The following is a 288,358-nucleotide window of genomic DNA, read 5'->3' as shown; positions in this document are numbered from 1 at the left end:
GCTTATGTGGAAGCACTAGCTTTCGAGACGTTGCTTCTTCATCAGGTGTTCCGAAAGCTAGTCCTTCAAATAAACCTGTTGGACTATAACCTGGCGTTGTGATTTTTAACTTTGTCCATACCAATCCAACACCGGCATCTCCAAATCATATTTCAGTATGAACATAGCCGCTAGAATGGTTGGGTTGTACTGCTGCTTCTTTTCCATCTCTTGATAATCTGAGAGATCAGCTGCTATTGGCTTTCAGGTTCCTAATGAGACACACTGCTCTGCCTCATTGATTGGAGCAAAATAGATAAGCTGGAGAAACTCTTCATGTCTAGCAGCATCTGTGGAGAGAAAGCAGAGTCAACGTTTTGGGTCCAGTGAAGCTTCACCATTTGGCTAGAGCTTGGCTGTGGAGTTAAGAGGCGTGAATGCCAAATTGATACATTAAAGTTAGTGTAGATCATCCAGGCAGTTTTGTTAGACTTGTACCATATGAGTAGTGTCTTCACAGTCATGAGGCAATGTGACTTCTTGATCTTTCCCATTCCCAGAAGCAGCAGCTTTTAATTTCTATCTGTTTGCACAACTCTGGCAATGGCATGCTCATCACCCTGCTTTACACCATTGCATGCTTCATCTTTAAACATTAAACAGTAGCCTGGTGAAAGAGAGTAAAACAGTCCAATTTCATTCACATTCAAAATATCACTTGCTGTATTTTCATTCAGGGCCTAGGTGACACCATTTTGCAAACTATCATCTGTCATTGCTGCCATAATTGCTGCAGCCATAATGCCTATTGCATGGAAAATGATGCTGTGCCTTGAATCAGATCAGCCATGAGGATGAAATCTGTGTGGTCCATCCCCTTGGTGACTGTCTTTTCCAATAGGATTGGAGTGGAGATGGGATCATTCTCTGATTGAGCTGAATTAGCAGACTACTTAGCTGTCGGAATAGGAAACCGTTCTCATCCTTTTCCTTGTTGGAGAGAATACAGTCAAAATACTTCAGAATATTTTCCTTACTTTTCAGAGAGACTGACAAACGCAGGGGTAGAATCTCCAACTCCTTCACAATGTTCATTTTTTTTTGTTTTGAGCCACAGTTTATCACTTGTATTAACTTCACCCTCTTTTTGATCAATCACTTGTAATATTCCCCCAAGTTTAACCTTACCCATAGGTTCTGTATATCCTTTCACAGAAATCTCTCAATATCAAGTGATAACTTGCCCAACCCTTCTTGATTCAATGTTCTTGTGCGACCTTGTTCTGCTCTGATTGACCTACACAGTCATATGAAACGTGCACACAACTTCAGCTAATCCAGAATGTTTCCAGTTTCAAATGATAGGTTTTTATAGGCATCGTTCTGTGAATTTGTTATTCTGCCAGAGGGAATTGACGTCAAATTTGACACAACCAGAGTTTTGCGTTATCTGAAATTGATTCATTGTGATTTCATTGTAGTAGGTACATTCTTTTCTGTTTCTTCAGAAAATAATGATTAAAATACATCATAGTTGGAGAACTTCAACATCCCTTCTCACTTATAGCGTCATAGAGATGTACACCATGGAAACAGACCCTTCAGTCCATGTTTGCCTTCTGCTGATGAGTGAAAGGTATCTTGTCATCTGTTTGATTGGTCTCACCCCGCTCCTCCTCATTCTTGGCATGTTGCACAATTGTAAACGGTTTGAACCCAAGCTCACCATCCACTGCATGAAACGATTGCCCCTTAGGTCCCTTTTTATATCTTTCCCCTCCCACCATAAACCCATGCCCTCTAGTTCTGGAGTCCCTCACCTCAGGGAAAAGAGCTTGGTTATTTACTCTATCAAGTTTAATGCCATAAAAGGATTATTTTGTTGCTTCTGCTATTTTAAGAAAAACAACATACATAATCAAACTTACATTATGAGTAAAACAGTTATAATCCAGGGAGATCGCATTTCCCAATTACTAGTACTGATTAGAAGCTGCATCCATTGTGAATGATTGATACAGTTCCCGTGATGACTCAATTGAGTCATGCAGAGCAGTTGGTGCTGTACTAGGTTGCATTCCCAATTTATCATGAGATGGTGGAGCATTATTCACCTCCAGCTGTTATAAATATCAGAACTTCTCACAGGATTTCCAGGCATGAACTCCATTAGTGTTTTGGTACACGAGTTAAGATCAACTCTTATGAAATTTTCCTTTTTTTTTTAAAAAAAAGTCTACTTCCAAACATCCAATTTTAAAAAGTTTCAATTCTGAGTCCTTGAATTTAAAAAAATTATTCACGGGATGTGGACATCGCTGACTGGACCAGAATTTATAACCAATCCCTGGTTGCCCCTGAGGATGTTATGATGAGCTGCCTCTTGAACTGCTGCAGTCCATGTGTTACAGATCGATCCACAATGCCAGTAGAAGAGTGCCAGGATTTTGACTGAATGACACTGAAGGAACGGTGATATATTTCCAAGTCTGATAATGAGTGGCTTGGAAGGGAACTTGTGGGTGGTGGTGTTCCTATCTCTCTATTGTCCATGTCCTTATAAGTGGTAGTAGTCATGAATTTGGAAGGTGGTATCTAAGGAATTTCTGTAGTGCATTTTGGAAATGGACCGAAGGGTCTGTTTCCATGCTGTACATCTCTATGACTCCATGCTGCTACAAAGTGTCTTTTTCTATTCTCTCATCCTGACAAAATCAAACTCTAGGGTTAATATTCCCATCATTAGAACTGTAAGTAAGTTATTTCTCATCAGTGTCATAATATTAGCTGATCATTATACTCTGGAAATGCAAGGATTTTAGCAGAAACTGCTGGAAATACTGAATTGTTCTGATAACATCAATGGAGAAAGAAACAATATGAATGGTTCAAGTTGAATATGACTCTTCAAATACAAATGTTCACTGGTCTGGTTATTTTAATAATATTCATGTGTACCTTTGCCAGTATCAGCTCAATTGAGATAAAAGTCCACAAAGGTTGTAGCATTGACAAGCCTTTGGAGCTTTGGGCCAGGAGGTACAGCAGAAGAAATAAAACTACATACCAATTGTGCTTTTTCTACAAAGGCTGCTTCTCTTTGATAATTTGGCAGCTGGCTGATTTGAAGAAACTAGCCTTTAAGAATCTGCTGATTCCCACTGCTACCTTATTAAAAAGTCTGTACACCTGCTTTATACTGAACTGCCATATGCTGGGGTCATTGGTGGCACCTCCAGCGTGAATTCTGGTTCTTGACACCAAACTGCTAATGCTTTCTCCATTCCTAGCATCAATTTCCAAGGGGTTCAATGCAGAGTCTCCACAGGAAGTCCCAGAATGTTTCTAATGGAGTCAAATTTAACATTACAGGATTCTGCCACAATTGCCTTCTCGATCCAGTTTCACCATGTTCCAAATTAGTGGAGCTATTCAGAGTGTTTAGCTATAGAAGATAATGAAGCATTTATAATTCCCACTTAAATTCCCTGCTGAAAATCTATCACTTGAGATCTTCACAATTTAAAGTTGGTTTTATATATCTCTATCTTTTATTTACAGCAAAACTCACAGCAAAGGTTAATGTGTAATATGTGTCTTGCTTAACTGTTGTTTATGAAGTAATCATCTTTCCCTACTGTGAAAGGAGAAAACAAAATCCTATTTGTAAGTGTACTAACTAAAAATAAATATCAATTAATAAACATTCAGTTCCTGTTTTTTGGTCAGGCAATACTGTTTTAAAAAATTCTCAAGGTCAAGGACCAGGCTCGCAGGAAAGTAGTCTGACACAGAACAAACAGCCAAGAGGCGAGTCTGCTAGAATATAAGTGTTTTATTCCCCGCAGCGTCGCCACAACCAGGGCTCGTACTTACAACGGGTCTGGTTTATATTCACTCTACGTGTTACCGGAACTGGGAGCCGTCAGTTCTCGTAGAGCGGTTGCCAACAACCCACGCTCGGCGGTTAAACGCAACCCCAGAGCAGACTCACCGAACTGGAGACTTTTCCAGCTGATATACTCTTTTCCAGATATAAACATTCATGTGAACAGCAGAGCAAGGCTAAAAAACACATTCCATTCTGGTTACATACAGATAAGAAGATTCACACGGGGAGGTGTGTAATAAGATTCACACGGGACTAAGCAACACCTCCATTCCGGTTAGATTCACACATGTATTGGGACATAATTTTTTTTCACCACAAATACGAAGGAAGATCATTCCAAGTGTTAATCTCCGGTTCTAATACAGTCCTTTTACGAGCACCACATCTCATATTCTGATTGATTCATTCATCTTTTATAAGATCTGAGAAGACACAACTAAGCTGCTCTCGGCAGTTCTGATTTGTATCTGTGTCTAAAATAAGATCAAATAACTTGTCTCTGGCAACAAAGAATGAATTTCAAAATATATTAATGTTCCAATGCTAAATATATTTTACAGAATTTGTGGATTCTGAGTTGGTTCAGTTTTATTTGAGCTCAAGACTCAAGGTTAAAAATAATGAAGAATCAGCCTTGGATGTTAACTGCTAACAGATTTTTGATATTCTCATGATAAAATTTCCCAGCCACCTGAGACTGTCCTTCACAGCTAAGAAAAACTAGCTGGGATCAAACCGTGGGGCTCCCACAATGAAGAGGGAGACCGAGAAGGTATGGATTTTATAGAGCTTAGATGACCAGGAAAGTATGCTGTTAACTTTTGCAGTACTGGGATCATAATGTTAGTTTAGCAACAACCAATACCATGGTGCAATCTGTCTTTGTTCAGCATTTGATATAAAGGCAAATTCACTCTGTGTGCATTGTAAATGGGCAAAGAAATGTCTGCAGATGATAAGTAGTTGGAGTTTGCAAACCTTGCTTTGTGTATTTATCCCTTCAATGTCCTAACATTAAGCACTTGTGGACCCCACATTTTCACCCATCAAAGTGCATGCATCCCACCCGGGATTGTCCCAGTTGCTTTCTAATTGTATTTTGCATCTAGAGAATAGTGAGTGATGCCAGAGAGTGCAACTGATCACTTGATGGTACATGATTCCCCTGAATACTCCTCTACAGGGTGGAGTGTTGCCTACTCCCTGGATTGCAGTCTGACTGATGTTTCAAATATATAAATACGTAAACAAAATGAATTTCTGGAAATTGAAACTAAATTCTACAACATCCCTGTGGTACTACGACTCTAGTCTCATGGGTTTACTGATGTACAATATCTTTACTTTTTCTTTCTCCTATCATTTTATACTCCTTGCCTATGGAATCATCATCTACATTTCCTTCTTTATTCCTTATTTCATTTCGCTATCTCACTTATTCTTTCCTCTCTGCTCATGTTCCTAAGGATGTATATATCATTCCAGTTCAAAACATTTTCCTTTCAGTTCTTCTCTTGGCTCATTTCTGCATTTTCACATTGCATTTGCTACTTTTGTCTCTCTTGTCTTTTGTTTTTACTAATTTCTGCTGCATTTGTGATCTCTTGATTTTGATTCAATTTAACTTTTTTTTTTCCTGCAATGAAGTATGTTTCATGAAAGAGTGGGAATTTTTGGATAAGGACAGACCTAAGAAAGATAAATTTGAATGGTGAGAGAAAAGGAACATTGGTCAGATTACAATCACATTTAAGTAGTGAGAGATACTGATAAACATGAAAAAATAGGTTTTGATTTTGATGTGGTGTTATTCCATAAAAAATGGTTTCTCAAATCCAGAACCAAAGCACATTATCTACCTGAAGTAATAACAAATTATGCACTGAGGTTTCTCCTATTTTGGCTAAATGTCAATTTCAGGGAGTTTCACGATGAGTTTCTTTTCATGGAGAATTTTTCTCAGAAAATGATTTGCTTCTCATCTCAGTAATTATGCATTCTATTTCTCACACAAAAGCATGTTTTGCTTCAGATATAAACCGCATTTCAAATACTGTTTGCAATTTTGGTTTCCTTATTGAAAGAGGAGTGTAAATATATTGGAGGCAGTTCAGATGAAATTTACCAGATTGATACCTGGAATAAATGGATTGGCCTTTGACAGTTGCTTTGACAGGCAACACTTATTTACACTGTAGTTTGGGAGAGTGAGGGTTGACTTGATTGAAGTGTGAAAGATCCTAAATGGTCTTGACAAGGTGAACCTGGAAAAGATGTTTCCTCTTGTGGGACAATCCAGAACTAAGGGGTGCTGCTTTAAAATTAAGAGTCACACTTCAGAACAGCAGTGAGAGAATGTAAAACTCTTTGCCCCAGAATATGGTGGAAGTGGGGGTCATGAAATATGTTTAAGGCAGAGGTTGATAGATTCTTGTTTGGCAAGGGAATCAAAGGTGATCGGGTTGTAAGGGAATGTAGAATTCAAAATCTGAAAATCCTTCATTTTACTAAAAAGCAGAGCAGGCTGAGGAGTTGAATGGTTTACTTCTACCCTTACTTTGTCTGTTTGTACATTCATGTTCATACTCTGATTACACCTACTACCCAAATGACCATGGCCAACTGGGCTGAATGCAGTCCCATTTAACTGGATTAAAAGCTACTTCCCTTCAGACATGGGAAGTGCTGTAAGTTTGGCATCGATGGAGTACATAGTATGCCGATATATTCATCCCATTGAGTATTCTCTGCTGGCAACCCTGCCAGCCTAGCTTCCTGTGAAAACATAGGCAAGACAGAATTGCTGCGAGAGTTCAAATAAGAACAAAGTGATTCAGTACAAAAATAACAAGCTAAGATCTCTGAGATACACCCTGTTCCGATGTATGAGATGGGTGTATGGCCCCTGCACAAAATGATCTGGAAGTGGCAATGTGATATATGGTGCGGTGAGCTCCAAAGTGGAACCTTTAAGGACTGAACTTTATTCTAAGTTAAACCAAGATTAGAAGTTAGTGCCATCTGATGTGGTGAGGTTGGTGTCATGCTGATGCTGATTTCTGTGGATAGAGGACAATGCTCCCTCTCGGCCTTGTAGCTGCTCTGAGGGTCACACACAATGCCTGGCATTTCTACTCCATGTCATATGTGATTGTTAGGTCTGAGACCTGACTTTGTTGCTCAGGATTGGGTTAGTGACAGGGAAAGGACCATTGTGGAGTAAACAGTAGGAGTATCATGCAAACATGCATTCACAGACCCTGACTAGCATTGTGAAGTCATTAAACCTATTGGGGCATTGTAACCCCACTGTCAGGATAAACTGAAAACTTGACCTCAATATAACTGGCAGGTTTGATTCTCTAGGTTGCTAGCCAGTGAAAAGGAGTTTGACTCCTTTCTGGGTCCCTACTATCAGTTAAAGACTTTGATGCCACAGTTTTCCATCCTCTCCTCCACCTTTTACAACCCACACTTTACATAATGTGCCTTCTCAATCTCCTCACTGATGCCCACTGCCAGGTCCCAGCATGATGCCTGATGTTCTGGTCCATCATTGAATGCATCCTGACTGACTTCTTTTAGTACCAACAATAGACACTATTCTTGATTTAGGGTGGTGCCAAGTTTAAATTGACTAACATTTATATAAGTGGGACCTCACCTGGAATGGGGAAAATGTACATCTTATAATAGTTAAAGGTTCATCAGAAATAAAATTAAAACAGTGTGAGCCAGTAAAGCAGAGGAGGGCTTGCCCCTAATATTTATGCTGAATACAGAGAAGCCGTGCTCTGTGTATAATCCAGTCCGATGTTTTCTACCCCCTTTCACCTCCTCAATATTCTTAAATCCTTACAGATAAACTTGATGAGGAATGTTTTGTATCATCACTGTATGGGTTTTACTGCTTTAAATTTATATTAAGAATTGATCCATATGTGGTCTTTTGTGCATGTGTTAACAATTTTTCATGCTCTGGCCATTTATTTAGCTTCTGGTGAAATAACACCAAACCTTACATAAAAAATTGGCATTACAGCCCTTTTGTTGCCAAAGGTGTGCTCGGCCCATCTAAAAATCCCATGAGAGCTTAACCACACCCACTCAAGCTGCTTCTATTGTTCCAACTGTTTTTTTTAAAAAAAAAAAGGCCTCACATGTTGTTTATCTTCTCATAGACTGCTCTTCACCTGCCCTCAATCTCTCTTTAAAAGAAACAACAGGATAAAACAGAACAACACACTCTTACAGCCAGAATATCTTCACACCTCCTCTCCAAACCTTCACAAATAACCACCCATATCAACTCACAGGACGTGGATGCTTGGGCTAGGCCCATCCATCAGAGACATTTAGGACTATGAATATAATACTCTGAGGAGAAAGTGAGGACTGCAGATGCTGGAGGTCAGAGTCAAGAGTGTGTGGTGCTGGAAAAACACAGCAGGTCAGGCAACATCTGAGGAGCAGGAGAATTGACGTTTCGGGCAGGAGCCCTTCATCACAACTGCTCTGAGGCTGGCGTTTGAGAAAAGCAACCTTCAGCTAGGGTTTGTCGTTCAACCATAGAATGGTTATAGCACAGAAGCAGAACATTTGGCTTGTCGTATTTCTGCTGACTCTCTGTAACAAAATCAGAGTCAGTCTGACTCGCTGACTCTTTTCCATAACTGTGAGTGTTTCTTGTCTTCAGGTGGTTATTTCGATTCCTTTTTGAAAGCCACAATTGAATCTGATTTCATTACATTCTCATGTAGTCCATTCCAAATGGTAAGCACTCGCTGCACAGAGCAGGTTAGCAGTCAGACGATACAGAGATAGTGGTGGAGTCAGAAACAAAAACATAAAATGCTTGAAAATATCAGCAGGTTTGGATAAACAATTATCATGTAAAATTCTTATCCTTGATTTCATAGCCTTTCCTGGGTTTGTCCAATACTATCTCTTCAATTTCCACCAATCCCACAATGCTGTAAGATATCTGAGTCTGTCTAATTCTGTCCTCTTGACTGAGCACATCAATTTTAATTGCATGACCATTGATTGTGCATCCAGTTGCCTAGGCCTAACCCAAGAATATCATCCATACACCTCTCCACCTCTCTTTTCTCTTTTGAGGTACTCTATCTGACCTATATTTTCTTCTTCTGTGGCTCTTTGTTATCTTTCGTTTTCATAATATGCATCAACACCTTAATGGTGAAGCAAAGTGGCAGAGGGAGGGGAAGAAAAATAGATAATCTTGCACTTGGAATCCTGTCCCCATGTGTCCAAAAATCTGTGGGTTGAGAATTGGCCTGTTCAGTTGCATAAAGACCTACATTAGCAACTCCCAATCCTAAGTCGATGGAAGCAGCTGGTGCTTTTGTGTAGTGTCTTGGAATGTTTTATTACTTTAAAGGTGATACATAAATAGAACATGGTAATAGTGTTGTTCCATTAATAAATTTAAATATTACTTAATCAGAGCTTAATCTCCAAGAAAGGTTCTGAGCAGCCACTTCATCCAACTTGTGCACATTATGCTTTCAATCAGTAAAACTGTTCCTTGATTGATTTCCCTGGTCATTTAAATGAAATTCCCAAACTAATCTAGACAAGGGTTCATCACCATAGGGTTCTTAAAATTGTTTAAATTTCAAATTTTAATATCTAGGCTTTTAACTTATTGCAAAAGTTTTAATTTAATCAAGAAGAATAATTTAAAAACACAATGTGACTTGATAAGTGACATGACCAGAAAAAAACAGAATAAAACATAAAGTATTAGATGGGAAAATATCCAGTACATGCTGAAGATAAATGAATGAGAATTGTTGATCAACCCTGCTAGTTCATTCCTTGCAAGGAATGATTTATTTCATCGTGTATTAAATGGCCTGGAGGAAATTCTTATTAACTGTCAAATATTTTAAAGCTAGAACATTCATCCATCTTTACATCCCAACTGCTTTTGAATGTCCAGTGAAGAATTAACTAAACATCAAGGATTATCCTTTGCAGTCAGCAGAAGATTGGTCCAGTTAAGATTTAAAGATTTGCTCTACTTAGAATTACTTGTGAGTCAGGAGTAGCTGGAATACAATTACACTGAAAATGTTTTCACGGAGCTAAGAGGACTGAAAAACATAACAGCAGATTTTATCCAGGCTTGTAATAAACTCCCAGAAACTGAGAAATGGAGAAAATTGGGAAGGGTAATGTATAACAAGCAGCCAGTACACTCCTGCCGATAAATGAATCCAATAAGTTTGTACAAATTAATGACATGTCATTATCTTCGTTCAATTCCAGTTCTGGGCGACTATCGGTGTGGAGTTTGCACATTCTCCCTGTGTCTACGTGGGTTTTCTCCGGGTGCTCCAGTTTCCTCCCACACTCCGAAGATATGCAGTCAGATGAAGGTCATTTCCACTACAACAGGGAGCCCAGGCATAGGATTAATAACAAAGTCCCAGGAGTAAGAAACTGGGGCAGATTCACTGAAGCCAGACAGGGAGTCTTGGCAAGAGACTGAAGTGGATGTCTTTGCTACTGAGTGTTCCTTGCGTCTAGTGCATAACTCTACTGGGCATGACGTTCCAGTACAAGGATGTAGATTGCTCACACTCATTGACAAGCCAAATCCCACTACCCCCACACATACACATTCCAGCACCAGACTACAGGTTGCTGACACATTGTGGTTTCTGATTACCACTGGTTTAATCGCAGTGACAGGTGGGTCAATTGTGGTCCAGACAGGTAGGCCATGCTTGGGCCTCCCAACTTGAACTCAGTTGGGATCAGTCAGGAAAATGAAGAAATCTCCACACAACACTTTCTGCATAATTAACCCTGTTCCTCTCAAGACATTCAGTGGGGAGAATAAAATTCTGCTCAAAACTGCTTGCTGATTGCAACATTAACAGATAGTGCTGGCATTTCAAAGGGAATCCGGTGCGATATCTGGCAAAAAACACAATTATGGGGTTTGAAAACGTGCAACTGATTTCATACATTTGGAATGACAAGGAAATCCAAATGATCTGCTCTGATCCTGAGTATTCCTGTGTCCTGAATTTATCTCTTTTTAGTTCTGGTGCAGTCTTAAGGCAATGGATTATGCTTTTGCAGGATAGTGACAAATGGGGAGATTTGTTCATGCTTTTGAGAGGGCTTTGAGCTAGCTGGTGAGGTGGGTGCAAATCTAAGAGTAAAACAAATCTGGTTCAGGAATTAGAAAAATAGCTAATGAAAATAGAAGGCTGCAGAAACAAATGCCAATACTAAACAATCAAAAAGTGAACCAATATTAAGAACTCAGAATTAAAGACTCTCTATCTGAGTGCATGCAGCATTTTGAAAAGGTAGTTCAATTAGGCATAGATAGAAGGAACAGGGTGTGATGTAATTGTAGTTACATAGATGTGACTGCCAGGAGACCAAGGCTAGAAAATGAAAATTCAACAATATGTGATAGTTAGGAAGGACAGGCAAAAATGAAACAATGTTGAACTGGTGTTAGTATTTAGAAATGGAAACAGTAAATTGGAAGAACAAGATATTTGGCTGGATCTTACTTTTTCTGGCTAAGTCTGAATTGTGTCAAGTTTTCTGGAGGGATTTCCATCACAAAGCCTCATAAATCTGCTGGTCACGTTTTATCAAATGTGTCTCTTTAATTACCCACTCCACCCCTAAGGTAATCAATGGGAGGTTTCCTGGTTCATATCTAACCGGATGTCATGAGACTTCCTGGGGTTGAGGATAATGTTGAGATTTGCCAAGGCATTTTTCTCTCAGTGGTATACCACTGTGCTGCCACCTTAGGTGGGTCCATCCTGCAATGGGACAGGCCATACCCAGCAATAGTGATGGTGATGTATGGGACATCATGGGTAATCTGTTGATTTTAGGATTTCACAATTACCGACTATAGGTAGTTAACGATTTATAAGTAATTTTTTGATAGTTTGTTAAGAAGCAGCAGTTTAGATGTCATATATTTGATAATTTGATAAAGGAAATATACAGTTGTGATGATGGAAATGATTCACTGCTGCCGGTGGGCAAACATGCTATCAGCGAGAAATTTTCGGTTTCATTAAATTGATGGAATAGCATTCTGCTTTCTAGCTGAGCTGTTAGTGAGCCCTCCCATGGATCTTCTCCTCTCCTTCTGGTCCATCTTCCATCTGCCTGGTGAAGACTGCTCAATGAAGACTGCTGTCTGCAGACCATCCAATGAGAACAGTTGTCTACCAGGTCTGTTTGATGAGACCTCCCCAAGAAAGAACTACTCTGCCCTGGCATAGTTATACCAGTGTGCAAATGGCTTTCTCCATTCTCAGCAGAGGCCTCACCTTCATTCCCCTTCACTCTCGGATTAACGAGTTCAACACGTGGCGAGACATCGAACAATTCTTCCTTCGCCTCCGCGCCTACTTCTTCAACCAGGATTCTCGCCCACCCTCTGACGACCCCTTCTCCCGCCTCCAACACATCCCATCCACCTGGACATCCCGTGCTGGTCTCTTACCTGCCCTTGATCTCTTCAAAGCCAACTGCCGCCGCGACATTAACCGCCTCAACCTCTCCACCCCTCTCTCCCACTCCAACCACTCACCCTCGGAACGTGCAGCCCTCCACTCCCTCCGTTCCAACCCCAACCTCACTATCAAACCGGCAGACAAGGGAGAGGCGGTGGTAGTTTGGCGCACCGACCTTTACACCGCTGAGGCTAAACGCCAGCTCGCGGACACCTCCTCCTACTGCCCCCTTGACCATGACCCCACCTCCCACCACCAAACCATCATCTCCAAGACCATCCATAACCTCATCACCAGGGATCTCCCATCCACCGCCTCCAACCTCATAGTCCCACAACCCTGCACCGCCCGTTTCTACCTCCTGCCCGAAATCCACAAACCTGACTGCCCCAGCCGACCCATTGTCTCAGCCTGCTCCTGCCCCACCGAACTCATCTCTGCATACCTCGACATGGTCCTGTCCCCCTTAGTCCAAGAACTCCCCACCTACGTTCGGGACACCACCCACGCCCTTCACCTCCTCCATGATTTTCGCTTCCCCGGTCCCCAACGCCTTATCTTCACCATGGACATCCAGTCCCTGTACACCTCCATCCCCCATCACGAAGGACTCAAAGCCCTCCGCTTCTTCCTTTCCCGCCATACCAAACCAATACCCTTCCACTGACACCCTCCTTCGACTGACTGAACTGTTCCTCACTCTGAACAACTTCTCTTTCCAATCTTCCCACTTCCTCCAAACCAAAGGAGTAGCCATGGGCACCCGCATGGGTCCCAGCTATGCCTGCCTCTTCGTAGGATATGTGGAACAGTCCATCTTCCGCAGCTACACTGGCACCACCACTCCCTTTTCCTCCGCTACATCGATGACTGTATCAGCGCTACCTCATCCTCCCACGAGGAGGTTGAACAGTTCATCCACTTTACCAACACCTTTCACCCCGACCTCAAATTTACCTGGACCGTCTCAGACTCCTCCCTCCCCTTCCTAGACCTCTCCATTTCTATCTCGAGCGACTGAATCAATACGGGCATTTACTATAAACCGACCGACTCCCACAGCTACATAGACTACATCTCCTCCCACCCTGTCCCCTGTAAAAACGCCATCCCATATTCCCAATTCCTTCGTCTCCGCCACATCTGTTCCCAGGAGGACCAGTTCCAATACCGAACAACCCAGATGGCCTCCTCCTTCAAAGACCGCAATTTCCCCCCAGACGTGATCGACAATGCTCTCCACCGCATCTCCTCCACTTCCCGCTCCTCCGCCCTTGAGCCCCGCCCCTCCAATTGCCACCAGGACAGAACCCCACTGGTCCTCACCTACCACCCCACCAACCTCCATATACAGCGTATCATCCGTTGTCATTTCCATCACCTCCAAATGGACCCCACCACCAGGGATATATTTCCCTCCCCCTCCCCTATCAGCGTTCCCAAAAGACCACTCCCTCCGTGACTCCCTTGTCAGGTCCACACCCCCACCAACCCAACCTCCACTCCCGGCAGCTTCCCCTGCAACCGCAAGAAATGCAAAACTTGCGCCCACATCTCTCCCCCCCCCCCCCCCCCCCCACCTTACTTCCCTCCAAGGCCTCAAGGGATCCTTCCATATCCACCACAAATTCACCTGCACCTCCACACACATCATTTACTGCATCCGCTGCACCCAATGTGGCCTCCTCGATATTGGGGAGACAGGCCGCCTACTTGCGGAACATTTCAGAGAACACCTCTGGGACACCCGGACCAACCAACCTAACCACCCCGTGGCTCAACACTTCAACTCCCCCTCCCACTCCACCAAGGACATGCAGGTCCTTGGACTCCTCCATCGCCAGACCATAGCAACACGACAACCCTGCCAAGTGTGAGGTTGTCCATTTTGGAAGGACAAATAAGAATGCGGAATACAGGGTTAACGGTAGGGTTCTTAGTAAGGTGGAGGAGCAGAGGGATCTTGGGGTCTATGTTCATAGATCTTTGAAAGTTGCCACTCAGGTGGATAGAGCTTGTAAGAAGGCCTATGGTGTATTAGCGTACATTAGCAGAGGGATTGAATTCAAGAGTCGTGAAGTGATGTTGCAGCTGTACAGGACCTTGGTTAGGCCACACTTGGAGTACTGTGTGCAGTTCTGGTCGCCTCACTTTAGAAAAGATGTGGAAGCTTTGGAGAGGGTGCAGAGAAGATTTACCAGGATGTTGCCTTGAATGGAGAATAGGTCGTACGAGGATAGGTTGAGCGTGCTAGGCCTTTTCTCATTGGAACGGAGAAGGATGAGGGGTGACTTGATAGAGGTGTATAAGATGATCAGGGGAATAGATAGAGTAGACAGTCAGAAACTTTTTCCCCGGGTACAACAGAGGGACATAAATTTAAGGTGAAGGGTGGAAGGTATAGGGGAGATGTCAGGGGTAGGTTCTTTACCCAGAGAGTGGTGGGGGCATGGAATGCGCTGCCTGTGGGAGTGGCAGAGTCAGAATCATTGGCGGACTTTAAGTGGCAATTGGATAGGTACATGGATGGGTGCTTAAGCTAGGACAAATATTCGACACAACATCGTGGGCCAAAGGGCCTGTTCTGTGCTGTATTGTTCTATGTTCTATGACAACTGGAGGAAAAGCGCCTCATCTTCCACCTAGGAACCCTCTAACCACAAGGGATGAACTCCGATTTCTCCAGTTTCCTAATTTCCCCTCCCCCCACTTTGTCTCAGTCCCAACCCTCGAACTCAGCACCACCTTCCTAACCTGCAATCTTCTTCCTGACCTCTCTGCCCCCACCCCCACTCCGGCCTATCACCTTCACCTTAACCTCCTTCCACCTATCGCATTTCCAACGCCCCTCCTCCATGTCCCTCCTCCCTAACTTTTATCTTAGCCTGCTTGGCACACTCTCCTCATTCCTGAAGAAGGGCTCATGCCCGAAACGTCGATTCTCCTGCTCCTTGGATGCTGCTTGACCTGCTGCGCTTTTCTAGAAACACATTTTCAGCTCTGATCTCCAGCCTCTGCAGTCCTCACTTTCTCCCTGCAAGGATCCCCCAGTGTGGATTTAGGCTCGCCTCTGAATGGTTACTTCAGAGTGCAATATGGTTCCAGAATTTCCTTGGCCTTTGTGTAGTTTTTTCAGCATGGATTTGGCTCCTCTAACTTGGCCGCAGCGCAACTATTCCAGTTTGGAATTGGCCTAGTCCCTGTTGGCTTTTCCATCACTTTCTTTCCTTATTACCCCTTTCAGATTCTTTGGTACTTGAGCAGATCATTCTCAGGCCGACTGTACGAATGATGGGTGTTGAATGACCCATCCCTCTTGCAGAACTGTAATTGTTATATCATATTTCTCGGGGCAGATATCTCATGCTGTTTCGATCAATTGTCTGACACTTTTGGCCAATGGCCTTGAGACAACTACTTATGACATTTAATGAGCATTGTCTCCTTGCCTGCCTTCATCTGAGAATTAATTTAGCATTATTTCTAAGAATAAATATTTCTTATTTTCAAAAGCACACTGATAATAGCGTGTGTTTGTCACCAGATAAACTGTTCATGTGAGTTAGATGGGCATCATAACCTCTGTGTTTCTTGTAATTCTTCCCTTTGGTTTCAAATGTTAGAATTTCGGAAAGTTAATTATTGCTGTAGTAGCTGTTAAGTGAGATCTCATCTGATACAGTAAATACTAGGAACATTCAGCTTTTAATGGCCCCTAATAGTCAACAGTAAAATTCTGTCAGTATGACAATGTCAGGCTTTTGTTTCACTGGTCTGTTGGACAGCTCTCAAGTTTGGCGCAGGGTTTTAGATATTGGCAAGGAAGATTTTGCAGGGTTAGCAGTGTTAGTTTTGCCATTGTTGATTATTGTGCCGAGGTCATTGGTCTACCCCATTGCATCCCTTTGTTTAGATTTTGTAGCAGCTTGATTTAACTGAGTGGTTTGACGAAGACCATTTATCTTCCAGATGGAATTTTTTAAGGTTAAACCTGATTGAACTAATTTCTGGTTATTAACCAGTTTGTTTCATGAACACTGTCCAGAACAAAGAGTAACGCTTTTGAAAGGATAAGAGGAACATCAACTGAACAAAATTAAATGACAAAGTCAGTGTTCAGATATAATTGTTTTGAAAAGAAAAAATGTATAAAAATGCCACTTAGAAGACACACTATCAAATATATTTATAAAACATACCTATTACACATTAGATGAATGCAGATACCATCTTTATCGATTATTCATGTAACACAGAATTTCCATGGAAGAAAGCTGTGTATGATATTTGCCTATAATTTTAGATCACATATTTATCAAATGTTTGCAAAGATGACAAAGTGACTACTAAATTATTACTACTCTTTCACAATTGAAGGCATAATTGCTACATGAAAGCACTTTGCATTAAGAATGCTGCCACACTTCATTAATCTAATCAATTTTGACAGAAAAGAAATTTTCAGATTAATGAGATTGCAGAATTTTGTTTTTCATGTGTGAACTGTAAACTTATAATAAAATAAAACATTTTAGTGTTGAGATATCATCTCTGCCGCCTTGCTTTTGAACGAATACCATTCAGAGTCAATTATATTGGTCAATTTAAAATCGTGTTTTCATTCATGAGGTGTGGATGTCATATGTTGCCTATCCCCAGTTACCTTTGAGAAGGTGTTGGTGAGCTGCTTCTTGAACCTGTGATGATACTATGGCTATAAGAAATGTATTTTGTCCTGGAATTTTTTATGAAGAGAAATTGAGGTACCAAATGATCTGTTCTGAGCCAATTAAATAACAGCTTGCGAGGCCTTAAGAGTTTTTGTGAGTCGGAACAATAGGAGTAGCATGAAGGAGTAGGGTTTTACTTTAACTTTCAGTTGTTGTTAGGGTTTGGAAGCTGCTATATACTCCAGCAAAGCACTTAAGTTCTCACTCTCTGTGTTTTCTCTTGATGTTCTTTCCTTCTGGAATAGAGAATTGCATGTTTGACAGTATATTTTACTGAATTTGCCTTTGCCAAGGGTATGCTAATCAAACGTTACTATATTGGAATACTTGCTGTTTAGTAGTTAAGCAATCTATTATTCTGTTAAGTTTTCCAATAGAATTAAGATATTCCAATTCTTCTTTCTATTCCTTGTACTTTAACTATGGTATAAGAATAAAGTGTGTTTTGCTTCAAGCCTGGTAGTTTGGCCAATTGAATTGCATCTGGAATACTTGCCTTTAAAAAGAAGAATATGTTGGGGTCTGAGCTCCATTCTTAATATATTTTGAGGATGTTTAGTCTGGTCCATAACAAACCATGACAGTCCACATATTGTAGGTTGACCTACAAAGCCTTAAGGGAGAGAATTCCAGGATTTTAAGGCCATAAGACATAGGAGCAGAAATTATGCCATTCAGCCCATCAAGTCTGCTCCTCCATTCAATCTTGGCTGATAAGTTTCTCATCCCCATTCTCCTGCCTTCTCCCCATAACCCTTGATCCCCTTGATATCAAGAACCTATCTATCTCAGTCTTAAATGTACTCAATGACCTGGCCTTCTCTGTGGCAACTAATTCCATAGATACACCATTCTCTAGCTGAAGATGCTTCTCCACATCTCTGTTCTAAAATATCTTCTTTTTAGTCTAAGGCTGTGCCCTCGGGTCCTCATCTCTCCTCCCAACTGAAGCATTTTCCCAACATTCACTATTTAGTATGCTGTAAGTTTCAATTAGATTCTCTCTCATCCTTCTAAACTCCAAGTATAGACCCAAAATTCTCAAATGTTCCTCATATGTTCAGCTCTTCATTCCTGGGACAATTCTCGTGAACCTCCTCTGAACATACTCCAGCGCCAGTACATCCTTCCTAAGACATGCGGCCCAAAACTGTGCACAATACTCCAAATGTGGCCTGACCAGAACCTCAGAAGTATATCATTGCTTTTATATTCAAGTCATCTCAAAATAAATGTCATCATTGCATTTGCCTTCCTAACTACTGACTCAACCTACAAGTTTTGCTTGAGGGAATCCTGGATGAGAACTCAAGTCTTTTTGCACTTCAGACTTTTTGAGATTATCTACAGTGTGGAAACAGGCCACTTTGCCCAACAAGTCCATACCAACCCTCCGATAAGTAACCCATCCAGTCCCATTTCCCTCTGACTAATGCACCTAACACTATGGGCAATTGAGCATGGCCAGTTCATCTGACCTGTACATCTTTGGATAGTGGGAGGAGGAAACCAAAACACCCAGAGGAAACCAACACAGACAAAGGGAGAATGTGTAAACTCCACACAGACAGACAGTCACCCGAGGTGGGAATCGAACCGGGTCCCTGGCACTATGAGGCAACAGGGCTAACCACTGAGCCACCATGCTGCCCTTGACTAGATCCCTCGACAAAAATAAAAAATTCTACAAGAGGTTTGGCTGTCCATTGGGGCAATAATTGAAAATTGAATGATTTCTGAATTTTCTCCCCATTCAGAAAATAGTCCATGCTTCTATTCTTCCTACCAAAGTACATGGCCTCATATTTTCCCATGTTGTACTCCATCTGCCACTTGTTTGCCCACTCTCCAAACCTGTCCAAATCCTTTTGTAGCCTCCCTGCCTTCTCAATGCTACCTGTTCCTCAACCTATCTTTGCATCACCTGCCTTCTTGAAGTCCAGGTAGATAACATCCATTGGCTCTCCTTGGTCTAACCTGCTCGTTACTTCCTCAAAGAATTGTAGCAGATTTGTCAGGTATGACCTCCCCTTAATGAAACCATGCTGACCTTGCCCTATTTTACTATTCACTTCCAAGTATTCAGAAATCTCATCCTTCACAATGGATTCCTGGATCTTGCCCACGGCCAAGGTTAGGCTAATCGGTTTGTAATTTTCCATCTTTTGCCTTACTCCTTTTTTAAACAGGGTGCCATGTTAGCAATTTTCCAGTCCCCTGTGACACTCCCTGATTCTAGTGATTCCTGAAAGATCACCACTAATGCTTCAACTATCTCCCTTAGAACTCTGGGATGTAGACTGTGAGAAACGAAGCTCACTCACTTCAATAATTTCAGTCTGAGACAAGATCTGAATCAGTAGTGTCATTTATTTCGCTCTTGCAAGAGGGGTGTAGTGTCCACTGTCCACAAGGCAGGGACACACACACACACTGAATTCAACTAGTACACAATATTTATGTAATTTGGTTCCCTTCTCTCCTCCCATTGCTCCTCCCCTGTTTACATCTCCCACCTCTCTAAGACCGGTGCCCATTACTCTTGTTCATCTCTTGCCGTATCCGGCCTTGTTTGTGACAAAATGTTTATTTCTGGCCTCACAAGGCCATTTGACCACATCCCGCCATGGTCTATTGTTAGGTATATCCTCCTTCACTACCATCTGTTTCCCTCACTTATATGACCTTATGGCGTCATAACTTCTTGATTGTGGTTTGTTCTTGTTTTTGCAGAAATGGGAAACAGATGCTTATAACTACTGTTTGTACAGGCATATCTAGCTTAACTCCCTCCCCTCACAGCACCTTATCTATTTGTCTGTAACATCTACCATTGTTTGCAGGCACATTTCATTCTTGCATGCACATTTTAGCTAATACAAAAACAATTATATATTTCCTTCACATAATTTTCATTCTTGTTGTTTCAGCCAAGAGCTGAGTCAATTATACACTAGTGTGAGTTCATTTACCTTGCATAAGTAATTATGATTGCAGAAGTAACACTACTTTACCTATATCCCACATAGACCATCTGGTCCAGGTGATGTATCCATCTTCAGGCCATTCAGTTTTTTTGGCATCTTCTCCTTTGTGATGGCCACCAGACTCTACTCTGTCCCGTCACTCCCTTGATTGTTTGTTTGGGATATTACTCCTGTCTTCCACCGTGAAAACGGACATGAAGTAATTATTCAGTTCCTCAGCCATTTCCTTGTTCCCCACTACTATCTATTTAATGTCATTTTGCAGCAGCCCAATGTCCAGTTTTGCTTCTGTTTTGCCCTTTTATGTATCTAAAGAAACTTACTTTATATTACTGGCTAGCTTACCCTCCTACTTAATCTTCTCCCTCCTTACTACTTTTTTTTTATTGCCTTCTGTTGGTCTTTGTAAGCTTCCCAATCCTTTGGTTTCCCACTGCCCTTCGCCACATTATGTGCTTTCTCTTTTGTTTTTATTCTATCCTTGACTTCCCTAGTCAGCCAGGGTTGCCTCATCCTTCCCGTACCATGCTTCTTTTTCCTTAGGATGAATCTCTGCTGTGTCCCCTGAATTATCCCAGAAACTCCTGCCATTGCTGTTCCACTGTTTTTCCTGCTAGGCCTGTCTCCCAGTCAGTTCTACCCAGCTTCTCCTTCATGTCTCTGTCGTTGCCTTTATTCATCTGAAACCTCTGGGTTATTATCTCTTATTCATTATCAATGATTCTATCGTTTCCCTCTGAATTTACTCTGCAATTTGAGTCATATTATGATCATTGCCCCCTACGGGTTCCTTCACCTTAAGCTCCCAGTCAGAATGGTGAGTGGCTAGGAGAGAATCTGCGGGTGGTTGTATTCCCATATATCTGTTGCCCTTGTCCTTCGAGGCAGAAGTGGTCGTAGGTGTAGAAGGTGCTATCTTGGATGAATTTCTGCAGTGCATCTTGTAGACAATACACAATGCTGCTACTAAGCATCGATGATGGAGGGAATAGATATGGATGGGGTGAAGCCACTTAAGTGTTGTTGAAGCTGTATCCATCCAGCAAGTGGAGAATATTCCATCACACTCTGGAATTGTGCCTTGTAGATGGTGCACAGGCTTTGGGGAGTCAGGAGTTGAGTTACTCTCTGCAAAATTCCTCGCCTTTGACCTGCTCTTGTAGCCACTGTATTTATGTGACAAGTTGAGTTGTGTTTCAGATAAATGGTAATGCTAAGAACGTTGGTAGTTGGGGATTCAGTGATGGTAACCCATTGAATGTGAAGAGGTGATGGTTAAATTGTCTCTTATTGGAGATAGTCGTTGCTTGGCATTTTTGGCATGAATGTTACTGATGTGGATTAGGTAAATTAGTGATATTGCTGGTAAGACAAGATTTTTGCCCATCCCAATTTCCATCAAACAGGGAAGTTTACTGTGCCATTTCAGAGGGCATTTTAGAGTTGATCGTGTTGCTGTGGATCTGGAGTCAGTGTAGGCTCGACTTGCTGAAGACTACAGATTACCTTCCCAAAATGGCTTTAGGGAACCAGCTGAGATTTTGTTGCAACCAATGTTAGCTTCATGTAATCATATCTGTGAATGGATTTCCAGATTTTATTAATTGAAATGTAGAATTCTACCAGGTGTCATGGTGAGATTTGAACCCATGTCTCCAAGGCATTAGCCTGGGCTTCTGGATTATTAGCTCAGTGATATTATCGCTGTCACCAAAAGAAAGGATTTTCATACTCCAGCATGTAAATGGCCCTTTCAGTTCTCTGATTCATCTCGCTGCAACACCGTTGTTATATTCATATGTTTACACACCAGCTGGGCCATCTAGGTGACATGATGTATCTGTGATAAATTAGAGACAGTGTTTTTGTTTGAGGACCTGTTCCCTGGTGAATGATGTAGCTTTGAAGTTTTTTTTTTTGCTTCGTCCCTTTTTATATTCTTAAAAACTGGAATGGATCCCATTCATTTCACGTACAAACCCCATAACCATTACAGAGAGGAGGCTTGCATCCTATCATAAATCCAAAAACAAGAAAGAAATAGGGAGATTAATTGATCTTTTCAGCCTGTGTTATCTCAGCACGGTGTAATGCTCAAATATGATTTTTCCCTGCTTTCCTTCCCATTTACCACACAACGTAACCAGGCAAACACCTGGATGAAGCAAACAGCAAATACATGGAGAAATTTTGAAAAAAAGACTCTCATGAAAATTCTTTTTCAATCCACAAAGGTTGTCAAAGATCCGGAAAACTGAATGACACAGCCCTCAATTATTTTAGAGGCAATTGCCACCTTCAGGAATTTGTCGAACACTCATTTGAACTTTCCACAAGAAAATTGCACTCACTTCCAAGATTAATAACACCGTTTCAAATGAAATTCATCCCATCATTTAACTTAGTTCCAAGGTTTTTACATAACCTGATCTTCTGTTCCAGGTGCTCCCTAATCTGTCTGCATCATGGTTCAAGGAGGCAGCTCACCACCATTTTCCTCAGGGCAATTAGGGATGGCTAGTCAGCAACACTCATACCCCACAAGTGAACAAAAAATATCTAGCTTCAAAACTTAATTCACTTGAACATAATCCAATTTTGTCAGGGAATCAAAAAATAATTCTAGATTTGGAACAATTAAAATTTTATGATAAAATAATATGTTTGTTTCATATTTAATTATTCTGGCAATATGTCATAACATCCTACTTATTTTCAAAGTAGCCATCTGGTATTGATTATGGACCTTCCAAATTCAAGCACTTAAAATGTGCAACACTTCACAGTCTATACAGACTTGATGCTGGGCCTTTTAACTGCCATTCAGTAGGTGGCACTGACCTCACTTGATTCCACAATTATTTACTTGTCAAGCCAGAAAATCACTTGCAAAGGGTTCTTTTCCTGCACTCGAAATATTGTCTCTAGTTTCCCCCCTAAACATCTCTTTGCCGCCTCATTTCTCATACATTCTGTGGCCAACCATCTTCGATTTTATGGGATTGTCTCATTTTTAGCCTTTATCCCATGTGCCAATACAAAATAGGAGCTTCCTGCTCCTATCTGCCTGTTGTGTGTGAGGGAAGAGACTGATAATTTCTGTACACTGGCAGGGAGGGGATGGTGGGATAGTGAGGAGGTTAATAGTTGGCAATTTCATCCAAAGGTACAGTGTTAATTTTCAAATGTATGCTGCATAGCTCAACCCACCTCACTATCACTTCTCTTTCTTGCTCCACTTAATGGTGGCTTAATAATCAGGCTCTTTATTTAATATCCGTTAAAACTACCCTGGCTTTGTTGCACACTTGCCTAATTTCTGCTTTACAACAATCTAACACTTCAGAGTTGCTACAGAGAAACTGTTCACATCACCTACTACAGTCTTAATTCCTTTACTGTTCCTCAGTTTCATACAGACAGTCTCCACTGTTCTCGCTATATCCTCCCTCACTGTTGAAGTAACTTTGTTTCTAATCAGTAAGTCTACTCCACTTCCTCTGCTATTTTCTCTGTCCATTCTGTAAACCTTTATGTGGTACATTTCGAATCATTAAAGTGCAGAATGAACCTGTTCAGCCCATTTGAGTCTACACTGACCCTCTGAAGAGAATCTCACCCAGACCCCTACCCTATTCCTGTAGCCCTGCATTTTTACCCTGGCTAATCCACCTAGCCTGCACATCCCTGGACAATTCAGATAATTTATCATGGCCAATCACCTAACTTGTACATCTCTGAACTATGGAGGAAGTGGAACCACCAGGGGAAACCCACACAGACACAGTGAGAATGTGTAAACTCCACATGGACAGTCACCCAAGGATGGAATTGAACCCAGGTCTTTGGCACTGTAAGGCAGCAATGTTAACCACCTAGCCACTGTGATGCCCTAAGAGCACCAACAATGTTAATGAGCTTCTGAATAGCATCTGTGGTAGGAAGTCTGGTGATAGTGTGTGGCAGCTCTACCATTGAACCAGATGCTCTGGCTTTAAGTCTCAGACTTGATGCCATAGAAAATATGTTCATAATTTGGCCCAAACAGGTTGATTATTAACCAACTATATGCTTACTCACTGTAGCAACCAACTTCCCATGTTAAAAGACTCCTACATGGATGTGCCCAATGTGAAATGTCTGCCCCACTTTAAGAGATTGCTAGAGAGAATGTGTGGTGCATTCTTGCTGCTCAGAGCTCTGCTTGCAACATGCGAATAAGCAAGTGAAAAAAGTCTATTGCTGTTGGTGTGTTCCAAGTCCAGGTTGCTTGAAGACATTGACATTCCTGGTGAAAAGAGGCAGGGCAACATACTCTGCACAGTGAGGTGTAACAATTTAAAAATAAAAAATGGCCACAGTTCTTCCTTTGTCTCATACAAACCAAATGTTTCTTTTAAAAACAAACAATTGATCCAGAACACAAAATGATTAAAATCTGTACAGTTTTTTTAAAATTAATAAAGCAGATTCAGAAATAAAGTGGAGAAGATGATACTTAAAATTCAATCAGAAGGCCATACTTTAGGAATGCGGTAATTGAGAAAGGATGAGGGAGTGAAATTGCAGATAATCTTTTAAAGTTTATCCTGGGGGGTTGGATTAAATGTGGGCGATCATGCAGGATGTGTCAGAATAGTGAGGTTCTACAGGTAACAAAGGCGTGAAGAAGGGTTTCAGCAGTAGATGAGCCGAAAAATTTCTGACAGGTCATAATTTCTGGATACAAATAATATTAAAGAATATGGAATGCATGCAGGTTAGGTGGTTTAGCCATAGGAATTGCAGGGTTATGATAAAGTGGGGGGTCTGGGTCTGGGTGGGATGTTCCTTGGAGAGTCAGTGCAGACTTGATGTGCTGAATGACTTCTTTCCACACTGTAGGAATACAATGATTCTCCTTAATGTTTCTAAAATTAGGGTAGTGAAGAAGATATGAGGTATGTTTGCCATTATTGGTCAGTGCATTGAGTAAAGGAATTAGGAAGTCATGTTGCGGCTATACAGGACAGTGGTTTGCCCACTTTTGGAATACTCTGCATTCAATTCTGGTCTCCCTCCTATAGGAAAGATGCTGTGAAACTTAAGGGTTCCAAAAAGCTGCGCAAGGATGTTGAAGGGTTGCAGGGTTTGAGCTATAGGGAGAGGCTGAATAGGCTGGAGCTGTTTTCCCTGGAGTGTCGAGGCTGAGGGGTGACCTATAGACATTTATAAAATCATGAAGGGCATGGATAGAGTGAATAGTCAAGGTCTTTTCCCTGGGGCGGGGAAATCTAAAACTGGAGGGGATAGGTTTAAAGTGAGAAGGGAAAGATCGAAAAGGGACCTAAGGGACAACCTTTTCTTGCAGAGGGTGGTGTGTCTATGGAATGAACTACCAGAGAAAGTGGTGGAGGTTGGTACAATTACAATATTTAAAGACATCTGGATGAGTATATGAATAGGAAGGGTTCAGAGGGATATGGGCTAAATGCTGGCAAAAGGGACTAGGTTCGTTTAGGATATCTGGGAGGCATGGACAACTTGGACCAAAAGGTCTATTGGGGACTAAAGGGATTGATGGGGATATCTCTAAGACTCTATGACTCACTTACTTGAACTACTGCACGCTCTATGATGTCAGTGCATCAGAAAGCTATTACAAAGGAGTTGTAAGATGTTGACCAAGCAATGAAGAAAGAGCAATGATCCACTTCAATGAATGACATGGGACTGTGAAAGGGACGTGTAAGTAGCAGTGTTCTTATGTGTCTATTATTCATATTCTTCTGGTGATAAATATTACAGTTTTGGGAGGTTGTGCAGAAGGAGCTTTGGTGAGTTGCTATACCTTATAGGCATAACACACTAATGCCAGATGGTGGAGGCAATGATTGTTAAGCAGATAGATGGGGATCCAATCAAGCAGATTTATTTGTCCTGTATTGTATCAGGTTTATTGATTGTAGCTGGAGCCATACTCATCCAGGTAAGTGAAACATATTCTATCACTCTCCTCACATCTGCCTTGCAGATGTTGGACAGGCTTTTGGGAGTCAGGAAGTGAGTCATTTACTGTAGAACAACAGGTTCTGACTTGCTTTTGTTATTACAGAATCACAACATGTGTTGTAGCACATAGGGAGGCAACTTGGCCCATTGTTTTCATGTTGGCTGGAGCCACATTGTTAATACTCCAAAACCAAGATCTATGTTGCTTTTTGCTTATGCAACACTCCAAGCTCTAATCCTGGCTACAACACTCTGATACAATTTTTAAAAGTATGCAATTATTAATCTTATTGACAACAGCATGATTATCCAGTTCTGCAGTGTTTCCCAAAACTACTTGGCTTTAAACTTCATTATAGTATTGGACCAACATGAACAAAACAGTGAAATTCCATTGTGACTGCCTTTGATAACAAAGCAGAATTTGACTGAATGTAGGATCATTTTTCTCATTTATCATTCATTGTATCACATGTATTCAATATAAAATACAATGAAAAGTATGCATCATTGCTGTATGCAGGCTCCCTTCACATTAACTTAGATTGAAATTTTTAAAAATCACTTAGGTCAAGGATGATAGTAAAACCTGAGATTAATATCAATAGGAGGGGATCTCTTCATGGTTGGACTCTGATATAACTAAAAGAAAGATAATCCAACCACCACTCCTTGCTTAAATTAAATTTCTTGTTAATAGCTTGCAGGACCATGTTCAAATAATGACCAAAATCAGAGAGTTGTGAAAATAGCCTCTAATATTCAGCAATCTCAGCACAAGTTTGAGGTGGTAATAGAGGCCCAAAATATGGTTCGGACATGAGCCCCTTATACACAGCTCTTACATATATTAAAATTCCATTACTATGGTGTTACATTTTTTATTTCCAGTACACAAAGGTTTGAAGGGCTTCTGTCTTTGAAGATAAGAGATGGGTTACAACATGTGCGAAGTGTCAGCTGCTCCTTCTGGTGAGACATCCGTCCAGTCTGCTTTCATAATTAGGAAGTCTTAGTCCAAGTTAGTAACTATTAGTAAAAATGCTAGGCCTACATACTTTAAATAAGTTTAAAAATTGCACCTATACTTAAAAGAATAGAGGCTGTTAAACTGGTTACTGCAGCTGAGTTGAGATTTATTTACTATTTGCTGGTATGAGTTTCATTTATTCATGCAATTTCATGGAAGTGCTGTTTTGTCAGTTAGTTTCTTAAAGGCTTAACAGCCCAGTTAAAGGATATTTAACAGCTCTGTACAGGTCCAGGGGATGGTTGGTAAGAGCTGATTAATATTATGTTTCATGGAGACTTGATGGGGATGGTATTGTTCTGAATGCTGCACTTATTCAGAGGTAAACTCTACTTGTAGCAAGGGCTGATAAGGTGTGGAAATTCAGTAATGGGCTTGAAGTGTTGTTTTTAAATTTTGATACTATAGAACTGCCATTTAATGAATGAATGAATGAAACAGTGTTATAGTAAATAATGGGTTAGTAAAGGACAACGCATGAATGAATGGGAACCCAGTATTAATGAATATAGTGAGCTGCTGAGTGAGTTAATAATAACCTATAACACAATATCTCACGGTGCCCCCTTTTGATTGTACTGAGACCTTTTAAAGAAAATCACACGATTCTTTTTCTAGCTTACAGACTTTCAACAGTTTGGCAACTACACTTTACAAAAAGAAAACATGCACAGTTGAAATAACAATAACAAACATCATGATGGTCAGTCAGTATCTGGTCCCGCTATATTGTGAGGTGCCCATTTGATTTGGGAGGCATGAATCCAGGCTTCCTTTCCTCGGACCTGGACAGCGCTGGTATGGTTCTTCCCACTTTGTGCCTAAGGGTTCCTTGTGGATCTTTTATTTACAAGAACCCACTTGACTGGTAGGGTGTTGTGACCTCTCTTCTGCCTGGAATGACTCGCTGGACTTACAGCATCAGTAGTACCTCACAGTAAGACAGTAAGATGACCATCTGCAGCATAGCAGGAGTCTGTGTAAAAGTTGGCGACTGATCTTCTGTTCTGAAGGCTTCAGCCTGTAATTCTGTTGGCTGTGCAGTTGCCCCAGGGTGTAGGCTTCCTGATGTCATGACAGGACTGAATGTCTTGACAGCCCATCCTGTTTTCCTGTGATCTGTAGTTAATATCCATTCTCCACTTGCCTTTTGCACGGGCAGCACTGTGCTGTTAGGGATATTGTGGGTTTTTAATTGCAGCGAGGGCAGAGAGAACGAGGATCAGGGGCTGCTGGAAAGGCAAACAAACCGTTTAAAAAGCTGATATATTTGGGCAGTGGTTGATAGGAGATTTTAGTTTTCCTCCCAACATTGACTGGGATTCACTTAGTGTTAGAGGTCTGGTTGGAGCAGAATTTGTAAGGAGCATCCAGGAGCGTTTTATTGAACAGTATGTAAGTAGTCCAACTTGGGAAGGGGCCATACTGGACCTGGTGTTAGGAAATGAGCCGGCCAGGTGGTTGAAGTTTCAGTGGGGAATGACTTTGGCAATTCCATAAGTTTTAGAATACTCATCGACAAAGATGAGAGTGGTCCTAAAGGAAGAGTGCTAAGTTGGGGGAAAGCCAACTATATCAAGATTCGGCAGGAGCTGGGGAACGTAGATTGGGCACAGCTGCTTGAAGGGAAATCCACATTCGATATGTGGGAGGCTTTTACAGAGAGGTTGATTAGAGTTCAGGAGAGATATGTTCCTGTGAAAATGAGGGTTAGAAATGGTAAGATTAGGGAAACATGGATGACAGATGAAATTGTGAGTCTACCCAAGAGGAAAATAAGGTTGAGGCGACTGAAGACATACGAAGGTTTTGGAAGAATTTCAGGAATGTAGGACCAATCTGAAATGAGGAATTAAGAGAACTAGAAGGGGTCATGAGATATCCTTAGTGAGCAGGGTTAAGGAAAACCCCAAAGCCTTTTATTCATATATAAGAAGCAAGAGGGTACCTACGGAAAGGGTTGGCCCACGCAAGGACAAAGGAGTAAAGATATGCATGGAATCAGAGAAAATGGGTGAGATTCTTAATGAGTACTTAACGGGGATGTTGAGGTTAGGGATCGATCTTTGATTATTCTAGGTCAAGTCAGCATAAGGAGGGAGGAAGTGTTGGGTATTCTAAAAGGCATTAAAGTGGACAAGTCCCCGTGTCCAGATGGGATCTATCCCAGGTTACTGCGGGAAGTGAGAGAGGAAATAGCTGGGGCTTTAACTGATATTTTTGCAGCATCCTTGAAAATGGGGGAGGTCCCAGAGGGCTGGAGAATTGCTAAAGTTGTCCCCTTATTTCAGAAGGGTAGCAGGGATTCCCCAACCTTATATTTACCCCTGACTAATGCATCCAACCTACACATCCCCGAACACTATGAGCAATTTAGCATGGCCAATTCACCTGACCTGCACATCTTTGGATTGTGGGAGGAAACCAGAGCACCCAGAGGAAACCCACGCAGACATGGCGAGAACTTGCAAACTCCACACAGACAGTTACCCGAGGCTGGATTGAACCCAGGTCCCTGCTGCTGTGCTAACCACTGAGCCACCATGCCCACGCCTGTTCATGCTTTTAATTGCCCCTTTAGTTGGGTTGCTTAATGATCATGAGCTGATTGGAACACGACTTCATTTCTTCAGCAAATTGTCTCATTAATGCAAGAGACCATTTAATTCTGTCTTTATTTTTCTGTCGGGTAGTTTTTCCCGAGACCTGTCTTATGTCATCTATGGTCCACTGTCCTTGGAGCAAATTACACTTATGCCTCATTTTGGAGAGGGTCTTCCCTAACAAGAACTGTACTTCAAGATAGTTCTGCCTCAGTTATGTCAGGAGGGGCTCACCCGCCTATGGACATTGTAGGCAGTTTCCCAGGTCACTCATGATCACCCAAATCCACACATCATGGGCAATTTCCTGCTGGAGGTAATTCTCTGCCATAGACTGTTAGCCAATCTGAGGTCTAGACACAGGGGATTCGATATAAAATAGCAGAGTTTTGGAATCGTGTTCACGGACTAGACCACCACTCTTAGAAGGAAGCTTCTTACCCTCAAAGTATTGTCAGTGACTGGTCAGTGTAGATGGTATTCCCAGTGATTATGCCAACTATACCAAATAGTGAGATTCTGTTCAAATAATTATTCAGCAATCATTGCACAGGTTTGAGGTGGCAATAGAATCCTGAAATACGGTTCTTACGAGAACCCCTTTATACACAGTTCTTACATATACAGTATTAAAGTTCCATTTCTACAGTGTTACATTTTTTATCTCGTGTACACAAAGGTTTGAAGGGCTTCTGTCCTGGGAGATAGGAGATGGGTTACAACATGTGCTAAGTGCCGGCTGCTCCTTCTGATGGGATGTCTGTCCAGTCTGCTTGCATAATTAGGAAGTGTTAATCCTTTTGTTTTTTAAGTTAGTAAGTATTAGTAAAAATGCTAGGCCTATATGTACTTAATGAAAGAATAAAGGATATTAAACTGATTACTGCAGCTGGGTTGTGAGATTTCATTACTATTTGCCGGTATGAGTTTCATTCATTCATGCAATTTCATGGAAGGGCTGTTTTCTCAGTTAGTTTCTTAAAGGGGCAATGGCCCAGTTAAAAGGTATTTAATAGCTCTGTTCAGGTCCAGGAGATGGTTGGTAAGAGTTGATTAATATTATAACATTTTGTGGAGACTTGATGGCGATGGTATTGTTCTGAATGCTGCACTTATTCAGAGGTAAACACTGCTTGTAGCACGGGCTGATAAGGTGTGAAAATGCAGTAATGGGTTTGAAAGGGTTGTTCATAAATTTAGACACTCCAGAATCACGGTTTTATGAATGAATGAATGAATGAATGAATGAAACTGTGTTATGATTAGATTAGATTCCCTACAGTGTGGAAACAGGCCCTTCGGCCCAACCAGTCCACACCGACCCTCCGAAGAGTAACCCACCCAGACACTATGGGGCAATTTAGCATGGCTAATTCACCTAACCTGCACATCTTTGGACTGTGGGAGGAAACCGGAGCACCCGGAGGAAACCCACACAGACACAGGGAGAATGTGCAAACTCCACACAGACAGTCACCCGAGGCTGGTATCAAACCTGGGACCCTGGTGCTGTGAGGCAGCAGTGCTAACCACTGAGCCACTGTGCTGCCCTTATAGTAAATAATGGGTTAGTAAAGGACAATTAATGAATGGGATCCCTGTATTAATGAATACAGTGAGCTTGAGTTAATAATAACCTATAACACAATATCTCATAAGCTACACCAAGAATGTGTTGGGTCCACCATCTCAAAGGTAATGCCATAGAGTCATGGGGTCAGAGAGATATACAGCACAGAAACAGACCCTTCAGTCCAACTTGTCCATGCTGACCAGATATCCTAACCTAATCCCATTTGCTAGCAATTGGCACATATCCCTCTAAACTGTTCCTATTCATATACCCATCCAGTTGCCTGTTAAATGCTGTAATTGTACCAGCCTCCGTCACTTCCTCTGGCAGCTCATTCCAAACACGTACCCCCCTCTGCGTGAAAATGTTGCCCCTTAGGTCTCTTTTAAACCTTTCCTCTCTCACCCTACACCTATGCCCTTTCATTTCGGACTCCCCTACCCTGGGGAAAATACCTTGTCTATTCATCTTATCCATGCCCCTCGTGATTTTATAAACCTCTAAGGTCAACCCTCAGCCTCCAAAGCTCCAGGGAAAATAGAGAGAGGCTGAATAGACTGGGGTTATGTCTCAAACCCTCCAACCCTGGCAACATCCTTGTAAATCTTTTCTGAACTCTTTCAAATTTCACAACATCCTTCCGATAGGAGGGAGACCAGAATTGCACACAATATTCTGAAACCACAACATGACATCCGAATTCCTACACTCAATGCTCTGACCAATAAAGGCAAGCATACCAAACACCTTATTCACTATCCTATCTACCTGTGACTCCACTTTCAAGGAACTATAACCCTGCACTCCAAGGTCTCTTTATTTAGCAACACTCCCCAGAACCTTACTAGTAAGAGTATAAGTCAAGTGCAATGGTGGAGATGAACATTGCTTAGCACTTGTATTGTATTCATGTTACTTGTTACTTGTTAGGTCAAGGCTAAATGTTATCCAGTTCCTGCTGCAGCTGGACACGGACTGCTTCAAAATCTGAGGAGTGGTGAATGTTCCTCAACAATGTGCAATTGTCAGTAAACATCCTCATTTTTCATCCTATAACAGAGGAAAAGAATTGTTGAAGCAGCTGAAGATAGTTAGGCCTAGGACCCTACCATAAGGAGTTCCTACTAAAATGTCCAAGGGCTAAAATGATTAATCATCAATAACCACAGTCATCTTTAAAAAGTATTTACTCTTTTGTTTATGTTAGGACCAGATTTAATGAAGTTTGAAGTGAAGTCATCTTAGTGATTAAATGGATAATTTTGATTTGATTAGATTCCCTACCATGTGGAAATAGCACACTGACCCTCCAAGGAGAAACACACCCTTTCACACTGACCCTCCAAGGAGAAACACACCCATTTCCTGACATTTACTCCTGACTAATGTACCTGACACTACAGGCAATTTAGCCTGGCCAATCCACTTAACTTGTACATCTTTGGATTGCAGGAGGAAACCAGAGCACCCCGGAGGAAACCCACGCAGACACAGGGAGAATGTGCAAACTCCACACAGACCGTTGTCTGAGGCTGGAATCAAGTGTGGGTCCCTAGCGTTGTGCCGTAGCAGTGCAAACCATTACTGAACAAGCACAGAGAATGCGGGAAGAACTCAACAGGTCTGACAGGATCTGTGCAGAGAAACAGATTTAATGTTTTGAGTCTTATATGGTTGTTCAGAACAATGTTGGAATTATAAAAAAAAACTTTTGAAGAACAGTGGAAGATGTTTCCAGAAATGTTTAAAACAATGCAAAACCACTTTATACACTTGAGAGGGTAAAGCTCCACTTTACAGAAAAAGACAGTCATAGACTGTTAAAAAGATAAGGCCCGGCACAAAACTAAAACAGTTTACCAAAGTACATAAAAGAACAGCAAAGATCCTGCCAAATGGAAATGACACAAAGTCACAAAAATAGCTTAAAAGAACTATTGGCGATAAAGAAAGGAAACTTGTCAGGGACATCAAAATTAGTAGGAAGAAATGTTATAGTTACATAAAAGAAAAACAGGTGGTCAGGAGTAATGTTGGCTCACTGAATACTGAAAATGGGGACATTGTCAATGACTTTGGGGAAATGTAAGAATAATTGCTTCAGAATTAACAGTAGAAAAGGAGGATAGTTTGCCAGAAGTCCCAAAGAAATCAATTGTGGACCGAAAATAGGGACAGAATAAAAATTAGTGTAAGTAAAACATTGCAATGAGGAAATTATTGGAATTGATGAGTGACAAATCCACAGGACTCGATGGTTCCAGTCTGAGGATATTAAGGGAAGCAGGGGAGCACATTGTAAACACCCTAACTATAATCTTTTAGAATTCCCTAAATGCAAAAGTCATCCCTCTGGATTGGAAAATTGCACATGTCACTCTGCATTTTCAGAAGAGTGAAAGTGAAAAGCCAGGGAATTACAGACCAGTTGGCCGAACATCTGTGGTAGGGAAATTGTTAACGTGTATAGATATTGGAGGATGGCATGGTGGCTCAGTGGTTAGTACTGCTGCCTCACAGTGCCAGCAACCTGGGCTCAATTCCACCCTTGGGTGCCTATCTAAATAAGTTTCCTCCTATGCTCCAAATATGCGCGGGTTAGGTGGATTGGCCATGCTAAATTGCTTGTGCTGTTTAGGTAAGGTCGATTAGCCATGGGAAATGTGGGATGTTCTTTGGAAGGTCAGTATGCACTCGATGGGCCAAATGGCCTGCTTCCACACTGTAATGATTCTATAATCAAGGGTTGGATAATGGATAATTTGAAAACTTTCAGTTAATCAGAGAAAGCAACATAAATTCATGACAGGTAGGTCATTCCTGACAAACCCCATTGAATTTTTTTGAAAAGGTGACAAGGGAATATCTATTGACATTGTTTATATGGACTTCCATAAGGCATTTGATAAAGTCCCACACAAGAGACTATTAACTAAGGTAGAAGCCCAAGGAATTATGGGCAAATTATTGACATGGCTGGGAAATTAATTGAGTGGCAGGCAACAGAAAGTGTGGATAATGAGTAGGTACTCAAATTGACAGGATGTGGCCAGTGGTGTCCAGAAAGAATCTGTGATAGGGCCTCAATTATTCACATTATTTATTAATGACTTGGAAAATGACATCGAAAGTCATAGGTCCAAATTTGTTAATGACGCAAAATTAAATGGCATTCTAGACAGTGTCAATATTAACATAAATTAAAAAGAGATATTGACAGACTTGGAGAAATGGCAAAATTGTGGCAGACTGAAAACGAATGTGAGGTTATCCATTTTAAACAGAGATATGATAAATCAGGGTACTTACTAGATGGTATGAAACTAAATACAGGGGATGTCCAATGACACTTGGAAGTTCAGGTGCATAGATCTTCAAAATACCATGAACCAATGCAGAGAATAATAAAGAAAGCTAATGAAATGGTGTATTTAATATTTGGAGGTTTGGAGTATAAGGATGCAGAAGATATGTTTCTGTTATATAAAATCCTGGTTAGATCCCACTTGGAATACTGAAAGCAGATCTGGGTACCACACATTAGGAAGGGTGTATTGGCTTTGGAGGGAAATCAATGTAGGTTTGGAAGAATGATACCTGGACTTCAAGTATTAAATTATGAGGAGAAATTATACAAATTCAGCCTGTTTTCTCTAGAATTTAGAAGTTTGAGGGGTGATCTGATTGAAGTCTTCAAGATATTAACAGGAAAAGACAGGATAGATAAAGATAAACTATTTCTACTGGCTGGAGATTCTAAAACTAGGGGGCATTGTCTATGATTTAGGGCCAGACCATTCAGGAGAAATGTTAGGAAGTACTTCTATGCACAAAGGGTGGTAAATAAAAACCGAAAGAACTGTGAATGCCGGAAATCAGAAACAAAAACAGAAATTGCTGGAAGCGCTCAACAGGTCTGACAGCACCTGCAGAGAGAAATCAGGGTTATGGTTTCAGTTCAATTGATCCCTCCTCCGAACTCAGAAGGGTGGTAGATATTTGGAACTCTCTTGCACAGACAACAGTGGATGTTGGATTGGTTATTAATTTTAAATCTGAGAGAAATAAAATTTTGTTAAGCAAAGGTGCTAAGGGATATGGACCAAAGGCAAGTATATGGAGTGAGGCTACAGATCGGTTATGATCTCATTGAATGGTGGAACGGACTTGTAGGGCTGAATGGCCTACTCCTGTTCCTAAGTTGCTGTATTCTGACAGACAGGGAAGAGCAAGGGGAAAGATGATACAGAGGTCCAGTGTAAAAGTTAAAGGAGTTGTAAATGATGGAAAAAGACACAGATGTAAAATGGATGTAAATTAAAATGTTAACTGGAGGAAATGGGTCCTCTCTACGAAGAGCAAAATAAACAAGACGATGTTGCACCTGTGTATTTGTCAATGGAGAGCTGGTGAGCACAGAGAATTTAAGAAAAATAGAGAATAGACATCATGCAGTCAGTTTCTGAATGCAGGGATGCAATATTCAGATCTGGAGGCGATAAAGTGTAAAAGAGCAAAATGAAGTGTCATTTCTTGAACTTGCACTATGCTTCATTGAAACAATGCAGCAAGGCAGGGAGTACTCAAGATTATACAATGTCTGATTGCAACCCTTCAGTGTAGAGAGAGAAAAATCTCTGAAACCTCATTTTGACCTTAAACCAGAGCCGTTCTCTTGTAATCAGGAAAGCTGCATATTTCTTGTATCTGTTGCAGACTAGGGGAGCCAAGAAAATCAACTTAGTATCTTCAGGGTTGCATTTTCTCAACTGTTCAGAGGTCTAGGAAAACAGGGGCAGCATATTCCATCACTCTACAACATGGTGAAACAAAATCAATGTGTCTGTTTACATTTAGAAAGGTTCCTCATTCACTCTTAGCAAAAGTAAAGAATGAAATTGATTCCATATTGAAGCAAAGGGTTATTTCACCTGTCACTGAACCAACAAGTTCTTGGGGATGATCGTAAAGCATCAGAATCTGTGGAGATGTACAGTTGACTACAGCAGTTGAATGCAAATTTTATCTTGTGTTATCTGCAGACAAGAGTTTAGTAAAAGTGGATAAGCTTCACAAAGCCAAATGCTTTTCTTTAAGATTAGATTCCCTACAGTGTGGAAACAAGTCCTTCAGCCCCACAAGTCCACACTAACCCTCCGAAGAGCTACCCACCCAGATTTGTTTTCCTTGACTAATGCACCTAACCCCATGGGCAATTTATCATGGTCAATTCACCTGACCTGCACATTTTTGGAATGTGGGAGGCAACACATGCCGATAGGGCAAGAATGTGCAAACTCCACAGAGACAGTCGCCCAAGGCAGGAATCAAACCCAGGTCCCTGGCTCTGTGAACCAGCAGTGCTAACCACTGAGCCACCATGCTATCCATTTAAGCTCATCTTTTCTTAGCTCAGCACCCATCTAGTGTCATAAAGAGATCAAAAATATTATCTTGTTGTTGATGATCTAGTAAAATGTGATTTCTTTGTGAGCAAGCAAATAAGTTCACATTTCTTGATAGTCCCAGGAAGCTCACCCACTAGACATCATTATCAAATAATGGAACAATATTTATACTGTAAGGGAGTTCGTACCTGACATTACAAAGTAAGTTCTGCCCATAAGGATAAAGCATCATTTGTGATGTGCCCTATGGGTTGTGCATGTGTTCACCAGAGTTGTATAGTGCTTCAATGATTGTTCTTGTGAAGAGCATGCAAACAAGGTATTAATGGGTATTTATTCTTAATTTGAGTTTCATTGTAGATAGTTACATCACTTCGGATATTCATGAAAATCTCTTGTGAGACTAAGTAATGTGTTATAAATCTATTTATTATCCATCAGGATTGTGTCTATCTTTTGCTGAAGACTTAATGTGGGCATTCTTCTCCTCACTGTACCTGTAGCCAGCAGGAGGACTGGTGCTGACAAACATACCCAAGGCATCTCAGACATTTCCATCAGAAACTAGCAAGATGCCGGCCGTGTTAAGACTTGAATATACAATGGTATTCAGCTTTCCAAGTAACAAAAAAAACTTTCTTTCCTGAAACTGGCATCACTCTCTGGGTAAGTAAAACCACGAAATTTGACAGGTAACAATCCGCATACATGAACATCAACTAGCCACGAAACGACACGAGCAGCTATCCTTAGTAGCCACACACGCAGACAACAAGCAACATGAATTCGACTGGGACAACACTACTTTCATAGGGCAAGCCAGACAGAGAACAGCCAGGGAATTCCTAGAGGCATGGCATTCATCCACAAACTCCATCAACAAGCACATCGACCTGGACCCAATATACCAACCACTACAGCTGACAGCTGAAACTGACAACCGGAACCGGCAGGGACAGACCACTATAAACACCGGAGGAAACATCAAAGAAGCGCTTCGCAGGAGGCTCCCAAGCACTGATGATGTCGCCTAGCCAGGGGACGAAACGTTTGCAACAAAAACTTCCAGCTCGGCGAACAGAACCACAACAACGAGCACCCGAGCTACAAATCTTCGCACAAACTTTGAAAGTAAAACCCCGTTATTGATTTTGTTTCTCTCCTTCATCAGTTTATAAAATCATGAGGGGCACGGACAGGATGAATAGCTAAGGCTTTTTCCCAGGGTGGTGGAATCAAAACCTAGAGGGCATACATTTAAGGTGAGAGGGGAAAGGTTTGAAAGGGACCTAAGGGATAACTTTTTCACACAGAGTGTGGTCCGTGTATGGAATGAGCGGCCAGATGAAGGGATAGAGGCTGGTACAATTACAACATCTAAAAGGCATCTGGATGGGTATATGAATAGGAAGGGTTTAGAGGGATATGGGCCAAATGGTTGCAAATCGAACTTGATCATTTCGAGTATCTGGTCGGCATGGACAAGTTGGACCGAAGGGTCTATTTCCATGCTGTGCAGCTCTATGACTCCCACTTACAGTGAGTAATCAAAACATTCCCTCTGCTTGTAGTTATGCTACCACTGCACATATAAAGAACATGTGAACAGGAAACCAATTCTGTGATTCTTTCCCTTCTTCTTTAAACCTTTACTTTCACCAATTTTTATTTTAGATTTGAATTAATTCGCTTGTATGGTCTGGTTCATAATCCACCTCCGTAAGAGAATGCCCTTGTTAGCCGATAGTCAGCCTGTAAATTATAGGCTTGATTGGAACAAAAATACACACATGATTTGTATGGGATAAAAAGATCTGAATGCCATCAGCATAGTTGGCAGGAGCCTGAATATGGTGCTACATCTGATCACAAACCAGCTGTGTGTTTGGGGTGCAGAATCGTTTATAATTGATAAAATTGCTAGACTGCTGATAGGAATGTGCAAGGCAACATGTGGGAAATTTACAGCACCTTGCATCCTGGAAAAGCTTGCCAGGCAGGTAAAGCCTAGTTCTTTCTATCCTCTTGATCACGCTCTGGAATGAAATATCTCAGTCACTAATGTATTATTGTAGTTCACAGCAAACTTTGATACATTTCTACCGTCACCTACAGCCGGCTGAAAGAAACTTGCAGCATAAACATTAAAGTCAACACTGACCTTGATAACCACAGGATGTATGGTTCACATTTGTTTTGTGGCTGGAGTTGTGGCTGCAGCAGTTGACAGAGAGTTAATCTAGGATATAGACACAAGGCTGTTACTTACTGAACTAGAAGAGCATTTACAGTTGATGACACAATCCTTTCAGCTTCCTTTGACGCTTCTCTCGCCACAAGGCCAAACATCATTCCATACATCTTTTGGTGCTGGCCAGATGGTAATCATTTTGTTATTGATGCAGGTCAACTAGTTCCGATGAAGGGTCACTGGAGCTGAAATGTGGATTTAAATGAGAACTGATTTCAACGCTCATATTCTGATGACCTGAAACAGCAACTCTGCATTCTCTCTACCAAAGGTGCCAGATCTGCTGAGTATCTCTAGTAATTTCTGCTTTTGTTTCAGATTTCCAGCATCTACAATTCTGGATTTTCTTATTCATATATATTCCACCACTGAAATTTTGCATGAGCTTTTAATCATTGGCCCATGTCAGAATACTAGCCTTGAATAGAGTTGAACAGGTTGGCGCTGAAAAAGCACAGTCAGGTCAGACGGTATCCGAGGAGCAGGAGAGTCGACATTTCGGGCATAAGCCCTACATCAGGATGTCTGAAATGTCAAGCATCCTGCTCCTCGGCTGTTGCGTGACCTGCTGTGCTTTTCCAGTGCTACATTTTGTGACGGACTCTCCAGCATCGGCAGTCCTCACTTTATCCTACCTGCTAGCCTTGAATATCACAGTTTTAAAAATAGGTTAATTCTGATATACAGTATATAGCTAGGAGCAAGAGAGGAGCATTAAATTAGCATTCCTCAATGAAAATATATGTCAACAATTGGAATACAAAGATCAGGTCAGGCTTCTATAATTCATCATGACTGCCAAAAATGTGATACTTAGCACCATGTCCAAATCCTGCTGTACACTCGTGTTGCAGAAAGCTCTATAACAAGAAACACAAAATTTGCTCTACCCATAAAAGTGTACAAAGTAAAAAATCACACCACACCAGGTTATAGTCCAACAAGTTTATTTGGAGGCACTGGCTTTTGGCACGCTGCTCCTTCATCTTGAGAATGTGGCTTAGAAGAAGTTCTGGGATTTACATATTAAAGAGCTGAAATGAGCAAACCCATTCTAAGTAATGAAAGACTTAATCTAGGTTTGTCATTTCAGCTGCATGACACTTTTTTGCTATAAATTCTGTGTCTTCTGGTCCTGTTTCACAGCCACCTGAAGAAGGAGCAGTGCTCTGAAAGTTAGTGCCTTCAAATAAACCTGTTGGACTATAACTTTAGTGTTGTGTGATTTTTTTACTTTGTACACCCCAGTCCAATACAGGCTCCTCCAAATTATAAAAGTTGAAGTAGTGTATTGTCAATTTCTAATAATTTTGCTAATTTATTTTCTCATGTCCCCTTTGTCATAAAAAAACTAACATGAAGGTATGGTCCCAATGAGTTAAAAAGGTCAAATAGTTTAGCCAATGAAGATACTATTTATAGGCTTAGATTTCATTAGCACTTATCACAAATGTCAAACAGAGTAAAATTAGAAACATTCAAACACTCCTCCTCTAATGAAATAGGACTTCAAATCAAATGTCAATAAGTAGACATTAATTTCACAGTAACTCATGTTCAAGTAAAGAGCTTAAAATGAAGGTCTTTCAAAATAAATTGTAATAAATGGCTGAATGCTGAGCAGTTTGATTTATAAATATCTTCTGTTTGCTAAGTTATTAGAATGCAAAGATTGACATTAATCATTTGGCAAAGATCTTCTTGCTGGAACTCCTTTTTTTGTTGTTGTCTGTGTTTTTTGAAGCTAGCATGAATAATCCAATACTCAGTTAACATGCCAGGCGCATTGAGCAGCCCTGAGCTTCTCCTTTATATCTAGTCGGGTAATTTCAATGGTCACTTTCAAGGACAGTTAGTTAAACCTTAAGAATTATTGAACGTCACATCACAGAAAGAGACTATTTAGCTCATTATATCTTTGCCAGCATTCTAAAATGACTATTAATTTCTTCCCAATCCTTTCCTCTTTTTCTGTACATTTATCCATTAGCTATGCTCATCTGCTGCAATCACTCTGGGCTGAATTTCTTAATTTTTTTGGATAAATGACATTTTCTGGAAGGCCTTCATGTGATGGCCCACTGTGACTTTTTTCATGCAATTTTCCCCTGCTCTCCTCATTAATTATGCATTGAGGCTCCATAGTGCCCTTCTCCTTCAGTTTTGTGTTTGCAGAGACAGACATAATTGCTACTCCCAGGATTTTCCAGGATTCACACTACCAGTGCCATATTTTTTTTTAAAGATATTTTTATTAGAAATTTAACATTTTTACAAGTTTACAAAAATAAACAAAACTCTCAGATATAAACATTGGTATAATTAGCTCAAATATACAATAGCCAAAATTTAACAAAAAAAACCTGAAAAAAAAACAAACAAAACTCAACTATCTACTAATCTAACCTACAACTAACCAGAGTGTATATTTAAGTCTCTTACATGCTCGGGATGTGTTAGCATCAGATATAATAAAACCCGTATTCGTGCGGGATTCCTCCCCTGAGGGGCCGCGGACCAGCCAGGTTTGTAATCTCAATTAAATAAAAGCCCTTGTTAGGATAGCCGAAATATCTGTATTTATGTAATTCAAAAAGGGCTGCCATATTTTATAAAATAATTCAGTCTTTCGGTGCACCATATTTGTAAGGAAGTCAAGGGGAATACATTCCATAATTAGTCTGTGCCAATTTGAAAGTCCAGGGGGGCCCTCCGCCGCCCAGTTCACCAAAATATTTTTCCTTGCACAGAAAGAAAGAATAGAAAATAGTCTCTTCCCGTACGTGTCCAGGGAGGGAAAGTTCGAAAAGCCCAAGAGGAGAGATACAGGGTCCACTTTAATTTCCGTTCCTAAAATTTCTGTCAGGGTACTTGCTACTTTAGTCCAATATCTACGGATCTTATGACAGGTCCATAAGCAATGTACAAGAGTGCCCACCTCTATTTTGCATTTAGGACACATTGGAGATGCTCCTGCCTTACATTTTTCCAATCGAACCGGTGCTATATGGGCCCTATGAAGTATCTTCAGCTGGATAGCCTGGGTTCTGTTACAAATAGTAATTCTTCTAGCATTTTCCCAAATATCATTCCACGTTTCTGTGGAGATTTCTAGTCCCAGATCCTGATCCCATGTTTTAAGCAGATTATCCATATCTCCCGATACTTCATCATGTAGTAAATGATAAATAGTACTGACGGAAGATACCCCCACTGGTCGTAGGACACTACATTCTCTATCGGATTTATAAAGACTATCTAATAACGTAGTCGTCTTCTGTATATAATCTCGAATTTGTAAGTATCGAAAGAGGCCTCCATTGGGTAATCCGAATTTCTGACGCAGCTGTTCGAAAGACATCAGGACCCCATCTTTAAATAGATCCCCTAGACATGAGATACCCCTGGATCTCCAGAGTTTAAAAGTGGCATCTGTTAACCCCGGTTGGAATCCCCATGCTCCCACTATCGGCTCATAGGGGGATGTTTTATGTGAATTGCCCTCATTTTGTCGCATTATATTCCAAGCCTTGATTGTATTTAGTATTATAGGGTTTTTACAGTGATCTGTAATGATTTTCCTCTTGTCTGAGAATAAAAGGTTAATAAGTGGGTATTTTACTTGAGAAGCCTCGATGTCCAACCAGATTGATTGCGGATCAGACAAGACCCAATCAGCTATGTAACTTAATAGGGAACTTAACTGATATTTCCTAAAGTCTGGGAAGTCCAATCCACCCCTTGCCTGTGGAAGCTGTAGCTTCTTCAGCTTAATGAGGGGCCGCCTATGATTCCAGATAAAGGAACTCAGCCAGCCATGTAATTTACATAAAGCCATCCTCGGCAGCATCACCGGAAGCATTCTCATAGGATATAGGAGACGGGGCAGGACATTCATTTTGATTAATGCTATTCTACCCAACCAGGAAATTGGTAGGTCTCCCCATCGCTGGAGGTCCTGCCTTATCCTTTCCAATAAATACACAAAATTAGCCTTATACAACTGACCAAATACTGGAGTAATAAAAATGCCTAAATATAAGAAGCCCTCCAGGGACCAGCGAAAGGGAAAAAGGGATCCGTCCGCTAAGCGGGGTATCATAGCAAGGCCACCCATTGGCATAGCCTCCGATTTTGAAAAATTAATTTTATAGCCTGAGAATGCACTAAATGTATTAATAACTTGGATTAAGCGAGGTATGGACATCAAAGGGTTACTGAGGAATAGAAGAACATCATCTGCATAAAGGGTAATTTTATGTTTACCTGTACCAATCCTTGGGGCCACTATATTAGGATCAGCTCGTATAGCTTCAATTATTAGCGTAAATAACAATGGCGAGAGGGGACATCCCTGACGGCAGCCCCTACCCACACTAAAGCTATCCGAACCTAATCCATTGGTAACCACAACTGCTTTGGGATCACTATACAATGTTGAGACCCATTTGGTAAACACCTGTCCAACGCCAAACCTCTCCAATGTGTAAAACAAATATGACCATTCGACCCTATCAAATGCCTTTTCCGCGTCTAATGAAACCACTACTCCTGGTATCTTTCCCTGATGACAAGCTTGAATCATATTCAGAGCCCTTCTAACATTATTGGATGATCTACGGCCCTTAATAAACCCCGTCTGATCCTCCTTTATAATATGTGGCAGTATCCTTTCTAGTCTCAGTGCTAATGTTTTAGAGAGGATTTTAAAATCTACATTTAGCAAGGATATTGGTCTGTATGATGTACAATCTTCTGGGTCCTTTCCTTTTTTAAGGATAAGAGAGATATTTGCCTCTTTCAGCAAAGGCGGGAGACAGCCCTGACTATATGCATAGTTATACATGTCCATAAGTGGACCAGCCAGTATTTCTATAAATTCTTTATAGAATTCAGCTTGAAAACCATCTGGGCCCGGCGCCTTACCATTTTGAAGGTGCCAAATTGCATCAACTATTTCTTGGGGTGTAAGAGGAGCATTTAGGACTGATACTTGTTCCGGAGTTAGGTCTGGAAAAGTCAATTTTTAAAAAATGACTGCATCCTCTTCGTCCTATCTTCACAATCCTGTGATTTATATAACTCAGAATAAAATTCTCTAAAGATCGCATTAATCTTTTTGTGATCATGAGTCAAAATACCCGTACTTTCCTTGATAGACGTAATAGTCTGAGGATCCTTTTTTTTCTTTGCAAGAAATGCTAAGTATCTACCCAGTTTGTCGCCATATTCATATAACCTTTGCTTTGCAAATAATATTTCCCTCTTAGCCGTTTGAGTAAGCGTAGTGTTTAGAGCTGTCCTAAGAGCTGTAATCCTTTGCAATTTAATAATAGAAGGTCTATCAGTGTATGCTGTTTGAGCCGCTTTTAATCGGGCTTCAAGCAGACGCTGTTGTTCTCCCTTTAATTTCTTCTGGGTCGCTGAGTAGGAGATGATCAAGCCTCGCGTGTAAGCTTTGATGGTCTCCCACATCATTGACGGGTTGCTAGCTGTACCTGAATTAATTTCTAAAAAAGTTTTAAATTCTTGAGAGAAGTACTTTACAAATTTACTATCTTTCATTAGGAAGGGGTCCATACGACAATGCCGAGGGGATGTCCCATTGTTCCTCGCCTTAGTTTCCATATATACAGCAGCGTGGTCGGAAATTGCTATACTACCTATATTACAGGATGATATGGAATTTAAAAACATTGAGGGGGCAAAAAACATATCAATTCTGGTATGACATTTATGTGGATTAGAGTAGAAAGAAAAATCTCTACCCTGTGGATGAAGGCATCTCCATACATCTACTAGTCCTAATTCTTTGTTCAGATCCATCAATTGTCTAGATCTGGGAGATACTCCTGCAGTGCTCTTGGGAATCCTATCTATTTCCGGATCCATAATACAATTAAAGTCTCCCCCTATAATTATATGACGGGCATCAAAAGCCATCAATTTTGAAAAGGCTTCCGTTATAAATTTAAAGGTGTGTGCCGGGGGGCAGTACAAATTTAAAATCCCATATTCCTCTCCATTTATGAGGGCTTTAATCAAGATATATCGTCCAGATTCGTCTTTTATCTGCTTTAGGATTTTGAAAGGGAAATTCTTCCGAACAAGAATAACAACTCCCCTGCTTTTTGAGCTAAAAGAAGAAAAAAAGGCCTGACCAAATCCGCCCTGTCGTAATTTCAAGTGTTCTTTATCTGACAGGTGTGTCTCCTGTAGGAGAGCTATATCAACTCTTTCCTTCTTAAGATTTGATAATATTTTCTTCCTTTTGACTGGCGAATTACTCCCCTTGACATTCCAGGTGCACCACTTAACCGACTGATCAACCATAATCCTCTGGGCCAATCCGAGACCCCTCGGGAGGGGGAACCCTATCCAGAACATCCCGAGCGTAGAACATGTAAAATTTACAAAAATAAAGCCTCTTTAATACACCCACAACAATACAGTAAAAAACTATTTCTAAATAAAAAAAATATAAAACGTATCTAAGTGAAGACTTTCCCCCTTGTTCCCAGGGGGCGTCACTTCCTCTCCAAAAGTCCCTCATATCCTCTCCCAACCAATTCCCACCCTTGACCCAGGCACTCCTCAATAAAATGAGGAGAATTCAAATATAATACAAAGCTAGAGTTAACAGTGAGCACCCTGCCCCCACCCATACTAACACCTGGGTATATTTGGTAATGTTAATACCATATATAAACATATAACCATAAAATTACCACCTCAACAAATAATAATTAAATATGATAATACAAAATAACGAGGGGAAAACAACCCCGCTCCAAGAGACAGAGGTAAAATTGAATAAGGTAACCACCTCCCCCCACCAACATTAACCAAACCCCCCAGCTTTTATATATATATACACACATATACATACATCCCTCATATATACATAAAATAATAACAGAAAACAACCCCAAGGGGGGGGGGGGGGGGAGAAAATCAAATCCCTCTCCCCACCCCCCATGATAATATTAAACAGTAAGGTAAGAGAAAAAAAAACGGGGGGATATAAACCAAAGCGGGGGGGAAAGGCAGACCAACATCCATTATGTCTTACAGTTTATCTAAGAGAGTCCAAGAATTCCTTAGCCATTTCTGGTGATCCAAAGTTATATACGGAACCCTCATGGTTAAAGCGTAACATCGCTGCGTAGCGTAAGGAGTACTGAATATTTAAGTCCCTTAAACGCTTCTTCACCTCATAGAATGCCTTCCTCTTTCGAACCAGAGCCGGGGAAAAGTCCTGAAATAGCATGATCTTGGATCCTTTGTAGATCATAGCTTGGGGATCTTTTCCGAGATTTCTAGAGGCTTCTAGGAGTATCTGCCTCTCCTTGTAGCTCTGCAGCCGGAACAGGACCGGGCGTGGACGCTGGTTCGAGCCGGGCCCGCGTATTGCGACCCGGTAGGCCCATTCCACCCTTACCTGGCCTGATGCAGCTTCCAGATTTAAAAGCTATGGCAGCCACTGCTCGAGGAATGCTGTAAGCTGGCCTTCCTCTTCCCGTTCGGGAAGGCCCAGCAAACGAATATTTTTTCGGCGACCTCGATTATCGAGGTCGTCAATATGATTTTCCAAGGTCCGGACTCGCTGCTCGCTCCCAACGATTTCTGGATTCTACAATAAAGGCATCGATCTTCGAGTCAAGCTTGGAAAGCATTTCTGCAAGGCTTGTTACTGTTGGTAAGTCCCCCGGGGCAGCTGTGGACGCCTCTGCTGCAGCTGGAGAGGGTGGGGGAGGGGTTCCTGCTTGCTGAGAGCTGCGGGCTCCCTTCCCTTTAGTCATTTTAACTTAGGATTAAATTGTTTAAATGTAATATTACACAACTAATTAAATTACACAACTATTATAAATGATTTGGTGAGCTTGGTAGGGGGTGGGTGACCCACTGTGCCCAAGTCTTGGGAGGAGCACTATAAACTCAGTCTTGCTGGGTCGCCGCCATCTTGGATCCCTCACCAGTGCCGTATTTAAACCTTCTGAACTCTAGTTTAAACACTTCAAGCAAGGGACTGGTGTACATGCTCTGCTACTCTGCCATTCTTAATAAGGGCAGATCTAAGAAAGAGAAGCTGAATCCCCACCATACTGACTGGGACCTGAGATCCTGGTAGATGGATGGTGGAGAGGAGGGCTATCTTCCTTTCTCAGGATGGCCAAAGAAGGTCGCCCTACAAAAGGCTGCCAGCCTGAATGGAAATAGCCTCCTGATCAATGCAGTCTCCATTGTGAAAAGGAATGCCCAGCAATGTGGAAAGAAGGTCAATGATCTTCTACTGTTCGCAAGAGTTAAGTGTCACTGCCTTCTCTCTAGTACCTCGCATGTAATCTAACTCTGCCACTGCACACACCTCCCAGCAAGCCTAATGGTCTACAACACTCACTATTGCTTGCAGTATCATAGAATCACAGAACTGTGACAGCACAGAAGGAGGGTATTCTCTATTCATTGGCTCTCACCCACCTCATTGTTCCAGTTATGCTGTCTGCCCTTCCTACTCTCTCAGTAGGGTAATTTACCATCTTGTCTGCTCCAGCATGTCCATTAATTGTTCTTTCAGCAAATTTCATCTCATTCAATTCCTCCTTTTTTCTCATTGCAGGAGAAAATGTCACACTACAAGGTGGTGAGGGCAAAGACAAGTACAAAGAACAATAAAACAGTACAGGACAGGAACAGGACTTTCAGCTCACCAGCCTGCACCGACACATGATGCCTTTCTAAGTAAAAATTGGTCAATGTCCGTCAATTCTCTGCATATTCGTGTATCCGTCAAGATGGAGTTTAGTAAAGCTTTCGACAAGGTTCTGCATGGTAGACGAATTGGTAAAGTTAGGTCACATGGGATTCAAGACAAGCTTGCCAATTGGATACATAATTGGCTTAACGGTAGAAAACAGCGAGTTGTTTTGGAGGGTTGCTTTTCGGACTGGAGGCGTGTGACCAGCAGTATTCCACAGGGATCAGTTCTGGGTCCTCTTTTGTTTGTCCTTTTAGATAAATGATTTGGATGAGCATATAGAAGGTATGGTTATCAAGCTTTGCAGATGACACCAAAATTGGTAGCGTAGTAGACATTGAAGAAGGTTTTCTAAGATTACAAAGGAATCTTGATCGAATGGGTCAATGGGTTCAAAAATGGCAGATGGGTTCAATCTGGATAATGCAAGGTATCGCATTTTTGTACAACAAACAAGGGTCGGGCTTATATAATTAATGTCAGGGCATTAGTGTTGCAGTACACGGGAACTAGGGGTTCAGGTACATAATTTTTTGATGAATTTGTCACAAATAGACAGGATGGTTAAAAAGGCATTTGGCATCCTTGCCTTCATTGCTTAACTCTTTGAGTACAGGAATTGGGAAGTCATGTTGAGGTTGTACAGGACATTGGTGAGGCGTCTTCTGGAATATTGTGTCCAGTTCTAATCACCCAATTATAGGAAGGATATTATTAAGCTGAAGAGATTTACCAGGAAGTTGCTGGATACTGAAAGTGTGAGATATAAAGAAAGGCTGGGTAAGCTGGGACTCTTTTCATTAGAGTGTGGAGGTTGACAGTTGACTTTATAGAGGTTTATGAAATAATGAGGGGTACAGATCAAGCTAATGGTAGTTGTCTTTTCCCTAGGATGGAAGATTTAAAGATTAGGGGTCATATTTTTAAGGTGAGATGAGAGGGGTTAAAGAAAAGATGTGAGGAGCAAATTCTTTGCAGAGAAGGTGGTTTGCTTCCTGTGGAAGTGGTGGATGTGGGTATAATTACAACATTTAAAAGGCATTTGGATAAGGTTTGGAGGGATATGGGTCAGGAGCAGGCAAGTGGGACTAATTTAATTTGGGATTATGTTTGGCATGGACTGGTTGCACCGAAGGGTCTTTTTCTGTGTTGTATGACCTTATGACTGTTAAACATTACCATTTTATCTGTTTCTAACACCTCCCCTGGCAGCACATTCTAGGCACTTACCACCCTCTGTGTAAAAAAAATGTGCCTACCCTTTAAATTTTCTCCCCTTTTACCTTAAACCTATGTCCCAAGTAGTTGATACTTCTACTTTGGGGAGAAAGACTCCAAGTATCCATTCCACCCATGTCTTTCATAATTTTGTACACTTCTGTGGTTGCCTCTCAGTCTCTGACATTCAAATGAAAACAAACCAAGTTTGTCAATCTATCCTTATAGCTAACATAATACCTCCAAACCAGGCAACATCCTGATAAATCTTCATTATAGCCTCTCCAAAGTCTCCACATCCGTCTGGTAGTGTAGCAACCAAAATCATAAGCAATATTCCAAATATGGTCTAACTAAAACTCTATACAGCTGCTAATTTTTATAGTCTGTGCCCAACTGATGAAGGTCAGCATGCCATACAACCTGTTGACAGTCATGTCCCCTTGTGTTGCCACTTTCAGGAACTGTGGATCTGTACACCTAGGTCCCTCTGTATGTTATTGCTTCGAAGGATTTTGTCATTTACTGTACACTTCCCTCTGCAATAGATCTTCCAAAATGCATCACCACACATTTTTCTGGACTAAATTTCATCTGTCATTTCTCTGCCCAAGTCTCTAGCCTCTCTATATCCTGTTATATCCTCTGGCAATTCTACTCACCATTTGCAGCTTCCCAATCTTTGTGTCATCTGTAAACATATCAATCAACCACCTACATTTTCCTCCAAATATATATATGTGTATATTTTCCTCCATATATATATATTACAAACAACAGGGGTCTCAGCACTGATCCCTGCAGAACAACACTGGTCATTGATCTCCCGTCAGAAACATACCTTTCCACTGCTACACTCTATCTGCTATGACCAAGCCAGTTATGTATTCATCTTACAAGCTCATAGCAGATCCCATGTGACTTCACCATCTGTATTAGCCTGCCATGAGAGATCTTGTCAAAGGCTTTCTAAATTCCATACTGACAACATCCATCACCCTGCCCTCCTCAATCATTTTCATCACTTCTTCAAACTCAATTCCCATACAAAGCCATGCTGTCTGTTGCTAATAAGTCCATATTTTCCAAAATGATGGTAAATCCTGTCATTAAGAATCTTCTCCAGTAATTTCCCTACAATTGAGCCTGGATTATCTTTTCTTCATCAAAGGAACAACTTTGGCTATTCTCCAGTCTTGTGGAACCTCTCGTATGATGTAAGAGGATACAAAGACTTCATGCAGGACTCCAGAAATTTCCTCACCTGCCTGCCTCAATATTCTTGGACAGATCTCATTAGCTCCTTGTCAACCTTCATGCTTTTCAAAACACCAACTCTTCCTCCTTTTTTTATACCAACATGCCCTGGAATAGCAACGTACCCCTCTTTAGACTCACCATCTGTTGCATTCTTCTCCTCTGTGAATTCCAATGCAAAATATTTGTTAACTCGGCCACTTCCTCAGGCTCCACGCATAAATTCCCTCCTTTTGTTCTTGAGTGGACCTACTCTTTCTCCAGCTACCCTCTTACACCTTGTGTACATATAAAACACCTTGGGATTTTCCTTAATGCTGCTAGCCAAAGACATTTCATGGCCCCTTTTAACTCTCCTAACTTCTTGGTTAAGCTCATATCCACCTGCACCTCTGAGGAACAAGCCATAGATTCTCCACCAGGTGCATCACTGAAGCTTTCCCCTACACCCTCCACCATTTCATTGTGAAAGATTATCTGGGGCATATTACTAGCACATCATAGCAGCTGATTGAGGAAGAAACATCCCTGGTGATTGGCACACAAAGGATTACTGGAGATCAGGCAACCGCTCAGCCTCACGTTGGGCGGCCCAGTTGCTCAGTGGTTAGCACTGCTGCCTCACAGGGGCAGGGACCCAGGTTCGATTCCTGCCTCAGGTGACTGTCAGTGTGCAGTGTCTTTGCACACTCTCCCCGTATTTGGGTGCTCTGGTTTCCACCCACAGTCCAAAGATGTGCAGTTCAGATGAATTGGCCATGCTAAAATGCCCATTGTGTTAGCTGCATTAGTTGGGGTTAAATATAGGGTAGGGGAATGGGTCTGGGTGGGTTACTCTCCGAAGAGTCGGTGTGGACTTGTTGGGCTGATGGGCCTGTAACCATACTGTAGAGACTGTAATCTCTAATCTTAAAAAGTTGACTACGTGGTATTAGCCATTAATGCCTTTATTTGCAAATTCATGGACAATCACAGGAGCAGCAGGGAAGTTTGCCTGAATGCAAGGTTAGAGCTGTCCGCTAACATTGTCAGCACTGTGCTAACTCCGGCATGTATATCTGCCTGACTCCATAGAAATATTTAAGGTTGTCAGGGAGACCCAGATACAGCAAAACAGTCAATGGCGGCTGAAAATACTCATGACAATGGTGCTCAGCATCAATGGCAAAATGACAGCCCTCACTCCAGGTGCCCCTTTCTCTCAAAGTAACAGGATGGTGCCAGATGGAGATGTAGTCTTTATCAGTAATCTCTCTGGACACTCCAGAGGTGCCTTCACTTTCATCTTACCTCATGCCACTAACCATGTGGGAATTACAGGTCAGATTGTTGAGCCTGCATCAGATGTTATGGTGGGGCAAGAGTCCCCCTGAGGGTACATAGGGAGTGCTTCATTGAAAATACACTCTCTCACATGTAATGTATTAACACTTTAAATCATGACATATCTGATTGGCGACTTTAGCCATAAGACCTGATTGTGTGACTACCATATCAGATTTAATAGCCACTTATATAGGCCAAGGAGGAGAGATGTTATGGTGTCAAGACATTGCTTATCTCTGAGAAAAATCCTGGATAGCAACAGGTATCAAACATCTCTCAACCTTACTTTCATGAATGCAGCAAATACTTAGCACTTTAATGAACAGATTACTGAGACTAAAGTTAATGCGAACACCTTGTAATAGTTAATGCGAACACCTCTACTCATGTTCCACATTTGTAACTATTGTGTATGTATGAGAGTGTGTGTGTGTGTGAGAGAGACTTCATGATGATTCATCAGTGGATCATCCAAACTCTATCACAAACATGTTCACCCTGTGCCTGCAGACAAGAAAGGAGATCTATACTGTTCGCTGTGAATGTTTAGCAATTCATTTTTCTTCCTTCCTGTGTAGTTGAGATCCGGTGAAAGATGTCATGCTATCCAGGTCATTTTCCTCTGCTTGACAGTCAGGATTCCACCCCACTGACCCCCAATCCTTCACATGTCCTTTTGTGTTACTACCCCGGACAAACCCATCAACTTTGAGGCTCCTTGCATTGCCATCTAACCCCTTTATTTGGCAATTGATATTCCTTATTTTCGTCCTCACTTTGGCCTACTGTTTTTGCCATGTTAGCTATTGCTATCCACCATCCTGCCCATTGAAGCCAGAGTGGTGGTAACATATTAAAAAGCTGCCCGCTTATCAGGTTCTATCTTTTTATTTGGAGTTGTTTCCCCCTCACCACCCACAGATATTATTCTCTCTGCATTGCATCACAATGGTTCCGTTCTCCACACTTAAGTTGCCCATTTTCCCCAAAACAACATGCATTGTATCCTGATAAATTTGCTTGACATTTAATACCCAAAACCCCAACATTAACTGTGGGCCATCTCTTTATCCCCAGGACTAACTTGTGAAGAAAGCACTGACTGAGCATGGCCCAGGCCTCATGTCTCTACATCTCTCCAAATGAATTACATAGGCATCTTGGACTAATTGGACATGACTTTCAGGATTCACGGTGGCCCAATCCTTGAACTTAAAGAACAGGTCCCCAGACCCTGATCACATCAAATACCTGATTGATTACGGTCAACACCCTGGACTGAGATCAGATAATGCCTTTGATTGAATGTGGTCACATTCTTTAATGTTCATAGTCCCCCTTCACTTGGCTAAGCACTCACTCCCCTTAAATTTTCAGAAATGGCAATTTGGTTGAAGCTCATGCAATATTTTGCTGCATTACTGTTGGTGAGGCATTGATGTAACATGGGACCATATAATAACATGCTCCTAACAGTTCAATGCTGTTCAGTGCTGCCTATCTTTCTGTGCTAAAAACCAAGAAAAAATAGAGTTGCTGTGAATATCTAAGTCAGTGATCACTAAGAAAGCAAGATGCATCCTGTTCAGTTGTATGAGATAAATGTGTATCGCTGTACATACCGTGACCTGACAGGTCCAGGATATTGGTGGTTCTGGTTTTAGATTAGGAGAAGAGGAGGAAACATTGGATTTTCATTTTCACTTCTGTGAACATGATATCTGTCTGAAAGAGAGAGAAAAACAAATAGAGAGAGAAAGAGAAACCCCAACACAAGTTAATTTAGCCACAAGAAGATTGTGTCAGAGAGGTCTTTACTGGCAGTGGTACTATTAACAGCCCAAGCAGTCAGGGCTGAGGACAAAGTCTCGAGATGTTTAGAAGAAAAGTAGAAACAGAAGTAGCATAGAGGAAGACATGCCACCAAAGCTGGTGAAGATATGAGGTTTAGGAACACGTGTTAAACTGTAAGTGAGCTAACTGTGCAGCTTGTTTAAAGGTCTCAGGAACGGACATTAACTACAAGAAATGGTAGAGAGGGAATTCTGAAATTTATTGAGAAGAAACCAATTGCAGTAGTGACAGCTGAATAATTAGCTTCAGTGTGAAGGGACAGTTGATCCTTCACAGAGTTTTATGCGCCTTTAAGGTTGATGCTGGGATAAACAGGTTGGACATTTCTTTCCAATACTTGTAATGAATTATTCCCAGTAGTTTTTGTACAGTGTACAGTTTGTGTCACTTTTCCCTTTTATGCAACAAACTTTTGTTTTCTTTTGTTAAAAGTGGTAGCAGCTTGTGAATTTGTTGACTATCTGTCTTCCATGATAAACAAAAGAAAGTTATGGTTGATCAAGCCAGGTCTCACCATGGAATTTGACTTGTCCAATATGATTATCAGTTGGGATCCTAACAATAGGGACCTGGTGGGAGAACAACTTTGGATTTTCAAGGAGTTAGTCCTACCATTTAGATCCTTCTCATCATCTCTGTATCACCTCTGTAACATGCCTTAAACCATGTATTGAAGACAACAGCCTCTTCTCATTTGACTTGTAATTGTTTTTCTTCTACCACAGTAGATAAGTGGGCTGTGTAGATCCCTCCCTCAAAGAGGATGGTGGCAGGAAACCTACCCCATACTGATGAATATTCAGCCTCCTACAATACAATGCTCAGTGATGAGAATTGTTCATACAATCTTAACCTCTCCTTCCATTCTTTTGATGATAATCTTAATAATCTAGTTTAATGACTAACTCATTGACTAATGGGAAGTTTTTGATTTCTATCTTACTAAGTCCTTCATAATTTGTGACCATCTCAAGCAAATCTTTTCCAACATTCTTTATTCCAGTGAAAAGAACCCTAGATTCCCTAGGTTCCTGCTTTTTTTTTGCCTTTTACAAATCTGGATTCATTTTATTTAATTCAATCATATCTATTAAAGTGAGTATAATTGAAATCCATTATCTGGCTTCGAGAAGTGTATCCATCTTGATTATTCTGACTGGATTTCCTCTTTGTTCAACATATATTTACCAGAACATCATATTTATGAATTTTATATTTGTTTTTAGACATTTGTTTTACTTTGCACATTAAATTGTTATCTTGCATGGACCATGCTCAACTGCTCAAATGCTTCACAGCAAAAATTAATCTTGTCAATAAGCTATGAAGCAAATGAGTTCAGGATTACTGGCACAAAAAAATATTTTGTAGGATTTTGTTGATGCATGAGACCGATGCACAGATTAGAGATAGAAACAAAGCTCTGGTAAAATTTTCTTTTGGAATGAGATAATTTGATTGTAATAAAGTTCATTCACACACAAGGTTGCTGAAGGCTATTTCTGCAGTTATAGAAGTAACATGCTTTTCAATACAATTCTCTGACTCCTACTTAATTGAACAGAAACATCCATACCTGGACCATGTTTATTTGTGTTTGTTTCTCCTAGTGGGTATCAATCATGAACCAACTGATGTGGAAGGCTTGACAGAAAGAAAAACACTTTTTTTTTAAATGGTGCGTTTTGATTGAGTGCTATAACAGCATGTTATAGCAACAATGTCAATTCAGTACATAAATAAGAGAAGCCGATATACTTAAAGTACAGAATCCATTGGAAGAAGGCATGAAAAATACAGCCCCATTCCTCCATGTCGTAATCACAGAACTTACTATCTTAAGGTTTGCTCTCTGGCATTCTTCTAAAATATATTGTTTGATGGAAAGCTGCTGCTGACATCTCTTAGAACAGGACCCCAGGTAAACAACAGTTAATGGGATACTGAGATTGAAATTCTATAGGATAGGGCATTTTCAGTTACAGGGTATTTTGTCTTCTCATCAGGGATATTTCTGTCCTGAGCCAATTTGTCCTCCAAATCAACAGGAATGTGACAGATGCTATGTTTTTCTCACAAATAACTAGTTGCAGCAACCAACCCCTGCTGTATCCTGCTTAGCAGCAGCTGGAAGAAAGGCAATAACGTTTTCAATGGAGATTTCTGAAGGTACTTGGTATGATTGACTGCCTCTATGTCCTGTTCCACAGACACACGTTTACCACAACATGGCACATGTGCTGAATGGACAATTTCCTCTTGTGGTTTCCAATGGTACATGACAACCTAAAATTGATTTGAATGCTGGATATTCAAGGAGCTCTCAAATCCCTGATTCAACAGCAATCATGTGTCAGGACTGTTGAAGGATTGGATAGTTGGTTTCTGGCTGACCTGACGTAGCACTAGCCACTTGTGATTCCTGAAACCCAGTTAAAAACAGCTAGCTACAAAGTAAATACTGAAGCTTAGAATTTTGTCAAATATCTTGGATTGAAAATCATGCTCAAGTTCCAAATTAGAGTCATAGGCATAGAGTCATAGAGCTGTACAGCACGGAAATAGAGCCTTTGGTCCAACTCGTCCATACTGACCAGATCTCTTAAACTAATCTAGTCCAATTTACCAGCATTTGGCCCATATCCTTCTAAACCCTTTTTATTCATATACCTATCCAGACGACTTTTAAATGTTGTAATTATACCAGCCTCCACCACTTTGCCTAGCAGCTCATTCTATACACACACCACCCTCTGCATGAAAATGTTGCCCCTAGGTCTAAGAATGGACTTAGGAGAGCTAGAAGGGGGCATGAAAAAGCTTTAGCAGGTAGGATTAAAGAAAACCCTAAGGCATTCTACATCCATGTGAGGAACAAGAGGATGGCCAGTGTGAGGGTAGGGCCAATCAGGGATAGTGGAGGGAACTTGCGCCTGGAGTCAGAGAAGTAGGGGAGGTCGTTAAAGAATAGTTTGCGTCAGTATTCACTACTGAGAGGGATTTTGTCATTTGTGAGGACAGCAAGAAACAGACTGATATGGTCAAACAAGTTGATGTTAAGAAAGAGAGCGTGCTGAAAATTTTGAGGAACATAAGGAGAGATAAATCCTCAGGGCCAGTCAGGATATACCCAAGGTTACGACAGGAAGCAAGGAAAGAGATTGCTGCACCTTTGGTGATGATCTTTGCATCCTCACTCTCCACTGGAGTAGTGCCAGATGATTGAAGGGTGGCAAATGTTATTCTCTTGTTCAAGAAAGGAAATAGGGATAATCCTGGGAGTTACAGACCAGTCAGTGTTACGTCTTTGTTGGGAAATTATTGGAGAGGATTCTGAGAGACAAGATTTATGAATATTTGGAAAGCCATAGTTTGATTAGAGATAGTCAGCATGGCTTTGTGAGGGCAGGCCATGCCTCTCAAACCTAATTGAGTTCTTTGAGGATGTGACAAAACACATTGATGAAGGAAGAGCAGTGATGTGGTGTACATGGATTTTAGTGAAGTGTTTGAGAAGGTTCCCCATGGTAGGCTCATGCAGAAAGTAAGGAGGCATGGGATACAGGGAAACTTATCTGTCTGGATACAGATTTGGCTGGCCCATAGAAGACAGAGGGTGATAGTAGATGGAAAGTATTCAGCCAGGGATCGGTTCTGGGACCTCTGCTCTTAGTGATTTTTATAAATTATTTGGATGAGGAGGTGGAAGTGTGGGTTAGTAAGTTTGCCAATGACACGAAGGTTGGTGGAGTTGTGGATAGTGTGGAGGACTGTGGAAAGTTGAGACTGGACATTGACAGGATGCAGAACTGTGCTGATAAGTGATGGATGGAGTTCAACCTGGAAACATGTGAAGTGAGTCTTTTTGCAAGGTCAAATTTGAATGCAGAATACAGGGTTAAAGGCAGGATTCTTGGCAGCGTGAAGGAACAGAGGGATCTTGGGGTCCATGTCCATAGATCCCTCAAATTTGCCACCCAAGTTGATAGGGTTATTAAGAAGGTATAAGGTGTGTTGGCTTTCATTAGGCAAGGGATTGAGTTTAAGAGCTGCGAGTTTTTGCTGCAGCTCCACAGAGGCCTGATTAGACCGCACTTGGAATATTGTGTTCAGTTCTGGTTGCATCATTATAGGAAGCTTTAAAGAGGGTGCACAGGAGATTTACCAGGATTCTGCCTGTGCTGGAGGACTTATGATGAAAGGTTGAGTGAGCTAAGGCTTTTCTCATTGGAGCAAAGAAGGGTGAAATGTAAATTGATGGAGGTGTATAAGATGATGAGAGGCATAGATAGAGTGAATAATCAGACTTTTTTCCCATGGCTGAAATGGCTATCAGGAGGGGTCATAATTTTAAGATGGTTGGAGGAAGATTTAGAGGAGATATCAGAGATTGGCTCATTATACAGAGAGTGGTAAGTGGGTGGAATGCACTATCAAGGGTGGTAGTAGAGTCAGATGCATTAGAGACATTAAATGACTCTTGGATAGGTACATGGACAATAATAAAATGAAGGCTTTGTAGGTTAATTTTATCTTAGAGTACAATAAAAGGTCAGCATAACATCAAGGGCTGAAGGGCCTGCATTGTGCTGTACTGTTCTGTGTTCTATTCATTTGCTGGAAAATGGAGTTAACATTACCATTGAGACCCCTGAACCCTGACTCATGTTTGTCTAGTTTCCGTTTCCAAGCCTGTCAGAAGAAGAGGCAGCCTGTTCCAATCTGGCACCCAATGGCATCATCCCGACCATTCAGTGATGAAATTCAGATTGGTTTTCAAGCTTCTGTTACAGAAATCTCTGTTATGGGTATCACTGGGGTTGCCACAGATTTACATGTTAACATATAGTGTTGTTCAACTGTCCTCCAATGCGTAGCCCAAGTTGCTACTCAGTGGCTCCGTCACATAATTCTGATTTTGAAATATACCATTGTTGTTTAAAATGCTGGAACTCCCTCCCTAACAGTGTTGTGCAGGTACCTACAGCAAATGGACTACAGCAGTTCAAGAAGGTAACTCATCACTACTTTCTCAATGGCAATTAGGGATAGGCAGTAGACATTGCCACAGTCAGCTTGCTGATAGCCATGAATAAATATAATAATAACTTCATCTGAACTGCCATTAAGAGACTGTCTGATCTGCTTTCATCAATGCTTCATTATCTGTCAGCATTATTTTTGAAAGTTCTTCCCTATTCTTAACCAAGAGGCAACCAATTTGTTTTATGCTAACCAGGACTTGACTGGTAGCACTCCAGTCTTTGTGACAGAAGATTGTAGATTCAAGTCCTATTCTAGATGGCGAGTACAAAAAACAACACTGGTGTTCCTCTGCAGGGCTGAAGGTGCAGAACCTATTGGATATTAAGCCAAGGCCTCATCTGCCTTTGCAGACAGGCATAAGAAACTCCATGGGACTGTTTCAAAGCAAAATTATTCCTGGCATCATGGTTATTATTTATGCCATTATTAACAACACAACACCAAATTATTTGGTTATTTTCACTCTGTTTTTAGCAGCTTAAGATCCACAAATTGGCTGTGGAGTTTCTGAAATTATGGCAGTGAGTACACTTCAAACGTACCTCATTGGCTGCCAAGTGATTTGGGAGTTGATTGCCATTACATGCATGCAAGTCCTTTGGTTTATCATCTTACAAGGCAAAATCAGCAATAGATGATATTGTATAGAGTCATAGAGGTGCACAGCATGGAAACAGACTCTTCGGTCCAACCTGTCCATGCCAACCAGATATCCCAATCTAGTCCCACCTGCCAGCACCTGGCCCATATCCCTCCAAACCCTTCCTATTCATATACCCATCCAAATGCCTCTTAAATGTTGCAACTGTACCAGCCTCCACACATCTTCTGGCAGCTCATTCCATACACGTACCACCCTCTGCCTGAAAATGTAGCCCCTTGGGTCTCTTTTATATCTTTCCCCTCTCACCCTAAACCGATGCCCTCTAGTTCTGGACTCCCTGGCCCCAGGGAAAAGACTTTGTCTATTTATCCTATCCATGCCCCTCATAATTTTGTAAACCTCTATAAGGTCACCCCTCAGCCTCTGACGCTCCAGGGAAAACAGCCCCAGCCTGTGCAGCCTCTCCCTGTAGCTCAGATCCTCCAACCCTGGCAACATCCTTGTAAATCTTTTCTGAACCATTTCAAGTTTCACAACATCTTTCCAATAAGAAGGAGACCAGAATTGCACACAATATTCCAACAGTGGCCTAACCAATGTCCTGTACAGCCGCAACATGACCTCCCAACTCCTGTACTCAATACTCTGACCAGTAAAGGCAAGCATACCAAATGCCTTCTTCCCTATCCTATCTACCTGCGACTCCACTTTCAAGGAGCTATAAACCTGCACTCCAAGGTCTCTTTGTTCAGCAACACTCCCGAGGACCTTCCCATTAAGTGTAAATGTCCTGCTAAGATTTGCTTTCCCAAAATGCAGCACCTCACATTTATCTGAATTAAACTCCATCTGCCACTTCTCAGCCAATTGGTCCATCTGGTCCAGATCCTGTTGTAATCTGAGGTAACCCTCTTCGCTCTCCACTACACCTCCAATTTTGGTGTCATCTGCAAACTTACTAATTGTACCTCTTATGCTCACATCCAAATCATTATGTAAATGACAAAAAGAGAGGGCCCAGCACCGATCCTTGTGGCTCTCCACTGGTCACAGGCTTCCAGTCTGAAAAACAACCCTCCACCACCACTCTCTGTCTTCTACCTTTGAGCCAGTTCTGTATCCAAATGGCTAGTTCTCCCTGTATTCCATGAGATCTAACCTTTCTAATCAGTCTCCCATGGGGAACCTTGTCGAATACCTTATTGAAGTCCATATAGATCACATCTACTGCTCTGCCCTCATCATTGCCCTAAACCTGCCATCTGGCTAATTTTTAAAAGCCCTTTTTTTATTACTGATGAAGGGCTTTTGCCCGAAACGTCGATTTTACTGCTCCTCGGATGCTGCCTGAACTGCTGTGCTCTTCCAGCACCACTAATCCAGAATCTGGATTCCAGCATCTGCAGTCATTGTTTTTACCTAATTTTCAAAATGCCTTGCATGGAATTCTCTTAGTTAGTGTCTGGAAGAATAGATTATGTGATGGTGTATACTTGAAATACTAGCAGTGAAAGATAGGTCTGCTCACCTTGCCTGACCTGCGGTGACATATAAATTCAGTGAACTTAATGGGCATGCATCCTTGTAATCTATTATATGACAGATATAACATGGAAATTATATGATCTCAGACATGATGGATTTCGGCAATACCTAGGTTGCAGAGGAGATAAACTGAATACCAGACTTTTGGCTATGATATTTACATTATTTATTACTGTATATCATAAAACCATATGTGCTGCAATACTGTTATCTGCCTGGCTGTCCCAAAATTACAAATTTAATGCAGCATTACTGATGTATGTGTACCTATAGGGCTTCATCATAAACCATACTTTATGCTGTTGCCTAGCAGCTCCCATTTGCAAACTAGTTTTTGGTCGTAATTCAATTTTCTAACCTTAAATATAGGTAAAGTGCCTTACAATTGCAATTGCATCTAGTTATAGGATCTTACTGCGGTTGCATTCACATTTCTTTCAGAGAACTATCACGACAAATTATGGGAAGTACAATGCTAGAAACACTGCAAGCAATTGAAAAGTTGATAACATTTTGTCCGAGGCTACATTCTGGTGAGTACATCATTGACAATTCTCAGTAGTGGGTCAAAGAAGAAGTGCCTCAAGTTATTGGCATTCAGAAGACTGTCAGAGATGAAATATCTTCTCAGTTCCAGGCAGGTGATGACTAAATGGTCTCAGTCATAAATAATTTCATTCAAATGCAAAGACACAGGAGCTGCAGACATGTTTGACAGACAGACTCAAGAAGTGTCCACTAACATTATTTGGACCATGCTATATGTGTCTGGATGTCTCCATTGTCAGGTTAGTTGTTGCCATGGAGATTCAAGTCTAGCACAACTCTGTCTGCTGGATGTACAAACAAACCTGCAATCCACTGCTGTAGCTGTTGATCATAAGACTATAAGACATAGGAGTGGAAGTAAGGCCATTCGGCCCATCGAGTCCACTCCGCCATTCAATCATGGCTGATGGGCATTTCAACTCCACTTACCCGCATTCTCCCCGTAGCCTTAATTCCTTGTGACATCAAGAATTTATCAATCTCTGCCTTGAAGATATTTAGTGTCCCGGCCTCCGCTGTACTCCGCGGCAATGAATTCCACTGGCCCACCACTCTCTGGCTGAAGAAATGTCTCCGTATTTCTGTTCTGAATTTACTCCCTCTAATTCTAAGGCGGTGTCCACGGGTCCTAGTCTCCTCACCTAACGGAAACAATTTCCTAGCGTCCACCCTTTCCAAGCCATGTATTATCTTGTAAGTTTCTATTAGATCTCCCCTTAATCTTCTAAACTCCAATGAATACAATCCCAGGATCCTCAGCCGTTCCTCATATGTTAGACCTACCATTCCAGGGATCATCCTTGTGAATCTCCGCTGGACACACTCCAGTGCCAGTATGTCCTTCCTGAGGTGTGGGGACCAAAACTGGACACAGTACTCCAAATGGGCCCTAACCAGAGCTTTATAAAATTTCAGTAGCACAACAGTGCTTTTATATTCCAACCCTCTTGAGATAAATGACAACATTGCATTTGCTTTCTTAATCACGGACTCAACCTGCATGTTTACCTTTAGAGAATCCTCGACTAGCACTCCCAGATCCCTTTGTACTTTGGCTTTATGAATTTTCTCACCGTTTAGAAAGTAGTCCATGCTTGTATTCTTTTTTTTCAAAGTGCAAGACCTCGCATTTGCTCACATTGAATTCCATCAGCCATTTCCTGGACTACTCTCCCAAACTGTCAAGATCCTTCTGCAGCTTCCCCACTTCCTCAGTACTACCTGCCTGTCCACCTAACTTTGTATCATCGGCAAACCTTCCCACTATGCCCCCAGTCCCTTCATCCAGATCATTAATATATAACGTGAACAGCTGCGGCCCCAACACTGAACCCTGCGGGACATCGCTTGTCACCAACTGCCATTCCGAAAAAGAACCTTTTATCCCAACTCTCTGCCTTCTGTCAGACAGCCAATCCTCAATCCATACCAATAGCTCACCTCGAACACCATGGGCCCTCGCCTTGCTCAACAGCCTCCCGTGTGGCACCTTATCAAAGGCCTTTTGGAAGTCTAGATAGACCACTTCCACTGGGTTTCCCTGGTCTAACCTACTTGTCACCTCTTCAAAGAATTCCAACAGGTTTGTCAGGCACGACCTCCCCTTACTAAATCCATGTTGACTTGTTCTAATCCGACCCTGCTCTTCCAAGAATTTAGAAACCTCATCCTTAATGATGGATTATAGAATTTTACCAACAACCGAGGTTAGGCTAATTGGCCTATAATTTTCCATCTTTTGTCTTGATCTTTTCTTGAACAAGGGGGTTACAACAGCGGTCTTCCAATCATCCGGGACTTTCCCTGACGCCAGTGACTTTTAAAAGATCTCAACCAACGCCTCCGCTATTTCCTCAGCCACCTCCCTCAGAACTCTAGGATGTAGCCGATCGGGGCAGGAGATTTATCAATTTTAAGACCTTTTAGCTTTTCTAGCACTTTCTCTTTTGTAATGGCAACCATATTCAACTCAGCCCCCTGACTCCCTTTAATTGTTGGGATATTACTCATGTCTTCCACTGTGAAGACTGACGCAAAGTACTTATTAAGTTCTCCAGCTATTTCCTTATCTCCCATCACTAGGCTTCCAGCATCAGTTTGAAGTGGCCCAATGTCTACTTTTGCCTGTCGTTTGTTTCTTATATATTGAAAGAAACTTTTACTATCATTTCTAATATTACTGGCTAGTGTACCTTCATATTTGATCCTCTCCTTCCTTATTTCTCTCTTTGTTATCCTCTGTTTGTTTTTGTAGCCTTCCCAATCTTCTGATTTCCCAGTGCTCTTGGCCACTTTATCGGATCTCTCTTTTTCTTTAATACATTTCCTGACTTCCTTTGTCAGCCATGGCTGTCTAATCCCTCCCCAGATAATCTTTCTTTTCTTGGTCAGTTCCTCTCTCATGCCCTCATAATTACCTTTATTTAATTGTACCACCATTACATCCGATTTTGCCTTCTCTCTTTCAAACTGCAGACTGAACTCGACCATATTATGATCGCTGCTTCCTAAGTGTTCCCTTACTTTAAGATTTTTTATAAAGTCTGGTTCATTTCATAGCACTAGGTCCAGAATAGCCTGCTCCCTTGTGGGCTCCATGACAAGCTGTTCCAAAAAGCCATCCTGTAAGCATTCCATGAATTCCCTTTCTTTGGATCCACTGGCAACATTATTTACCCAGTCCACCTGCATATTGAAGTCTCCCATGATCACCATGACCTTGCCTTTCTGACATGCCTTCTCTATTTCCCGGTACATGTTGCGCCCCTAGTCCTGACCACTGTTAGGAGGTCTATACATAACTCCCATTATGGTTTTTTTGCCTTTGTGGTTCCTCAATTCCACCCACACAGACTCCACATCATCCAACGCTATGTCATTCAGTGCCATAGATTTAATTTTGTTCTTAACTAACAAGGCAACCCCACCCCCTCTGCCCGCCTCCATGTCTTTTCGATAAGTTGAAAATCCTTGGATGTTTAACTGCCAGTCCTGACCCCCCTGCAACCACATCTCTGTGATGCCTACCACATCATAATCATTCACGATGATCTGTGCCATTAGTTCATCTGCTTTGTTATGAATGCTACGAGCATTCAGGTAAAGTGCCTTAATGCTAACTTTCTTATCATTAGAGATATTGGAAGTCATAAGATGTCCTAAGTTATCCTTCCTTTTTGCTGCATTCCCAATCTACCTCAAGTTTAAATCCACCTGCACACATGCTATCCTGCTGCTTATCTTTCCATTTAACTCCATACTCCCTGTCGCTTTCACTTTCCCTTCCCCCCCCAACTCAGAAGTTTAAAGTCCTACTGACCACCCTATTTATCCTCTTTGCTAGAACATTGGTACCTGATCGGTTCAGGTGGAGACCGTCCCAATGGTACAGATCCCCTCCCCCCCCCCGGTTCCAATGCCCCATGAAGTGGAATCTCTCTTTCCCACACCAATCCCTTAGCTACGTGTTTACTTCCCTAATTTTCTTATCCCTATGCCAATTGGCACGTGGCTCGGGCAGTAATCCGAAGATTATGAAGTGGGTGGCACGGTGGCACAGTGGTTAGCACTGCTGCCTCACAGCACCAGAGACCCGGGTTCAATTCCCGCCTCAGGCGACTGACTGTGTGGAGTTTGCACATTCTCCCCGTGTCTGCGTGGGTTTCTTCCGGGTGCTCCGGTTTCCTCCCACAGTCCAAAGATGTGCAGGTCAGGTGAATTGGCCATACTAAATTGCCCGTAGTGTTAGGTAAGGGGTAAATGTAGGGGTATGGGTGGGTTGCGCTTTGGCGGGTCGGTGTGGACTTGTTGGGCCGAAGGGCCTGTTTCCACACTGTAAGTAATCTAATCTATGACCCTTGAGGACCTGTACTGCAATTTCTTTCCTAGTGCTTGATAATCCCAAAACAGGCCCTCCACCCTAAATGCTCAGCAGTTAAATAAGACTGTTAGGTGGGAAAATGGAGAAGGTTAAATGTTGATGGGTAGAGTAAGTCAGATTGGAACATGAAGGTTTGAGGACATCACTTAGACTGACAGGCTGAACACCTATGATTCTCACTCCATGAAATGCCACATTTGTTGCCTTTTATCTTATCCAAACTGTAAATGTGCAATTGAAATAAAAACAATGGGTTCCGTCACACCTGGACTAGGCACAGTGAGTGTTTTTTCTCTGTGGGAGCAAGTGGTAGTCCTGTGCAATGTGAGGCCCTTTCGGGCGCAATAGCATGACACAGCCAGTCACACAGAAATTTGTTCTCATATAATTCAGTGTTTGAATATCATGTATTGACCGATTGACTATAAATCTTGGTGCCAAGCAATCTTAACCATATCATTCAACATGACAAATTAACCCTACTAATGGCTATGAAGCATAATTAATGTCAGGCCAGCTGTAAAGTTTCAACATAGTCTCACAAATCACAATCACCTTCCAAAGTTCCACCGCCTGCCACACAGTGCTGGAGCTGCTCACTTCACACCTGGGACTGTGGACTGTCCACACCATTATCCTAGAAGCAATGCTGCCTTTCTTTGGTAATGTGGAAATTGGGGTGGAGGAGAAGTTTTCATTCTTGCTGCTCTTGTGCATGTGTCAAAAAGCTTGAGCAGCATACATCTGAACCAGAACAACAAAATCCATGTAATGGGATCCCAATTCTCTCCTTGTCACAGACCTCCATGTCCCGATGTTTTGAGGATGATGTTAGAGTGTTATTTGCATGTGCTACAATTGCTGACTTGATCACAATACTGAGGAACTGCCTTGGTTCTGTTATTGGCTATGTAGGCTCATTGGAACTGTCCCCACTGAATCCAGGCATAGAAGCTGCTGTCATCTGTGTGTGTTTAGGAATGGCTGAGAAACACATGCATCTGGAAGCTCAGGACAGCCTCCAGTAGATATGGTACAGCTTCCTAATGCAGAGTATCCAGTCAAAGCCACAGCTACTCACCTTCCATAGAATATCATGGAGATGGGAGAGGGGCAGTGGCGCCATTCTCTGTCTAGTGATAGCCATTAGGAGAAAATGAGGTCTGCAGATGCTGGAGATCAGAGATGGAAATGTGTTGCTGGAAAAGCGCAGCAGGTCAGGCAGCATCTAGGGAACAGGAGAATCGACGTTTCGGGCATTAGCCCTTCTTCAGGAATGAGGAAAGTTGGTCCAGCAGGCTAAGATAAAAGATAGGGAGGAGGGACTTGGGGGAGGGGTGTCGGAAATGTGATAGGTGGAAAGAGGTCAAGGTGAGGGTGATAGGTCAGACTGGGGTGGGGGCAGAGAGGTCGGGAAGAAGAGTGCAGGTTAGGAAGGCGGTGCTGAATTTGATGGATTTGACTGAGACAGGGTAGGGGGAGGGGAAATGAGGAAACTGGTGAAATCCGAGTTCATCCCTTGTGGTTGGAGGGCTCCTAGCCGGAAGATGAGGCGTTCTTCCTCCAACCGTCGTTTCGCTGTGGTCTGACGATGGAGGAGTCCAAAGACCTGCATATCCTTGGTGGAGTGGGAGGGGGAATTGAAATGTTGAGCTACAGGGTGGTTGGGTTGGTTGGTCCGGGTGTCCCAGAGGTGTTCTCTGAAACGCTCCGCAAGTAGGCGGCCTGTCTCCCCAATATAGAGGAGGCCACATCGGGTGCAAAGGATGCAATAGATGATATGTGTGGAGGTACAGGTGAATCTGTGGCGGATATGGAAGTTTCCATTGGGGCCTTGGAGGGAGGTGAGGGGGGAGGTGTGGGCGCAAGTCTTGCACCTCCTGCGGTTGCAGGGGAAGGTGCCGGGAGTGGAGGTTGGGTTGGTGGGGGGTGTGGATCTGACGAGGGAGTCACGGAGGGAGTGGTCTTTACGGAATGCTGATAGGGGAGGGGAGGGAAATATATCCTTGGTGGTGGGGTCCGTTTGGAGGTGGCGGAAATGACGGCGGATGATGCGCTGTACATGGAGGTTAGTGGGGTGGTAGGTGAGGACCAGTGGGGTTCTGTCCTGGTGGCGGTTGGAGGGGCGGGGTTCAAGGGCGGAGGATCGGGAAGTGGAAGAGATGCGGTGGAGGGCATCGTCGACCACGTCGGGGGGGAAATTGCGGTCCTTGAAGAAGGAGGCCATCTGGGATGTGCGTTTTTGGAACTGGTCCTCCTGGGAGCAGATGCGGCGGAGTCGAAGGAATTGGGAGAATGGGATGGCGTTTTTACAGGGGGCAGGATGGGAGGAGGTGTAGTCCAGGTAGCTGTGGGAGTCGGTCGGTTTGTAGTAGATGTCCGTGTTGATATGGTCGCCTGAGATAGAAATAGAAAGGTCGAGGAAGGGGAGGGAGGAATCTGAGACTGTCCAGGTGAATTTGAGGTCGGGGTGGAAGGTGTTGGTGAAGTGGATGAACTGTTCAACCTCCTCGTGGGAGCACGAGGCGGCGCCGATACAGTCATCGATGTAGCGGAGGAAAAGGTGGGGAGTGGGGCCTTCCCATTAAGTGTAAATGTCCTGCTAAGTGGGGCCAGTGTAGTTGCGGAAGATGGATTGTTCCACATATCCTACGAAGAGGCAGGCATAGCTGGGGCCCATGCGGGTGCCCATGGCTACTCCTATCGTTGGGAGGAAGTGGGAGGATTGGAAAGAGAAGTTGTTCAGGGTGAGGACCAGTTCAGTCTCAGATTCCTCCCTCCCCTTCCTCGACCTTTCTATTTCTCTTTCCAATCCTCCCACTTCCTCCAAACGAAAGGAGTAGCCATGGGCATCCGCATGGGCCCCAGCTATGCCTGCCTCTTCGTAGGATATGTGGAACAATCCATCTTCCGCAACTACACTGGCCCCACTTAGCAGGACATTTACACTTAATGGGAAGGCCCCACCCCCCACCTTTTCCTCCGCTACAATCCATCTTCCGCAACTACACTGGCCCCACCCCCCACCTTTTCCTCCGCTACATCGATGACTGTATCGGCGCCGCCTCGTGCTCCCACGAGGAGGTTGAACAGTCCATCCACTTCACCAACACCTTCCACCCCGACCTCAAATTCACCTGGACAGTCTCAGATTCCTCCCTCCCCTTCCTTGACCTTTCTATTTCTATCTCAGGCGACCATATCAACACGGACATCTACTACAAACCGACCGACTCCCACAGCTACCTGGACTACACCTCCTCCCATCCTGCCCCCTGTAAAAACGCCATCCCATTCTCCCAATTCCTTCGACTCCGCCGCATCTGCTCCCAGGAGGACCAGTTCCAAAAACGCACATCCCAGATGGCCTCCTTCTTCAAGGACCGCAATTTCCCCCCCGACGTGGTCGACGATGCCCTCCACCGCATCTCTTCCACTTCCCGATCCTCCGCCCTTGAACCCCGCCCCTCCAACCGCCACCAGGACAGAACCCCACTGGTCCTCACCTACCACCCCACTAACCTCCATGTACAGCGCATCATCCGCCGTCATTTCCGCCACCTCCAAACGGACCCCACCACCAAGGATATATTTCCCTCCCCTCCCCTATCAGCATTCCGTAAAGACCACTCCCTCCGTGACTCCCTCGTCAGATCCACACCCCCCACCAACCCAACCTCCACTCCCGGCACCTTCCCCTGCAACCGCAGGAGGTGCAAGACTTGCGCCCACACCTCCCCCCTCACCTCCCTCCAAGGCCCCAATGGAAACTTCCATATCCGCCACAGATTCACCTGTACCTCCACACATATCATCTATTGCATTCTTTGCACCCATGTGGCCTCCTCTATATTGGGGAGACAGGCCGCCTACTTGCGGAGCGTTTCAGAGAACACCTCTGGGACACCCGGACCAACCAACCCAACCACCCTGTAGCTCAACATTTCAATTCCCCCTCCCACTCCACCAAGGATATGCAGGTCTTTGGACTCCTCCATCGTCAGACCACAGCGAAACGACGGTTGGAGGAAGAACGCCTCATCTTCCGGCTAGGAGCCCTCCAACCACAAGGGATGAACTCGGATTTCACCAGTTTCCTCATTTCCCCTCCCCCCAGCCTGTCTCAGTCAAATCCATCAAATTCAGCACCGCCTTCCTAACCTGCACTCTTCTTCCAGACCTCTCCTACCCCACCCCAGTCTGACCTATCACCCTCACCTTGACCTCTTTCCACCTATCACATTTCCGACGCCCCTCCCCCAAGTCCCTCCTCCCTATCTTTTATCTTAGCCTGCTGGACCAACTTTCCTCATTCCTGAAGAAGGGCTAATGCCCGAAACGTCGATTCTCCTGTTCCCTAGATGCTGCCTGACCTGCTGCGCTTTTCCAGCAACACATTTCCATCTAGTGATAGCCATTAGAACACCAGATGATAATGTCCAGCATTTGTGTATTGCAATACCTTCTTTGACTGGGATCAGTGAGCTCCATGAGATTTCCCTCCACTTTATCTCCCGGTCCCAGGCCTAGAGCTTTGTTATGCTACAAGTGTTTTGCACTGTTCCGCCAGTCAAAGCTAGGGTAATGGTCAATGACCTCCACTCCCGCGGTACCTGATGCCCTTCTGTGCTCTATCATTTCCCATCTTTATGTGTTATCCCCCTTTTAGATGATTGTCTCCTCTGCATCTCAGCATGCTGCTTCCACCCTAGAGCCCCACCTGAACACTCAGCTCAAATAAACCTCTCTCTTCTCTCAGTGCACATACACCCTGGGCTGACTGTGGCTTTGTTCTCTGACTGACTTGGAAAGTGAATTCTGACTGATGAGTGAACAGACCCCTGACTGATTTCTGTGCAGCCCTCTGACTCTCTGAATTACTTATTGCTAATCCTCATCCTGGTCACACTGGACCTACAGGACTGACCATAGCTCACCCATCCCAGGCTGTAAGGATATGGAACCTCTGGTCCCATGCAGCCAACTGACCATGATATCAGACAATGCCCTCGACTTAACTGTGCCTGTGACTGATGACAGTCCCACTTGACTTTACTACTGAGCACTACTCAGTTTAGACTTTGAGACATTGCCTTGGGTTGAAACACGCAGAGTGTTTTTGCTACATAAGCTGCTGTCACATATTGCAGGTTTGGCATTGACATAGCATGGTGCCATCCAGCAACATTTCTGACAAGCATGACAGACTGTCTGGCTTTATGTCTGTGCTAAACAACGTGGTAGAAATACTGTCAGACTGTAACTTCTAAATGAAGAGTCAATACCCATAAAGGCAAGACTAGGCAGAGATACTGTGAGCATCCAAGTAAGTGCTAGTGAATGAGCACTAAGAAAGCCAGCTAAGAGCCCTAATTTGTACTCTGGTCTGATTGATGGTCTGTCTATGCATACAAAATGGCCTGGCTGCAAAATTACAATGAACGGTATCAATGCATTCCAAAATGTGGTATTTGAGTGATGAAATTGTATTATAAATGAGTCAAAAATGAGTCATGATGATGTCGTGAGGCTGGTATGTATCTGATGCCATCCTCTGTGGATGAAGGATGCAGACTGTAACTGAGATGGTAGGGAAGGCTGGCCAAGATGGTAGCCAGGAGGAGAATAGCAAATGCATAAAACTGAAGCAAGAAAAGGTAATAATGAGATGTAAATACAGACAAATAGACTCTTAGCTGCTCCCTGGACCACCTTTGCATTCAAACATCAGGTGGAAAATTAACATTATTTTCTCAGCATGAAGACCCAAATATTTACTGACCTTATAATATTTTACCAACTGACTCTCTATTGACTACATTGTTCATGGACTTGGAAAATCCCCATCCTTTGATTTCAGTTCTGATCAGTTAAAGATGAAAACCTTTGACTTCATATTGCTATTTATCAATGTTTATATTTTTATTCTTTTCAATATCTGAGTGAAATGCAAACAAAATAGATTTTACACTGGTAATAAACCTGGCTTTACCCCTTTGCATATGTGTTAAGTTTAACTTTGAAGGATTAGGATTGAAAATTTTGATTCTGGTGTAAAACCTTCCAAATCACATTCATGGAACCAACACTATTTCAGACTGGATTGCAAAGATTGTCCCTAAAGCAAAATGTTTCAGTTTTTAGAATACTTGAAAGATTATGAATATTGCCAATTTATGGGTAACCGGGTTTGAATAATTTAATAACAATGGGGGGTGCTTAAAAAATAAATTGCTTTAATTTTTCCATCTGACAGTTAATTCTGCTCAGTTCACATCCTTGTTCAATTCTGATATGAGCCTGGGGCAATCTTAGCAAAAGTTACCTTCCATTCCTCTTAAAATGGAGTGTCCTCAGTCAATTGCCACTTTAATAGCTGACATACATATTGTTCCATGTATGACAGTGAGGCACAATAAAGTGTAAGGAATGTTTTCATGACTACCTATTACTTACTACAAGTGAGGCCTTGAATGTAAGTTAACATGAGTATAGCTGTGTTTATTACTACGTGTATCTATTCAACTAAACATTCTATCTACTAATTCCATTTATTATCAAAACATTTCAAAATGGCTACACTGATAAGGCCTACATTGACAGTGTTTGGCGACAGATTGTAAATTTGCGTATCCTCAACAATAATACAGAGAAATAATAAATAATACACCCAGAACTGGCGCTACACAGACTAAATCAATTTTGTGGCAGCAAGCAGTATTATGGGTCACCAACTGCTTGTTCTGTGGGATCTTGTCAATTATATAAATGAAAAATGTGGTGTTAGTCATGTCGATGGTAACCCAGAGAAATGTACAACCCCTGGGAAATGGGGAAAGTCTGTACAGGGCAAGTTGAAGTAGCACAAATTGAATAAAATTTCCCCTAAAAAGTTGCAATTTCATGAACGACAGCTTGAAACTAAATCATACAAATAGAACTCCTCATAATTTGTAGCTGACAGAATTGTGAGTTACGAAAACCTTGTCTATTTTGAGTGAGATAACATACTACTCTGTTCCATTTTTATTTTTTTTAACAAGTGGGACAGTAAAATTGCAAATAAAAATTATATTTTTATATGTATGAAATCATAATGGCAAAAAAATCACACAGCAGTTTAAATTCATGGCTGTTTTGCTATAAAAGCTACAAACTTATTAAGTGTCTCTCAACAGGTAGAATGAAATATTTCATTTCAACAGTGAGCTGAAAGTTGGAAAATGATTTTCCACTGTGATAGTAGGACAGGTATTATCTTTCTGTGGAGTTAATTAATTAAGATGCCAGAAATGTGGATGAGGAGGAGAGGTTTAAGGGAGACCAAAGAAATTTGGAAGCTGAGAAATCATGGATTTGAATTTGGATTACCCACTTCAGAGGAGGCTTAGCATTCATATATGTAAAATGGAGAAAAGATCAGGTCTTGATGGAAGAGATTGCAGGCCAAGCAGTGCTGAAATTGGACAGTGGGTGGGGAAGAAGGGTTCAGGCCTTTTGTGGCACCTGGCAGCAGACAGTGGCTTTTAACATTGAGTCAGAAGGAGAATGCTTGCTACTTATGGCTCCACGTTCAGGTATGCATAGTTTTGTTTCTTTCCATTTGTAACAGGTTTTGCTTTGTGTGTTGACAAGAGAAATACAGAAGTGATCATGCATGGCATGATCACAAATCATAACCATGGATCCCCTATGGACATATTGAATTTTAAATCCAGTATGCTTTTTTTCAAAGAGGATACATACAAACAAAAAAAACTGTGGATGTAAATTCAGTGGTTGTCTGCAGAAAGAGAGAGAGACACCCTGGATTTTCACAGTTGACAAGGTGTCAAGGAGGCTTCAAAGGGCTAGACTGAAAATAGAAATTCATTACAAACTTATTTGTAATCCAGTGGTAGTTATTTTGGTTGTGAATATAGTGGAAGAAAAGACAGCAGTTTGGGTAAGAGATATGTTTTGGATCTTCCTCTTCCAAGAATACACAGAGGTAAGCTTTAAAGGTAAGCTTCAAAGGTAAGCTTCAGCTCTAGTCTGTGTGCATGATCTAATGTCCTAGTGTGACCAGTGCACTGTGAACATCACAGTTTAGTGAGCAGCCATTAAATATTCTCTGCATTGCAGGCAAAGAAAGAGACAAAAACCTTATTCACCCAATGAGTTGCCATCCAGGCCCAATTGAAAGCTATCAAGACAAAATAATTTCAATCAACCTGCAAAGGTGAGAGTTTCAAAATTGACTGTTCAATTATCATTGCTACAGATAACATCTACTATAATGGCCACAATATTTTCATATCTACTCTTCATTTACAACTCAGAGACTGACCGATACTTTTTTTAAGTTGTGCCTTGTTTTGGGCTAATTTCTTATTCCCATTGTGTGTGTCTGTGTGTTGTGTTATTATTGCATCGCATGTTTAGTAATGAAAAAAAGCCAACTCTTGTGTTAACCCAAGAAAGCTTGGCTAAATTGGTGCCTTTGAAAATATGAATTCATTTGATCTGGGGGGTTATTCCCCTGTTATCAATTCCTTGGCCCTGAATAATTTCTTCTCTTCTCTTTCTTCTATATTATATTAGACTTATACACATTTTGGAAGATCCACTTTCAGACTGAATAAGAATTTATGATTTTCAATTATTGCATTCACAAATCTTTGACTAGCCATTTTCTTAACAGGAGGACAGTTTAATCTCAGGTTTTGAAACAAATGTCAACCTATCATTAAAGTCCTTTGCCCTGAGCTACAATTACAGATAGTTACTTCATCAGATTTTTATATATGACTTAGGTAATGAGTTTCCTTAGCATTGGCAATCCAAAATAATCTTTTGGTAAAATATTCTCTTTTTGTGACATAACAGTTTTACATGGAATTGAAGCATGATAATGGTTCTGTTAATTTATCACACTTTCTTTAATACAAAACTGTTTTCAAACTGTGACAATAATGGTCAATTCTTCACAAATCTGCAGGATAGTGTAAAGAAGACATTCTTAGGAAAGCATCACACAAGAGCAACTCCCAGAGGAAGCATTATATAGGCCATTACATACAACCTAGAATACTTACAAAACAGAACACTTTTGGAAAGGATTGCATATGCTATTACCAATATCAGTAAATGCAGTAATATATCTGCAGATGTTTTAGTTACAACATTCTTATTAGGATTTACTTTGGAGCAACCAGTGCACAAAAATCAGTTGTTTTTGCATTATGATAAATAGAAAGTTAGGTTTCATGTCGATTCAATTTTACAGGCATTGTGCTTCATGAAAAATCTATAAAATAACAGTAAATGTTCAAAAATCATTTGAAGCAGATCATAGTGGTTTATAACCCTCTTCTGGCTAATGATTTTCCAGATTCCAATTCACTCTGTTTCCAGAATTTCTATTGAGTTCAGTGCAACCGCACATCACTGTCAAGATAAACTCTATAACATTGCTGCAGCTTTTCAGTCTCATAGCAGCACAAACAGAGGCACAATTCGATGGGTTGCAAAATTGAAGTCACTATTTATTTGGTTGTAAAGGTTTATATCATTGCTGACTAGCATTTATAGTTGCTTTGTGAACTGGCATGCATTTAGAACTTTGAATGAAGTACTTGAAAATTAGATGTCAATTTGCTAAAGCCACAACACATGATTCTATGCATATTAAATAAAAGAAAGCAGTGTGCTTTACGTCTATCTGTTGCTTGATCCTGCATTCAATTCCAAGGATTGTGCTAGTGCCTTCCATTGATTGGCCCATATTATTGAGCAGCGTACTACTGTAGTTTGCCTTTGCCTTCTGCAGGATGGGTGAACAGGAAGCTCTCCTGTTCTCATTGCCTTCTGTCGGCCATATTGGAAGAGTCACAGGGAGCCAATCAGCCTGCCTATCTACATTCCAAATGCCTCTTCCATGGCTCACAATTCCTAATCAGGGACTGAAACTTGGAGTTTCTGACACAGAGATAGGAATGTTACCACTGTATTACTCAACCTTCAATGCCATAGTCAAAAAGTGTGGCTCTGGAAAAGCACAGCAGGTCAAGCAGCATCCGAGGAGCTGGAGAATTGATATTTCAGGCCCTTCATCAGAAATGTGGCGCAGGGAAAGGAGGCTGAGATATAAAAGGAGGGATGTGATGGGGGGGAAGGTAGCTGGGAAAGATGCAGGTGGGACGTGATGGCGGTAGATCAGAGGGAAGGGTAGAGTTTAGATCGGAAGGAAGATGGACAGGTAGGACAGTTCAAGAGGGCGGTACTGAGTTGGAGGATTGGATCTGAGATGAGATGGGAGGAGGGGAGATGAGGAAACCGGCGAAATTGACGTTGATGCCGTGTAGTTGGAGGGTTGCAAGGCGGAATATGATATGCTTTTCCTCCAGGCATCAGGTGGCTTAGATTTGGCAGTGGAGGCGGCCCAGGACTTGCCTGTCCTTGGCATAGTAGGAGGGGGAGTTGAAGTGGTTGGCCACAGGGCAGTGGGGTTGTTTGGTATGTGTGTCCCAAAGATGTTCCCTGAAACATTCTGGGAGTTGGCATCCTGTCTCCCCAATGTAGAGGAGACCACATTGAGAGCAGCAGACACTGCAGATGCGGTGTTTGGATGTGCAGGGAAATCACTACCTGATGTAGATGGATCCTTTGGGGCCTTGGATGGAGATGAGAGGAGAGGTGCAGGCGCAGGTTTTACACCCCTGGCGGCAGCAAGGGAAGGTGCAGGGAGTGGAGGGTAGGTTGGTGGGGGTGGGGGAATGGCATGCAGAGGGAATGGTCTCTGAAGAATGCTGAAGGGGGTGCAGTAGGAACTATATCTCTGGTGGTGGGGTCTAATTGTAGGTGATGGAAGTGCGAAGGATAGTGCCCTGTATCTGGAGATTAGTGGGGTGGATGGTGAGGACCGGGGCGTTCTATCTTAGTTGCAGTTAGAGAGGGGGTTTCAAGGGCAAACGTGTGGGACATGGAGGAGATGCGCTGGAGGGTGAGGACCAAGGAGAAGTTGTTGAGGGTGAAGACCATTTCTGCCAATCGAATGAGTGTGTTGGTGGAGGGATGCTAGTTGGGTCGGTGGGAGAGGAAGAAACAGAACGTTATGATCCTTCGTCATGGCGGATGGGTGTGGTGAAAATGAGGCATTTGGGGACTGGGGCATCAAAATTCATGGAGGAGTTGGAGGGCATGGGTGGTGTCCCGAATATATGTGGGGAGTTTCTGGACCAAGGGGGACAGAACTGTGTCAAGATATGAGGAGATAGGTCAACTGGGCAAGTTAGGTTTATGAATTTTGGGTAAGAGTTAGAACCAGACAGTGTGGGGTTCCGGGATTATGAGGTTGGAGGCTATGGATGGGAGATCCCCTGAGGTGGTGAGGTTGTGGATGGTCTGGGAGATAATGGTTTGGTGATGGGAGGTGATGTCATGGTCAAGTGGGCAGTAGGAGAAGGTGTCCATGATTTGGCGCCTGACTTCAACAATTTCCCTTCTCCTCTACATTGATGAGACAGGACACCAACTTGCGAAATGTTTCAGAGAACATCTCTGGACACATGCACCAAACAATCTCACCGCCCTGTGCCTGGCCACTTCAACTCCCCTCCCACTCTGCCAAGGACGTGCAAGTCCTGGGCTGCCTCCACCACCAAATCCAAGCCACTCAACACCTGGAGGAAGAACACCTCATCTTCCACCTTGGGATGCTCCAACCACATGGTATCAATGTTAATTTCACCAGTTTCCTCATCTCCCCTCCCCCCACCTCATCCCAGATCCAACCTTCCAACTCAGCACTTATGCCCAAAATGTTGATTCTCCTGCTCCTCGGATGCTACCTGACCAGCTGTACTTTTCCAGTGCCACACTTTTTGACTCTGATCTCCAGCATCTGTAGTCCTCATTTTCTCCTTCTATGCCATAGATAGAAGTAAGCATCTCATAACCATTAAAGCTCACCAGCCTCGTGAATCCAGGCATGAACAGCCCTAGAGGCGGTGATGTGGTAATCTCACTGGACTAGTGCTCCAGGTTAATTCTTTGGATATATATCTGAATCCTACCAAGGCAGATGGTAAATACTGAACTGAGTAAAAATCTGCAGTTTCTTTCAAATAGTTGCTAAAATAATGTTTATCTTTGTTGCTTTGCCATAAAATCTCATCTGGTTCACTAATGTCCTTTCAAGAAGTAAATCTGCCATCGTTCTTTGAACGGTCTTATACGTGACTCCAGGCCCACTACATAGTGATTGGCTCTTAAGTACATCTGAAATAGCTGAGAGAGCCAATTCGACCTATGGCAATTAGGGATGGACAACTGTTTTTGGCTTTACCAGCTACAACCAAATTCCATATAAGAATAAAAACAAGTAAATTAATCAACAAACAGGATTTTTATCAGTGTTGATATTTAATGTCACATGTATATAAAAACAGTGTTTCTATGTGTTAAACACAAAGTGTTGCCACACTCCGGTGTCATCTTGAAACACTGAATATAACACAATATTTAACTTCAATAGCGTTCACCTTTCTCTCTTCTTCCTGTTCCTCCTCTGCTGCTTATCCAGGCACTACTTGACTTTGGTTAGGGATTTTGTAATGGGCTCAGGGATCTTTGACTACTGCCATATCTGATCTGGAGCCAGCCATAGGCATGGGTCTCATGCTTCCTGTTCCCTCTCCTCTGCCACTGGTCATCGGTTGTTGGGGTCCTGGCTCTGGGATCCTCCATCACCGATGTGGCAGCCTATGGAACCGCCGCACATGAGCTAGAACTGCCCAGGGGCTGGGGGCTGCAGGGGGAGGAGGAGGAAGCTTGATACACAATGCCATCGTCAAGAATCATATGAATGCATACAAAAGACAAAGCTAAAATACCTGCAACCACTTTCAGTAAAAGTGATGAGTGATTGGCTCTTTCAGTCTCCTTCCAAGGTCCTTCCTATTGGACGTGACATGGTAAATTCATGCACTCCACATGAAGTGATGAAACTGCTGACTACAGATAGATTTATTGGAGCCAACTGAAATTGGTTCTTGCTCTATTACAGAGAAAGGAGAGCTGCTTGATGAGTCTCTGGTAAGTGTTAAGATTTTTGTTTATTCCTAAATTTTAGCACAGTGCATAGACTGTCGTGAACTTTTAAAAATATATAAGAACCAGCAAAACAAAGTTGACAAAAGTATTAAATATAAATTGAAATGCCTTAAGTTTGGCAAGTCAGTGGGTATGTCAACAGTACGGCATGTGGGAAATCCAGGATACCATTGTGATACAGGACAAACATGTCAGCAGAAAGTGAAGCTGTGACTCATAGTTTATGAGCTGCAAGTGGAAATGGACACGCTGCAATGCATCAGGGAGAACGGGAGATTACTTGGGTTCTTCGTACCAAAGGGCAATCACACTATGTAGGATAAGGTCATCTGATTTGGTCATTGGTGAGAGTGTAGTGCTGGAAAAGCACAGCAGATCAGGCAGCATCTGAATAGTAGGAAAATTGACAACTCGAGCAAAAGCCCTTCAACAGGAAATGATTTTCCTGATCCTCGAATGCTGCCTGACCTGCTGTGCTTTTCCAGCACCACACTCTCAACTCTAATCTCCAGTATCTGCAGTCCTCACTTTCGCCTGAATTAGTCAGTGGTCAGGGACAGGAGAATGTGATTATAAGTGAGGCAGGTTGGGTGACACAGGAGTGCAGGAGTGTCAGCATCTGTAATTGTCCAATAGGCTTGTGGTTCTTTCAGTCTATTAGGTGAGAGTAGGAACTGCAGGATGGATGAGCAAGCTAATCATCCATAGCACCATGCCACAGCGGGGAGCAATGAGAGAGAAAGCAGTAAAGGTGACAGTGTAGTGTTAACATTGACACTATTCTTTGCAGCAAAGACAAGGAGTCTAGACAGCATGTGTTCCCTGGTCCATGCCAGGGTTGGGACACCTGTTCAGTGGGAATGGCAATGGGATGAGCAGGATCTGATGATCATGGTCCATTTAGGTACCAGTGACAAGTAGACATGAAAAGAGGTTCTGTATAGAGAGTATGAGGACCTGGGCTCTGAACTGAAAAGAAAAACATCAAAAATTATAACCTCTAGATTGTTACCTGATCTGCAAGCAAACCAGAATGGAAAATATAAACTTAGAGGAATGAATATGTAGATCAAAGACTGGTGTGGGAGAAGTGGTTTCCAGTTTGTGGGTCAGTGATATCAGTACTATGGAAAGTATTAGGGTTGTATATCCTGAAAGTCTGCAATGAAGGACAGTGTTCTTATGAATTGCATAACAGAGGAATTAAGAAGGATTTTAAACTAAATAGCAAGATATCGAACATGATTTATTAAAATTTAGAGATAAGTTAAGAGGGGAAAATAGTATTATAGGAAGAAAATGTCAGTGAAGAGAGAAAATAACTGAGGAATACGCTAACATCTAAGACTAGATGCTATAAAGATAACCAAAAGACAAAACAAAAGGCCCAAAAACTCAAGACAGTGTAAACAAATTAATGGCATACTGTACATTGAAGTGAATAAAGATGATCTGAAAGCCCTTGTAGTCTTTATGGGGACATGACTGCAGGACGACAAGTATGGGTTCTGAAAATTTGATTTATTTGATTGTCGCTTGTAGTTTGTTACAAAATAGTGAAATATGGTGTCTTCAAAGACAGAAAAATAAACCAAAACCATAAATGATAAAGACAGAAAAATAAAGGAAAAATGTTCAATGTTACAGTCCTTCTTGGTAGGTATCCATTGTAGGCCTTGGGCTGGGTGGCCAGGCCTGAGACCCCTTTGTCATGCTGTCGTCGCTGGAAGGAGAATCACCATTCTTCAGTGTCATCTCCTATTAAGTCCAGAAGGCTGTAAAGTGCCTGGTCTGAATATGGGACGTTGTTCCCCCAGTTTGTGTTGGGCTGCAATCGGCAAACATTTCTTAATGGAAAGAGAGTGGTAGATGTTTGAAATTACTTTTTGCAAATGGTAAGCGATGCTACATAAATTATTGATTTTAAACCTAAGACTGATACAGTTTTAGTCATAGTTATTAAGAGACATGGAGTAAAGATGAGAGGTATGGAGTTTGATCACTTTTCAATGAGATTATGTAACGTGATGGAGGTGTTTATTTAATCCTGCTCCTAAATTGCTTTTCCCCTTTTCCGCCTGCCAGTTATTTACTCCAGTTTACCCTGGCCAGATTCCTCCTCAAACCATCAAAATCAACCCACCTCCAGTTAACTACTAGATTGCAAACTTGTCTTTCTTTCTTTAAATAGAAGCTTTATGATATTGTGATCATTATTCCATGTTGCTCCCCAATGTGATATTCTCCACTTGACTATTTCATTCTCTAGTGCTTACTCCATCAGTTGAATGCTTTGCTAACATCAACTCTCTAACTATGCATTATCCTGCAATATTCAGTTCCTACTCTCTCATTCTGAATATTTGAGATATCACTATCTGCAAGGTCCTGCTTTCTAAGTTTCTCTCCAACTTCAGGACATTAATTGACTTTGTTCCTAAATTTTTGACCCCAATGTAAACTGTGACTTCTGATGTTGCCCAAGAATGTTCTATACCTTCTCCCAGTATCTGGAAAATTGAGGGTTATGTACCATTCTGAAAGAATAGGAAGCTAGGTAAAGGAAGAGCAGTAGCACTTCTAATCAAATATGGTATTGGTGCAAGAAGAAGTTGGTTCAAGAGATTGAATTGTAGAAACAGTTGCATAGAGATGAATAATAGTAAGGGAAAGAAGTCCTCTCAATGTTGGAAGGAATAATGGATAATTGTGATGAATGGATGGTAATAATTATAGCTGACTTTAAACTACATTTAACTGGAAAAACCAGAATGAAAATAAAAGCCTAGGTGAGGATTTTACAGAATGGTTTTGAGATGGTTCCTTGGAGCAGCTTATAGTTTCTGGAACTGATCAGAAAGGAGGCCATTTTCGAGTTGGCATTGTGTGATGTGACAGGATTAATTAAAGACCTCTGTGTAAAGGCACATTTTGCTGGCAGCAATCATGGTATGATTGAATTTGGCATACAGTTTGAAAGAGAGGAAAGTGGATCCAAAACTAACATTTTAAATTTGAAAAGGGGCAACTATGTGGCAATTAAAGCTGAGGTGGCTAAAGTGAATAGAGATATTAGGCTAGGAAATGGACTCACCATCCATGGTTAAGGAGTTTAGGAATGCCTCAAACTTAAGGATAAAGCTTTAAAACTGCACAAAGATGTGTGACGGGCAGATGACTGGTCAGAATATAAAAAATGACATTGACAAAGAATCAGGTTAATTAAGAAGAGGAAATTACAGTATGAGAGGCGGTAAGTTAGCAATGCAAAAATGGATGGTAAGAGCTTCTACAGGTATGTAGAAAGGAACAAAGGTAAGTAACGTGAACATTGGTCCTTTAGAGATGGTGGAGTTAATAGTAGATAATAAGGAAATGGCAGAAGAAACAGACAAATATTTTGCTTCTGTCTTCACAACAGAGCATACAAAAAAATTCCCGTAACAGCAATAAATCAGGAGGTGAAAGTGAGAGAGAAAATGGTGGAATCGTAATCACAAAGGAAACACTACTAAGCAAACCAATGGAGCTGTGGGTTGATTAGTCATTTTATCCATTTGAGAGTGTTATTAAATACTTTTAAAATAGATACTTGTTGGAAATCGAACAAAGAGTGATCAAGAGTGATTGTGAAATTCAGAACACAAACAAATCAGCTATGATTATTCTGAATGGTGGAACAGGCAAAAATGATAAAAATGATCTTTTTTACTTCTACTTCATATGTTCATAAGACAAGGAAATGATTCAGAAACACCCCAGCTGTAGTACCTAGGACCCTTGATCCATATCTATAGATCACCTTCCTTCAAAGTTTCAGAGCAGCTATAACATTGATATCTACTAAACAATGTCCTATCCAGTTTTCAGCGACATTCTAAGTTCCTTAGGTAATAAAGTAGACCATGCCTGCACGCAGTAAGACTTTGGTCAGTATCCATACTTACGTAGGTGAGAGGTTAGCAGCATCTATGCCATATTCGGCCTTAGCAATGATCAAGTCCAACAAAAGAGAAGCTAAGCAACTCCCTTTCATTCTGACTGCCCTATCATCAACATTCTTGGATCCAGCTGACCTGCAGCTGATATGGAGTAGCCACATAAGTGCAGTGACTATTATGGAAAGCCAGAGCTTAGATATTCTATAGTAAACTCCAAATCCTCCACAACTATTAGGTGCAAGTAAACAGTGAGACAGAATATTGTTCGTTTGCATGAATGAGTGCAACTGTACAGCAGTCACAGATTCCAGAACATTGGGGCACGTTTAATTGGCATTTTGCCCAATAATTTTAATGTTGGTTTCTCTACCTATGGTGTAACTTGGTTGCTGCACGTACCGGATCAATTCCAGTAAGTTAATAAACCTCTTGCTGCAACATATCCGAAAACCTGTGACCTTTATCATTAAGATAAACAAAGCTAGCAGGTGCATAGAAACATCATGTTCTCATCCAAGTTACACATTGTACTGGCTAGGCCATATATGGTAGTTCCTTCATTGTTGTTGGCCCAGGTCCTGGAATTCCATACTAATTTCATTTCTTCACATTGACTGTAATAATTAAAATGGCAACCTACCATCTCTTTTTAAGATCTGTCAAGAATGAATGATAAATGGCAGTCTCATCAGTAACATCCAACTTCAAAGAAAACACAATTCATAAATCTTGTGATAAATATTTTTATTGCCGATTCTTGTGACCATAGTAAATGAAAACACTTGTTTTAATTTTCAACTTCTAATTGGACTATGTATTCCTGAAGGGCCACAATTCCTTCATTAGTATGTTAGCCTGTCTCACTTCGATCTTGCAAAAGTTTTCTGTTTGACTTTTCATACCTGTTGTTATATGTAACAGTTAACTGTTAATTTCTGCATCTATCTCTGCCAAAGAAAACAAATGCCCCACATTAAGGAAAGTTGGTAACTTTTCAATCTTGACAAACAATGTTTCCCTTGGGCATGTCAATTTTAACAATACAAAAAATGGTTGTAATCCCTCACAAAGGAAAATCGATAGTTTGTTTGAAAAATAAATCAACACAACAGATGAATTTCTGGCCTTGGGCAAACTTGAACTCCAGAGATCTCATGAATAAAAAAACAACTTTGAAATGTACAAAAGGCAGGACAATTAGAACCTCCCCGTAAAATGGCATTTTAAAATCTTATTGTTTCAAGAGAAAATGCCAAAATGGCAACTTATATAATGCACACATTATTTTTCTTTTGGGTTTATAATATTTTTTGAAAAGGGATTTTGCAAACTACGAAAAAAATTAAAACTTAAAGTGGCATCCTTCACTGTGTAATTAGGAAAGAGAAAATTGAAATCTTGGGCTATATGTTCTCTGCCTTTTTAATTTGTATGTGGAAAGTATGAGTAAACAGGTGAACAGCTCATAGCTATTACAACTATAGTTCTAAGGATTTGAGAAAAAAAATGTGATTAAGCACCGTGAAGGTCTTTTTAAATGTCAACCAGAGAGAATCCAGAAGAACTCATGAGCAGTTCTCTGCACTCCAGCTCCGAATATGCATTAGTTCAATGGGCAAAATGAGCAATGATTTCTCTAAATTTGGGCCAGAAAGTCAATTTCTGCTAAGTATTAGATTTCTAAAAGTCAGGATACATTCTGAGTATATTCCCACCAGAAGGGCTTGGTTAAAGTTGGGGTAGCTTCCGCTTGCTGTTTATTTGATGTGCAACTCATTATCAACTCCTACAAAGATACATTACCCTTGGCTCCTGAAACATGTTTGTACCATTTTAAAATGGTCAAAATTAAACTGCAGTGAACATATCAAGGGTTACTATGAGTTTACAATTCAAAAGTTTACTTCCAAATTCGGAGAACTTAAAATTCAGTTTTTTAAATTCAATCTTGGATCTGGAGCTTGTAGGTAAGTTCAGAATATATTGCCTATTCCTAACTGCTCTTGATGCTAGTGATGAGTCACCTTCTTGAAACAGTGCAGCTTGTGTGGTAATGCTACATCCATAGATCTCTTAGGAAGAGAGTTCCAGAATATTGATGGATGAGAATGTGTATTGACTTGGAAGTTCTAATGGTGCTGCTGCCTTGACTGTCCAGCTCAGCAAACAAACCTACATCCAGAACGTCAACCTGAGCTACAAATCTTCTCAAAACTTGCAATACGTAGGTAGGTATTGCTATGTATTGCAATACATAGGTATTGGTAGTAAGTGTTGTGGTTTTCTGAGGTTCTACTGAACAACGAATGCACTTTGTGTCAGTGATGGAAAGAAGGAATGATTAAGGTGCTTTCTTTATTTTAATAAATATTTATATTGAAAACCTTTTTAAATCTTTTACAAAACATTTATAAACATAGAAAAAGGATAACACCATCAAAACAGAAAAAAAAAGGCAGTACAAAAAAGGGAATAACACAGTACCATTGTTAATAAACAACCTACTGTTCTACCAGAACAAACATATCTACTTAATTTAAACAAAACTGTAAACATATTAAATAAATACTAACTTAAACTAAACACAAATAACTTAAATAATATCTCACTACTTTATTCTATCTCATTGCCATACCTCCACTGAGGGTCCTATCCCTGGGAGTACCATCTACAGTACCCATATTCTTTATCCCCCAGTCTACAGCTGTACTGAGGGAGGATATTCCTGGAAATACATCCAGGGAAGTTATTTGGGAGGAACTGAGAAATAAGAAAGGGATGATCACCTTATTGCGATTGCATTATAGACCCCCAAATAATCAGAGGGAAATTGAGAAACAAATTTGCACGGAGATCTCAGTTATCTGTTTGAATAATAGGGTGGTTATGGTAGGGGATTTTAACTTTCCATACATAGACTGGGACTGCCATAGTCTTAAAGGTTTAGATGGAGAGGAATTTGTTAAGTGTGTACAAGAAAATTTTCTGATTCAGTATGTGAATGTACCTACAAGAGAAGATGCAAAACTTGACCTACTCTTGGGAAATAAAGGAGGGCAGGGGACTGAGGTGTCAGTGGGGGAGCACTTTGAGGCCAGCGACCATCATTCCATTAGTTTTAAAATAGTGATGGAAAAGGATAGACCAGATCTAAAAGTTGAAGTTCTAAATTGGAGAAAGGCCAATTTTAACGGTATTAGGCAAGAACTTTCAAAAGCTGTTTGGGTGCAGATGTTCGCAGGAAAAAGGATGGCTATAAAATGGGAAGCCTTCAGAAATGAGATAACGAGAATCCAGAGAAAGTACATTCCTGTTAGTGTGAAAGGGAAGGCTGGTAGGTATAGGAATGCTGGATGACTAAAGAAATTGAGGGTTTGGTTAAGAAAAAGAAGGAAGCATATATCAGGTATAGACAGGATGGATCGAGTGAATCCTTAGAAGAGTAAAAAGGAAGTAGGAGTATACTTAAGAGGGAAATCAGGAGGGCAAAAAGGGGACATAAGATAGCTTTGGCAAATAGAGTTAAGGAGATTCTAAAGGGTTTTTACAAATACATTAAGGACAAAAGGGTAACTAGGGAGAGAATAGGGCCCTTCAAAGATCAGCAAGATGTCCTTTGTGTGGAGCTGCAGGAGATGGGGGAAATAATAAACGAGTATTTTGCAACAGTATTTACTGTGGAAAAGGACATGGAAGAGAAAGAATGTAGGGAAATAAATATTGACATCTTGAAAAATGACAATATTACAGAGGAGGAAGTGCTGGTTGTCTTGAAACACATAAGAGGATAAATCCCCAGGACCTGATCAGGTGTACCCGAGAGCTCTGTGGGAAGCTAGGGAAGTGATTGCTGGGCCTCTTGCTGAGATACTTGTATCATCAATAGTCACGGGTGAGGTGCTGGAAGACTGGAAATTGGCTAACGTGGTGGCACTGTTTATGATAGGTGGTAAGGACAAGCCAGGGAACTATAGACAGTGAGCCTGATGTCGGTGGTGGGCAAGTTGCTGGAGAAAATCCTGAGGGACAGGATTGCGGCTGTATAGGACATTGATTAGGCCACTGTTGGAATATTGTATGCAATTCTGGTCTCCTTCCTAGCAGAAGGATGTTGTGAAACTTGAAAGGGTTCAGAAAAGATTTACAAGGATGTTGCCAGGGTTGGAGGACTTGAGCTGGGGCTGTTTTCCCTGGAGCGACGGAAGCTGAGAGGTGACCTTATAGAGGCTTATAAAGTCATGAGGGGCATGGATAAGATAAATAGACAAGGTCTCTTTTCTGGGGTGGGGGAGTCCAGAACAAGAGGCATAGGTTTAGGGTGAGAGGGGAAAGGTATTTATTAGATTAGGTTCCCTACAGTATGGAAACAGGCCCTTCGGCCTAACAAGTCCACGCCAACTCTCCGAAGAGCCACCCACACAGACCCATTCCCCTCCATTTACCCCTGACTAATGCACCCAACACTGTGGGCAATTTAGTATGGCCCATTCACTTAACCTGTACATCTTTAGAGAGGAAATCAGAGCACCCGGAGGAAATCCACGCAGACACGGGGAGAATGTGCAAATTTCACACAGACAGTTGCCCGAGGCTGGAATTGAACCCAGGCCCCAGGTGCTGTGAGGCAGCAGTGCGAACCACTGAGCCACTGTGAGACCTAAGGGGCAATGTTTTCACTCAGAGAGTGGTACATGTATGGAATGAGCTGCCAGAGGAAATGGTGGAGGCTGGTACAATTGCAACATTTAAAAGGCATCTGGATGGGTACATGAACTGGAAGGGTATGGGGTGGGTGCTGACTGATGGGACTAGATTGGGTTAGGATATCTGGTCGCCATGGACGGGTTGGACCCAAGGGTCTGTTTCCATGGTGTATATCTCTATAACTATAACTCTCAGATGAGGACTGTTATGGACCATTGCAGAAATCTGATTGTCTTTAATACGGTTAAAGCATGGGAAATGATGTGACAAAGTGACAGCAATTTACAAAAAACTTCCCCTTTTACTCCCATCATAGGAATGTTAGGATTCCAGCCAGGATCAATGGATTCTGATTTAGTCTCTGGGAGTCTAGAGCAGTCTCCTGTTTGGAGATTTATTTGATGGGAAGGTCTTTCGAGCAGTTGAGCCAGAAGTATGAACTATCTAGAAGGAGCCTCTTTCCTAATTTTCAGATTAGGGACTTTATACAGACTTTACTACACTAATGGTTAGTCCCTATAAGTTGGAAGTGGAGAAGAGAGTAATTCAGTCCACGGGTACTCTCTCGGTCAGCACCCTCTATCATTTATTAAGAGGTAGTGTCTCACAGGACATTGAGCAGTTGTGTGGAACCTGGACGCAGGAATTAGGGGTTGAGATCTCATCAGAGGCACGGGAGGATATTTGGGAGAACGTAAGGAAGATTTTGATTTGCAATAGGACGCAGGCTATACAACTGAAAGTACTCCACAGGGATTATTTGGCACCAGAGCGTCCCCAATGTGTCCCAAATGTAAAATAGATATTGGTACTCTCACTTACTGCTTGTGGTCGTGCCACAAACTTCGTAGATATTGGGGCACTATAGTGAGTATTATAGAAGGGATCTTGGGAACCGAGATCAAGGTAGATCCAGTGTCCTTCCTCTTGGGTTTGCCAAATCTCCCCTCTTTGGATACACACAGGAAGAAACTGTTTAATATTCTTTCATTTTGTGCGAGGAAGAACATCCTGAAGAGCTGAGTGTTGGAAAATCCCCCAGGATCTCGGGGTGGCGTAGATAAGTTATGGAGCACATTTCCCTGGACTTCCTTACAAGCATGGTGCACCTTTTTTATAGGACCTGGCGGCCCTTTTTGAACTATATAGACGCAGAGAATAGTGCCCCACTAAGAGTAGCAAGGCGGCCTTTGTGTGGAGCTGCAGCAGCAGATGGGTCAGATACTAAACAAGTATTTTGCATCAGTGTATACTATGGAAAAGGGCATGGGAGATATAGACTGTAGGGAAATAGATGCTGACATCTTGAAAAATGTCCATGTTACAGAGGAGGAAGTGCTGGCTGTCTTGAAAAACATAAATGTGGATAAATTCCCAGGACCTGATCAGGTGTACCTAGAACTCTGTGGGAAGCTGGGGGAGTGATTGCTGGGCCTCTTACAGAGAAATTTGTATCATTGATAGACACAGATGAGGTGCCAGAAGACTGGAAGTTGGCTAACATGGTGCCCACTGTTTAAGAAAGGTGGTAAGGACAAGCCAGGGAACAATAGGCCAGTGAGTGTGAGGGACAGGATGCACATGTGTTTGGAAAGACAAGGACTGATTGGAGATAGTCAACATTGCCTTATGCATGGGAAATCATGTCTCACAAACTTGATTGAGTTTTTTGAAGTAACAAAGAGAGTTGATAAGGCACAGCGGTAGATGTGATCTATATGAACTTCAGTAAGGCGTTCAACAAGGTTCCCCATGGCAGACTGGTCAGCAAGGTGAGATCTCATAGAATATAGGGAGAACTAGCCATTTGGATACAGAACTGGCTCAAAGGTACCACCCTCTGCGTCAAAAAGTTGCCCCTTAGGTCTCTTTTATATCTTTCCCCTCTTACCCTAAATCTGTGCCCTTTAGTTCTGGACTCCCCAACCCCAGGAAAAAGACTTTGTCTATTTACCCGATCCATGCCCCTCATGATTTTATAAACCTCTATAAGGTCACCCCTCAGCCTCCGACGCTCCAGGGAAAACAGCCCCAGCCTGTTCAACCTCTCCCTATAGCACAAATCCTCCAACCCTGGCAACAACCTTGTAAATCTTTTCTGAACCTTTTCAACATCTTTCCAATGCTGTACATCTCTTTGACTCCTCCTCCCAGGGCCCCACAGGCAGCCATACAGATTCCCACGGTTATAGCACGGCCCTGATTAGTATTGCTGATAAGTCAGCATAAATATAATTTATAAAGGGCCACCATGTCTTGTAAAATTGTTCCGTTTGTGGTAGTCTTGGGGGAGATGCTCCATCACCAGCCTATGCCACCTCATAAGACCTCGTGGTTTTTCTGATATCCAGTTCACCAGAATGTTCTTCCTCACACAGTGGGTAAGAATATTACACAACCTCTTCCCATGTTCCTCCAGAGAGGGCAAATTTGGCAACTCCAAAAGAAGAAATACTGGATCCATGTTAATTTTAATCCCCAGGATAACCTTTAGCTCCCTTACTCTAGCATTCCATTATCTCTGGATCTTACACCAGTACCAGTAACAGTGTGTGAGGGTACCTATACTAATTTTACATTTGGGACACCCTGATGATACTCCTCTCTTGAACTTGGCTAGCCTCTCTGGCACCATATGAGCCCTGTGTAAGATCTTCAATTGCTTGGCCTGCGCTCTGTTATGTACTGAAATTTTCCTTACATTCCCCCAGATGTCTTCCCATACCTCCGATGAAATATCCTTTCCTAACTCTCAATTCCATATCCTACAGAGTCCTTCCATGTCCCCCAGGCTGCAACCTTTCTGTAAATGATATAAAGTACTGAGTGAAAGAGCACCCGTACACCGGAGTATTCTTTTCTCCACATCTGATTTGTAACATTAAACCAGGAGCATGGTCTTCCTCTGTATATAGTCCTTTATCTGGAAATATCAGAAAAGGTCCCTATTAGACAATCCATATTTCTGACTTAACTGACTAAATGACATCAGGATCTCCCCCTCAAATAAGTCTCCCAGACAGAAGATTCCCTTATTCTCCCATGCCTTAAAGCCATAGTCCAGTGCCCAGACTAAAATCCTTAAGCTCCCACCAATGGGGTAAATGGCAAAGTCTTAGACTAATTGTCCTTGTCTTGCCTCATTATCCTTCAGGTTTTTACCGTATTTAAAATAATTGAACTTTTACATTGCTGGGTCACGGATTTTATCTTGTCCATGAATAATAAATTAATCAAAGGACATCTCAACTGTGAGGCTTCAATATCAAGCCAAATTGACTCTGAATTCCCCCTTACCCAGTCACCAACATATGTCAACAGAGCATTTACTTGGTATTTCTTCAAATCCGGAAGATCCACCCCTTCCTCAGCCTGCGAAAGCAGCAATTTATTGAATTTAATTAGAGGGCACTTGTGGCACCAAATTAAGAACCCTGGAGTACCACTGAGCCTCTGTAACACTTGTCTAGATAACAGGAGCATTCTCATGGGGTACAGCCGTCGAGGAAGAACATTCATCTTAATCTGGTCTATTTGGCCCAACCTTAATAATGGTAACCCCTCCCACCGCTGCAAATCCTGTTTTATCCTCTCGAGTAGTTGTACATCGTTAGCTTTATACAGCTGGTGGAAGGAAGGGGTAATAAAAATTCCCAAATACAAAAAAATCTTTTGGTGACCATCTAAACGGGAATTGCATTCCATCCTTGAGGTTAGGCACCTCCACTAATCACCCTACCGGCATGGCTTCCGATTTTGTGAAATTGATCCTATAACCCGAGAAACTTCTCGGGATTGGCCAAAAGTAAAAGAATATCATCAGCATATCGGGTGATCTTATGCACCCCATTCCCACCTTTGGCGCTACTATTTCAGGATCCTTCCTAATAGTTTCAGCTAACGGCTCAATCGCCAAGGTAAATAACAGAAGTGATAAAAGACACCCCTGTTGACTACCTCTTCCAATATTAAAGCTTTTTGACTTAATACTGTTTGTAATGACCGCTGCCTTAGGATCATTATACAGTAATGCTATCCATCTGACAAAGGATTCCTTTCAAACCAAAGCACTCTAGAACCTCAAATAGATATGGCCATTCTATCTGATCAAACACCTTTTCTGCATCTAGGGAGACCACCAAACTCGGGATCAATCTTTGCTGTCATACCTGTACTGTGTTCAGTACTCTCCTAATATTGTTGGATGAGCTACTTAACAAAACCTGTCTGTCTTCTTTTATAATATGGGGACAGGACCTTCTCCAATAGAACATGAAGTCTCTTCCATTAGGGTGGAGGTACCTTTACAGATCCACTAGTCCCAACTCATCGCACACGCCAACCAACTGTTTAGACTGTGCGGGCGTACCTGCCAGGCTCTTTGACACCCTGTCAACCTCTGGATCTATTAAACAATTAAAATCCCCTTCTATAATCATACGGCAATTTAGCCATTGCATCAATTAGAAATTTAAGAGGGTGAGCCGCGGACAATATGCATTCAAAACATCGCATTCTTCTCCATGTAATAGAGCTTTAAGAATGATGAACCATCCATGTTCATCCTTAATCTGCTCTGTTACCTGGAAAGGGAAGTTCCTTCTTATCAGTATAGCCACTCCTCTACTCTGAGTGCTGAAGGATGAGAAAAATACCCTGTCATAACCCCCTTGCTGCAGTATCAGATGTTCCTTATCAGTTAGATGTGTCTCCTGCAACAGGGTAATGTCCACTCTTTCGTTCCTGAGCCTTGATAAGACCTTCTTTCTTTTAATAGGAGAATGGCTCCTATTTATATTCCAGGTGCACCACCTGAACAATTCACTAGCCATGGTCACCTAAGGCAGCCTGTGGTTTCCCAGGAAGAAGGAACATATCTGAGGCGTGACGAGTTACAAAGATATTAACTCTATGAGATCTATGATCTATTTCTATTAAAACAACTACAACTAAAAAAACACTGCATTCACATTGTACTGTGTTTGCCCCCCTCTGACCAATATAGCTGTTCAAAGTATTCCCTAAACCTAATATTGATCTTTCTCAATTCATGGGTAATTGTACCAGCCTTCTCCTGAACAGAGGTGATAGATTAGGAAGCTTTTCTCCTCCTAGTCAAATAAGCCAGATATCTACCAGGTTTATTTCTGAATTCAAGTTTTTTTTAGCCGCTTGTGTGTGCACTGAGTTCAGAGCAGCCCGGAGAACTGTGACATTTAACTGAAGCAAACACCCAAATAACCCCCAATTCACTCGAGATCTTCCCCCTTGCCCATAGGGGGCACCCCTCCCAATCCTTAGTACCATCTTAACTCCCCCTAGCTGAGGCTGTGCCCTAGCCCCAGGCAATTCACAGATGAGGAAAACCTGATATTTACATTCTGAAAGCTAACAACGAATGCCCATCCCACTCCCCACTCGTCTTAGCCATAGATATAGCCATCCCCAATACAAAATCAAGAGGACAGCAGTAAAGTAAAAGGAACCCTAGATAACACCCAACCAACCGATATATAAAATAATTCCAATTTTACAATTTTACAATAAAACTGTACATATAAAACCAATAACCACAAAAAAGGGGGAAAGGGAAGTAGAAAGTGGGGTAATAAAACAAAATCCCCAAACCATTGTCCACAATAATGCCCCCTCCCCTCCCACCTGACTCAGGTCCTTCATTTCAAAGACTTCACAAAGTCCTTTGCCTTTTCTGCAGAGTCAAAGTTATATACCGACCCCCATGGGCGAAATGCAAGACGGCCAGATACCTCAAAGAGGTATTGAATATTCAAGTCCCTTAATTTTTTTTTGACATCGTCAAATGTCCTTCTCTTCTTAATCAGGGCTCCTGAAAAGTCCTGAAAAAACATTATCTTTGAGCCTTTATACATTAAAGCTTGTGAATTCCTTCCCAATCTTCTTGCTGTTTCCACTATTAACTATTTTTCTGTATAATACAGGAGCTGCACTAGGACCACACGGGGGGCACAGGTCCAGCCCGGACCTGTGCTTTGTGATCCGGTAGGCTCGCTCCACGCTTACCAGGCCCGACTCTGACTCTAATGCCAGGAACTTTGAGAGCCATCCCTGCAGAAAGCCGACAAGATCCTTGCCTTCCTCGCATTCTGGGAGACCCACGATTCATAAGTTTTTCCTTTTATTTTTGTTTTCCAGGTCATCAACTTGATTCTGAAGGATCTGAACCTAGCCTTCCAGCGCTCGGATTCTTCCTCCCGAGACCCCCGCTATGGTCTCCGATGCTGTGGTCCTCTCCTCCACTGCCTCGAGTCTTTCTTCCAGCAGCTGGATTTCCTGCTCGTGCTTTTTTAGCATGGCGGACAGAGGCTCAACTGCTGCTTAAATCCATTCTCAGAGTTTGGCAAACTCCTACAGTAAGTGCTGCTGTCCTGCTAGATCCAAAGGGGCCATCCTGGGTGACTGAGCACTGGCTGCAGGCACCCCCGATGTAGCAGGGGAGTGTCCTGTCTGCTGAGCTCCCTTAGGCCCCTTTTCTTTACTGGACTTCATCCTGGCCATAAAGCTGTGCCAGATGATTGCAGCAGCTCCAAATAGTAAGTTTAAATTAATACTTTTTTCTCCTGGGAGTGGTTGATTAGGGGTAGGGGGGTAAAGGTCCACCTTGCCTGGGGTGTATAGGACAGAGCCCAGCACAGCACAGCAGACCACTCAGACTGCGGCCATTTTGGATCTTCCGATTAAGGTGCTTAATTAGAGTGATGGTCAATCGACTGCATTATCCTGAACGGCATCAACTTTAGTGTTGTCAGTGTCCTACTCATCCATCTCACTGGAGAGTACTGCATCTCAAACCTGACTCATGCCTAGTGGTTGGTGGACAGGCTTAAACAGCCAGGAAATCTGTTATAGACCACAACATGCCCTCCCCCTGGCCTGTTTTTATACTCATTGCATTTGTGTGGCTGATCAAATTCTATTTTGGGTCAAAGATGATGCTCAGATTGTTGGCAATTCAGTGATGTTAATGTAGTTGAAAGTCAAAGAGAAGCAGTTATACTCTCTATTATTGCACTGTGCTGACAAATGGTATTGATATTGATTGCCATTTATAAACCCAAACCTGAATGTGTGCAGATTTTGCAGTTTGTAGAGATGGCACTTCATTATCCAAGTGGAAGTGTTGCAAGTGCATGCGAGCACTATGCAATCGTCAGTAAACATCTGCACATCTGACCTTATGATGGAGATTTCTCAGACCAGTGGTGATCTCATCCATGGGTTGAAGGATCAATGAAAAACCTCAGCAATTATCCTTCAGGCAATTAATCGGTCTCATTCATGAATTGCCCGTGATTGATTACCTTGGTGGTGGATACCCTGCCCAAAAGCTGCCAGCCAGTCATACGCCAGCTGCTTCACGGGCAGCCAGTGGGAATGGTGACTGCTGGCAGCTCCGCACTAACCCAAGAGTCTGCGGGTTCTAGGTTGCAGATGGCAGGACAGACGCAAGAGCAGGCAACTGGCTTTTACCGGTCACCCCACTGCCCAAATTGCCTGATAGCAAGGGATCAAATTCCCTGAGAAGCTGTTGGCAAATTTAACAGGTTCATTAATGACCCTAGTTGACATCTGGCTGCTGGAAATTTCACCTCAGTCCCTTTCATTATAACTACCACTGAAGTATTTACAAGCACTCAAGAATGAAACATAACTTTTTTTTTGCAGATGTATTTTAAAAAACTTGCTTAAATCTCTAAAGACTAATTAGGGATCTAGGGGAGGGATGATATTGTTCAATGGCAATAGTATAATAGAATCTGATAATGAATTGTAAAATTGTTTTACACATCACACAATTTTTATTTTCATTGACTTAGCTTTGACTAATTTCATCCCTCAGTGATTAGTCACACAACACAAGGTTATCAGTTAAGCAGAAAACTTGCAATACATCCCTAACATTGCAATGCCCAACAGATATTATAGATGTTTTCCTAGAAAATTAACAAGTTGAAGTTAAGATGAATTAAAGTAAACATAAATCAATGAGAAAAGGACAGAGTTTTTATAGTAAAGCTGCCATCATTCACAAGTATCTTCATAAAATAACATATCGAAATAATTTAGCAAATTTGTTCTTTATCAGTCCTTCACTATGGCCGATTTGACTAATTGTAGACAGCCAGTATTTTAGGGGCTTGTGCACCCTTTGAATATTTAAAATGTGAGTGTCAGATCCATCTTTTCCAAGCAATGATTAACAGTTTATAAGAGATTGATAGTTTGTTGTAAGAAAATTTCATACTTCTCAACACATTACATTCATTGGGAATGTTGTTTCAGAGCAAAAGAAAACATTCCATTTAATTCCCACATTGGTTAAAATTACAATGAATTATAGCAATAAATACAATCATGTAAAGTTCTTCTGTTATTCTTCTATTGAAAACACTAATCCATTTGGAATAAACAAGTTAGATCTTTTGTTAAAATGGTAGTCTAAGAAATGGTTGTAAAATTGCACAACATAAGTTTTAGCAGGAAAAGCAGTGTAATCTTTAAATAAAAAACTGAGATACATACAACAAAAAAGCTACAGTAAACTTTTTAATCTAGAGTAAATCCTCAGTATCCGTAAGTTCACGACTTGCAAATTCACCTATAAGTGCCAAAAAGTAAGTAGCAACGAAATTCAACTTCGTTAAGCAAAAAGTATCTACAATTTTTAGCTTATTTTTAATCTGTATTTTCAATTCATGGGGGTTCTCAGAACCCTCACAGATTCAGAGGAATTACTGTATATATAGACAGGGCAAACCATTTTAGCAATAATGCTGAGGCAGATGAATTCCTCGAGTATGTACAGGATGCCTTTTGGATCAGTAAGTTGAGGAATCACCTAGATTTGTACTTTTGCAATGCGAAGGGGTTAATTAGTAATCTTGTTATGAGATGTCTGTAAGGAAAAAGTGACAGATATGACATCCACAAAGCCATCAGAGATGCCAAGAGGCAGTACCGGACCAAATTAAAGGTCCAAACCATCTATACAGACACCCGCCGCCTGTTGGATACAAAATGAAGCAGAGCAAAATAGCAGACAAAGACAGATCCCTCCCTGATGTATTCAATGCTTTCTGTGCTTGATTTAAGCAGAATGCCAGTGGTGAGGTGTCACCTGCCTCGACAGCCCCAGACACAATTGTTCCCTCTGACATCACTGCAAATGTTAGATCAGTCTTCCCGAGAGTCAACCCGAGGAAAGCAACAGGCCCGGACAGAGTCCCCCGCTATGCACTTAGATCCTGTACGGACCAGCTGGTGGAGATAATCACTGAAAAAGATTTTCAACTTCTCTCTCCTAGAAGCCAAGTCCCCACTTGATCCAAGAAGACCACCATCATCCTGATACCAAAGAAAGCACATGTAACATGCCTTAATGCTTACCACCCATGGCTCTGACCTCCATAATCATGAAGTGCTTCAAGAGGCTGTTCATGGTCCATATCAGCTCCAGTCTCCCACCCTTCCTTGATCCCCTTCAATTTGCCTACTGATGTAACAAGTCCACAGTGGGTGCCATTTCCCTAGCGCTACACTCAACCCTGGAATATCTGGACAACAAGGACACCTATGTCAGACTCCTTCTCATCAACTACAGCTGCACCTTCTATACCTTTTCCCCTCTAGACTGATCTCAAAACTCCGAGACCCCAGTCTCAGCTCTGCCCTCTGCAACTGGATCGTCAGCTTCCTGACCCACAGACTGTAATCAGTGAAGATAGACAACTGCACCTCCTCCATGATAACCCTCAACACTGGACTCCCACCCCCCCCCCCCCCCCCCCCCCCTCCCAAGGATGCATTCTCAGCCCCATACTGTATTCCCTGTACACCCACGGCTGTGTAACCAAATTTTGAATGAAGGTCATCAACAAGTTTGCTGGCGACACCACCGTGGTAGGACTGATATCAAACAATGATGAGTGAGAATACAGAAAGGAGGTAGAATGCTTGGTGTCATGGTGCAATGATTAAAAGTCTCTCTCTCTCTCTCCATATCAGAAAAACAGAAGAACTGATCATTGACGTTAGAAAGAAAGGAGGAGGACACACCTCCATCTACATCAATGGAGTGGAGATTGAGAGGGTTCAAAGCATCAAGTTCCTAGGACTGATAAGTGACAAACTGTCCTGGACTTCCTATGTGGATGTGACAGTCAAGAAGGTGTAACAACACCTTTTCTTCTTCAGGCAGCTTAGGAAATTCAGCATGTCCATAAGGACTCTCAGCAACTTTTACAGATGCAACATAGAAAGTGTTCTATCCAGGTGCATAACATCCTAGTACAGCAACTGCTCTGCCCAGCACTGTAAGAAAGTACAAATTGTTGTGTGCACAGCCCAGACCATCATGGAAGCTAACCTCCCATCCATGGACTCCATTTACACTTCTTGTTGCTGCCAATATCACCAAAGACCCCTCATACCCTGGTAATGCTCTTCTACAACCTCTTCCATCAGTGAGAAGATACAGAAGCTTGAACACACACTCCAAAAAATACAAGAACAACTTTCTCCCAGCCATTATTAGACTGATGAATGGACTTTCTAACTTGAAATAATGTTGGTCCCAATGTATCCTATATGCCTCACTCTATCTAAGCACCCTATGGTCTGCACGCCCTTGCTTACTACAATCTATCTGTACTGCTCACTTTTCACTGTCCTTAGGTATGTGACAATAATAAATCAAATCAAATCAAATAAAATAAAATCAATAACAGTTTTTCATTGAGATTGAAAGTAAAATACAGGTAGTTCTATCCAAAACTACATCTAAAGAAGGGAAAATGACGAGTATATGAGGAGTTAATTGGCTGAGACAGATTGGGTAACTTCATCAAAAGGCATAAGACAGGACAGGCAATGACTAATGTTTAAAGAAGAAATGCATGTATTGCAGTAGTTAGACATTTCTTTAGGGTGAAAGAATACAACAGGAAAAATGGTAGCCCACAAACCCACCAACGCACTAAAACAGCAGCTGTTGAACTTGAAAGACCCTATACAGACAATGAGCAAAACTAACGTCATTTACAAAATACCATGCAAGAACTGTAACAAACACGACAATGGACAAACAGGCAGAAAACTAGTCACCAGGATACATGAACACCAACTAGCCACAAAAAGACATGACCCACTTTCACTAGTATCCTCACATACGGATGAGGAATGACATCACTTTGACTAGGACAATACTTCCATCCAAGGACAAGCCAAACAAAGACATGCACGAGAATTCCTAGAAACATGGCATTCCAACTGGAATTCTATCAACATGCACATCGAGTTAGACCCCATCTACCACCCCCTGAGAAAAGGAACCGGAAATGACTTCACCACAGGTAATAACATCATCACAGGAAATGACATCAGCAACCTAAAGAAACCCAAACATGCAAATAGAAAGCAGGAATTTTTAGCATTGCTTCGCATGAGGTCCACTGAGGATGTTACCTAGTAAGGGAACGAAATGTCTGGAAAAGAATCTTTCAGCTTAGTGAGCAAACCTACATCCAAAATAGGAAAAATGTTAACCCCAATTAACAAAATAAATTAAGGAAAGTTTTCGAATCAAAGAGGAGTCATAGAGAATTTCTTGGATAGGTAGCATGGCTGAGGACTGGTCACAGTTTAGAATTCAGCACAAGAGAATCAAGATGTTGATTAAAAAGGGAAAAATAGAGTATACAGTAAACTAACAATGTACATAAAAGTGAACCATATGATCCTTTATTAGCATATAGAAAAAGAACATCTAGTGAATATAAAAGGGACGAAGTTTGAATACAACATTCTGGTTATATCATACCTAAATTTTAATTCTGTGACCCATATCTTTGAAAAAATATATTGTCATTAGTTGCAGCACAACATAAGTTAAACATTCAAACTTAAAATGTGAGAAGAGATTATATAAAATGTATTTCCATTCCTCCAAGCATAGAAGAGTGATTTGATGGAAGGTCTTAACATTTTGTAAATAATTGAAAAGATAGATTGAAACTATTTCCACTGGTAAAGAAGTCCAGGAAAAGGGGACACACCCTTCAATCTATTCCTTCGTGTGAAGAATGGTAGAAGTGGGGAATTCTTGTCCACAAAAAACAGTGACAATAATTTTAATATCTGCTTGATGTATTTTTGCCAGCAAGGATTTTAATAGCCATGAAGCCAAAGTGGCTGGATGAAGTTAGGACACAGATCAGTTGTGATTTTATTGGATGGTGGGAGAGGCTCTCAGGGGTGAACGTCCTGCTTTTGTTTCTGTGATTCTCTGTTCCATTTGCAGGATTACTCAATACCTTATGTAACTCGATATCATATGAGACTTTTGATTTTCATTTTGAAGGTACCGATTGCCTGTTTCAGGCTGGAAACCTCAGTAACTAAATTTTCCAATCAACATTGTACCTGGCAAATGGCAATCCAGCTCAGCAAACACAGTAAATGGTGCCATGAAACTTAAAAGTCTTACATGATTTGGAGATGCCGGTGTTGGACCGGGGTGTACAAAGTTAAAAATCACACAACACCAGGTTATAGTCCAACAGGTTTAATTGGAAGCTCTAGCTTTTGGAACAACGCTGTGGAGGGCACAATTGTAAGACACAGAATTTTCCAATTTTACATTGGAAAAACAAACAGTTGGGAGTTAAATCTCCCTTGACAAAGATTTTAATTACTTGTTCAATGTATTTGATATTCCATTTAAGTTTTGGCAGGGCATAGTTTTATTTATGTTGACCATAAGAGTCTCAGGAAATCAGTCCAGGTGTAGGTTGCTCATTTCACAAAGGCCAAACCTGCTACTTCCACTGGAGTTGGAGGCTGTTAGTGTGAGCAATTATACTGGGTTGAAGCTTACTTAGAACCAAGTATGTGAACTACATGGCAGAACATAAAAATAGTATCACTAATCAAATGAGATATAATGTACATTTTTTTTCAAAATAATTGATGGGATATGGCTGTCACTGATTATGCCAGCATTTATTTCCCAACCCTAATGACCTTGCCTTCTTGAACCATTGCAGACCATAGCATTGTTAGGAAGTGATTTTCAGGATTTTGACCCAGCAACAGTTAAGTAAATGCAATAAAATTTCAAATCAGGATGATGGGCAGCTTGGAGAAGAATTGCAAGTGGTGCTGTATCCATTTACCTATTGCTCATGTCCTTCTAGGTGATAAAGATTGTGAGTTTGAAAAATGCTGTTGAGTTTGGGCAGTGTGTCATCTATATGGTACTTACTGCTGTCACATGCATTGGTGAGTGGCGGAAGGTGTGAATCTTTTGGTTGATGGATGGATTGTCCTGTTTTGTTCTAGATTGTTTTAAGCCTCATAACTGCTGTTGTAGCTCTACTCATCCAAGTAAACAACAGTGCATATTCCTGATTTGCACTTCATAACTGGTGAACAGACCTTAGAAAGTTAAGAGGTGCATTTGTCTCCAAATAATTCTTTGTCTCTGCCCTGTTCTTGTAGACATAAATTTATACGTGTTTTTTCAGTTGCCACTCAATGTTTAAAATGGAATGTTAATGGTGCAAGACTCAGCAACGGTAATGCTATTCAATGTCAAGACAAGATGGTAAGATTCTTGTTGGAGATGGCCACTTCTTGGAACTTGAAAATAACTTGTTGGCCCATACCTGAATGAGCAGGTTTTGCTTCATATAAGATAGCAAGGCAATTTGAAATTTGGATGTGGAAATAATGTTTCCTCATGTGGGAGAATCTAGAACAATCGTCATTATTGAAAAATTAGGGAATCGTCCATTTAAGGCAGAGATGAGGTGAAATTTTTCTTTCTCATAGAGTAATGCATTGTTGGAGCTCTTTACCTCAAAAGCCAATGGAAGCAGAGACTTTAAATACTTTTAAGGCAGTGGTGGATAGTTTTTTGCTAAGCAAGAGGGTGAAATTTTAGTGGTGGTAGGCGAGAATGTGGGGAGGCAAAGTAGTTTACTCTTGCTCCTAACTTCTATGTTTGTATACTCATAACTGTGTTCATATGACCCGGGCTGCTCCAGTATCTGACGAGTCACAAGACACGCTGAACATTATTCAGTAAGTATTTGACAAGGTGCTAATTCAAAAGCTACAACACATTACAAGACCTAATGGCATAAAGAATATATCAACATGGTTAGCTAACAGGAAATAGAAAGTTCAGTAAATGGGTTTGCAAGATCTAATGAGTGGAGTGCCACAGGAATGTGTGCGGAGCCTCAACTATTCACAATTTATATCAATTATTTGGATGAAGAGACCAAAAGTATGGTTATTAAATTCGCTGATGACATAAGGATAGGTAGGAGACCAAGTTGGGAATAGGACATGATGAATCTAAAAACAGATTAAGAAAGACTAATTGAGTTGGCAAAAATTTGTCAGATAAAAAATTTAATGCAGGAAAACATGATCTTGATTGTTTTGCAAGAAAAGTAGAAAAGCAGTATATCATTTAAATGGAGAGAGACTACAGAACTCTAGGGTATAGAGGAACCGGTGTCCTGGTAAATGAGCCACAAAAGTTTAGTATGTAGGTACAGTAAGTAATTAGGAAGACAAATGGAATGTTGCTTATTTCGAGGATAATGCAATATAAAGCTGGGAAGTTTTACTTGTTATATTGAGCACTGCTGAGACCACATCTGGAATATGATGTACAGTTTTTGTCTCCTTATTTAAGAAATAATGTTATTAAATTAGAGACAGTTTAGAGGAGGTTCGCTTGACTAATTTGTGATGATGGGGTAAACTAATGAGAAAAAGTTGAACAGTTTGGGCTCATAAACCCTTTGGAATTCAAGAAATAAGAGGTGATCTTATTATTCGTTTTGAACACTTCTTAAAAAGGTGCTCAATTTAATCTAGTAAAAGATATTACAGGAGGACAACAATAGTCACTTGCACTAATTGTGCAACAACATGAATCAAGAATAGGACTTGATAACCTGAAGGAAGTTACAACATGTAATATCATCAATGATATTAAATGAAGTACAAATGTGAGGATTAATCTCCAGCAGTTCATAATTATCACCTGAAGCATGACATTGTACTATTGTCATTTGATCCTTCTATCTATTACACTTTATAATCCATTTGCAATTTTATGAGAAAGTAGAAAAATTCCAGTGAATTACTAGTAATCAAAGTTGTCTCACGTCCTTGAGCTGTTAATAATTATGATTGCAGCATACTGCAGGATGGTTGATACTGCAAAGAACATTGTGAGCAAAATAAGGTACACCGTTCCAATCTAATAGAAACTATTCAACACAAACAATGGAGCTGTAGAGGAATTTGACAGAGGCAGTGAATTGTTCAACGTCAATAGCTTGAAAAACAACATAATTTCAACATCTTGTGAAGAAAATAATTTATTTTTATGGTAAAATACCATGACAGGATAATTTTTCAAAAGGTGACTTTGCACTCTTATCAGTCTTCTGAATGAAAGCAATATTAATGAGCATTACACAAGGGTCTAAAAATCCATTGATCTGCAACTAGAAGAGCACCTAAATATTCAAATACAACAAAAATGTCACAGATGCTGCTCAATCACCTAAGTATCCAATGTGGCATGCATTGTGTGCACCACAATAAAAGCATCCCAACGTTTTTTTGTTCATTCAGGGGCTAAAGGGTATCCCTGGCTGGGCGACCCTGAATTGCCCTTGAGAAAGTGGCGGTGAGTTACTTTATTGAATTGCTGCAGTTCATGTGCTGTAAGCAGACCTGCTGTACCGTTTGGGTGGGAGTTCCAGAGTATTGTCCCAGTGACACCGAAGGAACAGTCATCTATTTCCAAGTCAAGGTGGTGATGTGGTTTAAGGTGAACTTGCGGATGTTGATGTCTCCATGTATCTATTTCCCGTATTCTTCTAGATGGTATTGGTTGTGGGTTTGGAAGTTGCTGTCTAAGGGTTGTTAGTGAATTGCTGCAGTGTATTTTGTAGATGCCAAACATTGCTACTACTGTGAGTCAGTGTTGGAGGGAGTGAATGTTTGTGAATGTGGTGGAAATCAAATGTTTTGGCCTGGATGGTGTCAAGTTTCTTGAGTGTTGTTCCACCTGTACTCAAGAAGACAAGTGGAGAGTATACCATCACCCTCCTGGATTATGCCCTCTAGATGGTGGTCAGGCTTTGGGGACTCAGGAGTTACTCACTGAGTTAGTTATCTCTCCACCCTGGAGGCTCCCTGCCTCCATTCCTGATGAAGGGCTTTTGCCCGAAACATCGATTTTCCTGCCCCTCGGATGCTGCCTGACCTGCTGTGCTTTTCCAGCACCACTCTAATCTAGACTCTGGTTTCCAGCATCTGCAGTCCTCACTTTTGCCTAGTTACTCACTGTAGAATACTAGCCTCTAACCTACTCTTGTAGCCACTATTTATATGACTATTCCAGCTCAGTTTTCTGATCAGTGATAACCCACACGATATTGATTGTGTGGGATTCAGTTATCGTACTGCCATTAAACGTCAAGGAATGATGGTTAGATTCTCTCTTTTTGGTGATGGTCATTGCCTGGCACTTGTGGGGCATGCATGTTACTCACCATATTGATAATGGCTCTTGTGTAGACACGCAGGCATTTAGGCACTTTGTTTATAAAAACTAGGGGTCCAAAGCCTATTTTGGTGTTCCACAGTGAAATTTGGCTACTCCAAACAGGTGCTGCACAGGGTCAGCTCTGTTCAACATAATCTCCTTTACAGGTAGCCTTTGAAATTAGCTTTCACTACTTGGCTTTCACTACTTTTTGATGACTTTTGAAATGCCTGGTAAATCCAAAATGTATTCTGCAGATTCTGTAACATGTAAGTCAGGCGGTACTGAAGAGTGAGAAAGATGAGTTGTCTGGAGGTTATTGCACTCTCTCATATGCCTTTACTTTGTCTCTATGTGTTTCCAGAAACGTCTCTCATTGCATTTGGTACCTTTCTGAATGGATCTTCTCCGCTTTGATCAATCATAATTAGGCCAAGGGACTTTCTTGAATCAATAGGGATGTTTGACCTCTTCAGTGATTTTATGAGGATATTGCAAAGCAGTAGTCTTGAAAGGCTCTGGTTGTGACCAAGTTTTGAGCAGAATACCTGCCAAGGAGTCTGGTGTCAGGCAAGCAATGTCATGCCAAGTGGAGCTGGAGTTAGGTGAATAGCACCACAATGCTGGATATGTTGAGTCTTTGAAATACAGGTTATCCAATCTCCAAAGCACATATATCAGTATGGAGATTACTGCTACCCAGTAAATCAGGACCCAATCTTGGATTTGAGATGCTGTTCTTGAAATGCCCTTCTTCCGTCAACTAAAGGATAACCAGGAAGGCCATTGGTACAGTTGGGTGCTTTTTCATCCCTAAATGGATTTAGTTCCCACTTCAGAGACTTGAGCACAAACTTTAGGTTAACATAAACTACCTTAGCTCATGAAACAAACACGGGGAGTGCTGGAGAAATGCAACATGTCTTCACTTCTGAAGAAGAATCATACAAAACATTAATTGTGTTTCTCTCTCCACAGCTGCTGCCAGACCTGCTGAGTTTCTTCAGCACTCTCTGTTTAAGAATTCCAGCATCCATAGTATACTGTTTTAAATTAAATGATGGATTTTCCCTTACCTGTAAATAATTAATGACACATCATGGGAACAGACAGGTAATTCACATCATTGGTGAAACACAACTCCAATTATTCATCCACTCCTTGCTACTCACCAGTTAGCAGAAGTATTGCAATTTCCATTTTACTTTAGAATCTATCAGAGGAGATATCATAGCTTCAAATTGGTGACATCAAGTTTGAGGATATTAAAGTTAGTTATTTAATTTAAAGATGTAGCAACACAACAGAGCTTCCAGCTCATCCATTGGGTTTAGAATTACTGAGCTCTGTTATTATCCCTGTAGCGAATGATAACTTTTTTTAAAAAGAGATTTGAATTCCCAGTGATCTGACCCAGTATGTCTCAAAACATTTCAATTTTTAGACTTTTACTTAACAAACAAACTAAAATCTAAATCAGCTCAATATTACTTAGTATAATCAACAAGCAGTAGTAAATTACAGAAAAGGTATCCTCTCTTAACTTACTAACATGACAAAATGCCCAATACTATCATAAATTCCACCTCCCTCTTTGCAGAATGATGGTCTTTGTAAGAACCAGTGAAAAGTTACTCCCAGCATCCAACAAGATCAATTCCCCCTGGTTCCCAACATCATAATATCTAATGTCTTCAGAAATTATTTGCTGCATTCTCTTGAAAACCTTTGAACTGACTTTCAGCAACAAAGTTTACTTGGATGATTTCTTCTCCCCACCATGCCTGGTTCAATCTTCCAGCATGACTAAATCTCCACAGGTCCTGTATCTTTGACCAGAGACTGAATTTTCACCCACATCTTGCTTGGAATCCCTGTCATTGACTGCTCACAGTAACTGTTCTTTTCCTGTATCTCTCTCACTCTCTCTCCCCTTCTCTCTCCATGACTCTTTCTTTCTGTCATTAAACCTGAAAAGGTAATCCTGATTGCTTTTCCTTTTCTCTTCAGGAGTAAAATATAGCAGCTGAGTATAGATAGGGCTCACTCTGGGCTCCTTGTCAATATGGAAACCAGATCGCATTGGTTGATCTCCAGGGAGAACTAGTGGGACATCCTTTATATTATTTAATTTTACCTTTAATTAAAGGCAATCATTTAAAATACAAAACCTTATATTTGTGAAGGTATCAGTAATAGATAGTACACACTGTTTACTTGGCATGTGGCTGCATGCTGTAACTTCATCAGGTTGGCAACTCAGAACCAGTGTTACTCCTGTGGCGGATTTTGGAAATGGAGAAACCTAGGCCATGAGGTTACATTGTGGGTGAATATAATTCTGCTGCTGTTGATAACCTACAACCTTTTGTGGATACCTAGTTTTGAGATGCTAGATCTGTTATTAAACTAACCTGGTCCAATGCATTACACAGCATGGTGGAGGGACTTTGTATCCACAAGGAATGTCAGTAATTCACTCCTACGAACCTTGCCCACTATCAAGTTTCTCTTCAGATCATTATTGCTATGAAGGATAGAATCTCAAAAGGGGCCTGAATTGCATGACCTATAGCAAGATTTGTGACAGAGTTGTTATGAGTCCAGAGAAGCCTATCTCAACGTCAAGAGCAATTCATTGTGTCTTATATGCATTTGGCATATGATCGGCCAGGTTTTTCACTCAGCACTGGTGAGTTAGGACGGAATTATTTTTGTTAAAAGCCTTACTAAATCCTCATTACTATTCTGCTTCCTATATTACCAAACATGCAAAAGAAGTGAGATATTTAGAATTCTTAGCATGGAAGTCATGATTTGGAGGTGCCGGATTTGGACTGGGGAGTACAAAGTTAAAAATCATACAACGCGAGGTTATAGTCCAACAACTTTATTTGGAAGCACCAGCTTTTGGAGTGCTGCTCCTTCATCAGATGGAAGTGCTAGTGCTTCCAAAGAAACCTGTTGGACTATAACCTGGTGTTGTGTGATTTTTAACCTTGACATTGAAGTGAGACCTGGCAACAAGGCGTAATGGCTTTTAAAGATGGCATTGTCTGAAGAAATGCCGGTGAATTCTTGTATATCCACTAAATGTTGAGTTGTGCTTGGAAGAGTGCATGGTAGGATGGGCATCAAATCAGATAAAAGAGATGCTTGTAGAAGTGGAGTAGATGGTTAATGTGATGAGTTTGGTAAGGTAAAGCAACAAAGCTTGCTAGCTCTTGTGGTGATAGAAACTTCCAAAAAAACACATGCAAATAGCACTTAGCCAAAAGAATGGAAGAACAAACCCGAAGTTTTTATTCTTGATTTATTTCATCAATCAAATTTTGTTGGGCTTCATACTTGTATCTGAGGACTATGTGAAACCTGGAAGATGTTGAATTGTTTAAACACTTTCTGATTTGTCAGGATTTTGTCAATGAATGAATGAGGTCAGCAGTTTAGTGGTGGTCTGTAAGCCAACAACCTGCTGTTCATAGGAAGATCAATTCACTTTTGAGAAAGCTTTCAAAAAAATAAGAGATGGGATTTGTTGTCTGAACTACTGGGGAAAAACAATGTGTTTGAAAACATTATTGGGGGCTCTACTCTAGATGTTAACCAGTGTTTGCCACTTGATTTAAGATTAGTGTCATAATAAACCGTCTGTTTCTGAGTTAAAGAAGTCTGGTGAAAGTCTCTTTTATTCTTGATTGTAGTACAAAAGAGGACAGACAACATCTCCTGCTCCTCGGATGCTGCCTGACCAGCTGCGATTTTCCAGCAACACATTTTTCAGCTCTGATCTCCAGCATCTGCAGTCCTCAGATGCTGGTGGGCGGCACGGTGGCACAGTGGTTAGCACTGCTGCCTCACAGCGCCTGAGACCCGGGTTCAATTCCCGCCTCAGGCGACTGACTGTGTGGAGTTTGCACGTTCTCCCCGTGTCTGCGTGGGTTTCCTCCGGGTGCTCCGGTTTCCTCCCACAGTCCAAAGATGTGCAGGGTCAGGTGAATTGGCCATGCTAAATTGCCCGTAGTGTTAGGTAAGGGGTAAATGTAGGGGTATGGGTGGGTTGCGCTTCGGCGGGTCGGTGTGGACTTGTTGGGCCGAAGGGCCTGTTTCCACACTGTAATGTAATGTAATGTAATCTAATCTAATCTAATCTCACTTTCTCCCACTTTAACCTATCAACAAGGGCTGCATACTCAAACTACGAAACCTATGCTTGACGACACACTTCACATTCACAACCAAATATATGAACAGATCAATGGATCACATTTGGACTCACCCACCTCGGGGCTTAGAGCAGGAGCAGTGATGCAAAAACTGAAACAAACAGCCGTCCCACAAATCCAACCCAAACTTTGGATCAGATACATGGATGACACTTTTGTTACAATTAAATAGAAATCGAGAACACACACCAGATTATCAACACCATGTTCACAGGGATCAGATTTATGAGAGAGGAGGAAACCAACAGCCATTCCTGGTTGTGATGATAGAAAGAACACAGAATGGTGAATGTACCACAAAAGTGTACAGAAAAGCCACACATGTGGACCAGGTCTTGAACTACAACAGCAACCACCCGAATATAGACAAATGAAACTGCAATAGGACCCTGTTCAAAAGGGCTACAACATACTGCAGCACTCCCAATGTACGAAGGGAAGAAGAAGAACACCCCCACAGAGTATTCGCCAATAATGGATATTCCCACAACTTCACCTGCAAATGCCTATCAGACAAACAACATGACGAGGCTATGCCATGACCCAACACACTATCCACGTTACTTTACATAAAAAATGACTTGGAACTAACAGCCAGACTTGTTTAACCACTGGGATTCACGACAACCCATAAACCGACAACCACACTCAGACAACAACTCACCAGGACAAAAGACCCCATACCCATCATTTGCAAGACAAATGTAATTTACAAGATTCCATGCAAAGATTGCATGCAACACTATATAGGATAAACAGGCAGACAACTAGCAATCCGCATCCACGAACACAACTAGCCACCAAACACCACAACCAGTTGTCCCTCGTAGCCATACTCACAGATGTCAAAGATCACAAATTCGACTGGGCCAACACATAGGAGAAGCTAAACAGAGGACAGCCAGAAAATTTCTAGAAGCATGGCACTCATCCACAGACTCCATCAACAAACCCAAAGACCTAGGCCCAATATACCGGCCACTACAATGAACAACCGGAACAGGCAACCGGGAGCAGCAGGAATGGAGCCAACTAAATTCCAGAAGACACAGTACAGCAGCACTTCACAGGAGGCTCCAAAGCACTGAAGACGTCACCTCGACACGGGACGAAATGTTTGCAAATCAACTTTCCAGCTCAGCGAACTTACCCACAACCACGTAATTAGCAATTTTGGTGATTGAATTAACACATTTACACAAATAGTTTGACTGGTGGAGTAGAGGACTTGATTAGCAGTGCATTGTTCCCATCACAGCCATAAAGATTTAAATTGCTCCAGTTGCCATTGTGAGACTTAAACTCACATCCTCAGAGTGTTAAGTTTGAGTAAGAATTAAAGTCAGGGTGCCCAAAGAGTTCAAACTCCAGACAGCTATTTAAAAATACTCTGCACATCCTTTCCTTCCACAAAAATGGATAATCTCACATTGATTCATCATATGTTCCTTCTTCTATGCCCATGCTCATTCATTCAGCCTGTCAGAAGCTTCTGGAAATCTCTTTTCATCCTTCTTTAATTGACATTTCAGTTATATTTTGTGTCATTTGCAAACCTGGAAATATATTACAGTCTGTCTTTACTCCAAATCATTAATATAGTTTGCGAACAGGTAAGCTCAAGCATGGACCCTTGCAATACCCCACTCGTCACCTGAGACTGATCCATTTATTCTTACTCTCTGCTAATTAATCCCCAATGCCATGCACTTTAATTTTGTTCAGTAACTTGCATGTGGAACCTTAGCAAAAGCTTTCTGAAAGTCAAAATATACAGCATCCATTGGTTCTCCCTTCTTGACTTTTCTAGTAACTTCCACAAAAACTCTATCAGATTCATTAAATAAGATTTTTCATTTCATAAATCAGACAATTATTTTCTAAATGTCTAAGTGATCATATCTTTTTATGATAGATTCTAGTATTTTTTCAATAACTGATGCTTTGCTGTAATTCTCACTTTTTTCTGTCCCTCCTTTCCTAAACAGTATGATTACACTGGCTAGCTTCCAATCTACAGCCGCTATTACAGGATCAATAAAATTTTGAAAAACGTTTGCCAATGCATTGACTATCTCTGCAGCCAAGTTTTTCACTGTAGGCTGAAGATGGTCAGATCCTGCGAATTTGTCAATTTTCAGTCCAATTAACATATCCAATGCTATCTGCTTAACAAATATGAATTTGATGCAGTTCCTTCCTCTCACTGGACTCATGGATCTTAATTATTTCAGGGAGACATCTTGATCTTCCTTCATGAAGACAGACACAAAGTATTTATTTAGCTTCTGTGCCATTTCTCCATTTTCCATTATAAATTCTCCTGCCTCTGCCTGGAATGGATCCACATTTGTCATTATTAATCTGTTCTTTTTCAGATACTAATAGGAGTCTGTGCAATCTGCTTTTATGTCTATTGCTAGTTTATATTTATATTCTATTCATACTTCTTTATAATTAATGTATTGGTCTTCCTTTGCTGAATTTGATCATTCTTCCAATCCTCAGGCTTGCAAATTATTTGGCAACCTTATAAATCTCCTCCTTTGATCTCTAAGTTCACTTTTTAGCCACAGCTCTTTTGCTTTTCCCAATGGGTATTTTTGCCTTAAAGTAACATATGTTTGTTGCAAATCAGACTTTAATTCTTTAAATACTAGCCATGTTTATCTACTGTCAAATCTTTTAATGAATTTTTTAACCAATTCTAACCAACCTCCTCCTCCTTCATAATTGTTTTTTTTAAATTTAAGATCCTAGGTTCAGTTTGAATTCCATCATTTTCATACTTAATGAAAAATTCTCTCATACTATGGTCACTCCTCCCTAATAATATTTTGCATCAAGATTATTGATTAGCCTTTTCTTATTGCATAACACTTTTTCACTAGTTGGTTCCACAACATATTGCTCCAGAAAACCATCTCAAAAAGCATTTGTGGAATTCTTTTTCCGCATCATTGGAGTACATGTATATCTGCCTGTATGTACATTGAGATTGTCCAGGATCACAACATTTCCCTTGTGACATGTGTTTCTAAGTTCCCGATTTATACCATGTCTTACATTACCATTACTGTTTGTGGGCCAATATACTACTTCCAACATAACTGGTACCACTTACTGTTTCTTAGTTCCACCTAAGTTCTACATTCTATACTTCTGATCAGATGTGCTCTTTGATTAATGCACTGGTCCCATCCCTTAATATCAGTACTATCTCATTTCCTTCTTTTCTTTTTACCTCTCCTTCCTAACTGTTAAATGTCATTTAATGTTCACTTCCCATTTTTGGTCATGCTACAGCCACATCACATCGCATAATTGTAAGGTGCTAGGGAGTGTTGCTGAACAAAGAGACCTTAAGCATGTAGATTCATAGATCCTTGAAAGTGAAGTCCCAGGTAGACAGGATAGTGAAGAAGGCGTTTGGTACACTTGCTGTTATTGGTCAGTGCAGTGAGTATAAGAGTTCGGAGGTCATTTGTGGCTGTACAGGACATTAGTTTGGCCACTTTTGGAATACTGTATTCACTTCCTTGTCTCCCTGATATAGGAAACATGTTGTGAAACTTGAGAGTTCAACAAAGAATAACAAGGATGTTGCTGGGATTGGAGAGTTTGAGCCATAGGGAGAGACTGAATAGGCTGGGGCTTGTTTCCCTCGAACATCGGAGGCTGAGGGGTGACATTGTAGAAGTTTATAAAATCATGAAAGGCATGGAAAAGAGTGAATAGTCAAGGTCTTTCCCCCAGGGTAAGGGAGTCCAAAACTAGAGGCATAGGTTTAAGGTGTGAGGGGAAAGATTTAAAAGTGGCCTAAGTGGCAATATTTTCAGACAGAGGATGGTGCGTGTATGGAATGAACTGCCAGAGGAAGTGGTGGAAACTGGTACAATTCCAACATTTAAAAGGCATCTGGAATGGTATATGAATAGGAAGGGATTAGACAGACATGGGCCAAATGCTCACAAATGGGACTAGGTTAATTTAGGATATTTGGTCAACATGGACGAGTTGTTTCCATGTTGTACAACTCTATGACTTCTATGAGTTTATCTCACTAATACCAGTTAAATTGTACACATTAACTTTATACTTGTGCATTGATTCACCTACCTTATTGTGATTGCTGTCTGCATTCACATAGAGTATCTTTAATTCTGCCTTTTAACACGATTTGATAATTTTATCCTGGTTAATTCTAAGATTTCTTTCTGCTGACTTCCACTTTTGTTTACAACTTTTCTATTTGCCATAATCAACTTTGTTTTTCTCCTGCCTGAATTCTGACTTGGGTTTCTATTTCCTGACAAACCGGTTTAAACTCAAATGCAAAATTGCCCATGAGAATAGCTATTCTCGTCATGTAAGGTATAACTATCCTTCTTGTATATGTCCCACCCTTCCTGGAACTGGTTCAAATGCCTCACATAAAGCCCTCCCTCCTTCGATATTGTTTTCAAATATATGTCCATTCACTCACTGTTCCTTATTCTCTACTCATTGACATATGGTACTCGGAGTAATCCTGAGATTACTGTTGTAGATGTCTGGCTTTTCAGTCTCTTGCCTTGGTCCTTGAATTTTGATATCGGGCGTCATACCTCTTTCTAACGAAGTCATTGGTGCCATTGTGGACCATGACTTCCGGCTCTTTCCTGTCTCTTGAAAGAATGTCCTGCAGCTGTTCCATGACAACCTTTACCCTTACACCATCTACCACTTTCTCTTAGTTAGCTTAGCCAGCAGTTCCAGGATGGGACTTTCTACCACTGAGGGAAGGTTGTCCACTCTCAAATACTTTCGTGTGCCTAGAGTGTGTTGTGCCTGCAGAGTGGGTTTCTTGTCAGTTCTTTCTTTGCTGCTGACTTTCCTTTTGAGGGTAGGAGCTGTGTGTAAGCAATGAGCACCACCCACAGATCTGTGTCCCACATTTATATATTACACTGTACTAGCAGAATTTAGATTCAAAATTCCTTATGGCTATTCTTCCTGCCACACTGGAAGAAGTCTTCCAGAGTGCTATTAAAAGTCCTTTCATTTAATCCTCTGGGATGTAATCCAATGGACTTCCAGCAGCAAGACATCTTCTGGAAATTTTCTCAGTCTTTACATCTTGATAAGGTCTGTCTCTTCAAAAGGAGAACCTATTCTTACCAGAATCCTGTTCTCTCAGTTGTAGTTTCCTTACTTCACATATTCAGCAGTATCATCCATTCTCTTTCCACTGTCTCTGAGTCTGATGGACTGGTAACTCATTGAAATGCAACATCAAAGCCAAATGCTTCTTGCTAAATGTGGCACCTGATTTTGAATAGTTGTTTTTGTAAATATTTTGATTGGGAAAAAGATGTCAAATTCTTTTACAAAATTACTACAAAAAAGCATAACAATAACAGTAAACGAACTACAACTCTACTCCACAAACAATTTAGATGAAAATAAAAGAATAAAAAGAAATAAAAACCTATGCAAACTACAATTCAATAAATCACTAAATCGAAACAAAGGAAACTAAATGAAACCGAATTGAATTAAGGCAAATTTAATTAAATTTATGTTAAGTTACCGCACTCAGCGCAATCCTACCAAAGCTCCCCATCACTGGGAGCATCAGTTGGCATACCCAAGTTTGTTCAGAATTCTTCCTCCCAGGGTCCCCCGCCCGGCCCACCAGACACAGCCCTCATGGCTACACAAAAGGCCCTGACCAACATAGCTGACAAGTCTGCGTCTATATAGTTCAAAAAGGGCCGCCAGGTCCTATAAAAAAGGTGCACCATGCTTGTAAGGAAGTCCAGGGAAATGTGCTCCATAACTTATCTACGCCACCCTGAGATCCTGGGGGATTTTCCAACACTCAGCTCTTCAGGATGTTCTTCCTTGCACAAAATGAAAGACTATTAAACAGTTTCTTCCCGTGTGTATCCAAAGAGGGGAGATTTGGCAAACCCAAGAGGAAGGACACTGGATCTACCTTGATCTCGGTTCCCAAGATCCCTTCTATAATACTCACTATAGTGCCCCAATATCTACGAAGCTTGTGGCACGACCACAAGCAGTAAGTAAGAGTACCAATATCTATTTTACATTTGGGACACATTGGGGACGCTCCGGTGCCAAATAATCCCTGTGGAGTACTTTCAGTTGTATAGCCTGCGTCCTATTGCAAATCGAAATCTTCCTTACGTTCTCCCAAATATCCTCCCATGCCTTTGATGAGATCTCAACCCCTAATTCCTGCGTCCAGATTCCACACAACTGCTCAATGTCCTGTGAGACACTACCTCTTAGTAAATGATAGAGGGTGCTGACCGAGAGAGTACCCGTGGACTGAATTACTCTCTTCTCCACTTCCGAGTAGTAAAGTCTGTATAAAGTCCCTAATCTGAAAATTATGAAAGAGGCCCCTTCTAGATAGTTCATATTTCTGGCTCAACTGCTCGAAAGACCTTCCCATCAAATAAATCTCCAAACAGGAGACTCCTCTAGACTCCCAGAGCCTAAATCAGAATCCATTGATCCTGGCTGGAATCCTAACATTCCTATGATGGGAGTAAAAGGGGAAGTTTTTTGTAAATTGCTGTCACTTTGTCACATCATTTCCCATGCTTTAACCGTATTAAAGACAATCAGATTTCTGCAATGGTCCATAACAGTCCTCATCTGAGAGTTATAGTTATAGAGATATACACCATGGAAACAGACCCTTGGGTCCTACTAGTCCATGGCGACCAGATATCCTAACCCAATCTAGTCCCATCAGTCAGCACCCACCCCATACCCTTCCAGTTCATGTACCCATCCAGATGCCTTTTAAATGTTGCAATTGTACCAGCCTCCACCATTTCCTCTGGCAGCTCATTCCATACATGTACCACTCTCTGAGTGAAAACATTGCCCCTTAGGTCTCACAGTGGCTCAGTGGTTCGCACTGCTGCCTCACAGCACCAGGGGCCTGGTTCAATTCCAGCCTCGGGCAACTGTCTGTGTGGAGTTTGCACATTCTCCCCGTGTCTGCGTGGGTTTCCTCCCTAAAGATGTACAGGTTAAGTGAATGGGCCATGCTAAATTGCCCACAGTGTTAGGTGCATTAGTCAGGGGTAAATGGAGGGGAATGGGTCTATGTGGGTGGCTCTTCAGAGGGTTGGCGTGGACTTGTTAGGCCGAAGGGCCTGTTTCCACACTGTAGGGAACCTAATCTAATAAATATCTTTCCCCTCTCACCCTAAACCTATGCCTCTTGTTCTGGACTCCCCCATTCCAGAAAAGAGACCCTGTCTATTTATCTTATCCATGCCCCTCATGACTTTATAAGCCTCTATAAGGTCACCTCTCAGCTTCCGTCGCTCCAGGGAAAACAGCCCCAGCTCAAGTCCTCCAACCCTGGCAACATCCTTGTAAATCTTTTCTGAACCCTTTCAAGTTTCACAACATCCTTCTGCTAGGAAGGAGACCAGAATTGCATACAATATTCCAACAGTGGCCTAATCAATGTCCTGTACAGCCGCAATCCTGTCCCTCAGGATTTTCTCCAACAACTTGCCCACCACCGCCATCAGGCTCACTGTCTATAGTTCCCTGGCTTGTCCTTACTACCTATCGTAAACAGTGCCACCACGTTAGCCAATTTACAGTCTTCCAGCACCTCACCCGTGACTATTGATGATACAAGTATCTCAGCAAGAGGCCCAGCAATCACTTCCCTAGCTTCCCACAGAGCTCTAGGGTACACCTGATCAGGTCCTGGGGATTTAGCCTCTTTTATGTGTTTCAAGACAACCAGCACTTCCTCCTCTGTAATATTGTCATTTTTCAAGATGTCACTATTTATTTCCCTACATTCTTTCTCTTCCATGTCCTTTTCCACAGTAAATACTGTTGCAAAATACTCGTTTAGTATCTCCCCCATCTCCTGCAGCTCCACACAAAGGACATCTTGCTGATCTTTGAGGGGTCCTATTCTCTCCCTAGTTACCCTTTTGTCCTTAATGTATTTTTAAAAACTCTTTGGATTCTCCTTAATTCTATTTGCCAAAGCTATCTCATGTCCCGTTTTTGCCCTCTTGATTTCCCTCTTAAGTATACTCCTACTGCCTTTATATTCTTCAAGGTGTTCACTTGATTTCTCCTGTCTATACCTGATGTATACTTCCTTCTTTTTCTTCACCAAACCCTCAATTTCTTCATTCATTCAGCACTCCCTACACCTAACAGCTTTTTCTTGCACCCTCATCGGAACATTCTGTCTCTGGACTCTTGTTATCTCATTTCTGAAGGCTTTCCATTTTCCAGCCGTCCCTTTACCTGCAAACATCTGCCTCCAGTCAGCTTTTGAAAGTTCTTGTCCAGAAACAACAAACTAATGAGGAGGCGTTTTGCCTGTGAGGCCTTGATATCCAGCCAAATTGACCGTGGGTCCAGGCAAGCCCAATCACCCACGTAGGATAACAGGGAACTTAATTGATATTTCTTAAAATCTGGAAAATCCACACCCCATCCCGTGTGGAAGCTGTGATTTAGCAAGCTTAATAGGAGGCCGCCTATGACACAAGATAAAAGAACCGAGCCAACTGTTAAGCATCCGTATCACTTGCCTGGGCAGCACCAAAGGGAGCATTCACTTGGGATATGATAAACAAGGAACATTTTGACCAGAGCTATTCTAACTAACCAGGATATCGGCAGATCCTCCCTGCGCTGAAGGTCCTGTCTTACTTTCTCTCGCAAGTGCACAAAATTAGTTTTGTATAATTGATCGAAGGCCGGGTTGATAAAAATGCCTAAATACAGGAAACCTCCTTATGGCCACCTGAAAGGGAATCGAATTCCACCCCTAAGATTGGGTACTGTAATAAAACCTCCCACAGGCATGGCCTCCGACTTCATAAAATTGACTTTATACTCCGAGAAAGAACCAAACTGATTAATCACTTGTGTTAAACGGGTAAAGATATCATCGGGTTGATTAGAAAGAGAAGAACGTTATCTGCATAAATGGTGATCTTATGCCCTCCTGATCCTACCTCTGGGGCAATTATATTGGCGTCTCTCCGGATGGCCGCTGCCAACAGCTCAATTACCAATGTAAATAGTAACAGTGAAAGCCAGCACCCTTGTCGGCTGCCTCTACCAATACTAAAATTGTCAAACCTTAAACCATTGGCAAGAACAGCTGCTTTTGGGTCACTATGTAACATTGTCACCCACCTGGCAAAGACCCCTCCAAGACCAAACTGTTCCCGGATTTAAAAGAGGTACAGCCACTCCACCCAGTCAAATGATTTCTGCGCAGCCAGGGAGACAACCAAGCCTGGAATCTGCCCTTGTTGGCATACCTGAACCATATTTAGTACTCTTCTAATATTATTAGAAGACCTGCTACCCCGAATAAAACCTGTCTGGTCCTCCTTTACGATGAAGGGAAAGACCTTCTCCAATCTTAACGCCAGCATTTTCGATAAAATTTTAAAATCCACGTTTAATAACGATATGGGCCTATACGAAGTACAATCCTCTGGGACTTTCCCTTTCTTGAGGATAAGAGAAATATTAGCTTCTCTCAGAGAGGATGGGAGGCAGTCCTGATTGTATGAATAATTCTACATATCCAACATTGGCTCAGCCAGCATGTTTATAAACTCCTTATAAAACTCGCTCTGAAATCCATCTGAGCTAGGTGCTTTACCACTCTGAAGCTGCCTCATTGCATCCTGTATCTCTTGAGTTGTCAGAGGGGCATTCGAAAGAGACGCCTGCTCTAAAGTTACACTCGGGAGGTCCAAGACCTTAAAAAAGGACTCCATCTTCACCAATCTGTCCTCACAGCCTCTGACTGGTACAACTCAGAGTAGAACTTACTGAATGCTGCATTAATCTGTTTGGAATCGCAAGTGAGAGTCCCAGCACCCTTTCTAATGGATGTGATAGATTGAGGAAGGGGTGGGGGCGGGGTGTCACTCTTCATCCTGGCTAGGTATGCCAGATATCTACCCATTTTATCACCATACTCGAATAACTTCTGTTTTGCAAAGGAAATTTCCCTCTTTGCTGTCTGGGTGAATGCAGCATTCAGAACAGGCTGTAATCGGCTGCAACTTGGTTACAGATGGTCTGTTAAAGTATGCCATCTCAGCTGCTTTCAGCTGAGCTTCAAGCATACGCTGCTGCTCTCCCCTCTGCTGCTTCCGTGTCGCCGGGCAAGAAATAATCAAACCCCGTGCATAGGCCTTGGCAGTTTCCCAGAGCACCGATGGATTATTGACTGTATCTGAATTAATATCCCAAAATATTTTAAATACCTGTGAAAAATACTCAATAAACTTGATATCTTTCAGGAGGAATGGATCCATTTGCCAGTGCCGCAAGCCTGTCCCATCACCACTGGCCTTAACCTCCTCCAATGGGGCAAAAACACATGTCAATCCTGGTTTGGCACTTATGTGGATTAGAGAAAAAGGTGAAGGCCCTTCCCTCAGGGTAAAGACATCTCCACACGTCCACCAACCCCAGCTCCCTGTTCAGGTCCACTAGCTGCCTGGATTGTGGAGATTTACCCGTGAGGCCCCTCGTTATCCTGTCCACCTCAGGGTCCATAGTTGATTGAAGTCTCCCTCTATAATTGTATGAATCACCCCAAGGGCCATGAACATGGAAAGCATATTCCTTAAAAATTTGAGATGTGCCGGGGGAAATATACATTCAAGATCCCATACTCTCTCCATGTATTAAAGCTTTAAGGATCATAAACAAACCATAGTCGTCCTTAATTTGGTCTAACAGCTGAAATGGGAGATTCTTCTGGACGAGTATGGCAACACCTCTACTTTTCAAATTAAAGGATGAGAAAAACACCTGGCTGAACCCTCCCTGCTGTAACTTTAAATGCTCCTTATCAGTTAGATGTGTTTCTTGCAGCAAGGCTCCATCGACCCTCTCTTTTCTAAGACTTGAAAGGATCTTTCTTCTCTTAATAGGTGAATAATGTCCCTTAACATTCCAGGTGCACCATTTAAATGAACGATTAGCGATAGCCATCCGAAACAGTCCGTGACCCCCGGGAGGAAGGACCCTCCTCATAAAGCGCCAAGTGAAAACAATAAACAGATAGTATAAACTTGAAAATACAACTACAAAAACTACCAAATCAAAACTTCTAACAAATACTTTTACAATGAACCAACATATAACACAAATAAGAGGAGACTTTCCCCTTGCCCACAGGGGGCGCACATACTATCCACTAACCCCTCTATGGCTCCTTCTAACTGAAGCCTTGCCCCAAACTCAGGCAAAACAAAGTTTAAAAAGTTACATGTGTCTTACAGCAAGAAAATTAAAAGTGGGCACTCAACCCGTCCCATCCATTCTTTGACCATTGGCAATCCTGGTAAAATAAAAAAAATCCCTGCCTTCCCAAACCACACACCTCCCACCCTCCCCCACCCCACCTTCCTGTACAAAGGGAGAGAAATGAAAAAGGAATGATAGAAAAACAAAGGATAACGAGAAGGGAGAAAGAAGGGAGAAGAGAGAGAAAGAGAAAAAAGGATACCCATGTATTAAAAAAAACAGGTAAACCAGACAAACTACAGAGAAAACTATAAACCATATCATTTGAGCCAGCCAGTCTATTTTTGTGTGTCCAGGAAGTCCTTTGTCTTTTCCATTGAGTCAAAATTAAATATGGACCCTCTGTGGCTGAAACGTAATATTGCCGTATATCTTACAGTGTACTGAATATCCAAGTCCCTCAGCCTCCTTTTTATGTCATCAAAGGCCTTCTTCTTGCAGGTCATGGCTGCAGAAAAGTCTTCAAAAAACATGATTCTTGATCCTTTGTATATCAGAGCCTGTGGATCCTTCCCCAGTGCTCTAGAAGCTTCCAGTGCCATTTGCCTATCTCTATAGTGCTGGAGTCGCACTAGGATTGGGCGGGAGCGCTGGTCCGATCCAGGCTTGTGCACTGCGACCCGGTGGGTCCGCTCAAACGCAACCGGCCTGCCCCGACTTCCAGTTTCAAAGATTGCTGGAGCCATTCCTCCAAGAAGCTGACTAGCTGGCCTTCTTTCTCCTGTTCTGGCAGCCCGATCAAATGGATGTTCCTCCGACAGCTTTGATTTTTGAGGTCGTCGACCTACTCCACTAAGGACTGCACCTGCCTTTCCAGGGTCTGGACCCGACCCGCTGAGGATTCTGCTGTGGTTTTGGAAGCAGTGGTCTGCTGCTCAACCTCCATGACGCGCTGCCTGAGAGTCTGGATCTCCTGGTCATGCTTCTGCAGCATGGCCAAGATCAGTTCCAGCCTGATCCGGGTCCCCTCCACCGCTGATTCAATCTTCTCTCAGAGTTTCACAAACTCCGAGATCAGGCTGTGCTCCACAGGTAAGTCCTCTGAGGTGTTCGCGGAGACCGATGTTGCGGCTGCGGGCATGTCTGTAGCTGCAGGGGAGTGCCCTGCTTGGTGCAATCTTCACTGTCCTTTTCCCTTGGTCATTTTTCTTACTCAATTAAACTGACATATAGCAATTCTGGGGATCCAAAACTACCGATTTTTACCACAATGGGTGAGAAAGGGAGGGTGAATGCACCACTTTGACTGGGTTCTGGTGCAAAGCTCAGCAGGGCAAACGTATTGGATCGCTGCCATCTTGGGACTTCCTTGAATAGATTTTGACTTAGTTAGGTCCTTGACCCCGCAGACAACCAAGTCATGTGGACATGTTGGTGGGCAGAATTAGTACAATTTGAATTTTCCTTCTCCACTGCTCCATTTTACTCGGAATTACAATGTTTAAATGAAACTATGTATAAAACATTGCATTCATAATATTATGATCTCCCACTACTCCTCTCCCACTTTCACGTGTGAACCAGTGGATGCAGCACTACCTATTTTCTTCCTCTTTGACTACCGTCCAATACGTCAATATTTCTTCTAGATGAGAGATCTTATAGTTATTCTTCTTACAATTTAGTATTCCCATCTTCTAATGCTACACTTCACCCTCTCCACTGAACAGATGTTCACAGAATTTGTTGAAAGCTCCAGTTTCTATAAAAGTACTGAATATATTGATTTTCTTCACCAGGCTCATTGATATGAAAGTTAAACTTATCAACCAGATGATAGGAAATCTTATAAAGTACACATGATGACACCTCTTTGTGCTCTGAGGAGTTGAAAACCATTTTTATCCCTAAAAGTACAACTGTAATTTTTCTACTGTTCCACCCTCAGAACAATTGTTCTGGAATAAATGGTTAAGGACCATTAATTACTTTCTCCAAGATGTGAATAAAAATTAATACCAACCTCCCAATGTTTTCTCTCTTCCTGACACCCACCTCTGAGGTTTTCACAATCTAATACACAACAACTGTAGAGTAAAGTGCAAGGGTTTAAATTTGATCATTTTCTGCCTTTACCTTCAGTTGATGAATGTGAAAATAATGACAGCTATAGTTCCTAAGTTTGTGCCAGTGAAGAATACAGATATTTAGTATGGACACATGCCAGAGACGTGTCAGTGTAATGAACATTGTGACAAACTGCTTAGCTAGGTTGTAAATAGAAAATGGATGGTGTCTTTATCTCACTGCTGTGAGCAGTTGTAACTGTACAAGCTTGGACAATAAATGAAGAACTGAAGGTAACATTTTCCAATTTCATAGTAGAATTGTTTCAACATTCAGCTGTTTTGATTCCAATTTTGTTATGAACTGTCATTATCCCCAAAAAAACAAATTTTATGCCTAAACTATAAGATAAAATAAGCATCAGCATCTGTAATGAACTGCAAGATAATTGTGTATAGAATGCAATTGATCTGGAATAAAGAACAGAGCAGATGTATGCATGTGTGTCATCCAATTACCTAGTGATATGGATAACTGCCAGAAAATTGACAGCTTAATAAATTTTGTAGCATACTTGTATTCAGAGTGAAAATTACAGCATTTCTGTCCTTCCAGAGTTACGATTTTGACAGACAGTTGAGTGTTAGTATTACTTTGCTCATTCATGTGAGCAACATCGTGCTCTGGAGAAAGGTCACTAGACTTGAAACATTAACTCTGCTTTCTCTCCACTGATGCTGCCAGACCTGCCGAGTTTCTCCAGCTGTTTTTGTTTTGTTGGTTAGCAACATCACTAATTTGTTCATGAATCTTTCCCTTATTTTTAATAAAATTTTGTGTTTTCATTTAGAATATCTTACTTTTGACAGCAAAGTAGAACATCACAAATATACTTCAATGTTGCCACACAGAACTAGCAGAATAATTCAAATTTGCTCTAAACTGTAACATTCTCACTGCTCGAGAATAATGACAATAAATGTATGGGTCATGTGGCAGCGTAAGAGGAATCTGGGGATTAATCTGATTTCTGATTGTCAAGAAAGGTTCTTTTAACTCAATTAAATTATATGTGGACTAAGCTAAATATTTTGGGTGGGTGAGGAAGGGAGAGAGAAAGAGCTAATTCAAACATCAAAAGCACTTTTATTCCACACTAGAAACAGATTTGTATTCCGACAGTATAGCATTCCTAGTTGTTATGCTTATTCTTTGTTCCCACACCATGTCAGAAAACAAAGTACAACAAGAAATAATTTAACTCCTTTCTAATTGACCAGCTTCTGAAGTACAAGCTATACCTTAATAAGCTTGCATTCCAAAACTCGATGTATCTTTAATGCAGTCTCAAAGTTAATTATTTCCACACAACACCTGACTGGTTTCCTAATTGTTTGAATTATTAAACTAGCTCAGTGAATGATCTTCAGTCTTGATCTCTACATTGTGAGTGCCCATATTTTTATGAAGGAAAGTAAGATTTGTTTCAAGACTCCAATTAATAAATTGCCATATCCTACTCCGCTTTCTTCTTCTGATGCTCCTATAGAATTGCAAATAGCAGACTAAGAGCTGTTTTTAAGTCAGCCCTAGAATTAAGTCCAGTGTTGAACTGGATAGCAAACGTTGTGACCCACTGGATTATGGGGCCAGCTGATTTTTTAACTTTCTGCAGCCACTGGGGTACCAGCCCAGCATGGAGTGAGACGGCAGCCAGTGGTCAGGCTACATGAAGGACCCCTGCGTTGGTCTGCTGTGGAGAGCCTTTGGAGAGAGACTGTGATGTTTGTCTTTTTAAATTTGCTTCTTGTTTTTATCTGACCGACAGTTGTACTGTGTATAGTTAGTGAAACTTCTTTTCTCATTTCTCTATTCCGTAACGAACAATTGTACCTTTGTACCTAAGATGGCGGTGCAAGTGGCGACTTATAACCTTTTCACTGTACTCATTTGAGTACATGTGACAATAAAGCAAATTCAATTTGTTTGAATACTCCACCCAAAACTGACCAGCTGGAAGCAAAATTGTTGTTGCGTTAAATGGCTTTAAGGAACCCAAGAAACAATCTCTGGTAAAGTAAGTAAGTATGGATAGGGGTAGAGGCTAGTGTGGTGGGTGATGGTGTGTCAGCAAGAGACAGCTGTGGGTGGCAGGAAGCCCAGGATAGGGGAGGCCAATGTGCACATATACGGCCTGAAGGAGCTTGAAACTAACTCTTACTTCAGCAAACGCTTAGAGCTGTCAGCACTAAAGATTTTCAGAAACAAGATTAATGATGGAAAATAGGATCATAGCACATTTTCTCTTTCATCAATATAAAACTTTAACTAAATACTTATCTTCTCTTAAATCTGCTTTTATTTAAAATTCATAATGTTGTCTGAAAATAAGACAACAAAATTTTAACAATGTTCAACACTTGGCTAGCTCAAAACCTGCTGTTGTGGTGTTGATACCACTTTATTCTGCTTTGCTAACTTTAAATTGTAATTTAAGATACCTTTACAAACACGATTCGGAGATGCCGGTGTTGGGCTGGGGTGTACAAAGTTAAAGATCACACAACACCAGGTTATAGTCCAACAGGTTTAATTGGAAGCACACTAGCTTTCGGAGCAACGCTCTAGTGTGCTTCCAATTAAACCTGTTGGACTATAACCTGGTGTTGTGTGATTTTTAACTTTACAAACACAGGCTGTTGAAAGAAATCAATGATGAAACTCTGTTAAATAATAAATATATTTACAGCTTCATTCCCACATGACTTAGGAGCTTACGGTGCAGGAACCCCTAGGGGGCATTGACAGTAATAAGATGGAATTCACCATGCCGTTTCAGAAGGAGAAGATGGATTTAGATGCCATGGTGTATTAATTAAATAAAGATAACAACTAAGATATGAGAGGGGAGCTGGCCAGAGTTGATTGGAAGGGGAGCCCAGCTGAGAAAGTGATGGAACTGAAATGGCAGGATTTTTGTGGGGGGAGGGTAATTCAGGAGGCACAGCAGAAAATCATCTTACAGAAGAAGAAACATACTAAGGGAAGGAGGAGGTAGCCATGACTGACAAGGGAAGTCAGGGACAGCAGAAAAGCAAAGCACACAATGTGGTGAAGTGTAGTGGAAAGCCAGAGGATTGGGAAGCCTTGAAAAACCAGCAGAGGATAACTGAAAAAAAGCAATAAGGCAGAAAAAGTTGAAATATGAGGGCAAGCTAGCTAGTACTATTAAAGAAGATTGCAGGAATTTTTTTAGCCATATAAAAGGTAAGTGAGACGCAAGAATAGACATTGGACCACTGGAAAGTGAGGCTGGAGAAGTAGGAATGGGAAACAAAGAAATAACAGAGGAACAGAACAGATACTTTGCATTAGCTGAAAATATGTTGCTGGAAAAGCGCAGCAGGTCAGGCAGCATCCAAGGAGCAGGAGAATCCACGTTTCGGGCATGAGCCCTTCTTCAGGAATCATGTCTGAAACGTCGATTCTCCTGCTCCTTGGATGCTGCCTGACATTCTGCGCTTTTCCAGCAACACATTTTCAGTTCTGATCTCCAGCATCTACAGTCCTCACTTTCTCCTAGATACTTTGCATTAGTCTTCATGATGGTAGACACCAAAACCATACCAGAACTTCAGACAGTCAAGAACAGAGGTGAGTGTACTGGCCCTCATGACAGAGAAAGTACTGGAGAACTGCAAGGTCTGAAGGTGGACCAGATGGACTATACTCCAGAGTTCAGAAGGAGATAGCGGAGATTATTATGAAGGCATTGGTGGGGATCTTTCAGGAATCACTGGAATCAGGGAGAGCCTCAGGGGATTGGAAAATGGCAAATGTAACCACATGTTTAAGAAGGGAGGGAGGTGGAAGATAGGAAATAATAGGATGGTCATCCCGACCTTAATCATTGTTAAGATTTTAGAGCCCTTCATTAAGAATGAGATTGCAGAGCACTTGCAAGTCCATGGTAAAATAGGGCAAAGTCAGTATGGTTTCATCAAGGGTAGATCATGGCTGACAAATTTGCTAGAATTGTTTGAGCAGGCAATGAGCAATTTAGGCAAAGGAAATCCAGTGGACCTGATAATTTTGGATTTCCCAAAGGCCTTTGACAAGGTGCTGGTTAGAAAGCTACTAAATAAGATAAGAGACCATGGCATTAAGAGCAAGGTACTGGCCTTGATAGAGGATTGGCTGACTGGCAGAAGGCAGAGAGTGGGGATAAAGGGGTACTTTTCAGAATGGCAGTTGATGACTAGTGGGGTCTATGTTAAGACCACAACTAATCACGTTGTACATGCACAATCTGGATGAAAGAACTGAGAACATTGTTACAAAGTTTGCAGATGATTCAAAGATAGGTGGAGAGACAGTTGTGTTGAGGAAACAAGGGGACTGCAAAGGACTTCAACAAGTGGGCAAAGAAATGACAGATGAATTACAACGTGGGAAGATGTGAGGTTTTGGAATTTGATAGGAATAGAGGCATAGGCTATTTTCTAAATGGGAAAGGCTTCAGAAATCTTAGGCACAGAGACTTAGGAGTCTTGGTTCAGGATTTTCTTAAGGTTAACATGCAGGTTTAGTTGGCAGTTTGGAAGGCAAATACAATGTTAGCATTCATTTAAAGAGGGTTAGAATACAAGAGCATGAATTTATGATGAGACTATATATAGAGTCCTGGTCAGACTGAATTTGGAATATTGTGAACAGCTTTGAGCCCCATATCCAAGGAAGGATGTGCTGGCATTGGAGGGATTCCAGAGAAGGTTTACAAAAATGATCCTGGGGATGAAAGGATTCTCATATGAGGTGCGGTTGAGGACTCTGGGTTTGTATTCAATGGAGTTTTAAAGGTTGAGGGGGAAATCTCATTGAGACTTAGAGAGGACTGAGAGGCCTGTGGAGAAGGTGTTTCCACTAGTTGGAAAGACTAGGATCCAATGGCACAGCTTCAGAGTGAAGAGGCAACCCTTTAGAACAGAGATGAGGAGGAATTTCTCCAGCCAAAGGGTGGTGAATCTGTGGGACTCATTGCCACAGCAAGCTGTGGAAGCCAGGTCGTAGAGTAATACAGCTGTATAGCATGGAAACAGACCCTTTCTGGTTCAATCGTCCATGCTGACCTGGTATCCTAAATTGATCTAATCCCATTTGCCAGCATTTAGCCCTTATCCCTTTATACCTTTCCAAATCATATACCTCTCCAGATGCCTATTAAATGTTGTAATTGTGCCAGCCTCCAGCACTTCCTCTGGCAGCTCAAACCACACATGCACTACCCTCTACATGAAAAGGTTGTCCCTTAGGTCCCTTTTATATCTTTCCCCTCTCACTTTAAACCCATGCCCTCTAGTTTTGGACTCCCCCACCCCAGGGAAAAGATCTTGGCTATTCACCTTATCCATGTCCCTCATGATTTTATAAACCGCTCTGTGATCACTCCTCAGACTCCGACGCTCCAGAAAAAATAGCCCTCGCCTTTTCAGCCTCTCTCTATAGCTCAAACTCTCCAACCCTGGCAACGTTCTTGCAAATCTTTTCTGAACCCTTTCAAGTTTCACAACATCCTTCCTATAGCAGGGAGACCAGAATTGCATGCAGTATTCCAAAAGTGGACTAACTCATGCCCTGTACAACTCCTATACTCAGTACACTGACTAATAAAGGTAAGCATACCAAGTGCCTTCTTCGTTATCTTGCCGACCTGTGATTCCACTTTCAAGGAACTATGATCCTGCACTCCAAGGTCTCTTTGTTCAACAACACTCCCCAGAACTTTACCATTAAGTGTACAAGTCCTGCCTTGATTTGCCTTTCCAAAATACAGCACCTCACATTTATCTAAATTAAACTCCATTTACTACTCCTTAGTCCACTGGCCGATCTCATCAAGATCCCACTGTACTCTGAGTTAACCTTCTTGGCTGCCCACTACTGTTGGTGTTCACTCTAATTTTGGTGTCATTTACAAACTTACGAACTGTACCTCCTACGTTCACATTCAAATCATTTATATAAATGATGAAAAGCAGTGGACCCAGCACAGATCCTTATGGAAACCCTCTGATCACAGGCCTCCAGTCTGAAAAGCAACCCTCTACCACCATCCTAAGTCTTCTACCTTCGAGCCAGTTCTGTATCCAAATGGCTGTATTCTATGTGATCCAAACTTGCTAACCCCAGTCTACCATGAGGAACCTTGTTGAATGTTTCATTGAAGTCCATATTGATCACATCCACTGCTCTGCCCTCATCAGCCCTCTTCGTTACTTCTTCAAAAAACTCAATCACGTTAGTGAGACAAGATTTTCCACGCACAAAGCCATTTTGACTATCCCTAATCAGTTCTTGCCTTTCCAAATATATGCAAATCCTGTCTCTCAGGAACATCTCCAACAACTTGCCCATCGATCAGGCTCACCAGTCTATAGCTCCTTGGCTTTTTCTTACCACCTTTCTTAAATCATGGTAATACGTTAGCCAACCTCCAGTCTTCCGGCACCTCACCTGAGGTTATCGATGATCCAAATATCTCAGCAAGGGGCCCAGCAACCATTTCTCTAGCTTCCCACAGAGTTCTAGGGCACACCTGATCAGGTTCTGGGGATTTATTTACCTTATATGTTTTAAGACATCCAGCACCTGCTCCTCTATTATATTTATATTTTTAAAGTTCTCATTTCTTATTTCCCCATGTTCTCCATCTTCCATATATTTCTCCACAGTAAACACTGACGCAAAATACTTGTTTGGTATCTCACCTATCTCCTGTTTTGGATTCTCCTTAACCCTATTTGGCAAAGCTTTCTCATGTCCCCCTTTTACCCTCCTGATTTCCCTCTTAAGTATACTCCTACTGCCTATATACTCTTCCAGGGATTGGCTTGATCCCTGCTGTCTACACCTGATAAATGCTTCCTTCTATTTCCTGACCAAAATCTTAATTTCTCTAGTCATGCAGTATTTCCTGCACTTACCAGCCTTGCCATAACAGGAATATACTGTCTCTGGACTCTCGTTATCTCATTTTTCAAAGCTTCCCTTTTTCTAGCCATCCCTTTACCTGCAAACATCTGCCCCCAATCAACTTTTGAAAATTCTTGTCTCATACTGTCAAAATTGGCCTTCCTCTAATTTAGAAATTTAACTTTTAGATCCGGTCTATCCTTTTCCAACACTATTTAAAAACTAATAGAATTATGGTCACTGACCCCAAAGTGCTTCCCTACTGACACCACAGTCGCTTGCCTTCCCTTATTTCCCAAGAGCATGTCAAGTTTTGCACTTTTTCTAGTAGGTGCATCCACATACTGAATCAGAAAATTTTCTTGTACGCATCTAACAAATTTCTCTCCATCCAAGCCATTAACACTATGGCAGTCCCAGTTTATGTTTGGAAAGTTAAAATCCCCTATCATAACCACCCTGTTATTCTTAGAGATAGCTGAGATCTCCTTACAAATTTGTTTCTCAATTTCCTGCTGACTTAAATCATGGTACTACGTTAGCCAACCTCCAGTCTTCCGGCACCTCACCTGAAGTACAATCCCAAAAAGGTGATGATCTCTTATTTCTCAGTTCCACCCAAATTACTTCCCTGGACGTATTTCCAGGAATATCCTTCCTAAGTATAGCTGTCATGATTTCCCTAATCACATTGAATGTATTTAAGACACAGATAGTTCGGTTCTTGACTAGTAATGGGATGAAGAGTTATGGGGAAAAGGCAGGAGAATGGGGTTGAGAAGCATACCAGCTATAATTGAACGATTGAGCAGACACAATGAGCCAAATAGCCTAATTGTGCTCTTATATTTTATGTTCTGAATACACATGACAATATAAAGGAACCCTTTCTTTATGGAGCAGATTGATATGGAGATAGTTATTTTGTTAAATAGAGTATCTTCAATTACAAAAGACAAAAATGTTTCCTGCCACAAGTGACTAAATTTCAGAATATTTATTACACTTTGTACTTAATGTAGCAGAAGCTTGTGAGATTTTTCAGTAGCTTCTCTTATGTCCAAATCAATTAAATTGAATCAAGACATAGATTTTTTGGTGGAACCCAGAGTGCAGAATGTTACATCTCCAGTAAAGGGTCAAAGATGCATAGTAACCTCTTAAAGATGTTGCTACAGATGAAAGATTTTTCAGCTATGAAAGAGAGCATTGTGCTGCTTTTGAAATCTCACTGTCAATATCAAATACTCCCTTTGTAAGCACTATTTTCCCTCTTTGGACAGCCTTGTGTTCACACATAGAGAAAGTCATTTCCATATTGATGATTCTCCTAACTAGAATGTTGAGAAATCCACAGAGATGGTACTTGTCCGGTTTGGAATTATCACTCTCCCTATAGCAACTCATCCTACTTGCAAGATCAAGGAAGTTTGCATACATAGTGGCGTACCCAAAGCTTAACGATCTTCGATTATATGCAGGGATGCTTCTGGAGTTTTACCCAAAAAAACCCCAGAGGTTATAAAATATTTTTCCGCACTGCTTATTTGGACTGATACTTATTATTAAGGCACTGCTTTAGGATTATCTGGAACTAAATTGGAAGAATCTCAGTCTCTACCAATTGATCTCCTCTTCAACGAGAGCCAGGCTGGCTTAACTATCAGTGATGCTCTGAAGTACTTTGATCCTACTTGTTTTGACTTTCAGATTACTGACTTAATTGCAGCCCCCAAATTGCAAGGATACCTTTATTTTTACCCTCACCAAATTCAAATGTTCAGAGATATTATTATGTCTCATGGAGTAGGTGGGTCTTGAATCGAGGCCTACTGACTCATAGCTAGGGATACTGAATCTTGAACTACCGCTCATATCCAGACTCTGTTTTCTCTCCAAAGATTTTAAACATATTGCCACATCACATATCCCTGCAATTGTTTCTTAAAGCTTCTGTTTTAATCCATGTAGATATTTTATTCATCCTACAACATAGAGATGGCTGTAAACAAATTCATAAATGACACTTTTTGTGATATGATGAAGTAGCACTCTTCCTCTGCTCCTCCTTATTAAAAATGTAAAGCTATTACATCATCTCAATTTTGTCCTTTGGCCATTTGCGTTTAGAATATTTATATTTTAGAATCAATTATTCACTTTTAGTTTGATAATTAATTTTCACGGGTTTTATGAGCTGTAATTTTGATCGGATAAACTATTGCTTAACATGGAACAATGCTTGTTATACATTGTTTTCCATTATCTTTGTGCAAAATTTCACAGCACACTTGGACATTTCTCATGGCAACCACTGTATGAGACTAAAATCTGGAATGGATGGATTACGTTATGAGGAAAGATTGGACAAGCTATTCTTGTATCCCCTGGAGTTTAAAAGAGTATGAGGTGACTTCATTGAAACATGTAAGAACCTGAGAGGTCTGACAGGGTATATGTGGAGGAACCAAATAAAAAGATGGTCTTTGGCAAACATTGAATCAGTTAAATCCCAAATGCACATGAGTGAGTGATTGTGAGATCCCCAGTTGCTTCATCAAATATGCCAGATATAAATAATATAAGGGTAATGGTAACCATGAGGTGACTGGGGTGGGATTTGCATGCAGTCCTTACGAGCACAAATCCTTTTCCATCAATGAAATGGATGAGATAGAATACCTGGGGTCCTCCTTAATATCTCTCAGCATCAAATTTTGATTTGCAGAGAGCTTCATCAATATCTGCAGTGTGATTCTGTGCTGACACTCTGTACATCCTTGATGGGTGATGTCCTAATCCATTCTATCTGTAGGGTGAGCAAAAGCCAGGGACTTCTTTTGTTATGCAGGAGCTACAACTTCTTTTCTCTGGAATTTTCTGCATCTGACCACTTTTGGAAACAGTATTGCCAGAAATTAAACTTAGTCATCTCTGTTGGATGAGCAAGAAATATAAAGGTGAGAAAGAAATATAAAGCATTATTAAAGGCTCACCTGAGTCTTCGTGTCCCTCGCAATCAAATTGAATGTTATTACAGTTGACCTTGGAAAAAGTGGTGGTCAGCTGCCTCCTTGAACTGCTGCAGTCCATTTGCTGAAAATAGACCACAATAGAATTAGCCGGGTAAGTCCAGGATTATCACCTAGCAACAAAAAAGGTGATTGGCTACGAGGAGATGTTCCCATGTAATTGCTACTCTTGTTCTTCTAGAAGTAGCAGCCACGTGTTTGGAAGAAACCATCTGACGAGCCTTGGTGAATTTCTGCGGTGCATTGTGTAGATGGTACGCAGTACTGCTACCGCGCCTGTGGTGAAGGGAGTGAATGTTTATGGATTTGGTGCCAATCAATCTGCTTTGTCCTGGAAGGCGTGAAGCTTCTTGAGTGTTGTTGGAGTTGTACTCATCCAGGCAAGTGGGGAGTATTCCATCATACTCCTGACTTAAGTTTTCCAGATGGTGGACAGACTAAATGGAGTGGAGTTAATTGCTGCAGGAATCATAGTCATAGAGTCAGAAAGATATACAGCACAGAAACAGACCCTTCGGTCCAACTTATCCATGCTGACCAGATATTCTGAATTAATTTAGTTCCATTTGCCAGCATTTGGCCCATATCTCACTAAATAATTCCTATTTATATACCCATCCAGATGCCTTCTAAATGTTATAATTGTACCAGCCTCCATCACATTCTCTGGCAGCTCATTCCATGCACACACTACCCTCTGCATGAAAAAATTACCCCTTAGGTCCCTTTTAAATCTTTTCCCTCTCACCTTAAACCTATGCCCAATAGTTTTGGACTCCCCTACCTTGGTGAAAAGATCTTGGCTAATCACCCTATTCATGCCCCTCATGATTTTATAAGGTCACCCCTCAGCCTCCTATGCTCCAGGGAAAATAACACCAACGTATTCAGCCTCTCCCTATAGCTCAAACCCTCCAACCCTAGTCCCTGACCTGCTGTTGTCACTGCAGTTTTTAGAGTGGCTGTAATTTAAATCAAATTTGTGAAAGAAAACTAGGGAATTAAATTAAAATCTCATGAGTGGGTGTAATAATATAACCCAATACCCATGAAATGTTTTATGCTTCAAAGTAAGTTTTCCCCTGTTAAGTTGTGTGATAATACATATTTGTGGAATGTGAGATTTGAATCCAGGCTGTCTGGTCCAGAGGGAGGGTCACTACCACTGCACGGCAAGATCCCCTAGATGCTTAAATACATTTTTTAAATACCCTGTTCAGAGACATTATGACATACTTCTGGATTAGGTATAACTTAAAACTAAGCATTCCAGCTCAGAGGAAGGGACTCGACCACTATGCAACTAAGTTATAATTAACTAATTGATACCCAATACCTGTTTTATCTTGTTATCTTCAACTACTGGTTATTTAACATACAGCAATAGAATTTATTAAAGGTCTGTGTAGAGCATTGGTAGTGCCCCTATCTCTGATCCAGGGGTTATGGTTCAAATCCCACCTGTTCCAAACATGTAGAAATATTTTCTCAGCAGATTGATTAGAAAATATCTGGAATTTATGAGATTGTAACATTCTGTCTAATCCCATTTTCCAGTTCTGTATGGTGTTTCAAGTGTATAAAACTACTTTTTCAGTACTGTAGTAGACATTCTTATTGGATACATTGTTTTTGCTTCTACCTTTCTCTACCATTCTGGATCTTTTGCGATTCCCCAGAACTAATCCTCAGTGAGATCAAACGTTCAGTTAAGTATGCCGAGTACCTGCAAGAATTGGCATTTTAGTAATGACATTCTGATGAATATCAATACAATATCTTCATGCCAATAGAAGTTAAATCTTATAAAATTGTGCTGAACACTCAAATAAATAAAGGAGTAGAAATACATAGCAATCTTTAGTAAAATGAACTCAGAAAACATAATTAATACAAAGAATACCTCCGAGTGAGATCAAATGCAAATACTGCTGACAGATACTATGGCCTCCTACTTAGGCAAAATTGGAAATGTTCTTTGAAGTCATTGCTAAGACTTTTGTCAGGTTTATAAATTTCCAATTTTCCAACCAATTATAATTTGCCTTTGGCCTGAAAGCCCATCTGGCTGGGGAAATTGGGTATTAAAATGTACACATAAAAGATGGACTGGCAGATGTAAAACCATCATGTTAACTTTGCATAATTTTTGGATTAAAACTAAAGCATATGGAATGATTAAAGTGATGATTTTATACTGAAAACATTTACAGATTGGTGACATAATAAAGGATTTGGACTTTGTTTATTTACATTGGTGGGGTCCAGTTATTTGTTTCTTTAACTTTTTATATTCTTTCATAGGGATATGAGGACCTCCGGCAATGTCAACATTTGTTTCAAATTCATAGGGAAAGTGGCAGGATGGTGTTAAGTTGTTTTCTTGATCTGCTGCAGCCATGTGGCTATGTATACTAACAGTGTAGGAAAGAGAGTTCTATCTTTTGGGCCCAGCAACAGTAAAGGAACAATGATGTAGTTTTAAGTCAGAATGATCTGTGGATTGAGAAATGTGCAGGTGGCGATATGTTGCCTGTGTCCATCTACTTGGTCATTGTTACAGGTTTGGATACTACGATCGAAGAAGTTGCTGCAACACATCTTGTATGTGGTACACAATGCTGCCATTGTGGCTATTGGAGGGAGTGAAAGATTAAGGTTGAGAATGGGGTGCTAATCAAACATGGAAATGTGTTGCTGGAAAAGAGCAGCAGGTCAGGCAGCATCTAGGGAACAGGAGAATCGACGTTTCGGGCATTAGCCCTTCTTCAGGAAGGGCTGACAGATTTTAATACCCAATTTCCCCAGCCAGATGGGCTTTCAGGCCAAAGGCAAATTATAATTGGTTGGAAAATTGGAAATTTATAAACCTGACAAAAGTCTTAGCAATGACTTCAAAGAACATTTCCAATTTTGCCTAAGTAGGAGGCCATAGTATCTGTCAGCAGCCTCCTGAAGAAGGGCTAATGCTCGAAACGTCGATTCTCCTGTTCCCTAGATGCTGCCTGACCTGCTGCGCTTTTCCAGCAACACATTTCCATCTCTGATCTCCAGCATCTGCAGACCTCACTTTCTCCTCAAAGATGCTAATCAAACAGTTTGCTTTGTCTGAATGGTGTTGATATCATCCAGGCAAGTGGGGAATTATTTCATCGTATCCCTGATTTGTACTTTGTAGATGGTGGGCAGTCTTTAATGTTAAAAAAGAGCTTTTGTCATGCAGTAGTGGTGTTCCTACCTCTACTCCAGGAAGTCCAGTTTAAAGACCCAACATTTAAAAAGGTTTGTAATAACATCTCTGAACAGACTGATTAGGAAAATACTCATTGCTGGTCCAGATAAGTTTTCAGTTAATGTCAACTCCAAGACATTAACAGTTTTACAGTTCAATTTGTGTAAAAGATTATGATCATGCTCAAGTCATTACAATGAATTGAAAGTCTGACAGAAGGAAGACATTTCATAAATAGAGGGTTAATTAATGTCTCTCGCAGAGTCATAGAGATGTACAGCATGGAAACAGAACCTTCCGTCCAACTTGTCCATGCTGACCAGATATCCTAAATTAATCTAATCCCATTTGCCAGCATTTATTCTACAGCCCTCTAAACCTTCCTAATCATATACTCATCCAGATCCCTTTTAAATGTTGTAATCGTACTAGTCTTCACCACTTCCTCTTAGCTCATTCCATACATGCACCACCCTCTGAGTGAAATCGTTGCCCCTTAGGTCCCTTTTATATCTTACCCCTCTCTTACCTTAAATCTATGCCCTCTAGGTTTGGACTCCCCAAACCCAGGCAAAAGACTTGCTATTCAATTTATCCATGCCCCTCATGATTTTATAAACCTCTATAAGTACACCCTTCGGCCTCCAACGCTCCAGGGAAAATAGCCCAGGCTATTCAGCCTCTCCCTGTAGCTCAAACCCTCCAACCCTGGCAACATTTATGTGAATCTTTTTTAAACCATTTCAAGTTTCATAACATCCTTCTATAGCAGGGAGACCAGAATTGCTCACAACATTCCAAAAGTGGCTGAACAAATGTCCTTAACAGTCACAACATGACCTCCCAACTCCTACACTCAGTGCACTGACCAATAAAATAAAGTATACCAAATGCATTCTTCACTTTCTTATACCTGCAGCTCCACTTTCAAGAAACTATGAACCTGGACTCCAAAGTCTCTTTGTTCAGCAACACTCCCCAATACCTTACCATTAAGTGTATAAGTTTTGCCCTGATTTGCCTTTCCAAAATGCATCACCTCACATTTATCTAAATAAAACTTTGTCTGCCACTCCTCAGCCTATTGGCCCATTTGATTAAGATACCATTGTACCTGGAGGTAACTTCCTTTGCTATCCACTACATCCTTCTGTTTCAATGCTTACCAGAAATATTGTTGGACTGGAAGCTTTTTTGCTTCTTATTTGGTTGACAGCTTTTGTTATTTTGCAGACTTCTGGTTATATGTCACAAGAGGTTCTTCTGCAGATATACGTCCACTGTACAATAGTTCCACAAAATTCTCTTTCGAGTGGTGTTGATATTGTCCATGAATCTGAGAACAGTCTTGCTATCTTTGATCTTATCAGTATTGGTTCACTTATTGAGTGTCCATAAATCTCTTTGATGCTGTTGAAAAAGGCATGTATGTTTTACAGGGTGAAGGTGATGACTACACATGCTGGAGATTAGATTCGAGAGTGTGGTGCTGGAAAAAGCACAGCAGGTCAGGCAGCACCCAAGGAGCAGGAAAATCGATGTTTCAGGCAAAAGTCCTTCATCCTCATTCCTGATGAAGGGCTTTTGCCCGAAATGTTGATTTTCCTGCTCCTCGGATGCTGCCTGACCTACTGCATTTTTCCAGCACCACACTCTCGACATGCATGTTGTACATGCCATTGAAGAGTTGAATTTTCTCAATTTTCTCTGCTCATGGTGAATTCTACAAATCAAGTATTCTTTGAATTTCAGCTTTGGCTGTCTAATGGAGAGCCTTTTTTTTCTGTATAGGTAACACTATAAATAATTCAGTAAATGTCTGTGTTATGCTCACTGGGCCATTGTACATATAAATAGATAATTATAGAACACATAATTTTTGGCTGCAAATGCTGAATCTTCATAAACTTCAAAGTCTTGGAGGAGGTATCAAAAATCCAATTATCCCAGGTCCACCTATAAATAAATGATGCACAATAAGAGCTTTGAAAATGCTTAATTTTGTTAGTACAAAATTTGCACTACTGCATACGCTTTCCTGCTGCAATATAATTAATGGAATATTGTGTGTAGAAGCAGTTTAAGTCATACATTTATTTCTCACTGCACTTCCATTACAGCTACCTGTTTTTGTATGTCAAATACAGGTCTATTGGGATTTCAGTTTCAGAGGAAAACAAACTAAGTTGTGTAATGTGATTCCAAAATATTACTAAACCTCCTGAAATCTAAAGTAATAAAAGAGAATTTAATATATTCAGTCACTTCATAGCACAGGCATTGGACACAAGCCTTTATTAAGGATTGTTTTTCAGTTGTATTTTGTTTTTAGTAGCTAGTGTTTTTGTGCTATTCTAACATTTTTCAAGTTGTGGAGGAGCTGGTGTTGGACTGTGGTGGACAAAATTAAAACTCACACAACACCAGGTTATAGTCCAACAGGTTTATTTGGAAGCACTAGCTTTCGGAGTGCTGCTTCTTCATCAGGAGCTGTGGAGCAGGACCATAAGATACAGAATTTATAGCGAAAGATTACAGTGCCATGCAACTGAAATGAGATATTGAACAAACCTAGATTGGTATAAAATCTTTAGCAATCTAGGTTTGTTCAATATCTCATTTCAACTGCATGACACTGTAATCTTTTGCTATAAATTCTGTGTCTTATGGTCCTGCTCCACAACTACCTGATGGAGCTGTGCTCTGCAAGCTAGTGCCTCCAATAAACCTGTTGAACTATAACCGGGTGTTGTGTGATTTTTAACATTTTTCAAGATGTTTATTTAGTTTTCTGAGTTTGTATGATTAACTTAACACAGACTCAGAAAATAAATTGGTGGTCGGTAGATGTATAAATAACTTTTATTGTGTACCATTTATTGGGTTGAATACACAACAATATGGTTACAGCAAAGAAAGAGGTCATTTAGCTCTTTACATCTGCATGCTTCTCTAAGGGAAAAAATTACCAAGAGCCACTCTTCAGCCATCTTCTTGTAGCACTGCAGAGTCTACCTTTCAGATAATAAGCTAATTTACACTTAAATATCTCAATTGAACTTGTCTCCACAACACGTTGTCAGTACATTCCAGAATCTCGACATGTTGCTAGATGATTTTTTTCTTCCCTATGCTGCCATTGTTCTTTTACTAATTATCCTAAATCTGTCCCGCTTGTTCTTATTCTTTCTCACAATGGGAACTCTGTTTAGACCTCTCATGACTTTCCTTACCTCCATCAAATCTTGTCTCAATCTTCTGTTTTTTATGGAACACAGTCCCATGTTCTCTGGCCTATCTATATAAGCTCTTCATCTCTGAAACAATTTTCACAAATCTTTCCTGCACATCGCTCTGAATACTTTACAACTTATGTAAAGTGTTGACACAACTGGATGCAATGGTTCAGTTGAGGCCCAGTGTTCTATACAAGTTTAAAATAACCCTGACTGCCAATCCCTTATTAATAAAACCCAGTATACAGTAAATTGCATTCATCACACTCTTATCCTATTCTGCCATCTTCAAAGACTTATGCATATTTTAACATCTCTCTGCTCCTGAACTTCCTGTAGAATCATACCCTTTATTTTGTACAGTCACTCTGGGTTCTTCCTACTAAAAATCAACCATATCCCACTTTTCTGCATTAAATTTTGTTTGCCATTTGTTTGCCTATTCTCCCAATTTAAATCCTTTTGTGTTCCTCAGTTCATAATGATGCCTTTTCCATTAATGTCTAGATCATTAATATGTATTAAGTAGCTCAAGAATCTTTATACCAACCCATGGATAATTTCACTACAGATCTTCTTCTGTCCATTACTCTTTGTCATCTGTCTCTCAGCCAATTTTGCATCTATATTGTTACTGTCCCTGCTATTCCATGAGATATATCTCTGCTCTGTTTGTTTTCTACAATTACACCAAACAACTTCTGGAATTCATGTACAGCACAATCATTGATTCTGACCAACTCTCTATTAACTCAGGAAATGAATCTCCAAGTTAAAACATGATTTCCCTTTAAAAATCCATGCTGTCTTCCCTTAATTATCCCACACAACAATTTCACAGAAATAATTTAGCTGTGGTTGAGGGATCTCAGTTGTAGTTGCATAGTACAAAATGGCTGTATTTCTCCCTAAATAACCAAACCACTGTCATGGGTGCCACTTGTAGGCATGTTAGAATTGTAGAATCAAGTAGCACAAAAGGAACCTACCACAGTATTTTAAAAAACCTATTAATGAAATTCCCAGCAGATCAGTCAGAATCTGTGAAGAGGATTGGAGGGTTTGAGCTGCAGGGAGAGACTGAATACGTTGGGGCTTTTTTTCCCTGGAGCATTGGAGACTGGAAATAACTTTATAGAGATTTATAAAATGAGGGGCATGCATAGGATGAAAAGTCAAGGTCTTTCTTCTAGGGTGAAGTGTCCAAAACTAGAGGATATAGGTTTAAGAGAGAGAGGAAAGATTTAGAAAGGACCTGAGGGGTAACTCTTTCATGCAGAGGGTGGTGTAGTTATGGAGAAATCTGGAACATTTAAAAGGCACCTAGATGGGTACGTGAATAGGAAGGGTTGATGAGTGATATGGGCCAAATGTTGGCAAATAGTACTCGATCAGATTGGGATGTTTGGTCGGCACGGATGATTCTATGACAGATGAATTATTGGGCTGGATTTTCTGAACAGTGGCAATCACATGCAGATTACCACTCTGCTCCTTATAAAGGAAGAGTTTCATGTTTTTGACTGGAGAGTCCAATCAGGGTTCCTTCAAAAAGGCAGACCATTCTTTGGATCTGATAGGTTTTGCATATGCATGATATTTGGGCAGAGGATCCCATGTCCAATTTTTCTCAGTAGCAATTTGCTGTATTCTGTTGTTTAAAGTTCCAACATCACAGGTAACCACTCTGTGGGATAGAGGGGGAGTTGCATCCAGGGAATAGAGTTGGTGTTATTCGTTTGGGGTGCAGAAGGTGTAAAGAGTCTGGGGGATTTTTACTTGGGTCATTCAATTAGTTACTCAATAGTTTATCTAGGTTTTTAAAAGTTTACTGATTCCTGAGAACAGTTTGCTTAAATTTTCAAAACCCTCCAAGCAGGGTACTAGGCGTGGGTAGTCTTCAGTTTCCTGGACAATTCCCTCAGAATCTGTTACGTGGAGAATTTTCAAGAGTTCTGACACATAACCCCAGTTTGTGGTACAGAAATAACAATTTGCACATTGGAAAATCCTCATACAGGGATATGGAACTTGGGGACCTTCCATGGTGATCCACAGGAATCAATGATTTGGAGATGCTGGTGTTGACTGCGGTGTACAAAGTTAAAAACCACACAACACCAGGTTATAGTCCAATACGTTTATTTGGAAACACTAGCTTTCGGAGTACTGCTCCTTCATTAAGTGATTGTGAAGAATGATCTCCATAACCACCTGAATAAGGGGCAGCGCTTAAAAGCTAGCGCTTACAATATAACTTAACACTCTCTGCAATGAGGCTGACTCTACGGAGTGCTTTCCAGGATTTTGTTCCTCCACATCTGCGCATATAAAGATTTTTGTTTTTAAAAAGAAATGAATTTCCCATTCAAATGTAGCGCCACATCTTCCTGCCAAAAGTGAGAAGCATGTTCCTGCTGCAGAATGCGTGACAGCACAGGAAGGCTGTTTGCTGTGATGCTGCCTCTGGGTTCAATTCCCACCAGCTCCAAGGGTTGATGGAAAGTATCTGCGGCAGCAGCGGTGGGGGACAGCTCTTGCGGCGTAGTGGTGATGTCCGTGCTTTGGAGCCAGGAGGCCCGGTTGGAAGTACTGTCCTGACTGTCGAGGTTGTTTTAAAGCATAAGTAGGACAGTGTATTTGTGCCGCTGCAAGAAGCGGTCTAACAATGCCACAGTACCGTTGGTATTGAGTGGCAAAGTAGCTACATTCCACACCATCATAGATTGTGGGGGGGGGTGATATGCGCGTGCGCAGAGGAAGGTCCCGGGAAGGGGGCGGGGCTGGATCCCCCACCCGATCCCCCCTCCCCCACGGGCACAGTGGGGCGGCGCAGGCGCAGTGCCGCTGTCCCTGGGCCAGTCTAAGGGACGGTGACGGTTGGAAGCTCGCGGTCGGGACGGATGTCGGCGGTTCGGCTTGTTTCCGTGCTCCGCCGGACGGCGCGATAAGTCCGCCGCGCGGGTTGTCAAACACCTGAAGGCGGGTTTTTGTTTTTTTTTGTGAAGTTTGACGGCCGGTGCCCGGTGACGGCTGCAGCAGCAGGAAGAGGAGGAGGAGGAGGATGTCGAGCCCCGCGCTGCTGCCGGTGTCGAGCCGTCGCTTGGCGGCTCTGAGCCCGAGCTCGCCCGCCTCCTTCTACCCGCATCACAGAGCCACCCTGCGGCTGTCGGAGAAATTCATCCTGCTGCTCATCCTCAGCGCCTTCATCACCCTGTGTTTCGGGGCCATCTTCTTTCTGCCCGACTCCTCCAAGCACCGGCGCTTCGACCTGGGGCTGCAGGACGTGCTCATTCCGCATGTGGAGCAGGGCAGGCCGGCGGGACGGGACGGCAGCGCCGGGCTACAAGGCGGCGGAGTCATGGTGCATGGAGGCGGGGAGGAGCATCAGCACCGACACAGGTACTTGGGGGGGGGGGGGGGGGGGGATGATAGTGTGGGGAGGCTAACACTAGGAACGGTCCCCGTCCCGAGAGGAGAGAAACTCCCGCTCCAGTTCACTCCCGCTCCAGTTCACTCCATTGTGGAACCAGTTCGGTTCCAAGCTGCTAGTTGGCCCAGTATTGTTTTGTTTGGGACAGAAATTTCAAAACCAGGGTGGGGTGGTCCGTCCTCTGCAGGTTTGGAGTGGGCGAGAGTGAGGGATCCGTAAATCTATTCCCTTTAACCAAAAAAAAGTAGAGATGTTTATAATAAACAAAAGGCAGTTCTGATGATGCAGCTTGTCATTGAGCCAGTTAATGCGGGCCTGATGATAAGTACTACATATACGCTACTTAAACCCAATCTTGAACTCTTCATGCCCTGTCTGGATTGATGAGCGCTTATCATTTGGGAGAGACGTCAGGAGTGGCATTTCGGATCGCTAACAGTGAGCAAGTTTGCAAATTCGTCCGGAAATGTTACCTTTTCCAACCGGAGTCTCGCCAGTAATATTTGAGTTATTGTTACAGAGAAAGTAATGTTCATGTTTTCTTCCCGCCCGCCCCAGCAGTAATGTAGGATTCATAACAGCGTTTTTGCAAAGTTCTTACGCCCAGGGATATTGCAGTAACGAGAACAGGCGATTCTTATACCACATTGGCATATTATTGGTGTTTAACGAGGGGAAAATGGATTGGATATTTTCGTTAAATGAGACAAAGTACATGTGGTTGGTAGGCTGGAATGATGCACCAATGCGGAATGCTTTCTTCACTTTACATTCTGTCTAATTGTGATTGTTTTCAATTTGTTTCTTGTGTTTGTTTCTTTTTTCTGATATAATACAAATAGCATGTTGCGGTATTTAATTATTAGTTGGCTGGTTTTACGTACGTTGTTCCGGTATTATTTACTGGATTGAAACTTGTCCTCCAATAGAATTTGAGAGTTGTCTAATTTCTCATTCATTATAAACTTTCAATGTTTCGTTCATAACCAGAAAATTCGATTTTTGAAAATTTTGTAGTGATGTCGTGAGCCTTTTGTTTATTTACAGAAAAGTCAAAAGCTCTAGAATTCACTTTTCTGCAATGGTTTTTCAGACTTGGAAAAAGTCAGTTTTAGAAGTCGGAGTCATCATTCTGATTTAACCTGTAATCTATTTTGATCTGTCATTCTGGATATTGGATATAGACATGGCTTTAAACTAATTTGCAGACTACCACTTTTATTGATCTTAAATGTCATTCTTAGTATTTTCCCCCAATCATGACAGTTTATAGTATGTCAAATGGAGTCAGTGTCTGCTTTGTACCACATTTTAAGGATTCATTTCTAAAATGTTATTTCAGTAAGTGGAAAATTTAGTTTTGAGAGTAATCAGAAGCCTATTGGCAGGTGCGAGAGGAAAGTTTTAAAAGGGATCTAATAGAAAATAGAACAATACAGTGCAGAAGAGGCCCTTTGGCCCTCGATGTTGCGCCGACCTGTGAACTAACCTAAACCCATCCCCCACACTATCCCATCATCATCTATCTGCTTATTCAAGGATTGTTTAAATGCCACTAATGTGGCTGAGTTAACTACATTGGCAGGCAGGGCATTTCACGCCCTTACCAATGTCTGAGCAAAGAACCTGCCTCTGACAACTGTCTTAAATCCCTCACCCCTCAATTTGCAGTTGTGCCCCCTCATACAAGTGACGTACTCATCCTCGGAAAAAGACTTTCACTGTTTACCCTATCTAATCCTCTGATCATCTTGCATGTCTCTATTAAATCCTCTTTTAGCTGCCTTCTGTCCAAGGAGAGCAGACCCAAAGTGTCTCAGCCTTTCCTCAAGACCCTCCCTCCAGACCAGGGAACACCCTGGTAAATCTCCTCTGCACCTTCTACATCCTTCCTGTAATGGGGCGACCAGAACTGTACACAATATTCTAAGTTTGGCATATTGTATAGTTGCAGCATGTCATTATGGCTCAGGAATTCAATCCCTCTACCAATAAAACCTAACACAACGTATGCCGCCTTAACCGCGTTATCAACCTAGGTGGCAGCTTTCAGGGATCTATGTACTTGGACTCCAAGATCCCTCTGTACATCCACACTACCAAGAATCTTTCCATTCAGGATCTAAAGGTCAACGTTTTCAGGCAGAGGGTGGTGCATATATTGTATGACCTGCCAGAGGAAATGGCAGAATTACAACATCTGTATGAGTATATGAACTGGAAGGACTTAGGGGGATAAGGGCCAAATGCTGGCAAATGGGAATAGATTACTTTTGGATATCTGGTTGGCATGGGTGAGTTGGACTGAAGGGCCTGGTTCCATGCTGTACAGCTTTATGATTCTGACTGCACATACAGGTTAAGTGGCATTTTTTTATGTTAAGTTTTTATGCTATATAAATACATATTGCACAAATATTTTGTGGTGAGAATGTTGAAATAAGAACAAACATAAGAAATAGATGCACATGGAGATTATTCTGCCCCTCAAATCTGAACTGCCAGTCAATAAGACCTATCCCCAATAATTTCATGAATCCCTTACCTAATGAGAATCTGTTCACCTCTGTCTTTAAATAAATTTAATGACCCCAACTCCACTACCTAAGGTAACATTGCAGTTTTCACAATTCCTCTGAAGGAAAGAAATGCTTCTCATCTCTGTGCTGAAAGGACGACTTGTGATTTTAAAGTACTGTCCCATAGTTCTGGACTGACCCACAACAAGATGCATTGTCAAAACTATTCAGGAATTTATACACTTTAATCAACTAGTCCCTTAGTCTTCTAAATAAGACTAATCATCATCATAAGATAACTTGCTCATTCCAGGTATCAATCTCGTAAGCCTTCTGTGAACCAACTAAGCATTTGCATCCTTAAAGAGAGCAGAACCACATGGAGTGTTCAAGATTGGTCTCACCAATTTCCTCTATAATTGAAGCATGACATTTTTATGTTCAATTCCTTTTGCATTAAAAGGACAGCATTGAATTAGCCACCTTTACTTGCATGCTATACATTTTGTGACTCCATTTAAACGTGAAACTCTGCAGCTTGAATTCCGCAGTCATTCTTCACGAAAGTCATACTTGACTGTTTTTATTCATGCCAAAGTGATCAACTTCACACACATTTTACTCAGTTTTCCAGATTTTTGTTCACTTGTTAAATCTGTCTACGTCCTTCTGCAAGTTCCTTTGCCATCTTCATAATATACTTTTCTACTGTCTTTGTGTCATCTTTGAATTTATTTACAATACCTTTACTTCCGTCACCTCCCTCCTCAATATAAATTGTTTAAAGTTGAGGCAAAGTACAAACCACTGTGGATTCCTGCCAATCAGGCAGAGATCCATTTATGCACACACTCTGTTTTCTGTCAGCAAGCCAATCTTCTGTCCATGTTATTACGTTACCCCAGTGCACCATAAGATTTTATTTTCCATACTGGCTTGAATGTGGCACTTTATCTAAAGCTTTCATATATTGTCCATCTGCAAGCTCCCCTTTGTTAACAGCACTTGTAGAAGTATCCATTAAGCATCTTAAACCTGGTTTACAACTGATAAAATGATGTCTGAACTTTTTCAGCTGCCTCTATATTCTCATCCAATCTTCATCTCGAGGCCACAATTAATTTCTAATCAAATTATTGAAATTGTGCAATGATTGAAAAGCTGTATTTTCTGGAGTAGTGAATTCCAAATTGTCTATCTTCTGAGTGATGAAATTTCTTAACTTGGCCTTAAATGGCAGACACCGAAACATAGAAAGTAGGAGCAGGATGAGGCCGTTTAGCCCTTTAAGACTGCTCTGCCATTCAATATGATTATAACTTGATCATCCAAATCAAAAACCTGTTCCTGCTTTTTCCTCATACCCTTTGGCCATTTTAGCCCTGTGACCGAGATTTAACTCCTCGAAAGCATTCAATGTTTTGGCCTAAATTGCTTTCTATGACAGAAAATTTCACAAGTTCACTATCTCGTATGAAGAAATTTCTCCTCGTTTTCATTCCAATTGGCTTATCCTGAATCCTTAGACTGTGATCCTGACTCTGGACTTCCTGGTTATCAAGAACATGCTTCCTATGTTTACCTTGTCTAGTCCTGTTTTAATTTTATAGGCTTTTGAGATCCCTCACTAATTAAGCGCAGTAAATGATCCAGTCTCTCTCCATATGTCAGTCCTGCCATCCCAGGAGTCAGTCTGCTAAATCTTCATTGTGCTCTTTGCATGGTCAGCGCATTCTTCCTCCAATACGGAGACCAAAACATTACACAGTACTCCAGGTGGTCTCACCAAGATCCAGTACATTTGCAGCAAGACATCTCTGCTCAAGTATGCAAATCCTTGTGTTATGAAGACCAACATTCTATTTCCCTCCTTCACAGCCTTCAACGCCTTCAAGCTTGCTTTCAGTGACTGGTGTATAAAGGCACCCAAGTCTCATTGCACTTCTTCCTTTGCTGATCTATCACCACTTAGAAAAAATCTGTATTGCTGTTTTTGCCACCAAAGTGGATAACCTCATATTTATCCACACCATATTTCACCTGCCATGCATATGCCTACCCACTCAACTTGTTCAAATCTCTGCATTCTCCTTCCTGTTCACCCTTCCAGTTAACTTTGTGTTAACAGTATGTTTGGGGATATTGAGTCTAGTTCATTTGTAGTACATCTCCCTCATTTTAAATGGTAATGTGTATGGAGTGCAGCTGGAGGACAAGCTCTAGTAGTTTCCAGCTGCCAGCAAGTCCTCTATTCATGTTAGTACTTTGCCCCCAATGCCATGTGCTTTAATTTTACAAACTAATCTCTTGTATAGGATTTTTATCGAATCTTTCTGGAAATTCGAGTAAAGCACATCCACTGGTTTTGCTTTATCAATTCTATTAGTTGCATCCTCAAAATTCCAATGAGCATGATTTCCTTTTACAAATCCATGCTGAATCTGTCCAATCCTGTCACTGTTGTCCAAGTGTTGTGCTGTTCAACTTTTATGATGGACTTGAGCATTTTCCCTACTACTAATATCAGACTAATCAGTCTATAATTCCCTACTTTTTCTCTACCTTATTTTTCATTAGTGGGTTTGCATTAGCGACCTTTCAGTCTATAAGAACAGTTCCAGAGATTAGAGTCTTGAAACCTACCTGCTAATTACTAGCTGCCATTTGGAAATAGATCATTTATTTTTGCTCTTTGTCTCCCCTCTGGTAACCAGTTTTCTGTCAATGCCAGTACATTACCCCCAATCCCTGAGGCTGTGACCCTTGTATTTTGACTCACTTATCATGAAAAATAGCTTCTAAGTTCCTACTGTATCAAAACCTTGAAAAATTTTGCAAGTTTTTCTAAATTTCAGAGAACATAGGCCCATTCTACTCACTCTTCATAAAGCATCCCTGTCCCTCTTAGAAAGCAAACTAGTGAACCTTATTTTGCAAACCCTCAAAGGCAGGTATATTCTGAATAAAAATACTAAACTGAACATGTATTCCCAATTGTGGTCTTAGTAATACTCTATATAATGGCAGCAAGATGTCACCTTGTGCTGCAACATCCTTGTAATGAAAGCTAACACAAATTCGTATTCTCAACTTACTTGAACCCAACAGAAGTAAAGTCTTATAAAGCATGTCAGAGACTGGGGTTTCTACAGTGAGGAGCTCACCAAGGTTGTCCATCATTTGGAAGGTACAAATTTGGGGTAAGATGACATTGGTTATTTGCTTAGATGAATGCTGCTCCACCTACAGTTTAGAAGCTTGATACCATCTAAGACAAAGCAACCTGTGTTTGAAAACACATCAGTCACCTTAAACATTCATTCCTTTCACCACAAGAACACTATAGCAGCATTCTGTATCATCCACAAGATTCATTACAGCTGCTCCTTCAACGTCTATGATCTCTGCCACTTAGATTAATTGGCCCAGTAGGTACACTGGAACACTATGGTCAAGTTATCCTTTATCCACTATCCACACTCTCCCTCTCAAAAAGAACCGTGGGTCTGCCAATACCACATGGACTGTGGCAGTTTCAGAAGTTGGTTGACCACCAATGTTTTTAGGCCATTAAGGCAGAATAACAAAATTTGGCCTTCCAGGTATCCTTGAATGATTTTTTTCACGCCTCTCTGGAGCAGGTGGAACTTGAATCCTGGCCTCTTGATGCAGAGATGCTACCACTGTGCTACAAGAGGATCCCACCTAACAGAAGAGCCTGACGAATGGAATGTGTGGTGGGCAATGTGGCTGGGATAGATCAAAACTTTGATTCAATCAATGAGTGAAAATCTGATACATTAGTGGGTAGGGAGTCAATAGACATTGGCAAGGACTTGGATTATAGAAATGTAGGATAAACCATTGACTACAGTCTTCAGTAGATTCTTTCTACAAAATCTGCAAATGTTTTGTTGGAGTAATAGAATTCGCTTGAATGGGAGATCTGAAGCAGTTGCCTTCAAAATCTGGGCTGGGGTCAACCAAGATGATAGAGATTATAAGTAGTATTGGAGCTATCTGATGGTGGCTACTCTCCTCATCAAATATTAAATGCCCTCTGGTGTCAGTATTAAATATCATCTATACAGCAAGCTCTTTACTCTCTGTCACCTCTGTGCCAAAACTGAACTAACCATCACTAATATCTGACCCACCAATTGGCAAATGACTGTAGTAGAATTACCTACCTTATGCTTTAAATGCAAGTCACTCTCAAACTCTTTCTTTCTGTGTACAAGAGACTCAGCCTGTCCTTGAATGATGTTCAAACAAAAGCCATCAACCTATATCTGTTCAATCAAATAATCCATCTTCCAAATATATTGAAGGAGACATTTTGGAAAGCCACCTTTCTGAGAAGGCCACCATTGACCAGGAGATCTGGCACCAAACTAGTTTTGCCAGCTCAGCCTTCTCCAAATTACAGCAGGTAAAGTTGGACATCGAAGACATCTGCAACTCAATAAAATCATAATGTTTTCAGCAGTTTTTGCAGTGTTCTAATGCTACAGTGAGGCAGTTAGATGTATTCCTTCAGTAGTGCCTCTTATGCATCCGCTGGACTCAATGGGAGGACCATCAGTCATGCTAGTGATGCTTTTGCAGTCAACTCCAAAAATAAATTGCACACCACTCCTGAAAAACAGCTCCCAAGTGGTGAGATTGTCTTTTTGATGAGGTCCTCTTTTGAAACAAATGGCAAATGTTCCAAGGGAGCGCCATGGAAATGACAATCCATTGGCACTCTGAAGTTCTCCTTGAACTGCTGCAGCATTGATATTAATGTCTGGAGCTTCTAACTATTGTCCATTAAGCTGAATTGTGCTTTTGAGTCACAATGTTGTAATTATTAGGCAGATGCTGGCAGAGCAGAAAGAAAATCTTTCACTCTAGATGTGATTTCCCAGGCGCAGGGCATTTTAGCTAATGACACAAACGTTTGAGAGTTGAAAATGAGTCTGTTCAATTACAAGAAGTCTGCATGTGACCTTGGGTAGAAGTGAAACTTGAATTGAGGGGCAGCTGATGGTGTGTGTAGACTACATTTAAGATCCATATTTGTGGTGACTTTTGACACAGGGCTATTTCAATGAAGAGATTCACTTATAAATTACTAGTAATATGTACAGAAATATTCCATTTCAACCAGGGTATAAATTGTCAACTGATTCCATTGTATTAGTTTTATAATATTGAAAAACAACACACTAAGGGCATGTGATATTCATTCAAATACATTAAGGTTCGACATATAGTCGGAAATTCTGTTAATTCTTCAACTTTAAACTCATAACAAATTCGTTAATTTGTCATAAAACAAAAGAGGTAGCTTAATCTGTGGGGAAAAAAAAGCAGCTTTTTTTTTTTGTTCCTAAATTCATATGTTCTTTAAAGTTATGAAAACACAAAATATTATTTTGTATCTATATATGGTCAAAGTGAAACGTGGACTTTTGCTGGATTTGTAGCAATGTTGTTATTTGAGCAAAGGGATTGTATTTCACTTCTCTCCTCCACTTGAGATTTTTTTTTCAAATATCATATGTCAGCAAGTAGATTTTGAGCTTCAACATTGCTTGTTTTTTTTGAGAGAACTAAACACTTTAAATATGTTCTGTGTGTTGACTGTATGTAATAATTGTTTCATGCTTAACTTTTTTTTGACTTTATTTGCTAAAGAGTAAATAGTCATGGTAAAATTTAAAACAGTCTACACAGTATTCTGTACCAGTGTTTATCATATTGCTGAAACAATTCCTTCCTCATTGGTGCAAAATCAAAGATTTGTCTCCTGGCTTTTTCTTTGATTTTTCTAAATAAAAATAATTATCTTCATTGTAGTGTAGACAAACAACACAGAATTTAATATCTGCTTCAGAATTGTAATTTTACAAGTCTAGCTGTAGAACTCAGTGAGAGAGAACCTGTATATGTTCCATTGTAGTTTTCTCAATAGTTTAACAGTTGTCTGCATGTCCTTTGGGGTTAGAGGATCTCTGAAAATTAGAAAAATTGTTTTAGAATGACAGCATTTTTTGCTAAATAGTTTCAACAGTGGGGCAGAGTAGAAAATATGAGGGAAGAGAGATATATTTTTCCCAAGTTCAGAAATCAGACCTGAAAAGCACAATAATTGAAAGAAAATTCAAGACTAAATAGATCAACACTGATATAGAATGAGGCTATATTTTTTAAAAATGCAATATCTGTGACTATTAATCTCTTAATAGTGTTGTAAAATGTTTTATGGCACCAATATTATATAAGGTATGGTTCAGCCTTAGGATGTACCATCTTGCTTGTTTTGAAAACTGAAATCTTCCAATGAAAATAGAAGCTACTGATCATACTAAGAATGGGAGACGGGTAAATAATTTGAAGTAAAAGATTTTATAATGTGTTGAAACATTAGAATGGGTGGTTTGCTTCTCATTGTAAAGGATATCCAGGAATACATTCATGGATGATGATAATCATGATTACTGGAAGTTCCCATCTGATTTACTCCTGTCTTGCAGTGATCTTTAGTGTTGTTTTTCTTTGTGATTTGATCCTGTCAGTATGTCAGATCAGATTGAACTAGTATTCTGGATTAGTGGTGCTGGAAAAACACAGCAGTTCAGGCAGCATCCGAGGAGCAGTAAAATCGACGTTTCGGGCAAAAGCCCTTCATCAAGAATACGTGAACTAGTAGTCATGTGTTCAGTTCTAATCAGTACATAGTGTGCATTTTATTATCAAAAATAAAGTAATACGTGATATGGTTGTAATAAATGACTTAAGCTTCAGTTGCGAGTGTATTTTTGTAAAACTATTGCTTTAACCTTTGGAAATTTGTTACTTGAACGTGGGAGTTATGTTTTTATCTGTTGCAGTAGGGTTTGAAGCCGTTCTAATTCTGATTATAATGGAATACTTATTGGATAGATATTTTTGTACTTTGAAAATATCAATTATCAAGTGCATTTAACTATTTCCCAATTTTAGCAGGAAACAATTCCGTATTCGTGATTAATTCCATTAATATCAGCTCGTTGTGATATTACAAGAATGTGTTACCAGTCATTACTTCTTCTCATCATGTATTTAGTTGCTGTCCATGTTCTAATTTATATTTTGATTTGCAAACTGTGTAAAACATTTTCCAATTGCTGCTTTTTTGTTTTTCTGACTTACCTACCAGTGCTACTAAAATAACAATCAGATCTAACCATATCTGTCTCTGTTTTTATCGTCTCATATGGTAATTTTGCCAGTGTGAAGCACCTCATGTAATGCTATTCCTATTTGCAAGTTTTGAGAAGATTTGTAGCTCAAGTTGAAGTTCTGGATGTTTGTTTGCTCGCTGAGCTGGAAGGTTTGTTTTCAGACGTTTTGTCACCATACTAAGTAACATCAGTGAGCCTCCGGTGAAGCACGGGTGGTATGGCCAGCTTTTTGTGTTTAGGTTTTCTTGGGTTGGTGATGTCATTTCCTGTTCTTTTTCTCAGGGGATGGTAAATGGGATCTAAGTCACCGTGTTGATAGAGTTCTGGTTGGAATGCCATGCTTCAAGGAATTCTCATGTGTGTCTCTGTTTGGGTTGTCCTAGGATGGATATGTTGTCCCAGTCGAAGTGGTGTCCTTCCTCATCTATATGTAAGGATACTAGTGAAAGTGGGTCATGTCTTTTTGTGGCTAGTTGATGTTATGTATCCTGGTGGCTACTTTTCTGCTTGTTTGTCCAATACAGTGTGTATTACACTTCTTGCAAGGCATTTTGTAATTGACATTGGTTTGCTTGTCTGTATAGGACCTTTCAAGTAGATTAGCTGCTGTTTTAATGTGTTGGTGGGTTTGTGGGCTACCATGATGTCAAGAGGTCTGAGTAGTCTGGCAGTCATTTCTGAGGTGTCTTTGATGTCGGAGAGAGTGGCTAGGGTTTCTGGACACATTTTGTCGTCTTGTTTGGGTTGTTGCTGAGAAATTGGACTGTGTTCATTGGGTACTCTTTCTTTTTGAATACACTGGAGAGGTGATTTCCCCCGGCTCTTCATAGTTCCTCTGTGCTGCAGTGTGGTGGCTCGTTGAAATAATGTTCTGATGCAGCTTCGTTTGTGGATGTTGGGATAATTGCATCTGTAGTTCAGTATTTGGTCCATATGTATTGCTTTCTTGTAGACGCTGGTTTGAAGTTCCCCATTAGCTTTTCGTTCTACTGTGACATCTCTGACTGGCATGTGAATAGGGCTGTTACATCAAAGGAGACCATTATTTCATAACCCATAAATAAAAGGCGGGCCATACCACCAGTGCTTCACCGGAGGCTCTCTAATGATATTACCTAGTATGGTGATGAAACGTCTGAAAACAAACCTTCCAGCTCAGTGAGGAAACTTACATCCAGCTATTTCTGTTTATAAAATGCATAAGTATTATTGAAGTAGATCATTTCAACTGTATTAACCTAGCAAGGGAGGAAGTGTGTACTATGTTGGGTAGGAGGTATTAAAGGGTTGGATGTTTTGAAAGTCGATTGGGGGGGGTGGTGAAGTAATGATAAAACTGCATACAACACTAATTAAACCACAGTGTGCATTCTGCATACAGCTCCGCATCCTTAGAGGAAAATTGCTTGGAGTCAGTCTGAGTTTAGCAAGTCTCTTTAGAATACACTATATTTCTATGTACAGTGCTCTTTCATTCAAGGCCAAATGTCTTGTTCCATTGCATTGATTTTATTTGTGTTTCAAATTCCATGTTCCCATCCATTACTGAGAACCTTTGAGTCTCGATAAGTAGGGAGTAAATCTTCCCCCTTGATTTCAAATATTTGCCACTTCCAACTGCCTTCTCCAGCTTCTGAGGCAGAGGTTCCAAAGCCCTAATTTTAAAATTACACCTTCCCCTCCCCCAGATCTGAACTCAACATCCTTTCCAAGTTTGCCTTAGCAGAACTATGTAAGATATTTTTACAGTTCACTTAAATCATTGTTCTGTCTTCTAAATTCTAATGGAAAGAAGTCCAGCTTGTACAACCTTTCTTCATAACCACCTCACTCCAGGGTCAATCTAAGAAACCTCATTTCAACTTCACTCCATGCATTTCTATCCTTCCTTTAATAAGGACACCAAAACTACACACACTATTCAGGAATTAGCCTCCCTAATGCTCTGCATAGTTGAAGCATAATTATGCTTTTCTGTTCACTTCCTCATGTAAAAACGACTAGCATCGCATTCGCTGCTTTAATTAACTGTTGCAATTGCATACTGTAATACACCTAAATATCTCTGCATCTCCAAATTCTGCAGTTATTCACCATCTAAGCGATACTCTTGTCTGTCTTCCTACCTTCCAAGGTGAACAACTTGGCTCAGTGGTTAGCACTGCTGCCTCACAGCACCAGGGTCCCAGGTTCGATTCCAGCCTCGGGTGACTGTGTGGAGTTTGCACATTCTCCTCGTGTCTGTGTGGGTTTCCTCCGGGTGCTTTGGTTTCCTCCCACAGTCCAAAAGATGTACAGGTCAGGTGAATTGGCCCTGCTAAATTGCCCATAGTGTTAAGTGCATTAGTGAGAGGGAAATGGGACCGAGTGGTTTACTCTTCGGAGGGTCGGTGTGGACTTGGGCTGAAGGGCCTGTTTCGACACTGTAGGGAATCTAATCTAAACTAATCATTTTCCTTCCATATTATACTCCATCTGCTGGATGTTTGCCCAATAACACTCAATTGAGTCTGCAACTTCCTTATATCTAATTCTGAACATTAGATTTTATCTATTTTGATGTTACCTATTCCCTGCATCATGAGCTTTTGTTTTTCACAATAACTTTTCATGTGGCACTATATCAAATGCTTCATGGAAATTCAAGTATAGTGCATATACAGGCTCCTTGTTATCTACTGCAAATGTTACTCATTCAGAGAACTCGAATAAACTGGTCAAACACAATTTCTCTTTGGCAAAACCATACTGATTCATCCTGGTTACTTTGCATTTTTCTAAGTGTGTACAACAAACGTCTAACTAAGTGACCTATAACTTTCTGTTTTAGAGGCATTTTATCTACTATGTTGCAATCTGCTGGAATCTTTCTTGAATCAATGGAAATTTGGAAAACTAACAACTAGCATCGACTAAATTATTAGCCAACTCTCCTCTGAGGTAAAGTCCAATATAATCTTCTGTCTAATTAGATCAAGAGCATGTTGCTCTTAGAACTCTCTCAAAGTATTCTATAAATTCCCATCCTCTTTCCTACTGTAGTAGGAAAATAAATAACCTGAGTACTTTAAAACTTCCCCTTAAGTGTCTGTCATGACGTATTGGTCCATACCTAATCTAGTATCTCAGTTCACTTCAGCTAGCTGAGTTTTTTGCCCATGTGGTTGCCTGTTTTTGAGTCTAAGATTAATATTTTATACTTAATGCTGTGTCTTTCAAATTGGATGTATAATTGAATCATACTGGGTCACTGCTGCCCAAGGCTACCTTTACTCTGAGGTCATTTATTAATCCCATTACATTGCACAATGCCAGGTTCAATGGCATACTATCTGTCATAAAGGATGTAATAGCAGAGCATTTAGAATTACATAATATGACCAAAAAAGTCAGTCTGGCTTGATGAAGGGGAAATAATGTCTGAAAACATAATTTTTTTTGAAAAGGTAACAGGCAGAATAGACAAAGGGGAAACAGTGGCTGTAATATATTTGGATTTTTGAGAAGGTTTTTGATATTGTAACACTCATTAGGCTACTTAAGAAAATAGAAGCACATGATGTTGGAGAAAGATGAGCTAACAAATAGAAAGCAGAGTTAGAATATAGGGAACATTTTCAGAATGCAGCCCTCAAATATAACATGCTCCCTTTGAGGTCCATAACATGTTGCTCCAAGAAATGATCCCAAATGCATTCTGTGGGCTCTTCAGCTAGGTTGGTGTGATGTTTGCAGTTTGTACAGATAAGTCATTCCTGATTTTCGCTGTCCCTTATCATAAGCTCCAGATATGTTTTCCTATATACTTTGTCCCACACTCAGTTCACTATTGGTGACCACTTCCACTGCTGGCTTCTTTCCCCTACTATTCATCTTCTCGACCCAAGCCAATATTTCACTGATCTCTTGAATCAAGATAATTTCTAACTATTACGCAAATGCTATCCTTGACTTAAACTGCTACCAATCATTACTTACCTTCATGAATGTTGTATACCCCTCAATTATCAATACCCAATCATTGACCTCTTCCAGCTATCAGAAACAGAGGAGTTGAATAAATACTTGGCATCAGTCTTCACAGTAGAAGAAGCTCATTGCATCCCAAAGTTACAAAATAATCAGTGGGCAAAAGGATGTCTAGAAATAACTACTATAACTAGGGAAAAGCTGTACTAGGGAAAAAAAACAAGTGCTAGGGAGCCAAAGACTGATAAGTCTCCTAGAATATTAAAGAAAGTAACTACAGAAATAATGGGTGGACTGGTGAGAATCCATAGATTCTGGAAAAGTCTCGGGATTAGAAAATTGTGTATAACACCCTTTATTTTTTAAAAGGAAGGAGACAAAAATGATAGCTGTAGATCAGTTAGGTTAACACAGGTTTTCAGAAGATGTTACTATCTGTCATAAAGGATGTAATAGCAGAGCATTTAGAATTACATAATATGACCAAAAAAGTCAGTCTGGCTTGATGAAGGGGAAATAATGTCTGAAAACGTAATTTTTTTTGAAAAGGTAACAGGCAGAATAGACAAAGGGGAAACAGTGGCTGTAATATATTTGGATTTTTGAGAAGGTTTTTGATATTGTAACACTCATTAGGCTACTTAAGAAAATAGAAGCACATGATGTTGGAGAAAGATGAGCTAACAAATAGAAAGCAGAGTTAGAATATAGGGAACATTTTCAGAATGCAGCCCTCAAATCAGGGAGTGATAGATCAGTGCTGGTGCCAGATTTATTTACAATACATAAATGAATTGGATGCGAAAGGTGAATGTGCAATCACCAAATTTCCAGATGACGCAAAAGTTGGGAAGGTAAGTAGTGAAGACAAAAGTCGACAAATAGTTTAAGCAAGTAGGCAGAAATTTGGCAAGTGGAATATAATTTGGAAAATTGAGAGCTTGTGGACTTTAGTGGGAAGAATCAAATAACTGGATATTATTTAAATGTATAAAGACTGCAGAAAGCTACGAATCGAGGGGTTTTGGAGGTCTGCATGCATGAATTGCAAAAAGTTAGCATACAGATGTTCCAGGTAATAGGGAAGGAAAATGGAATTTTGACCTTATTTCAAAGCAAATGGTGTCTAAAAATAATGAACAGTGTTGAAGTGAAGATCTGGCAAGCTGGAAGAATAGTACCTCATTTTCTGCTTAGGAACTGTACAACTTCCTGGTCTCAACATAGAGTTCAATAATTTTAGTGTTCAGGCACCTTCTCCCAAGTCCTTACCCCAACTTCGACACATCAGGCTTTGTTATCACATAGTCTTTTGTGATATACAATCCAAAGTTAGCCATTAATTGTTCCCATTAGTAGTTACTCATTCTGCACTGATCTTTATCCACTACTTCATTTACGCAACTGTTCTTCTCTCTCCTTGGGCTCTATCTCCACCTACTATTGACTCCCCCGCCATATCTTCTGCATAAAAGCCAACCTTTTCCTAGCTGCCATCAGTACTGAGGAAAGTCACTGGGCTCGATACATTAACACTGATTTCTCTCCACAGATGCTGCCAGATCTGCTGAGCTTTGCCAGCAATTCCTGTTTTTGTTTATGAAAAACTACGCAAGACAGCAACTTGAATTCAGGGAAAGTTTTTGGATGACTTTTCTCAGGGAAGATCTATTGGAATTGGAAGCAGTCCAGGGAAGGTTCACGAGGCTGCTTCGATGAGGAGACAGTTAAGTAGGTTGGGACTGTACTTATTGGAGTTTAGAAGAATGAGAGGTGGTCTTATTGTAACATAGCAAACTTTTTGAACTTGGCACAATACTTATAGAAAGGTTGTTCATAACATTACATATGGAGCATAACATTAGCATAAGAGGTTGCATTTTAAAACGCAAGTGAGGAAGAAATTGTTCTGAGGGTAGTAGGTTTGTGGAATTCTTTGCTGTAGTGGGCTGTTGAAGCTGGGTCGTTAAGTATATTCAAGGTTGAAAGATTTTTAATCAGTAAGGGAATTGAGAGTTCTAGGGACAAGGCAGCAAAGTGAATTTAGGATTTTCCCAATGAATGGCAAAGCAGACTTGTTGTCTGGCTTACATCTGCTCCTATGACAGTGCACTATCATTTCATTTAGTTATGAATATTAGCTATGATCAGATACAGGGCCTCTTATTTTGGCCTTGTAGCATCTAATTTTGATGTATTTGGAAAGGCAAGGACTGATTAGGGATAGTCAACTTGGCTTTGTGCATGGGAAATCATGTCTCACAAACTTGATTGAGTTTTTTGAAGAAGTAACTTAATCATAAAATGAAAAAATGACATTCTGCTCAAATTACGTCATTTGGATCACCCTCCAAGTCTGGATTATTACCCAAGCTACTTGCAACTTAGCATAGAACACAAAAAATTGAGCAATGAAAATATAGTTGAAGACTGGTGGATGCCAGCTTGTGGGCCACTGGCATGAGCACATTCTAAAGTGAGGTCTGTGTCTTTTGGCAGGCCTATATACCTGAACCACACTGAAGCCACTGTTCTCGCAAAGCGCATAGCTACCGAAGTAAAGGGAGTTTTAAACTAAATAGTGGAGTCAAAGGATGAAATGTGCAAAGCTGTTATATATCATAGAGGTAAGTCAAGGTAAAACAGAAATCTTTAACATGAAGTTTGAGGGTCCAAGAATGCCAGAAAAGCGATAGACAGAGGAAAACAAAACCTAGAAATACAATTATGAAAGTTGCGTTAAGTTCGTTCATTTGCCAATGCTGGAACTTAATCATTTGAAGTGCAGGTGATACTGTATTTCAACTCAGAGGGTACAAGTTTTAATTTTTTTCTGTCTGCCAAGGAAGGCAATATGTTTATTTTCAATTTGAGGAAGGCCACTTTTGACGGTATTAGGCAAGAACTTTCAAAAGCTGATTGGGGGTGGGGGGCATATGTTTGCAGGTAAGGGATGGCTGGAAAATGGGAAGCCTTCAGAAATGAGATAACAAGTGTCCAGAGACAGTATATTCCTGTTGGGGTGAAAGGAAAGGCTGGTAGGTATAGAGAATGCTGGATGGCTAAAGAAATTGAGGTGTTGGCTAAGAAAAAGAAGGTATAGACAGGATAGATCGAGAGAATCCTTAGAGTAGAAAGAATATAGGCAAAGGCAAAAAGGGGACGTGAGATAGCTTTGGCAAATTGAGTTGAGAATTCAAAGTGTTTTTACAAATACATTAAGAAAATGGTTAAAGGTGGATAAATCCCCAGGGCCTGATCAGGTGTACACGAGAACTCTGTGGGAAGCTCGAAGTGATTGCTGGGCCTCTTGCTGAGATATTTGTATCATCGATAGTCACAGGTGTGGTGCTGGAAGACTGGAGGTTGGCAAACATGGTGCCACTGTTTAAGAAGGGTGGTAAAGACAAGCCAGGGAACTATAGACCGGTGAGCCTGACCTCGGTGGGCAAGTTGTTGGAGGGAATCCTGAGGGACAGGATGTACATGTATTTGGAAAGGCAAGGACTGATTAGGGATAGTCAACATGGCTTTGTGCATGGGAAATCATGTCTCTCAAACTTGATTGAGTTTTTTGAAGAAGTAACAAAGAAGATTGATGAGGGCAGAGCAGTAGATGTAATCTACATGGACTTCAGTAAGGCGTTTGACAAGGTTCCCCATGGGAGACTGATTAGCAAGGTTAGATCTCATGGAATACAGGGAGAACTAGCCATTTGGATACAGAACTGGCTCAAAGGTAGAAGACAGAGGGTGGTGGTGGAGGGTTGTTTTTCAGACTGGAGGCCTGTGACCAGTGAAGTGCCACAAGAATTGGTGCTGGACCCTCTACTTTTTGTCATTTACATAAATGATTTGGATGCAAGCATAGGAGGTACAGTTAGTAAGTTTGTAGATGACACCAAAATTGGAGGTGTAGTGGGCAGTGAAGAGGGTTACCTCAGATTTCAACAGGATCTTGACCAGATGGTCCAGTGGGCTGAGAAATGGCAGATGGAGTTTAATTCAGATAAATGTGAGGTGCTGCATTTTGGGAAAGCAAATCTTAGCAGGACTTATACACTTAATGGTAAGGTCCTAGGAGTGTTGTTGAACAAAGAGACCTTGGAGTGCAGGCTCATACCTCCTTGAAAGTGGAGTCGCAGGTAGATAGGATAGTGAAGGCAGCGTATGGTTCCTTTATTGGTCAGAGTATTGAGTACAGGAGTTGGGAGGTCATATTGTGGCTGTACAGGACATTGGTTAGGCCACAGTTGGAATATTGTGTGCGATTCTGGTCTCCTTCCTATCAGAAAGATGATGTGAGGATTCAGAAAAGATTTGCAAGGATGTTGCCAGGGTTGGAGGATTTAAACTATAGGGAAAGGCTGAAGAGGCTGGGGCTGTTTTCCCTGGAGCGTCGGAGGCTGAGGGCTAACCTTATAGAGGTTTACAAAATCATGAGGGGCATGGATAGGATAAATAGACAAAGTCTTTTCCCTGGGATAGGGGAGTCTAGAACTAGAGGGCATAGGTTTGGTGAGAGGCGAAAGATATAAAGGAGACCAAAGGGGCAACTTTTTCACGCAGAGGGTGGTACGTGTATGGAATGAGATGCCAGAGGATGTGGTGAAGGCTGGTACAATTGCAACATTTAAGAGGCATTTGGGTGGGTATATGAATAGGAGGGTTTGGAGGTCTATTGGGCCAGGTGCTGGCAGGTTGGGATAACTGGTCGGCATGGACAGGTTGGACCAAAGGCTCTGTTTCCATGCTGTACATCTCCATGACTCTAAAAGGGTAATAGGGAGAGAATAAGGCCTCTCAAAGATCATCAAGGCGGCCTCTGTGTGGAGCTGCCGGAGATGGGGCAGATACTAAACAAGTATTTTTGCATCAGTATTTACTGTGGAGAAGGACAGGGAAGATATAGAATGTAGGGAAATAGATAGTACATCTTGTAAAATATCCATATTAAGAGGAGGAAGTGCTGGATGTCTTGAAATGCATAAAAGTAGATAAATCCCCAGGAACTGATCAGATGTACCCTAGAACTCTGGGAAGCTAGGGTAGTGATTGCTAGCCCTCTTACTGAGACATTTGTATCGTCAATGTGAGGTGCCAGAAGTCTTGGAGGTTGGCTAACGTGATGCCACTGTTTAAGAAAGGTCGTAAGGACAAGCCAGGGAACTATCAGCCAGTGAGCCTGGCATCGGTGGTGGGCAAGTTGTTGGAGGGAATCCTGAGGGACAGGAAGTACATGTATTCTGAAAGGCAAGGACTGATTAGGGATAATCCACATGGCTTTGTGCTTGGGAAATCGTGTCTCGCAAACTTGATTGAGTTTTTTGAAGTAGTAATAAAGAAGATTGATAAGGGCACAGTGGTAGACACGATCTATTTGGACTTCAGTAAGGCGTTCGACAAGGTTTCCCATAGGTTAGCAAAGTTAGATCTCTCAGAAAACCGGGAGAACTAGCAATTTGGATACAGAACTGGTTCAAAGGTAGAAGACAGGTTGATCGTGGAGGGTTGTTTTTCAGACTGGAGGCCTGTGACCAGTGGAGTGCCACAAGGATTGGTGCGGGGTCCACTACTTTTCGTCATTTATATAAATGATTTTGATATGACCTTCAGAGTTATATTTAGTACGTTTACAAATGACGCCAAAATTGGAGGTATGGTGGACAGCGAAAAAGATTATATCAGATTATGATGGGATCTTGACGAGATGGGCCAATGGGCTGAGGAGTGGAGTTTAATTTTGATAAATGTGAGTTGCTGCATTTTGGGAATGCAAGCCTTAGCAGGACTCTTACACTTAATAGTTAGATCATAGGGAGTGTTGCTGAACAAAGAGATCTTGGAGTGCAAGTTCATAGATCTTTGAAAATAGAGTTGCAAGTAGATAGGATAGTTAAGTAGGCTTTCATTTATTGGTTAGAGTATTGAGTGCAGGGGTTGCGAGGTCATGTTGCGGCTGTGCAAGACATTGGTTAGGCCACTTGGAATATTGCGTGCAATTCTGGTCTCATGCCTGTCGGACAGATGTTGTGAAACCTGAAAGGGTTTAGAAAAGATTTACAAGGATTTGAGCTATATGGAGAGGCTGAACAGGCTGGGGCTGTTTTCCCTGGAGCGTCGGAGGCTGAGGGGTGACCTTTGTAGAGGGTTATAAAATCATAAGGGGCATGGATAGGACAAATAGACAAGGTCTTTTCCCTGGAGTCGGGGAGTCCAGAACTAGAGGGCATAGGTTTAGGGTGAGAGAGGAAAGATAAAGAAGAGACCGAAGGGGCAACGTTTTCACACGCAGGGTGGTGCATGCATGGAATGGGCTGCCAGAGGAAGTGGTGGAGGCTAGTACAATTGCAACATTTAAGAGGCATTTGGATGGGTATATGAATAGGAAGGGTTTGGAGGAATATGGGCTGGATGCTGGCAGTTGGGACTAGATTGGGTGGGATATCTGGCCGAGTTTGACCGAAAAGTCTGTTTCTGTGCTGTACATCTCTATGACTATACAGAACCTACGTCTAATTTTGAATGTTTTTTTTCTATAGGAATCGATGCTTTCATATAAAGTTGCAATTTTCAGTGACACAACCTGATTTTAAGCGAGTGCATCCTGTACCTGTATTAATCAGATTATCTGTTATCATGGACTCAAGGTTCAAATGTGATACCAACTTCCAGTGAGTTGCGATTTAGTATTCAGGGGCCCATGATTATAGCCAGGAAGAATAAGTTGCATGCAAAGGGTAATCCCTGCATCTTTAAGGGAGTAATGAGCACAGCATAATCAGTGAAGAGTTCTCTGATTAAGCAATGTTGTATTTTTGGCTTTACGTTTCTTCTGGATAGGTTGTACAACCTGCCGTCCAATCTAGTAAACTCCTTAAAGGTCAGGAGGATAGGGAAGAAATAATCATTGTGGTCCAGGATTCATCCTGCTCTGATTCATTCCATTTTTCACCCTGACTCTGTCAAAAGCAATGCCATCAATCTCTACAGTACAGTGCACTTTATGGATTATTTGAGGAACTTTGGTAGATCACTGATTTTCTCAAATCTTGCAGTCTGTTAGCCTGCTAACAGTTTTGAATGCTTCAGCGATATCGAGAAAAGTAAGAAAGAGGTGCCGCACATTTCACAGGTATTGGCATATGAAGAATATCTTCGCCAGTGGTTTTGCAATGACTTTTACTCTGTTTCTAAATATGCTCTGTTAACCTGTTGGAGTCTTCTGAGTGTGAGCCTATCAAGAACCTTTCCCTTTGATAGTAGTGAATTGCCCTTGTAGTTGTATCATTCTTTTCTGTTACCTGATTCTGTATAATGTGATCATTTTTCTATCGCTCATGGCATGTGGTTATCAACCTACCTTCCAACAGTAAAGGAGAAGATCATGAAAGTGTAGCACTAAACGGGACTTGCAATGTTATAGAGTCATAGAGATGTACAGCATGGAAACAGAACCTTTGGTCCAACCCGTCCATGCCGACCAGATATCCTAACCCAATCTAGTCCCACCTGCCAGCACCCAGCCGATATCCCTCCAAACCCTTCCTATTTATATACCCATCCAAATGCCTCTTAAATGTTGCAATTGTACCAGCCTCCACCACTTCCTCTTGCAGCTCATTCCATACACGTACCACCCTCTGTGTGAAAAAGTTGCCCCTTCAGTTTCTTTTATATCTTTCCCCTCTCACCCTAAACCTATGCCCTCTAGTTCTGGACTCCCCGACCCCAGGGAAAAGACTTTGTCTATTTATCTTACCCATGCCCCTCATAACTTTATAAACCTCCATAAGGTCACCCCTCAGCCTCCGACACTCCAGGTAAAACAGCCCAGCTTGTTCAGCCTCTCCCTATAGTTCAAATCCTCCAACCCTGGCGACATCCTTTGTAAACCTTTTCTGAACCCTTTCAAGTTTTACAACATCTTTCCGATAGGAAGGAGACCAGAACTGCACGCAATATTCCAACAGTGGCCTAACCAATGTCCTGTACAGCTGCAACATGACCTCCCAACTCCTGTACTAAATACTCTGACCAATAAAGGAAAGCATACCAAATGCGTTCTTTACTATCCTATCTACTTGCAACTCCACTTTCAAGGAGCTATGAACCTGCACTCCCAGGTCTCTTTGTTCAGCAACACTCCCTAGGACCTTACCATTAAGTGTATAAGTCCTGCTAAGATTTGCTTTCCCAAAATGCAGCACCTCTCATTTATCTGAATTAAACTCCATCTGCCACTTCTCAGCCCATTGGACCATCTGGTCAAGTTGGCATAAACAATGACTGCAGATGCTGGAAACCAGACTCTGGAGTAGAGTGGTACTGGAAAAGCCTCCATCGCCAGATCATGGCAACATGACCCTGGAGGAAGAGCGCCTCATCTTCCGTCTAGGAACCCTCCAACCACAAGGGATGAATGCAGATTTCTCCAGCTTCCTCATTTCCCCTCCCCCCGCCTTATCTCAGTCCCAACCCTCGGACTCAGCCTTCTTGACCTGCAATCTTCTTGCTGACCTCTCTGCCTCTGCCCCCACCCCCTCCAGCCTATCACCCTCACCTTAACCTCCTTCCACCTATCGCATTCCCAACGCCCCTCCCCCATGTCTCTCCTCCCTACCTTTTATCTCGCCTGCTTGGCACACCTTGCTCATTCCTGAAGAAGGGCTCATGCTCGAAACATCGATTCTCCTGCTCCTTGGGTGCTGCCTGACCTGCTGTGCTTTTCCAGCACCACTGTACTCCCCATCTGATCAAGATCCTGTTGTAATCTGAGGTAACCTTCTTTGCTGTCCACTACACTTCCAATTTTGGTGTCATCTTCAAACTTACTAACTATACCTCTTATGCTCTCATCCAAATCGATGGGGGGCTCTTCATCTAAGTCAACCATGACAAGAAGCTGTGGGGAGTGTCACATGTCTGAGAGATGTGTGCCTCACAGGAGTATGATTTGGAGATGCAGGTGTTGGACTGGGGTGTATAAAGTTTTAAAAAAAAAATCACACACCACCAGGTTATAGTCCAACAGGTTTAATTGGAAGCACTAGCTTTTGAACGTCGCTCCTTCATCAGGTGGTTGGTATGATGGTGTTCAACTCGGCAAGGATATTGGTTACTTTTGGTGAATATTTAAGGAGGAAGCAATTTTGAAAAGGGTCAAATTACCTCTTAATCTTGTCCTACATCACAGAGGGCACAAGTTCAAGTCCCATCAACTCCAGAGGTGTATCATCACACTTTTGAACAGGTTGATTAAAAGTATCTATACAACACATTCACTTTTTGTTTAAAATTTTTCACTTACTCATGATGAAAATTTGCAAAAATACCAATAAAAGGGCAAACCTACCTTTTATACTGTATGAGAGGAGACAGTTCATTGGTTGGCAAGTGTACTCTGGTAAAGGCATTGCCAAGGAGAAAACTGCACTGAATGACTGTTAACTGCCAGGCTATATTTAGATTTCAGACCAGGTAGGTTGACTCGAGTCAGGGAATTATCCTGAGAAATGAATCTTTGAATAGTTGTCATCTGTTCTGTTGAGTTTAAATGGACACAGTACATGCACTTCCTTTCTGTTTACACAGAATAGGGCTCTGTGTATTAATATATGTAGCTTCCGGTACACATAAGTGGATCATGCTGCAAACCCACTCTGTTTATCAGCAAATAATGTCCAGTTGTAGTATCTCATCTAAAGTTGGACACAGAGTTTGTATACAAGGAACTGGTTTGTACAGTCAATACCTTATCACAAACGGCTGAAGAGATATGCTGTTTAATTTTTCATTTTGCAGTTTCATTTTGCTATTGCATATTAGTGACATGAAGCAGCTGTCTTCATCTATTGCTCAAATGTCTGAGAGTCCTGAGGTAGTCTATTCAACATTCAGGACCAAAAGTGACTTCCTAAAGGCCTTTCATGAGATTGCACAAGAAATGCAGCAAGAACAAATTTGATCAGGGTAGCCGTTATCCTGCAGGATGGCTTTGAAGCACTCTATTACAGAATCAAGTTTATAACTCAAAATGCCCAGTTCTTGCAAATATCCTTGCTGGATTCAATAAGGAACCTGTCTTCAATGGTATATTTCCAAAAGGGAGGAGATGTGTTTGCTATATTGAATTTGCGGCTGCATGTATGAATTTCCATGCATGTCTTAACGTGCTCCATTCTGTGCTCAAGTTCGCATTTGAAATGGCACAATCAAATGAGCTCCCTTTCCATGATATCCTAGTTATGAAATCAGCCAGAGGGTTCTCTATTGGTGTCTACTGCAAACTTACCTTCGTAGGTTAGTATACCAATTGGAATTCAAGTGGTTGTATATGCTTGTAAATTGGCCTTTTCAGCAATCTCATAGACAGCAATTTATGCACTATTCAAACTTAATATTGAAAAATGTTAATTTGTTCGCTTAGGCAAAAGAATTAAAAAGCAAAGTATCACTTAAACCGAGAATGTGGAAATCTGATTTAGGTGTCCTCTTGTGAGAGTCAAAATTTTGTATTTGGTAGAGCACATCGTTCAGAAGGTTAATTAGATGCTATCCCTTATTGTGAGAGCAATTGAACAGGTGAAAGATGGCACCTGAGGAGTGATGACTTCGTTGTTGGCAAAGCGCTGGTGGAAGGCTTATAGACTCTCCAAGCTATGTTTTATTGTTATCTTTAAAACTATTCAATGCTGCCGGATCATGACAGCAGTGCAAGATTTTCATTATATTTTACTGTATTTTCAAAGTATTTTATACATGACAGTAAAATCATTCATTCTTTTCACTTAATTTCTTTCATTCTTTCATTTTATTTCATTCACTGTGTACGTCTGGTTGTCTTATCCAAAATAAAATGTAAATGTGTTTGAGGTGTTTCAGAGGAGATTTATTGGATTGATACCTGAATGAGAAGGATTGTCTTATGAGGAAAGGTTCAGCAGGCTGGGCTTGTTTCCACAGACAGAAGAGGATGTATGAGGTTACTTGATTGAGATGAGCAAAATCCTGCATGGTCTTGACAAAGTGGATGTGGAAGATGAGTTTGATCTTGTGGGGTGGTCCGGGATGAGGTGCCACTGTTATAAAATAGGAGTCAGACTAACCATTGCAACACTGTACTACAATTCAGTACTTTGTATTTGCTGCTGACCATGGTCGTCACTCCATTCTGGACATTGATCGCAGATTTGATTGCCTATTGAAGCACATTGTTTGAGCCATGAAGTGTGACCCTGAGTTTTTATTCCAAGCACCGAGTTGGTTTATTTCCTACCCTATCCCCACTATGATTTTTCTGTCAATGGCCATGTATGTGATTCTAATAACAGTTAATAGAAGTTTGAGGTTCAACACTTTGTTTTTACTTGGGCACTTTGCAGCTTTCTGAACTCACATTAAATTCAGATCAAAAGTGCAAACAACTGCCCCCATTCTTTTCAGGTGTATGTGATGGTCCTAGTTTTCTGTACCTATCTTTTGTTCCTTTACTTGTCTTCTCATTTAAGCTCTTCTGCCTCCAGGTTATTTTTAACTTCACTATTTTTTGGTCTCTCTACCCATCTCCCTGCTTCCCTTTCACTTGCAAATCATCCATACATCTGTTACTTTTACCCAATTCTCATAAAAATACTTTGTTACAATTGAACCTACATCTTTATCTGGAGGTAACATGCTCGGCAGTATGTCTGACTGTGTTTGAGACAGTAGCAGTAGCGTTGAAGAATTTGAAACAAAAACAAAATTGCTGGAGAAACTCAGCAGGTCTTCCAGTATCTACCAATTCTGAAGGAAATAGCTGAAGGGAGTAAGGCAAAAGATGGGAAATTACAGGCCAATTAGCCTGATCTCAGTCATTGATTAAAATCCTGGAATCTGTTGTGAAGGATCTGGTTTCTAAATACTTGGAAGTTGCATGGTAAAATAGGGTAAAGTCAGCATGGTTTCATCAAGGGGAGGTCATGTCTGACAAATCTGTTAAACTTCTTTGAGGAGGTAATGAGCACATTCGACCAAGTAGAGACAATGGATGTTGGCTACTTGGACTTCAAGAAGACAGGTGAGGTGCCGGAAGACTGGAGGTTGGCAAATGTGGTGCCACTGTTGAAGAAGGGCAATAAAAACAAGCCAGGGAACTATAGACCGGTAAGCCTGACCTTGGTGGAGGGCAAGTTGTTGGAGGGAATCCTGAGGGACAGGATGTATATGTATTTGGAAAGGCAAGGACTGATTAGGGATAGTCAACATGGCTTTGTGCGTGGGAAATGTCTCACAAACTTGATTGAGATTTTTGAAGAGGTAATAAAGAAAATTGATGAGGGCAGAGCAGTAGATGTGATCTGCATGGACTTCAGTAAGGCGTTCGACAATGTTGCCTATGGGAGACTGATTAGCAAGGTTAGATCTCATGGAATACAGGGAGAACTAGCCATTTGGATACAGAACTGGCTCAAAGGTAGAAGACAGAGGGTGGTGGTGGAGGGTTGTTTTTCAGACTGGAGGCCTGTGACCAGTGGAGTGCCACAAGGATCTGTGCTGGGTCCTCTACTTTTTGTCATTTACATAAATGATTTGGTATAGTTAGTAAGTTTGCAGATGACACCAAAATTGGAGGTGTAGTGTACACCGAAGAGGGTTATCTCAGATTACAACAGATGGGCCAATGGGCTGAGAAGTGGCAGATGCACATTTAATTCAGATAAATACAAGGTGTGCATTTTGGGGAAGCAAATCTTAGCAGGACTTATACATTTGATGGTAAGGTCCTGGGGAGTTGCTGAACAAAGAGACCTTGGAGTGCAGGTTCATAGCCCCTTGAAAGTGGAGTCGCAGGTAGATAGGATGATGAAGAAGGCGTTTGGTATGCTTACCTTTGTTCTGGAGTAGAGTGGTGCTGGAAAAGCACAGCAGTTCAGGCAGCATCCAAGGAGCAGGAAAATCGACGTTTTGGGCAAAAGCCCTTCATAAGGAATACCTTATAGAGAGAGGAGGAAAACTTCTTCAAGTTTTCCTCCAAATCGCCTGAAACGCGATTTTCCTGTTCCTCGGATGCTGCCTGAGCTGCTGTGGTTTTCCAGCACCACTTTACTCCAGAATCTGGTTTCCAGCATCTGCAGTCATTGTTTTTACCTATGCTTTCCTTTATTGGTCAGAGTATTGAGTACAGGAGTTAGGAGGTCATGTTGCAGCTGTACAGGACATTGGTTAGGCCACTGTTGGAATATTGCATGCAATTCTGGTCTCCTTCCTATTGGAAAGATGTCGTGAAACTTGAAAAGGTTCAGAAAAGATTTACAAGGATGTTGCCAGGGTTGGAGGATTTAAACTATAGGGAGAGGGTGAACAGGTTGGAGCTGTTTTCCCTGGAGCGTCAGAGGCTGAGGGGTAACCTTATGGAGGTTTATAAAGTTATGAGGGGCATGGGTAAGATAAATAGACAAAGTCTTTTCCCTGGGATCGGGGAGTCCAGAACTAGAGGGCATAGGTTTAGGGTGCGAGGGGAAAGATATAAAAGAGACCGAAGGGGCAACATTTTCATGCAGAAGGTGGTACATGTATGAAATAAGCTGCGAGAGGAAGTGGTGGAGGCTGGTACAATTGCAACATTTAAGAGGCATTTGGATGGGAATATGAATAGGAGGGTTTGGAGGGATATGGGCTGGGAGCTGGCAGGTGGGACTAGATTGGGTTGGGATATCTGGTCGGCATGAACAGGTTGGACCAAGGGTCTGTTTCCATGCTGTACATCTCTATGACTCTAAGGTCTTTGACAAGGTTCCACACAGGAGGCTGCCGAGTAAGATCAGACCCAACGGTGTTAGAGGGAAGGTACTGCAATGGATAGAAGATTGACTGTCTGCCAGACAGCCAAGAGCGGGGGAAAATAGGGTCCTTCTTAGGCTGGCAGCTGTTGACTAGTGATGTTCCGCAATGGTCAGTGTTATATCCCAACTTTTACTTTCTACATTAATGATGTAGATGAAGGAACTGAGGGAATTCTGGCTAGGTTTGCAGATGATACAAAGGTACGTGGGGGCGCAAGTAATATTGAGGCTGCAGAAGGATTTAGACAGGTTGGAAGAGTGGGCAAAGAAGTGGCAGATGGAGTACAATGTGGGAAAGTGAGAGGTCGTGCTGTTTGGTCGGAAGAATAGAGGCATAGACTATTTTCTAAATGGGGATAAAATTCAAAAATCTGAAGTCCAAAGGGACTTGGGAGTCCTAGTCCAGGCTTCTCTGAAGGTTAACTTGTAGGTTGGGTCAATAGTTAAGATAGTGACGATGCCGTTTATTTTGAGAGGACTTGAACATAAAAGCAGGGATGTACTTCTGAGGCTTTGTAAGGCTCTGGTCAGGCCACATTTAGAATATTGTGAACAGTTTTGGCCACATATCTCAGGAAGGGTATACTGGCCCTTGAGTATGTCCAGAGAGGATTCAGGAGAATGATCCCAGGAATGAAAGGCTTAACATATGGAGGAACCTTTGAAGACCCTGGGTCTATATTCAATGGAGTTTAAAAGGATGAGGGGTATCTAATTGAAACTTGCTGAATGGCCTGGATAGAGTAGACATTGGGAAGATATAGAATCTCATAGAATCCCTAAAGTGTGGAAGCGTGGCATTCTGCCCAAGAAGTTCACACTGACCCTCTGAAGAGCAACCCGCCCAGACCCATTCCCGTATCCTATTACTCTACATTTTCCCCTGACTAATGTGTGTAACCTGCAAATCCCTGAACACTATGGGCAATTTAGCATGGTCAGCTCACTAACTTGCACATCTTTGGACTGTGGGAGGAAGTGCACACAGACATGGGAAGAACATGCAAACTTCACATAGACAATCGCCTGAAGGTTGAAATCGAACTTGAGTCCCTGGCACTATGAGGCAGCAGTGCTAACCACTGAGTGACTGTGTCCACTCTCCCAACCTGTCTAAATCCTTCTGCAGTGTCCTCACCGCCTCCATACAACCTGTCCCTCCCCAATCTTTATATCATCTGCAAACCTAGCCAGAATGCCCTCAGTTCCTGCTTCTAGATCATTATGTGACATAACACTGACAATTGCGAAATACCATAGTTACTAGCTGCCATCCTGAGAAGGGCCCTTTTTTCTCCACTCTGTTTTCTGCCACAGCCAATCTTCTATCCACGCTAGTGGATGTTTCCATTAGCAAGAGAGACTATGTCCCAAGGCATAACCTCAGAATAAAGGGCTGCCCCTTTAGAACAGACATGAGAAACATCTTCAGCCAGACAGTGGTGAACCTATGGAGTTCGTTGCCACAAAAGACTGTGGAGGCCCGGTCAGCGAGTATATTTAACATGGAGGTAGGTTCTTGATTGTCAAGGGAATCAAAGGTTGCAGGGAGAAATCGGGAGAATGAGGTTGAGAAATTTATCAGCCATGATTGAATGGCAGAGCAGACTTGATGGGCCGAATGGTCTAATTTCTGCTCCTCTGTCTTATAGGTCTGGTACCCTTTGTTCAGAACTTGAATTTGGGGTGCTACTAGTGTGTAGGCTGTCAAAATTCCCAGGTCCCAAATCAGTGTTGAGAATGTCTGATTGTAAACCGTTGTGCTTTAAATGTCCATCGTTTCCAAGAAACAAGTTGGAGTCTCAATGTTGGCTAATCAGCATTTCAATCTGGATAACAGGGCCCATGTGGTTCAGGTTGCCTTGGTGATACACGTTGGGAGATAATTTTGTAAGATATCCCTCCGAGCACTCCAGACATGGTTAGTCTGCCAGCACTTGCAAGAGATAAGCAACCATTGCCAACATGAAGCTGCAACTCACCATTCAGTAATATTGTTGGTATCTCTTGTTAGATTGAAAAGACCAAATTCATGGGTTAAAAGAAGACAAAATTTTGCCTTGTTTACATTTAATAGTATAATCTCTGGGGTGGAAGTATTGAGTCTTGAAGAAGGGTTACACCTGAAATGTTGACCTCTCCACCACGTGATGCTGCATGGCTTGCTGCGTTCTTCCAGCCTCCTCCTCGTCTACCTTGGATTCCAGCATCCTGCAGTTTTTTTTTGCCTTTAACCAGGAGTGTTTCTTGCATGTTCAGTTGTTTTTAAAACTGTCATTGTATTCGTATGTATGTATATTTGTATATTTCTTGCTCATTAAAGTGTGACATGATTCCTCAATGGTTAGCACCGCTGGCTCACAGTGCCAGGGAATCAGATTCGATTCCAGCCTTGGGCGATTGTGTAAAGTTTGCTTATTCTCCTAGTGTCTGCATGGGTTTCCTTCAGGTGCTTGAGTCCAAAAGATGTGCAGTTTAGGTGGATGGGCCATGCTAAATTGCCCATAATGTCCATGGATGAGCAGGCTAGGTGGATTAGCCATGGAACAATGCAGGGATAGGGTAGGTGGGTGGACCTGGGTGGAATGCTCTTCGGAAGGTCAGTGTGGACTCAATGGGCTGAATGGTTTGCTCCCTTTCAGTAGGGATTCAGAGATTCTATGGTAAAATATCTTGTATATGGATATAGCCTCAAAGTTGAGTTTTGGCTTCTTGTGAACGTATTAATATCTTAAGTTTTGCAGCAACCATCTTTACTGTTTAAAATCCTAACCTTTTGAATGTTGCAGTTTGAGTTTAAGTTTAACACTTAAATTCTGAAATCGCAGTTAGTTGCAAGCTATTGTTGTTTTATATTTTCATAATGATAGATCTGTCCAATATCTTTTCTGAATTCCTTAGAGATGAAGAGGAGCAGCTTCGCAAAATGATTAGGGCAGATCATGAGAGGGCGCTTGAAGAGGCTAAGGAGAAACTGAAAAAATCCAAAGATCAGATTCGTGCTGAAATTCAGACAGAAAAAAACCGTGTGAAACAAGATATGAAAAAAAGAGAAGGCAAACAACTGCCACATGTTCCTATCCCAAAACTTGTGGGAATCAATAATGGGGACCCAGGTGATCCAGACACGAGAGAGAAACAAGAGAAGATTAAAGAGGTATTTGGGAAGACTGGGTGGTATATTGCTTAAATTGGAATGAGTGTTTTTTAAAATCAGTTTTACTCTAAATATGAAACATCTCTTACCTTTACCTAAGGATGACCATGAACTGTATTGAATAATATTGCTTTAGTGTCTACACATATTGAGTGTGGGTATTTTCTCATCAGCTTTTCAGAGATGTTACTGCACAACTCCGTGGAAAGTGGGATCTGAACGCAGGCCTCCTGGCCCTAAGAAAGGGATACCACCACTTCACGACAAGAGCCCCTAAGTGTATTGAACACTGTATGAGTGGTGTAATTTGTGGCTCGGTTAGAAGTGCTGTCACCTTCATGTTGGAATGTTGTGGGTTTCCACCTGCTCCAGAAACTTGAGCCAGATAATAGGCATAACCTAGCACAGTACTGAGTGAAAACCAAAAAAAGAGAAACTCAGCAGATCTGGCAGCGTTTGGAGGGGGAGAGTTAATATTTCTAACCCTAGTATGACTCTTAAGAATGCAGCATTTTGCTTTTATCGAAGAATTGCAGCATTGGAAGAAGTGCTAATTTCTTAGTGTCTTCCCACTGCTGGAGATGTTAAACCATGGTCCTATTTGCTCCCTCAATTGTATGTAAAACATTTCATGATATTGTTTAAACAGCAGAGAAGTTTATTTCCGAGTCCTTGCCAATATTTATCCATCAAGCAGCATCACTAAAATAAATTGGGTCAGAAATTACTGTAGCTAGTGACTAACTTTATTTAATTTCAGTGACCACTTGCATGGACGTTGCTGTAAATTAGAGATTCAAATGATGTGGTGCTTTTCAAAGGGCAAACAGCTACGTAATTCTTTGATTCTTGTTTGCTGTTGTTTGGTTTAGTTTAGTTGTAATAACTGTTTTGTAGGTTAACTGTTGCATAGTGTGATAATAGTCATTATCTGAAGACGAGGGAGAGGGAGCTCGTACAACAAGGATCATTGTTTTTTGAACCTGGACAACAGTGATGCTGGATATTGTGTTTATGAAACATGGCAAGGATTTTCTTGGTATTTCCCTTAAGTCATAGAGACATAGCGATGTACAGCACAGAAACAGACCCTTTGGTCATGCTGATCAGGTATCCTAAATTAATCTCGTCCCATTTCCCTCTAAACCCTCCCTATTCATATACCCATCCAGATGCCTTTTAAATGTTGCAATTCTACCAGTCTGTCACTTCCTCTGACAGCTCATTCTGTACACACACCACCCTTTGTGTGAAAAAGATGCATACTTTGAAACAAAAATTGGAAAAGGTCCTTTTTAAAACCTTTCCCTCCTCTCCGCCCAACCCAGGGAAAAGATTTTCCCTAACACATCCTGAAGATTAAATAATTTTTGAATGAATTGAATATCTTTATATAATTTCAATTTAAATGCTATCTACAATGTAAAGCCCATGCAGTCATCATTCTCTAAAATTAATTGAAGATAAAAGTAATGAATAGATTTTCGCAGTATTTAAAAATAGTGGAACTTCAAGTGTTATTTCTAACAAGGTTTAATATTTTTATCATTTCAGGCATCTAAAATCTCTTGAACAATTTTTAACAATGCACAGCAAACAAGCAATTTACTTTGCAAAGTTTAATTTTTATATTTCATTCTCAATCTCATACAATATCGATATTGTGATCATCAAATGGTAAATATTGCTATCAATATTCTGTATGCAAAATGTCACCTCATGGAACTGACAAAACTATTTTGTATTCCTGAAAGAAAAAATGTGGTGATCAAATTTTGGTTTTAAAAAAAACTTGGCTTATGAAGGGTAAAGGATACTGAATTTACTTATCTAGCAATGCTAATCTGTTGCCACTGGAATGGATTTGATTTTGAATGCTTCACTTTTGTTAGTTTTTAAACTAAGACCTCTTGTCATTACTTGTTTTTGGCACCTATGACATTTGATTTAGTTGGATGACTAAGTTCTATTGAATTAAAGCTAGAATTAAATTCTGAATCCTTCTATATGGTATTGGAGGACTGTGATGCTAAATTTATTAATGCCTGTTATTGCACTATTTAGTTCAGCATAATCCAGTTAAAGTAATTTTAATAAAGAAAATAAATAAAAGATGGATTAGGATTTCACACTAATTCTACATAATAAGATTTGAAATAGGAGCAAGATTAAGCCAGATACACCCTCCTGCCACTCCTGTCAGTCAAAAAGATATTCCCATATTGCTTGATGACCTTAATGCCCAGAAATCTTTCAATTGTCTTGATTGCACATAGCAACAAGCATCCACAGCCCACTTGAGTAGAAAATTGCAGCAATTCGTAACTTTCTGAATGACAGATTCACGAATGGCCAAACTCTAATCTTCAGGTCAAGCCGGAGATCTTGAAGCTGCAACTGTGGGAAACAGCTTTGAACATTACCTTGTTAAGGCTTCTATGGATTTTGTATGTTTCAGTTGTATCCTATCTCATTCTTCTTAAGCGAAAATATCCTCCTTCAACTCAAGGTCTCCTCTATAGGACAACCTACTTATCTCTTGAATCAGTTGTATAAACCTTCTTTGCACTCGGTTTAAGGCAGGTTTCATATTTATTAAATAAGAGAGCATGTCAGAAATAGTCACCAGATCTGGCAGAAAGTCTGGAATGAAAAACAGTTCATATTTTTAATGTGATGTTTTGTTTCTACTGCTCTTAAAAATTTTCTTAACCTAGTTCTAATGTCCTCTCTGCATAAAATAGGAAAAATCCAATTCAGCAAATTACAATTCCATTAGTCTTCAGCAAAGTTAAGGGAAGTGTGATTAATGGTGCTTGTAAATATGAGTTACACATCAAGAACAAGTGCACTGTCGGTTGAGTTCTACAGAGCCATTCTACATGGAGAAAGTGAGGACTGCAGATGCTGGGAGATGAGTGTCGAAAAGTGTGGGACTGGAAGAGCACAACTGGTCAGGCAGCATCTGAAAAGCTTGAATCGATGTTTCAAGCATAAGCCTTTCATCAGGAAATTAGTCTTGTGGCCCAAGGGGGCTGATAGATAGATGGGAGTGTGGTAGGATGGGGGGAAGGTAGCTGGGAATGTGATAGGTAGTTAAAGGTGGGGGTGAAGATGATCACTCTGAGAGGAGGGTGGAATGGATCGGTGGGAAGGAAGGTGGACAGGTAGGACAGTTCAAGAGGGCGGTGCTGAGTTGGAAGGTTGGATCTGGGATAAGGTTGGGGGAGGGGAAATGAGGAAACTGGTGAAATCCACAGTGATCCCATGTGGTAAGAGGGTCCCAAGGCGGAAGATGAGGCGTTCTTCCTCCAGGCGTCGGGTGGTCAGACTTTCATATCCTTGGCAGAATGGAGGGGGAGTTGAAGTGTTTGGCCACAGGGCGGTGGGGTTGTTTAGTGCAGATGTTTCAGAAATGTTCTCTGAAGCATTCTGCAAGTTGGTGTCCTGTCTCCCCGTTGTAGAGGAGACCACATTGGGAACAACGGGCACAGTAGATGATGTGTTTGGAAGTACAGATAAATCTCTATCAGGTGTGGAAGGATCCTTTTGGCATCTTGGATGGAGGGAAGGGGGAGAGGTATGCGCAGGTTTTGAACTACTTGCGGTGGCCAAACAAGGGAGTTGCGGAGGGAATGGTCTTTCCAAAATACAGGGGTGAGGAGGGAAATATCTCCCTGGTAGTGGGGTCTGTTTGTAGGTGGCGGAAATGGCGGAGGATGATGTGATGTATCTGGAGGTTGGTGGGATGGAAGGTGTGGATGGGGGGGGAGTCTGTCTTTGTTGTGATTGGAGGGTTGGGGTTCAAGGGCAGAGGTGCAGGAAGTGAAGGAGATGTGTTGGAGGGCAAGATCAACACTGGGACGGGAAATTGCAGTCATTGAAGAAGGAGGCCATCTGGGATGTTCTGTGGTGGAATTGCTCCTCCTGGAAACAGATGCGGCAGACGTGGAGGAATTGGGAATAAGGGATAACGTTTTTACAGGAGGCAGGATGAGAGGTGGTGTAGTCCAGGTAGCTGAGGGAGTCAGTGGATTTGTAGATATTCGTGTTGAGTCGGTCACAGGAAATTGAGTTGGAGAGGTCCAGGTGTGGTTGGTGCATGTCTGAGATGGTCCAGGTGAACTACAGGTCATGGTGGAAAGTGTTTGTGAAGTTGATGAGCACGAGGTGGCACCAATACAGTCATTGAAAAGTGAGGAATGGTGCCGGTGTAGCTGCAAATGTTGGATTGTTCCACGTACCCAGCGAAGAGGCTCCCATAGCTGGGGTCATGTAGGTGCCCATGGCTACCCCTTTGCTCTGAAAGAAGAGAGAGGATTCAAAGGAGAAATTGTTGAGAGTGAGGACCAGTTCAGCCAATCGAATGAAAGTGTCAGTGGAGGAGTACTGGTTTGGTCGGCGTGAGAGGAAGAAACCAAGAGCTTGGAGGCAGTCATCATGGCGGATGGATGTGTACAGGGACTGGATGTCCATGGTGAAGATGAGGCATTTGGGGCCAGGAAATTGAAAGTCATGGAGGAGGTGAAGGGCGTGGGTGCTGTCTTGAATGTTGCTGGGGAGTTCCTGGACCATGGGGCACAGGACAGTGTTAAAGTATGCAGAGATAAGTTCATGGGCCAGGAAGAGACCAGAACAATGGGTCATCCGGGGCAATCAGGTTTGTGAATTTTGGGTAGGAGGTAGAACCGGTTGGAGGGGTTTCCCAGACTGAGTTTGGAGGCAGTGAGTGGTCCCCTGAGGTGTTGAGGTTATGGATGGTCTGGGAGATAATGATTTGGTGATGGGAGTTGAAGCTATGGTTGAGGAGTCAGTCGGAGGAGGTGTCCGCGAGTTGGTGCCTGGCTTCAACAATATTGAGGTCGATGTGCCAAACTACCACTGTCTCCTCCTCCTCTCTTTCCCCCCCCCTCCCCACCCCCTTCCTTGTCTGCAGGTTTAATGGTGATGTTGGGGAGTGAGTTGAGAGCTGCATATTGAGAAGTTGGAGTGGTGTGGTGGACAGGTTGAAGGAGGTCAATGTCAGGCTGGCAGTTGGAAATGAGATTGAGAGCGGGTAATAGATCAGCACAGGGAGTGTATTGGAGGCGGAAGGGTGAGTGGGAGTACAGATGGAAAAAGTGCAGAGGCGGCAGAAGAAGTGTTTGATGTTGCAAAGAGTTTCAAATTAATTGATTCAGGAGCATAGGGGGATGAAGTTGAGGCCTTTACTGAGGACTGATGGTCTTGGGGGGGGGGTGAAAACATGGCCGGTTTGGGAGCTATGACCTGGTGTGGGGCTTGAGCTGGAAGTGGGGGTGGAGACTGTCACTGGAGTGGGTGTGGTTGTGGGATCGTGGGTGATATCACAAATGGAAGTGATGCTCATCCTGGGGATCAGGGGAAGGGGGTGGCTTCAGTGGTATCCCCAGGAGTGGAAGTGACATGTGATGTAGGCGATATCGTCTGTGGTGTTCAAGTGAGTGACATCGGTGGAGGAAGTGGCTGCGGCGGCAGCAACTATGAGGACGACAGTAATGTGCCGAGTAGACTTCGCGTTGGTTTCAGCGGCGGTGGATCTTGTGGCAGTCGCGGAGGTGGCATGACTGGCAGTTGCTGCGGTCTGTGGGGCGGTGAGTTTGGAAGTGATGTCTTTGTTCGACACAGTGGTGAAGACTGGAACGGCTGCGTGGCTAATGGCATCCAAGCTAGTATCTAAGGCTCAACAATCTTAAGTTGTTTCATCAGTGATCTCCCTTCATCCTAAGATTAAAGTCGGGATATTTGCTGATGATTGGCAATGATCGGTTCAGTTTGCAGTTTCTCAGATAATGAAACATTCTGCACTCAAGTGTAGTATGACTGAGACATCATTCACAACCTTGCTGAGAAAGTGCCAGGCAGTGGCTAAATCTAACAAAGGAGTGTTTGACCATCTCCCCTGACATTGACTAGCTTTTGCCGTTACTGAAATCCTTGCCACAAAGTTCCTTGGAATCACCATTGACCAACTGACCAGAAATTCAGTGCGATCACCACATAAACAGTGGGGCTATAAGTGACTGTGGCTGCAAATCAAAGACAGGATATTCTGTGGGAAGTGAATCATTTGTGATTCTCCAAAGACTTTCACCACCTACAAGGTACATGCCAAGAATACTTTGGATCAATGCAGCTCCATCAGCCTTCAGGAAGTTCCATGACCAGGCATAGCAGCTTTATTGATCAGCACTTTGTATGCTGCAGTAACTTACCACAGTTTTGTCAGGCTACCTTCCAAGTCTGCAACCTGTATTGTTGAGAAAGGTGAGGGCACCAGTTACACTGGGACACTGCCACTCAAGGCTCCTTCCAAAGGGTCTACCATCTATCCTGACTTGGAAATACATTACATCTGCTGTGGTTATTATGTTTATCTTCTCTCAAATTTCTGTTATCAACCACACCAGTAGCAGCTGCCAAGTATCTCTAAGCAAGTAGCAAACGTTAAGGCCCCAACTTTGTTCCAGATCCCTTTCCTTTTATGAATCATGACGAGGTTCATTCATACCTGACTACTAACTGAATCTAAGCCATGATCTAACCTGAGGGATGTCTAGTGTCTCCAGCCAACTCTCTCACCTAATGCACTGTGATGCTTGCAGATTACAGCTCAACAACTTGGTCAGTGTTTCTTGAGTTGCAGGCACCAGCTGAAAATGCAGCCTCTGATTGCATTAGCTCCCATGCATTGCAGTTACTGCATGTCAGCAGGCTGTAATCCAATCTCTAAAACCTCTTTATTTTATATTTAATTAATTAAAAGTTTGCGTAATTAACTTTAACTCTAAAATCTATAAGTAAACTAATTAAGCAGAATAAATGACTTAAGTAAAGTATTAGTTTAGGTTTCTAGTTTAAAATAATTCTGCAATAATGAACATCAAGTGCATTTTTTCTTTTTGTTGCATTAAATTCCCATTCTCCAAGGGCACCATGTGTTTCCACTGTGGCTGTGAATATACTGGAATGGGACTAATAGACAATTTATTTATTTTTAAATAGAAGCTCCGAAGTAGTTTACATTATAGCAGATGTTAGATGGATGAGTGACTGATAAGCATATACGTCTAACTGCATGTATAAATAAAAGGATGATCTTTAATTAGCACACAGTATTGTTATTTTGTGTCTGTGTAACTGAGCATTTGGGCAAATCACTAAAGTGATTGAGATTGTCAGAAATAGCAGGGCTAGGCCATTCACTGAGATTGACACCTGATTGTGATCTCAACTTCCCTACTTAATCCCCTACATTATAGATCAATAAACTGTCTAACTCATCCTTAAATTCATTTTTTTTAGATTAGATTACTTACTATTGAATCAGTCGTCACTATTCTCATGGAAGTGAATTTCAAAGACCAGCAAACCTCTAAAAAGAGGAAAAATGCAACACTGCTTATTTTTAAACGGCACCCACAATTCTAGATATTCTCACAATCATAAGCATCCTTTCAGCATCTGCTAAATCAAGCCACCTCTCAGAATCCAGTACATTTCAATAAAATAACCTCTCATTTTCTGAATTCAAATGTGTATACCCCAACTTGACCTCTCCTCATAAGACCACCTCTTCATTTTTGTTTTGTTATTCTTTCATGAGACGTGAGTGCTCTTGGCAAGGCTAACATTTGTTCCCAATCCCTAATTACTTTTGAACTGAGCAAAGCCATTTAAAGAAGGTGGTTAAGAGTCAGCCACATTACTGTAGAACTGGAGTCATGTCTAAGTCAGACCTAATAAGCATGGCAGATTTCCTTTCCTTTCCTTGGGAATGAGTGAACCAAGTGAATTTTTATAACTGATAGTTTCATAGTTGCCATTTGATGAGATTAACTTTCAATTCCAGATTTATTAAAAGTAAATTAAAAATAAATTTAGACTTGTCATCAGAGCATTAGCCTATGCCTCTGAATTGCTAGTCAGTGATTTTATCGTTGTCTTTCCCAAGGAGTCAGGTTAGTGAACCTTCTCTGAACTTCTTTCATTGGAACTATTTCCCTTCTTGAATAAGGAGACCAAAACTCTGCACAGTACTGTATACTTTTACCAATGTCCTGTATAATTGGAGTCGCTTGGTGTTGAAATTTAAAATTGTTGGAATGTATTTTTATTTGTTCTTCATTTTGATTGCTGAAAGATTGTTAAATTAGCTCAAGATTTAATTTTTTTCCTTTTTGCAGATGATGAAGCATGCTTGGGACAACTACAGACAATATGCATGGGGGCACAATGAGTTAAAACCACTCTCCAGGAAGGGCCATACAACCAATATTTTTGGTGAGTATCTGGGTGTGAAATGTCTGTTGTCTGCATTACGTATAATCTTTTTGGTAGCATGGATAATATAAAGATTTGCTTTCAATTTGAGCACTGTAAAGGTTGACTGAGGTGTGATTTACCAAAGCACTGTGGATGCTGGTAATCTGAAATGAAAGCAAAATGCTGGAAATATTCATCAACCAATCAGCATCTGCAAAGAGAGAATTAAAGTTAGTGCTTCAAGTCAATGGCCTTTCATCATGAAAAGGCCTAACCTCTGAAACATTAGATTTACTTCTCTCCACAAATGATGCCTTAACCTGTATATTTCCAGGATTATCGACATTCATTTCAAATGTCCATTACATAGATGTGATTATTATGTTTTATAACTTGGTTTGTTTATAAGATATGCATCGTTTATTTAGGAAGGAAGAAACAAGGTAACTGGAGGTCTGTTAATGTGGCATTATTTGAGTGTGCAACTGATGGTTATCAAAAGTGAGTATGTACAGAATTGAACATAACCTTGTGACTTGAATCAGCTAAATAGTTTGGAAAAATAGTTCTGTTCACTTGTGTTAAAGAAAAGATGTTTGCATCAGAGGTGTGTTAAGAGCATTTTAAGGATTTTTCAGGAATGATGAATTTTAGCTGCTTGATTGTCTGGTCTGTTTTCTTTAGAATAGAAGAGGCTTTGTAGAGTGGATAGGATGAATTTATTTCTGTTGGCAGAGAGACCACTAACCTGGATATGGTGGGAGTGTAGGGGAGGGCAGGTGGAATTAGAGGAGAAGAGAGAATACATTTTACATAGTCAGTGGCAAGGTTAGAGGAGGACAAGAAAATATTGAAGGCGTTTGGTATGCTTTCCTTTATTGGTCAGTATTGAGTACAGGAGTTGGGAGGTCATGTTGCGGCTGTACTAGACATTGGTTAGGCCACTGTTGGAATATTGCATGCAATTCTGTTCTCCTTCCTATCGGAAAGATGTTGTAAAATGTGAAAAGATTCAGAAAAGATTTACAAGGATGTTGTCAGGGTTGGAGGATCTGAGCTACAGGGAGAGGCTGAACAGGCTGGGGCTGTTTTCCCTGGAGCGTCAGAGGCTGAGGGGTGACCTTATGGAAGTTTACAAAATTATGAGGGGCATGAATAGGATAAATAGACAAAGTCTTTTCCCTGGGGCCGGGGAGTCCAGAACTAGAGGGCATCGGTTTAGGGTGAGAGGGGAAAGATATAAAAGAGACCCAAGGGGCAACATTTTCAGGCAGAGGGTGGTACGTGTATGGAATGAGCTGCCAGAAGATGTGTGGAGGCTGGTACAGTTGCAACATTTAAGAGGCATTTGGATGGGTATATGAATAGGAAGGGTTTGGAGGGATATGGGCCAGGTGCTGGCAGGTGGGACTAGATTGGTTGGGATAACTGGTCGGCATGGACGGGTTGGACCGAAGGGTCTGTTTCCTTGCTGTACATTTCTATGACTCTGTGTGTGTTAATTAAATATATCTAGATAGGCATGCTTAGATTTAGCTAAGGATGTTTAAAGCAATATTTTTAAATTAGGTTTGAATGCTGTCTGAATGTCCTGGTTGGTGGTATTTTGTATTGAGTGATTTGTAAAAGAATTGTCAATAGCACCCAAAACTGAATCTCATGGTTCAAGGTGAAGGTCAAGTGTGCTAGCTGTACCAAGGCTTTCATTGGGAAAATACTCAAATCTGCTCAGATATGATTGCAAAGTTTGCAGAGGTAATAATTGCAACATCCTTCTCTTTAATCCCAATTTAAAATATATTCCAGATGGTGACGGGTTAAGCATTTTTTCCTAATTTCCCTGGTCTGTTGAGCTTACTGTGCTTACCAATAACCCAAGGCAGGTGTAACAACAAAATTTACTCTGTCTTTTAATGAAGTACACAAAATACTCAAGGGTCTTACTCATACAAAGCTTACAATCACAAGTCTTTATGTGGACTTCAAGGAGCAGATCAACTTCATCTTCACCTCCAGTTACTGTTCAGGCGGTCCTGTCTTGAGCCAGCCAGCTATTGCTCTGACGCAAGCTTTCTTGTTCCCTTTTTTCCATCAAAGCAAAGCTAGTGTGTGTTCACACTTTGTCTGTGTCCAGCAATTTGATCGTTGACAGATATCACAAATGTGTCAACTATCTTGTTTTCCCTGGGAAGAGCTCATTTCTTGATTTGATAGACTTTGACCTCAGGCTTAGCTTGCTTGGGCTGCTACCATCTATATGTCAACCAAATGATATTTACAAAGTGCTATTCTATAATCAAGCATAATGTTAATTATTACACATCTAATTGTATGCTTGGTACTCTGACCTTTCAGATATGTTGTGACAATTCAAATCATTACAGTTGCAACACATTCATTCAGAAACACATTAGAAGCAGTAACCTTTCCAATCATTACATAATCACCTAATCATTAACTCTTTGATAGAGCATGCTTCATATATTTTTTCTTATTTCATTTCAGTTCAATTATTGAGCAAATTTTAGGCAAATATCTACACCAATTATTGGAGTACATGTCACAAAAAGCAAAAGTAACAAGGGTTATTAAAGCCCTCTGCTGCCAAAGTCTAGTTAAAACAAAATGCAATTATAATGTGGCACAAGTGAAATATGTTAAAGATATCTTTTTATTTCATGCCTGTTCATGCCTATTAATGGTAAGGGAAATTTTTAAAATCATACTGTTCATTGCTTTTAATATACCCTAATGTAACAAGGTTCGAAGTTATGATAGTGGGCTACAAAAAGGCTGCCACTATTTTCTTGTAAATATAAAAGTGGAACAATAATAACTATCTACCAACATTAAACATATAAAAAAAAACTATTGGTAGTTAAATGCAAGTTCTTTCACTTAGCTGTTTATGGCGCAAGCTTGCAGTTATTATGTGCCAAAGCTTCTTCACAATCTGAATTGTTTTCCAATAGCAGTTAACCACAGAGTTAGATAATAATTGCAAGATGTGATCAAGTGTGGCAGTAAATAATATAGACAGGTGTTATAATGGGAGTTGGAAGAACAGTGAAGTAGAAGATAATGAAAGGAACATTTATCTAAAAGGTGCCTGGAATAAAAATCTTCAAAAGATGAGACACCCCATTACTTCACAAGAAAAGACAGTACATTTGTAGTCTTTATATCACAAAGATCCTTGGGGAAAATTCTAAAAGCTCGAGTTCAAGATTTTTACCGATACCTCATTAGATTTCTAAATAAACTGAACATAGCATAAACTAGAACAATGCTATCAATTTTAAGCAGTGATAATTTATGTACTATTAGATATTTTGATGAAGTTCAGTTGGAAGTTCTAAACAGATTTTAAAAAGATCGAAACAAATTCTCAGGTACTGATTTAACACAAAGTACTGAGAAGTTGAAGAGATTTGGGAGTTGTTGAGCAGTGGGAAATCATGATTGGCTGCAAACTGGTCAATGTAATACTTTGTGTTTATAAAATAGAAAACTAATTCGTGCAGTTTTTAATGCTGTTTATGGGATCTGGCTCGGCCAGCAATTTATTGTCCTTCCTAATTTCCCTTGATAAGCTGGTGGTGGGATGCTGTTTAGTGATGGTACACTCACAGAGCTGATAAGAGGAGAGTTCTGGGATTTTAAGCCATCAAATAATATTCCAGTAAAAACAATAGATGTGATGGCAGAAAAAGAAACGTAAATGATTTCTGAGGAGATAACATCCCAAATGGGCATTGGAAAGTCTCGAGGTATGTTGTGCACATGAAGTTTTGCAAAAAAATTAACAAAGTTACGCATAAATAATTGCTAGCTATGTTCAGTTTCGTAAAGGGTAGAAAACAACAGAAGTTATTTTGGTAGTGGGAAAAGTATTGTGAGATCTTCCTTGGAAATCAACGTTGAAATACAAACCATTTCTAATTTACAGCAATGATTTGCATTCAGAATGTCAATGCAAATTTGCAGATAATATGACATAAAAAGAACAGGTAAATTGAGGTGGATTGTGAAATTGGCAGAATCATAGCAGAGTTATTTCCAACTAAATCTTGGGTATATAACTTCATTGGCATAAGGCATATACATAAATGGTGAGGTTCATATATTATAGGTTTGTAGTCACGGTAGATAAATAGATGAGGTCCTTGACTAGATTTCCAGAGAGCATGACCTTCAGCAACATCAAGAAATGTATGGAATTTTTCCATTGTTTCTATGCTGACTGAAAATAAGGCTCATTGGTTTAACCTGTATCATGGGGTCTTTTTTTTTTAAAAAAAAAAGAGCTGTAGTGGATGCATTCAGTGCAGTCTTCTGAAATTCCCTAGATGCATGAAAGATCCCTACAAGTTGAAAGAAAAAGGAAATATAACATCTCTCTTCAAGAAAGGAGTGGACAAAGAAAGTAGAGACCAGTTAGCACAACATTTGTGATTAGGAAAATGTTGGAATCCATTCATAAAGGAATGACACAAAGATAGGTGGAGGGACAGGTAGTATTGAGTAGGCGGGGAGGCTGCAAAAGGATTTGGTTAGGAGAATGGACAAACAAGTGGCAAATGAAGTATAGCATGGGAAAGTGTGAGGCCATGCACTTTTCTAAGAAGAATAGAAGCATGGACTATTTTCTAAATGGGGAGAAAATTCAGAAGTCTGAAGTGAAAAGAGACTTTGGAGTTCTAGTCCAGGATTCTGTCGAGGTAAACTTGCAGATTGAGTTGTTAGTTAGGAAGGCAAATACAATGATGGCATTTATTTTGAGAGGTCTTGAATATAAAAGCAATGGTGTACTTGTGAGGCTTTGTAAGGCTCTGGTAGACCATTTTTAGAGTATTGTGCGCAGTTTTAGGCCCCATATCTCAGGAAGGGTGTACTGGCCCTGGAATGGGTTCAGATGAGGTTCACAAATGGTCCCAGGAATAAAAAGCTTAACATATGAGGAACATTAGAGGACTCAGAGTTAAGAAGGATGAGGAGGATAGAATTGAAACTTACAGAATACTGAATGGCCTGGACAGAATAGATATTGGGAGGAGTTTTCCATTCGTAGGAGAGACTAGGACCTGAGAACACAACCTTAGAGTAAAGGGCAGACCTTTTAGAATGGAGATAAGGAGAAACTTCTTCAGCCAGAGAGTGGTGAATCTATGGTATTCACTGCCACAGAAGGCTGGGGACACCAGGTCATTGAGTATATTTAAGATGGAAATAGATAGATTCTTGATTGTCAAAGGGATCGAGGATTATTGGGAGAAAGCAGGAGAATGGGGTTGAGAAACGTATCAGCCATATTTGAATAACAAAGCAGACTTTATGTACATCCAACGAGAGTCAGTAGATGTTATGAAATCAAGCTTCACAAATTTATTCAAGTTCTTTGTGGATGTAACGGATTGGATAAAGGGGAACCAGTAGGTGTAGTGGTATTTGAATTCCCAAAAGGAATTCGCAATGGTATCCCGTTAAGGTTATGACATAAGGTGCAAGTCCATGGTGATGAGAATAATATGAGCTCGGGTAGAGGATTGCCTCTCAAATGGAAAGCACATTCTGGATAAGCCACTTTCAGATTGGCAAACTAGAACTTAGCGAAGAAGCAGAATATATTATAGCTAAACTTGCTAACAATTAAAAGTACATGTAAAAGCAAGTTTATATTCTGTAGGGGATATATAGATAGGGTAATTCATTAAGCGAAACCTTGCCATGTAATGTGAGTTTAAAAATTTGATGTTGTCTCCTTTGGGTATGAAGAATAGGAAAGTGAGTATTGTTTAAATGGATAGAGACAGTGGAATGCTGTGGTGCAGAAGGATCTTTAGATTAGATTAGATTACTTCTTGTATATGAAGTTAAAGAAATCAGCATGCAGGTTCAGCAAATAATTGGGAAGCCATTGGAATGTTGGACTCTACTGCGCAGAAGATAGAGAATAAAAGTAGTGTAAGAAAACAACAGCAGATGCTGGAGCTCTGAAACAACAAAAACAGCCATTGCTGGGGAAATTCAACAGATTGCGAGAAAACAAAGTTGTTGTATTGAAACTAGTGACCCTTAAGAACTAGAAGCAACTTGGAAAACCAAGATTACCCTGGGCTTCCAGTTGCCTGCGACTTGAACGTACATGCTAGCACAGGAACCCAGTAGTATGCTTTAGACCTGTCTGCCTTCCCTTTTCTCCTCTCATTGGGCTCCAACTGCAACAATCTGCTCACTCCTTTCCCCTCCACCCTATCACCTCTACTGAACTGCTTCTAGTTCTAGAGAAAGATCACTGGACTCAAAACAATAACTCTGCTTTCTCTCTACAGATACTGCTAGACCGGCAGAGTTTCTCCAGTAATTTCTGCTGTTATTGTAATAAAAATAATGAAGTGTTTCAACAACTGTTTAGTACATTGGTTAAATGAATGGGTAAAATTAGGGAACTGTGCACATTTTTGGTCACTGTAGTTAAAGAGAGATATATTGCTTTACAGGGAGTTCAGAAAAGGTTTACTGGGTTGATTTGTAGCATGAAGGGATTTGCTGGTGAGGAAAGTTTGAGCAGGTGTTTTTGGATTGTAGAATGAGAAATGATGCAATTAAAACAATTCCAAGGAGTCTTGACAGGGTGGTTGCTCAGACTAGGCTTGTGAGGAAACCTTACAGAATAAGGAATTGTCCATTTCAGACTGGGATCAAGAGGAATTTCTTCTCCCGTTAGTTTGAGTCTTTGGAATTGTCTTGAGGTTTTGAACTACATATGGAAGTTGAGAATTTATGGAAACCAGGCAGCAAAGTGGACTTGAGGTGCTAATTGAATGGGTGAGCAGACTCAAGGGGTCAAATGGACTAATCATGCTTCTCTTGTTCAATATTTATATTTTGCTAGTGTTGTCATGTATCTAGCAAAAAGGAATGCGAATTGAATGAAAAACTGATCTGTAAATCTGCATGTTGCTCTCCAGGGAGCAGCAGTTGTAAAAGAAAATTCTGCTTCTCCCACTTTTATGAACTTAACTTTATTTAATTTGTTACAAGATGACAGCCACGTTTGTGCTCTGGTGGTCAACTGTGTTAAAGATCACTTGTTTTGGGAACTGCACACTCTGGCTGTCTCTGCTGCATTTGCTGCAAAGCAAGACAGTGGGCTGAGAATATACATGAGTGTCTGGTCTCTATTTTCTCTGGGCTCCCTTCTCATTCATCTAAATCTTCCATTTATGTTCACTTTTTCTAATGCCCTTCCAGATAGCCAGCCTCCCGAGGTTATAACCATTAGCATGTTTCTTCTGGTTGTCAGTTTCAATGTTTATCATCTTCATTATGGACTTGCATATATCTTTAGTGCAGAGATAGTTATCCATAAGGTTGTAATGTAGCAGCCACTTTATTTTGTAGATCTTTGAGTATCTGGCTGTCATCATCTGTTGCACCTGGTGAACCAGAGCAGATATCATAAAACGTGTTTTTAATCAACCTGTTGGAATGTGTTGTGAGGCAGGTTGGACTTGAACTGAGAACTTCTGGCCCAGTGAAAGGGATGCAACCATGAAGCCCCCATACTATGAGTGTATGCTGATGGAATTAGCATGATTCAGAGCCCCTCACTTGGTGTTCTGTCCTGCTGAGAGACTCTCTGGCACACCCATGGCATCTCTTGCTATACTTAATCTTTAATTAACTGGGAGTAAAATTTAAATAATTAATAGTACTTGTATTTCATGCTGCAGTGCACCCAGATAATCCTTGTTTTAAATTTTGGTGATTATGTTTTGCCCATTGGAATGGATACAAAAGAATTAAGGAAGGCAGTGACATAGTGGTAATGTGTGGGGCCTAACAATCCAAAAACCCAGTGTTCTGGGGAAATGGGTTCAAATTCTACCATGGCAAATGTCTTAATTGAAAAGTCTAATGGTGACTATATAATCACTATTCATGATGTGGAAACCTAACTGGTTCACTATGTCCTGTAGGAAAGAAATCTACCAAGCAGAATTGCATTGGTAGTAATCTCCAGATTATTAGTTGAATCATATGTGCATCGGCATAGGTTAAATAAGATTAGAGGGGTAAATGTATGATTCAAAGATTGGTGTGGATGAAATGGGTTCTGATTAATGGGCACTTACAGGAATACTGTGGAAAGAAAGAGCTGTATAGTTGGCTGAGGCCTCATTTGAACTATACTGCAAACAATGTCCTGACCATTTGTGTAGCAGTGGCTTCAGACTATTTCATGATACAGGGAATTGAAGGGAAGTTTAAAAAGTGATAAAGAAATGAAAGTGCAGAGGTGCTGGATCGTGCTGAGGTGAATCAAACTATGACAGGAAGTGGCTGTAAATTTAAGAATCATAGAGATATACAGCATGGAAACAGACCCTTCGGTCCAACCTGTCCATGCCAACCAGATATCCCAACCCAATCTAGTCCTACCTGCCAGCACCTGGCCCATATCCCTCCAAACCCTTCCTATTCATATACCCATCCAAATGCCTCTTAAATGTTATGATTGTACCAGCCTACATCACATCCTCTGGCAGCTCATTCCATACATGTACCACCCTCTGCGTGAAAACGTTGCCCCTTCAGTCTCTTTTATATCATTCCCCTCTCACCCTAAACCTATGCCCTCTAGTTCTGGACTCCCCGATCCCAGGGAAAAGACTTTGTCTATTTATCCTATCCATGCCCCTCATAATTTTGTAAACCTCTATAAAGTCACCCCTCAGCCTCTGACACTCCAGGGAAAACAGCCCCAACCTGTTTAGCCTCTCCCTACAGCTCAGATCCTCCAACACTGACAACATCCTTGTAAATCTTTTCTGAACCCTTTCACATTTCACAACATCTTTCCGATAGGAAGGAGACCAGAATTGCACACAGTATTCCAACAGTGGCCTAACCAATATCGTATACAACTGCAACATGACCTCCCAACTCCTGTACTCAATACTGTAACCAATAAAGGAAAGCATACCAAATGCCGCCTTCACTATCCTATCTACCTGTGACTCCACTTTCAAGGAGCTATGAACCTGCACTCCAAGATGTCTCTGTTCAGCAACACTCCCTCAGACCTTACCATTAAGTGTATAAGTCCTGCTAAGATCTGCTTTCCCAAAATGCAGCACCTCCTATTTATCTGAATTAAACTCCATCTGCCACTTCTCAGCCCATTGGTCCATCTAGTCCAGATCCTTTGTCGCTGTCCACTACACCTCCAATTTTGGTGTCATCTGCAAACTTACTAACTGTAACTCTTATGCTCGCGTCCAAATCATATATGTAAATGACAAAAAAGTAGAGGACCCAGCACCGATCCTTTTGGCACCCCACTGGTCACTGGCCTCCAGTCTGAGCAACCCTCCACCACCACCCTGTCTTCTACCTTTGAGCCTGTTCTGTATCCAAATGGCTACATCTCCCTTTATTCCATGAGATCTAACCTTGCTAATCAGTCTCCCATGGGGAACCTTGTTGAACGCCTTACTGAAGTCCATATAGATCACATCTACTGCTCTGCCCTCATCAATCTTCTTTGTTACTTCTTCAAAAAACTCAATCAAGTTTGTGACACATGATTTCCCACGCACAAAGCCATGTTGACTATCCGTAGTCAGTCCTTGCCTTTCCAAATATATGTACATCCTATCCCTCAGGATACCCTCCAACAAATTGCCCACCACTGAGGTCATGCTCACCGGTCTATAGTTCCCTGGCTTGTCTTTACCACCCTTCTTAAACAGTGGCACCACGTTTGCCAACCTCCAGTTTTCTGGCACCACACCTGTGACTATCGATGATACAAATATCTCAGCAAGAGGCCCAGCAATCACTTCTCTAGCTTCCCACGGAGTTCTCAGGTACACCTGATCAGGTCCTGGGGATTTATCAACCTTTAACCGTTTCAAGACATCCAACACTTCCTCCTCTGTAATCTGGACATTTTGCAAGATGTCACCATCTATTTCCCTACAATCGATAACTTCCATATCCATTTCCACAGTAAATACTGATGCAAAATATTCATTTTGGATCTCTCCCATTTTCTGTGGCTCCACACAAAGGCTGCCTTGCTGATCTTTGAGGGGCTTTATTCTCTCCCTAATTACCCTTTTGTCCTTAACATATTTGTAAAAACCCTTTGGATTCTCCTTAATTCTATTTGCCAACGCTATCTCATGTCTCCTTTTTGCCCTCCTGATTTTCCTCTTAAGTATATTCCTACTTCCTTTATACTCTTCTAAGGATTCACTCGATCTATCCTGTCTATATCTGACATATGCTTCCTTCTTTTTCTTAACCAAACCCTCAATTTCTTTAGCCATCCAGCATTCCCTATACCTACCAGCCTTCCCTTTCACCCTGACAGGAATATACTTTCTCTGGATTCTTGTTATCTCATTTCTGAAGGCTTCCCATTTTCCAGCCGTCCCTTTCCCTGCGAACATCTGCCTCCAATCAGCTTTCAAAAGTTCTTGTCTAATACCGTCAAAATTGGCCTTTCTCCAATTTAGAACTTCAACTTGTAGATCTGGTCTATCCTTTTCCATCACGATTTTAAAACTAATAGTATTATGGTCACTGGCCCCAAAGTGCTCCCCTACTGACACCTCAGTCACCTGCCCTGCCTTACTTCCCAAGAGTAGGTCAAGTTTTGCACCTTCTTTCGTAGGTACATCCACATCCTGAATCAGAAAATTGTCTTGTATGTACTTAAGAAATTCCTCTCCATCTAAATCTTTAACACTATGGCAGTCCCAGTTGATGTTTGGAAAGTTAAAATCCCCGACCATAATACCCTATTATTCTTGCAGATAGCTGAGATCTCCTCACAAGTTTGTTTCTCAATTTCCCTCTGACTATTTGGGGGTCTGTAATAGAATCCCAATAAGGTGATCATACTTTTCTTATTTCTCAGTTCCACCCAAATAACTTCCTTGGATGTATTTCCGGGACTATCCTCCCTCAGCACAGCTGTAATGCTATCCCTTATCAAAAATGCCACTCCCTCTCCTCTCTTGCCTCCCTTTCTATTCTTCCTGTCGCATTTATATCCTGGAACATTAAACTGCCAGACCTGCCCGTCCCTGAGCCATGCTTCTGTAATTGCTATGATATCCCGTCCCATGTTCCCAACCATGTCCAGAGCTCATCTGCCTTTCCTGTTAGGCCCCTTGTATTGAAATAAATGCAGTTTAATTTATTAGTCCTACCTTGTCCCTGCCTGCCCTGACTGCTTGATTCACTTCTGTTCTCAACTGTACCAGTCTCTGATCTCTTTCCTCACTATCTCCTTGGGTCCCATCCTCCCAAGCAGTTCTAGCAAATTTCCCTGCCATTATATTAGTCACCTTCCAATTTAGGTGCAATCCGTCCTTCTTGTACAGCTCACTTCTACCCCAAAAGAGAATCCAATGATCCAAAAATGTGAATCCTTCTCCATTTACCAGCTCCTCAGCCATGCATTCATCTGCTCTATCCTCCTATTCCTGCCCTGACAAGCTCGTAGCACTGGGAGTAATCCAGATATTACTACCCTTGAGGACCTCCTTTTTAAATTTCTGCCTAACTCTGTAATCTCCCTTCAGAGTCTCAACCTTTTCCCTTCCTATATCCTTGGTTCCAATGTGGACAATGACCTCTTGCTGGCCCCTCTCCTCCATGAGAACATTCTGCACCCTCTGAGACATCCTTGATCCTGGCAGCAGGGAAACAACACACCATTCTGCTTTTTCTCTGCTGGCCACAGAAACGTCTGTCTGTACCTCGGACTACAGAATCCCCAACACAATTGATCTCTTGGAACCAGACGTACCCCTCGTTGCATTAGAGCCAGTCTCAATACCAGAAACTTGGCTATTCATGCTACGTTCCCCTGAATCCATCACCCTCTACATTTTCCAAAACAGCATACCTGTCTGAAATGGGTATATCCATAAAAGACTCCTGCCCTAGGTGCTGACCTCTCTTCCCCTTCCTGGAGTTAACCCATCTATGTGACTGTATCTGAGACTTTCCCCCCCTTCCTATAACTGCCATCCATCACATACTGTTGCAAATTCTTCATCGCTTCTATCTGTCTCTCCAACTGATCTACTAGATCTGATAAGATTTGCATCCAACAGCATTTATGGCAGATATAATCCGCAGTAACCCTTAAACTCTCTTTAAACTCCCACATCTGACAAGAAGTATATAAGCAGAAAAGTACAGAAAAGAAAAATTAGAACCAAAATAAATAAATAATAATAAATTAATGTTTAAACCTTTCATCTGAATGAATTTCGCATTTTTAAAAGGTAGATGAGTTGAGACCATAAACAAAAATAACAGAATATGATTTGACAGCGGTTACATAGACATGGTTGAACATGTCCAGGATTGGGAACTCAATATTCAAGTGAATTTGACATTACTGAGCAATGGGCAGAAAGGGAAAGGAGGTCAGAAAGAAGGACTGCATGAAAAAATGAACTACCTACAGTTAACAGAAGTGATCAAGGAGAGTATCCGGACAAAACTAATTGCATACAGTCTGGTAAACTGCTAATGTGATGCCCCTGTTCAAGGGAAAGAGAGAGAGAAAGACCAAACAGGAGTTATAGGCAAGTTGGTCTGATATCTTTCCTTTGGAACTTGGTAGAGTCCATTATTAAGGAAAAAATAACAGAACATTAAGAAAAGCTTAATGTAATGATTTTGTGGAAAGGAAATCACGATTTAAACTTGCTAGAGTTCTTTGAGGATATAACAGGCAGATTAGATGAAGATGAATAGGTAGATATAGTGTATTGGCATTTCCAGAACGCATTCAGCAAGATGTTTCATAAAAGGCATTGTATATAAGATAGCTTGTGCTGTTGGGACTGATGTATTAATACGGATTAGGAATTATTAATGCAGAAGACAGAAATTCAGGATTAAAAAAGTCTTTCTCAGTTGGAAGTAAGTAATTAATGGAGGGCTTACATTATGTACTGTCTATATTAATGACTTGGAAGAGCTGGAGGTAGCATCTAATGTTTCCAAATTTGTTGGTACAAAATAGATGAGAGGACGTAAGGAAACTGCAATAGATTGATGGACTGGGTAAAATTGTGACAAATGGAGTTTAGGTAGGAAAGTATGAGGTCATGTACTTTGATAGGAAGAATAAATAAAATCTATTATTTAAATGGAGAGAAACTACAAAACAAAGTGCACCACAGACCGATCTAGATCTTCTGCGTGAAACTTCAAAAGGTAAAGTGCATGTGCGGCAAATAATTAAGGGGGCAAATGGATACAATATGATTCATCTTGATATCAACCTGGTTTCAGTGATGCCATTCCAACAGGTTAGTTCTTTCACGCTGATCCCCCTTGAATTTAAACCACTTTCCACATTACTCTATGACCCTCAACTTTAATTCTCAAATCTTTGAGCTGTTCCAACCTGCAATTAACTCATTCTTAATTTCAGACAGTTTCTCAAACTACCTCAGTGGAACCTCATTCTTGTTTCTTCCTATGTCTTTTTGTTTCTGTGTGGATCATGGCAGTTGTATTATGCAACTGTGTATGCATGTATCAATGATTTGGCTGTGTGCAGCCAAACCTGGGAAGAACATTTAAAACACTTGAATGAAATGTTTGATTGGTAACAAAGATTCAATTTAGTCATTAAATGTGGTTAAAAATGAATTTGCCAAAGGAAGATTCCAGTCTCTGTCACTGAATGGCTTTGTGATAATCTATATACAGTCGTAATTAATATGGTTTTGTTACCATTGCAACAGCAGATATCCTGTTATTAAGACTGAGTTCAGTCTATTCATTGTCCATCATGACCTTTATTGCTTCCCTCACTTGGACCATTTCTTTGAACTGTGTGTATAATCACATTGTTTTATGGGCTGTCTTCTGTTTTCACTCCAATTTTTTCTGCAAACACAAGAATTTATTTGACATTAGCACCGGCCAAACAGTGCAGGCTTCCGAACATTTTAAATTTAATTTTATTTACTGAATTAGTTACTTCGTAATTTAGCAGAGCAAAGGAATAGCAGGTTATATTTTGTGAGTTTATAGACAAAAAGCATGAGTGAGCCAAGGGAGATAAAAGAAATTAGAGTACCTTTTCCTTCAGGTCACCAAATTTATGACTTTAACAGTCTGCGTCGAATGTTTGGTGCTCCACATTTTTGTTGTATTTTGGCACTTAATTCAGCCATCCAAAGATTGCTCAGACCACCAAGCGCCCTCTGCCAACCTACAGACACACACCACACACTTGTTGATCTGTTAAATTTACTGAATTGACGAGTGTAAGTTTTAAAAATCTGACATAACTTGAATATGTCACTAATAGTACGTTAATAATCTTTTACTTTCAGTATCTCTTACGACATTATCTACTGCTTAAATGAGATCCTTATCAAACTTTATAAGTACAGACTTAATTTAACCATTGTTATTTAAGCATTATTGATCCTAATCTACACCAGATATCTTCAACTAGCAAATCCTTTTTTAGGTCTCAATTTAAAAAATATTTTGGTGCTGCAATAGAGTTGAAGAAATTAAGATTCACTTTACCCTGTCATAAATTTCTATAATTAGATGTCAGTTTTTATAGTTGATCCATTAACTAGCCATATTATTGTGGTCATTTTGAGGATCACTGATTTCTGTTACTAAATGTGGCTTAGGCAATCTTAGAATTTTCAGTTTCCAATTAAGGTTTTACATTCAAAGTTGTTATATTTTTAACTTGCCCTGAAAGTCTTAAGTATATATGTAAAAATAATCATGAGAAAAGATTTTATAATGTAGTATTATAGAGTTGCTTTTCTTAAAGTCCAGTTCTGTGACTTGCTTCACATGTAAACTGGTTTGCTTAAGAAAGTGGACTTTCTCTTTTCTGTTGTACGTTTTTAGTTGAGGTATGAACTAGTAATAGTTTACACAGCCTGTTTAGATCTTTGTAGCTTCAGAGAAGAAAATCAGCATGGACAACTGAAGAGATAGCATAAGACTAAAAGGGTTTACAAAAATGCAAAAACAGCACAGATCTTGACAGATTGGCAAGATACACAGATTGGCAAAAGGCCACAAAGCAGTTTGTAAGAGCTACAAAAACTAATTATGAAAGGAAACTTGCAAGGGGCATCAAAATCAATAAGATGTATTTCTATTGTTACATAAAATGTGGTCAGGAACAATGTTGACCTGCTAAAGATTGAAAGTCGGAATATTGTCAATGACTATGGAAAAATGGCAGACATGTGGAATAATTACTTAGCCACAACATTTACAATAGAAAAGAAGGATAGCTTGCTGGAAATCATAGGAAATTAATAGTGGATCAGGGACAAGGACTGAAAGACATTACTGTAGGTAAAACATCGATAATGAAGAAATAATGGAACTAAAGAGTAACAAATCCCCAGGACCTAATGGTTTCCATTGCAAGGTATTAAAGGATGTAGAGGAGCACATTGTAACTGTGTCTTAAGTATAATCTTTCAAAGTTCCCTAGCTACAGGAATCATCCCTCTGGATTGATAAATTGCACATTGTGAATGTGCAAGGTTAAGAGAGAAAAAACAGGGAATTTCTGACCAATTATCCTAACATCTGTGATGGGGAAATTGTTGGAGTCTATAACCAAGGACTGAGTAACTGAACACCAGGAATTTTAAGTTAATCTGGGAGAGCTAGCATAGGTTCATAAACAAATACAGAAATTGCAGGGGAAACTCAGCAGCTCTGGCAGCATCTGTACAGAAAGCAAATTTAATGTTTCAGGTCTGGTGACCCTTGTGAAGAAGTAAAGTGGATATTGCCAGACCTGCTGAATTTTGTGAGCAATTTCTGTTGTTCCTGACTTCCAGCATCCACAATTCTTTGCTTTTTGTTCAGCGTGGAATTGTGATACGTAGATCATACCTGATAAAATACATTGTATTTTTTTTGAAGAGGTAATTAAGGTAGTGGGCAGGGAAATATCTATGGATGTTTTTGTATGGACTTTCAGGAAGCATTTGATAAAGTCCCAAATAAGAGACTGTGTTAATTAAGGTAGAAGCCCACAGAATTGAGGGAAAATTTCTGGTTGGAAAATTGGTTGAGTTGCAGGCACCAAAAAGTAGGGATAATGGGTAGGTACTCAAATTTGCTGAATGTGAACAGTGGTGTTCAACAGGATCTGTTTGGGCCTCAATTATTTGTATTATTTATTGACTACTTGGATGATGAAGAGCACGTGCTTAAAACATCGATTTTCCTGTTCCTTAGAAGCTGGCTGATCGGCTGTGCTTTACCTGCACCATATTCTTTGACGTGGAAAGTCATGACACAAAGTTAGGCAGCGTTGCAGACAATGTATATATCAAAATCTATTTTATAATTTTATGCTAAGACTAGATAAATGGGCAAAACTGACCATGGAGTTTAATGTTAACAAGCATGTGTTTATCCATTTTGGACCCAAAGTTAGATCATGATACTTTCTAAATGGTATGAAATTAAATACAATGGTTATGCAAAGAGACTTTGGGATTCAGGTGTATAGTTCTTTAAAATAGTAATTTTAAAGTAGGAAGACCTATTTAAACAGATATAAGGAGAAACTACCTTAGCCAGAGAGTGGGGAATTTATTGAATTCATAGCTGCAGAAGGCTGTGGAGGCCAGGTCATTGAGTATACTTAAGACCAAGATAGATTCTTGATTGTCAAAGAGGTCAAGGGTAACGGTGAGAAAGTGGGAGAATGGAGATGAGAAACCTATCAGTCATGATTGAATGGCAGAGCTGATTCGATGGGCTGACTGGCCTAATTTCTGCTCCTATGTCTTATGATCTAAAATGCCGCAAATGGGTGCAGAAAATAATCGAGAAAGCTTTTGGAATGTTGGCCATTATATCTAGAAGACTGAGTATCAGGACACAGAAATTATGCTGAAGTCTTAAAACCCTGGTCAGAACCCACTTGAAGTACTGTAAGTATATCTGGGCACCACACCTTAGGAAAAGATATATTGGTCTTGGAGCGAGTATAACATAGGTCTACAAGAATGATACCCTGAGTTAAGGGGTTAAGTTACGAGGAGAGGTTATACAAAGTAGGCCTGTTTTCTTTAGAACTTAAATACTTAGGTCAGTTTACTTTCTAAGATGTTAATGGAAAAGACAGTAGGTAAAGATAAACTATTTCTCACTGTTTGGCGATTCTAGAAAGGGGTGGGGGGTGGGGGGGCCATAGTCTGAGAATTAGGGCTGGACCATTCAGGAGAGAGTTCGGAAGCACTTCCCTACAACAGGGTGGTAGTTGTTTGGAAATCTCTTGCAAAATGGCAGTTGATGCTATATCTAAATGCTGAAATTAGATTGCTTAACAAACATTTATCTAAGGTATTAAGAGATATGATTCAAGGGCAGGTAAATGGAGTTAGGCCACAGACCAGCCATGATCTCACTGCATAGCAGAGCAGGCTCAAGGAGTTGAATGGCTTATTTCTGTTCCTATGTTCCTTTGTAAACGTTGAAGCTCAGGCAGACATTCACCGGAGTAAATGGCCCTGAATAAGTGATGAATGCAAGGTAATTACTTTGTACATTTGTTTCAGAATGACCGAATGCTGGACAGTGTAGTTACTTTTGTAAACATTCATGGGGGGGTTAGCAACATATCAATCAAGCATTTTGAGATAAAGACGTAGGGTAGATGCAAAGTGACAATGTCATTAGACAAGTAATTGAGAGACTGAGCTAATCTGTGGGGACACTGGTTCAAATCACACGAAGGTACCTGATGGAATTTGAATTGCATTAATAAATCTGGAGTATAGAGCTGGTTTTGGTGATGGTGATAATGATGACCATGATTGATTATCATGAAAACCTTTCTGATTCACTACTATCATTTTTATGGAAGGAAATCTGCCTGCCTTACCTTCTTTAACCTACATGTGACTTTTGATTCACAGTGTTGTGATTGACTCTTAACTGTCCTCTGAAACACAAGCCACTCGGTTTGAGACGCAATTAGGGTTAGGTAACGAATGATGGCCTTGCCATTAACACCTATTTCCAAAGAGAAAAATTAAGTTTTTAAAAGAAAATGCTTGTGCCACAAAAATCTGAATAAATCTTGTCTTCTTTAATCAGTGTTTAACATAAACTATCACATTCGCAGTGTGTCTTGTGCTATCAAATTAATTGTGAATATTGAATTTTGAAATTCATGAAACTTGCATTGTGAACTGTCTCAATAATTGTGGTGAAAATCGGACCAGCGTCTTCAGAACAAGTTGTTGATTGTGGGTTGTCTTGAAACTGCCTCATTGAGATGGGAGTACATAATTTTTTACTGGAGTTATAATTACAGAGCATCACAGGTAAGGAAAACCTCAAGGAAGAACTGCATGATTATGATGCCATTGACTTAATATGTAACAGGGATGTGTACTGTACTCGATCGCTACTTTTTCTTGTAGCTCAGACCCTTGTGCTGACTTAGCCTTCTGGTCTTTGTTTCCTCTAATCCTTTAAGCTTGCAGGTCTCTCTCCCAGTTTATTAAAACTGGATAGACTCATTATTTTGAATTAGAGGAGTACATGGTTTAATTGTGACCTTTGTCTATAGTGTTAGGTGCATTAATCAGGGGGAATGGGTGTGGGTGGGTTACTCTTCGGAGGGTCGCTGTGGACTTGTTGGGCCGAATGACACTAGGGAATCTAATTTAATCTAAATAATGTACTCTTTGTCATTGTTGTTGGTGTTTTGTGGTCCGTTCCACTGATTTTATAACTGACTTTAAAATGTACCTCCAGTCTACACAGGTGGTATAACTGAAAGCGTTTTGATTCATTTGAGAAATGTGACAATTTCTGGCAAAGCTGCCGGTTTGTTGGCCTACCTTATTTGCCTTTTAGAAAGTAATGGTGAGCTACAGTCCAAAATTCTGAAGTTTTTTTATTCATTTGTAGAATTCAGGAGCTGCTGGTGATATCAAAGGTTATTGCCCGTCCCCACTTTCCAATCAGGGATGACAATGAACAATGGTCACTATTAAGTTAGCTTTTTATTCCAGAGTTTTATTGAATTTCAATTTCCCTATCTACAAAGCTAGATTCAAACCCATGTCCTGATAACTGGTCCAGTGACATTACCCCTATACCAGTGCCCTTCATGCTGTTAGAAAGAAGTTCTAGAATTTTGATTCAGTGAAGGAAAGGCTGTAAATTTCCAAAAGAGAATGGTGAGAAATTTGGAGATTGTGTTCCGATGTATCTGCAGCCCTTGTTCTTTGTAGTAGAGGTTGTAGATTTGGGAGGTGCTGTTGAAGGAGCATTTATATGTTTCTGTACTGCATCTTGTACATGGTGCACACTGGTTTTGCTATGTGCTAGTGTTATAGGGAGTGATTGTTGTTAAAGGGCTAAATTAGCTGATGATCATACAATCTGCTTTGTCTTGAATCCTGTCAAGACTCTTGAACATTGATTAGAGCTGTACTGATCTATGCAAGTGGACAGTATTCCATATGCTGACTTATGCCTGCTGGTTGATGAATTGAGGAAATGGGTTATTCATTGCAGAATTCCCAACCTGATTTCTTGTGGCTGTACTTTATAGGCTGGTCCAGTTATGTTTCTAATCAATGATAACCTTCAAGGTAGGGGAAGTCCTGAGATGATAATGCAGTTGAGCATCATGGGAAGATAGGAACCACTGAAACTAAGCCTTTATTAAAATGTACTTTAGTTTTCTAATGACAAATCATTTGAAGCAAGTGTCTTAAGTTTTTTTTCTAAGCAACCTTTCAGAGATGTCTAAACACAACCATGAGGGTGAGACTTGAAACTAGGCTTCCTGGCCCAGAGTTGGGGGCTCTGTCACTGAACCACAAGAACCTAGCAAATGTCTTGTATCAAAGGAATCCAGATATCCAGCATCTGTTCGCAATCTGGACATAATTTTCTGAGAATCAATTGGGGTTTGGCACAAGTCCTCTTCCTGGGGTTTTCTGCTTCTGATTCCAAAATACCCCATTGTTGCCAGTGCTGCTCCAATTTCTGTTCATTTGGTCTTTGCAGAAATTCCTAATCTGGTAATTTTCTTAGATCACAAATTTGTGTCCACCTTGTATTGTCCACTGTTGAAATGATTCTGGCAGTAATAAACCATTAGTTTACCAGGTGACAGAAATAAGAGACAAATATGTAAAAACATTTCTTGGTAAGGAGAAGGAAGATCTTGGGTGGAGTGAGATTACCTCTAGAAGAGTGGGAATTTCAATACAGAGTGCCGTAACATCTTGATGGATAGGCAATCAGATGGTTTGTAGAGGGCTCCCAGATTTCTTTTCAAAAGGTTCAATGCTGGAAGTATGCTGTCAAATAAATACAGTGCTAACTATATTTTCACACTGATATTTGAATTAGATTTCAGTGTATTTTTCTTTTCGCCAGGCACCATTTTTTTTTAAAAGTATTGAATATATTTATTTTATTTTTTAGGAAATTCTCAGTTGGGTGCAACCATTGTGGATGCTTTAGATACACTATACATCATGGGTCTTTTTGATGAGTTTCGAGATGGGAAAGAATGGATTGAGAAGAACTTAGATTTCAGCGTGGTAAGTCATAATAGGCTCAATAGGCCTATTCATATTCTTCAATAGCCTGTTTCCATCTTCATATGGAGTGGATCGTTTTCAGTGGAAGAATTGCTAGACTGGCATATTTACAGTTAAATAGTACATTAATCTCCCATTGTATTTCATGTGGCGGTTAAACAGAGCATCCTGTGTAGTGCTGTCTCATTGCTTGTATTCCTTTATTGTGCGCTCTCTTTGATGTCCTGTTTACTGCCACCATTGTGTGCAACATGTTCACATTCTAACTCAAAAGATGCAGGCGGTGGAAGGGTAGGAAGACCAAATCCAAAACCGTGGCTTTACTGGCACGGTTAGAGGGGGGAGAAAAAGCAATTTAATTGACTAATATAACCCAACAGTGCAGAAAGAAGCCATTTAGCCCATTCAGCATGTACCACCCTCTGAAGAGCATCCCACCCAGACTCAGCCCCCTCCCCAGTTCTCCATAACCCGGCATTTAACATGGCTAATCCATCTGGTCTGCATGCCCCTGGACTCTACAGGGCGATGAACATGGCCAGTCCTCCTTATCTGCACATTTTTGGACTGTGGGAGAAAACTGGAGCACCATAGGAAACCCATGCAGACAGAGGGCGAATATGTGGACTCCAAATGGACAATAACCCAAGGCTCGAATCAAACCTGCATCCCTGGCACTGTGAGGCAGCAGAGCTAACCACTGAGCCACTGCTGCCCTTAGGCCACAGTGAAGTCATGAGAAGATTGAAATTCAGATCATGGCTTAGAGTGAGTTGAAATGGAGGCAACAGAGGAAGCTGTGGTAGTAAGTGGTTCAGTTGTCGTGTACAGAGGGCATTTATAGAAAAAAAGTAAAAATTTCAGTTGTTAAAAGCAGTTTTAATGACGTAGGTTGTGTGAATGTGCTGCTAGAAGTCCAAAGTCGAGCTATGGAAACAAAGTTATTGTACCTCCTGTATTTTCATATGCAAGTAAGTTTAAAACAAAAACAAACTTTTACATTGGGAGCTTCCAATAACCTGAAGACTTCAAGTTAAACATCAATAAGATCTAGAAAAAAAAACAAAGTATGGCCTGTAGCAAGCTTTTGACCAAGGACCATATAAACTGACTTTTAACCATAATATATGTTTACGGCAACTGTTAGGGATGCTTGAAAAAAAACCAAACTGAACCAATTTGGTGTCCAATGGATTTCAGACACACTTGGGGAATAGCAGGCAACTAGTAAAGCTGGATCCATATGCCTTCGTGTGCACATTGGCAGAATGGTTAGAATTCTTATCAAGCATTAATAGAACACAGCCTAACTCTGTTTATTCCTCTCCATGTGCTTTGTAGAATGCAGAGGTCTCAGTCTTTGAAGTGAATATCAGGTTTATTGGAGGCCTGCTGGCTGCCTACTATCTTTCAGGAGAAGAGGTATGACAAAGCTGTTCTTTTCCCTCAAAATTAGCAAATTTCTTTCACTCCTTTGGGCATGTTGCAGCTCACACTGTTCAGTTTTCAAGGCAAGCAGAGTGACACAATATTGTTTATAATTTTCAGTACAGACCCCATTTCAAATCAAAATATTAGAATTGGCTTTTGAAATATTGGCAAACCTGCTTATGTTTCTAGTATTTTCTGGGGTGTTTAAATTTGAATTTTAAGTGTTTTGAGCTTTGTTTCCAAAATGCTTCCTAGCAAAGTTGTTGTATCTGTACATTTTATTGTTATCAAAAACCTGTCTCATTCGCTAATATCTTTTAGGGAAGGAAATATTGCATCTTTACCTGGTCAAGCCTACATGTATCTCCAGACCCACAGTAATGTGATTGGGAATAAGCAAAAAATGCTGGCCTAGCCAGTAATGCCCACATCCCATGAATTAAAAACTAAACTTTAATATCATGTCTTCCCAAACTTTGGCTGCCACACATCTTCCCAGTTCCCATATTAACTGATATTGTGAATAGTTTCCACTTCTCATGTAATGTCCAACTCTGTTCTTGACTTTGTTTTTGCCAACTACAGACTTCTTCAGATGAAAGATCATCAACTTGAAACATTTTTTCCTCCGTAACTACTGCCTGACATGCTCATTATTTCCAGCATTGGCTTATTTAATTTCATTTCTAATTGTTTAATCATATTCCCATGAAATTGGAACATGATTTTATAATTCAATTCTCTGACTCTGTGCCTCCTTGTCATATTCACATATCAAACTGATGTAACAAATTTTAGCCTGTGAATAGAGTTTTCAGCTTGACTACGAACTAATGGTACCCTCATGTTAAACTTGAAAATGAGTGACATACAGCGTAGAACAATACATTACAGGCCCTTTGGCCTACGATGTTGTGATGAGCCTAAGATCAACCTACTCAATGCACCCTTCAATTTACTACCATCCATGTTCTTGTCCAGCAGAGGCTTAAATGTCCCTGACTCTACTACCACCTCTGGCAGTGCATTCTACACACCAACCACTGTGTAAAGAACCTATCTCTGACTTCTCCCCGATACCTTCCTCCATTCACCTTAAAATTATGACCCTTTGTGACGGCCATTTCTGCCCTGGGGAAAAGTCTCTGGGTGTCTACTCAATCAGCTGGTACTACTCACATGGAAAGTGAGGATGCAAAGATCATCGCCAGAGGAGCAGCAGTCTCATTCCTTGCTTCTGAAGTAGCCTTGGATATATCTGGTCTGGCCCTGGGGCCATGATGTTTCTCAGAGTTTCCAGCACATCACTCCCTTAACATCAATCTGTTCAAGCCTCTTAATCTGGTGTTCTCACTATCAATGAGGTCCCTCTGTCTAGTGAATACTGAAGCAAGAAACTCATTTAGGGCCTCCCATACTTTTACAGACTCCAGGCACAAGTTCCCTCCATTATCCCTGATCGGCCCTACCCTTTCTCTAATCTTTCTCTTATTCGTCACGTCCGTCTAGAACACCTTTGGGTTTTCCTGCCAAGGCGTTTCTGTACCCCCTCCTAGCTCTCCTCGGTCCATTTTCGAGTTGACACTATGTCATAATCTGTGAATTGCCTTGTTAGAACTGAGGTATCTTTGTCACTTTTATCTGGAAGCATTTTTGTAACTGTGTCAGACTCTACACTGTTTTGCTACAAGGCAGTTCACATATGTTGTTGATCTGAAGGTTGAAGCAAAATCCCTGCTAGTGTATCACATTTCCAATTTTTGCAGGTCTAGCTGAAGTCTTTTCCAATTTTGGGGAATTTCCATGCAGACCCTTCAGAATAGTTAAAGTGATACATCCAAAATCAAATACAAATTTGATTTCAATATTTTTGACCACCAAAGGCACTAGTCACAAATTTTGTAAATAGCTTTGTATTTTTATAGTAAAGCGAGTGTTTAATTTTTGATCTCTCTGAAGAGCCTTCATCCGTCCATTAACAATTCCCCATATGCTTATCTGCATGCATATTTATATGTATGTATTTTATTAATAGGCTTAAATAGAAACTTAAGATAGAGTCACCAATGAAATTTGAAAGGTCAGACTGACTTTGCAAAAAATAATAGGAATTCAATTTAAATCTTACAGGAATCCATTCTGTAATCTCTTCTAGCTTTACCAGCTAGTGGCAATAGTCTTAAATTGTGTAGTTGAAACATCAAGTTGATTTTAGCGCGTGACATTGACCGAGAGGAATAAAATAAGCATTCTGTTAAATACCTGAAAATTTGCCTGATTGCACAAAGGCTTTAAATGCATTTCCAAGGATATAAATGTAATGAGAGCTCTAAATTGGATTCAATATGACGTGCTCTATCTGTTTGGAAATGCTCGATGCTGGTATGGATTTAATTGAAGAATAATTGCATTATGACAATGCTACCTAAATATGTAGTAAGTAAACTATGATTAATAAACTGTATTTTATTCAGGATACAGAAGCGGCACATTTCATTTTGGGCAGAATTCTCTTTGCCATTTTGCACAACACAAGAAATTAGTATCTCTGTAACTCCTTTATTATGCTAATGCAATTTAAACCAAGATTCCATTATACTTTCTCATCCTCTTCACTTCAAAGAACTGTTTCTTTAATTGTTCACTCCTGTAATAATGTAAATACAAAAAAGGCACATTGTTCCACTGTGTCTCGTGAGACTATATTTATTCTGTACACAACATTGCTTTCATTCTTTGCTTAATATTCAGTTAAGAGCAAGTACTTTTATTGGAGACCTTCAAACAACATTCTTGAATTTTCTGTTTAAAAACTCTTGAAACTAGATTTGCTGACTATTAAGAATGTTATTTGCATATGATTTTCCCTTTTAGTTAACTAATGTTAATTTTGTAAATAGCAATGAGCTCAGTAAGCAGCTTATCTTTAGTTGTGCATTCATTTGTAGTAGTACTTCAGACTTCCTTAAATTCTAATCCAAATTAAAACAAAGTGAATTCGCATTTAAGAAATGAAGAGCCATAAGAGGCAATGTGTCCCTGTGCACAATCTCACAGGAGATATGTCATGCAAAGATATCTCTGTTCCAAAGAGAAGTTCTGAAGGGCCAAAGTTGATTCTGAATGGACCTGCCATAATTATGTTATGATGTTGATGATTTGCTGATGCTGACTTTGGTGGACAAAGAGTGAACGAGAACTCTGTCATGGAGCATTCAAGTACTTTTTATAGAAGAGCCATTAAAATGGAGGCCTGGAGAAGCAAGCAGCAAGATCTATTCGACCAGGTGACTACTGTAACTTTCAAGTCTGAGTGTGTTGCCTTCTAGTTTCTCAGCAGAGGAGGGAATAATTGCAAGCTGCACTTAAATAAGGCAAGTTGGAATATTAATGAAATGCAAGTGTGCATAAACAAGGTAGAGAGCTTGAGGTCTCTGAAACCATCAGAGTAAAATCTGCAATTATTTTGTATCGATAATTAGGTTTTTTCATTTCTCTTTCATTTTCCCACAATTCTCACCATCGTCCACACCACACAAGGCATGGGGACATTACAAGAAAAATAACTTGCTTAGCATCAAACTGCTATAATTAATGTCCAGATAAAGGATGTCAAGAGAGTACCAATGCAGATTTTCAGAATGTGTTCAGTCTCCGATTGTTCGGAAGCTGGAAGATCTGGGCTAATATGTTTATCTTCCTTTATTTTGAGGAACTTGGGTAGGGAGATCATCAGCATGTGTCCCCTCCTCCACCAACCCCCCTTTCTCTCTGACACTGTCACCCTTTGGTCCAACTCATCCATGCCAACTAGATATCCCAACCTGATCTAGTCCCGTTTGCCAGCACTTGGCCCATATCCCTCTAAACCCTTCCTATTCATATGCCCATCCAGATTATCTCTGAAGGTGGGGATTTGAAGAAATCACAGCAAATCCGGCAGTATTGTCAGCACAATGTACTAGAAAACTCAAAATGCGTGACGCATTTTGCTTTGCTGATTGAGTCAGTTATGCTAATCTCAAGTGGCTGGACTTGAAATTTACATTTGGGATAAAGCTAATGATGTGCTTTGGACTTCTTTTTCAAATAATTGAGAAAGGACTCATCTCGTCTATCCGACTGTGAGAGAGGAAGAAGGAGAATAATGGTAATCGATTTATTCATTACAAGGCCAAAGGTTAAATGCATAACCATGTTTAGTTGAGAGTTTCCAGACTGCCAATGGCTTCAAAAGTATTTGATCCCACAGTGTTTCATTTCCAACAGAATTCCATTGATAGGTAGTTAGTACACCGGGGATGGCTTGACATTTGTAGTTAACATCTCCTGCTTATAGAAAACTTGCATTATAATAGACTAACCTTGTTTTCTGACCAAATGTTCAAGAAAGTGGAGACATGGCAGTATGTTAACCTACTGGGAGCTGATCTTTTTAAAAAATGCTTACACCGTGTCCATTATGTAAGCCCTTTTCACTAAAGGGCCAATTAACTCGAGCAGTTTCAGTCTTTGCTGTCTAAGCAAGAGGCATATGCAAGCAGTTGTGCAGTTACGAGAAAAGAGTAGCTTGAGGACCCTCTTGTGGTGCAGTCCCTACCCTGGACTAAGAGACTCAAGTTCAAGTTCCACCTGCTTCTGAGGTCACAGATTCGTACAGCACGGAAACAGACCCTTTGGTCCAACTCATCCATGCCAACTAGATATCCCAACCTGATCTAGTCCCGTTTGCCAGCACTTGGCCCATATACCTCTAAACCCTTCCTATTCATATGCCCATCCAGATGCCTTTTCAATGTTGTAATTGTACCAGCCTCCACCTCTTCCTCTGACAGCTTGTTCCATACATGCACCAGTCTTTATGTGAAAAAGTTGCGCCTTATGTTCCTTTTTTCCACCCTCACCCTGAACCTATGCCATGTACATCTGGGACCCCCACCCACCCAGCTTGGGAAAAATGCCCTGTCTGTTTGCCCTATTCATGTCTCTCATGATTTTATAAAGCTGTGTAATGTCACCCCTGATGCTCCAGGGAAAACGCTCCAGGGATGCCCCAGCCTATTCAGCCTCTCCGTATAGTTCAAACCCTCCAACCCTGGCAACATTCTTGTAAATCTTTTCTGAACCTTTCAAGTTTCATGACATCCTTCTGATAGGAGGGAGACCAGAATTGCACACAGTATTCCATTAGTGACCTAATCAATGTCCAGTACCGCTGCAACATGACCTCCCAATGTCTATGTTCAGCGCACTAACCAGTAAAACAAAGCATGTCAAACACCATCTTCATTATCCTATCCATCTGCGACTCCACTTTCAAGGAACTATGGACCTGCACTCTTTTGTTCAGCAATGCTCCTCAGAACCTTATCATTAAGTGTGTACGTCCAGTCTTTCCAAAATGCAGCATCTCGTGTAAAACAACTCTGAACAGGTTGATTAGAAAAGTAGGTTAATAAAAAAGAATTGTAGGAACTTCTGCCTTTAAACTCCATGCCTTCAAAAAAAATTTCATTTCCTGTCAACAGCAGTAGCTGTCTTTACTTTTTCCACCTCTGAAGTCTTAATTTATCTAGCTTATAATGCGCGGGGGGCACCTCCTGTTTGACATTGGTGTACAGAAATAGTTGTCTACGAGATTTTGAAAACATGAAGTGAATTCTTGCTTTCAATGCATAAGACCTAAATTCCGTAAAGGTCACTATCTTCAGAAATTGTCAACATTTTTTGGATTGCTCCATTTATTCTTAAAGTGTTGCTTTATTTCCTGATGTATAAATAGGAATCAAACTTTTTAAAAATATTTTTATGTTCTTTTTCAGGTCTTCAAACAGAAAGCTGCACAACTTGCTGAAAAACTGCTGCCTTCCTTTAATACACCCACAGGCATCCCATGGGCTATGGTGAACCTGAAAAGGTGAGTTTGCTTACCTATTGTGGCATTTTACATTTGAGTAAGGAAAGAATGGGGCTCAGTTATACTTCCACTTCTGCACTGCCATCTGATCTCACCATGTTAAATTAGGAGGAATGAAAGATTAGACCTTTTCAGATATGTTTTGTGGTTCATCATGGCAATATTATTATCATGGTGCTGGGTGAATGCATGATGTAAGGATTTAGAATCCTTGCAGTATTATTGGATGCTGCATTATCTTTTATTCTATAAAAATAAATAAGCTCAATAGGTTTCTCCTAAAATTGACATTCACTTCCATTGCTCAATTTTGGTGTGAAGTGTTTATGCATGAATGGACGTGCTTATCAATGTCCTCTGCATGTGTTCTGAACTGGAATATGCTTCGAAAACACTGAAAAGTTAGAAAATTTGACAGTTATAATTCTGACTGATTTGAACTGCTTGATGTCCACAGTGACTGCAGTCAAAGATTACAAATATAGGGTTGTATATTTTCAAATATTCTGAGAATTGTGTAGTTTATAATACTGTTTTATGGAATGGACCTGAATTACATTATGCAATTGTTACAATCAATATTTGGATGTACCACTCTCTGGCATGTTCACCATCAAACTACATTTATTTTACAAAGATTAAAATATTCTTTCTTGGAGATATTCCTCGAAGATAGTATAAAAGCAAGATACCCTGGATGCTAAAGATCTAAAAGAAAGCAAAAAGTGTTGAAAAAACTCAGATCTGACAACACCATCTAGGGAGAGAATGTTATCATTTCCAGTCCAATATGACTCTTCTTCAGAACTGAAAGAAGCCGGAAAATGGTGGTGCTTTTGCTGTTGACAAAGTGGGAAGAGAAGTGAGTGAGACAGATGGTGAAGGTGTCCAGAGCAAAAATCAAAGTGAGTGCTGATGGTGGTAAAGGTGAAATAAACTTGTAAAATCAAGGTGTGAAAAGGAGAAACTAGCTCCACTGTGTTAGGTGCAAGGTCAACAAGGCCTGAACCTGCTACATTGTTCCAATGAAGCTCAATGCAAGCTGGAGGAATCACACCTCATTTGCCACTTTGGTACTTTACAGCCTGTAGGATTTAATATTGAGTTCCACAACTTCAGACAGATGCACACACACAGGCACCCTCACAGCCCAACCCGTCCTTCTCCAGCCGTGTCTTACTCGCATCATCTTCAATGCGGGGAGAAAGTGAGGACTGCAGGTGCTGGAGATCAGAGTCAAAACGTGTGGTGCTGGAAAACCATACCCGGTGAGGCAGCATCCGAGAAGCAGGAGAATCGACGTTTCGAGCATACGCTGTTCCTGATGAAGAGCTTATGCTCAGAACATCGACTCTCCTGCTCCTCGGATGCTGCCTGACCAGCTGTGCTGTTCCAGTACCAAGCTTTTTGACTCATCAATGCAGAACAGGCTTAGATTAGAAATTCTGAGCATTTCTTCACCAAATTCATTCTATGTTAAGATTTCCTAATTGATTGCAAGAATGTTTTAAATTTAAAAATTAGAAAATTATTTTACACGTGCAGTATTTTAACTGCATTAAATTAATTTCAGCAACTTAGAGGGTTCCCTTGTTTACTGTGGTGCAAAGGTTTCAAAGCTTTTGACGAATTCTCAAATAGTAAATCATCAAGGAATTCATTTTCAGTCGTAATCCAGTGATAATTGATTTAACTTCAGTGGCATTCGAGGAGAAAATATATTATGAGATTTTGTACCAGTGTATTGCTGTGAAGTTTCTCAGCATGTTCAGTTGTTTCAATCAATTCCACTGGTTTATGTCAAGAACATAGACAACCTTGCATCACCTTACAATCTTACTTTAGCAAGGCATTTGATAAGGTTCCCCATGGTAGGCTCATTCATAAAGTCAGGAGGTATGGGATACTGGTAGATTTAGCTGTCTGGATTCAGAATTTGTTGACTGACAGAAGGCAGAGAGTGATTGTAGATGGAAAGTCTTCTGCCTGGAGGTCAGTGCTGAGTGGTGTCCCATAGGGCTCTGTTCTTGGGCCTCTGTTCTTTGCAGTTTTTATAAATGAATTGGATGAGGAGATTTAGGGGGTGGGTTAGTAAATTTGCCAATGACACAAAGTGTCATTGGAGTGCCATTGATAGTGTGGAGGGCTATTGCAGGCTGCAGCGTGACATAGGCAGGATGCGGAGCTGGGCTGAGAAATGGCAGATGAAATTCAACCTGGATAAATGCGAAGTGATGCATTTTAGAAGGTCGAACTTTAATGTTGAATATAGGATTAAAGACAGGACTCTTGGCGGTGTGGAGGAACAGAGGAATCTTGGTGTTCAAGTGCATAGATCCTTCAAAGTTGCCACCCGAGTGGATAGGGTTGTTAAAGCATATGGTGTTTTGGCTTTCATTAACGGGGGGATTGAATTTAAGAGCTGCGAGGTTTTGCTGCAGCTCTACAAAGCCTGGTGAGACTACACTTGGAATATTGTGTCCAGTTCTGGTTGCCTATTATAGGATGCAAAGAAGGTTTACCAGGATGCTGCCTGGGCTGGAGGGCTTGTCTTACAAAGAGAGGTTGATTAAGCTTGGACCTTTCTCTCTGGAGAGGAGGAGGAAAAGAGCTGACCTGATCGAGGTATACGAAGTCATGAGAAGCATGAATAGAGTCAGTAGCTAGAGACTTTCCCCAGGGCAGGATTAACTGGCACGAGGGGTCATCATTTTAAGATATTAGGAGGAACAAATAGAGGAGACGTCAGAGGTAGGTTCTTTACGCAGAGAGTTGGCAATGCATTCCATGCACTCACAGCGGTGGTGGTGGTGGTGGTGGAAGCAGAGTCATTCGGGACATTTAAGCGACTGCTGGACATGCACATGGATAGCAGTGAATTGAGGGGTGCGTAGTTAGGTTATTTTATTTTAGATTAAGAATAATCCTCGGCACAACATCGTGGGCTGAAGGGCCTGTTCTACGTGCATGTCCACACCAGCAAAACATAAATGCAGGCTACAACCTGTATTTGAATTCTTGATGCACGAGCATTTTCCATTTTTTTTTTAAACATCAAATCACTATGTAACTTTGCTGATATACAGTTGCTTATTAACATTTATGTTGTGTTGGTGTGGGCATGCGTGTGATGCACTGTTGTATATGTTCTTGACATAATCTAGTGGAACTGATTGAAAGTCAACATATGCTGTACAACTGAACATGCCGAGAGACTTCACAGCAATACACTGGTGCAAAATCTTTCATAATTTATTTTCTTTATCTCCTCTATCTTTCTCTATATCAATTACAACTGGATTACAACCATAAATGAGGTATTGTTCCTAAAGTAGTCTTTCTAAAGTAGTCACTGACTGCTTTTTCAACTTGCACGTCAAGATGTTTCATAACTTGCTTGACAAGATAAGGCATTATATAACATACTAGGAAATGGATTCTAATATCCAGCACTTAACTTTAATTCAAATTAATACATGATGTCAAAATTTCAAGTTTGCCTCAAACTGAAAGCATTATAGAAGTGATCAGATTTGTTGTTAAGTAAACCGGTAATAAAGATTCAATCCGTGAATTTGAGGAGGTAATAAATGGATTATTTAGGCCATTTTGTGGAAACATATAGTGAAGGGATAAAGTAATAAATAAATGAAATAGAGTCCTCTACCAAATGGGTAGAATTTTATAGTTATGGTTACCAGTTTATGGTAAGGAGATCATTTGACATTTTTATTATTAAGTTCTTGAATGCTTTAAGTCTTTTAATAGTATTCTATGTTTTTTGCAACCCTTGAGAATATTCTGAAAGACTTGCTTTATTTTAAAGCAATATTCAGAAAGTAGCTAACATAACTATCTGAAAATAGATACAAATTATTTTCGGTAATTACTGGTCTTGAATTTAAAAACTTGTTCGCAACCATTTTCCATTGCTGTTTTTGTGAATTAGTCCTACGTGGAATAAGTGTAAATGATGTTTTAAAAACCTTTTATCATGTGTAAATTGCTGTCCTCCATGTAGCTTTTGATGCCTGCTCTGCATTTAATAATTAGTCTAATTGAGCAATATCAAGTGGAGTATTTGCTGTAAATTGATTCTTCTTTTGATCAATTTGTTTGGAATGAAAGTCTTATTGCTTAATTATATTGCTGTTTGAGTGTACAGGTTTGAAAACAAGGATGTGAGAACACAAAGGAAGCCTCTAGGTATTTATTGAAGAGAGGCTTGTATAAGATGTTGGCTTGGAGGCTTGAATCGTTAGTATGTAATAACTTGCAGGAAGAAAATGACCTTCTGCAGAAACTTTTTGTCTTGCACTTATCATAATAGGTGAAAGAAATGTCTTAATTCAAATGGAAGCACAATTTATAACTGCATAAGGAAAAGGTGGTGATTGGCTGGAAAGTAGACTCTGGTTGCAGTGTTGTGGTAGAAGATGCGTCAGGAAATTATTGTCCCTCATGTTTTTTGTTTAATGCAAGGAAAATGCAATGGATGTATTTTTCCTGCAGGAAACAGGTTCCTGTATATGAATAGATGAAGCTTGCAGGTAGCATAAGTGAGCCACATGATGAACCTGACTGACAATTTTTAAATCGTCTAAAGCTGTTCATGTAATGTTTAGGGCACAGGGGTTATTCATTTGTTATTTATTTAGTGTGATTCCACAATTGATAGCACTAACGGCATTTTAGCAGTTTTATAAAATTAGGAAGGACCATGATGGGCAGAATAGGTTAAGATAATTCTGGTTGAGGCTTTAATGATGAAGGATAATTGACTTAATACGGAGTAAGAGGATGAGTAAATAGTTTAGTTCAAAGTTGTGAAACAATGGAATGCCTTGCTGTAGGCACCTGTTGAGGCAGAGGTAATTGCATTGTTTTTAAATGGTGCTTGATTAACTGCTTGAAGCTGAGAAAAATCCAGAACTGTGGGGCGTATCAGGGACAGGGATTTGCTTTCAAAAGACAGTACATTCAGTGTGACAAAAAGCTTCCTTTTATGTAGTAAACCGCTATTTCAATGAATTCTGCAAGGTTTCGACTGAGAAAAATTGTTATGCTAAACATACGATCAAACAGACTTAATTCGGGAAAAGAGTTTAACTGAATATACATAATAAATATCTTAGCGCCAAGACGATTTTGCAGTGCATATTGTTAGTGTGTGAGATTTATATAAAAAAAATTAAATTGCCACACCATATTATGGAGCCACCCAGCATCTTGTCTGTTTGTGTAAATGTGAGTTTCTAGTTTAAATAGTCACCTGTTGTGCTGTCATGGTCTTGCAGAGCAGTGAAGGCTTACCACAGTACTTTGTGGACTGTTACATGGAGTCAAGTATTTTGTTGCAGTTTCCTGGCTTTTGAATATTATGCTCGGAAGTGTTTCAGAATAATTGGTAATTGAGTAATTGATTACAAAATGTAACTTAATTTGCAGTCAATGAAGCATCTTTGACTGTTTTTAGTCTTTGTGATCTTGTCTGCTGCCTTGCTGCTTATTATATTTAAGGACAATGGTGGCGGGAGAGGAGGTGCCATTTGTAACTGAACCTGACTCTCTCTTTCCAGTGGGATAGGCCGTAATTATGTGTGGGCCTCGCAACGAGCGAGCATTCTTGCAGAGTTTGGCACTCTTCATTTGGAGTTCCTCCACATTTCCTGTTTATTGGGGAATCCTGTTTATGAGGAGAAGGTAAAATCTGTGGTTACATGTTTGGGGAACAGATCTGCCCAGTATTGATGTGCGATACTAAATTGCATTGCATGATTCTGAGAGTGGTCATGTTAACAGTTTTCTGCTGTTATTGGTCTTTGTTTTTGTTTCTTTTCTAACCCATTTCAGAGATGTTTTCCCAAATAAGCTGCTGTTTTTAGCCAGAAGTAATTTTTCAAGTAGCCAAGAAAATACATTTTCTTACAAATCGTTAGCATTGCCAGTTTATTGTGGACTTAGTGTTTGTTGGATTGGCATAAGGTTTTGGACTTTCAGAATGGTGTTTTACATAAGTTTATTTTCAGGAATACGTAGCAATGTTCATTATTCAGATTAATTACTTTATGGATAAAATCCATAAAATTGTTAAACTTCAGTTTGAGAATTATTACTGGACAAAATATACATCACTGAGTGTATATTAATGTTTTTGAATTGATTTTCAGTGCAAAGTGTGTCACCATGGCTCAGTTGGTGTTGCACTTCATTTTGGATTTGGGCTTTGAGCTAATAACCTAAAATACCATAGTGCTGCATTGTTGAAATTTATCGTCTGTGATTGAGATGAAAAATGGAAGCTTTGTCTGTCTTTTCTGGTTAAAGTCAAAGTGTGACTTGAATTCTTAAAAGGGAGCGTCTGTTGGCTTCTGAGTGACATTGCTCTTTCAGCCATTACATAGCTTTAGAATAAAAACACAAATCAACTGTTTGAGATCTCACTGTGCAAAAAGTGCCTAGCATGCTTGCTTGAGGTCACTGCATTTGAACGCATTTGAAGTGCTCTTGAGATGTTTGAGAGAGAAACTGGTGCTAAGAGTTACCTTTTTATTCCTCCAACATTTCATTGCCACATTCATGGAATCCTCTTCTGATGTGCAAGATCTTTCCGGCCTTCATTAATCATATTATGATTATTTATTTAACTGTATGAGCATCATTCTAATTTCATGATAATGGACATGGAGTTCCCCTCCAAGCTATATATTCTGACTTGGAATGATATTGCCACTCCATCATTGTCACGAGTCAAAGTCCTGAACCTCCCTTTAAAACAACAGTTCAGAAAGGGCAAAAAGGGATAAGCAAACATTGCCTTGCTCGCAATGAATACACCCTGTGGGAAAACATTTTTTCTTTAAAAAAAAATGCAGTATCATCCTGTTTTAAAAAATTCTCAAGGTCAGGTTCGTAGGAGAGTAGTCTGACACAGAACAAACGACCAAGAGGCGAGTCTGCTAGAATATGAGCATTTTATTCCCCGCAACGTCGCCACAACCAGGTCTCATACTTACAACGGGTCTGGCTTATACTCACTCTACATGTTACCGGAACTGGGAGCCGTCAGTTCTCGTAGAGCGGTTGCCAACAACCCACGCTCGGCGGTTAAACGTAACCCCGGAGCAGACTCCCGGGTCTGGCTTATACTCACTCTACATGTTACCGGAACTGGGAGCCGTCAGTTCTCGTAGAGCGGTTGCCAACAACCCACGCTCGGCGGTTAAACGCAACCCCGGAGCAGACTCACCGAACTGGAGACTTTTCCAGCTGATATACTCTTTTCCAGATATAAACATTCATGTGAACAGCAGAGCAAGGCTAAAAAACACATTCCATTCTGGTTACATACAGATAAGAAGATTCACACGGGGAGGTGTGTAATAAGATTCACACGGGACTAAGCAACACCTCCATTCCGGTTAGATTCACACATGTATTGGGACATAATTTTTAACCGTTTCACCACATTCCACTGCTTGGCCCAATACATGTGTTACATTATGATTCACACATGTATTGGGACATAATTTTACACCACACATCCAAATCTGATTATTGAACAATCCTAACTTTACTTGGATATAGCAGCAGTTTTCTAAATTTAGTCAGTTATGTAAGGTGCTGCTATTAAAAACCATTGGATCACATATGCCTTTCAAATGTTATCGTAAGGGTGTTTATTTGTAGACCTAGAGGTTGAAGGTTTTGTGTACATATTTCTTTCATGCACATGCTACTGCTTGGCATTATATATAAATAGATGCCATTGTTTGTGTCACAGATTGCCCCTCTCAATTGGTAATGTAGAAAGTGTGTTCAATTGCTAAACCTTAATCTGGAAATATTTCAGTTAATTGTGAAGGTTTTATGTGTTTTTGTGATATGCTTTTAGCGTAGATAGTGTACAGAGTGAAAATAGATTTACCTGCCAGTTGATATGTCTTCATTTTTGGAACAGCTTTGCTTTACACTACTTGCAGTCATACAGTTTTTAGGGAGTGAGTCCTAAGTGAAGTTTAAAGTCTTTTTTTAATATAAAATGGGACAGTAGATCCAGAAGTTAATGGTGTTGGAATGCCAGACTTAATGCCATCTCAGCGTTTTCTTATTATTGTTGAGCACCTTGTTTCATCAGAATTTATCAAGCCGCATTGTATTCATATAGTGTTTGAAGAATATGCACATTGTTTGAAGAATGTCAGAATTAGTGCTGGGTAGGTAATCTGTCTTCATAAAATCTCAAATGTCAGCCTCCAGTCAAATTGATCAGTTTCCCACATTGAGGTTTGCATAGATCCCAACCTTAGTTTATAGTTAATTCATTATTAGCTCTTCAGCCTGGAACTACAGAATCCAGCAACACCAGTTATCTGAAACTTTTTAATGTGGCCCCACAATACTCTGACTCATCATTTGTGGCATTGCATTAAATTTCTGACAAGTGTTACCCAGTGACTGTATCCAACATGTGGGGAAAACCAAGATGCCATGTGGCTGAGCTGGAGAGATGATCAGTAGCTTCAAACTTTGCTGTTTCTTCACTTGTCCGTCTACTGTACAAATTTCTTTCTTTGGCTAGAGATTGAATTGTACTATTGGCAGTTAGACCAAATGTGAGGGGGAGGTTCAATTACTGTGTTTGAGAAAGTGGGTAAGGGCTGGTTCTTTGTGTGTGCTGGGGGCTCCTTTATTTTGTGTAGGGGCCATTGGAAAGGAGAGGGTGGTAATGCATGGTAAGTGGTTCATTATTGGTCTGTCTGGGAAGAATGTAGAGGGGTTGATAATTGTGTGTAGGGGAGAGGACCTACAGTGACAGAGACAGATTAATTTTGTGTGCGAGTATGTGTTAAACAGGGTTGCGCTGAAAAATAGTTTGGGGAGCACTGGTGTACAGAGGAACCTTGATTATCCGAAGGACACGAGCGGGGAGTATTTCGGTCGGTTAATCAAATGCTGGATAACATCGTTTAGCTGAGCATTGGGACCTTGTGATCTTGCCAAATAATCCGATATTTGGATAATCGAATGCTGCATAATCGAGGTTCCTCTGTATAAGGGCACAAATTAAGTCAGAATAAAAACCAAAAGAACTGTGGATGTTGGAAATCAGAAACAAAAACAGAAGTTGCTGGAAAAGCCAAGGTCTGCTGGCATTTGTGGAGAAAAATCAGTTAACTTTCCGGTCTGGTTCTGTGGAAGAGTGACTGGACCCAAAATGTAAAAAAAAAAAAGTCAAGACTTAAGATAACTGCAAGTGTCTTTACATTTATATTTCCATGACATGCAAACATGAAGGAACATATATAAAAGAGAGTAGAAATTAACTGTTGATGATGCTCAATTTTATTCTGAATACCTGCATATTCCTGTATGCATCATCCTGTATTTTTAAATGAATGAATTCAAACTCTGCCCACTTTGTGTCTTAACATTAATATTGGAATATTTTAATGTCTTTGGTACCAATTCACAAATGTGTTTAAGTATGCTAAAATTATAAACTGGAAAATTTTGAAATCCAGAAACTCCTTGTCCGAAAGCATTTTGAAAGCAAAATAGACCAAAACAAAAGCTGGTTTCGAGGCTTGAGTCATTGATTCATATGCACAGTTTTAGTCTGTGTTGGTTGATTGGATTGTCGTTGAGCCCATATTTAGCTGTAGGTTTGTTAGGCTAGGCCCATGGCTGGAATATAGAACATACCATTGTTTAGCATGGGGTAACATGGTGCCTCAGTGGTTAGCACTGCTTCCTCACAGCGCCAGGAACCCAGGTTCGATTCCAGTCTCAGGTGACCGTCTGTGTGGAGTTTGTACATTCTCCCCATGTCTGGGTGCTGCGGTTTCCTCCCACAGTCTAAAGATGTGTAGGTCAGGTGAATTGGCCATGCTAAATTGTCCATAGTGTTAGGTGCATTAGCCAGAGGGAAATGGGTCTGGGTAGGTTACTCTTCGGAGGGTCAATGTGGACTTGCTGGGCCAAAGGGCCTGTTTCCACTGTAGGGAATTTAATCTTAGGTTATTCAGGCATGCAGCAGCAATGCTATCAATGGAATTGGTCTGAGATTAGCTGGCATTGTGTGTGGGATTCTAAGTGACTACTGGATGATAATAAAGTTAACAACAAAAAGTGGAAATACAAATTAAAAAGTGGTTATTATTTCTAACAGGAAATTTTGAAGTCGTGGGGCTGTCATGGCTTATTCAGCACACTTAATTGAGGATGGCTGACATTCACCGTGCATAAACTAGACTGTTTCGAGTTGTCATTTTAGTAGAATTTAAATTGATGGTAACATTCTAAGTATCAGTTGGTAAAATGCATTCTGAAGAGAAGTACAGCAGTTTTTAAAGTTTTTGGAATGAGGAATGCTGCAAGTATGATCATACAGAAATATAGTTCTGTTTGAATGTTAAAATGCCAGAGTGCCATTGATATTTCATCTGAGTATCAAATAACAACTTCTGCATTTCAATTAGGGAAAAAAAATTGTTACACAAAGGCAATCTTATCTATTTAAGATGAAATAAACATGATGCTACTATTGGTCAAAACCGTATTTAGGGAGGTGTTAATATTGAACTTTTTGACTCTACCTAAAGTAGAAATTTAAGGTATTCATCTTTAGGGAGCCATTAGAATCGAGCTGCTTGCCACCTTCACTGTGCTGAGCCATCTGATAACTGGCTTTTGCTCTTCTGTTTGTGATTATATGTTTTTTTCTCTTGCTGGGTTCTTGATTTGCCAGTGGTGTTGGACGGAACTGGGGCTGGGCATCTGCTGGGAGTAGCATTTTGTCTGAATTTGGGACACTACATTTGGAATTTGTCCACATGAGCTATCTGACAGGGGATCCCATCTACTACAAAAAAGTAAGTGTTTTCTTTGTAAGATATGAGAAACTACCGAACCTTGACTTTCCATATTTTACAGATATTGTTTTGTTGTGGGAATATATCAGTTACCTGACATCTGAGAAGAATCTTGGACAGTATATTAAAGTTATCTTCATGAATGACCTCAACTATAGCTGTATCTTTCAAATCTTGAGATATTGAAGAAAGGAAAGACTGATGAATTATCTAGTAATACGGTGCTCTAGAATTCTCAGTCCCAAGTTTGATTTCAGTTCCCAAAAGATCACACTATAATATTGAATTCAGTAAATCCATTAATTTAGTTGACTAACATCAGAAAATCATCACCAAAGCAACTGGATTATCATTAAGATATTCAACACATTGGTTAATGCTCTTCAGGATAGAACCTGTCAAACCTAATGAGTATGACTCCTTTATTAGTGTTAGTGCCCTTTGGGAAACTACCCATCCATATTTACCCTTACTGCCCACATCTTAAGAATTATAAAATGTAACACTAGAAGCCCTTAACACACTCATAGTTTGGAAGTTTCGGAAAGTTTTGTTTGGATATGTTTGATGCCAACAGCTGCACGTATGAAGAATTAAAGCAACAAGCCTTCAGTTAGGAGAGGGTTGAGCGAAAGGTTAGCTTCAAATTGTATAACTGATTAAGCTTATGAATGCCGAATACTCATTGCAAAATTTTAAATTACGTATATTTGTTATAACTAAAACTATTTTTAAATAAAATTCAACTAATATGTGGCTCCTTTGCACACTTAATCAATACTCTTCGGATTTGCAAATCTTCTGGTTTTGGATTTGTTTCTAAACAGTACTTGGGAGCCTCTTGTGAAGCGCTTCTGTGATGTTTCCTCCGGCATTTATAGTGATTTGTATCTGCCGCTGCAGCGGACAGCTGGAACTGACAACCGGAAGCGGCAGATACAAATCACTATAAATGCTGGAGGAAACATCACAGAAGCGCTTCACAGGAGGCTCCCAAGCACTGAGGATGTCACCTAGACAGGGGACGAAATGTCTGCAACACAAATTCCCAGCTTGGCGAACAGAATCACAACAACGAGCACCCGAGCTACAAATCTTCTCACAAACTTTGTTTCCAAGCCATTCAACCTGAATTTGTAATATCATTGTTGGCTTTGATCAGAGGCTATGTAGTTCACCTGAGGTATACATTCCAATGTAGTGTCTGATAAAATTCCTTATTTCTCAGCCATGGTCTGGTGTTTGTTTACTCAGCAATCATATACCCTGTCTGTGAACGCAAAGTGATGGTATTGCTGATATGCAAGTTATTTTACAATCTTATCTCAAAAGTAAGGTACTGTTTAAAGGACCTGGTGTTCTAGTAATCAATATCCTAATCAGATGTTCAGGGGGTTCAAGTCCCAGGAATGTGTGATATTTAAAATTGCTTGTCTTAATTGCACATTGCAAGCATGCCTATGTTTGTGTTGTGGTAGTTTAACTGTAGTATTAGTGAAGGTCTGAATTTGATTAATCTGTGCTATCATCTGAAATACGCATGAAATAGAGGACACTGAGAAAGTGGGTTGTTGAAATTGTTGAAATAATTTCACAGTAAGTTAACATTAATTCATTAAAGCGTGTGTAAATAGTGCTACAATTGTTAAAATTAAGTTTCGAACTAATTGCAGGTGTTGCACATTCGGAAGTTGTTACAGAAAATGGACAGACCTAATGGCCTGTACCCCAACTACCTTAATCCAAGGACAGGGCGTTGGGGTCAACGTGAGTATTTTTTAATACATGAAGAATTATAATTATTCCCATGTTTGAGAGTTTAACTTTAGCATTTAGTATATGGATCCTTTGAAATAGGATGCATTTAATTATTTTTAATCCAATTTTTGTATTAAGCTTGTTTCTAGGTACACTTCAGGACTAATTTTGCACTAAACTGCATAAGCCCACTAGCAACAATTTTCTTCTAGGGATCCACATCAACGTTCCCTCCAAGTAAGAATATGCAGTCACTCCAAGGTTCTGTGCACACCATGTAGCCGGAAAGAAAATTGTAGGAAACTCTTGTTCATAGTATCACAGACGCCAGTCTTTAACCAATTTGATTCACTTTTTGTTATACCAGGAAATGGCTAATGTCACTGGATACAGCAAAGAGGATAGGCCCTGACAGGACTCCAGTACTGAAGATGTGTCCTTCAAAACTTGCTGCATCCAATCCAAGCTTGCTAGTACAGTTGTGAGACTGGCATCTACCAGACAATGTAGATAATTGCTCAGCTACATCACTTAACACAATAGGGCAAATTGATCCAACCAATTACCCATATAGGTTTACTCCTGGATTATCGGTGAAGCAATGGGAGGTGTCATCATTATTTGCTTTGTATTAATCTGCTCACTGATGCTCAGTTTGTCTTCTGTCAGGTGAGTACCCTGAACATCAAGGCTATATTTTTCCAAGTGTGATATCAAGGGCCCCTAGGAAAACTAGAGTCAGTGGGAACGAGGGGTGGGAAGACACTCTGGTTGGATTCGTACCTAGCAAAGGAAAATGATTATGGTTCCATTGAATCCCTACAGTATGAAAACAAGCCATTTGGCCCAACAAGTCTACACTAATCCTCTGATCATCCCACCAGACCAATCCCACTACCCTATCCCTGTGACCCTGCATTTCTCATGGCTAACCATCAAATTCCCACATCCCTGAACATGAACATAGCCAGTCCACTTAACCTGCATATCTTTGGATGATGGTTGTTGAAGGTCAGTCGTCTCAGCTCTTAGGCATCTTTCCAGGAATTACATCAGTGACTTTCCCTCCATCAGAAAGTGAAGTGGAAAGGTTCACTGCTGATTGTACAATGTTAGGCACCATTTACGATTCCTCGGATACTGATGCAGTCATGGCGATTTGTTTCAAGACCTGGGTGATATTCAAGCTTGGCTGACAAATGACCATATGCAGCACGAGAGACTCTAACCATCACCCATTTACGTTCAGTGGCATTACTATTGCTCAATCCTCCACTATAGTCATCCTCTGGGTTAGCCTGACCAAAAACTGATTTGGACTAGCCATATAAATACTATGGCTACAAAGTATTAGGAATTTTGCAGTGAGTAACTCACTGACTGACTCACCAGAGCTTGGCCAAAGGAAAAGTCAGGAGTGTGATGGAATACTTCCTGCTTACCTGGATGTGTGTCATTCAAGCAACACTCAGGCTTGACACAATCCAGGTTAAAGCAGCCAGCTTGATTGGCACTCCCACCAACACGAATACTCAATAGCAGCAGTGTGTATTTACAAGATGCACTGCAGAAATTCACCAAGGCTTCTTAAATAGCACCTTTTGAAATGCATGACGACTTCAATCTAGAAGAAAAAGGGCAGCATATCGATGGAAACGCTGTGACCTACAAGTTTCCCTCCAACCACATATCTTCCTGACTTGGAAACATGTTGCCATTCATTCAGTGATGCTGGGTCAAAATTTTGGAACTCCTTTCCTAAAAGCACTGGGCATCTACTTAAAGAACGTGGACTGCAGTGGTTAGAGGAGGTAGCTCAGCACCACCACCTGATAGCAACTAGTGATGGGCAGTGAATACTGGCTTAAGTATTGAAGTCCACCCTGTCTCTCTTTTTGCTTATAATCTTTGGATTTCCCTTAATGGTACTTTGATTCTTTTTCTTCTTGCGCTCATTTTACTTTCCTAAATTTTCTTTTCATTTCACATTTCTATTGTTGCATTGAGATTTTTTGTAGTATTAGGTTCATGTTATCTGGCATAGATATTTCTTACGCCCATGTTCACCCTGTTACCCAGTGTCTCTAGATTTGACTGTTTTGACGTTTTGAGGATGCAGGTTTACCATAAGCCCCTTGAATCTTTTTCTGAAAGTCGCCCATTAACCTGACACTGGATTACCTTCAAGAATTTGTTTGTAGCTCATTTTTGGTCAGTCACTTCTTAATCTAGTGAAACTGGCCTTCCTTAATTTAGAACCATTGTTCCAATTTAGTTTTGATCTTTTTCATCACTATGCCAAACTAACTGAATTTGTGCGGCTTACCCCTTCCTCCTCCCCAGGTGATTGTCTAAAACTACTGTATATACTGGAGTGATAATCGATCTCATGTAAAAGTCGACCCCCTATTTTTGGTCAAATAACCTGGAATTTTCCATATATCTCATTAAATGTTGACCCTAGTTCTTTACAGATAACGATCAACATTTGTGAGTCAGTGTGCCAGCCATCACATCCCACTCCAGCTTTCCAGTTGTTCTGCTCCCGGTCTACCTGCCCACTGGTTGTTGTATTCAGCTCTGGGTTTTCAGAAATACCATAATTCGTTATTTTTATATATTCATTTAGAGATCAGTTGGGCTTCTGAATGAATTTTAACGGGCATGAATTTCAGCCCCTCAAAGGTAGTATCCATGTAATAGATGTCCCCCATAAATGTAACATTAAAAAGTAGTCAAAATTCAACTATTAGAACATAGAACATTACTGTGCAGTACAGGCCCTTCGGCCCTCGATGTTGCACCGACCTGTCCTACCAATCTGAAGCCCATCTAACCTACATTATTCCATGTATGTCCAAATGCTTGTCCAATGACGACTTAATGTGCTTAAAGTTGGCGAATCTACTACTTTTGCAGGCGAATCTACTATCTGAGTAAAGAAACTACCTCTGACATCTGTCCTATATCTATCACCCCTCAATTTAAAGCTATGCCCTCTCGTGCTCGCTGTCACCATACTTGGAAAAAGGTTCTCCCTGTCCACCCTATCTAACCCTCTGATTATCTTATATGTCTCTATTAAGTCACCTCTCAACCTTCTTTTCTCTAACGAAAACAACCTCAAGTCCCTCAGCCTTTCCTCGTAAGACCTTCTCTCCATACCAGGCAACATCCTAGTAAATCTCCTCTGCACCCTTTCCAAAGCTTCCACATCCTTCTTATAATGCGGTGACCAGAACTTACACGATACTCCAAGTGCGGCCGGACTAGAGTTTTGTACAGCTGTAGCATAACCTCATGGTTCCGGAACTCGATCCCTCTATTAATAAAAGCCAAAACACTGTATGCCTTCTTAACAACCCTGTCAACCTGGGTCGTACCTGGACACAGAGATCTCTCTGCTCATCTACAGTACCAAGAATTACTTGAGTATATACGGTAAACCCAGATTTCTACCCCCTTGTTGGGCATACTACTTGTTGCAATGTAGCAGTTCTCTGCCTTCTGTAACTTTAACATTGACTGTACTTCAGTTTATATTTAAACAACTAGAGTTCTACATTATTTCTACCTTTATAGTTTTTGCATTTGTTAGAAAGTGCCTGCAAATTTGATCTTCTGTTGTACTTGGACTGGATGTCTGCTGCAATATTCCAGTAGTGTGGTTGCATATTTTTGTTGCCTAATTCAACTCTTAATTCATCAAACAAAGGCAAAATACTTTGGATGCTAAAAATCTGAAATAAGAATAGAAAATGCTGGAGAAATTCAGCATTTCTGGCAGCATTTATGGAGAGAGAGATGAAGGGGGGACATGATTGACATTTAAATTTGAGGGGTATAGATAGGGTTGACAGGAGGGAACTTTCCCCTTGGTGGAGGGATCAACGACAAGGGGCGTAGATTTAAGGTGAGGGACACGAGGCTTTTTGGAGGAGATTGATGAAAAGCTGTTTTACTCAAAGTGGTAGGAATCTGGAACTTTCTGCCTGTAAGGATGATCTAGGCAAAAACCGTCAACATTTGAGTAGTGTTTACATGTGCATTTACGATGCCAGAGGATACAGGCTGAGTGTTGAAAAATGGGGGTTTGGAATAGTTTTTTACTGAGGCAGACTCTGGGCTGAAGGGCTTTTTTCTCTGCTATAGACCATTTATGACACTATGAAACAGAGTTAACTATACCATCAATTGGTTTTTCCCTATAATAATTCCTTATGGCTGCAGATGTTTGTTTCATCAATGTAGCACCCTACTTCCTTTGTTATTCTACATGGTCTGAAATCCCTGTGACCATGAGCATTAAGCGGTCATTGCAGCCCTTCTGAGGCATATTTTAGTGACGACTAAAACAAATCATAATCCTATGTGTCAATATGCACTGCAACTCATCTGCCTTGCTCACTTTTGTCCTTCCATTTACCTTTGAGTGAAACTGGACGACTTTTTGTATATTTTCCAATCTTTGGTCCACCTGGAAAGTGCTCTTTATTTCCTGGCCTTCATTTCAAGCTGTACTTTTTGCACCTTTTGAATCAATGTTCAATTTCCCACACACTCCTAACTAGTTCAGGTCTTTCTCATCACGCTAACAAACCTACGTGATACAGGAGTACACAACGTGGGTCTGAGGTACTGTACAATATCAGTATTAACTCAGTAACAGACATAATCAAATAAGCTTCTTTAATATGCTTGCCCTTTTATTAACAAGTCAACTACCTGTGTTCCTCATGCACAGTTAAGTTGCTTAATTGTCTAAGTATCATCATTGATCTATTTGATAATCTTCAAGCTATTTTATCACCAGAAGGTAATTTAGAATATCAAACCTCTCCTCTCGAGAGGGGAAGGCAAACCTGCAATGCTCATCAGCTAATCAGTTTATGGCTATCTGTGTTGTCACACATTGTTCACATTGTGCATTTAGTTATCTTGGTAATTGCTCCTTTGAGTGTTGGTGTTTTTTAATAGAATGCTTATCTAATTCTCTGTTCATATTCAGTACTCAGATTTTTAAAAAATTCTTCCATGGGATGGATATATCACTGATAAAGCCCACATCTATTACCCAAACTTAAATACCTTTGAGATGATAATTACTTGCTACCTTGAACTGCTGCAGTCCATTCAGTGTAGATACACCCATAAATCAAAGATAGCATAGCTTTCTCTCCTACTGCTTAATGAAATTATTGCAATAACACATCTAGACTGAACACAACTGCAGTAACTTTATAGATCTTTATGCTAGCTATTGTTTTCATTTGTTGTAACGCCAGATCTGTGCAGTATCATAAGCAATATTGTTGTGAGTCTGACTCTTAAACGCTGTGCTGTAATTGGTCAGTTCCTTTTGTATATGCTCCTCTTAAATATAAGATGCTACAGATTATGCTTATATAAGTTGACCTTTTAGGCTTTGAATTAAAATTCCCAAAATTGGGGGTTATGTATCCAGTTTAAATTGTGAACCACCACTGGTGCCAAAGAGCACATTTCTGTTCATAAGCCACAATGCATGCCCAGATCTGTGCAGGTATTGTAAAATGCCATGTAACCTCCTGGTATGAATTAGTTCACAGACGTCCCATCAAAATTCAAGCTTCTTTTTTCCAGAGGGTGAAGCTATGCTTTATAACTATTTAACTATTGTAGAACCAGATGCGTAAATGATGAAAATAGAAACTGTTTGGAAATACCTCAGACCTGCCTCAGAGGCCACAAGAATCAATTGCTTTGTTTGTCAGTGGATGTCGTGAACTCAACTGAATTTCACCGTAGTCGCATAATAGAGGGACTGGGTCTATTTTTGTATCTGAAATTCTCCAGCAGAAGAAAGAAGTGAAACCTGATTTTCTAGTGCCTGAGCCATTAGCGACAATGAGATCTAGGTGCCTGTGTACAGTCACTGAAAGTAACTGTGCTGGTGCAATAGACAGTGAAAGGTGCAAATAGTATGTTGGCCTTCAAAGCGTGAGGATTTGACTACAGGAGCAAGAGTGTCTTGCTGCAATTGCCCATCTTGATGAGACCACACCTAGAATATTGTTGCAGTTTTGGTATTCTTATCCACAAAAGGATGCCCTCTCCATTGAGGGTGTGCAACAAAGTTTTACCAGATTGATTCCTGGGAGGGCAGAACAGATGTGTGAAGACAGACTAGATCGATTAGGATCACATTCATTGAAATTTAGAAGAATGAGAAGGGCTGTCATAGAAACCTATAAAGTCCTGCTGGGTAAACCAGGGAAGCATAGTCTCAATGGCTGGGGAGTACAGAACCAGTGTCACAGTCTAATGATATAAGCTAAGCCATTGAGGACTAGGATGAAATGAAATGTCTTCAGCTGGAAAGTAGTGAGCCTTTGGAATTCTCTGCCATAGAAAGTAGTTGAGGCAAAAATGTTGAATATTTTCAAGGAGATTGATATAGTTTGTTGGTCTAAAGGGATTAAATGGTATGAGAAAGCAGGGGGGCAGGGTACTGATTTGAATGATCAGACATGATCGCATTGAACAGCTGAGCAGGCTCGAGTGGTCTACTCCTGATCTTTCTTACTGTGTGCTTATGTTAATCGAGAAGGAGACAGGTTAGCCTCAGATGGAAATGGAGGTGGATCAGATAGAGTATGTGATTATTTAGTCCCCTTCAACAGCCATTGCTGAGGTTGCTGGTTGTCCAGACAGAGATTTTCTTTGACTTCTCTCTCGTGAAGTGAAGTGTCAAAACAGAACCAGAGTCTCCATCTATGCTGACACAACACTAAAGTTGACACAAGGATAAGTGTAATTATTCTATCGTTCAGAATCATGAAGGATGTCTACTTGAATTGTCAGGACAAGCTACTACAGCAAAATTAATTATATGTCATTGGACACCCATCTCTTGCATTGGTACACTGACATTAAAATGCAGCTATGTCAATTCTGTGTGGGAACTGTAAATATTTTTGGACATGTATTGACTAGCAATAGCAGGATGATCAATGTACATAGATCTTAATAACATGACCATTGACGAGATCACAAAGTTACATAGAACACAGAACATTATAGTGCAGTACAGGCCCTTTAGCCCTCGATGTTGTGCCACCCTGTGAAACCAATCTGAAGCCCATCTAACGTACATTATTCCATTCTCGTCCATATCCGTATTCAATGACCATTTAAATGCCTGTAAAGTTGGCGAGTCTCCAACTATTGCAGGCAGTGCCTTCCAAGCCCCTAGCAATGAGTAAAGAAACTACCTCTGACATCAAGCCTATATATATCACCCCTCAATTTGAAGCTGTGCCCACTTAAGCTAGCCATCACTATCCAGGAAAAAGGTTCTCGCTGTCCAACCGATCTAACCCTCTGATTACCTTATGTCTCAATTAAGTCACCTCTCAACCACCTTTTCTTGAACGCAAACAACATCATGTCCCTCAACCTTTCTTCATAAGACCTTCCCTCCATACCAGGTTACATCTTAGTAAATCTTCTCTGAAACCTTGTCAAAACTTCCACATCCTTCCTATAAAGCGGTGACCAGAACTGCACGCAATACTCCAAGTGCAGCCACACCAGAGTTTTGTACAGTTGCAGCTTGACCTCATGGTACCGAAACTCTATCTCTCTACTAATAAAAGCTAACACACTGTATGCCGCCTTAACAGCCCTATCAACCTGAATGGCAACTATGTATATGGACACCGAGATCTCTCTGCTCATCTACACTGCTAAGAATCTTACCGTTCGCCCAGTACTCTGCATTTCCATTACTCCTTCCAAAGTGGATCACCTCTCACTTTTCTGCATTAAACTCCATTTGCCAATTCTCAGCCCCACTCTGCAGCTTACCTATGTCATTCTGTAACCTACAACATCCTTCGGCACTATCCGCCCTTAGTGTTGTCTGCAAATTTACTAACCAATCCTTCTACGCCCTCATCCAGGTTGTTTATAAAATGACAAACAGCAGTTGACCCAAAACAGATCCTTAAGGCACACCACTAGTAACTGAACTCCAGGATTAATATTTCCCATCAACCACCACCCTCTACCACCTTTCTGCTAACCAATTTCTGATCCAAACCATGAAATCACCCTCGATCCCATGCCTCTGTATTTTGTGCAGTAGCCTACCATGGGGAACCTTATCAAATGCCTTTCTGAAATCCATATGTACCACATCAATGGCTTGACCCTCATTTATCTGTTTGGTCACATTCTCAAAGAACTCAATAAGGTTTATGAGGCACAATCTACCCTTTACAAAGCCATGTTGACTATCCCTAATCAGCCTATTCGTATCAAAATGATTATAAATCCTATCTCTTATACCCTTTTGCAAGACGTTACCCACAACCAAACTAAGGCTCACTGGTCTATACTTACCATGGTTGTCTCTATTCCCCTTCTTGAACAAAGAAACAACATTTGCTATCCAGTATTCTGGTTCTGTTCCTGTAGACAATAAGGACATAAAAATCAAAGCCAAAGGCTCGGCAATCTCCTCCCTGGCTTCCCAGTGAATCCTTGGATAAATCCCATCCGGCCCAGGGGGTTTATCTATTTTCACACTTTCCAGAATTTCTAACACCACCTCCTTGTGAATTTCAATCCCATCTAGTCTAGTAGCCTGTTTCTCAGTATTCACCTCGACAACATTGTCTTTTTCCAGTATGAATACTGACAAAAAATATTCATTTAGTGCATTTCCCTATCTCCTTTGAATCCACGCACAACTTCCCACTACTGTCCTTGATTGGCCCTAATCTTACTCTAGGCATTCCTTTATCCATAATATACCTATAGGAAGCTTTAGGGCTTTCCCTCATCCTATCCATCAATAGCTTTTCATGTCCCCTCCTAACTCGTCTTAGCTCTCTCTTTAGGTCTTTCCTGGCTACCTTGTAACTCTCAATCACCCTAACTGAGTCTTCACATCTCATCCTAAGATAAGCCTCCTTCTTCCTCTTGACAAGAAATTCAACTTCCTTAGTAAGCCACAGCTCCTGTGCTCAACCTCTCCTCCCTGTCTGATAGGTACATAATTATCAAGGGCACACAGTAGCTGTTTCTTGAATAAACTCCACATTTCTATTGTGCCCATGCCCTGCAGTTTCCTTCCCCATCCTATGCATTCTAAATCTTGTCTAATCACATCATAATTGCCTTCCCCCAGCTTTAACTCTTGCCCTCTGGTGTATACTAATCCCTTTCCATTGCTAAAGTACACACAACTGATTTGTGGTCACTATCACCAAAGTGCTCACCTGCCTCCAAATCTAACACATGGCTGGGTTTATTATCTAGTACCAAATCTAATGTGATCTCGCCCCTTGTTGTCCTGTCTACATACTATGTCAGAAAACTCTCATGTACATTATTGACAAAAACTGACCCATCTAAAGTATGTGAGGTATAGTATTCCCAGTCAATATTTGGGAAGTTGAAGTCCCCCATAACAACTACCCTGTCATTCGGAGTCCGTTTGAGAGTCAACTTTGCTATCCTTTCCTCTAAGTCTCTGGAACTATTCGGAGGCCTATAGAAAACTCCCAACAGGGTGACTTCTCCTTTCCTGTTTCTAACCTCAGCCCATACTACCTCAGTTGATGAATCCTCAAATGTCCTTTTTGCAGTCATAATACAGTCCTTGACTAACAATGCCACAACCCCACCTCTCTTACCATCTTCTCTGTTCTTACCATTTGCAACAGAAAAGATCAAGAATACTTAGCTCCAATCAGTGTAGAACCTGCAACAGTTTTACTTAGATGGATTTGATGGCACAGGAATGTTCAGAGGATGCTGCATTGAACTTCAGAAAATGCAATTTGACCCTCCCAGAAAATGCAGTCCTCTCATGCAAAAGAAGCTTGAGGTGAGCTGGATGATATGGAAAGTAATAGAATTATGCGTCATGTACTTCAAATTACAAATTGATGCAGTTCTGTTAGATGTGTGCAACATGAAGAAAGCACAATTAGGTTTTATTTGGATCTAAGTTGTCAGAACTTCCTCTAAAGAGGTGCTCAAAATTCTTATATTAGAGGAATCAATCCGAAATTCACAAGAGCTCAATTCTTCAAACTGGATGCCAAACATGGATATTGGTCAGTTCACTTGACAAAGAAATCTCAAGAAAATGCTTTGGAAACACAATCTTCCAAATGCTGTTCTGAAGGGGACTGCCTTTTGATCAAGATTTGTTTCAGCAGCATATGGGGAAAAAAATCCAGAAATTATTCAGATATATATGTGTTGCCAATCAAATGCAATGATGGATAAAACTAAAATGTATGAGCAAAATATACATTTCATAATGATAGCGGCTTGTTGTGCATGACCTTTTCTTCAGTAGCAAGTGTCAGGTGACTGTAGGTCAGATAAAATTATTTTGCTGTCTTTTCAAGCCGTGAAAGGTTAGATTAGATTTCCTACAGTGTGGAAACAGGCCCTTCTTCCACACCAACCCTCCGAAGAACAACCCACCCAGACCCATTTCCCTCTGACTAATGTACCTAACACTATGGGCAATTTAGTATGGCCAATTCACCTGACCTGCACATCTTTGGACTGTGGGAGGAAACCGGAGCACCCGGAGGAAACCCATGCAGACACGGAGAATGTGCAAATTCCACACAGTCGCCCAATGCTGTAATCAAACCTGGAACCCTGGTGCTGTGAGGCAGCAGTGCTGACCACTGAGCCACCGTGCCACTCAATATCTCAATCCAGGCAATGTGGAAGGTTTACGATAATGCCTACTTCCCAAGATAAAACAAAATTATAGAGATTTCTTAGATTTGATTTGATTTATTATTGTCACATTATCTAGGTACAGTGAAAAGTTCTGTTTTGTGTGCAAAATAGGCAGACAATACTGTACAAAGTGCATAGGCTAATAGAACAGAGCTGCAGAGAAATGCACAGATCAACATTAAATTTAAAAGGTTCATTCAGAAGTTTAATAACAGTGGGAAGAAGCTGCTATTTAATGTATACAAACTTTCATATCTTCTGCCCAACTGAAGAAGGTGGAAGAGAGTATAATCAGGATGGGAGAGGTCTTTGTTTATGTTGGTTGCTTTTCCAAGGCAATGGAAAGTGCAGGTGGAGTCAATGTATGGAAGGCTGTGTTCTTTGTAGTTTCTTGCAGTCTTGGGAAGAGCAGTTGCTTTGATATATCCAGATAGAATTCTTTCTGTGGTGCATCTGTAAAAATTGGTAAGAGTCCTTTTGGACATGCCAAATTTCCTTTGCCTGCTGAGGAAGTTGAGACAATGTTGTGCTTTCTTGACCATTGTGTCGACATGGGTGGATCAGGACAGATTATTGGTGATCATCACTCCCAGGATTTTTATGCTCTCAACCATCTCCACTTCAGCATCATTGATGCTGACCAGAGTGTGTCCTCTGCTCCTCTTCCTGAAGTCAGTGACCAGCTCCTTCATTTTGGTGATGTAGGAGAGATATTTTTAACTTCGTAGCACTATGTCTATTCAGTGTTTCTGCTAAAATATCTTCGTTAAGCAAACTCAGAAGAAAAGACTCCTCTATATGGCAAGTGGACTGTAAAAGCATGTACGGATCAAACAGATGTTGTCAACAGAAGTGTGCATCCTACTGTACTATGGCCCAAGGAAGATGATGATCCTGGAAGTCAATGCATCACAAAGAGTTAGGCCATGCATCTTAAATGATGGCAAAACATTTCTATTTGGATTCAAAAGTCTATTATAGGTACAATCCAATTATTCTGACATTGAACTTGAAACACTTACTCTGGACTTTGGTATCAGAGAATTCCATATGAATTTATTTAATAAGCAGTGTGGAAACTAAATTCAACCCATTGGAAAATGATTTGGTGCAAAACATTGGCAAGGGCACCACCTTGATGAGATTGCCTTTTACTAAAAAGATAGAGATTTGACTTTGTCTACTGCAAGCCAGTGCCCTTGAACACACTGATTACCACATCAATTAAGAATATAGTAATTCCACAATATTTACAGGTAAACAAAATGGCTTGTTTTGTTTTATTATTCATGGGTTGTGGACATTGCTGGCTGGGCCAACATTATTGCCCATCCCAAATTGTCCTAAACAAGAAGCTGCCTCCTCAAACTGCTTCAGTTCTTGGAGTGTAGGAACATCCACAGTACTGTTATGAAAAGAATTTGAGAATTTTGACCCATTAGTAGTGAGGGAATGGTTCCAGGTTAGGATGGTGTGTGACACGGAAGTGAACTTAGTAGTAGTAGTTTACTCATGCACCTGCTGCCATTGTTCTTCCAGGTGGTAGTGACCAGGTTTACAAGGTGCTGTTAAAGGAACCATCAAAATGAAAGGTGTGTTTAAGATTGATAAGTTTTGGTCAGCATAACTGCAAGAAGCAGTAGCTCATATTCTGTGACTGAAGGCAGTGTTGTATAGTGAACATTGATTCTCAAAAGCCATAACACCTAATGGAACAACATTGAGGAAAACAAAATCCACCTCTAGGAACTCTATAAAATTACCCAAAAGTAAACTTGAATAATGAGGTTGTGGTAGACCATAATCAACGTACTAACAACATTCAAGATACTAATCCACCTACAACTTGAACTCCTAAGTGTGAAGTTTAAATTTTGAAAAGGTTATAGTATCTGGAAGAATTTGTCAAACCACCTATGCATTTTGCAGACTCTTCAGCTGTGAAATATTTTTGTTCTTGTTTCTGTGTAAATAATTGTTTTGAGAGTACTCATATGAATTTTCACTTAGTGTATCTAATTATATTTTGGGAGATATTTTACTTTATTGCTTTGAGAGCTGGATGTGCGAATGAGATGAGGATCAGAAAGAAACCACAAGTAATTGTCCACAGGAGCAAGCTAGAAAAGGATGTGGTTGTAGGTATTTGTTACTGCAAGTTGTAGCCTGAAAAATGAAATAAGTTGTTGACATTTTCAAGCAGACTGAATCTGTGCTACTTTATAGCAATGCAGAACTGCAATATGCCTGGCCCTAAATATTAATTTCTGAATTTTTAAAAAGTGGTCAGCCCCTACTGTGTACAGCCCTAAATATATTTATTGGCTAAAATGTTGGGATGGAATGAGTGGGATAGTCCACTTACCCGCTGAGTAAGCCCAAACATATATCTTTGGATCAAAAACTCATGCAAAAACACACAATCTACAACATTAGTTGTTCAGTTAATGTAGAAATGACGAGATCCGAGTGATTCAGAAAACCTTTTCAGCAAATAATTTCAAAAATATTAGTACTGGAGGTCATGAGAAAATTTCCCTACCTTTGTAAAAGTTACTTACCTTTCTTTCTGTTTTCATATTTTCTATTGTTGAAAGTGAAATGTTATGAAGATGTGGGTGTACTGTACCTTTTCAGAGGGTTAAAAGCCAGCAAAGACTATCTGAGAGCACTAAGTGTTCTGAGAAAAGATACAATGTAACATGTCCTCCAGCTACTGGCCTGGCTAGGATATCTGGTTGCCTGGAAATGACAAAACAGATTTGAATTAGGCCAATCAGTTTAAATCATACCCTGAAAAATACCAAACTCCAATCCAGTTTGAATTTAGTGTATCCTCAATCTTAAAAGCCAATGACGCAATCCGATGCTTTGGGGGTATAAGACCGGAGAAAATTGAACAGGTGAGAGGAAAACTGCCAAGCCCAGCGTGTGAAGACGGTCTGAAAAATAGCTCTCTTAAATGGTACCTTTATTGATCAGTAACCTGTGAAGCAAAATCGCTAAGAAGAAAAAAACGAGAGGAATACAGAGAAAACTGAAAGCTGCCTAGTGTTGAGATAAGTTTTGTTTTGTAAATTGTAATCGGAGTTTTATCGGAGGAGTATTATAGAAGGGAAGGTAAAAGATAGTTTAGAGAGGAGTTGTAAATAGTCGTTAATTATTCTCTGTTATACTCTAAGAAATAAAGTTGTTAATTTTTACTTTAAATAGTTCTTAGCCTTTTGAATTTTCATGGATTACTGCATGGAATAAATCTTCTTTTATGTTGCTGGTTGATAGTAAACAGGAGAGTTTACCTTGTGTCATAACAGTTTGAGGGTTCATGCGGGATTTGAACAGATTTAGACAAATTTGAATAGATTTGGGAGTATGAAAAGTCCTAGCTGATTTAAGCATTTGCTGATTAGTGTCCTAGTTCTTTTAGTTAAAACGTAATGAGACAATTTGTTTAATTTTGGTGACTTGTGTTTGAGTAAATTAAAAGTGAGAGAAATGGCTCTTAAAATTTCTAAAGAGTTTCTGGGATTTGAAGGTGATTCTCAAATTTGCCAAGAAATTTTAGAAGGACAGAAAAAGGCCATATTTGTAGAATTAGCAAATAAGTTAGATTTGAGTTTAACCAAGGACAAAAGTAAAACTGAAATTGTAAAGGGGTTACTCAAACACTTAGGTATCAGAGAAACAGACAAGTGCAGTAGAGGTAGAAAAACTTAAACTACAATTGAGGAAAATGGAATTAGAAGATAAACAGAGGGTGGGAGAGAGAAGAACGAGAGAGAGAGGAAAAAGGGAGATGGAAGATTTTTAACTGAGCAAAGAGAGAAAAAAGAAAGGGAGAGACAAAAAGAATTTGAACTTGAGAAGTTGCGACTTCGTCAGCAAAGTCAAGTTAACAGGATGGAGATTAAAAGAGAAGGTAGCGATATATGTCAAAACTCTGCCACATTTTGAAGCGAAAGATGTTGAAGCCGCCTTTATTTCATTTGAAAAGTTGGCTAGGCAGATGGAGTGGTCCGAGAATGAATGGGAAATGCTAGCTCAGACTAAACTCGTAGGGAGAGCTAGTGAGGTATTTGCCGCACTGTCAGATGAGGAGTCAAGAGATTATGTAGAGATTAAACAGGCTATTTTAAGTGTTTATGAACTGGTACCAGAAGCGCATAAACAGTGGTTCAGAAACACAAAGTAGGAACCAGGTCAGGAGAGGGCACTAGTAAGAATTTACCACAGGATAAAAAAAAAAAGCCCAAGGGGGTGAAAAAGAGGTGTTGCCACTGTGGTAAAGTGGAACAAGTAAAGTCATGGTGCTGGACTTTAAAGATAGGCGCTGTGGGAAAAGAAGCTAAGCCAGCTAAGCAAGTGAAGGTAATAAAGGAGACCCCAAGAAGAGCTGAGTAGCTGCGGGAGAGTACACCACCTAGGCAGGCACTGGGTATGGAGTTAGTACCTGATCTCTACAAAGAATTTTCCTCTGTGGATAAAGTTTACTCAGAACAGGGAGAAGGACAAGAATTTATCATTTTGAGAGGTACAGGATCTAACCAGTTGCTGATAATAAGAGAGGAGTGAATATGCACTCTCTGATCTGTTATCCGAGAGTGTGGTAATTTGTGGGATAGATGAACAGAAATATAGCGTTCCCCTATGTAAGATCAGGTTGGAGTGCCAACTCAAGACTGGGGAAGTTACAATGGGACTGTTTGACAGAGTGTCACTTCCAGGAATTCAGTTTGTTCTTGGGAATGATTTGGCAGGATCCAAGGTGGGAGTGATATTCCTTGTTGTGGAGATGCCCAAGGAAGACCAAGAAACTGAGGAATTAAAGCACAAATATCACAGTTTTCCCAGACTGTTTGTGGTTACTAGGTCCCACTATCATAAGTCACAGCACAAAGTGAAAAGTAAAGAAAAAGATGAAAGAGATGAGTTCAGTTAGCAGATACCCTGTTTGACATGGTGCGGGAAAAGTCTGACCAGGCAAAGGATCAGACAGAAGTGTTTAGTCCTGAAAGACTAAGACTTGCAACGACAAGACAAGACAATAAAAGATAGTGGATTTGAGAAGATTTGTAGCTCAGGTTGAGATTCTGGATGTAAGTTTGCTCGCTGAGCTGGAAGGTTCATTTTCAGACGTTTCATCACCGTATTAGGTAACAACATCAGTGAGCCTCCTGATGAAGTACTGGTGGTATGGTCAGCTTTCTGTTGAATAGAAAGTGGGCCATACCACCAGTGCTTCATCCAGAGGCTCACTGATGATGTTACCTATTATGGTGATAAAACGTTTGAAAACCTCCAATTCAGTAAGCAAATGTACATCCACAATAAAAGATATGTGGATGCAGACTCTGAAAAGGAGGCAGAGAACTTTCTGGAGGGTTATTATCTGAAAGATAGGTTCCTAAGGCAGAAATTGAGACCACGGCACGTTAGTGCAGAGGAGAAATTGGTAGGAGTGCACCAGATTGTGTTGCTGGTAGCATAGACAGAAAGTGTTACATATAGCACATGAACTACCTACAGGTTGTCGCCTAGGGGTATGAAAGATTCCGGATAAAGTACAAACAATTTTTATTGGCTTAGAGTGCACAGGGATATGGTTTGCAGTATGCGTCATACATCCCAAATGGTAGGTAAGCCACAGGTGGTAATAAAACCAGCATGTTTCTTGCCAAATTCCAGATTTGAAGAACCTTTCAAGCAAGTTATAATTGATTGTATAGGTCCCCTTCCAAGAACTAAAACTGGGAGCCAGTACTTGTTAACCATAAAGGATGTATCTACTAGAGTTCAGGAGGCAATTCCATTATGTAGTATCAAGGCAAAAAAGGTGGTAGAGGAGTTAGTAGTTTTCTTTACACTGTATGGGATGCCCAGAGAGATTCAGTCAGACCAAGGATCAAATTTTATTGCTAGGCTGTTTAAGGAAGTTCTGGATAGCTTACGTATACAGCATTTTAAATAGAGTGCGTATCATCCTGAATCTCAGGGAGCTTTAGAAAGGTAGCATCAGACCTTGAAGACCTTGTTGAGAGCATACTGTCAGAACTACCCGAATGATTGGGATAAAGGTATTCCATTTGTCGTGTTTGCTATTAGAGGTGCCCTCAAATGAATCTAGTCAGTTTACTCCCTACGAGTTAATACTCGATCATGAAGTGAGAGGCCCTTTGAAATAAATTAAAGCAACATTCACAGCACCAAAGTCGGAGATCTCACATTTAGATTATGTAGCAGAGGTGAGGGAGAGATTAAATAGAGTAGGTGAGTTAGCTAAACAGCACCTAAAGAGGGCATATGTAAACTGAAGCAAGTGACAGTTAAAAGTTCTGAGACTCGAACCTTTTCCCAAAGGGATAACGTCCTAGTACTGATACCAGTGATAGGAGATCCCTTCACATCCAGGTTTAGAGGTCCCTACCAAATTGCGAAAAAGTTGAGTCAGATTAGTAAAGATGCCAGATTAAAAACAAAGCATCGAGTATGTCATGTGAACATGTTGAGACCATATTATGCTGGAGAGAAAGAACTGCCCTGCAGAATGCAGAATCAAATTCAGATGATATGGATTTTGATATGCCTCAAAATAGATTAAAAAATGAAGAAGTCTTTGAGGAGTGGGATAGCATAGAACGCAGTTGAAAGATTTGTTGCTGCAGTATAAGGACATCTGTAAGAATCAGGTGGGGAGGACTAATGCTATGGTACATGAAGTAGACGTAGGGAATACTGCTCCAATAAAACAACATCCCTATCTGCCTAATCCTTTCAAAGCCAGACAGGTCGAGATGCAGGTGGAGGCCATGTTCGACGAGGACATGATTGAACCAAGCCAGAGCATGTGGAATTCGCAGATCGTCTTCGTTCCCAAACCAGACGGGACTCAACGATTCTGCATGGATTATCGGAAGGTCAACACCGTTACAAAATTGGACTCCTATCCACTTCCTAGATTGGAGGACTGTATCGCGAAAGTCAGACAAGCCAGTTGCATCATCAAGTTAGATTTAGTGCGTAGTTACTGGCAGGTACCTTTATCAGTGACGGCAAAAGAAATTTCTGCATTTGTCACCCCAAATGGGCTATATCAGTTTCAAGTGATGCCCTTTGGAATGAAGAATGCACCCACCGCATTCCAAAAACCAACCGCTCATTACCATTTGACTGTTGGAATTATCTGGAGTGAAATGAAACCCAGTGCCAAGAAGACTTGGACTTTCAAGGCAGATTTTCGCATATATCTTAGTTCCTGTTTCTGAAGACCTTGTTCATTGCAGTACTGGTCACACCTTTCCCTACAGTTGTTGGACAAAGCCAAGTCTGGGCTTGACCTCCTTATCCCATTTGAAGGATACCTTCGCGTCGCCTCAGAAATGGCGGCACCGCCACTACATGATGCCTAGTCACTGAGGCCCTCTTTCACCAGAACTGGACAGCATATTATTTTAACAAGTCGTTCTGCTGCAACCCGCATTTCGTTAACATGAATTTGCTGTAAAACGATTGACGAATTGGAGATACTGTTTCTATAGCATGAACTTTAAAGTATGTATTGATTATAATGCAATTCCACCATTAGTTTAAATGGTGCTACTATTACATGATTTTCTTATTACCCAGGAATTGCCAGGTTATACCAGAACTGACTGTATACATGACCTTACAGATGCGGTTTATATTGGGTTTTGCTTTTGTCACTGGATTTTCGTGGTGCAGTGCTTCATCAGGTTCTCTTGTGGCTACTAATGCACCAAGCATCCGGCCAGTGAGAACCATCTATCGGAAAGGTTTTCACTCCCTCAACTGGTCTAGGGAACCAGCGCTGCTTTCATTAAAAGTATGGAAGAGCTGTCGGAGCTTCTATCTTTTATGTACCACTTTAAGCCAAATTGCAAGAGAACAAGTAACGCATGCAAAATGTTCTGTTTCCACGTAGTTAGTTTATTTGTGTACGTGATTACAAAATTAACATGGTGCAGGTTTGAAATGGTTACAAAAAATACATTCAGATATAGTAGTTTAGAAAGTAAAAGTTATTTTTAAGAAAGTTGCCTTGCTCTTTTGCTCTGAGCAAAATAAACTGCTCATTGATATCTCTTATCACAGACTGCTGATATATGTCTTTGTTTCCAGCAAGTAAACACCTCACTAAAATATAAGTAATAACAAAAGTTGCTGGAAAAGCTTAGGAAGTCTGGCAGCATCTGTGAAGAGAAATCAGAATTAATGTTTCAGGTCAGGTGACCCCTCCTCAGAATTGTGGTTTTTACCTCACTAAACTGTGCTGTTAACTGTGATAATGCAAGCATTTGAAATGGCTAGATATGCTGGATATATAATTTTCTTCCATGCTCAGGCACTCTGTTTCTCTTTCACTCGCTCCTTCTCTTTCACTCGCTCCTTCTCTTTCACTCGCTCCTTCTCTTTCACTCCCTCTTTCTCTTTCACTTGCTCTTTCTTTGAGATCTCCTGCTAATTTGTGAAACTTGTTCAACTGAAATAGAAGGCTCTGAAATATGCAATCTTTAATATCTTTCAGGTTAGTTTACTATATTGACAAGCCATACCAGCCTATGAAACTCCAATTAACACGCAAAGCTCAATTATCTTGTAAACAGTGTTTCATGTTATTTCAACTATAGGTCAGTCATTAGTTCTACTGACTTCCACTGAACTGCATTATCACTGTTCTTTGCCTTTGTCGCAGTTTTCTTGCTGTTTCTGCTTGTTAAGTTCAACATCTTTAATTTTAAAAGATTGCCAAACAAGCATTCCTTGATTAACAGTTTCCAAGTTTCCCAAGGCATGCTGAAAGAATGTCAAATTTGAAAGAAATTTCCAGCTTAAAGTTGTATCAGGTAGATGTAAAACTTAGGTGCCAAACTAAAAAAGCAGCAGCATAGGACAACCACTGTATATTGGATCAAAACCCAGCCAGGTGTGAATAGTGGAGGACAATTGAATAGCTTACAGGAAGAGGCATCACAAGTATCCCCATCTGAAATTGGTCTTTTGTGCTCAATGGGTTGTGGTCTGCCAAGTTCAAAGATTTAACTTCCATCTTCCCCTCCTCCTGAGGTTCCTGCTATCAAGAATAGCAGTCTTTAGCCAAATCTATTCACTCTACACAATACCAAAAAACAGTTGAGTGCATTGGATAGACCAAATTTCATGCACCCAACAACATCCATAATACTGAAGACTTGTGCTCCAAAGCTAGTTGCACATCTAGCCAAATACGGCTACAGTACCTGATAAAGTGAAAACTTGCTCCAATATGTTTTGTCCGTGGAAATTATATCCAAACGTTTTTAGGCCAGTTACTATTCTATCAGTCTATTCACAATCCTCAAAGTGTTGGATGGTGCTATTAAAATTGCTAGAGGTGTTTACTTAGCAATAACTTGGGACCTGAAATGAGTATTGGTCACTAAGAAAACCACTTGATTCCACACTTTTAAGGTTTTTGTTTTAAGATGGAACAAAGAGAATAATGTAACAGGTGAGCTGGCTGCTCTTTTCAAAAGGGTGGCTTTTTTGACAGTATGAGGATCAAGGAGTAAGTTAGAAATCAAGGGAAAACTCTAGTCCTTTCTAGAACAAACCAAGTTTCTTGCGATTGTTGGAGGCCAATTAACTCACTTCTTGCTGTTGCTGCAGAGATTTTTGTTTTAAGTTTTCTAGCTTTAGTTGTGAAAATGTTCACATTATAATTCAGTTCATTCACAGCTCCTCAGATTATGCTTCAGGACCTTCATACATGTAGGCTTGGGCTGATAAGGGGTAAATACCATTTCTGCCTGTGCCAGGCAAGGAATTTCCAACAAAAGTGTGTCAAACTGTCCTTAATGCTCAATAGCCTGACCATTGAAAAATCCATCATTATCTACCATTTTAAAAAAAACCCACCTGTAGTTCTATATTAAAACTTCAACATATTGAAATTGTATTTGTTTAATCAAACTTCATTTGAGTTTAATAGTGTCTATTTTCTAGTGCCAGCTTCAACTTCAAAAATGTTAGAAATTTCAAAGATTTGCTTTAAGGTAGTTAGATTTTGAGTTCTAAAATAGTGTTATCTGTTATACATCCAGCATAATATTCAAATAATTAAACAAGCAATCAGTTTTTATTTGTTAGTTAAAGCATTTTTTTTTACAACACTCAGATTTCTCAAGTTGCAGGAGATTGCATTGTATAGATACTGGTTAGTTGGACAAGGCATAACTAGCATCCCTTAAAGGTTATGATTTTATTTTCTTCATTCTTGGTGTGTGAGCATTACTGATGGAAGGCTAGTATTTATTTCCCATTCCTAATTTTCCTTCAGAAATGCTAAACACTCTCTTTAAAAACAGCTCAGGGTGTGTTCTTTTGTGAAGTTAGGAAGAGTACATCTGTTCTAAAAAGTATATTTCAACCACTGCCAACTAATCTCATTGAGGGATATAAGTTCTTGCATTATCAATTGTCTTGGTACATATTTCATGAGGATAATTAGGCAGTGAGATTTTATACCTGCCCTGAAACTGCTGCATTTTTTTTCTGCCAGTTGATTTAAATAAGAAAGAAAGTTGGACTCGGGTACCTCTATAATCAATTTTGTGTAGTATACGTTATATTCTGGACAACTTCCATTTTGGGTGTGCAACGTGTAGAGTGAAATTTAATCTACCCAAACATGCATGCAAATTTATTGTAGTCATGTTTTTTTTTGTCACTGTCATTTGTAAACTGAATTTAGTGGATTTTAGTAGTTATGTGATTAAATGAGGTAGATCAGATTTGATCAGATTCCCTGTGGAAACAGGCCCTTCGGCCCAACAAGTCCATACCGACCCTCCGAAGAGTAACCCACCCTGACTCATTCCACTACATTTACCCCTGACTAATGCACCTAACGCTACGGGCAATGTAGGATGGCCAATTCACCTAACCTGCACATCTTTGGACTGTGGGAGGAAACCAGAGCACCCGGAGGAAACCCACGCAGACACAGGGAGCATGTGCAAACTCCACACAGGCAGTTGTCCGAGGCAGGAATTGAACCCGGTTAGCCATTTGTTTCAAATCAAACATAAAAGGCACAAACATAAGTCAGTGTGATATCCCAGTGGAAACTTTGTTTTCACTTTTAGGATAAGTATTACTGCCTTTTAATTCTGAGGAAGTAGAGTCAATTATTTATTGGTGACTACCTTACAGTTATAATATTCAACAGGACTGTTCCTGGAGTGTGTTTTAAGAATGCATCTGGTTGCTAATATGTTTCTTTAAAATATATTTTCATTGTCTTGTCTTTTTTATTTTTACGAATCTATTCGACACAGAAAATTCTTTTGGACCCATATTATGTAAGTTTCTAAAGCCTATTTTAATTCCTGCATTGGACCCAATGAGCTAGCAACATCCTCTATATACCTCTAGTATCTGCCTGCCTTAGTTTTAGCAAATCCATGAAGCTTTATTTTGTTATCCTTTCAAAGGAGCTTAAATGATGGTAGCAAGATCCGCCATATTCATAGAAGTTATATTTTACTAATTTAATATTAGAGAACATTGATGCATATATATGTACATATAAACCATAACAAACAGCACCAAGTCTGCACAGGACAAAGGCATCGAAGAAGACAGTGTTTATTGTGCTGGGAAACTTCTTGGCTTCCTGGACCATGGCACAACATTCAGCATATTATTTTTCTTCTTGATTTTCATTTTGTGGGGTATCTCATACAATCATTGAATCCGTGCAGTGTGAAAGCAGGCCATTCATCCCATCCAGACCATACCAACCCTCCAAAGAGCATCCCACCCAGACCCATTTTATTCCTGTAACCAATCCACCCAATTTACGCATCCCTGGACACTGAACAATTTAGTATGGCAAATCCACCTAACCCTCACATCTTTAGACTGGGGGAGAAAACGGAAGAACCTGGAGGAAACCCACGCAGACACTGGGAGAATGTGCAAACTCCACACACACACTTGCCCGAGGGTGGAGTCAAACCCTGGTCCCTGGCATTGAGGTAGCAGCTAATCATTGAGCCACTGTGCCACCCTATCTCAGTGACACTATCCAACCTAATTCCAGAACCAATGTATTTTCTGTGTTTTGTCTTGAGGCTTGTTTTTATGTGGAATATATAAATGCAAATGAGTAAACCAGTCAGGGTTTTTTTTAGATTAGATTACTAGATTACTTAGTGTGGAAACAGGCCCTTCGGCCCAACAAGTCCACACCGACCCGCTGAAGCGTATACCACCCAGACCCATACTCCTACATTTACCGCTTCACCTAACACTACGGACAATTTAGCATGTTCAATTCATCTAACCTGCACATTTTTGGATTGTGGGAGGAAACCGGAGCACCCGGAGGAAACCCACGCAGACACGGGGAGAATGTGCAAACTCCACACAGAGTTGCCTGAGGTGGGAATTGTACCCGGGTCTCTGGCGCTGTGAGGCAGCAGTGCTAACCACTGTGCCACCGTGCCGCCCAATTAAAGGAACAAAAGGCAGACCTGAGATAGTTACCTTTTGATGGTTAATTTGTTCAAAAACATCAGGTCTGAGTCAGATTTTTATGATACCTTGTGGCATCTGCTTAAGAACCTGAAGCCTCAGTGCATGGAAACAACCTATTTTAAGTTGGCAATCAGCTGTAGTACTAGAATTCTGAATTGAAACAGGAAATAATAGAAAAACTAAACACACCAGGAGCACCTATGGAGAAATGGTTTTCATTTTGGGTTGATCAACCATCAACAAAAAGATGATAAGCTGAAAAATTATCTCTATCTCTCTTCCTGGATCCTGCCTAACATGCTCAGTATTTCCAGCCACCTCTTATGTTAAATTAAATGAAAAAGCAACATATAGTATAGTAATGAGAAAGTAATGTCCTGAACCAAAGTCTGAATGCGCAGTTTGAATTCTTTGTATGTAGCCTACTTATATTTTTGATAAATTGTATAAATGCAAGGCATTTTTGTAAGTGTTTGCTGAAGTAGTTCATCCTTGCATTGAATTTTAGAAAAAAAACCTCAGAAAAACACTTTATTATCGAGGATTGAAAATGGCTATCAAGAACATGGTGAGGACAGTGCAGGAGAGAGAAAGAGAGAGAGAACCTGCACAGTTACTGCCTTTGCTGTTTTTGAATTCATGTGTCGCTGGACATCGGAATGCATGGTGGAAAATTAACAAACAGTGAATTTCACAACTAATCTTGGACGAAGTTGGGCGAAGTTCACAGCACAGAATCAAACAGGTTAATTGTTGTTTTAAGTCTGTCCAAGAGAAAGCTGTATTAGTGAGTATAGTGGGTTCTTTCTTGATTTTTTTTGGAGATAAATATCTTGATAAAATTTAAAATATAAGCCATAGCTATTTATTTAACCTGGTGCAGTTTTTGTAGAGGAATAAGACAGTGTTATTTTCTGTGTCTGTAGATTGTGAAGGAGCAAAAATGGCCTTTGCAGTGATATGTACTACTTGTCAGATGGGGAAGTTTAAAGAGAGTTTAAGGGTTACTGCGGATTAAATCTGCCATAAATGCTGTTGGATGCAAATCTTATCAGATCGAGTGAATCAGTTGGAGAGACAGATAGAAGCGATGAGGAATTTGCAACAGTATGTTATGGATGGCAGTTATAGGAAGGGGGGAAAGTCTCAGATACAGTCACATAGATGGGTTAACTCCAGGAAGGGTAAGAGAGGTCGGCACCCAGGACAGGAGTCTTTTGTGGATATATCCATTTCAAACAGGTATGCTGTTTTGGAACATGTAGGGGGTGATGTAGGGGAACGTAGCACGAACAGCCAAGTTTCTGGTATTGAGACTGGCTCTAATTCAACGAGGGGTACGTCGGCTTCCAAGAGATCAATTGTGTTAGGGACTCTGTAATCTGAGGTATAGACAGACGTTTCTGTGGCCAGCAGAGAAAAAGCAGAATGGTGTGTTGTTTCCCTGCTGCCAGGATCAAGGATGTCTCAGAGGGTGCAGAATGTTCTCATGGAGGAGAGGGGCCAGCAAGAGGTCATTGTCCACATTGGAACCAAGGATATAGGAAGGGAAAAGGTTGAGACTCTGAAGGGAGATTACAGAGTTAGGCAGAAATTTAAAAAGGAGGTCCTCAAGAGTAGTAATATCTGGATTACTTCCAGTGCTACGAGCTAGTGAGGGCAGGAATAGGAGGATAGAGCAGATGAATGCATGGCTGAGGAGCTGATGTATGGGAGAAGGATTCACATTTTTTGGATCATTGGATTCTCTTTTGGGGTAGAAGTGAGCTGTACAAGAAGGACGGATTGCACCGAAATTGGAAGGGGACTAATATACTGGCAGGGAAATTTGCTAGAACTGCTTGGGAGGATTTAAACTAGTAAGGTGTGTGTGGTGGTGGGACCCAAGGAGATAGTGAGGAAAGAGATCAATCTGAGACTGGTACGGTTGAGAACAGAAGTGAATCAAACAGTCAGGGCAGGCAGGGACAAGGTAGGACTAATAAATTAAACTGCATTTATTTCAATGCAAGGGGCCTAACAGGGAAGGCAGATGAACTCAGGGCATAGTTTAGGAACATGGGACTGGGATATCATAGCAATTACAGAAACATGGTTCAGGGATGGGCACGTCTGGCAGCTTAATGTTCCAGGATACAAATGCGACAGGAAGGATAGAAAGGCAAGAGAGGAGGGGAGTAGCATTTTTGATAAGGGATAGCATTACAGCTGTGCTGAGGGAGGATGTTCCCGGAAATACATCCAGGGAGGTTATTTGGGTGGAACTGAGAAATAAGAAAGGGATGATCGCCTTATTGGGATTATATTATAGACCCCCAAATAGTCAGAGGGAAATTGAGAAACAAACTTGTGAGGAGATCTCTGCTATCTGTAAGAATAATAGGGTAGTTATGGTCAGGATTTTTAACTTTCCAAACTTGGACTGGGACTGCCATAGTATTAAAGGTTTAGATGGAGAGGAATTTGTTAAGTGCGTACAAGACAATTTTCTGATTCAGTATGTGGATGTACCTACTAGAAAAGATGCAAAGCTTGACCTACTCTTGGGAAATAAGGCAGGGCAGGTGACTGAAGTGTCAGTGGGGGAGCACTTTGGGGCCAGCAGCCATAATTCTATTAGTTTCAAAATCTTGATGGAAAAGAATAGACCAGATCTAAAAGTTGAAGTTCTAAATTGGAGAAAGGCCAATTTTGACGGTATTAGGCAAGAACTTTCGAAAGCTGATTGGAGGCAGATGTCCGCAGGTAAAGGGACGGCTGGAAAATGGGAAGCCTTCAGAAATGAGATAACAAGAATCCAGAGAAAGTATATTCCTGTCAGGGTGAAAGGGAAGGCTGGTAGGTATAGGGAATGCTGGATGGCTAAAGAAATTGAGGGTTTGGTTAAGAAAAAGAAGGAAGCATATGTCAGATATATACAGGATAGATCGAGTGAATCCTTAGAAGAGTATAAAGGAAGTAGGAATATACTTAAGAGGAAAATCAGGAGGGTAAAAAGGGGACATGAGATAGCGTTGGCAAATAGAATTAAGGAGAATCCAAAGGGTTTTTACAAATATGTTATGGACAAAAGGGTAACTAGGGAGAGAATAGGGCCCCTCAAAGATCAGCAAGGCAGACTTTGTGTGGAGCCACAGAAAATGGGGGAGATACTAAATGAATATTTTGCATCAGTATTTACTGTGGAAAAGGATATGGAAGATATAGACTGTAGGGAAATAGATGGTGACATCTTGCAAAATGTCTAGATCACGGAGGAGGCAGTGCTAGATGTCTTGAAACTGTTAAAGGGTGAATAAATTCCCCAGGACCTGATCAGGTGTACCAGAGAACTCTGTGAGAAGCTAGAGAAGTGATTGCTGGGCCTCTTACTGAGATATTTGTATCATCGATAGTCACAGGTGTGGTGCCGGAAGACTGGAGGTTGGCAAACGTGGTGCCACTGTTTAAGAAGGGTGGTAAAGACAAGCCAGGGAACTATAGACCGGTGAGCCTGACCTCGGTGGGCAAGTTGTTGGAGGGAATCCTGAGGGATAGGATGTACATGTATTTGGAAAGGCAAGGACTGATTAGGGATAGTCAACATGGCTTTGTGCATGGGAAATAATGTCTCTCAAACTTGATTGAGTTTTTTGAAGAAGTAACAAAGAAGATTGATGAGGGCAGAGCAGTAGATGTGATCTATATGGACTTCAGTAAGGCGTTCAACAAGGTTCCCCAAGGGAGACTGATTAGAAAGGTTAGATCTCATGGAATACAAGGAGAACTAGCCATTTGGATACAGAACAGGCTCAAAGGTAGAAGACAGAGGGTGGTGTTGGAGGGTTGTTTTTCAGACTGGAGGCCTGTGACCAGTGGAGTGCCACAAGGATCGGTGCTGGGTCCTCTACTTTTTGTCATTTACATAAATGATTTGGATGCAAGCATAAGAGTTACAGTTAGTAAGTTTGCAGATGACACCAAAATTGGAGGTGTAGTGGATAGCGAAGAGGGCTACCTCAGATTACAACAGGATCTTGACCAGATGGGCCAATGGGCTGAGAAGTGGCAGATGGGGTTTAATTCAGATAAATGCGAGGTGCTGCATTTTGGGAAAGGAAATCTTAGGAGGACTTATACACTTAATGGTAAGGTCCTAGGGAGTGTTGCTGAACAAAGAGACCTTGGAGTGCAGGTTCATAGCTCCTTGAAAGTGGAGTCTCGGGTAGATAGGATAGTGAAGGCGGCGTTTGGTATGCTTTCCATTATTGGTCAGAGTATTGAGTACAGGAGTTGGGAGGTCATGTTGCGGCTGAACAGGACATTGGTTAAGCCACTGTTAGAATACTGTGTGCAGTTCTGGTCTCCTTCCTATCGGAAAGATGTTGTGAAACTTGGATGTTGCCAGGGTTGGCGGATTTGAGCTATAGGGAGAGGCTGAACTGGCTGGGGCTGTTTTCCCTGGAGCGTCGGAGGCTGAGGGGTGACCTTAGAGGTTTACAAAATTATGAGGGGCATGAATAGGATAAATAGACAAAGTCTTTTTCCTGGGGTCGGGGAGTCCAGAACTCGAGGGCATAGGTTTAGGGTGAGAGGGGAAAGATATAAGAGATCTAAGGGTCAACTTTTTCACGCAGAGGGCGGTGCGTGTATGGAAAGAGCTGCCAGAGGAAGTGGTGGCGGCTGGTACAATTGCAACATTTAAGAGGCATTTGGATGGGTATATGAATAGGAAGGGTTTGGAGGGATATCGGCCTGGTGCTGGCAGGTGGGACTAGATAGGGTTGGGATATCTGGTTGGCGTGGACAGGTTGAACCGAAGGGTCAGTTTCCATGCTGTACATCACTATGACTCTAATTTGGGTTTAAGGGGTTTCCATATATAGGCACAACAAACATTATCATCAAAATTTATAATTATTAATGGAGCACAATTACTTCACTCTTACATTGCAAGATGATTGAAATAAGATAGCTAATGCATTAAGGTGATGGTAGAGACATATCAGAAAAATAAGTAAAAATTGCTGATAGAGTTAGGTAAAATAAGCCATGTGAAGCAGACATAGACCAACTGAGCTGAATGGCTGTTTGTGTAATTCTACATCAAATTAGATTAGATTCCCTACAGTGTGGGAGCAGGCCCTTTGGTCCAACCAGTCCGCACCGACCCTCCATAGTGTAACCCACCCAGTCCCGTTTCCCTCTGACTAATGCACATAACACCATGGGCAATTTAGCATGGCCAATTCACCAGACCTGCACATCTTTGGACTGTGGGAGGGTACAGGAACACCCAGAGGAAACCCACGCTGACACTGGGAGAATGTGCAAACTCCACACGACAATCGCCTGAGGTTGGAATCCAACCTGGGATCCTGGTGCTGTGAGGCAGCAGTGCTAACTACTGAATCACCATGCCGCCCTACTTATTTCAGTTTTCTGATTGTAATGTTGACAGTAAGCCATATATTTTAGTGAAAGAAGTTATTAAAACTGTGGACACTGAATTCTGTTCATGTGTCAATTTGTCTCTGCCCATTATCTGAACCTCAAGTTTAGCCTATTTGGTGTGCTAACGTGCAGTGAATGATATAGTTTCAGGTTTTTTTGTGCCAGCAAAGATTCTCAGCAAATGCTCAAATGTGTTTTGTAGTATTTTTCATGAAGGATTAAAATGAAAATTCGAAGAAGAAATATTTTTATTGACTTTATGTTAGAATTAATCAAATTTGTCCTTGTTCATGTAAGCATATCTTAATTTCTTCACATTTCCATTTGTGATCTACATTGCATTTTTTACTAGATTCCATCTTATCTATGGTTTAGTTCAAAAGCAAATAGAGTTGAATTGATGTATTTATTTGGAGATTCATCCTTCGATAGTTGGTGTAATTCCATGGCTAATTATTATTTATTATTTAACATTTTGTAATGCAGTGTATATATCTCTTCCATATATTTGGATAATTTCAAGATATCTCAAGTGTTTGATCGATTTTTGTCTCCTCCACTCCTGCCTAACAATTGTGAAGAAATAGAAATGCAAAACTGATGGCATATTGAAATGACACTGTAAAATATAAATGAGAACAGTTTTGAAAATAGGAAAATTGGTGCCATTTTGTCACGTCACATATATGCTTACCATTAGTTAATCCACTGTCTTTGAGATTTGTTTAATTCATCTACACATTAACATTGAGGAGCAATGAGAATTCATTTTGCAGAAACAGTTGGCTTTCCAAAATTATTGTAGCATGTATTTGTAAAATATTAATGTTTAAACTTGCTAAGTTTTGACTTTTCAAGTTAATAGTGTGTTGAAAATTACAAATGAAGTCCTAATGCTAATCAGTAAAACTATTTGTATTTGCGAATAATGTAATATCATTAATGTAGAGTGTTAAAAGACTTAATTGAATGAAAATGTGTTTCAAGTGATGTGTTGCCTGCTGCTTGATGGAAAATATTAATAATTTTATTCAATCTTTGGATAAACTCACTCATGAAAGTATAGTTTCAGGGCAGCTGTACAGTATCTGTCTTAAATAGTCACTATTCATGTTTAACTTCTGTAAATTTTGGTAGATTCTTTCACATTAATGCCCTTCTAGCTGAAATATGATTTTGAGTTCTCTCTCATTTTGATCATAACTCCAGTAATAGTTAGCAATCATTGTATGTTAAAATTTCAAAGATTTCTTCCATCCATGTCAGTAATCATTTTTTATAGACTGCTAAATACTAAATCAAATGCAGCCAAAAGCCATTTGAAGGGTAACATGGTGACAGTAGTAACATTAAGCAAGGCAAGTTTCCAATTCTGAAAGGTGTAGATTGTTAACTTAAAATAATTCCTTGGATGAATGGTAAACTCTGACCTTTTAGACAACGTACTATGCCCGTTGTCTGAATGAATGACTAGAACAGAGGAATTGTAACTACATATAGAGGAGAATCAGGATATTCAAATGCAATAAATGTTCGTAAAACCTACACCTGTATTCTCTTCCTCTTCATAAATATTCTGGCCTGCTTTGAGTTGTAGAATCTCTATAATGTGGAAGCAGGGCATTCGGCCCATCAAGTCCATACGCCGACTCTGACAAGGGCATCCCATCCCGACCTACCCCCTAACCTATCCTATCCTATCTCTATAATCATAGAACAATACAGGCCCTTGATGTTGTGCCAGCCTTTTATCCTACTCCAAGATCAGACTTGGCTACATGCCCTTTGTACTACCTTCCGTGTGCCTATCCAAGAGTCACTTAATGTATCTGACTGAACTACCACTGCTGGCAGTGCATTCCAGGCACCCATCACTCTGTGTAAAGAACCTACCTCTGCCATCTCCCCTAAAACTTCCTCCAATTACCTTAAAATTATGCCCCTCATGGTAGACATTTCTGCCCTGGGAAAAGGTCTCTGGTCATCCACTTTATCTATGCCTCTCAACATCTTTTCACCTCTATCAGGTCACCTCTCATCTTTCTTCACTCCAGTGAGAAAAGCCCTAGCTCCCTCAATATTTCTTCATAAGACGTGCCCTCCAATCCAGGTAGCATTCTGGTAAATCTCCTTTGCATCTTCTCTAAAGCTTCCACATCTTTCCTTTAATGAAGTGACCAGAACTGAACACCATATTCTATAGAGAGGCAACATAGCCTTTCGGCTCTTAAACTCAACCCCCCTGCTAATGAAAGCCAACACACCATAGGCCGCTTTCATAACCCTATCAACTTGGGTGGCAACTTTGAGGGATCTATGGACATGGATCCCAAGAACCCTCTGTCCCTCCACACTGCCAAGAATCCTACCTTTAACCCTGTGTCCTGCATTCAAATTCGACCTTCCAAAGTGAGTCACTTCACACTTTTTTCCAGGTTGAACTCCATTTGTCACTTAGTAGCCCAGCTCTACGTTTCCGAAGGCTAATCCACCTACCCTGCACATCCCTGGATACTATGGGCAATTTAGTATGGCCAATCACCCAACCTGCATGTCATTGCACTCTGGGAGGAAACCGGAGCTCCCAATGGAACTCCATGCAAACACTGAGAATGTGCAAACTCCACACAGACAGTCGTGTGAAATGGAATTGAGCCCATGTCCCTGGCATTGTGAGGGAGCCACCAAGTGTTTCAGGCTTTTCTTTTGTTACAGCAATTGCACTAAATTCTACTTCAACTTGAATTATAGTAATCACAGCTTTGAAATTGCTTTTGTATTCATTCTTAATTCTAACTTAATGGATCAGCCTCTCTGCTTCTAGTTATTTTTATGATGCCAGTAAAGCAATTTGCAAAAAGTATTGGCATTTATTTCTAATCTTAAAAAGTTATTTCTTTGCACTTGTACCCATATTTATAAACATTTTCTTTCCACAAAATAAAATTATTTCTTTCTACTTCATGATCAGTCATGACATTCCTTAAACCTAGCTTTAAAAGATTAATTGTGTTTTCGGTTGTATTAACAGTTCATCTCATCTGATTATGTGCAGTTGTCATTCGCAAACACATTAGGATTATTTCTGTCTGTCTTGGCAGCTTGCCTGCCCTTTGAATGCTTACATTTTTGTTTGAATAAATTAATTAAGTTTGGAGCTCAATTGCAATATAAATGACTTTATGCACTTGACTGAGTAAGTACCTCAGACATTGTATAGGTGGATTTTTAAAAATAAACTAGTATTGGTTGTAAATTTTGGTATTTCATTTCAATGCAGATCATACCTCTGTGGGTGGGCTCGGAGACAGTTTTTATGAATACTTGCTGAAAGCTTGGCTAGTATCTGATAAGACTGATACAGAAGCGAGGAAAATGTACGATGATGCCATACAGGTGTGTCCTAAAATGCTGAGCGTGAGTTTGTAACTTTGTGAAGTGCAAATCTATAGTTACAGCAAGAGTACGCACTCTTATTAAAACAATTAGTATGACTGACTAATTTGCATGTTGCAATACAAGTGAAAACCCAATTTCAACAATGTTCTGTTGAGTGGTCATTTTGCATTGTATCCTGTAGTAGTTAGGGTAAGTTAAATTAAATCTGTATTTATATGTTATTCTGTTTGCAGACAGGCGGGCTCAAAATTTCTAGGATATTGTCATTTAATAGTTAGCATAGTCCTTGAGTTTTGGATTTTGAATCTTTTATCTGTAACTGCAAACCAAAAATGTTGCTTTAAAAAAAACTGGATGCATTTGGTACCACAGTTTATCTTCACTTAGAAAGCTTAGATAATACTACAGTTCAAATTTTTATTTCAAATAAAGTTTACAGTGTAGAAATTTTTCAAACTTGAAACTAGTGCAGAGGGAATTGATGCTTTGTTGAACCAGGCATTAAAACTGTTGCCCCTGATGAATGGGACATCAACTCAGGTGCTGTCAGCAAATAATAACACTGTTTGAAATATTAGACAATAGGTGCAGGAGTAGGCCATTCTGTCCTTCGAGTCTGCACCACCATTCAATATGATCATGGCTGATCATCGTTAATCAGTATCCTTTTCTTGCCTTATCTCCATAACCCGTGATTCCACTATCCTTGAGAGCTCTATCCAACTCTTTCTTAAATGAATCCAGAGACTGGGCCTCCATTGCCCTCTGGGGCAGAGCATTCCACACAGCCACCACTCTCTGGGTGAAGAAGTTTCTCCTCATCTCTGTCCTAAATGGTCTACCCCGTATTTTTAAGCTGTGTCCTCTGGTTCGGCACTCACCCATCAGCGGAAACGTTTCCTGCCTCCAGAGTGTCCAATCCTTTAATAATCTTACGTCTCAATCAGATCCCCTCTCAGTCTTCTAAACTCAAGGGTATATAAGCCCAGTCGCTCCAGTCTTTCAGCGTAAGGTAGTCCCGCCATTCTAGGAATTGACCTCGTGAACCTATGCTGCACTCCCTCAATAGCCAGAATGTCTTTCCTCAAATTTGGAGACCAGAACTGCACACAATACTCCAGGTGTGGTCTCACCAGGGCCTTGTACAGCTGAAACTGATTTCCAAAAGATGGAAAATGGAAGCAGTTTTGAAGAGAGACTCTCTGGCCAGCACACTCAAGAATGTGATCAGAAATCAAGTCATACTTCCAAATTTGCAGCAAGTTAAGATAACTGATACTTGTGTCCTGAGAAGCCAGTTGGATGATCTGCTGAGAGGAACACCAGTGATTATCAGAGACATGACTTTAAGAGTAAAGAGAGCCATGACCTAAATATGCACTGGTTTTATTCCGTGCTAGGGTGGACTAAAAGTAATTATATTTGAGTGACCAATTGGAGCAAAACTGAAATGGTTTTCTTAATATTAAGGATGAAAAGAGATATGCATTGGTGAGAGAGATTTTATTACAGCAGTGGTATTATGTTCATTCGCTGTTTCACCTAAAACCACTCATCTAACTATTGTTTGTTTCTAAGTAAATAGGCCCAATAGTTTAGTTTTAGTTATAAATTGGTTCGATTGTTGAGTGTCTAAGTTGTTATATTGTATTTTTAAGCAGTATTGATGCATTCCTGAAATTAAGACATACAGACCATTTTTGAGAATGACCGATATTGATGAGAATATCCAAGACCGGTCTGAAATTTGTAACTATGCATTGTTAATTTTTTAATTTAGTGTTTAAATTTTTGACAGGCTATTGAAAAGCATCTGATCAGGAAGTCAAACACTGGCTTGACTTTTATTGGGGAATGGAAGAATGGTCATCTGGAGAGGAAAATGGGCCACCTAACCTGTTTTGCTGGAGGAATGTTTGCTTTAGGAGCAGATGGGTCCCCAGATGATAAAGCAGGTCATTATCTGCAGCTTGGTGCTGAAATTGCTCACACTTGTCATCAGTCATATGACAGAACAGGTAAGATATAATGCTCTGACAAAATATAATTGCACCTTGCTGTTAATTGATTTCTTTGGTTGTGCCTTTAGTTTTTGAAGGAGTGTCCATTTATGATGACTGATGCAATGTTAACGCGTGCATTTATTTTCAACTTGCATGGCTGATCCAACCTTTTCTTGTGTTTGTGTATTTTTTTGTCTATTAGTGAATCTGATGATAAATGTATAAGAACAATGCACTCATGAATATTGAAATGTGACTGAACTAAGCTGCAAATAAAGCTCAAAAGAATTTGGATTAACATGCTGAGTTAAGAATATCAATTAAAATTAATTTGGACAATTTTAACCTGATACACGAATGTCAAATATGTAATTTAGTAGGTTTGATTAATATGTGTATCAGACTTCTTTGTTGAGAACATGGAACTAGTATGCATTTGTATAATATTCCTGTGTAGTTTTGCCTGTGAAAGAAAGCAATTTTACAATTTGTCTGAAACAGTGACTTTTGTCATTTTTGAAATACTTTTAGTGGCACATATTGAGGCACATTCAAAAAGCATGAATATCCTCTTCAGATCACAGAGGGCTGCTGTTGTTTCACACATGGTTCACGTTATTGAAAAGTTAAATATTCAGCTCTACCAACACAGTTGAGAACATAAGATACTCATGCTCTGTGCAGGGGATTACTATTACTACAGTTGAGATTCAGACAGGCTGCTCAGCTTGTTTTGAGGGATATTTTTAAAGACTGGTTTCCTATCGAAGTCAGGTATGAGCTGAGAGTTTTACTTCTACTAGGATTTGCACTCGTTTTCTCAGAGATGGTCTACTGTGATCAATTAACACAATGTATAAAGCAAAGATAATACAGTGGTGCTTTATTTAATCAGATGATTGGTATTTCTGGTAAAAGTTCCCTAACCCTCCTTCAGGATCCTCTTTGTCTGTCAAAATGTCTGTTACATGGTGTGAGGGCATTCCAGAGCCTTGGCATTCATTTGTGTTGTGAAATTTGTGCAAATTCTAATTTTTTTGCTCCCTGACATCTCATCAACTTCTTGCAGTAATTTAACAAAAAAAAATCATAATTTTGCGTAGTAGTTTATGCTAGTTGTTTATATCAGAAGTCCCTCTCTTTATTTTGTGTATATAGGCATTCATCACAGTGGAAATTTATCTAATTGATTTCGGCCATTTTTATTAAAGAATGCTTAAAACTTTAGAATTCTGAGATAATATTGAGAATGTGTTTGATGTCCTTCTGTGATGCTTTATTCACTATTTGTTCCATCTCCCTCTTTTATTTCAAACAGTACTAAAGGTGGGCCCTGAAGCATTCAAATTTGATGGTGGAACAGAAGCAGTGGCATTGAGGCAAAATGAGAAGTATTACATCCTCCGTCCAGAAGTGATAGAAACCTACTGGTACATGTGGAGATTCACGCATGACCCCAAATATAGGCAGTGGGGCTGGGAGGCAGCTCAGGTGAGAAGTGCATAATGTCAAAGTGGAGGAAGAATAATTATCAGGTGACACTGATAAAGGACCATTCAAGAATGTAATTTTGGTGAATTATTATCTATGCCTTCCACTTTGCATGAAAAATTGGGCATGATTGTACCCATCTGAATAGGCCAGGAGTTAGCTAAATTTAAGTAGCACTAATTGCATAACTCTGTCAAAGCATAATGCTAGTGGTCTTCTGAGAGTTCATGGTTTATTTCTTGCTGCACTATAGAACCACCTTGTTCGTATTCATCATTTGTATTGTCAAACTTATTACAGTTCCTATCGTCGCGCTGTTCCCCTCACACCTGCACTTTCCCTTGGTTGTAGGATGTAGTATCTACCCAAACTTGCACTTGAACCTTTGTTTTAATTTTAGTTTAGATTCTTATGAACAAACCAAGCTTGCATTGTAATGTATTAAGAAAAGTGTATACTGTGCATTGTCCCCGCTCAACGATGATAAATTGATTTTACGATTCATTCATTAGGACAGATGAGACATAATTAGAGTCAGTCATAGAGTTGTGCAACACAAAAACAGATCCTTGGGTCCAACTCGTCCATGTTGACTAGATATCCTAAATTAATCTAGTCCCATTTGCCAGCATTTGGCTCCAAACCCTTCCTATTCATGTACCCATCCAGATGTCTTGTAATTGTACCAGCCTCCAACACCTCCTCACAGCTCACTTCATACATGCACCACCCTCTGCATGAAAAGGTTGCCCCTCTCACCTTAAACCTCTACAAGTTAGTTTTGGACTCCCCTACCCTGGGAAAAAGACCTGGACTATTCACCCTATCCATGCCCCTCAGGATTTTATAAACCTCTGAGGTCATCCCTCGACCTCAAACACTCAAGGGGAAATAACCCCAGTCTTTAGTTCAAACTCTCCAACCCTAGCAACGTCCTTGTAAATCTTTGCTGAAAGCTTTCGAGTTTGACAACTCCTTTCTTACAGCAAGGGAACCAAGACTGAATGCAATATTCCAAAAGTGGCCTAACCAATGTCCTGCACATGACCTCCCAACTCCTATACTCAGTTGAAAGAAATATTGTGGCTTCACTGACATTAACTTTACACTGCAATTTACAAACATTATAGGCAGCTTTTCCTCTTTTTTTTAAAAAAAAAAATTAATTCAGCTCAGGCTAGTTGAAGTTTACATAAACTTTTTCACTTAGCAATCGTTAAGTTGAATTTGCTAAATTATAGTTGATCCTTTTTAACTATTTAGAAGAACCATTAAGACCAACTTGTGTTTGTAATGAAAGAATATTTAATATGTTATAGAGTCACAGAGATGTACAGCATGGAAACAGACCCATCGGTCAAACCCGTCCATGCCGACCAGATATCCCAACCCAATCTAGTCCCACCTGCCAGCACCCGGCCCATATCCCTCCAAACCCTTCCAATTCATAGACCATCCAAATGCCTCTTAAATGTTGCAATTGTACCAGCCTCCACCACATCCTCTGGCAGCTCATTCCATACACGCACCACCCTCTGCCTGAAAAAGTTACCCCTTCAGTCTCTTTTATATCTTTCCCCTCTCACCCTAAACCGATGCCCTCTAGTTCTGGACTCCCCGATCCCAGGGAAAAGACTTTGTCTATTTACCCTATCCACGCTTCTCATAATTTTGTAAACCTCCATAAGGTCACCCCTCAGCTTCCAACGCTCCAGGGAAAACAGCCCCAGCCTGTACAGCCTCTCCCTGTAGCTCAGATCCTCCAACTCTGGCAACATCCTTGTAAATCTTTTCTGAACCCTTTCAAGTTTCACAACATCTTTCCGATAGGAAGACCAGAATTGCAAGCAGTATTCCATCAATGGCCTAACCAATGTCCTGTACAACCGCAGCATGACCTCCCAACTCCTGTACTTAATACTCTGACCAGTAAAGGAAAGCATACCAAACGCCGCCTTCACTATCCTATCTACCTTAGATTCCACTTTCAAGGAGCTATGAACCTGCACTCCAAGGTCTCTTTGTTCAGCAACACTCCCTAGGACCTTCCCATTAAGTGTAAATGTCCTGCTAAGATTTGCTTTCCCAAAATGCAGCACTTTGCATTTACCTGAATTAAACTCCATCTGCCATTTCTCAGCCCATTGGTCCATCTGGTCAAGATCCTGTTGTAATCTGAGGTAACCCTCTTCGCTGTCCACTACACCTCCAATTTTGGTGTCATCTGCAAACTTACTAACTGTACCTCTTATGCTTGCATCCAAATCATTTATGTAAATGTCAAAAAGTAGAGAACCCAGCACCAATCCTTGTGGCACTCCACTGGTCACAGGCCTCCGGTCTGAAAAACAACCCTCCACCACCACCCTCTGTCTTCTACTTTTGAGCCAGTTCTGTATCCAAATGGCTAGTTCTCCTTGTATTCCATGAGATCTAACCTTTCTAATCAGTCTCCCTTGGGGAACCTTGTTGAATGCCTTACTGAAGTCCATATAGATCACATCTACTGCTCTGCCCTCATCAATCATCTTTGTTACTTCTTCAAAAAACTCAATCAAGTTTGTGAGACATTATTTCCCACACACAAAGCCATGTTGACTATTCTGAATCAGTCCTTGCCTTTCCAAATACATGTACATCTTGTCCCTCAAGATTCCCTCCAACAACTTGACCACCACAGAGGTCAGGCTCACCGTTCTATAGTTTCCTGGCTTATCTTTACCGCCCTTCTGAAACAGTGGCACCACGTTTGCCAACCTCCAGTCTTCCGGCACCTCATCTGTGACTATTGATGATACAAATATCTCAGCAAGAGGCCCAGCAATCACTTCTCTAGCTTCCCACAGAATTCTCGCGTACACCTGATCAGGTCCTGGGGATTTATCCACCTTTACCCGTTTCAAGACATCTAGCTCTTCTTCCTCTGTAATCTGGAAATTTTACAAGATGTCACCATCTATTTTCCTACAGTCTATATCTTCCATATCCTTTACCACAGTAAATACTGATGCAAAATATTCATTTAGTATCTTCCCCATTTTCTGTGGATAATTTCTTGCCAATTGTTGTAATATGATATTTTTGATTTGTTTATGGTGAATACGGGGTTCATTTCTAGCTCCTAACCAGCAGAAGCTTTTGTTTGATATTTGTACAATACGTCCTCTTACAGCAAAAATCTGTAAAAAATAAAGAACAAGTGTCTAGCAGTCTTTTGACAAGTGTGCTTCTGTTTTCAGGCCATCGACAAATATTGCAGGGTAATCGGGGGATTTTCAGGTATTAAAGATGTCTATTCTTCATCTCCAACCTATGATGATGTACAACAAAGTTTCTTCTTGGCTGAAACATTAAAGTAAGCAAAAAACCATATTTAAACTTGGCCTTTTATCAACCCCCTCACCCCAATACTTGGTGCAAAGGGCTCTTTAATAGTATATTGGATATAACTGGTATCATACAGTCATAAATCTAGTTGTTCAAGAAGGCAGCTTCCTACCACCTTCTGATGGACAACAAATGTAGCCTATCCCAATCCAAGAAATATTAAAACAAAAACTCCCAACCAATATTATTAAAAACCTATTTATTTTTGTTTTCTTCTTTTAGTTCTTGGAGGTGCAGTGATATGTTTGCCATTACCTTATGCTTTTGTTTTGGTTTTCTGGATCAATATACCAGCAAGGCAACTAGAGAATAATTCATCCTATTCGTCCTATATTAGAATTTTTTCAGGATGTAGCTAGTGGATTTTGTAAGGGGGGACCATTTTACTTGATCTTTCAGGGAATTGTTTAATGAGAGAAGAATAATTGGCAATCTAGCCTGGATGAGGATCCTTGGGGAAGAGAGATCATAATACAATCGAATCGTTCATTATGTTGGCGAGTGACACAGTTGATTCTAAGACTATAGCCCTGAATGTAAATAGAGGAAACAATGATGATATGAAGTGTGAGCTCCCTGTGCTAAGTTGGGAGAATTACTTTAAGGAATGTCAGTGGATAGGAAACATTTAAACAGTGTATGGGAGAATTGCAATAATTGTTCATTCCTGTCTGTCACAAAAATAAAACCAGAAAGGTGGTCCAGCCATGGCTAACACATGGAAGTTAGGGAGAGTATTAGATTCAAGGAAGGGGCATACAAGTTGACCAAAAAGAGCAGCAGACCTAAGAATCAGGGGCAGTTTAGATTTTAACAAAGAAAGGCAAAGTGATTACAAGAAGGGCAAATGGAGCACAAGAGTAAGCTTGCGAGGGGCATGCACACTATTAAAGCCTGAATAAGTGTGTGAACAGAAAAACGGTTAGTGAAGAAAAATATAGAACCTTTGTCATCAGACTCAGGGGAAGTTATTATGGGGAACAAAGAGATGGCAGACTACCTAAATATATATACTTTGTTCTGCATTCACAAAGGAGGACACAAATAATGTTCCAAAAATGTTGGAGAAAATGGCTCTAGTGAGAGAAAAGAACTCAATAAAATCTGTGTTCATACAGGAGTGGTGTTGGGGAAACCAATGAGATTAAAGACTGAGACATCCTCGGGTGGATAATCTGCATATAGAACATAGAACAATACAGCACAGAACAGGCCCTTCGGCCCACGATGTTGTGCCGAACTTCTAACCTAGATTAAGTACCCATCCATGTACCTATCCAAATGCCGCTTAAAGGTCGCCAATGATTCCGACTCCACCACTCCCACGGGCAGCGCATTCCATGCCCCCACCACTCTCTGGGTAAAGAACCCACCCCTGACATCTCCCCTATACCTTCCACCCTTCACCTTAAATTTATGTCCCCTTGTAACACTCTGTTGTACCCGGGGAAAAAGTTTCTGACTGTCTACTCTATCTATTCCTCTGATCATCTTATAAACCTCTATCAAGTCACCCCTCATCCTTCGCCGTTCCAACGAGAAAAGGCCGAGAACTCTCAACCTATCCTCGTACGACTTCCTCTCCATTCCAGGCAACATCCTGGTAAATCTTCTCTGCACCCTCTCCAAAGCTTCCACATCTTTCCTAAAGTGAGGCGACCAGAACTGCACACAGTACTCCAACTGTGGCCTAACCAAAGTCCTGTACAGCTGCAACATCACTTCACGACTCTTGAATTCAATCCCTCTGCTAATGAACGATAATACTCCATAGGCCTTCTTACAAACTCTATCCACCTGAGTGGCAACCTTCAAAGATCTATGTACATAGACGCCAAGATCCCTCTGTTCCTCCACCTGACTAAGAACCCTACCATTAACCCTGTATTCCGCATTCTTATTTGTTCTTCCAAAATGGACAACCTCACACTTGGCAGGGTTGAACTCCATCTGCCACTCCTCAGCCCAGCTCTGCATCATATCTAAGTCCCTCTGCAGCCGACAACAGCCCTCCTCACTGTCCACAACTCCACCTATCTTCGTATCATCTGCAAATTTACTGACCCACCCTTCGACTCCCTCATCTAAGTCATTAATAAAAATTACAAACAGCAGAGGACCCAGAACTGATCCCTGCGGAACTCCACTTGTAACTGGGCTCCAGGCTGAATATTTACCATCTACCACCACTCTCTGCCTTCGACCGGTTAGCCAGTTTTCTATCCAATTGGCCAAATTTCCCTCTATCCCATGCCTCCTGACTTTCCGCATAAGCCTACCATGGGGAACCTTATCAAATGCCTTACTAAAATCCATGTACACTACATCCACTGCTCTTCCCTCATCCACATGCTTGGTCACCTCCTCGAAGAATTTCGAAGTACTATAGGAAGTCACCCTCACAATAGTGCATGCGTTAGTGATCAGCTTTCAAGATTCTCCGGATTCTTGAACAGTTCCAGTAGATCTAATGTAATCTCACAATTTAAAAAAAGTAGGAAGAGAGGAAACAGGGAATTATAGCCCAGTTAGCCTGACATTGATAATGGGGAAAATGCTCAAGTCCATTATAAAAGATTTAATAACAGAACACTTAAAAGGAAACAGACCGGATTGGACAAAGTCAACATGAATTTACCAAAGGGAAATCATACTTGATAAATTTATTAGAATTTTTTAAGGATGTAACTAGTGGAGTTGGTAAGGGGACATTTGATAAGGTCCTACATAAGAGATTAGCATGAAAGATCAAAGTGCATGTGGCTAGGGGTCATGTACTGACATATATAAAGAAATTGTTGGCAGACAGGAAACAGTAGAAATATGAGTAATTTTCTGAGTGGCAGCCAGTGACCAGTAGTATACTACAGGGATCAGCACTTGGATCCTCGATATTCACAATATATATTACCGTATTCGATAAAAGAACTGAAAGTCATATCTCCACGTTTTCAGACAGCACAAAGCTGGATGTAAGGGTGATCTTTAATGAGGATGCAGAAATGCTTGTGTTTTTTGACCAAGTTGAGTGAATAGGCATATGCGTGGCAGATGAAGTATAATGTATTTAATTACGTTTATTATTGTAGCATGTATCTAGGTATAGTGAAAAGTTTTGTGTACAGGGCAGGCTGATTGTACCATATAAAGTGCATTGGGGTAATAGAACAGTGAGGAATACAATGTTACTACAATGGCTGTGGAAAAGTTGCACAAAGAATGAAGATAACATTAACTTTGAGAGATGCATTCAGAAGTGTAATAACAGCAGGGAAAAAAACTGTTCTTGAATCTGTTTGTCTATGTGTTCTTCTGCCTGATACAAGAGGTTGGAAGAGATTATAACTGGGATGGGAGGGTTGATTGTGTTGGCTGCCTTCCAGAGGCAGCAAGAAGTATAGATGGAGTCATTGGATGGAAAATTGGCTATCCATGGTGAGGTTATCCACTTTTGTAGCAAAACAGAAAGGCAGATTATTATCTGAAAGGCGTTCGCCTCAAATGGGGAGGTACAACGAGACTGGAGTATCTTGTACACCAGTCACCAGAAAATAAGCATGCAGGTGCAAGGGATGGTGAAGAAAGGAAAGAATGGTATGTTGGCTCTCATAGCAAGAAGATCTAAGCAGAAATACTGATGTCTGGCTGCAGTTGTGAAGTGCCTTAGTGAGATGACGCCTGGAATACTGTGTGCAGTTTTGAGCTCTTTATCTACAGAGGGAGTGCAACAGATGTTTATCATACTGAATCCTGGGATGGCAGTATCAAGAAAGACATTGGTTAGGACTATATTCATTGGTGTTTTAGAAGAATAAGAGACAATCTTGTAGAAAGCTGTAAAAATCTAACAGGACTAGATATGGTCAACACAGGAAGGGTGCGTCTAATGATCATGGGGTCCAGAACCAGGGATCTCAGTGTCAGGATATGGGTTAGGCCATTTAGGACTGAGATGAGGAGAAAGTTCTTCACTGACAGAGCAGTGAGCCTGTGGAATTCTCACTGAACCAGAGAAAATGGTTGAGGCCAAAAAGTAGAATATTTTCAGAAAGGAGGTAGATCTAATTCTTTAGCCAATACCCCTATTATCTATGTTTCTGTGCAGTTGTTTTCTCCTTCATACTGATTGTAGAGCAACAATAACTTCAGTATAAAAATTCAAAAAGTGTGGTGCTAGAAAAGCACAGCAGGCCAGGCAGCATCCAAGGAGCAGGAGAGTCGTAGTTTCAAGCATAAGCCCTTCATCAGGAATGTCTTTAGTATAACCAGATGCAATTACTATGTGCAATTGTCTGAACAGGTTTTTAATCAATTTAAGTAATAACCAGTAGGCATAAATAATTCCAACTAAGCTGTCTGTTTAAAAGAATATTCAAATTGTTGAAATGCGTGACAGTTTGGAATTCAGTATGCCTTCCCTAATACCTATATATCAAACTTGTTGCAGCCAAATAAATTATTTAAAAGGGCAATGCCTATTTTACACTCATATTGCAAGATGGACAATGTAAATGCTGCATGAATCCCTCATGGTTGGGGAATGGCGTGATCATAGTTTGAGAATGATTGAGGTACTGCATTTTTAGTCGTGGAGCAGTTATTTTTAAAAGTTGCAATACTGTCTTGCTTGCTTGTACATGGGAAAGTGGCAGTGCTAGCCAATCCTAAATTATTCTCGAGAAGGTGATGGTGAGCCATTGACTTGAACTGCTGCATTCCATGTACTGTGGGTACACCTACAGTGCTTGTTAGCCGGAGATGTTTCAAGAATTTGACCTTACAACACTTGTTTGCTTCCATTCTTTTATCTTTTCAAATGCCAGGATAAAAAAAATTCCAGACGTACCGAAACAAAAAACAAAGAACTGAGGGTGTTCTCTCTGAGGAGAGACAGTAGGGCCAATATTTTGGGTCTTCCTGGGTCACTGCACCCTAGACATTAACTATTGTTTCTATCCAAATGCGCTGCCAGACCTGCTGAGGCTCTCCAGCAATTTCTGTTTTTGTTACAGTTACTCATGGTCATAAATATGTTAGCATCAGTCGATAAAAATTGGAGCTGGAAAGGCACAGCAGGTCAGACATCATCGGAGGAGCAGGACAGTCGACGTTTCAGGTTGGGACCCTTCAAGGGACTCTATGGAGGTTCCCCACCTGAAACGTCTACTCTCCTGCTCCTCCGATGATGCCTGACCTGCTGTGCCTTTCCAGCTCCACTTTTTATTGACTCTTGACGTCCAGAATCTGCAGTCATTGCTATCTCCAATATGTTAGCACCATCTGCTGGTCACTAGATATTACATAATTTTAAAATGCTGAGTTTTGCTTGATAGGAACAAATTTAGCAACTGTGGATAGGCAAATAGTTCAGTGTAATATAATCAGCAAAGGAAAGGCCGGTACCACTTATGTGGTGCATTTTATCACCTTGGGGCATCCTCATGCTCTTCTCAGCTATTGCAGCGTTCATTGCATCACAGTTGGGGGAAACCTGGCAACTAATTTGAGTGTAGGTATGTTTTGCAGCCAGCAGTGATCGTCCGCGTTGGTGACTTTGGATGAAGGTTGCGTTTTGAGCAGAACACTAAAAAGTCTGTCCCTCTTCTAATATTATCACGTGATCTTTTATCTCAGAAATTTCCAAATTCTTTTTGTTTGTTTGTTTCTATTTGAAGATATTTCTTTGTATGTTTGGTCTACTTCAGCCAAGTTTAATCATTGGAATACTACAACAGTTGGAACTGTTATGTGGCCTTTACCACTTTTCTCAGCCAAGTAACATCAGATACTGAACACTAATAAAGAGCTGAGGAAGATGGAGATGAGGTGGATTGAATCTTTTGCAAACACAAAGCAGGGGGTGAGGTTGTCAGGGCAAAGGAGAAATAAAAAAAATGCAATAACTTGCATATTTGTATGACTACAGTTTCATATGGATAAAGCTCAATAGATAGATTTATAATAATCTAATACACAAGAATCTGATTTTTTCTAGAGTCATATGGAACCATCCGTTGGTCCAACTTGTAGATGCCAATCAAGTTTCCCCAAAATAAACTAGTCCCACTTGCCTGCATTTGGTCTATATCCCTCTAAAATTTTCCTTCTCAAGTATCTTAAATGTTATAACCGTACCTGCATTTACCACTTCCTCTGGCATTTGGGTTGTTTTAATATCTTAAGAGACAAAGATGTATCTGTTTATGTGGATAATAAGTTTTCATTGTTTTCACTTTGTATGGCAGTAACTAACTTTGTTTTCAGAACTGTGAAAAGAAATGGATTTGTCCAAGTATATAACCATCTAAAATGCATTTATTATTTTGACATTTGAAGATATTAAAAATGAATTGTCAGTCAAATGATCCAAACGATGACTGAAGAAAACATTTTTTTTACAGTTTGCTACCCATAACTGCCAGAACAATAAGTTGTGTATATTTTTGTGGAGGTGCTGGTGTTGGACTGGGGTAGACAAGGTCAGAAGTCACACGACATCAGATTATTGTCCAACAAGTTTATTTGAAATCACAAATTTTCTGAGCACTGTTCTTTAGTCAGGTGGAGTGAAGAGAAGCACGCAGGCACAGAATGTATAGACAGAGTGATCAAAAGATTGCACAAATGTGAGTGGAGTGTTGACAAGTTGAATAATAGATTATCAAAAGTGTCAACAGCTGAATAGCAAGTGAAGGGATGACCTCTAATCCAATTAATTGAATTAGAGATAATTACAAAAAAGTTTAAAAAAAGGTGATACGGAAACAACCAAATGACTGGAATACCATGATAGAGTGATAGAGATATAATGCATGGAAACAGACCGTTTATTCCAACTCATCCATGCCATCTGCAATAAAGGTATTCCCATTTGCCAGCATTTGGCCCATATCCCTCTATTCATGTACCCACCCAGATGCCTTTTAAATATTGTAATTGTACCAGCCTCCTCCAATTCCTGTGGAAGCTCTTTCCAGAGAGATCATCCCTCTGCGTGAAAAGGTTGCCCCTTAGGTGCCTTTTAAATCTTGTCCCTCTCTCCTTAAACCTGTGTCGTCTAATTTTGGAATCCCCCATCCCAGGGGAAAAGTTTTGTCGATTTACCTTACCCATGCCCCTCATGATTTTATAAATCTTTATTAAGGTCACCCCCCAGACTCCGACACGCAAAGGAAAATAGCACCAGTTTATTCATCCTCTTATAGCTCAAATCTTCCAACGCTGGCAACATTTTCAAATTTCAACCGTTTCAAATTTCACAACATCCTTCTGGAGGAAAACCAGAATTGCACACAATTTTGCAAAAGTGGTCTATCCAATGTCCTGTGCGGCTGCAACATGACCTTCCAGTTCCTATAATCAATGCACTGATTAAATAAAGACAAGCATACCATAAGCTGCCTTCACTATCCTATTTGCCTGCAATTTCACTTTGAAAGAACTATGAACCTGCACTCCTAGGTGTCTTTGTTCAGCAACACTTCCCAGGTTCTTACCATTAACTGCATAAGTCCTGCTCTGATTTGCCTTTCTAAAATGCAGTACCTCACATTTATTTAATTAAACTCCATCTGCCATTGTTCGGCCCATTGGCTCATCCACGACATCCCATTGTACTCTGAGGTAACCTTCTTCGCTGTCCTCTACACCTCCAATTTTGGTGTCATTTGCAAACTTACTAACCATACCTCCCATGTCCACAACCAAATCATTTATATAAATAATGAAAAGCAATGGACCCAGCACCAATCCTTGGGTATAGGAGTCATGTGCCGATGGTCTAACCAAAGTATCAAGTAATTCAAAATTGTACAAACTAGGGTAGAGAGATCATAACAAGTTATCAAGGTGATGATGTCAAGACAGGACAGTAAGGAAGATTTTACAGATACAGAATAGTATGGTGAGGTTACATATAGTGCAACATGATCTCAAGATCACTGTTGAAGCCATCTTCATGGGTACAGCACTTGGCTGTCGGTTTCTGCTCAGTGATTTAGCATTGTTGTGTATCTCCAAGGCTGCCCTGGAGGATGCTTACCCAAAGACCAGAGGCTGAATGTCCTTGACCGCTGAAGTGTTTCCTGATTGGGTGAGGACGCTCCTAACTGGCAATTATTGTGTGGAGTCCATTCATCCGTTATAATAGCATCTGCATTGTCTTGCTAATATAACATGCTGTGGGGCATCCTTGTCTGCAGCGTATGAGATAGACAGCATTTGCTGAGTCGCATGAGTATCTGCCATGCGCGTGGTGGGTGGTGTTCCCACGTGTGATGGTGTTCCCACGTGTATTCATGTCGATGATCTGACTTGTCTTGCAGAGATTGCCATAGTAGGGTTGTGTAGCGTTGTGGTAGATTATTTTTCATTTTTTGTAATTACTCACTGCCTCAATTAATCAGATTATAGGTCATCCCTTCACTTGCTATTCAGCTGTTGACCCTTGACTCACACTGTCTGACACTTTTGATCTCCTACAGAGACTTATTATTCAGCCTGCCAGCACTGCCTTCTCACAATTTGTGTGATCTTTTGATCTCTCTCTACAAATTCTGTTCCTGTGTGCTTCTCTTCTCTCCACCTGACAAAGGAGGAGCACTTCGAACGCTTGTGATTTGAAATAAACCTGTTGGATAATAACCTGTGTCATGTGACTTCTAACCATATTGTTGTGGGTCAGCCTTTTTGTCAATGGGAGGAAGCAGTTGCAAAATGTTAAGCTAACTGAAAAGCTAATATTCTTTCGTTCTATCCAAAAGTTCTGTTTCTTAGGAAAAGATAAAGCTCATGTGAGATGCTAAACTCTGAACAGAAGGTCATCAAAAATGTTTGTAAATCCTTGTGTTACATCAGTTTGAGAGAACATGAATGATCTTTGTTTAATGCTTCATCAGAATGATGGTTTGTCTGCCTTTTGATTCAACAGAAGTATTACAGCTGAGTCAAGACTAAGACATTATATTTGTTTCATGTCCTGCTTCTACAGTTGAAATGCAGTATTGATTTTATTTTGACAGTATAAATGTAACTACTTTGTAAACAAGCACATATGTTTCATCCTCAGCATTTGATCTAAAATAATCAAGTGTTTTAATTCATTATGCACAGTGAAATTGAGTTTAGGTTGAAGGTGAATTACTTTCATAAGTAAGAAAACTTAAAGATTTTAATGAGTTTCATAATTTAGCAGTCCAATGTTTTATTGAAAAAGATTTTCCTGCTAGCAGTCGTTCATCAGGTTGCAAAATGTTAGTGCTCATGGGATTGTTATATCCTGCATTAATTTGCCAATTGCTGTAATTAAGAATTGTTTTTTTTTTATCAATTTTTTTCAGAAAGCTTTCTCACACTCTGGTTCCCACCCATCAATAAAAAACATTGCATGGGTTTCACCTCAAGAAAACAAACAACTTCTGCTAAAATTTCATGGATTTATATTGTAATCAGAATTCAAAAGTGTGTGAAAGCAAACCTTGTGGCTTAGATATTTTATTGAAGGGGGTTGGGCTGTCTTTAATCGGTGTGAAATATTCACATTTGTGTATTTATTACAATTGTTTTCTTTTGAATGAACTCTTAAGTTTTTCTCCAAGTCTTTTCATCAATTTATCACATTTTCAAATTGGCATACACAAAAGGCTATATTTTCATTCATAAATGCTATTCTAATTCTAATATTGGTAAGCAGGTGTACTAATGTATTCCTTGAATGTGAGCATTGCACAATTTTACTAAATGTAGATATTATTTTATGAAGAGAATATATTAGATTGGCAAAGAAAGAAGCTGTCCAAACAAAACAGAATCGAAGTGAAGGAAAATGTGTTCATTTTTAAGGACAGTTAAGTTAAACAAATGTCTGGAAACCTCTGATGCAGAAATTTGTTAATGTAATACACATCTTCTAGCTTGATAAAATTTCTAATTTCTCTTTAAATGTTATACTCCTTCAGTGGCTGGTGTACTATTTCTTGTGGGAATAAATTCCCTACACCAAAGAGCTTTAACATCTATTCCTCTTGTGTAAACTGTTCAATGCTACAATATATGCAGGGATGAGACATGAAAACTTAACTAATTAAATCAGAAAGAAATATTTTCTTCCATAACAACAGCATAAACCGTTTGTCTTTAATTTCAGGTATCTGTACCTCCTATTTTCTAGTGATGATCTCTTGCCTTTGGACTATTGGGTTTTTAACACAGAAGCTCATCCACTTCCTATTTTACGTTCAATGAACACTACTCTCTCTGGAAATGTGGCACTTCAGTGAAGACTTCAGAAGAACTGAAGGTGAACTTCACTGTTGCATCCTAGTGCTAGCAGGACAAGTGCAACAAATCTGCTCGAAAGCAAAGGATCCTATTGAATAAGACTCGAACAATTTGAGATTAAACCGTGCCAGAAAGATGTAGACCACTGGGATGTCCATCGTTCAGAGCAGAATAACAATGAATGTATAAGTTTACAATGGTGTAGTTGGCAATCAGTACAGTACTGAAGCTGTACAATGATGAACTTTATGGCAGATATTCAAAGAAAGCTTAACAGCACTAGGAGTATGTAAGTAGTACAGGATTTTGTTTCTCCTGTACTACCTGAAGCCATTGAGAGTCACTGGTAAGAGTATAATAGTCTCAGTTTTTAAAAACAAAATAGTATCCCTTTTGTGGCAAAATCCATACTTGGTTCTTCCTAGCAAAAACCAGTGGAGCTTTCTATTTTTGTAGGAAAAACCTGGGAAGAGGTTGTTTTTGAGGGTTTGTTCCAGTTCTGATGTAGCATTTCATTGCAGACATCTTGGGATTGTTGGAATCTTACCAGTAAAAGTGTGCTTGTGATATTTCTGCACTTTGCAAATTTTCTTTACCCATAAAGAAGCCTTTGTGTTAATTTAAAAAAAACATTGATATCGCAATTTCACATGTGAAGGCCCATTTGACCTTCAGTCTTAGTTTGTTTTGGAAGAACTTTGACTTCTCATGTAGTGTATTTTCGGTATTGTAAAAAGATGTACATTTTTCCAGGATGATTCTGTTCTCATTTTAATTCAAAATCTATAAAATTTCGTCAGTATTGTTTTGCTATTATCCCCAACTGATGGCCAATAGTTTGAAATTTGTTTGAAACAGAGCCATGTACTTGTGGTAAAATGCCTACAAACATGGTCAACCATGGTTTTCAACTTGCATTCCACTTAGATCTTAATGCACTCTTCAGCACCTGGATAGAAGTCCTCACACAGTAATCAGAACCTCCTGGAGTTTACACATCTTTTACAGTATTAAAGAGAAGTTGAAGATCTGTATTGTGGGCATCACTTAATCAAGTTCTGCAAAATATTTTAAACTTGAGGTTCTTGTAAGTTGCCAGGATGAAAGCTAGACAAAATATTGCTTAATTCCACTCTACAATTCCTTGCACAAGTGTAAAATGGTAAAGCTTCCATATTTATTCTATATACTCTGCTCCTTCTAAATCAGTTGCTTAAATTATCTGATATTTCAGATTTTAGTTCTAAATTCTCACTATGCTGTATTATTTATGTTGTTTAATTCTTTTATTGATGATTCAATTATTTCATACAGGAGGTGAGTTTGAATTATTAGGAGTAGACTGTATATTTCATATGCAAGCTAAAACACAGATGTAATTAATGATTAAAAACTGAGGATGTTTTTGTTTGCTACATTATGCAGTATTTAGTTTCTTGATCAGAGGATTAATGCCCTTTCTCCTCTCTCCTTTTTTTTTCTAGAACAGCTTGTAAACTAAACATATGTAAGAGGTTGAGGGAATGAGAAATTCTTTTATGTTCCACTAAGTGAACTGATATTTCTAAATTTGCCAATTCTAAATAGTGGAAAAAGATATTGTTGTCTGTCCACTTTCTCTGGCCTCAATATGTTTTAAAAAAAAAAGTATAGACCTGCTTTTCCCTAGGTACAAGTGTGGTCAAGTGACAGTCCTTTTTAACAGTTGATCACTGAGATATATAACAGCAATCCAAATTTCCCCTTGATTCCATTTCTGATAAACTGCTGTCCATTTAATATCGCTTGGTGGTTACTTGCAAGCTGACATAGCAACTGTCTGTCTCAGTCTGTCAATTTTCCTTTACAACTTTGAAACAGGATTAAGCTGTTTGGCCGCCTCAATGTTTTTGCCATTCACTGAACATAATACCTTTTGTTAATAAAAGTCAGTCTGTCTCAGATTTAGAGTTAAAGATTAATGTAAATTATCAGTTGTTGTCTGTGGTAAAGAATTCTAAACTACCACCCATTGTGTATAGTTTAATTCACTCTTGAAAGGACTAAGTGTCACTAAGGTCCACAAGCACTAAAAATAGTCTCTCACTGATTGTTCTATTTGTTCCCCTTATATCCAGAAAACTTTGATTGTCATCCCTTGACCTTCAAATTCCTGGGAAATATACCCTTTGCTCTTGTGATCTTTCATAATTTAAACCCTGCAGTCCAGATATTATAAATCTACACGCAGTTGTTCCAAGGTTAATATTTCTCCCTCAAAAATACCAACCTATTTTCGTTTGCAACAGCAATTGAGTTAATGGAAAAATGGCTCTTTAGTGGTGCATGTTTTAACAGTATGGTTACAGCCATTTTCAAATTGCAAAAAGCATGGTGAAAATGGTAAACGATTTTGTTTCTCTCTGAATCTCTTTTGCACTGTCTATTCTCTTTCCTGTTTGATGCTCACTGTATATTTTTACACATTCACTTTGTTTTTGTTTTCATGATATCCAGTTGATGCCATTTGTATGTGCCATTCAATGTTTCTTTATTCTTGAATCTCTGTACATGTTTCCCAAATTTATGTGCATTTCTGCCCCAAATCTATGTTTGAATCTTTCCAACTAGGTTTCCTTCTCTCCTGCAGTACTTAAACAGCCCTAGCCAAAGCCACAGATGGCACTCTGTATGGCGCATAATATATACTTGTTCTTGAGTTCACTGCAACCTTTAACATGATTGTGCACACCAATGTCTCTCCTCCAAAGTACAGCTTAATTCCATGCTTGCATATTGAATAACACAGACTACTACCTGCATGACTGTAACATTTGCAAGCCTCCACTTCTATTTGTCTGCCCATCTGTCACTGAATTCTCATCTGATTCATTCACCAAACAGGTTTGTCACCTTTTGTAATATATCCATCTTTCAAATGACATCATATTGTCAATTATTTTGATGCCTTTGTGAATTAGCATGGGTGTTTTTTCTATATTAAATGCTAGCTGTTGCTGGATTGATTGGAAATCTAATACTCTGCCTCTGTTCCCTACAACCTGGAGTAGCAAATAAGAAAGCATTTCTGATCTGGAACCAAGGTGGGCATCTGTAGCTCTACTGTTCCACTTTGATAATATCAAAATGGTTCATTTTCTGTAAAATAATTATTCACGAGACCTAATTGTACATTGAGTGAATTCTGTAAAGTATGTACAGAAGTTGAATGCTATTCAACTATTTGCTTTTAACAGAAAGATAATGCACAATTATTTGTGTATTCCTGTTATGTGTAGCTAACTAATTTCCTATTAATCATGCAAGTTACAGTAGTTCAGTAGAATTGATTTTCCATGAATTCTGGTAATGTGATTGTTTCCAAACCACAGATTTTTTTGAACCCGTGTAGAGACCAAATTTGTTTGTTGAAACTGTTTACATCAGGGATTAAGTTCACATCAAAGAAAATTTCTATGAATTCGTCCAAAGCACAGACTCTGGTCTTCTCACAGCCGAATTTTTTAATTTTCTGCTAGATCTTTTTCTGCAGATGTGCTGGGAGTGCAGGTAGACTAAAAATAATGTGTTAATCAATTGTTAGAGATGCAGCAGAACACTAGTTACAAAATCAAATCATGATGATTGACTGTGCTAATGTATTTGTGTAATTTCAACTCCTTCCTTTCATTTATCTGAGGAAGTACATTGGTGTCCAGTACTCAATTTCTGCATGATGTACAAATACTAATTGTGTTTGAAACAAAGTGACTTTTGCCAAGGCCTACATTGAGAGAATACTACTTTCCATTATAGTTCTCAACTGAATTAAACAGAAAACATTCTTCTAAAAGGGTGTATACAAATTAAAAATTTGCTACCTTTGAGTTTAGCGCACAACTGTTGTTCCAAGCTATTATCAAAAAGTACTAGAGAAGAAGAGGGCATTGTGGAAAACAAATCATTGTGTTATTAAATGCATCTTGTTTAATTTGACTCAAAATACAAATGAAGTACTTGCTGTTTTTGTATCTATTCGTTTGCCACTCACACCATTGGTTAAAAATCAAACAATTTTTCTGCATAATCTGTAAACACAAAAATTAAACCAAAACATAGAATATAAAGGCAGAAAAATGAAATATAAAGGAAGTGTCCAGCTTAACGTTCTTGTTAAATGCTCCGTCATGGGCCTGGTCACCAGGCACAAGTCCCCTTCAGCACGTTACGGCTACTGGAACAAAAATAGACACATTTAGGCACCATTTCACCTTCACCACCGCCCTCATCACGGAGTCATCACTAGACCATGCCAATGCAGATGCCCACGATAATGCTGGATGCCGCACTGGCTACAAATTCAACTCTTGCTGCCGCTGAGAATCTGCTTTGGGCCCACCTCACCAATGCAGCTACTGCTGATGTTGCCAGGTCTCATACTGTGCCCAAGTTGGCCCATGCTCCCACCTCTGTGAATCTACATTAGACACCACCAAGAACTCAGACTCCCCTCCGCAGCAGCCATGAATTGATGCTAGGGACTGCCTTGGATGCAGAAGCCGCCAGGAACTCGAACTTGCTGATGCCACCTCAAGTCCACACTGTTGGACCTATTGGCCACCACCGATGCTGTTGCCACAGTGGAGGTTTTCACCAATGGTAAGTAAAATAAAAGAAAGAAATACTAGGGAAGAAATATGAAAAATAAAAATAAAAATAAAAGCAGCTGTACTGGTCGAGCCCGGGCTCAGAAGTCCTAGTCCACCACTATCTTCTTGGAGTTTTACGAGCTGTGTCCATTCCTGTCCATGCTGTTAGGTTAAACACCAGATAATAGAATTCCATGTCAACATATTTTTGGTAGATGAAATCATACTTATATTATTGAAGACAAACTCTGATTGCCTGCTATGCCATTCAGAAGTATTTGGGGTCAAGGGTCAAGTAATGAAGGAACCACAAGAAATCAAGTTTTCAAAAAGTGACTTACATTGATGTCAATCCAAGGGTTTACTCTGTTACCAACAGATGTTCTGCTGCAAGTGTTTGACTAAAGTTCTTAAATGTTAGCACCTTTTATGAAAGGAATCCCTGCAAGTAAGAAGCCATTCATAACAAATCTCAACAAAAGCAGAATTTTATTAGAGAAAAAAAACTGCAGATGCTGGAATCCAAAATAGACAAACAAGAGGCTGGAAGAACATAGCAAGTCAAGCAGCATCAGATGGGGTGGAAAAGTCAATGCTTCAGGTATTAAACCTCCTTCAGACTGAAGAAGAGTTAATACCCAAAATGTTGACTTCTGCACTTCCTGTTTGTCTACTGCAGGATTGTTTTCAGTCACATATCACTTGATTATTGACTAGAGCTTGATGAAATATACTCCTCAAAGTAATGGATTTCGTGCAAGGCAGATTTTAACCCAGTGCTGTGAAACAATCAGTTAAAACTATGTGAAATGATTGGTGCATTTCAAATGTGTACCCATGGAAAGCCTGTTCTAACCTACTGTCTTTGTGATGGTTAGAATTCCTAAAATGGTAGACAAACGAGGCTGGAAGAACACAGCAAGATAGGCAGCATCAGTGAGAAGAATACTCATCCTGAGCAGAAGGTCATTGGGAATGTAATCAAAACTTTTGGGAAGTGTGCTGGAAAAGATAGCTAAGTGACAATCATCCGTAATTAATTTAGTGTTAATTTTTCCCCTATAGTTGTATTGCACTAATTTGTTGGCTAAACTCAGACTTCAGATTCATGTTTCATCAATGCTGGATAGTTTGGCAAGAATGCAATGATGCCTCCAGTGTGACTGAGGTAAAGTTTTCTGGAACAAACACAATTTAGCTGAAATCAATCTAGCCAATGTAAAAGGTCAAGGTATTTCAAGTCTGTTACATCCAACAATTTCTACAGTCCTTTCAATTAAAAAATGTACTTCAGAGGTCAGCCCATTCATTCAAAAACTGCCCATGCTGTCAAATGGAATGAGTGAACGTGGCAAACTTGTGACAGTTCTGCCCTTAGAGGATGCTTTTGGAATGGAGCTTTCCTTTTTGACAAAGGCACTACAATTAATCCATGTTTTTAGAAGATTTTAAACATTGAAAATTTTTAATTTACTAAAATACTGACTAGTATACAAAGTTTGTGAGAAGATTTGTAGCTCGGGTGCTTCTTGTTGTGATGTTTCCTCTGGCAAATCACAGAAGCACTTCACAGGAGGCTCCCAAGCACTGAGGATGTCACCTAGACAGGGGATGAAATGTCTGCAACACAAATTCCCAGCTTGGCGAACAGAACCACAACAACTGACTAGTATATTCCAATGAAACCAGTAAATACTTCTATAGATTTTTGCAGTTTTTTTTAGCAATTTAACATCTGGTTATATCATGATGGCAATAGACATAAATTGCTCATTATTTAAAATTCCATGTGCTCCATTATTTGCAGACCTAATAGATTAAATCTGAAGCAAGCATATAATTTAACATCTAGATCAAGCATTTCCAAAACCTGAGTAGTTATATCAAGTTTAATTTGTGGTCATGTCACCTGTATCCATGATCTTTTTGTTCAGTTCACTCTTCCTTTTGATCACTGCATTGTGCACACATTGCAATCATTATGACTCTGTTGGGAGGAATGCAGTGGTAATCAAACCCTATTATTCCTCAACCCATATCATTACAATAATTTTAATTTGATCACCAGAATGACAAAATTGTTTCTCATTATTAGTTATGCAGAATAAAAGAGACTTTTACCGGGTTACTTTACTAAACTCAAAAAAGCACTTATTATAAACAAAACTTGTTTGTTAAACAAGTGAAAAAACTGGTTAACAACAAAATTATTTCCAGCATTAAACCATCACCATTTAATCCAAATAAACATATTCAAATGTCAAGCTTTAATAAGGTTACCATAGTCCATAGGTCTCCTCTTAGATTGAAAAGGTTAGCCCTCCATGGTAACCTCAGGCAGTGTGGAAATTGAACCAATACTGTTTGGATCACTCCGAAATATGACAAAAAAGACCACGCAGTTTTACAGAGATAAGCGTTTCTATAAAAGGTCAAAAGTTTGGAGAAAATACCCTGTGTGGGTAAGGTTTCACATTCAAAGGATATCTTATGGTTCGCTGAGTTTTTTATTGTAGAAGATTAGTCCTCAATTTTCAAATCGATAGCATTTTATGAAGCTTTCTGTTGTTTTAATTCTTTTGTCATATTTAGTGCTTAGTTGGAAGATCTCAAATTTAATTTTGTTCGATGTTGCTCTCTGTCTAGGTAAAGAGCTTTTGCACAGCAACATGTCAAACATGGTTTCAGTATGTGCAGAAGTTTACATCTTTTCTTTCGGTGTATACCTTATCCTTTGATTTGGTTTGTAACTTTTATGGAACCTAATTACTGACACTTTAAGGTTGTCATATTTAATGCAATTGTGCTTTGCTTGACTCATGTTTTGAATGTGTATAGGGTATATGCTTAAAATTGAAAATTGTGATGCTGGAAAAACACAGCAGGCCAGGTAGCATCCGAGGAGCAGGAGAATCGACATTTCGGGCATAAGCCCTTCTTCTCCTGCTCCTCGGATGCTGCCTGGCCTGCTGTGTTTTTCCAGCATCACATCTTTCAACTCTGGTCTCCAGCATCTGCAGTCCTCGCTTTCTCCTATATACTTAAAATTCCAAGAAATATCTGTGATTCAGATTAAGATTCACCAAAATGCTGACACACTTTGCAATACTCTGCATTTTATTTATAATATGTTCCAGACATTACTTTTGTAACACCGAACAGCTGCTCAGCAATAATCTGCTCAGTGATGCATAGTTTGGGTTCAGCCAGGGCCATTTAGCTCTTGACCTCATTATAGCTTTGGTTCAAACAGTGACAAATGAGCTGAATTCCAGAGGTGAGAGTGACAGCCCTTGACATCAAGGTTGCATTAGACTGAGTGTGACAACGGGGAATCCTAGCAAAACTGAAATCGATAGTATTTGGGAACAAATTCTCTGGTTGGAGTCATACCTAGCACATAGGAAATTGTTGTGGTTGTTGGAGGTCAATCATCTCAGTTCCAGAATATTTCTGCAGGAGTTCCCCATGTTAGTGTCCTAGGCCCAACCATTTTCTGCTACTCATCAATGACCTTCCCTCCATCGTAAGGTCAAATGTCGGGAAGTTTGCTGATGATTGCAGAGGGGATAGTCTTTGGATTTGTCTGGCGTGTGATCACCTTCGTTTCTTGCAAAAAGTATAAATGGATTCAATGGCTTGCCTTTGAGAGGCCCCCTCTAAAAAGCTGGCAAACTTTGCACATGGTGGAGAGCAGGGGATGAATGCTCGAGCAACAGGAAGATCCTATCGCCATCCTTTGGCCCGTCTTTCAACCTTTAGGTTGTGTAATTGTTACAACCGTTTTGTTGGACTTTTCTTCCCTGGGTTTGTTATTGTTATGTTCCCTTGATGTGGGAGTGCATCAAGAAACTAAATCTTCCATGTCCACTCCACCACCACCATTTCCTTGGGCCTCCTTCCTCCAACTTCGTCTGCATAAGACTGGAAAAATCTAGCTTATTATCTCTGCAGTTGTCTTAAGAAATTAAGTAGACTAAATTGTTTTGCTATGTTGATGGCAGCAGTCCAGTTAAAGTATGCATTACTTACGCTATGCATTTAAAATAAAGCTGAAATTACTGCATTTAAAGGCATTACGTGATCAGTTGGAATTTCTAATAGATTTGTACCACATCCCTTACAATTTGTTAATCAAGTGTTATTTTCACATGAAAATAAAGCAAAGAATTGTGGATACTGGAGATCTGAAACAAAAACAGAAATTGCTGGAGAAATTCCTGAAACCCCTCTCCTAAGGTTGCTACATATTATGGAATTCATGACATCTTAGAACACAGGACAGACATATTTTCTTGATCTCAATCGTGGTTAGGGCCATTTTTATCCAAGGTTACCTTTGAAACTGTGAAATGATTCGGGGTAGAGTTGTTTAATATTTGTTTTGTTTAATGTTTTGTCCCATATAGCACATATGGTCTTGAGTTTCTCAAATACAGCATCTGTTATTTTAAATTGACTACAGCTTCCTTTTCTAGACTAATTATGCCATTATCTGATATTTGTTCCCCTCAGTAACATTGCCTGCTTCTGATTCTGCCTCATCTAGACCTTAATCTATACATATATCCTTCCATATTCAGCTCAATTTAAAATGACAAAACGTATATCTTCCACACATGTCTCACATTATATTTTCCTGTCTTATTTCTTTGTTTTCAACCTTGCTTTAAAATCTGACCGTACCAAATTCTTATAGCAATCTCCTCATTTAGGCATGAGGCACTTTTCCAACATTGAGCTACTCCTCAACTTCTACCTCAACATTTGTGGGTCATCTTTCAGCCGTTTTGATGCTGTCCCCTAAAATTCCCTGAAGTTCACCATGAAGCATTACTATCAGTCAGGACCTATCTTGATTACTTCCTCAATGCTTCTTGAATTGAATATGCTATTGCCTTTCAAATCTTGCTTTATTTCTTCCCCTTTACTCTTCTGTTTTCCTCTAAATAAACTCAGAGGTATAATGCTTCATTAAAAGTAGCTAACTGAGGTAGAGAAGGAACCAGCAGATTCTTATGAAGTAATAATAACTGTCAAAACCTGGGTCACACATTTTGCCATGTAGAGAGTGATTTTCTAAACAAAAGTTGTCTTATGACAATTGTATGTTAACAAAATGGTAGAAATATGTGAGTCTTGTGAGCATCAACCTTGGCTCAGTAGTAGCCCCTTAATTCATGTATATTGTCATGGGTAATTTTGAAAATAAAATTTCACTATGTAAATAACACACCAATGTACTGTTACTTGAATTCACAAAATTGCTTGCTTGTGCAAGATTTATTCAGTATTATGTTCGAGGAGAAAGTGCAGATGCTGGAGATCAGAGCTGAAAATGTGTTGCTGGAACAGCGCAGCAGGTCAGGCAGCATCCAGGGAACAGGATAATCGACGTTTCGGGCATAAGCCCTTCTCCTGAAGAAGGGCTTATGCCCGAAACGTCGATTCTCCTGTTCCCTGGATGCTGCCTGACCTGCTGCGCTGTTCCAGCAACACATTTTCAGCTTATTCAGTATTATGTTCTAATCCAAGTTGAAATTCAATTTTAATTTCTCACTTTGATTACAAGTTTCATTAATAACCTGAGAAATTAGCAAGTTTTGAGATTCAGAATGTAGGTTTGCTCACTGGTGGAAGGTTCATTTCCAGACATTTCGTCACCCTACTAGGTAACATCCTCAGTGGGCCTCAGGTGAAGCACTGCTGATAATTCCTGCTTTCTATTTAAATGTTTTGGTTTCTTCGGGTTGGTGATGTCACTTCCTGTTCTTAGGGTGGTAGATGAGGTCTAACGCTGTGTTTGTTGATAGAGTTCTGGTTGGAATGCCATGCTTCTAGGAATTCTCGTGCGTGTCTTTGGTTTGCTTGTCCTAGGATGGATGTGTTGTCCTAGTCGAAGTGGTGTCCTTCCCACACCCATATGTAAGGATACTAGTGAGAGGGGATCATGTCTTTTTGTGGCTAGTTGGTGTTCATGTGGTTAGTTTTCTGCCTGTTTGTCCAATGTAGTGTTTGTTACAGTCCTTGCGCGCATCTCACTAGTATCCTTACTTACGGATGAGAAAGGACACCACTTCAACTGGGACAACACATCCATCCTAGGACAAGCCAAACAAAGACAAGCATGAGAATTCCTAGAAGCATGGCATTCCAACTGGAACTCTATCAACAAACACATCGAGTTAGACTCCATCCACCACCCCCTGAGAAAAAAAACAGAAAGTGACTTCACCACAGGAAATGGCATCACCAACCCAGAAACCCAATCATTATAAACAGAAAGCAGGAATTAACAGCAGTGCTTTGCCTGAGACCCACTGAAGATGTTACCTAGTAGGGTGATGAAACGTCTGGAAATGAACCTTCCAGATCAGCAAGCAAACCTACATCAAGAACCTGAGAGATAATTATTACTTCTGGAAGATAGTTTTTCTTAGCATTTAACCAATTTAAATTTTAGCCATTTTAAACGTAGTTACTTGATTATTAGATGTAACATTATTTATATGTGGAATATCTGTGTAAAATAACTAAGGATTTAGATCCCACTGATCAGTTTTTGAGATCTGCACTGAATGAATTCAGATGCTGTCACTGAATACCAAAAGAGGTGTTTCCAAAGAAGAAACATGACAACTGTTTACATAGCTTATGAAAAGTAATTTTTTTTCTATAATCTCCACAAAATCTTTTGGTTATTCTATTTCATTATGATGTGTGTTCTCAGCCTAATAGGATTGGAGTCTGTGAAGTTTATTCAGCTTTACATTACTTTGGATGTTTTATTACAGGATAATGAAGCTTAACAATAAAATCCTGAATAAGGTAAGTAGAATTTCTCTGGTACATCTCTTGGTCAACTTCACACAACAAAACCCTCATTGACACATACACTGCTATTACTTGAAATAATCCTCACTTCTGCAAAGACTGTCATTCTTCTATCAAATCTGCAATCTGTCTCTTTCACCGGTGAGTACTCTTGACTAATTAAAGGTTAAGCACACCATCAATAAATCTACTACTTTAAAAATTCAAAAGTTAATGTAAACTCTATTGAAAAATACTTCATAATATGAGAACATTATGTACTTGGGAAAGTTTCTATTCATCTTTGGAGGTCATTCACAAAATTGGTGTGTTCAAAGAAGACCAAAAATAGATGCAGGAGTAGCACATTCATTCCCCCTCAAAAGCTTTTGGCAAGATCCCATGTGGGCAACTGTAAAAGAAAGTAAAAGCATGGGGGATCCTGGGTAACTTGGCAAGTTGGCTTAGTGATAGGAGCCATAGGGTGACGCTTAAAGGCAGTTGTGTGTGTCTAGAGGCCAATGTTCAGTAAGGTTATGCAAGGATCAGTGCTGGGTACCTTACTCTTTGATATTTATTAATGATGTAGATGAGAATGTGGGGAGAGGTATTGATAAGTAATCAGATCTGATGACAAAAAGCTTGGCTAGGTAGTTGGCAGTGCAGAAAAAGGTCTTAACTTACAGGATTGAGGCAGTTTGATTAGATGGGCAAATCAGTGATAGAGACTTTAACCTTAAGAAGTGAGAGGTGATCTCTTTTGGAAGAGAAGGGAGTGCTCAATGAATGTCAATACTACAAAGCTCAGGAACAGTGGGATTTTGGGGTGTTTTTCCCTGAAGGTGGCAGGACAGGTTAAAAGGGTACTTAAGACATGCAGGACCTTGCTGTCCTTTTATATACTCAGCTCTTTGTTTTTATTATTCTTGCCAATTTGCTTTCATAATCAATTTTCTTGATTAGCTTTTTAGTCATTCACTGTTGATTGCTTAAAATAATTCCTCAATCCTCTAGCCTCCACTAACTTTCACTGTTTTGTATGCCTTAGTTTTCGAGCTCTTGTTTAAATGAACAAAATGGACTGGGTCACATTTATGTAGGAACATCAGCTGTGGTTCAGTTGGTAAAATGTTTGCCTCTGGAGCACAAAGTAATTGATATGTGGAGCTTGTTCAAGGAGCAACTATTGAGTGTCCTTGATAAGTATGTACCCGTCAGGCAGGGAGGAAAGGGTCGTGTGAGGGAGCCGTGGTTTAATAAGGAATTGGAATCCCTTGTTAAAGGGAAGAGGGCGGCCTATGTAAAGATGAGGCGTGAAGGTTCAATTGGGGCGATTGAGAGTTATAAGGTAGCCAGGAAGGACCTGAAGAGAGAGCAAAAGCAGCAAGGAGGGGACATGAAAGGTCCTTAGTTGGTAGGATTAGGGAAAACCCTAAGGCTTTCTATAGGTATGTCAGGAATAAAAGAATGACTAGGGTAAGAATAGGTCCAGTCAAGGATAGTAGTGGGAAGTTGCGTGTGGAGGCTGAAGAGATTGGGGAGACACTGAATGAATACTTTTCGTCAGTATTCAATCAGGAACAGGACATTGTTGTCGATGTGAATACGGAATCACAATTAAGTAGAATGGATGGCTTTGAGGTATGTAGAGAAGAGGTGTTGGAAATTCTGGAAAGGGTGAAAATAGATAAGTCCCCTGGGCCTGATGGCATTTATCCTAGGATTCACTGGGAAGCAAGGGAGGAGATTGCAGAGCCATTGGCCTTGATTTTTATGTCCTCGTTGTCTACAGGAGTAGTGCCAGAAGATTGGAGGCTAGCAAATGTGGTTCCCTTGTTCAAGAAGGGGAGTAGGGATAACCCTAGTAACTATAGGCCGGTGAGTCTCACTTCTGTTGTGGGCAAAGTCTTAGAGAGAATTGTAAGGGATAGGATTTATGAACATCTGGATAGGAATAATGTGATCAAGGATAGTAAGCATGGTTTTGTGAAGGGCAGGTCGTGCCTCACAAACCTTATTGAATTCTTTGAGAAGGTGACTAAGGAGGTGGACGAGGGGAAAGCGGTAGATGTGTATATGGATTTTAGTAAGGCGTTTGATAAGGTTCCCCATGGTAGACTACTGCAAAAAATACGGAGGTATGGCATTGAGGGTGAGTTGGAGGTTTGGATTAGGAGTTGGCTGGCTGGAAGAAGACAGAGGGTAGTAGTTGATGGCAAAGGTTCATCTTGGAGTGCTGTCACTAGCGGTGTTCCGCAAGGATCTGTTTTGGGACCATTGCTGTTTGTCATTTTTATAAATGACCTGGAGGAGAGGTTAGAAGGTTGGGTGAGCAAGTTTGCGGATGATACGAAAGTCGGAGGAGTTGTTGACAGTGAGGAAGGATATGGCAGGTTACAGCGGGATATAGATAAGCTGCAGAACTGGGCAGAAAGGTGGCAAATGGAGTTCAATGTAGCTAAGTGTGAGGTGATTCACTTTGGTAAGAGTAATAAAAAGATGGGGTACTGGGCTAATGGTCGGATACTTGGGAGTGTGGATGAGCAGAGGGATCTTGGTGTCCATGTACACAGATCTTTGAAAGTTGCCACCCAGGTAAATAGTGCGGTGAAGAAGGCATATGGCGTACTGGCTTTTATTGGTAGAGGAATTGAGTTCCGGAGTACTGAGGTCATGTTGCAGTTGTATAAGACTCTGGTGCGGCCGCATCTGGAGTATTGTGTGCAGTTTTGGTCGCCATATTATAGGAAAGATGTGGAGGGACTGGAACAGGTGCAGAGGAGGTTTACCAGGATGTTGCCTGGTATGGTAGAAAGATCTTATGAGGAAAGGCTGAGGCACTTGGGGCTGTTTTCATTGGAGAAAAGAAGGTTTAGGGGTGACTTGATAGACGTGTACAAGATGATTAGGGGTTTAGATAGGGTCGACAGTGAGAATCTTTTTCCACGTATGGAGTCAGCTATTACAAGGGGGCATAGCTTTAAATTAAGGGGGGGTAGGTTCTTTACTCAACGAGTCGTGAGTTCATGGAATGCCCTGCCAGTAGCAGTGGTGGACTCTCCCTTATTATGGGCATTTAAGCAGGCATTGGATAGGCATATGGAGGATAGTGGGCTAGTGTAGGTTAGGTGGGCTTGGATCGGCGCAACATCGAGGGCCGAAGGGCCTGTACTGCGCTGTATTCTTCTATGTTTTATGTTCTGGTTTCAAGTTCCACGACAGAAATGGAGTCCAAAATAAGGCTGATATTTCAGTGTAGTATTGACGAAGCACTGCACTTCTGGAGATGCCATCTTTTGGTTACAACAATGAAGGCTGCCTTGGAAGTTCGTCAAAGATTCTATGGCACAATTTTAAAGATGATGAGCAGAGTTAACCCCAATGTCCTGGACAATACCTATCCCTCAATAAACATCACAACAGATTATTCTGTCTTTATCCTTTTTGTTGTTTTATTCACAAATGTTTGTTGAATATAATTTTAGTTTGTGACAACCAAACCCAAATAAGTAGTATATAGTGATTTTGAGAATTAGTGCAAGTGTGCACATGTCTCTTTAAAGCCTTTTTAATGGTTTCTTATTTAAGTAGCCTACACCTGGAAGTTTTGTACTTCAATTGAAGCCCAAAGCCAATCTGACCAAAAAGAAATTTGAGGCAAAAGTTATGTGAGATCATCTGAACTGGAAAATGTTAGAAAATGGAGAGCAGGAAGTACAAAAGATCTTTGGCAATCGGGCTTACAAAAATGATATGACAGAAGGGATGACAATGAAGGGAAAAAGGATACATGAAGAAGCAAAAGCAGCATCCAGAGGAGTAACAGGAAAAATAATTGGAGGGGTAGCATAGAAGTCTGGTAAAAGAAAAGACAGAAAAATGTAGCTAGATACCAGGAAACATGACCACTCTTGTCAGCTATTAACTGGGAGGAAATTCCCACAAGAAGTCCCAACCCTAATCTACACCATTCCCAATGGCTTTGGTGGAGCTATACTCCATCTGTTGAGTTTGGTATCCAAAGAATGGAAATGGCATTATGATTTCATATAAGGGAACAGTAAATGCTGGAAGTACTCGGTAGGCCAAAGCGAATTAGTAAAGAGACAAATAGAGCTTTTATATCAAATTGGTGACTTCATCCAAATTGTCAAAATTTCTGAATAAATTTAATGGAGATCAAATGGACGTGGGCAGGAAAAAAATCAAAAGAAAAGAGGGTAGAAGACTGAAGACATAGATGACAAAGGAAAGAAAATGGCGGCAGATCTTATGGTCTGAACTCAAGTTGAGTGCAAAAGCTATAAAGAGTCAAACAGAAAAAAATGTTCCTTGAATTTGTCTTGAACTATGTTCTAGCATTGCAGTAGATGGAGGATAGAGATGTTAGCATGGAAATAACTTTAAGAATTAAAATTAAAGTTTGCTTGTTCTCTGCAGGGAGTACCTTGCAAAATGGCCACCCAATCTATGTTTGATCTTGCCAATGTACAGTTAGTTCTACTATAATGCAGTAGTTCCATTCTCATGTAATCCTGTGTAATAAGAAAATCATGTAATAGACCATTTAAACTAATGGGGTCAGAATCGAGTTATAACCAATACACGCTTTAAAGATTCATGCTGCAGAAACAATGGCCCCCAAGTCGACAATCGTGTTTTAGCAAATTTATGTTAATGAAACGCACATTATAGCAGAACAACCTGTACAGAAAGCGGTATTGTGAGCAACCAAACTCAAATACTAAATTAAAAGAAATGCACAAGTCAATTTTCACATGGATAGATTGGTCTTGGATAGTGAAAGCAAAATGACTAAGTGTTCTATCTCCTATATTTGCATGAACAGGGAGGGGTGCTGTGGGTGATTGAGCAGTGGGTGAGGGTGTTACAAAGGGAACACTGCCTTTGGAATAGTGACAAGGGATTAGAAGATGTGGTTGGAAATGATAAAAATGGTAGGCGATGATGCATTACATATGAAGATAGTGGAGAGGAAGGTGAAGATAAGGGGAAATATCCTGTAAGGATTATAACAGGAAGGGTTAGGGGTGATAACAAATGTTTAGAAAATGGGTCAAACGATAGAGTCCTGCCAAACCACAGTGCAGAAGAAGGGAATCTCAGTTGCACATGAAGGAAGATGTGTCAGAGTTCAGTTGTGGAAGATTACATCATCTAAACAGATGAGAAACTGGAAGGATCAGATGGAGTACTTAAAGGAACCAGAATTAAAGGAAAAGGAGCCCAGATAACTGTGGAAGTCAGTGGAAGGAAAGAGCTTTCAAGTTTAGGACGAGAGCCTGCAATGTCACAAATATAGTCATTACTGTATTGGAGAAAGTGTTGAGGGACGGAGTACAGATAAGACAGGAATAATCACCTTATGGCATTGACCTTCCCAAAAGTCAGTGAAAAATTGAGAAGTGAATTTGTAAGGAGATCTCAGTTATCTGTAAGAATTATAGGGTGATTGTGATTAGGCATTTTGCCAAACATAGACTGTCATAGTATTAAGGGATCAGATGGAGAGGAATTTAAGTGTGCACAAGAAAACTTTCTGCTTCAGTATGTGGATGTACCCATTAGAGAAGGAGCAAAACACAACCCACTCTTGGGAAATAAGGCAGGGTAAGTGACTAAGGTGTCAGTGGGGGAGCACTTTGGTGCAAGTGGTCATAATTCGATTAATTTTAAAATAGTGATGGAAAAGAATAGACCTGATATAAAAATTAAAGTTTGAAAGTGGAGGAAGGCCAGTTTTGACTGTATTAGGCAAGACCTTTCAAAAGTTGATTGGGAGCAGATATTTGCAGGTAAAGGGATGTTGGGAAGTCTTCAAAAATGAGATAATGAGACTCCAGAGACAGTATGTTCGTATTAGGGTGAAGGTTATGGCTGGTAGGTGTAGGGAATGCTGGATGATGAGGGAAATTGAGGTTCTGATCAAGAAAAAGAAGGAAGCATATGTCAGCTACAGACAGGATAGATGGAGTGAATCCCAAGAGGAGTATCAAGGCAGTAGGAGTATACTAAAGAGGGAGATCAAGAAGGCATAAAGGGAACATGAGATAGCTTTAGAAAATAGGGTTAAGAAGAATCCAAAGGGATTCTACAAATATATTAAGGACAAAAATGTAATGTGAGATAATGGGGCCCATCAAAGATCAGCAAGGCTGCCTATGTGTGGAACCTCAGGAGGTGGGTGAGATACTAAGTGTGTATTTTGCATCAATGTTTAACATGAAGAAGGATATGGAAGGCAAACAATGTGGGGAAGTAAATAGCATCATCATAAAAAATGTCCATATTACAGAGAAGGTGGTTTTGGATGTCTTATAATGCATAAAGGTGGATAAATCCCCAGGACCTGATCAGAAGTAACCTAGAACTCTGTGGGAAGCTAGGAATGTGATTGCTGGGCCCTTTGCTGAGATACTTGTATCATCGATAGTCACAAGTGAGGTGCCAGAAGACTGGAGGTTGGCGAACATGGTGCCGCTATTTGAGAAAGGTGGTAATAAAAAGCCAGGAAACTATCGACTGGTGAGCCTGACATCTGTGGTGGGCAAGTTGTTGGAGGGGATCCTGAGGGACAGGATTTACATTTATTTGGAAAGGTAAGGACTGATTAGAGATAGTCAATATGACTTTGTGCATGGCAAATTGTGTCTCACTAACTTGATTGAGTAGAGTTTTTTTTGAAGAAATGACAAAGAGAATTGATGAGGGCAGAGGAGGGGACATCCATAAGGACCTTAGTAAGGTATTCGACAGGGTTCTACATAATTGGCCTATTAACAAGGTTAAATCATATGGAATACCGGGGGAGCTCGCTGTTTGGATACAGAACTGGCTTGAAGGTAGAAGATAGAGGGTGGTGGTGGAGAATTGCCTTTTAGACCCTGGAGGCCTATGACCAATGGTTTGCCACAAGGCTTGGTGCTGGGTCCACTGCTTTTCATCATTTATAGAGACGATTTGGGTGTGAATATAGGAGGTATGGTTAGTAAGTTCACAGATGACACCAAAATTGATGGTGAGGTGGACAGTAAAGTAAGTTAACTCAAAAGTGCAATGAAACTTTGATCAGATGGGCCAATAGATCAAGGAGTGGCAGATGAAGTTTAATTTCGATAAATGTGAGGTACTACATTTTGGAAAGACAAATCAGGGCTGGG

The 288,358-nt window shown here is 40.6% G+C and overlaps 1 protein-coding gene and 1 long non-coding RNA gene across 3 annotated transcripts; one reads left to right on the top strand and one right to left on the bottom strand.

The window, feature by feature from the left end:
* Window positions 1-79,612: 79,612 nt before the first annotated feature.
* LOC148148532 (uncharacterized) lies at window positions 79,613-82,254 on the bottom strand. Its single transcript, XR_015758754.1, has 2 exons — window positions 82,058-82,254; window positions 79,613-79,957 (listed from the first exon to the last, which is right to left on the bottom strand). It is a non-coding gene; the product is annotated as an uncharacterized LOC148148532 (long non-coding RNA).
* Window positions 82,255-140,049: 57,795 nt separating this feature from the next.
* Window positions 140,050-273,861, top strand: man1a2 (mannosidase, alpha, class 1A, member 2). Of its 2 annotated transcripts, none has more exons than XM_087992788.1 (13): window positions 140,050-140,835; window positions 171,293-171,548; window positions 179,753-179,849; window positions 200,352-200,470; window positions 201,812-201,892; window positions 207,724-207,818; window positions 213,398-213,521; window positions 220,366-220,459; window positions 252,459-252,574; window positions 254,376-254,595; window positions 255,899-256,071; window positions 259,311-259,426; window positions 269,603-273,861. In XM_087992788.1, the coding sequence occupies exons 1-13, from the start codon at window positions 140,498-140,500 to the stop codon at window positions 269,733-269,735; spliced, it is 1,962 nt and encodes a 653-aa protein (XP_087848914.1). In that variant the 5' UTR covers window positions 140,050-140,497; the 3' UTR covers window positions 269,736-273,861. The 2 variants fall into 2 exon arrangements, with proteins under 2 accessions (XP_087848914.1, XP_043556873.1); XM_043700938.2 differs by lacking the exon at window positions 213,398-213,521 and adding an exon at window positions 218,569-218,692 and having other exon boundaries at window positions 140,055-140,835.
* Window positions 273,862-288,358: the final 14,497 nt, after the last annotated feature.

Source organism: Chiloscyllium plagiosum, unplaced genomic scaffold (assembly GCF_037043375.1).
Source record: "Chiloscyllium plagiosum isolate Xiang-an unplaced genomic scaffold, Cpla_swu_hap1 HiC_scaffold_12, whole genome shotgun sequence".
NCBI lineage: Eukaryota > Metazoa > Chordata > Chondrichthyes > Orectolobiformes > Hemiscylliidae > Chiloscyllium > Chiloscyllium plagiosum.
This window is presented reverse-complemented; position numbering and strand designations above follow the sequence as displayed.

Bases quoted from the DNA above. Each gene is read 5' to 3' on its own strand.
- man1a2 (XM_087992788.1), top strand. From the start codon at position 140,498: ATGTCGAGCCCCGCGCTGCTGCCGGTGTCGAGCCGTCGCTTGGCGGCT. The intron at 140,836-171,292 runs GTACTTGGGGGG...TGAATTCCTTAG, and splicing joins GAGCATCAGCACCGACACAG to AGATGAAGAGGAGCAGCTTC. The intron at 252,575-254,375 runs GTGTGTCCTAAA...AATTTTTGACAG, and splicing joins TGTACGATGATGCCATACAG to GCTATTGAAAAGCATCTGAT.